The sequence below is a fragment of the Hylobates moloch genome, unplaced genomic scaffold (assembly GCF_009828535.3).
Source record: "Hylobates moloch isolate HMO894 unplaced genomic scaffold, HMol_V3 SCAFFOLD_9, whole genome shotgun sequence".
NCBI lineage: Eukaryota > Metazoa > Chordata > Mammalia > Primates > Hylobatidae > Hylobates > Hylobates moloch.
This window is the reverse complement of record NW_026652284.1, coordinates 34,071,978-34,360,335: the sequence shown is the minus strand read 5'-3', so window position 1 is coordinate 34,360,335 and position 288,358 is coordinate 34,071,978. Positions and strand designations below refer to the sequence as shown.

Genomic DNA, 288,358 nt, shown 5'->3' with positions numbered 1-288,358 from the left:
ATTTTTGCATTTTTAGTAGAGATGGGGTTTCTCCATATTGACCAGGCTAGTCTCAAACTCCTGACCTCAGGTGATACACACACTTCGGCCTCCCAAAGTGCTGGGATTACAGGCTTGAACCACTGTGCCTGGTTAGGACCTAGTATTTGATAGCACAACAGGGTAACTGTAGTCAATAATAATTTAATTGTACATTTAAAAATAACTAAAATAATATAATTGGATTGTTTGTAACAGAAAGGATAAATGTTTGAGGGGATGGATATCCCATTTTTAACCATCCTGTAAGTATTATGTATTGCATGCTTGTATCAAAGTATCTCATGTACCCTATAAATATATACATCTATTATGTACCCACAAAAATTAAAAAAAATTTTTAAAATTGGAGGCAGTATTATTTTTATTTTTATGTTTGAAACAGCTCATAGGCCCTTAGAAATGTCCCAACCCTTTCGAGACCAGCCTGGCCAATACAGTGAAACCCCGTCTCTACTAAAAATACAAAAATTAGCTGGGCATCATGGTGGACGCCTGTAGGCCCAGCCACTCGGAGGCTGAGGCAGGAGAATTGCTTGAACCTGGGAGGCAGAGGTTGCAGTGAGCTGAGATCGTGTCATTGCACTCTAGCCTGGATGTTACAGCGAGACTCCATCTCAAAAAAAAAAAAGCAAAAAAATAAAAGAGAGAAATGTCCCAACCCCAGGCACTTTGCCAATAATACCTGGTGGATAAAATTTACATGGCACGTGGAAAAAAAATGGATTCTGGGTCCCCCCTGCCCCATCTTATTCAGGAATGTCTCTCCCATTTTAGGATTACGAAGTTATTCTATGTTCATTTAATTTATCTGGAATTCTTTTGTGTAGGGTGTACAAATCTAACTTCATTTTTTAAATGCAAATATCAAATTGCCTTATGTATTTGATTATTAGTGGAACACTTGTTACAGGGACTTGTTTATGTTTAGCAAGCCAGTTGGCTGTCAGGACTACAGAGAGAGTCCAGGTTAGGAAAAGAGATGAGACAGGTAAAATACAGGTAAAGAACGGAGGAAATTATCCTCCTTTTCCCTTAGTGGAAAAAATACCAGTCGTTCAAAATATCTTCAGATGACTTGATATATTGTATGTTATAAAAGTATAATGATTGTAACTAATGACTATTTTTAATAAGATAACTGCCTGGTAGCACATGAGCAAAGAAGTTCTAGGTAAGAGGACAAATCTGAAAACCAGATTTTTAGTTTCAAGATGTCAGTGATCTCTTCTTTACAAAACAGCTGCATTCTTAGAAGTATGTCTCAGGTAGGAACTTCCTAAAGGAAATCATAAAATTTGAAGTCAGGTGTGTAGTGAATCTAATTCTGGACCCAGGAGGCAGCAGCCTTCAATGAAGCCTTCTGTGTGGGGGCTTCTTGGCTGTGCATGAGAATTGGCTCCTGTGCGTGCTCAGAGTAGTTGGTCTTTACCCAGCTTCACCGGAAGTCTGATCCTGCTTTCAAAAGTGCACAGTGTGGCAGCCTCAGGACTGGACAGAGAGATACCTACAGGACACGAGAGTGCAGGAAGAAAGTGGAGCCCCTGGCTTTCTCCATGATGGGTGGCTATAGATTGGCTGTGCTCTCAGGCAGCCCTCTTCAAATAGTTTGCTTTCTCTGGATTCTGGCAACCATGCGTTTACACATAGAGGTGGTAACAGCTCCCTGCAATTGCCAGCACCAGCATTCTGCCTCATCTTTTGTTGGATTCCCTAAACCCTGACCATACCTTTATAAATAGCCTTCTGATTAAACTCTGTTCAATTCCCTTGTTGAGTTGTGCAGTTTCCTGCTGGGATCTAAAGAATACACTCATTCTGTTCATTATCAAGATTCAAAATAAATGATTCTCTTTGCAGTCCCTGGAAAAAGAAAATGCAGGTTTATTTATACTTTACCTTTATTCTGAGGGTATAGCTTTTTGATGTCCCAGCCATATGGAGAAGGAAAACCAGTTGGACTTACCTTGGCTAGAACCTGGGCTTTAGCTCTTCATCCCTACAGTACCCTAAGTCCTTGAAAACTGAAGGTCCAGCTCATCAAGTTCAGCAAAGACCCTCACAGCAAAAGTGAGCAGCCCCACTTGCCTCCTGAGTTCCAGCCTCACTTGAGGACTTGGCCTGAGAACTTTTTTTTTTTTTTGAGACGGAGTCTTGCTCTGTTGCCCAGGCTGGAGTGCAGTAGTACAGTCTTGGCTCACTGCAACCTCCGTCTCCTGGGTTCAAGCGATTCTCCTGCCTCAGCCTCCTGAGTAGCTGGGATTAAGGCGCATGCCACCACGCCCAGCTAATTTTTCTATATTTAGTAGAGACAGGGTTTCACCATGTTGGCCAGGCTGGTCTCAAACTCCCGACCTCAGGTGATCCACAAGCCTTGGCCTCCCAAAGTGCTGGGATTACAGGTGTGAGCCACTGCACCAGGCCTGAGAACTCTTTTCTTCCTTATCAGTTCATTAATGCTTTTACAAAGATGTTTTATCTTTTATCCAGGACTTTCCACTGTTTTCAGCATACAGCCACCATGTTATCAGAAATGGAATTTCTGTGTCATTTTTTATGACAAATGAGGATTTTTATCTCTCTTACACTCTTTTTCTCTCCTCCCTTCATCCTCTTGATATTATATAGCATATTTTTGCCTGTTCTATATTCAGTGTTTCCTGTTTTGACTATGAAAATATTATTCAATGTAGAACCAAAAAATGTACTATGATTACCTTTCCTTTCCCATTTTTCCTGCAGTTGTTAGAACTTTTCTTAATTTTCTTAGTTTTCTTTGAATACATGGTGTTAAACGAAGCTAAATTTGGCCGGAGGATGCCTCCATACTCTAGTCCTTACATAATGAACTGCAACCTAGTTTATTACATAAACTAACTGAAAGCCTACCTTAGGAGTATACTCTTGTAACAAACAGCTGTCTCAGTCAATTACTCAATTCAATCACTGGTGATTGAATAAGGCCAAGCACGGCCGGGCTTGGTGGCTCACGCCTGTAATCCCAGCACTTTGGGAGGCTGAGGTGGGCGGATCACTTGAGACCAGGAGTTTGAGGCCAGCCTGGCCAACATGCTGGAACTCCATCTTTACTAAAAATATAAAAATTAGCTGGGCATGGTGGCGCGTGCCTGTATTCCCAGCTACCTGGGGACTGAGGCACAAGAATCGCTTGAACCCAGGAGGTGGAGGTTGCAGTGAACTGAGATGGCTCCACTGCACTCCAGCCTGGGTGACAGAGCAAGACTCCGTCTCCAGAAAAAATAAATAAATAAATAAATAAAAGAATATTTTCTTTTTCTCTGTTTCTATTGCATAGAATACAGTTTTGTTTCAATATGCAAAATATTTTTTAATTTGTCTGAAGATATTAATTACAGTTTATTTTTGTTTTGGTCTCTGTCTTTTGTGTCACAGACTATGCTCAAAGAACTGGTGATATGCTACAAAGCTATTAGAAATTCCCTGTGTAGGGCTGGCATACCGATGAGCTTTATGGTAGGATGGTGGTTCTCAACTGAAGGTAATTTTGTGCCTAATGTCCGCCCCCCAGGCATCTTTGATTCTTATTAATGGGCAAAGAATACTACTGGTATCTAATGGGCAGAGGTCAATGATGCCGCTAAACATCCTACAAGGCACAGGAGAGCCCCCAACAACAAAGAATTATCTGGTCCAAAACATCAACAGTGCTCAGGCTGAGAAATCCTGCTGTAGAGGGGTGGCCAGCCTGTTTTCTCACTGTGGATGTCATATGTCAATAGCTAAAAGACTTTGGTGTGTGTGGTCAGTTTCGAACCTTTCAGTCCCCTGCTGGAAAATATAAACTTGGCTGCTCATGTTTTGAGCTCGGCAGAGGAAGGAGGCTGGCAGGGTTCTTGAGCTTTAGTATGCAGGCTTTCGCCTAAAATCCTGTTTTCACTCTAGCACTTCATGCCTCCATTCTCTTTGTTAATATCTTCTCTGGTTCAAATTTTTCCAGAGGGGTGGTCACCAGGCTAAGAGAAATGGGAATGAGGATATGAGACTCAATTTTTCCTTTTACAGATTTTGAGATAATCTCCTGGTTATTGATATCTACTTGCCCTTACTTTTTACAGTGCTGATGTCTCCACTTTCTGAGCCACTCTGGGATCCTATGGGTTGATTGGCTTGCTTCTGGCTGCCATCACCTCTGCAGGCACTTAGATTTGACCTACCTCTGTTCTGCTAAGTCACTTACCATTCCTCCATCCAATTTACCCCCAATGTAGTGTGGTTTTGGGGTTACAGATGTTTCCTAGATTCATCAGAGATGGAATGTAAGTTTCTGTTTCTTGTTCTTCTTGTGAGAAGAAGGAATTGGAAACATCTTTAAAAGGAAGCAATTGTGACTTCTATGCCAAATTGCAGAAAACTCTTATTCTCTGTCTTTAGTTGCTCCAAGTTCCGAACTTAAGCATAGTTTGTGCTCCCTTGCAATATGCAGATAGAAGCTATTTGAGCCTCTTGTTCTAAGCCCTTGTGCCTCCACCACAGCTGTGAGATAGCTATTTTTTATGCAAAGAGGACAATAGTAATAAATAAATACTTTGGAGGTCCAGAGGACAAATGAATAACTTTAGGAGAATTTAGGAGGGTTTGAGAGAAGCAAGTCCTTGATTAAGGTTAAGTAGGCATTTGGCTGTCATAGAAGTCCAAGATGGAGATTCCAATCCGCTCTCCCCACCCTACCCTACCCTAGGCAATAACTAATCAATTTCTCTCTGTATAGATTTGCCTGTTGTGGACATTTCAAATAAATGGAATTATACAATGAGTGAGCTTATATGACTGGCTTCTCTCACTGAGCACAATGTTTCCAAAGTTCGTGTATGTTGCAGCACATATCTGTACTTCACTTCTTTTCAACTGAATCGTATTTCACTGTATAGATAGACCACTTTTAGTTTATCCATTTGTCAGCTAATGGACATTTGGATTGTTTCACCTTTTTGGGCTACAATCAATAATGCTGCTATGAATATTCATGTCAGAGTTTTATGTAGACATGCTTTCAATTCTCTTGGGTATATATGTAGAAGCTGAACAGTTGGGCCATATGGTAATTCTGTTTAAACATTAAGGAATTGTCAGACTGTTTTCCAAAGTGGTTGCACTATTTTACATTCCCACTACCAGTGTACAGAGATTTCAATTTTTCCACATCCTTGCCAACACTGGCTACCTGTATTTTTTTTATTATAGCCATCCTAGTGAGCATGAAATGGTATCATATTGTGACTGTAATTTGCATTTCCCTGATGGCTAAGGATATAGAGTATCTTTTCATGTGAGAATGGTCAAAACAACAACTGACATGACAGAATGGTCGTACAACAACTGACAAAAGTACAATTGAAAAATATTTCAGTGTGTCCCAATTTTGTATATTACATATGTATGAGTTTTTTAATATATACATTTAATGTAGTAAAAGAGAAAAAAACAGAAAGAAAATAAGCAAAGTCTTAACAATTAATCTTTTACTTATTTTACACATTTTCTTTACTGTATATATAAATATAATGAAAAATAAAATGAAAATGAAATACACTCGTTTGGTATGTGTAAACTTCCAGCATCTGTGTCCTGACCCACCCTCCCAGAAGACTACAGCAGTATTGGGAAAATAGCAATGTTTTAGCAAAGTTTACACAATTCACTTATGTTCTGGTAGAAGTACCAATACATTATAATTACATTAGTTATAATAACTGGTACATTTGTATGAATTAAGTGGCAGAGGCCTATATTTGGTCTACTTTTGGCACTAGGTAAGCATAATTATACTGCACATCCTTTCCACACTTGTCATCCTCAGTCTTGTGCCTGTCATGATGGTGATGATCACCATGACAACGGTAGGCATCCCTGAGTATTTACAATGCACTAGATTCTTCTGTTATTATTTGCAATGAATCTTTACAATCTAATGAGGTAGAGACTGTTATTATATTTATTTCATATATGAGGAAACTGAGGCATAGACTAAGTAACTTGCCTGTTTAAACTAGATTTGTGTCTAGAGACCTGTGGGGAAAAGAAGGAGAGATCAGCCTGTTACTGTGTCTATATAGAAGGAAGTAGACATAAGAGACTCCGTTTAGTTCTGTATTTGAGATGCTGTTAATCTGTGACCCTACCCCCAACCTTGTCCTTACAAGAGACATGTGCTGTGGTGACTTAAGGTTAAAAGGACTTTGGGCGGTGCAGATGTGCTTTGTTAAACAAGTGCCTAAAGGCTGCTTATGGTTAAAGGTCATCACCATTCTCTTAAATCTAGAAAAAAAGAAGAACATTCGTCTCCTGCCCGTCCCTGGGCGATGGATGGAGCAATACTGCCAGAAGGTTTATGGAGATGTTCGCATATGCATCTCAAAGGCACAGCATTTTCTTTTGAACTTATTGATGTTGCAAGGCCTATTGCCCAGTCACTCCCTTATCTTTTTGATGGTAAAGATAATTATCAATAAATACTGAGGGAACTCAGAGGCCGGTGCCGGTGTGGGTCCTCTGTAAGCACAGCACCGGTCCCCTGGGCCCCGCTTTTCTTTCTCTACACTTTGTCTCTGTGTCTTATTCCTTTTCTCAAGTCTTTCGTCCCACCTAACGAGAAGCACCCACAGGTGTGGAGGGGCAGGCCACCCCTTCAGAGACCAGTAACAGAAAACCTGAGTAACATAGGCTTAAACATTTAGGGTTGGCATTCCTTACGCCACACAGCTCAAGGCCACAGAGCTGGTATATGGTGCAGATTTATGCTCTTAACCTCTCTAGTGATCTGCCTGCAGGTATTCGGAGGTTTTATTTAGAGTGTATTAATGGGTTGCTGTAACATTTTGTCAAAAGTATGGCTTTTAGAATTGGGGTCACAGAGCCCCATGGAGAATTGAGAGGAATTCATGATCCAAGGGATGACATTCAGAGGGCTTGAGAGCTGTGATCTGAGAAACATCTAAAAAGAATGCAGACTCAATCATGCAACAAAGGGATTAGTTTAATTCCACTAGGGTTAAGAAGGGAGGGGGAAAGGTAGTTTGTAGAATTCCATCCACCAAAATCAAGCTATAACTGTGAAAAAAATAAAGTGAAGGGGAAACAAACCCAGGGAAGAGGCATTATAAAACTGAGCCTATCTGAAGAATGCAGTCTTAGAATTCTCTCTCGCCACAGCTGTTCCCTTTGTAAGCACATATCCTTAGGGCTTGCAGCCTGCCTTGAATATCTAATTGATCATCAACTATCTCATGGTCATAGTCATGTTCAGCACAATCTCATTAATTGCCCGGGATGTTACGACTCCACCTCTGTCCAGAATGGTGTCTTCTCAACTATATGGAGTTTTAGATAATTTTAATTATAATAAAAATAACCAACCCACAAATAATATTTTTGTGTAAAGTTCAAGAATAGGTAAGCATTGGGGTAATCTCCTATACTTGTTATTTAAAATATAATCCTTAAGGAGAAGCTGACAGATTACCTCTGTGATGTTCGTTTTACCTACATTACTAATTTCAGGCAATTCTAAGTTGATAGGCATAAGAATTTGGCTAATATTATGAATAGGTTTTAATAATGGGGATATTATCTTTTTTCTTTTAAGTTTTTTTATTATACTTTAAGTTCTGGGATACATGTGCAGAACATGCAGGTTTGTTACATAGATACACATGTGCTATGGTGGTTTGCTGCACCTATCAACCCCTCATCTAGGTTTTAAGCCCCACGTGCATTAGGTATTTGTCCTAATGCTCTCCCTCCCTTTTCCTCCCACCCCTGATAGGCCCCGGTGTGTGATGTTCCCCTCCCTGTGTCCATGTGTTTTCATTGTTCAACTCCCACTTAAGAGTGAGAACATACAGTGTTTGGTTTTCTGTTCCTGTGTTAGTTTGCTGAGAATGATGGTTTCCAGCTTCATCCATGTCCCTGCAAGGGACACGAACTCATTCTTTTTTATGGCTGCATAGTGTTCCATGGTGTATATGTGCCACATTTTCTTTATCCAGTCTATCATTGATGGGTATTTGGATTGGTTCCAAGTCTTTGCTATTGCAAATAGTGCTGCAATAAACACACGTGTGCATGTGTCTTTATAGTAGAATGATTTATAATCCTTTGGATATATACCCAGTAATGGGATTGCTGGGTCAAATGGCATTTCTGGTTCTAGATCCTTGAGGAATCGCCACACTGTCTTCCACAATGATTGAACTAACAGTGGAGATATTTTCTGAGAAATGCATTGTTAGGTGATGTCATCACTGTGCGAACATCATCGAGTGTCCTTACACAGACCCAGGTGGCAGAGCCGACTACACACCTGGGCTAGATGGTATGGCCTGTTGCTCCTAGGCTGCAAGCCTGTACAGCATGTTACTGTACTGAATACTGTAGGCAGTTACGACACAATGGTAAGTATTTGTGTATCTAAGCATGTTTAAACATAGAAAAGATACAATTAAAATATGGTATAAAAGATAAACAATGGTATGCTTGTATAGGGCACTTACCATGAATGGAATTTGCAGGACTGCAAGTTGCTCTGGGTGAGTCGGTGAGTGAATGGGAGGCATAGGATGTTACTGTATGCTACTGTAGATTCTGTTAATACTATACACTTGGGCCACTCTAAATTTATTTTTTAAAATTTTCCTTCTTCAATAAAAAATTAACTTTAGCTTAGTAAAATCTAGCCTTGGATTAGGGCAAACAAAGCATGTCCCATTCGGCAACTTTTTTACTTTATAAACCTTTGAAAGTTTTTTAACTTTTTATTCTTTTGTAATAACACAGCTTAAAACCCAAACACATTGTACAGCTGTATGAAAATATTTTCTTTCTTTATAGTCTTATTCTATAAGCTTTTAAAATTAAAACTTATTTCATTTTACTTTTTAAACTTTTTTGTTAAAAACTAAGACACAAACACACACATTAGCCTAGGCCTACGCAGGGTCAGGGTCATCAATATCATGGTCTTCTACCTCCACATCTTGTCCCACTGGAAGGTCTTTGGGGGCAATAACACACATACAGCTGTCATCTCCTGTGATAACAACAACTTCTGGATACCTCCTGAAGGACCTGTGCGAGGCTGTTTTACAGTTAAGTTTTTTATTTTTCTGAGTAGAGGGAGTACACTCTAAATTAGCAGTAAAAATATAGCAAATATGTAAATCAGTAACAGTCATTTATTATCATTATCAAGTATTATGTACTGTACAGAATTGTATGTGCTAGACTTTGATAGGAGTGGCAGCTCAGTAGGTTTGTTTACACCAGCATCACCACAAAAACATGAGTAACGTGTTGCCTTATGACATTACGATGGCTGTTATATTACTAGGCAATAGGAATTTTTCAACTCCATTTTAATCTTATGGGACAACCATCATTGGTGTATGTGGTCATTATGTGGTGCATTAATATATCTATGTCAATATCTATCTATCTGTAGTCTAATTTATTAGATTGTAAAATTGTATTGCTTGTAAGGAATGTTTAGTTTACCTTTAAGCATTTGAACTCCTAGAAGAGAACGTTAAATATGTGAAATTTGCAAATATAGTTAAAATGCTTATGGAAATAACTAAGAACTTGGGGGATTAACTAACTTGGTAAATGGGAATGGCTATTAAAAGGAATTTAGCCTGTTTAGCTTAAGTTAATCAGGTATTCATAAAATAATAACTAAAAGTGACTCATATTTTATTAGAATTTCAAAAAAATAAAATGCCTTGTAAATTGCACCTAAAATTTAAGGCAGATGGGTTTTAAATTTTGTAGCATTAATAAGTGAATACTAATTGAAAACCAAAGTGACTGTAAACAGTTCTTTCTCTGTACAAAGGCCCCCTTGGACTCTAAAAGGCTGCACATTGACACATTTTCATTCTGGCTGAATAGAGGCTTTATGCAGCAATTCCCTGTTTACTCAGCCTGTAGCACTTGTCTAGACAGGACAATAGGCTGGTTAGTGCCAAATATGAAGGCAGCAGCAGGTTCCAAGAACTTGTGATGCACTGTGGTTGTTGGACGTGATCTTCCTCTACGATTCCCGCCACTCTATCCCTTGCATAACATTCTTACTTAAAACCATTTTTTTTTTCTAACTAAAAGGAAATCTGGCCTTGGGTTAGGGCAAACAAAGCATGTCTTATTCTGCAGGTGTGGCTACTCTGACAGTGGAGCCCAACTTGCATTCCTCAGTGGGCTCCATTGTCCCCGCCGCGGGTATGTTCTTCTGGTGAGAGAAAAGGAAGATTCTATATTTTCATATTTTCTGGCAAATGATTTTAGGTTGTACTGACGTCCCTTCTCGTTCAGCAGAACTTCAGTTTATTTATCTCGGCTGTAGCAGAATGTCGGATTGGGAACACACCTGCTAAAGAATCGTTCTATTCACGGCCTCTGTTATTTTCCTTTTTTCGGGTCTAAATGGATTACCAGTGGAATAATAGCTATTTCCACCAGGGTGGAGTGGGCTTGTTGGTTCTTCCCTGTATGAGGCTGCTGGAGGAGGTGCTCAGCACTCACTAGCAGGTTTGTGAGTTCGGGATTTGAGGTAGACCTGGCTCTCGGAGTAGCCAGCAGGGGCTCCGCCTCTTAGAACGTCCCGCCTATTCCTCGGTGACAGTCGCTTCTCAAGAAGTCAGGAGCCCTCCCATGTGCTCCTTCCTATTATAAAATCTCTATTACTCCAGCACAGCTTCCTTTGTCAACTGGTTTTATTTATTTATTTTTGAGACGGAGTCTCATTCTGTCACCAGGCTGGAGTGCAGTGTCGCGATCTCGGCTCACAGCAACCTCTGCCTCCTCGGTTCAAGCGATTCTCCTGCCTCAGCCTCCCAAGTAGCTGGGACTACAGGCATGAGCTACCATGCCGGCTAACTTTTGTATTTTAATAGAGACGGGGTTTCGCCATGTTGGCCAGGGTGGTCTCAAACTCCTGACCTCAAGTGATCCGCCCACCTCGGCCGCCCAAAGTGCTGGGATTACAGGCGTGAGCCACTGCACCTGGCCAGCTGGTTTTATTTTAATTCAAAAATTTTACCTGATGCTCTCAAGAGTAACTTCAGTTCCAAAGCCCTCTTGCGACAGGAAGTGACAGAATTCACAACAAAGAGGCGTCCCTGATAGCCAGACAGGCACACAGGGAACGTGTCACTTAGCCCTTTGGCTTCCAGAGATTATTTCTAACCACACAGAGTCCTCAGAGCGGGGGAGATTTGGGATTGCTTTCCAGCCAGGTCGCTGGGCACAGACTCAGCCCCCTGGGCTGTGCCTGCTGTTGTGTTTCCCCAAATGCCTGGCCTGGGCCCCGTCCCTGGGCCCTCTCTGCGTTCTGTCAACCTCCTTATGTGGGGCAGAGTGTGGTTGAGTCCCTGCCACTGTCTGGCGTTGGCATAGTTCTGAAAGACAGTGCTACTGGCGCTTCAGTGTGCTACAAACCACCTGGGGAGCTTGCGAAAATGCAGGTGCTGACTCCCGGGTCTTGGCTGGAGAGTAGGGGATGGGGATAGCTGAGAGCCTGGGTTTCTGTCGAGCTCCGGGTGATGATATGCTGCAGTTCTTGGACCAAAATTTGAATAGAAAAGATTGAAAATGTAGTTTAGGTCTCTCTCAATCTCTCTCCCTCTCTTTCGTTCTCTCCCTCTCTCTCCCTACTCTTCTTTCCTGCCTTTCTTCCTTCACTTTCCTCTTGTTAGTAAGACTCCTGTACCTAATTAAGGTCACATGATTTCTGTCTCTTCAAACTTGAGTTACACTTCAAAAACTCCCCCCTACACCTACACCAGGGTTTAGGAAAAAAGATGTGTGTTTGTGGTGGAGGTGGGCTGAAAAAACCCACTTTGTCATTCAAATGGCAGCCTTCTAAAATGACCTTCAGTCCAAAAACTTCTGCCCATAGTCCCTGTGGATTATTTATTTATAGTGTGTCAAATAAGAATCTAATCCTCTTTATATCACGTCTTTACTTTCTTTTGGACAACAGGTCTCAATATTTTTAAATTTTTTTCTCTTTAGAAAAAAATAATTTTCCTATTAAATTCTGGTGATATGACTGCAACCGGATCCTAGGATCCCTATTGGTAGTCATCATTTATAATAGAATTTAATGTTCTAAATAGCTTGCCTATATGCTGGGGTGAGAAAAAATTATTCCCTACAACCGATGAATATTAAAATCAAAAGGATATTAAGTTTCTAGTCAATTTTGGAACTGAAAACTGCAGTAATTATTTTGTTTGTTGTGTGCTCTGTACATATATACCAGCTTTTTAATTCTTTCTTGTTATTCTTTTTCAACTTTTGTAGCAGTAGCTGATCTAGTGCACTTACCAAAGGTGCTCCATTTCCTTGCTGTGTTGTCATGTCAGATGTGGTCAATGATATCCTGTTTCTGCGGGAACAAGTGCAACTTCCTTCATGATGCAGAAGCAGGAGCTACCTCTGAGAATTAATAGATTCCATTTGAAAAAGATGCTAAAAATTATCATTATAACTTTACAGAGAGGAAGGCTTAAAGATTAAACACTGTTGATACCTCTCCACTCTCACTTTCAACCTCCAACATTTGCCAAGAGATTAGAGGCAGATCAAGCAGATGCTGCTCACGTTGCTGATTCTGTGGCTCAGTACCCTCCAGGTGCCTTGGCACTCGGGTGCTACTTAGTCTAAGAAAGCATCTTAAAACCTAAACATTAATCAAGAAAATAATGATCATTTACCAATTATGACCTGAATGTACAGTAAATAATTTTGTTGTATAGAGGAGAAGATGTTTTTAAAAATGGAGGGAGGGATAGCATTAGGAGATATACCTAATGCTAAATGACGAGTTAATGGGTGCAGCACACCAACATGGCACATGTATACATATGTAACAAACCTGTACGTTGTGCACATGTACCCTAAAACTTAAAGTATAATAATAATAAAAAAATTAAAGGGGGAAAAATGAGTAAACAATACCAATAAATAAATAAATACATACATACAAACATAAAAATGGTGCTCTCTAGTTGTCAAAGATTCTAGGTACATTAAAATCACAGGTTTATACTTATCAGGAGATGCGCTCAAACCTAGCTCTAATTCTATGCTTCTTTACCTCTACTCTATACTATTTAATTATTAGCAAGTTTGTCCATTTTCTAAAGATAGTTTGTTGTCTACCAGTATAGAGTAATGGTTAAAACACTGACTATATGGCCAGTACAACAGAGCATTCTCTCTCCTCAGGAAACTACTTTTAGTAAGGAAGAAAAACAATGTAATCATTTGAGCATTTTTACAAATGTAACTGGTGTCTTGTTATTTGTATTGCTTTTGTTCTGCTGCTTTAATTCACAAGGTGGGTGGATAGGAGGTAGACGGCTGGGGGCTGTGGAGTAATGAGGGTCTAGATGTTTTTCAATTTCCCAGCAGATGGAGAGCCCTACATAGTGTCTACAGGGCCCACTCACCTTATACCCAACCTATCCAAGGTGGTAGTAAATGCTTTTCTGCTTCTAACTGGGTGAGGAGGAATGTTATGATTTGACTCAGAACATGGAAAAGAGACTTAAATGGGAAAGACAGGAGTGCCTAGCTGTGTGTGCACGCATGGGGGAGGGAGGAAGTACAGGTTTCCCTATACAGAAGGAAGGTAAGGAGTTTGAGGGGTTGCTGAGTGTTGAGGAGTGGGGTGGGGTTTGTAAGGTCGGGTGAATCTCTGCTTTAATGGAAAGTCAGTCCAGACTGGCCAATACATGCTGGGGCTTTGAGTAGGTTCGAGGGTCCTGTGGTCTTTCTGTAACTGGTGGAGAGGATTGCTGGGGTGGGGGTGGAGTGGTCCCTGAGTTTGCCAGAGAACCAGTACACCAGACCACCATGCAACTGCAGCATCAATTTTCTGTGGAGAAACAGTTTTCTGGTGTTGCATAAATTCAGAATTCTTGGGTGATCTCATGAGGGTGTGGGGTGGGGAAGGAGCCCACAGATTAAATTCTCATGAGTCAAGAGGCTGAGAATTAGGAGCACATTTAGCTTTAATTTTAGGAATAATGGAATGTGACATTTTTTTTTGCACCTGAGTAATGAAGAGTAAAATTCCTGCTTGCTATACAAATAAACAGGCAATTGCAACACAGGGTGATGAAAAATGTTGGACGAAGCATCAAGTTCACAGAGAGCACTGGGGGGGGCAGGAAAGGCCTCCTGGGAAGAGTTGTCTAAGCCAAGACTGAAGAGCATTAGCCAGGAGAAGGGATGTTGGGAGGCACTAGGGAGGGAGAGGAGGAAGAATGCTCCAGACAAAGGGAATAAAGGAGCAAAGGCCAACGGGAGAATGAGCAGGAGTACCTGGAAATGCAGCATGACTGCACAAGAAGTTACGGGGGGAAGATTGGCCCAAGGTGAGGTGAGCTGGGGACAGACCAGAAAATTAGAGATTTATCCTGAAGGCAATGGGGAAGTAATTGATGTATTTTACACAGAGGAATGACATAATAAGATTTACGTTTTTAGAAAGATCTCTCTGACTATCAAAAGGAGAACAAAGTGTAGGGGGCAGGAAGGACAACTCTATCTGAAGACTAGCCAGCCAAAGGGAGACGGGGCTCAAGGTGCTGTCAGGGCCATGCCCTCTCTAGTGCTCTAGGGGAGAATCTGTTCTATGACATAGTCTTAGCTTCTAGATTGCTGGCAATTCTTGGTGTTCCTTGGTTTGTAAATCCATCAGTCCAATGTCTGCCTTTGTCATTGAATGGCATTCTCCTTGTGCGTTTCGATGTTTTCACATCATCATCCCTCTGTATGTGTCTGTGTCTCTTCTCCTCTTCTTATGAGGACACCAGTTAGATTGGATTTAGGGCTCATCCTACTCCAGTATGAATTAACCTTGACTTAAGTAGTTATATCTGTAAAGACCTGATATGGTTTGGCTGTGTCCCCACCCAAAAGCTCATCTTGAACCGTAATCCGAATTATAATCCCCATGTATTGGGGGAGGGACCTTGTGGAGGTGATTGGATAATGGGGGCAATTCCCCTATGCTGTTCTCATGATAGTGAGTGAGTTCTTACGAGATCTGATGGTTTTATAAGGGGCCTTTTCCTGCTTCGCTCTGCACTTCTCCTTCCTGCTGCTATATGAAGAAGCACATGTTTGCTTCCCCATCCACAATGATTATAAGTTTCCTGAGGCCTCCCCAGCCCTGCATAAATGTGAGTCGATCAAACCTCTTTCCTTTATAAATTACACAGTCTTGGGTATGTCCTTATAGCAGTGTGAGAATGGACTAATACAGTAAATTGGTACCAAGGGAGTCGGGTGCTGCTATAAGGATACCTGAAAATGTGGAAGTGACTTTGGAATCAGGTAAAAGGCACAGGTTGGAACAGTTTGGAGGTTCAGAAGAAGACAGAACAATGTGGGAAAGCTTGGAACTTCCTAGAGACTCAGAGGGCTTAGAAGATAGGAAGATGTCGGAAAGTTTGCGACTTCCTAGAAACTTGTTGAATGGCTTTGACCAAAATGCTGATATCAATATGGACAAGGAAGTCCAGGCTGAGATGGTCACAGGTGGAGATGAGGAACTTGTTGGGAACTGAAATAAAGATGACTCTTGATATGCTTTAGTAAAGATACTGATGGCACTTTTCCCCTGGCCTAGACATCTGTGGAACTTTGAACTTCAGACAGATGATTTAGGATATCTGGCAGGAGAAATTTCTAAGCAGCAAAGCATTCAAGAGGTGACTTGGGTGCTCATAAAATTCATTCCATTTTATCCATTCACAAAGATATGGTTTTGAATTGGAACTTATGTTTAAAAAGGAAACAGAGCACAAAAGTTCAAAAAATTCGCAGCCTGACAATGCGATAGAAAAAAAAAAACTCATTTTCTGAGGAGAAATTCAAGTCAGCTGCAGAAATTTGCGTAGGTAATAAGGAGCCAAGATAATCGGGAAAATGTCTCCAGGGCATGTCAGAGGCCTTTGAGGCAGCCCCTCCCATCACAGGCACAGAAGCCTAGGAGGGAAAAATGGTTTCATGGGCCAGGCCCAGGGCCTTGCTGCTTCCTACAGTCTTGGGACTTGGTGGGCTGTATTCCAACCATGGCTAAAAGAGACCAAGGTACAGCTTGGGTCATTGCTTCGGAGGGTATAAGCCCCAGGCCTTGGTGGCTTCCACATGGTGTTGAGCCTGCAGATGCACAGAAGTCAAGAATTAAGGTTTGGGAACCTCCGCCTAGATTTCAAAGGGTGTATGGAGATGCCTGGCTGTCCAGGCAGAAGTTTGCTGCAGGGGCATAGCCCTCAGGGAGAACCTCTGCTAGGGCAGTGCAGAAGGGAAATGTGGGGTTGGAGAGCCCACAAATAGTCCCCACTGGGGCACTGCCCAGTGGAGCTGTGAGAAGAGGGTCACCATCCTCCAGACCCCAGAATGGTAGATTCACCAACAGCTTGCACCATGCACCTGGAAAATGCACAGACACTCAACATCAGCTTATGAAAGCAGTCCAGAATGGGGCTGTACCCTGTAAAGCCATAGGGGCAGAGCTGCCCAAGGCCATGGTAGCCCATGTCTTGCATCAGCGTGACCTGGATGTGAGACATGGAATCAAAGGAGATCATTTTGGAACTTTAAGGTTAAATGACTGCACTATTGGATTTCAGACTTGCTTCGGCCTATAGCCCCTTTATTTTGGCCAATTTGTCCCATCTGGAACAGGTATATTCATCCGATGCCTGTACCCTCATTGTGTCTTGTAAGTAACTAACTTGCTTTTGATTTTATAGGCTCATAGGCAGAAAGGACTTGCCTTCTCTCATATGAGTCTTTGGACTTGGACTTTTGGGTTAATGCTGGAATGAGTTAAGACTTTTGGAGACTGTTGGAAAGGCAGGATTGTGTTTTGAAAAGTGAGGATACAAGATTTGGGAGAGGCCAGCAGGTGGAATGATATGGTTTGGCTGTATCCCCACCCAAAGTTTCATCTTGAATTGTAATCTGATTTATAATCCCCATGTGCTGGGGGAAGGACCTCATAGAAGGTGATTAGATCATAGGGGTGGTTCCCCCTGCTGTTCTTGCGATAGTAAGTGAGTTCTCATGAGATCTGATGGTTTTCTAAGGGGGCTTTCTCCTCTTCACTCTGCACTTCTCCTTTCTGCTGCCATGTGAAGAAGGACATGTTTGCTTCATCTTCTGCCATGATTGTAAGTTTCCTGAGGCCACCCAAGCCCTATGGTACTCTGAATCAATTAAACCTCTTTCCTTTTAAATTACTCAGTCTCAGGCAGTTCTTTATAGCAGCATGAGCATGGACTAATACAAGACCCTTTTTCCAAGTAAGGTCATATTCCAAGGTCCTGGAGAAGAAATGAATTTGGGGGACAGGAGGACACTATTCTTCTACCCAGTACAAGTTTCATGTGAGCACAGCAAAGTTGATCACTGCTGGTTCTGAATTATAAGGCACCAGGCTGCTGCCTAATCAGTTATTTTCCCTTACAAAGTCAACCCCATGCAAGGAGGGACTAATGTATTCCAGAAGTATGCCCCTTTGGGTGGCTTGCACATAGATTATCATACAGATTCACTTGGTTTTTTCAGATCTGGAAAGGCTGATTGAAGTTCCAAGGAGTAGAAAGATTACAGCAAGCACTTGCTCACTTAAGTACATGCTATATTCTCCATTGAGACAACACACTGTATTTTTGAGACAACATAACCTATAAGAACTCTGTGGAAACAGAAGTCAAATATATATTATTAAGGCATATGCTATGCAAACATACACATCAATTTTATAAAATGCTAAAGAAAAGTTAGAATAATCTATTGTTTTAGGAAAAGAAAATACTTTTAATTTTGAGGTCAAAATCTGTTTATAATCTGATAAGCTTATTATATATATATGCTTATTATATATATATAAGCTTATAATATAATATATAAGCTTATCAGAAAAATCAGAGAAAGCTTATATTTTGTCACCAAGTATTAGTTTCAACTATTTATCAAAATGATAAAACTGAGACATCAAGCAACTGAGTTTACTTCTTATTATGTCATATGCATATTTAGTGTAACACAGTCACAAGCTGTATGATTTACATGCTACATCTCTCTTCTTTCTTGCTTGCTTGCTTTTTTCTTTTTTTCTTTCCTCCTTTCTTTTTTCCTCTCTCCCTCCCTCCTTTCTTTCCTCCCTCCCCTCTTTCTTTTCCTTTCTTTTTTCTCTTCCTTCCTTCCCTCCCTCCCTCCTTCCTTCCTTTTCTCTCTTTCTCACTCTTTCTTTCCTTCCTTCCTCCTCTCTCACTTTTTCTTTCTTTTTTTTTCTCTCTCTTCCTTTCTTTCTTCCTTTTTTGACAGGGTCTTGCTCTGTCACCCCAGCTGGAGTGCAGTGGCATGATCATAGCTCACTGAAGCCTTGAACTCCTGGTGGGCTCAAGCAGTCCTCCTGCCTCAGCCTCCTTAGTAGGTGGGACTATAGGTGCATACTACCATATTTGGATAATTTTTTATTTTTATCTTTTGTAGAGATGGGGCCTTGCCATGTTGCCCAGGCTGGTCTTGAACTCCTGGGCTTAAGTGATCCTAATGCCTTGGCCTGCCAAAGTGTTGGGATTACAGTGATGAGACACTGTGCCCAGCCCTCCCTTTCTATAGAAGGAACATATCCCTACATATATGGTTAGGTGGGTAGTTTAACATTTCCTTGCTTTTAGTATGGAGCAGAACACTTACACTTTATTGTATTCTCTGTGAATTCAGACCATGTAGTCTATGATAACCAAATCTATTTTGAAAATTAAATTTAGAAAAAAATTCAAAGGGCCTAGACCCATTTTTCTGGTCTGTAGAGAGAGGTCTTTTTGGGTCCTCAATCCTTCATGAGACAGATGACTTATTTTATCTAATGAGAAGTCATATTTTGTCAGACTGCCATCAGTGCTTGTATTAGCCCATTCTCACATTGCTATAAAGAACTACCTGAGATTGGGTAACTTATAAAGAAAAGAGGTTTAAAAGGGGAAGTAAGCACATCTTCACATGGCCAGTGGGAGACAGCAAGCAAAGGGGCAGGTGCTACACACTTTTGAATAACCAGATCTCGTGAGAACTCTATCATGAGAACAGCAAGGGGGAAATCTGCTCCCATGATTTAATCACCTCCTATCAGGCCTTTTCTTCAACATTGGGAATTATAATTTGACAAGCGATTTGGGTGGGGACACAGAGCCAAACCAAATCAGTGCTCTTTTCTAATTTGTCCATGAAATTTTTGAACTGGAAGGGTAGCACAGTGGTCCTACCAACTGCCCTCCAGGTGAGAGGAATCAACCACATGCAGAATCTCCCCCTTTGGTGCGAGCAATCAACCACACGCAGATCCATGTGGCTGTTCATCACTGGCCCCTGGGTTTCCCATGCACTTCATAGAGTGGTTGATGAGACTTTGCTGTGTGTCCTGCTGAACCCACTAGCACTTTGTCTATTTACCTCTTTTTATATGACTTGCTAGTAAGTAGGTGTGGAGGTAACCATGTCAAAAAAGAAATGAGGTTAATTGTAGCTGATTTGTTAATGAACCCACTGTAGCTGTCAGTGGTCACATGCTTTCTTTTTAGATGCTGAAAAAAGCACTATTTGACCATCAGTTTTGGAATTTTGCCCAGGATTAACATCACCATTACATACTTCAAAGATATAATAATGACTCCCAATTATTATTTTATTGAGTGTGTCCCCTATGCTAGGCATTGTGTTAAGTGCTTTACTTATATTATCTTACTGAATTTCTACCACAAGCCTATGGAGTTGATTTTACTCCCAGATGGAGGATGAAGGCCACAGTAGTTTAATTATTTTTCCAGATCCACATAGCTTGTAAATGGAAGAGCCAGTATCATTCTCTAGCCTCTCTGACTTATAAACCCGTGCTGATAACAACAGCTCTGGTTGCCCAATAATGTCCTATACAAATCAGTGTCATTGAACTTTCCAAATTTTTACTGTATTATCTGTTGAGTGTCTCCCTTCTCTGGGAACCATGTCTAAGTTCTCTTTATAGGAAGGATCTCAATAAGTTTTTGTTGAATAAATTTATTAACAATGTCTTTCTATTACTCAGAATCTCCCATTTGCCCACCCTCACCCAATACTTATCTTCTTGTTCACAACAATTTCAGATAGTGGCTCAATTATGTCAGTGCTTCTGGTAGCTAGGGATTCTCATAAAATTCTCTCCCATCCAAGGCTTAACAAAAGCCTTTGTTTTAGCTTTTAGAATCTGATAAACATCACCTAGGGAGACAACAAGGTGAAATAGAAAATGACTGGTTGTTTTTTCTTTTTATCCATTAACTTTTTACCAGCTGCCAGGTATGAATTTATGCCTGCCATATTCTTCATCTCTGACTATGAATTACTACCCTTATTGCCCTTAATCTTTTTCTTTATGAAATGGATGGTCATATGGTCATATTTAAATCAATCATACATTGGAGTAACACACTTAGAACTGAGCACTTCTTGGTCTGGAGTCTTATTTGTTTATGCACTAATCAAATCACATTTTGGGAGGGAGAAGGAAATGGGAATAATTAATGGGTACAAAAAATATAGTTAGATAGGATGAATAAAGATCTAGTATTTGATCTTTATTCAACAAGATAACTACAGTCAACAATAACTTATTGTACATTTTAAAATAAAAGAGTGTTACTGGAATGCTTATAACACAAAGAAATAATAAATACTTAAGGTGATAGATACCCCATTTACTTTGATGTGATTATTACACATTGTATGCCTATATCAAAATATCTCATGTACCCCATAAAAATATACCTATCATTCGACTGTAAAAATAAAAAAATTAAAAACAAAAAAACCTAAATCATATTTAAGATGTAATTTTAATAATGTGAGAATACTGGGAGGAGAGTAAGTTAAAAAATACTCGCTGATACTTAAGGAATTTTGAATTATGTGCATATTTATGGCAACCTCAAAAACAGGAGGAAAAGCAAAAAGATGACTATAGTCCTTAAAATGGACAGATACTCTTTTTTGGCTTCAGCTAACATGTACCCATTCTACTCTGCCTATTCTGCCTACAACATGTGTCTCCCACTGGATACATTCCCAACCAGGAAGGTTTTATAGTTATCTCTTTCCAGTCAAGAATTCTGTGTTTTGGTCAATAATTTGTAATAGGCTTGACATGTGACTCAATGTGGTCTCTAACTTAAATGTCTGCTTTAGGGAATAAACTGGATGGTGACGGTCAAAATTTTCACCTACTCAAGGGTTGTAACTGAACTAATGGACTTAGCAAATGCCAAAAACAAGGAGTGCTCAGAAGGAGAGTCATTTGCTGAGATCCCTTACTAGGAAGGAATAAGACTAGAGTGTCTCCAAGTCATAGAGGAACCAGGTCTAAAGTCAGCTGTGAATCTGGATTAAAGAGGATACCACGGCACACAAGTGGAAAGAGATGGTTCTAGATGGCGTCTGCCCACTGATCGTATCAGGAGATGCCCATGCTATGTATCTCTTAACCTGGTGGTACTTCATTGCCCCCTTTACGTGCTATTTATACAGCTATTCAGTCCATGCAGTAGGTTTGTTTGTTAACCACCCTTAGGAGGATATTGCTAGGTGTTAGGGATACCAAAAATGATTGAAGTCAGTATATTTTCAGGGTAGCAAGTGAAGCAATCACGCCAAACAACACATTCGTTTTCCATCATAACATAAGAAACAAGCAATTAGAAAGCTCTACATCTAAATCACCATTACAAGATGGAGAAAAAGGGATGCATTATTACGTGCTATGCATGATTATCAAAGTGCCTCTGAATGTTAAGGATTATAAACAAGTTGTATATGGTGCAGACCTTACCAAGATATGCCATTTGATACATGTAAATAAAGTCTACTTTCTATACTAAAGTCACACTTTTGATAATAAATTATTATGCATTGAGTAATTACTCATGAAATTATTGTTCTTTAGTGCCACATTTGCCTTTCTCTCTCTCTTTCTATGCACACACACACACACACATACACACACATACATACACACACACACACACAACCATTATTAACTTTCTGGCTAAACCATTTGAAAATAACTTTCACACAATATGACCCTGACCTTTCACTCCTAAATACCTGATCATACTTCTAAATGCCTCCTAAGGACAAGAACTTTCTCTTATATAACCATAATTCAATAATCAAATTCAGGAAATTTATCAGCAATACACATTTCTATTACCCAACATACACCTCATATGACAATTCACCAATTATCCCAATAATTAAATTTCCTCTAGGGCGTTTATTTTTTTGATCCAAGAGCCAGTCCAGGATCACACCCTTCAATTTTGTTGTCATGCCTCTCATGTCCTTGTCCTTGGAGTAGTCCTCACCCTCTCTGTTCCTTTGATGAAATGGACATTCCTGAGGGGTACCAGCCTGTGTGTAGAATGTCCTTCAGCTGCGTTTGGCTGGGTATTTCGCCAGGTTTTTTGTGGAGTTCCTGGACACTGCCTCATGTGCGATCTGGGGTAAGTCTCTTTGGTTCTCTCTGGCGCTGTCCCTGCTTTCCACGTGGTGGCCACTGTGCTCCTCTATGGCAAAAGAAAGTCCAGCTATTTCTGCTCAATCCTCTCATGCCTCAGAGAAAGTGCACTGCAGCCCCATGGCCATTAGATGGGTGCTTCTTCATTGCCCGCGGCACACCTCAGGCCAGGCTGTGGCTTTTACATAAAACTTCAGGGCTTGAGGTTAACACAAGTGTAATACAAAGAATAATGTCAAACTGCTGCTAAACATTACTACTCTTCAAGCCCACATCCTAAATCGCCATCTGAGAGTCTTTAAATAGAATGATTTCTGCCTTAATGCTGGCCTGCTTCCACGTGGAGGGGTCTGCTCAGTCTAGCACGTGTGCTTCTGCGACGTCCATGCTAGACAGTTCGGATCCAACAGATCCCCAGGCCTGGAGAAGGGAAAACATCATTCTCTACCCCAGCCGGTGACCACTTTGTTTTCTGATTTGGAAGGATTTTCTTCCCAGGAAGACTGACTCTAAGGACTCTTCTCCCTCTACCTGCTAACCCACCTCTAAAGAATTAGGCTTCTGTGACTCGGCAAGTCCAGTCCTCCCAGACCACACTGACTAAAGTTAGGCTGTCCGGTTTTATGTAACAGCAACGTGGGACAACCAGAAGCAGCCCGGAAGCACGGCCCCAAGCCAGAGGCAATTCCTTTACAGCCTTTTCTCCAGCATGCGGTGAAGTGCAGAATGGTCTTTCACATGAACCCTAATATAGCCCTATTTTCATTCCTGATCTCCTATAAACAAATGCTGGACAAGAACCCACAAACACATCTCCCGAGAACAGCCAGCATTTTTCAGACATAAATTCTAAATCTAGATTAAGGGAAAAAAATTTATACCTCTGCAGGAACATAACTGAGCTTAAGATACACCCAATTTACATTACTAAATAGACTGTCCAGAGCATTTGCATTTGGTTTACTGCACCGCATTTCGGCTTTCTTTAAGAAAAATAGTGAGTACTTGCCCTTACACCTACATAATTAAAAGGCCCATTGAAACGATGTTTGTAAAAAACTGACTTAGCAGTTTGGCCCCAATGGTAAACTCTAGCCTTCACCCCAGAGGGTGAGACTACTCGTAAGTTTAAGACTGGAAGGTTTTCCAGCCTCAACTATTTTCACTATTTTAAGGCAGATTTTCCACACTGCACCTGGTTAGAGACAGCACCCTTCAAATATGCCCTATCTTTCCCACTTATCACACCAAGCCCATCCTGCTGATCTCTCACTTCATCCCTTATTTTCTCACTTCTAGGCACTTGCTTTTGTTGAATATGCTCCTCATCACTCTAGTCTCTCAAGATTCTACTTGGTCTTTAAAGACAAACCTAATGCTATCTCCTGATCTTCCCAACTGAATGTGATCACTCTTTCCTCTGAAAATCCCATAACACAAGATCTGCACCTTTCTCTTAGGGTGGTTATAATCTACCTGATGTCACAGTTATTTGGGTTCATGTTTCCTGTCCTACTAGGCTTTCTCCAGGTCAATGACAAACCAACAGTCATCTTGGCACCTCTCCCATTACCTAGCATGGTGCCTTGCAAAGAACAGGCATTCAGAATGCTTGCAGAGTTGAATTGAACTAAAACCTAGTGAATACAAAGTCTTACAGGAAATTTTAGTTCTGACCTAAATTATGTAACATGGGAAATTTGAAAATATTAGTAAAAGAAAGAGAGAAGAAATGTTTCAGTCTGTTCATTTGCCAACTGCAGCTTTGGCCAAATATTAACAAAGACAAGTATTGTAAATGAAGCTCCTTTATGTCCAGACTTAATGAGCATTCGATGACACAGAGTAGAGCAACTGGATAAAATGATTCTTGGGCTGCAGAGTTTGAGGTTTACAAGAAAAGGGTGATCCCAGCTAAACAACAAATACAAAATTGCTACTGCTCTCTCTACCATTTAGTTGGCTGCACTGAAAGGAAAATTAAAAGCAGAATATAAGAAAGTAATAGACACTAAACAAATATCTTTAGTAACACATTTCTGATGATTACATTGCTGATATCAGATAGAGTCCCCAAGAGCCTTATTAGAGCTGACTATTGAGCAGCTGACTCTATCACAGTATAAAGAGAAAGAAAAATGCTATATGGCAAATGCTACATAGGTTCCTCTTGGGGTGGGGGGGGCTCACCTTTATTATGGGTAGAGCCTTGAGAAGCCTGTTAAGAGAAATAAGTCTCTGTAGGTCTTCTGAGGAAGGAAGGAAGACATGGAGAAATGTGTTTGCAACTAGAGTGGCGCTGAGAGAGAAGGGAGAGAGAGGAAAGAGAGAACAAGGGACATGAAGAAATGCCACGTTCGGTGGAATATTATGAACCGCAGAGGGTAACTCCTCTCTATGACCTGATGAACATTCAGAAAATTTGACAAAAAGCTTGCGGTGACTGGATTTCTCGTGAAAATCAAATCTCATGAAAAACTGGCCAAATTCTGCATCAGAATTTTTGTAAGAAAGTAGAGACAGTAAGTTCTGGTGCAGGGGACTGGGTGAGAGGGCATAAGTTCCCAGAAATCCTGGGGACTTCCCCACCCCATGGAAATTAGGGGCTTTGAAAAATTTCCCCCAGGGCACAGAAATAGAGAAGATCTTAGATAAAATCAGCATTATGGCTAATTTAGTGGCCACAGGTTTATCATTTAATATTCTAGGGGTATTAACCCAAGATCTATTTATGTAAACACTACCTCCATTGTAAGAAAAGAAAATAAAGCTTGAGGCAGTACAATGTGGCACTTATGAGCATAGATCCTGGAGCCAAATGCCTGAGTCTGGTTCTGTGATCTTGAACTATGTGATCTTGGTAAGTTACCTGACACTCTGTGCATCAGTTTCTTCACTGGAAAAGTAGGGATAACGAAAGCACCTATTTGTGAGTTTAACAAAACCTGTTATTCTTCTGGGAGACTTGAACATTGGTTGACTATGCAAGTTCTGTCCTGGTAGCCTGGAAAAAGTAGAAGTGTTAACTATATCACCAGCATCATTGTTTATGATAAGAATGAGCCCTAATCGGTAAATTGCATCTGAACTTGGGGAATTAGAAGTGAACTGTAAGTATGTGATGCGGATGCCCTGCTTTGGGCTGCCATGCGTATGGTGACCCTGGTAACTGGGCCTGTGCTTTGCAGGATCCTTGTAGCTGCACCTATACAAGTCTTTCATATATATATACATATATATATGTGTATATATATGTATATATATGCCTCATTTCATACTTTTTAAAAATTTGAAATATAGAAATAGGAAAAGGAAAAAATGTCTATAGGAGAGATTAACGTATAATAGAAAAATCATACTCCCTTGTATTTACCCAAATGACTTGAAAACGTATGTCCACACAAAAACCTGGACACAGATGTTTATAGCAGCTTTATTCATAGTTGCCAAAACTTGGCAGCAACTACGATGTCCTTCAATAGGTGAGTGGATAAATAAACCATGATATATCCAGACAATAAAATATTATTCAGCACTAAAAAGAAGTGAGCTATCACATCATGAAAAGACATGCAGTGATAGAAGTGAAGTGAAGTGAAAGAAGCCATTCTGAAAAGGCTGTATGATTCTAACTAGATGACACTTTGGAAAATGCAAAACTGTAGAGACAGTAAAAAGATTTGGTGGTTGCTGGGGGAGGGGGATCAGAAAGATGAATAGGTGTGGCACAAGGAATTTTTAGGGCAGTGACGCTAATCTGTATACTAGAATACTGGTTACATATCACTGTACATTTGTGAAAAATCCATAGAATGTACAACACACAGAATCCTATTGTAAACCATGAACTTTTAGTTAATAATAATCTATTAACATTGTTTCATCAAGTAAAACAATATATCACACTAATGGAAGACGTTAACATAATAACAGGGGAATCTGTGTGCCCATATAGGGCTGAGGGGGTATATGGGAAATTTCTGTACTTTCCACTCACTTTTTCTGAAACCTGAAACTGCTCTGGTCTGGTGGAGAATGAGGCTTCTAGGCCAGAGTAAATCCTGCACTTACCCCCTGTGGATCTTTTTTCCCTGAACCTGAGCTGTTGGACGACTTCAAAACTGCCATTGAAGGGAACTGTCTGAAGCTGCCCTGGGGTGAGCTGTGTTTCCGGTCTTATATCCTTCTCAACAGGCTAGTGGCCTGTGGTCACTTTGTAAGTCTGAACATCTGGTAGTGTCTAAGAAAACCACCTGTTGGCTGATGCACTATCTCAAAAGTGTTGTGACAATTAAATGAGGAGTTAACACAGGCAAAACACTCAGAACAGGGCTTGGGACATGTGAGTGCTGTGTAACTCATTACAATTGTTGTAGGAGTGAGTGGTTGTGGTTTAACATTTTAATAACAAAATCTCAAAAAAGTTTGAGTGATATGCCATCTGCAGTATCATATATGTATCTCCACAGATATAGATATGATATATTCATTATATAATACCTTGCAAATAGTTTTCTGCTCCTCAGGCAGCCCCCAAAATTCCATTACCTAGACATGTTTAAGTGATTACACCATGGAACCCAAATTAGGACTGCAAGTTTCCAAAGTCCAGCCTGCCCTCAGCATAGCTGAGCTCCCCTCAAAATGAACTAACTGACCCCGAGCTTTTGAGTGACTATGTGTCTGAAATCTATGCTTTTCTTGTTATTGTATCCCAAGTTCCTAGCACGATGCCTTGCACATATTCATTTATTCACAAACTAATGTTTATCAAGGGCCTACAATGTACCAAGTGCTGGGCTAGTATTAATAGTTGTTTTTATTTTTATTTATTTATTTTTTTGAGACAAGGTCTTGCTCTGTTTTCCAGGCTGGAGTGTGGTGGCACAATCTTGGCTCACTGCAGCCTGCACCTCCCGGGCTCAAGCGATTCTCCTGCCTCAGCCTCCCAAGTAACTGAGATTATAGGCACATGCTACCATGCTTGGCTAATTTTTGTATTTTTAGTAGAGATGCGGTTTCACCATGTTGGCCGGGCTGGTCTCAAACTCCTGACCTCAAGTGATCCGTCTGCTTCGGCTTCCCAAAGTGTTGGGATTACAGGTGGGAGCCACCATGCCCAGCCTAGTATTTGTTTTTTAAAAGTCCTAATTGAAAACATGAACCTTGTGTTGAACACATTCTATGTGCCACCTCAGATCTGCTTGGCCTCACCACCTCCTGGGCCCTTACTGCTTGTGTCTCCCCTGCAGTCAGCTCCCTGCCAGTCTCACACTCTATAGCCTGAGGCCAACGTCCAGAGTCTTGGATGAAACACCATGGCACAGGTTAAACACATCTGTCTTCACATACTGAAGGGGCCAGATGACATCATGGAAGTTTGCAGGAGTTAACTCTGTGGGGCAAACTGATGAATGAAGACGGCACATAAATCTCTTCTCCATCCCCCCCAGCAATGGACTGTTCTGCGGTACGGTGCTCAGGGAGTGCATCTGGAGATGGCTTCTTTATAAAGAGGCTATTTACACATTTTGTAAAGTGTCTCTTTACAAAGGAGCAACCCATCTTGTGTTTCCCTCCATTCCTTCCAACCTTACTTCCTTTCTCCCTCACTTTTGCTGCCCTGGGATTGAAACTCTGCCGCAAAACATTAGCAATTAAAGTTTTGCCACAGGCTCTGATTTCTGGGCCACCTGGGCTAAGCCTTGCTCATAGATCCATGCCCTTAGTAATCCCAGTTACCCTTCTGCTTATTGTACCCTGGGTCCACTCCTTGCCCTCTCATTCATCACACATTCCAATTCCACTTGGCTCAGTATCACAACTTTCCTGATTATGTCTCAGTGTTGATTCCACATACACCCACCTTGGTTTATCCCAGCCTCCTTTGATTTTGCTTTTCCAGCCTCCATTCCTCCTTCTTACAGCTAGTGATATTTTTCTGTTTCCCTGGGGAATTTGCTACTCTCTTCCTCTTGGTCCATGTGGTTCAGGTGGGACTGAGCCTCCTCCCACACCACCCAGGTCCTGGCCAATCCGTGTATTCCAAAGACCCAATCATAGTGATTGGTTTGGAGACAGGGACATGACTAAATCAGTCCAAACAGAGCCTGTCTTGAGATCTTTGCCAGAACTACTGAGGTTTAAAAGCTCTTTCTCTTATTAGAAAGACAAAGGAAGAGAGCCTGGACATGGAGAGAACCTGAGAACAGAGTCAGACCCAAGGTGGGGCAAGGGGTTGGCCTTTGATGGGGAGCTTTCAGCCACTGAATTAATTTGTGCCTGAAGTTTCCTATCCTCAGTTTGGCTTTCTCTATCTACAACAGAAGGTGAATGAACTAATTGGTTCCCTCTCTACATAAATCCTGGACATTAATATAAAAACCTGGAGTACCCAATGTAATACAGTGGAAGTGCTCACTATCACCTTGTGATCTGCATAGCTTTCCACTGCAGGGTTGTGGGATGGGCTTTGGTGAGTCATTTCACAGAGTCAAGGCTTGGGACACAGGCCCTGAGGGCACACACTCCACCTGGTGCGCAAGTGGCTGTTCCTTCCACAGCGCCGCCTGGCCTGTCTCGGCTTGTCTCTTCCCTTTCCCTCCTGACATGTGTTTCTGTCTGAGTGCCTTGCCAACAGTCTGATGCAACTTCTCAAATTCTTCATACTGCAGGGAGATTTTACGGCCATTTAGGCATACAGTTCTTCAGCAGCGCAGAGCAGGTGGAATTTATGGCACCCTACCAGACGGGAGATTCAAGAGCAGGTCTTTTGCTGTGGGAGGTGGTGGCAGCTCTCAGAGAAACTTTCCAGCCGGACCACCCCATGCCTTACACGGTTGGCTTCTGCTTAACATTTCTACTTGACTCATGTTCCTGTCTTTCCTAATTCTCCTCATAATGCAGTTTTACATCTGTTTCTGGGCTCCCCACATTCTCAAACTGCCCTGGGTAATGTTTCCTCACCCATCCTTGACCCTTCAGACTCTCCTCCTTCCTTTAAGTTGCCCCCTTAGGAAGGCAGCTCTTATCAGTTCTATGCCAACCTGATGAATGGGACCTGGCCACTGGTGAAGTTTAATTACTGTTTCTTCTGACTGAAGATCATGGTGTCCCAGTGTGTCCCAGGCTAGAACCAAGGACAACTTAAAAACTCATCCTCTACCCTGCCAGGTGTCCAGCAGCCCTCTAGAATTTATGTCTGTCCTTCTGTGTTTTCAGAGAAGTGTCCTCATGCAGTGATCAGATGTGTATTGAGCAAAGTCTAAAGCACATTTGGGGCTATCCTGCTTGCAGATGAGTGAGTGGCTGATGGTGAAGTCTTAAAGCAAGACTGAAAAATATTTCCACTCATGCAATGCAGCAATTTTCTCTGACACGTTAGCCCCTTTAGTCCAGCACAATTTCTGGAGTTTGCTTGGTAACCTGCACAGCAGCCATACCCTGTCTACTGAACAGACATACTCTGGGCAACCAGTTGAGTTTCAGGCAATATTGATGGTGGAATTCGGTTGTAATAAGTATGGACCAAACGATAATCATAAACATCTTTCATATGCAATGCTCTGGCTAGGGGCTAGTGGTTTAAACAAGAAAACGTTATTATAAATTGTGAAATATGCTTTGAATATTTGAACTTTGAATAAGCAAGAGGCAGAGACAGAATAATTGGGGAAGGTGTCTGTTCAGGGAAGGCCTTTCTGAAGAGGTGACATGAGATACAGCAAAAAGTGAGAACAAAAGAAATGAGAAAGTAGAACAAAAAGAATGAGATAGAATGCAAACAGTTGAAGGAAGGGTGTTACAGCTAGAAAAAACAGCCTGTACAAACTCCCTAAGGTAGGTGTTTTACAGGAATGGAAAGAAAATCAGTGGAGCTGAAGTATAATGAGCCAGGTGGAGAAATGATACAAGATAAGAATTGAGGCATGGGCTAGGCATGGTAGCTCATGCCTGTAATCCCAGCACTTTGAGAGGCCGAGGCAGGCAGATCGCTTGAGCTCAGGAGTTCAAGACCACCCTGGGCAACATGGTGAGACTCTATCTCTATCCGAAATACAAAAGATTAGTTAAAATAAAACAAAACAAACAAACAAAAAAAACCTTTCTTAAAAAAAAAAAGGAACTGAGGTATGATCAGTGGCAGAATGTAGGGCCCTGAGGAGCTCATTTATAAATCCATGTGAGAAATGAAGGCATTATGTGAGAGAATAAAGTGGAATAATTGAAATTCCAAGGTCACCGTTACTACAAAATGTATGGAGAATGGGTTGTAGATGGCAGAAGAGGAAGCAGGGGAGCCAGTCAGGAGGCTGCCCCTGGGTGTGGTGGCTGTGGGGAGGAATGAAGGATTTCTCCAGCCTCTTAGAGGTTGATCAGTAGGACTTCCTGTTGGGTTCAACGACATGGGTAAGAAAAAGAAGAATCAGCATGACTCTTAGGTTTCTGGTTTAAGAGACTGATTCATGGTGGTGTCACTTAGTAATCCGGGAAAATCTGAGAGGTGAGTATATTTGTAGGGGTGAGTGGGAATCCATTTCATTTTGGAACTGAGTTTTAGTTGTTTGTGAGACAACCAAATGGAGCCATCCAATGGGAAGTTGGAATATGCACCTGAAACCTGGGCAGATGGGTGGAGGTAGGGATTTGGGAATCATCAACATACAGATGGCCTTTAGAGCCACAGGCATGGATAAGGTCCCTAGGAGGATGTGGTAAAAAAACAGGAGGGCAGAAGGGCCTTCACCCCAGTTCCTCCCCTCAAGTCTTCTCCATATGTCCTAGTCCTTCATTCTTTAGGCTTCACGTGCAGAGGATACAGTCCACTTCTGCCCTCTCACATGGAGTCTGATGGCCCCTCAGCAAGTTGGCCAACTGTGGTCACCCTCTCAGAAAGCCCAACCCCCATGCCTTTATCTTCTACACCTTTCAGATAAGATTCTTGCCCCCTCCCCACCCACCCTCAAGGTCACCAAATGATCTTCATGGCAAGAGAAAAGGAAGGAAGGAAGAAACCCTAAGCAACACTGCCACCATCACCCAGCTAAACCAATAAGCAAAACTACAGCATGAGCTTTCAGAGAGATTATCCTGCTGGCCAAGTCTTGGAAGATAATTTGCTGTCCTGCGATTTGCCTTTGGGGTGAATCATGCTTCCAGACTGTTCTCTTTTGACTTAGCAGTTAGTTTGTCAGCATATAGCCTGGATCACACGGAAGGCTGGAATAAGAGAATTTTACCAGGACCACTCTTTGACGAGCATATGCTCCATTGACAATGGATCCCAAAGGGAAAATGAGTCCTGAAGCCAATATGCACCTGTAAAGACACCACATGTTTTTCAGTGAGGTGTGTGAGTTTCAAAGACCCCATTGTGTAATTCTCCACTCCTTTTATGTTAAAGGGTGAGGATCTTCTCTTATATCTGTATGAATATTCCCTATTCCTGGCAGATTCCCCCTCTTACCTGCTCCCTCCCACAGCTCCCAGACTATGCCAGGAGCTAATTCCTGTACCAGAAAGAAGCAAATAGGAAGTGCCCTCTTTACGGCTGTAGATAACCGGCAGCATTGAGGTTTCCTTTCGGTGTTTTGCACCTCTGCTTCAGTTCATTTTGCCCTGCCCCTTTCCTTCCGGTGCAGCATCAGGCCACTTTTCTGGCCTTTCTCTGCAGTTCTTAAGGCCACATGTTTCTCATCTTCCCACTATTTTCCTTGACCAATCATTGTATGTGCTGCTCATGCAAGTGGTGTGATTCGCAACTTTGCCCTGAAGCTCAATTTGTTCATGCATCTGGGCTCCCGGCTCCTCATCAGGTTTGCAAACCTGCTATGCAACCCAGACCCATGACTTCAGCATGTGCTTTGTTCCCCCAGCTCCAGCTTGTGGCCTATCTTTGTACTAAGCCACCACCCCCACAGTTCCTCTGCTGACATATAGCGTGCACATGAAAAACTGCTTTTTGTTTCATGACTGCTTTAAATACCTGGATCCTGTTATCCTGTGCTTGCGTCTCTGTGCCTCCTTACTTATGTATTTCATGACATTTTGACTCACCCAAAACTACTCCATCTCTGCTCCCCACTAAAAGGGTCTGCCTTCTGCAGCTTTTCCCTAGGGGTCAGCATTTGTGTGTATCACTGCTCCTAAGCAGGGTTACTATTTTTTTTTTTTTCTGAGATGGAGTTTCACTCTTGTTGCCCAGGCTGGAGTGCAATGGCATGATCTTGGCTCACTGCAACCTCTGCCTCCAGGGTTCAAGTGATTCTCCTGCCTCAGCCTCCCGAGTAGGTGGGATTACAGGCGTGTGCCACCACGCCCACCTAATTTTTGTGTTTTTAGTAGAGACAGGGTTTCACCATGTTGGCCAGGCTGGTCTCAATCTCCTGACCTCAGGTGACCCACCCACCTCAGCCTCCCAAAGTGCTGGGACTACAGGTGTGAGCCACCGTGCCTGGCCTCAGGGTTACTATTGATTAGTAAAAGTGTCTCTTTTTCCTGACCTAGAATATCTACTTCATGTTAATTCATCATTCAGAGCTGCTTGGGAGACCTGGGTTCAGCCAGAAAAGAATAAAGCAAGGGTGGGGAATGATAAACTGATGGAGGTCCAGCCTTTATTGACATTTAATATTAAATCTATTTCATAGGTGTTATTAGTGAAACTCTTTAAGGAAAGGATGTGTGGTTGTCACTAGTGCTGTAAACTAAATTATGCTGGGTCCCCTGGATGCATATGGTTCAATTATACTTCTTTTCTCTGAAAAAGTTAGGAAGGGCTGTGTGAGTTGTTTGGAACAAAGAAGTTTTAGCAGAAGTGATATGTGTTACCTTGGAGTGGAAACTTTAAGAACCATTGTGGACTTTGGCATACTTTCTTTTCTCCGCCAAGGCCAGCATCCTCTGACAGAAATACAGTGCAAGACATGTATGTCATCTTCAATGTTTTAGTAGTCTCATTAAAAAGGTTAAGAGAAAAAAGTAAAATTAATTTTAATAATATATTTTATTTAACCCAATATATCCAAAATATCATTTCAACAGGGAATTGATATTAAAAATTATTTGTGAGATATTCTATAGTCTTTTATATTCATATTAAGTCTTTGAAATCTAGTGTGTATTTTACAATTACCTCTCAGTTCGGAATAGCCACTTTTCAAAGATTCAACAGCCAGTGATGCCTAGTGAATGACAGCTGGACAGCACAGGCCCCAGTCAGCATGGAAGCACAGATAGAGCTTCTTTCTCTACACCTGGCTCCCTAAGGAGACTGGCATAGGCACAGCTGATCTGCAGCAGATGCATAGGCGGAAGTGAGAAGTAAGACTCTGTTGTTTTCAGATACTCAGACTTTAGGGTTCTCTGTTGCTGCAACATAAGGTAACTAATAGAGACGTTGATATAAGGTATTAGATACTGATGTAACAATATGCTGAAATATGCGGTGCTATTAGCTACAGGAGCAAGCAATGAGTAGCAAGGAAATTCTTACCAACTAAAAGGATAGCAACTCACTTTAAGTAGTGGTAGGACATTGGGTAAATCACTTTTGAAAACTTAGAAGGTTGTATGTAATGCACTTGGGGTTCTAGGGAAAGAGGTTGGATGACAACATTTAGTAGCATGTGTTAGTTGCCATTGGCTGCATTTATGGAGGAATTACAAGAAAAGAAATCAGCTGAAAAGAGAATTGTTTGATTTGTAAGTAAGAATAAAAGGGAATAATAGAGATTGTCCCCAAATTGTGCAATTCATGTGGCAGAGACTTATTGCTTATTATTAACCACAAATGGCAAAAAATAAAATTAGGAAATTCACCTGAAGTCAAAGGCAGATTCAGACACAAATTATCAAATTTGTGTTGACTCACTACAGATTATCAAATCAAGTCCTGACCATAGAAACCTCTGAATGGATTAAATAACTCTTCAAATTGGATAAAAGAGCTTAAGGAAAAGATAGTAAAACCCTCATTCTTAGACCCAAGGAATTCATAATTTTATGTTTGTATTATATCCTTACCTACATATCCTACTAAATTTTAAATTTTACTATCCAAAAAACCATGAGCCAGGACTTTAAAAATCTATGACTTTCCTCTCCCAGACATTTCTGCCTCTATCATACAAATGTTTAGGAAGGGTGATGGAAATCATCCCTTCAACCTGCAACATCACCAGCCTTGCCACCACAACCAGCCTTGAATCTACTGAGGCTAATTTAAACGGTTCCTTTAATGTGCTTGTGTTGGTCATCACAGGAAGGTCCAGAAACCCAAGTACTGTGGTTTGACTGTTTGTATTCCTCTCAAATTAGTATGTTGAAATTCTAACCCTCAAGATGATGATATTAGGAGGTAGGACTTTTGGGAGGTGATTAGATCATTGAAACAGAGCCCTCATGAATGAGATTAGTTCCCTTCTGAAAAAGATCTAGAGAGACCCCTTGTCTCTTCTTCCCGTGAGGTTAGAGTGAGAAGACAGCTGTCTATGAGGAAGCAGCCCTCATCAGACATAATCTGCTGGCACCTTGATTGCGGGCTTCCTAGCATCCAGCACTGTGCAAAATATATTTGTGTTGTTTATAAGCTACCCAGTATATCGTATTTTATAATAGCAGCCCGAATGGATTAAGACTCCAATTAATCTCATCTTCTGCACATGGAAGTCCATGGCATTTACACCCCCATTGAGCCTCCCATCCCCAACCCATGAAACTCTTTAACTCCTCTTCAGTTTCTGAAATAACTCCTCTTCAGTTTCTGAAACACTTCAAGTAGTACTCTACTGTGCCTTATCATTTCGCCCCTCCCCAACTCCTAAAACTCTGCATATTAAAGTTACACATCATTATACTCTTCCCCAAGTATTCCCTACACCTTCTTGTTCTAAATAGAACCTAATTCTTCCCTGAGGACTGATTTCTCTGCAGAAGTAACTGTGTATTTCTCTCACAACTCTCAGGCCTCCACAAGTCCGTAGGTATGCAAGTATCTTTCTTAATTATCATTGCTCCTTTCATGCAATTCTTTCTTCTTTATCCCTAAAATCTCTCAGTTTTGAATCTTATGTCATCAAATTGGATCACTGAATACATCTCACTGTTGCTGTCACATGTATGTCCCTAAGATGTTAGTCTTGATTTCTCAATGATTTTATTTACTGCTCACACACAATATTCTACATGATTCCTTCTTAAATATATCTCTGTGGTCTTTCCAGTGACTCTAGCCCCTCAGTCCCTTGGACCTCTTTTCCCCACTGTTCTGGCTTTTCTCTCTGTCTCATTTCCCCAGAAATATCTTAGACTATGTCATTATCAAGAACTGTAAACACTCCATAATCTCATTTCCAAGTATTTCAAACTCTGAGCACCAGGGAATAGTATACTTCCTCTAGAACCCAAACACTCCTAGACAAGGGATGGCCTCCAATGCATGGATCCCATTTTTTAAAGTGTCTCCTTCATTTGTAGCCTTTTCCCGGTTCTTATCAAACTGAGGTTATATGATGTTATGGGCTGAATTTTATCCTCCCTAAATTCATATGTTGATGTCCTAACCCCCAGTATCTCAGAATATGACTGTATTCAGAGATAGGGCCTTTAAAGAAGTAACTAAGATTAATAAGGTCATATGAGTGGGTCCTAACATAATCTGACTGGTGTCCTTATAAGAGGAAATTTGGAACATAAATTTTACTATCCAAAATTTGAGTATTTTTTGGATAGTAAAGTTTGCCACATAAAGATATCAGGGTTGTGTGTGCACAGAGGAAAGACCATATGAGTGATATGGGATTTTTCCCTTGACCTTGACCCCCTTTGTGCAGGGGTACTGGAGTGGCTTGTTTCACTCAGCCTGCCTCTGGCCACTCCTCACAAGAAGGAGTGCGTGAGCAAGTGAGTGTGGTAACCAGAGTGAATGAACGCTGGAACTAGCCAGTCGCTCCTCTCTGGCAGGAGCAGGCTCTGTGTGGGCCTCACAGCAGAGTCCAAGCCCCTGCACTCAGCACTTGGGTTCTTGTCCATTGTCCAGGAAAAGTCAGGTCACATGAACAGATGGAAGAGTAGTGTATGCAGAGGATTTTATTGGGTGATGGATATGGTTCTCAGTGGAATGGGGAGTTGGAAAGGGGATGGTGTGGGAAGAAGGTGATTGTTCTCTGAAGCCACATTGTTTGAAGTTAGCCACATCTAACAGTAGTCTCTGAAGTTCAGCCACTCTTTTGTATCCCTGATGCTCAGCTGCTTGTATCCCGAACACTCAACTGCTTGTGTTGTTCTGCCAGCTGGTCTTTTTATGGTACAGCATAGAGATGTGGCAGGCCAAAAAAAGCGACATTTGGGCAGAAAAATGGCGTCGGCTGTTTTCACTTAGGGCTGCGGTTCCAGGCTTAAGGATGGGGTTTAACCTGGAGCCCAGCCTTTCTGTCTCATGAGGACACAGCAAGAAGGCAACCATGTGCAAGTCAAGGAGAGAGGCCTCAGAAGAAACCAGACCTGCTGACACCTTGATCTTGGACTTCCAGCCTTCAGAACTATGGGAAAATAAATTTATGCTGTTTAAATCACCCAGCCTGCAGTATTTTATTATGGCAGCCCTAGCAAACTAATATGGATTTGGTACTGAAAAGTTGGGTACTGCTGTATCAAATACCTAAGAGTGTGGCAGGGGCTTTGGGATTGCGTGATAGGTGGAAGCTAGAAGAGTTTTGAGGTGTATGCCAGAAAAAGCCTAGATTGCCTTGCAGAGTTTGTTGGCACAAATATTGATGTTAAAGGTGATTCTGATAAGGCCCCAGAGGGAATAAGGGACATGTTATTAGAAACTGGAGGAAAAGTGATCCTTGTTGTAAAGTAGCAAAGATCTTGGTTTGTGTTCTAGTGTTTTGTGGAAACTAGAAATTGTAAATGATGACCTTCAATATTTGGCTGACAAGATTTCTAAGCAAAATGTTGAAGGAGCAGTCTTGTTTCCCCTTGGTACTTATAGTAATACACAAGAAGAGAGAAATAATTTGAAGAAGAAGTTGTCAAGTAATAAGGAAGAACTTGAAGATTTGAAAAAGTGTATTTTGGAGAGAACACTAAAGGTATGGCTGAACAACTGCTCCATAGATTTGGAGTATGATTCATGGATCCAATCAGCAATTTTAGCAGAAGCCAGGAGAAGGTATGGGGTTACACCAGCAGAAATATTGCCAGCTTGGACTAAATGGGACAGAAATGGGACAAAGTCAAGGAAGGCTGTTGGACTTCTGGGATTCTACAGGACTGGACAGTGGAGCTATCTGGCTGGGAACATGCATTACCCATTATCCTTAAAGAAAAGGGAAGCATGACACTGAGGTGACTCAGAGATCATCAGGACTGCCACCCCCACTCCAGGTCCAAGGGTACAGATCCAGGGGAGACACCATCTCCTCTTCAGTTTCCATGGGGCAGGCCCTCATTGCCCAGGGCTGCCAGGATGGGGGTGTGTCCTGGTGGGCCAAAAGGACAGAGCATTCAGCCAAAGAGGATTATTCTTGAGCCTTAAGTTTTAATGAGATTTCCTGCTAGGTTTTGGACTTGCTTGGGACCCATGACCCCTTTCTTCTTTCCAGTTTCTCCCTATCCTCTGTCTATCCTCTGCCTGTCCCACCAGTGTAATTTGGAGGCAGATAACCTGTCTCATTTCACAGGTTCACAGCTGGAAAGGAGTTTTGCCTTAGGATGAATCATACCTGCAGTCTTGCCCATATCTGAATTATATGAGATTTGAGACTTAGAGTTGATGCTGGAATGGATTAAGAATTTTGAGCTGCTGGGATGGGGGTAAATGCGTTTTGCATGTGAGGAAGACTTGAATTTTGGGGGCTCAAGGGCAGAGTATTATGGGCTGAATACCCTGCCAAATTCATATGTTAAAACCCTAACCTGCCGTATCTCAGTATGTGACTGTATTTCGAGATAGAACCATGTAAAAGGTAATTAAGATTAAGTGAGGTCATATGGGTGGGCCCTAGTTCAATCGGACTGGTGTCCTTACAAGAAGAGGAAGTTTGGACATCAGGGAAGTGCACACAGAAGAAAGATCATACGAGGAGACAGCAAGAAGTTGGCCATGTGCAAGTCAAGGAGAGAGGCCTTAGGGTAAACCAGACCTGCTAATACCTTGACCTTAGATGTATAGCCTCCAGAACTACGAGAAAATAAATTTCTGTTATTTAAGTTCCCCTACCCACCGCAAAAAAAAAAAAAAAAAAAATCCGTGACTTTCAATACTTACAAAGAACCACAGGTCCCTACATTTGATGAACAGGAGACTGGTTCCCAAGAAATGAGCTAGTCCCCAAGGAATATTCGCCAACTCTTCAGGTGGTCAAGGAGGATAATGGAATAGGTTATCAAGTTACATGTCTACCCCTAAGTAAGAGGCCTTATGACATTTGCCCAGTAGGATTTTAGAATTGTAAATGACTACTGTGTGTCTACTATGCTTTCTCAATTTTTAGTCAGGAGATGATATTGTGGCATGAAGAGAAAACATTGGGGCAACTGAGGGATGGGAGTGATACTGAGAACAAAGGGAATGAGAAGTTATGATAGGCAGTTAGATGCCCTTTAAAACTATTTAAAGAATAAAGGTTGGAATTACGTTCAGCTACACTGGCCACTGGGCGTTTTCTCAGATCATGACTTCTTATGGATACTGCACTCAGTGGGGCCTCAGCACTATGGGAGTTATAGTAAAATAAGTCAAACCTGGCACTGGTCATCGTTAGTACCTTCCGTATCTCTCCTCTGTGTATCAACCAGGATGATCTTCACAGATGTAAATCAGGCTGTGCTGCTCTCCACTGAAACCCAACAAGGGCTCCCCATTCCATGTATGATAGAAATTAAGTCCCTTTAACCCACTAGACAGGGCTCTTCATGCTGTGGCTCCTGTTTTCTTCTGCAGCCTCATTTCTTGCTGCTCACGTCCTTATGTCTCATGCTTCAGGAACACCAAAGTATTTTAAGTTTCTCGCTCAGTGCATGATACTTCTCTTTATTCGAACTTTCCTGGAATACCCTTCTTCCTCTTTCTTGCCTGGCTAATTCCTACTAATTGCTTAAAAACTTAATTCAAGTCTCATCTCAAAGAAGTCTGTGCAGGCTGTCAGAATTATTAGATGTTCTTGTTTGACCCACCCTAAGACCTTACACATCTATCGTTAAGGTTATCACTTTGCATTAAAATTATGTATTTATGGGCCAGGCATGGTGGCTCAGGCCTATAATCCTAGCACTTTGGGAGGCCAAGGCAGGTGGATCGCTTGAGCTCAGATGTTCGAGACCAGCCTGGCCAATATAGTGAAACCCCATTTCTACAAGACATACAAAAGTTAGCTGAGGATGGTGGCTCGAGCCTGTAGTCCCAGCTACTTGGAGGTTGCAGTGAGCCAAGATGGTGCCACCACATTCCAGCTTGGGTGACAGAGTGAGACCCTGTATCAAAAAAAAATATATATATATGAAATATATATATAATTTACATTCATATATAAACATTTCTTGAAGAAATGTTTCTGGAAGACAGAGCCAGTGATCACAGATAAGAATGGATGAGGAAACTCTTCCTAGAAAGTAAGGTTAGTAGAGGCTTCACAAATGTTTCCTGAGTAAGTGGCAAGTGAGAAGTTGGTTGTTTTAAGTAGTAGAATCTGACTGTAATTTACATTCCCAGCATGACAAGTGTATTTCTGTACCAATAATGGATCATAATTTCTAGAAGCTCTCATTTTTTACCTGATAGGCACCAAAACTCTGATGGTAGAAACTAGTCAGCTTTTCCTTGCCAGCTTATCAGAGAAGGATCTCAAATGCCTGATCTTTTACCACAGCTTGCCGACATTCCCTGCCTGAAGACAGAGAGGTAAGAAGCCACAAGAGTTTTTGTGGTGAGGGAGTTAGTTATGTGGCAATTGCAATCATGTCTTATCTGACTGTGCAACCACGGCCAAGGCCTTGAGAGCCTTTGACATAGCTATAACGTTTAAAGTGTATTTTTGGACCATGATGTGAAAAGCGGACATTTGTGAAGTTTTTATCAAATGCCAAGGTTATTGGGAATTTAGGAAACTGTCTGCCCAGGAAACCATATCATCGAAACTTGAAACTGCATTGAAACTTGCATTGTCTCTTCCCTTGAAACTTGCATTGTCTCTTCCTTGTGACTACTTTGGGGCCCTATTATTCCTTTACTTGACACTTTGGCCATAATGGATTGGTTTATGAGTGGAAACATGGACCCAGTTGGACCAATCATAAAACTCGACAGCTCCAAATCATACCTGACTGGTACAAAGATTATCATCTGACCCAAGATTGACTAATAAAATCCAGGATTGTTGTGCTTGGTAAAAGAAAGTTCGGAAGTTATAAGATGTGAGACTTGGGAGACTTATTTGAAAACTTCAGGTATCTGTGAGAAAGAATGCAACAAACTTGCTAAAAGAAAATAAATGAATTGTACATAGATGGTGAGGCACAGTAGCCTCACAATAAACATAATTTAAATGGATACCTCAGCTAAATGGCAGATTTATTTTATGTCATGGACCTACAGGATGATTCTAATATAAATGTAGCCATAAATCTTAGATTATGAAATATGACCCATTATATTTACAGACAGAAAGAATAAGAGAAGGAAAGTGGCACCAAGATAATAAATACCTCAGTGAAAGAGGCTAGATTTGAGCTTCAAATTATACCGGCAGAGCTCTGATTCCAAATCTCCTGATTTGTTAAGGAGAAGAGAACCATAGATTCACCTCTGCAGTGGAGTAAAGATGGTCACAAAATCTTTGACACTTTTCCCATTGTGAGATGGAGTCTATGTCTTCTCCACTTGAACTTGGGTGGGCTCTGTGACTGCTCTGATGGACAGAATATGGTGGAAGTGACACTGGGCATGTCTGGCCTTAAAGAACTGACAGCTTCTGCTTCCTATCACTTGGAACACTGACTGTTGAAAGGCAGCTTCTATGTGAGAAGTATGACTACCCTGAGAGTACCATGTTGTGAGAAGCCAAGGCCATGTGAAGAGTCCGTGGAGGATGAGACACCATGTGGAGCAAGAGAGACCAAAGAGGATGGAGATGCTGGACAGACGAGTGAGACATAGGAGCCCTCTTAGAAGTGGATACCCAGCCCCAGTGACTCCGGCTGACAACACGTGAATCAGAAACAAGCTGCCCAGCTGCAGTCATCATGAATTCCTAACCCAAAATTTTAAGTAAATAATATAGTTGTTTGGGGACACTAAATGATGGATAGGGTATTATGCAGCAATAGATAACAGGAACAGATAGACAACTAGAAAAGGGGTGCTGCCATCACAAAAATCTAAAATATATAGTATGGGGTTTTTTTTTTTTTTTTTTGAGACAGAGTCTCACTCTGTCACCAAGGCTGGAGTGCAGTGGCACCATGTTGGCTCACTGCAACCTCCGCCTCCTGGGTTCAAGCAATTCTCCTGCCTCAGCCACCCAAGTAGCTGGGATTACAGGCACCCACCAACATGCCTGGCTAGTTTTTATATTTTTTGTAGAGACAGGGTTTCACCATGTTGGCCAGGCTTGTCTCGAACTCCTGACCTCAGGTGATCCACCTGCCTCAGCCTCCCAAAGTGCTGGGATTACAGGCGTGAGATGCCGCGCCCGGCCAATATATAGTATTGGTTTCGGGAATGGACAGTGGGCAGAGACTGAAAAAGCCTCAAGGAAAGTGTTAATGAAGCCTGGAGGACAGAAGGTCATTATTGTGGGTCTGCAGGAACATGACACTTATTGTATAGTGGCAGGAGGTTTAGCAAAACTGTCATCTGAGATATTCTGGAAAATAAAATATAGGCCTAATAAACTGATAGGTTTTGCTAAGTAGATTTCCACATAGAATGTTAAAAGTGTCACCTGGTTCTTTTATCCGTACATGATAAAGTAAGGATGGGGGAAATAAGAAATAGTTATTCAAATTTTTTAGCAGAATTTAGAGAAAATATATAGCAGCCAGGACTTGTTGGCTTCAAATAGGACTATTTCTCATATGTTTTCCTGATGGTGTCTCACCGTGTTGCTAAGGCTCGCCTCAAACTCCTGGCCAATCCCAGTGCTTGACATCCCAAAGTGCTAGTATTACATGGGATTACAGGTGTAAGCCACTGCACCCAGCCTAAGAAAACATTCCTAAAGCCAGAAATAGCCTCCAGGTAGAGATCAAAACCAGGGCAATAAGACAAAGACTCAGGGTAAAAGTTAAATTGAAGCTGCAACTGTAAATCCCTTTGATAAGACTTCCGAAAAATTTAAGTTGATGCTTTGTGGGCCCTTTCAGCTAGACAAAAGATTTTCTTTTTCTTTTTTTGGGCGGGGGAGGGGGGGGGGCGGGATGGAGTCTCGCTCTTGTCACCCAGGCTGGAGTGCAGTGGCGCCATCTTGACTCACTGCAACCTCCGTCTCCTGAGTTCAAGCAATTCTCCTACCTCAGCCTCCCGAGTAGCTGGGATCGCAGGTGCCCGCCACCATACCCAGCTTATTTTTGCGTTTTTAGTAGAGATAGGGTTTCACCACGTTGGCCAGGTGGTCTCAAACTCCTAAACTCAGGTGATCCACCTGCCGCGGCCTCCCAAAGTGCTGGAATTACAGGCGTGAGCCACTGTGCCTGGCCAGACAAAAGATTTCTAGGATTTTAAGAGTGTGCCTTGTGGGCCTGTCTGTTAAACTAGCAGTTCCCATCCTCTTTGGCACCAGCAATCAGTTTCAGGGAAGACAATATTTTCACGGACGAGGTTGGGGCTGGGAGGGGGTTGGGGGTGGGGGGATGTTTTCTGGATGAAACTGTTTCACTTCAGATCATCAAGCATTAGTTAGAGTCTCATAAGGAGTATGTAACCTAGATCCCTCGCATGCGCAGTTCGCAATAGGGTTTGTGTTTCTATGAGATTCTAATGCCACTGCTAATCTGACAGGAGGTGAAGCTCAGGTGGTAATGCGCGGTCACCCGCTGCTCACCTCCTGCTGTGCAGCCTGGTTCCTAACAGGCCATGACTGGTACCGGTCTGTGATCTTGGGGTTGGGGACCCCTGTATTACACAACAGATTCTAATAATCTTAAGGATATTGTCCCATTTTTAAGCAGCTTTACAGAGGGCCCAGGGCAGAGAAGACTCTACCTCAAAAAGATTTGTGGCTATGACTTTTATATAACACAGAGGATTATAATTTGATACACAGGAAGCCCGTGATGTTTTAAAAGAAATTATATCACCTTGGACTTGAAAGAGTCAGAATCAATATCAAATAAAATAAAAAGCCCTTGGACTCCACCCCAAACTAATACAGCCAGGATTCAGGATGAGAAATTTACTCCACATAAAACACAGGCTATTTCTTAAGGAAAAAGAGGACTGACTTATAGGACAAAATCAAGAGCCCAAAGGTCAGCACCAAAGGAAGCAGAGAATCATACCAAAGGTGCAGGACCACGGCTGCATCCAGGAGCTGGCAACATCCACTCTCTGAATGCCAGTGTTGTTCTGGAGCAGTGACAGCCCTGAACCTCTCGCTTTCCTCCTTTTTGAAAGGGCGTGTTTACACATTTCCACCCATCATGGTATGTTGGAGTGTGTGTGTATCTGTGTGTGTGTGTGTGTGTGTGTGTGTGTGAGAGAGAGAGAGAGAAAGAGAGAGAGAGTCGGGGGAAGATAATTTATTTCTCTATTTCCAGGATTTCAGATTGAGAGGACATGCACTTGAGGAACCAAACCCAAGATTTATTTGTACCTGGACCTGAGATCTGGAACCTTGAACCTAAGCTTAATAACATAAGGGGATAAGACTTTTGGGGACTGCACAAGATGATTAGCACATTTTCATGTGGGGAGAGTATTGTTTGTGACCACAGGGCAGAGTGTGGCAGATCAAAGATGGCCACAAATTCTTTGACACTTCTCCCATTGATAAGTGGGAAGCTCATGGTCCCCTGCTTAAATCTGGTTAGATTCTGTGGCTGTTTTGATCAATTGAATATGGCCAAAGTGAAGTCATGCCAGTTTCTTGAACCAGGTTTTAGGCAGTTGGCAACTTTCATTTCCTGTTCCTTGGAACTCTCAGTTTTGGGATCCAGCTACTCCTTGAGAAGTACGACTGTACTGACACCACCATGCTATGAGATGCCCGGCCATGCGAAGAGGCCCTGGGGGAGGAGGCATCACGCAGAGAGAGAATCAAAGAGAACCCATGTACCATGCATGAGCGAGAGTCATCTTGGAAGTGGATTCTCCGGTCCTAGCTGATGCCTCGTGGATTAGCAAGAAACTCAGAATGCATGATGCATAAAACCCCTGAGCAAAATAAACAGGCAGTTTTGAGCCACTACGTTTAGGGTAGTTGATTACACAGCCACAGATGACCACAACAACTTCTACTTGGAATTCACTATTTAATCAAAAGCACTTGCTCTTCCTGTCATGAAAATTGTTGGTTATAAAAAACTGGAGTTTGTCTGGCCTCATGACTTCTGGCCAATAGAATGCAGCAGAAGTGATGTCTCCATTTTGAGCCTGGGCCACAGGAGCCTCGTGTCTTCTGCTCTTTCTCTTGGAAGCTTTGGAGCCTGAAGACATGAGTTATCCCAGCTGCCTCCCTAGCTGACCACAAACTTATGAGCAAGCCCAGCTGAGGTCAGCTGAGCCCAGCGGCCTGGAAGAACCCACCCCGTTGGACCCAGCCTAAATTGCCAACCCACAGAACCATGAACTGAAAAATGGTTATTGTTAAACTGTAAGTTTCAAAGTGGTTTCTTAAATAGTGATAGCTAACTTTAATAGTGATACAACAGCCTTCTATTTGATTTACTGCCAACCAAGAACAAAGTGGAGAAATATTGGTTATGCTGCCTAGTTTTAGGGAATTTGTTTACTTTCATTTCTTTACACATTGGAGGATGAAACCAATTAACTTTTAGGATTTCTTTGTGACAGAATATGATGAGGAACACAGCAACACTTCTGTGATATTTCTGCCAAGAATAAAAACCTGAACCTAATTATAAGGAAACATCAGATAAACCCAAACCGAGGGACATTCTTCAAAAGTGTCAAGGTCACAAAGGACAAGGAAACACTGAGAAACTCTTCCAGTTTGAAGGAGACTAAAGAGATGTGACAACAAAAATGCAACATGTGATTCTGGCTGGATCCTCCGACTAGAAAGAGCATTATTAGAACGCTGGGCAAAATGTGGGCATTTATGGTTTGTTTAGAGAGAGGAGTGCACTAGCATTGACTTACCAATTTTGGTGGTGGTATTGTGGTTATGTAGAAATGGCTTTGTTTATAGAAATTATACATGAAAGTATTTGGAGGTTTTGGGCTTCATGTAAATGACTTTTTCTCAATAGTTCAGTTTACAAGTTTAAAAAGAAAAAGAATGTCATAGAAAAGAATTGTTTTGTTTTGTTTTGAGACAGAGTCTCAGTCTGTCACTCAGGCTGGAGTGCAGTGACGGCTTCTAGGCTCACTGCAACCTCCATCTCCTGGGTTCAAGTGATAGAAAAGAATATTGATGTTATGGCACTTTTAATCCCACAAGATAATAAAGAACAGCTTTCTCCCACTTAAGTCAGTAATTTGTGTTTGATCATCGGACTTAGTGCCCTCCAAAAATACTCCTTGGGAGCCTATTTCCTATTATTTTCCCTCCATTTTATTTATTTATTTATTTATTTATTTATTGGAGACGGACTCTCACTCTGTCTCCCAGGCTGGAATGCAGTGGTGCGATCTCGGCTCACTGCAACCTCCACCTCCCAGGTTCAAGTGATTCTCCTGCCTCAGCCTCCCGAGTAGCTGGGATTACAGGCGCATGCCACCAGGCCCAGCTAATTTTTATATTTTTAGTGCAGATGAGATTTCACCATATTGTCCAGGCTGGTCTCAAATGCCTGACCTCAAGGAGATCCAACTGCCTTAGCCTCCCAGAGTGCTGGGATTACAGGCATGAGCCACTGTGCCCAGCCTCCCTCCATTATTTTCAGTGAGAAAAATTATGTGCTTGGCATATCAAACTAGAGCACCTAATCAATTTATGTAACCTGGAACAAAAACACAGTCAAACACCCATATATCAAAACATCATGCTAGTATGTAAAACATTTCAAACATCACTCTCTGATCACCAAATACTTAATATGGTTATTAACAAACTGTTGCGTTGTGTGCAGTATCTCAGCCACAATCCCACTTGCTGTCACTTGATGTGCTTTTCAAAATGGTCTACACATGATGACATGATATGAGTATGATATTCTACTAATTTTATTTGACTCAAGACTATTATTTATTCTTATTATTCTTTGTTAAGATTTATTTCCTCCATAGTTTTGTTTAAAATAAGGTATTGAATTTTAGGGAAAATTATACAATTTTCCTATATAAGCAGTGATAAAAAAGAGTGTGCTAAAATAAGTATGTTTGATGAAGTTTGCATAGTACAATCCAAGAAGTATTCTAGTAAAAAAAAAAAAATTTACCTACAAAGACACAGGGGCTGTGCCTGTATATTAAGAAGCCACAATCAGTTCAGCTATACGTCTTAAACAGATAGCTCAATAAAACAGAACAGATTTACCCTCAAATGAAAGAATTACATTTATACTATATAACACTATAAATATTTGGCAAGTGAATGAGATTATTGGCTAGCAGTTGGGAAAACAGTTTAGACCTATACAACATTATGAAAATCAATTTCAAAGAATTTACAAAGTTAAACACTTTAAACAGAAAATCTAGAAGAAAGTGGAACTGAATTTCTTCATTTTATGCATTGGAAGAGTTTCCTAAGGCTAGAAGCAACAGAAGTCAATAAAAGAAAAACACACAGATTTGGTTACAGTAAAATTTTAAAATTCTGTGTGTGTGAGTTTAAAAGGAAAATAAACATTTACAGCAAATAGGAGACCAAAGCATCAAATATTAAGAACTCACACAAATTAGCCCATCACAGTGGCTCATGCTTATAATCCCAGCACTTTGGGAGGCCAAGGTGGGTGGATCGCTTGAGGTCAGGAGTTCGAGACTGGCCTGGGCAATATGGTGAAACCCCCGTCTCTACTCAAAATACAAAAATTAGCTGGGTGTGGTGGTATGTGCCTGTAATCCCAGCCATTCAGGAGGCTGAGGCATGAGAATCGCTTGAACCCAGGAGGGTGAGGCTGCAGTGAGCCAAGATCGTGCCACTGTACTCCAGCTTGGGTGATAGAGCAAGACTTTTTCTTAAAAAAAAAAAAAAGTCACACTAATCAATTAAAAAAACATTAAGACAATGTAGGAAAGGGCACACCAAGACCACTTATAAGAGAAAAAATATGAAATTATGGGAAAAATGACTTTACTTGTAGTTAGATAAAAATCATAACCCTGAGCTACCATAGCCATCTATTAAATTAAAGACATCGTTAAAAATATCACACTATCCAGTGGCAGTGAAGGGTGTGGCAAACTAGCTGGGGACTCTGCACATAACTAGTGTACAAATAAAATAACAGAGCCCTTTGGGAAAGTAATTTGGTATGCTGAACCAAGAGCCATAAATATTAACACATTTTGACCTGTTATACTTTTGGAAGTTGTTATTATTCTTGCACAAAGGTGATCTTTACAATATTGTTTACAATGGCAGAAGAAAGTGTCTGTGTTAGAGAGGGGGCAGAAATAGCTGGTAGTTAAGTAAGCTATGCTACCAACACTTCATGTAATGATATGCAGTCACTAAAATAGCTCTAAAAATGAACAGAAGTGGCTGGGCGCAGTGGCTTACACTTACAATTACAGGGATTACACATCTGTAATCCCAACATTTTGGAAGGCTGGAGCAATAGGATCATTTGAGCCCAGGAGTTCGAGACTAGCCTGGGCAATATAGTGAGACCTGATCGTCTCTACAAAAAATTTAAAAAGTAGCTGGACATGGTGGCATGCGCCTGTAGACCCAGCTACTTGGGGGGCTGAGGTGGGGTGGGATGATTGCTTGAGTCCGGGAGGTCGAGGCTGCAGTGAGCCATGATTGCACCACTAGACTCCAATCTGAGTGACAGAGTGAGATCCTCTCTCAATAAAAAAAAAAAAAAAAGAACTGGCCGGGTGCAGTGGCTCACGCCTGTAATCCCAGAACTTTGGGAGGACACAGTGGGTGGATCACCTAAAGTCAGGAGTTCAAGACCAGCCTGGCCAATATGGCGAAACCCTGTCTCTACTAAAAATACAAAAAATTAGCCAGGCATGGTGGTTCATGCCTGTAGTCCCAGCTACTCAGGAGGCTGAGGCAGGAGAATCACTTGAACCCTGGAGGCAGAGGCTGCACTGAGCTGAGATCGGACCACTGCACTCCAGCCTGGGCAACAGAGTGAGACAATGTCATAAAAAAAAATAAAAAACAGAAGTGATGATACAATCTTGAAAAAAAAGTAGAACCCAAAATTGTGTGCCCTGATTACACAACCTTAACAATGCATAAAAATAAGTAGTGAGATTATACATCGGGATATTAACAATGGATGTGAGAAGTAATGAATCAATAAAAAATTCTTTAAAAATGTTGTTTCTATTTTTCCAAATTAAAAGAGAACATATATTGTCTTTATAATTTAAATATATATATAAAGAAAGAGGTCAGGAGAGATGATGTTACAGTGCTTGTAGTCACCTGGCAAATTTTTCCTGTACAACTGTTTAATAAGCATCACCCAAAGTCCGTGAAACAATCACACAGACGCTGATGACTGCACTCTGGAAAGCACAGCTGGAACATCACAGGCCGCTGTAAAAAGCCAGTATCCCTTTAGGAACTGATGACAACACTACCTAAGACTGAGGTCATGCACCAACCTGCCCAAGGAGTCTTTCCATGCAGTCACAGCTGCTGTAATACTTTACAAGGCTTCATAAACACATCAAATGCTTACTGGCCAGGAAATAAGCCTGGTAGTTAGATATTTTTGTTTATGTTCAACATAAAGTGTGTCTGTGTTTTTCAACTTTTCATAAGGTTAAGGTCACAGTGTTTTTCCATTATAAAATTGCTCATGTAAGAAAAAAATACCCACAGTTGCACCATAGAAAGTGTTTTTATTATAGGAGTAATCAGTAGACGTAGGATCCATTTTTTTCCCCAAATATCATTTTAAATGTTCAAGTTGCATTTGTGCTGGTAGTATCAAGGAAGTACACTGGTAATATCATTTTACTTGTAGTTTTGCTGCTCCTTATATTGGAGGATGTTTAAAGTGAATGTAATACAGTAGGGGGTAATCTTCCATTTAGCTTGATAATTCTATCAGCAAAATGCCAGGGGAGAAGGAATATCATGTTCTCTTTAAATTGCATTTTTGCAACCTGAGATTCAAGTTCAGGTTTCTTGATGCAATATGAATTAATTATTGTGTCCAATTTCCTCCACCTAGCCCCTAAGGCAAGTGCAAACGAACCATCAACGTCACCTCCATGGCCACTAGAGATCGTATCGAAGGAAAGGGCAGAGTGATCCACTGCGCAGTGTTCCACTGGTAAGAAGTTTTTTTTTTTTGAGATGGAGTCTCACTCTGTCACCCAGGCTGGAGTGCAGTGGCACGATCTCGGCTTACTGTAATCTCTGTCCCCTGGGTTCAAGGTATTCTCCTGCTTCAGGATCCTGAGTAGCTGGGATTACAGGTATGCGCCACCATGCCCGGCTAATTTTTGTATTTTTAGTAGAGATGGGGTTTCACCATGTTGGACAGGCTGGTCTTGAACTCCTGACCTCAGGTGATCCGCCTGCCTCAGCCTCCCAAAGTGCTAGGATTACCAGTGTGAGCCACCTCACCTGGCCCACTGGTAAAAATTTATCTATTGGGAAGGACTGAAGGGAGAGTCAGGCTGGCCCAAATTGGAAGCTATTCAATACACTTAACATCTTCTAATTTAATTCACACTTTCCAGGTGTGGATTAAATCACATCAAGAACCACTGTGCTCTGATGATTAAAGGAGTACTTTTTTTTCCCCCCCTTTTTTCACTGTAGTAGCAATTAGCTAGGCACTGCCTACAAAGGGGAAGGCAGGCCTCACGCCAGGCTGCATGCTGCTGATGGGGTCGCCACCCATTCTTAGCGGGAACATGGTTCTTTATGACAGGTGTGAGATTTGGCCTCAAAGAATGACTCACAAAAGCAAAAAGCAGATACAGGTCTTTCTAAAGCTCTTGCTTCTCCAAAAGATTTTTAAAACCCTCAGAGTATTTTATTTCCTATGATTTTGTAAGTCCCTAGTAAATAATGATGGGCCTGTAATCCTAGCACTTTGGGAGGCTGAGGCGGGTGGATTACTTGAGGCCAGGAGTTCCAGACCAGCCTGGCCAACATGATGAAACCATCTCTACAAAAAATACAAACATTAGCCAGGCATGGTGGTGCGCACCTGTGGCCCCAGTTACTCAAGAGGCTGAGACACAAGAATCTCTTGAACCCACGAGGCAGAAGTTGCAGTGAGTGGAGATCGTGCCACTACACTCCAGCCTGGGCAACAGAGAGAGACGCTGTCCCAAAAAAACCCACAAAAACCAAAAAACAAAAAAAACACAAAACAATCAAGTAAAAATGAAAAAAATATAATGATGGAATTAATAAAGAAATTTCATTATTTTGTCCTCTAAAATGTGTGTGCCTGCTCTCAGATTGTCTTTTTGTCTTCTGCGATTCTGCATAAAATCTCTCACTGAAGCTCTCAAAAGGCTGGTCCTGTGGGAAGAAAAATAGAATAGCGTTTCTTATTCTTTTTATTGGAGACATAAGTGAAAATTTTCCTTCCTCTTAATGTAAGGTTTAGGGCAAAATTATTGAGAAAGACTTTATAAATCACCCAGGAGTTTAATTCTGTACAAGAGAGTATTTTAAAAATAAAAATAATGAACATTATTATTAATAAGAATGAATAATAATGAAAGCTAGCAGACAGACTGTACAATAACATGGTCAAGAAGTGGATGAGAGTCAGACAGACTGGCATAGAATCCCAAGCTAGTAATGGTCAAGACTGCAACTTTACTGCCTCTCTAGAGGCCATTATTATTGGTGGTGGTTTGTTATTTCTTGTATGGCTAAGGTGAATATGTAGGTGAGGAGGAGGGAGGTCAAATACCAAGAGAGAGCTGGAGAGGCCGCCGGGACCAGATTATGAAAGGCCTTGCTTCTGAGTTTGGATTGAATTATAAGCTTGACGTCCACTGGAAAAAATGTATCTTAGAGAGAATGACATACACCTTAGACATTCTGGCTCATGATGGAGAATGCATGGCCAGGGCAAGAGTGGGGACACGACCTGCTAGGATAATACAGTGGTCCAGTGAGAGGTCATGATGTCAGAGACAGTAGAGATGGGAACAAATGGGTATATTCTGAATTTATCTAGAAGTTAGAATCCACAGGACATGGAGATTGGCTGGAAGTGTCAAGAATGAATACTACCTTACAGAATTAAAAGACAAGGTGTGACTCTCCTGGTGTCTATTGTGTATTAACAGGGACCATCTGACACATGGTAACTTAATCCAGAAGAACAGTAAATCTAGGTAGTTCTGTGCAGGCTTTTTGGACAAGACCCCTTTCAGGCCCTGACTGGTTGCTCAGCCCGTTGACCCACAGGGCTGGCCATCAGAATACGTTCAAGCGACTCATACTTTTTATAAGCTTTGGATTCATAATTGAAAAACCTAAATCCTTCATGCTGTCTTTTAAGTACAATACTAATTTTTCTTTAGTAAAGATTGTTAATTATATTTTCTTTACTAAATCTGTATCTTTATGTAAAAGAGGAAAAATTAATCTTTAAAAATCCTTATACAATGTGTGTGTGTGTGTGTATATATGTATATAGATAGATAGATTTTTTTTCTTTCTGATAGAGTCTTGCTGTGTTGCCAAGGCTGGAGTGCAGTGGTGTGATCTCAGCTCACTTCAACCTCCGCCTCCCGGGTTCAAGTGATTCTCCTGCCTCAGCCTCCCTAGTAGCTGGGATTACAGGTGATCGCCACCACGCCCAGCTAATTTTTGTGTTTTTAGTAGAAACAGGGTTTTGCCATGTTGGCCAGGCTGGTCTCAAACTCCTGACCTCAGGTGATCCGCCCACCTCAGCCTTTCAAAGTGCTGGGATTACAGGTGTGAGCCACCATGCCTGGCCTATAAAAAGTATTTTAAAAAATTAAAAGCAATTTAAATATCTAGGCAAGTTATCAAAATTTCCAGTTCATTAAATTGTAAGTAGCTGCATGGCCTGTTTGTAGCTTTCCCTTGGTGTGTTCTTTCTAAAGCATAAATCAGTTTTGAAAGAAAAAGCCAGTGTTTCAAGTGGTATTTACTGAATGAAGAGCCTTGATACAAGTATGGAAATAAGTATACCATGATTGGATAGTATTAAAAAAATCAGAATTAACAGCCTGGGCGCGGTGGCTCATGCCTGTAATCCCAGCACTTTGGGAGGCTGAGGCAGGTGGATAACGAGGTCAGGAGATCGAGACCATCCTGGCCAACAGGGTGAAACCCCGTCTCTACTAAAATACAAAAAAAAAAAAAAAAAAAATTAGCCAGGTGTGGAGGCTCGTGCCTGTAGTCCCAGCTACTTGGGAGGCTGAGGAAGGGGAATAGCTTGAACCTGGGAGGCGGAGGTTGCAGTGAGCTGAGATCGCGCCACTGCACTCCAGCTTGGCAACAGGGCAAGACTCTGTCAATAAATAAATAAATAAATAATAAAATAAATAAAAATCAGAATTAACAAATATTCCATTCTGACTTTGCTATAATTTTTACGATTAACAATATATTTTAAAACCCTGTTTGTTTTTTCCCCTGGAGACTGATTTTTGTCTCTTTCGTTAACTTTATTGTTTACATTGAGAATTCCTCAAAGGTAAGACAAAAAAGTTACTTGAAGACTTAATATTGTTTTAACTTAATATATTACTTTACTGTTCAAGCATTTATTCTTTGATGACAATAAACCAACCCCAGCCTTTTTTTTAAAAAAGAAAAATCTATATTATACTATTTATCTTTCTAACCTAGAGCATATAATTTAGGTCACATATACTTTCCAGAGTTATAAACCAGAATTTGTGTGTATTAACTTACTAATATCTTTAATGAATTGACTATAGTCAATAAACAGTTAATGTTAATGATGATAACCACTTGCCTCTGTGTTATGCTACAGCTTAGCCAGTGCTTTTATTTTTTTAATCTTATTTATCATCTCAAATGGTCTGTAACATAAATGAACTAGGTATTAATCCTTCTTTTTAAACATGAGAAAATAGAAACTGAAGAACCAAGTATCTTTCTCAAATATCAACTATTGGTAAGGGGGAAAGTCAGCCTTGAAGACAAGTCTCTGGGTAATGCCTTTTTCTATCACAAACCATTATCTTTGTCAGTTGCGAGTTAGTAAGACCCAGGATATTTTTTAGAAATAAATGAGAACAGATTCAAGATCATCCCTATACTAATATAACTTTTGTTTGCATTCCACTGTTGCCTTTTTGAATCAGAGAGAAAGTTTTGGGCTTTTGGTTAATATTTTGCAGAACTGTGGCCAAACTTGCATCCCTCTATTGTTGTGGGTTGAACTGTGTAGCTCAAAAAAGATATGTCAACGTTCTCACACTCAGTACCTCAGAATGTGACCTTATTTGGAAATAGGGTAATTGCAAATGTGATGAGTTAAGCTGAGGTCCTGCTGGAGTAGCGTGGGCCCCGAATCCAATACAATTGTTGTCATTATAACAAAGAATGCCATGTGAAGAGACACAGATGCACAGAAGAAGACATCCATATGAAGATGGAGGCAGAGGTTGGAGTCACACTGTCACAAATCAAGAAATGCCTGAGGCCATCAGAAGCTGAAAAGAGGCAAGAAGAATCCTCCTCAGAGGTTTCAGCAGGAGCATGGCCCTGCTGACGCCTTGATTTCAACTTGTAGCCTGCACAACTGTGAGACAATACATCTCCATTATTTTAAGCCACCCAGTCTGTGGTACCTGGTTATGGCAGTCCTAGGAAACTAATACACCTATGGAAGTGCACTGTGTTTCAGAAGTGTTGTTTTTAAGAGAATATGGCTGGGCGTGGTGGCTCCTGCCTGTAATCCCAGCACTTTGGGAGGCTGAGGTGGGCAGATCACCTGAGGTCAGGAGTTCAAGACCAGCCTGACCAACATGGCGAAACCCCGTCTCTACTAAAAATACAAAAATTAGCTGGGCGCAGTGGCACATGCCTGTAATCTCAGCTACTGGGGATGCTGAGGCAGGAGAATCTCTTGAACCTGGGAGGCAGAGGTTGCAGTGAACCAAGATCACACCACTGCACTCCAGCCTTGGCAACAGAGCTAGACTCCATCTCTAAAATAAATAAATAAATAAATAAAATAACTATTTCTTCAAAGCTGTACAGAAGTTTGTGGTTGCTGACTATGAAATTTTGTCTAGACTTTGCTAGACATCTGCAAAGTTCATCATCAATGTTCATTAAGGGTCCCAATGCCTCACCGATGTAATCCAAGTCTTGGGAAGGCTGTTTAAGATGGCACAAATGACCAGAGTGACCAAGGCAAGCAGGCAGTGATGAAGGGCCTGAGCAAGGAGTCTGCCTCCAAAGATTGCCCCAAGAAAAGTTAGAATTGGGCATTTCCAGGGCAGGTGATCCCTGACTTAGCTCTAGAATTCTCAGCTGGAAGTGAGGCTCCAGTGGAGCATTGGGATTCTTGGCTGTTGCTGTATTTCAAGGATATGTCTTGGGCACAGTAGATATCAGGACAAAAGTGCAGGACTTTGGGGTTAATACTTGAAGGGCAAGCAGTGGACTGATGGTGACTGCTGAAGACCCAGTGGACAGACTTGTAATTTCATTAATGAATTCATACAAAGACACGGGAATGGGAAATGCTGGTACCTCAGCTATGGATTTGCAGATCCTGGGCTAAGCAGGTCACCTATAGGCTAACAGTTGATAATGGTATTGTTTCAAAACAGAATAATCCAGAACATTTAGCAGTTTGTTTATAATTTAGATCCCAAGAGTCCTAGTCTAGGAAAGATTCATCCCTGCAACCCCCGACCCACCAGTCGGCTGAGGGCTTGTAGCAGTCAGGATCCTGGGAGAAAGGAGGTGACACTCTCTAGCTGAGTAATTAAGGTGATTTTAGTAAAAGTACTATTTGCAAATGTGTGGGCAGGATTTAAAAAGAGCAACAAAAGACTTTGCCCTACTTTAGGCTAGTCACAGCAGGGAGCCATTTCCACATCTAGGTGGGAAGGTACAGAGGAAGGGAGAAGTTACCAAGGCTGGGAGACAGCTGTGTGGCTGAGGCTGCTGCCAGGAGCTGTGCATTCAGGAGAGGCCTGCACAAAATCCACAGGGCCTGGATGGAGCAGTGTCAGGGCAATAAATCCTAAGCCTCACTCTCCCCTTACTCCATCTCCTGCTAGGGACTCTCATTGGTGAACTCCAGCTAGAAGTAGGAGGGCAAGGGAACCCAGGGATGTAATCCACACAGTTAGCTTTTGGGGATGCAGAACAAAATGAGGACTGTGGATAGAGGGAATAGCCAAGTAAATGAAGATAACCAGCACAAGAAACCAGGATCCTTCCAACTGCAAGTGACAGAACCTTATCAGAAACTAACTTAGATAAAAAAGGAAATTTATTGGAAGTTGCTATGGTTTGAAGGTTTGTGTCCGTCCAAAATTCATATTGAAGCTTAATCTCCAATACAATAGTGTTAAATAGTGTGGCCCTTCGGAGGTGATTAAGTAATGAAGACAGAGTCCTCATGGATGGATTCAGTGACCTTGTAGAAGAGGTTAAAGGGAGCTCACTGGCCCTTCCACCATGTGAGGACACAACAACAAGGCACCATCTATGGAGCAGAGGACAAGCCCTTACCAGTCACTGAATCTGCTAGCACCTTGATCTTGGCCTCCCCAGCCTCCAGAACTGTGAAAAATAAATTTCTGTTCTTTATAAGTTACCCACTCTTAGGCATTTTGTCATAGCAGCCCAAATGGGACAAAACAGAAATTGGTAGTGAGAAGTGGGGTGTTGCTATAAATATCTGAAAATGTGGAAGTAGCTTTGGAACTGGGTAACAGGTAGAGGCTAGAAAGTTTGGAAGTGAATGCTAGAAAAAAGCTATATTGTCATGAGCAGGACATTAAGGATGATTTTGGTGAGAGCTCAGAAGTAGCGGTAGGCAGTAGAGAATTCTTCAAACTTCTTAGTGATTAAGAAATAATTAACAGAATGTTGGTAGAAATATGAACAGTAAGGGCCATTCTGATGAGGTCTTGGATGGAAATGAGAAACATGATACTGGCGATGGAATAAAAGCCATCCTTTCTATAAAGCAAAAAACAACTTGGCTGAATTGTATTTGTATCCTAGTGTTTTGTGGAAAGCAGAACTTAAGAGTGTTGAATTAAGATATTTGGTGGAAGAAATCTCGAAGCAAAGTGTTGAGGATGCAGCTTGGCTTCTCTTAACTGCTTATAGTAAAATGTGAGAAGAGAGAAGCAAATTAAAGACAGAATTTTAACCAAAAAGAAGACAGAACATAACGATTTGGAAAACTGTCATCCTGGCTAGGTAGTAAAGAATGAGAAAGCATGCCTGGCAGAGAAAACCAAAGGTGTGGCCAAAAGATCATCTGATGAGGAGATTAGCATGAATGAAGGAAGCCATGTGCCATTCATCAAGACAATGGAAGAATGACGCTGAAGGTATTTTGGAGATCTTTGGGGCTGCCACTCCCATGACAGGCCCAGAGTGCCAGAGCCTTGAGGGCAGAACGGGTTCTAATGGAAGACCCCAGATGGAAGTGCTCATGTGACCTCGAGGCTCCTGCCTAGGGCCACCTTAAGTTCCTGTCCCCCACTTTCCAGTGTAGCGCTCCTCTGCTGCCCCACATGTGGCTCCAGTAGGCCCATGTGCAGTGTGGTCAGCTATGGCCACACCTCTAGAGGGCACAAGTGGTAAACCTTGGCAGCATCCACGTGGTGCTAACTCTACAGGCACAAACAGCTTGGGGGCATGGCTACCTCCACCTAGATTTCAAAGGATGTCCTGGAGATACTTGGGGCCTAGGCAGAGAACAGCTGCAAGTGTGGAGCCACTACAGAGAGCTCCCACCAGGGCAATCTCTAGTGGAGTCATAGGAGTGGGGCACCCCTGAGACCCCAGAACTCTAGTGTTACCATCATGCAGTGCCAGCCTGGAAAAGCCACAGGCACGTGACTCCAATGTGTAAGAGCTACTGCATGGGTGGCACCAAACAAAGCCATGAGGGCAGGGCTTACCGGAGCTTTGGGGGCCCACTGTACCCCCAGTGTGTTCAGAAGGTGGGGCGTGTAGTTAAAGAAGATTATTCTGGACACTTATGATTTAATGTTGGGCTGGGTGTGGTGGCTCACGCCTGTAATCACAGCACTTTGGGAGGCTGAGGTGGGCGGATCACGAGGTCAGGAGATCAAGACCATCCTGGCTAACACGGTGAAACCCCGTCTCTACTAAAAATACAAAATATTAGCCAGGCATGGTGGCAGGCGCCTGTAGTCTCAGCTACTCTGGAGGCTGAGGCAGGAGAATGGCGTGAACCCAGGAGGTGGAGCTTGCAGTGAGCCGAGATTGTGCCACTGCACTCCAGCCTGGGTGACAATGTGAGACTCTGTCTCAAAAAAAAAAAAAAAAACACATGTAATGTTTGTCGTGATGGATTTTGGATTTGATCGGCATCTGTTATTTTTTCTTGTTTTCTATTTCTCCCTTTGGAATGGGAATGTCTATTCTATGCCTGTCTAAGCATTGTGTTTTGCAAGCAAATTTTTTTGACTGCACAGACTCACAGCAGGAGGGGGAATTTGACTCAGGATGAATCATACCTCAAGTGTCACTCACCCATATCTGATTTAGAGGAGACTCTTCAGACTTTTAAGTTGATACTGGAACAAGTTAAGATTTAGGGGGCTATTGGGATGGAATGAATGCATTTTGTACGGGAGAAGGACTTGAATTTTAGTGGGCCGGGGTGAAAGGCTGTGATTTGAATGTTTGTGCCTCCTCCAAAATTGATGTTGAAACTTAATCTCCAGTGCAACAGCATTAAGTGGTGGGGCCTTTAGGAGGTGATTCAGTCATGAGGGCAGAGCTCTCGTGGATGGGATCAGTGACTTTATATAAGAGGTTGAAGGGAGCTCCCTTGCCCTACCACTGTGTAAGGGTGCAGCAAGAAGTCATCATATTGCAGCTGACAGCAAGGCCTCATGAAACACTGAACCTTCTGGTGCTCCAATCTTGGCCTCCTCAGCCTCCAGAACTGTGAAAAATAAATTTCTGTTCTTTATAAATTGCCCAGTCTTAGATATTATGTTATCGCAGCACAGACTGAGGCAGAAATTGGTAGTGAGAAGTGGGATGGTTGCTATAATAAATACCTGGAAATATGGAAGTGGCTTCGAAACTGGGTTATGGGTAGAGACTGGAACAGTTTTAAGTAAATGCTAAAAAAAAAAAAAAAAAGCCTGTATTGCCATGAACAGAGCACTAAGGGTGATTCTGGTGAGTAGTCAGAAGAAAAAAGAGCCTTGATCTTCTTAGTGATTATTTAAGTGGTTCTGATCAGAATGCTGGTGGAAATATGGACAGAAAAGGCTATTTTGATGAGCTCTTAGAAATTAAAACAAGGTACTGGAAACTGGGGGAATGGTCGTCCTTGTTACCACATGGCCAAAAACTGAAGTATGTCCACGCCCTACACTTTGTGGAAGGCAGAATTTAAGAGTGATAAACTAGGATATGTGGCAGAAGAAATTTCCAGGCAGCAAAATGTTCAGGGCGGTGCATGGCTTCTTTTAACTGCTTATAAAATGTAAGAAGACAAGAAAATGTGAGAAGAGAGAAATGATTTGAAGACATAATTTATCATTAAAAGGGAAGTAGAAGTTAAAGATTTGAAAAATGTTCAGCCTGGCCATATAAAGCATGAAAATAAATGTGTTCAGGAGAGAACACCAAGGGTGTGGCCAAGCAACCATTTGATGAGGAGATTAGTATAGACAGGAGGAAGCCAGGTGCTATTCATCAAGAATACCAATGGGAGAATGACCCTGAAGGCATTCTGGAGATCTTTGAGGCTACCACGCCCATTACAAGCCAGGGTGACAGGGCCTTGAGGGCAAAATGGTTTCCAGGAAAGAACCTAGGATTTCCATGGAACATAGGGGTTCACTTAGGCCATCTTAAAAGTCTCTGCTCCCAGCATTCTTGTGCAGTCCTTCTCGGCTGCCCCAGTTGTGGTTTAAGCAGGCACGTGTGGCTTGGAATACCTCTCTGTAAGGTACAGGTCATAAACTTTAGTGGCATCCACGTGGTGTTAATTCTGCAGGCTAGCAGAATGCAAATGCTATAAAGGCATGGCTGCCTCCAGCCAGATTTCAAAGGATGCCTTAGAGACCTGCGGAGCCCAGGCAGAGAACTGTCACAGGAGCAGGGGTGCCAAAGAGAGCCCCCACTAGAGACATGCTTATTGGAGTTAAGAGGGGAGGGCCACTGCAGAAAGCCACCTCTAGGGCAGTGCTCAATGGAGCCATGAGAACAGGGCTGCCCCCGAGACTCCAGACCTGTAGAGCCACCAGCGTGCAACACCCGCCTAAGAGAGCCACAGGCACCTGACTCCAACCTGTGAGAGGTTTAGTGTGTGTAGTGCCCAGCAAAGCCATGGAGACGAGGCTGCAAAGAGACTTGGAGGTTTAACCCCTGTCCCAGTGTGTCCAGAATCCAGGACATGGTGTCTAAGAAGATTATTTTTGAGCCTTAAGATTTAATGTTGTTTGCCTTTTTGGGTTTTGGTCTTACCTGGAACCTGCTACCCCTTATTCTTTCCAGTTTCTCCTTTTTGGAACAGAAATGGCCATATTGTATTTTGGAAGCACATAACTTGTTTGGTTTTGCAGGCTCACAGCTGGAAGAAAATTTCTCTCAGGGTGAATTATGCCCTGAGTATTATCTATATCTGATTTAGATGGGACTCTAGACTTCAGACTTTTGAGTTGATGCTGGAATGAGTTAAGACTCTGAGGGATGGAATGAATATATTTTGCATGTGAGAGGGACATGACTTTAGCAGAGCCAGAGTGGAATGCTGTGGTTTGAATATGTCTTTTCCAAAATTCAGGAGTTGAAACTTAAGGGCAATGTGACAGTGTTAAGAGGTAAGGCCTTTAAGAGGTGATTGGGTCATGAGAGCTCTTCCTCTCATGAATGGGACTAAGGCCCTTATGAAAGAGGCTTCAGGCCAGGTGTGGTGGCTCATGCCTGTAATCCCAGCACTTTGGGAAGCTGAGGCAGATTGATCACTTGATGTCAGGAGTTTGAGACCAGCCTGGCCAGCATGGCAAAACCCCATCTCTACTAAAAATACAAAAATTAGCCAGGTGTGGTGGCACATGCCTGTTGTCCCAGCTACTTGAGAGGCTGAGGCAAGAGAATCTCGCTTGAACCTGGGAGGTGGAGGCTGCAGTGAGCTATCACACCACTGTACAACTGTACTACAGCCTGGGTGACAGAATGAGACTCCATCTCAAAAAATAAATAAATAAAAAAGAGGTTTCACACAGTGTTTGCTTCTCTTGCCCCTATGTGTCCAGAATTGGTGGGTTCTTGGTCTCACTGACTTCAAGAATGAAGCCACGGACGCTCGTGGTGAGTGTTACAGTTCTTAAAGATGGTGTGTCCAGAGTTTGTTCCTTCTGATGTTCGGATGTGTTTGGAGTTTCTTCCTTCTAGTGGGTTCATGGTCTCGCTAGCTTCAGGAGCGAAGCTGAAGACCTTCGCAGTGAGTGTTAAAGCTCTTAAGGCGGCACGTCTGGAGTTGTTCGTTCTTCCCGTCTGGAATTGTTCATTCCTCCCGGTGGGTTCATGGTCTTGCTGGCCTCAGGAATGAAGCTGCAGATGTTCGCAGTGAGTGTTACAGCTCACAAAGGCAGTGTGGACCCAAAGAGCGAGCAGTAGCAAGATTTACTGCAAAGAGCGAAAGAACAAACCTTCCACAGCGTGGAAGGGGACCTGAGTGGGTTGCCATTGCTGGCTCGGGCAGCCTGCTTTTATTCCCTTATCTGGCCCCACCCACATCCTGCTGATTGGTCCATTTTACAGAGAGCTGATTGGTCCATTTTACAGAGAGCTGATTGGTCCATTTTGACAGGGTGCTGATTGGTGCGTTTAATCCTTGAGCTAGACACAGAGTGCTGATTGGTGCATTTACAATCCTTTAGCTAGACATGAAAATTCTCCAAGTCCTCACCAGATTAACTAGATACGGAGCACTGATTGGTGCATTTACAAACCTTGAGCTAGACACAGAGTGCTGATTGGTGTATTTACAAACCTTGAGCTAGACACAGAGTGCTGATTGGTGTATTTACAAACCTTGAGCTAGACACAGAGTGTTGATTGGTGTATTTACAATTCTTTAGCTTGACATAAAGGTTCTCCAAGCCCCCAGCAGATTAGCTAGGTACAGAGTGCTGATTGGTGCATCCACAAAACCTGAGCTAGACACAGAGTACTGATTGGTGCATATACAATCCTCTGGCTAGACATAAAATTTCTCCAAGTCCCCACCTGACTCAGGAGGCCAGCTGGCTTCACCTAGCAGATCCCACACCAGGGCTGCAGGTGGAGCTGCCCGCCAGTCCTGCGCCATGCACCTGCACTCCTCAGCCCTTGGGCGGTCGATGGGACTGGGCGCCATGGAGCAGGGAGCAGCACCCATCGGGGAGGCTCGGGCCGTGCGGGAGCCCACTGTGGGGGGATTGGGCATGGCAGGCTGCAGGTCCCGAGCCCTGCCCTGCAGGAAGGCGGCTGAGGCCCAGTGAGAATTCGAGAATGGCGCAGGCAGGCCAGCAGTGCTGGGGGACCTGGCATCCCCTCTGCAGCTGCTGACCCAGGTGCTAAGCCCCTCACTGACCAGGGATGGTGGCGCTGGCCAGCGGCTCCAAGTGCGGGGCCCACCAAGTCCACACCCACCTGGAACTTGCGCTGGCCCGCGAGCACTGCGTACAGCCCTGGTTCCCACCTGCGCCTCTCCCTCCACACTTCCCCACAAGCAGAGGGAGCTGGCTCTGGCCTCAGCCAGCCCAGAGAGGGGCTCCCACAGTGCAGTGGCAGGCTGAAGGGCTCCTCAAGGGTGGCCAGAGCGGACGCTGAGGCCGAGGAGGCACTGAGAGCCTGCGAGGGCCGCCAGCACGTTGTCACCTCTCACACCTTCTGCCATGTGAGGACACAGCATTTCTCCCTTCTGGGGATGCGACAACAATGCACCATCTTGGAAGCAGAGAGCAGCCCTCACCAGACAACTGAACCAGTAGCACCTTGATTTTGGACTTCCTAGTCTCCAGAATTGTGAGAAAATAAATTTATGTGCTTTATAAATTACCCAGTCTCAGGTATTTTGTTATAGCAGCATAAATAGACTATAGTAGGCCATTCTTGCATTGCTTTAAATAAATACCTGAGACTGGGTAATTTATAAAGAAAAGGGATTTAATTGCCTCACATTTCTACAGGCCTTATGAGAACCATGGTGCTGATGTCTGCTCAGCTTGTGCTGAGGCCTTAGGAAGCTTACAGTCATGGCAGTAAGTAGGAGCAGGCACTTCACATGGTGAAAGCAGGAACAAGAGAGAGAGTTCGCAGGGAGGTCCCACACAGTTCTAAATGACAAGAACTCATCACAACTCACTCACTATCACAAGAATAGCACCAAGGGGATGGTGTTAACCCATTCATGAGAAATCTACCCCTGTGATCCAATCACCTCCCACCAGGACTCACCTCCAACATTGGGGTTTACAATTCAACATGAGATTTGGGTGGGGACAAATATATAAATTACATCACCGGCTGAGACAAACACTCTCTAATATGGTTTGACTGTGTCCCCACCCAAATCTTATCTTGAATCGTACTCCCATAATTCCCACATGTTTTGGGAGGGACCTGGTGGGAGATAATTAAATCATGGGGTTGGTCTCCCCCATACTGTTCTCATGATAGTGAATAAGTCTCATGAGATCTGATGGTTTTATCAGGGGTTTCCACTTTTGCATCTTCCTCATTCTCTCTTTGCCTGCTGTTATCCACATAAGATGTGACTTGCTCCTCCTTGCCTTTGGCCATGATTGTGAGGCTTCCCCAGCCACGTGGAACTGTAAGTCCAGTTAAACCTCTTTCTTTTGTAAATTGCCCAGTCTCAGGTATGTCTTTATCAGCAGCATGAAAATGGACTAATATAGTAAATTTGTACCAGTAGAGTGGGGTGCTGCTGAAGAGACACCCCAAAATCTGGAAGCGACTTTGGAACTGGGTAACAGGTAGAGGTTGGAATAATTTGGAGGGCTCAGAAGAAGACAGGAAAATGTGAGAAAGTTTGGAACTCCCTAGAGACTTGTTGAATGGCTTTGACCAAAAAGCTGATAATGATATGGACAATGAAATCCAGGCTGAGGTGGTCTCAGATGGAGATGAGGAACTTACTGGGAACTAGAGCAAATGTGACTCTTGTTATGTTTTAGCAAAGAGAGTGGTGGCATTTTGCCCCTGCCCTAGAGACTTGTAGAATTTTGAACTTGAGAGAGTTGATTTAGGATATCTGGTGGAAGAAACTTCTAAATAGCAAAGCATTCAATATGTGACTTGGGTGTGTTGAAAGCATTCAGTATTAAAAGGGAAACAGAGCATAAAAGTTTAGCAAATTTGCAGCCTGACAATGAGGCAGAAATTTACTTAAGCAATGAGGCACAGAATGTTAATCCCTAAGACAATGGGGAAAATGTTTCTAGGGCATGTCAGAGGTCTTCACGGCAGCTCCTCCCATCACAGGTCTGGAGGCATAGGAAGAAAAAGTGGTTTCATGGGCCAGGTCCAGCGTCCCTGAGCTGTGTGCAGCCAAGAGACTTGATGCCCTGCGTTCCAGCTGCTCCAACCATGGCTGAAAGGGGCCAATGTAGAGCTCAGACCATGTCTTCAGATGGTGCAAGCCCCAAGCCTTGGCAGCTTCCATGTGGTGTTGAGCACAGAAGTCAAGAATTGAGGTTTTGCCCCTTCCGTGTGGTAGGTGCACAGAAGTCAAGAACTGAGGTTTTGGAACCTCTACCTAGATTTCAGAAGATGTATGGAAATGCCTGGATGCCCAGGCAGAAGTCTGCTGCAGGGGTGGGGCTCTCATGGAGAACCTCTGCTAGGGCAGTGCAGAAGGGAAATGTGGGATCAGAGCCCCCACACAGAGTCCCTACTGGGGCACTGCCTAGTGGAGCTGTGAGAAAAGGGCCACCGTCCCCCAGACCGTGAATGGTAAATCCACCGACAGCTTGCACTGTGCACCTGGAAAAGCCACAGACGCTCAATACCAGCCCATGAAAGTGACTGGGAGGGAGGCTGTACCCTGCAAAGCCACAGGGACAGAGCTGCCCAAGACTATGGGAACCTACCCTTCATCAATGTGACCTGGATGTGAGACATGGAGTCAAAGGAGATAACTTTGGAGCTCTAAGATGTGACTGCCTCTCTGGATTTCAGATTTGCGTGGGGCCTGTAGCCCTTTTGTTTTGGCCAATTTCTCCCACTTGGAATGGCTCTATTTACTCAATGTCAGTATCCCCATTGTATCTAGGAAATAACTAGCTTCCTTTGATTTTACAGGCTCATGGGTGGAAGGGACTTGCCTTGTCTCAGATGAGACTTTGGACTGTGGACTTTTGAGTTAATGCTGAAATGAGTTAAGACTTTGGGGGACTGTTGGGAAGGCATGATTGGTTTTGAAATGTGAGGACATGAGATTTGGCAGGAACCAGGGGTGGAATGATATGGTTTAGCTCTGTGTCCCCACCCAAATCTCCTCTTGAATTGTACTCCCATAATGCCCACATGTTGTGGGAGGGACCTGGTGGGAGATAATTGAATCGTGGAGGTGGTTTTCCCCATACTGTTCTCATGGTAGTGAATAAGTCTCACGAGATCTTATGGTTTTATCAAGGGTTTCTGCTTTTGCAACTTCCTCATTTTCTCTTTGCCTGCTGCCATCCACGTAAGGTGTGACTTGCTCCTCTTTGCCTTCCATCATGATTGTGAGGCTTCTCCAGCCATGTGGAACTGTAAGTCCAATTAAACCTCTTTCTCTTGAAAATTGCCCAGTCTCAGGTATATCTTTATCAGCAGCATGAAAATCGACGAATACACTCCGCATGCAAATTGTGCCCTAAAAGTGCAATTCATTTGCTATTCCCTGGGAACAGCCCATGTCACCATGTCTGGTTGCCTCCTTTTCTTTCATCTCCTACCTTTCTTGATCCTACTAATCACTCAAGACCCTGCTCGAGTCTCACCATCTCCATCAGAACATCCCTGCTCCATCCAGGGGGAAGGAAACTTTGCCCCTGCTCTTCTGCTATGTATCAGAAAGCTATTTACATATCTGTCAAGGCCAGCTTTTCATCATGACTAGTGATCTACATCAGCCTCCCTCATGAGACTGCAAGGTCCTAAAGAGAAAGTCTCCTATATTCTGGACACACCGCCATACTCACATGCCCACACCCACACCCACACCCACGCTTGTGCTTGGCACTGGGCTTGTGTGTTTTTGATGGAAGGAATCTTGGGAGCTGTGGAAAGGAATGAGGACTTGACTCTCATTTTATGCCCTCCCCCGACTTCACATACCCTCACTAGCTTTCTCCTTCTTCACATGCTTCTGTCTGCTCTTGGCTTTTCAGTGGTTTGTTATAAATATGGTCACTCTTCTTATCCACATTGGGATAGATTTAAGATCAAACTTTGGCTTTTAAAAGCATATGCCTAAGACACTGAGCTTGTAAATCTACCCTGGTTAAACATGTGACAAGTGTTGTAAAGCAAATGTGACTGTATTTCCTTTTAGAAACTGATGTTCCTCATAAATGTCAGAACTGAAATATTTTAGGGCATGATATTTTTACAAGAACTTTTAGAAAAGTGTTGATTATTAAGCCACATTAGTCAAAGGTGCATAGGATCAAACATCATTTGCCTATCCAAAGGGAGAGCTCAGTCTGACCTTGGTAGCTTGGTTGGATTATAACTTCTTTTGTTCAGAGACATTTTGCTTTGAAAATGGTTTACACTTCACTGTTCAGAAACAGAAGTAAAACTGTTCATAGAGTGGATTGAGGGTCAACGGGCTTTCCTTCTTTCTTTTTTGATGTTAACCACAGATGTCTTTAACTGAACATGGCCTTTCTAAATGACCCTTTCAGTTTCTATAGCTACTGCTTTGTGGACTAAAGTTCAACAGTTTGTGGGTTGGCCAATTTGACTTGGTAACCCCCTAAGCACACTCTGGAACAAAGTAAGAGACATAACATCTCTGTGAAGAGATCTGCTGAAATCCAGGTAAACAACAAGCCCTGAGTGTTATGACTACCAGTTAATAGTACATCTGTTCCAGGCCCTAGAACAACCAAAATGCAGCTTCTAATTATTAAAGCCACCATCTTCGTTTGTCCAACTAAGTAAAAGAGAGAACGTTAACATTTCTGTTACTTCCAGGACATCAAAAAAGCAATTCCCTCTCCCTGTTCTTTTCTCCATCAAACTAAGAAGGAAAATGAAAAGAAGGAGGGAAAAAACCTGAATATTTTCTACAATCAAACAAGGGAAATTTTAACAACTTTTCCAGAATAAGTGTAATGTTTCCCAGGCATGAATCTTTAGTATAGTTGAGTAAACCAGATACTCTAAAATACTCTTCTTTTAGCACTCAGCCCCCATCATGACATATTATTGAATCCACATTTTGACACTAATTATGATAATTTTTCTAGAAGCAAAATGGAGCAGCAGTACAAGGGATGTGACGACATTCAAAGTGGTTGGGACGTGTTGACTGACAGAGGGCCAAGAAGGAGCATTGAAGATGGCTTTACAGGTTTAAGCCTAATGATTGGGAAAATGTGTAACCGAAGTAGGAAATCAAGAGGGGAGCTAGTTTTATGAAGCAGTTGCTTAGTTCAAGTTTAGATGTTGGGTTTGAGGTAGAGACAGCAGTATGTTCAGTGGAGGCCTATGGGGGCAGATAAAATGGAGCCTACGGGATATTGGACACAAAGTATAGTGCCCCTTCTGGTGCTGCTCCCTAAGATATATTTTGCATAGGAAGTGCAATGGTCTTTCTTAAAATAGGGTGTATAGAGTGTTTCAGAGAGGCAAACGATTACATATTTATGGTCTGTACTTGTCAAAAGTGAAGCCTGAAAATTTTGGGGTTTGGTAATAATGGCCCTGTATTTGTCATTTTTTGCATCACTATGAAGAAGTACCTGAGGCTGAGTAATTTATAAAGAAAAGAGGTTTAATTGGTTCATGGTTCTGCAGGCTGTGCATGAAGCGTGGTGCCAGCATCTGCTTCTGATTGGGACCTCAGGAAGCTTCCAGTCATGGCAGAAGATGAAGCAGGATCAGGTGTATCACATGGTGAGAGTGGGAATAAGAAAGAGAAGGGGGAGGTCCCAGACTCTTTTAAACAACCAGATCTTGAATGAACTAACCGAGTGAGAACTCACTCATCACCATGGGGATGGCACTAAGCCATTCATGAGGAATCCACCCCTATGATCAAATCACCTCCCATTAGGTCCCACCTCCATCATTGGGGATTATATTTCAACATGAGATTTGGAGGGAACAAACATCCAAAGCATATCAATGCCCCAAAATAAGAAATTAACACTCCATGCCAAGAAGGATAAAAACACCCAGAAGTATACCCCAAGCCAGGAAGAAGGGGATCTAAGCTGGATAATGCTGATACAATCCCCAAAACCACACTAGGTGTTACCACCAACTTCAGAGTGAGAAAGAAGCAGCATATCCAGAATCACCTACACTTTTACATCCAAGTTACTTGTTTAATAAACAAGATGTAGTTGTCATTCCCAACAAATCCTTTGTCACATCCCTAGGTTAAGGAACCCCTCTATAAATTCTGTGAAGCTTGTGTTATACAAAGGTCGATCCCATGCATGTCATCATAAAGCTGGAGGTTGAGAGGGTAAGGTTTTCAGAAGTAAAGGGAATATCTATGTTTCTCAAATTTTCTGCGTGGAGTATAATGTGTCTATTTAAAAATACACAATTATTGAAAAAAGTAAGAAAAACTTTCTGAGCCCACAAAATAAAAATATGCTTAAATAAAAAAAAAGTTAGGAGGATAGAACAAGGTGAATGCAATCCTCCGTATGATAGTATAGTTTCGTTAAGTCAGTGTGAGCATCTGGCCTTCTCTCCAGGGGTTTCATCTCCTCAAAGAGAGTTTATCTGTACACCGGGTTGTCAAGGCAGCTGAGAAACAAGCAATAGGCTTCAAATACTGGAACTAATTATACGAGTGCCAGCTACCAGATTTCTTTTACCTTGTGTAAAATATATATAAGGTCCTGAGCCCAGCATTCACATTCTACTTTGGCTTATGTTTTGAATACTGTTGTCCTTTCACAGATAAGGATGGTTATGAATGTATACTAGGTATGTTCATGTATGGAGTTATATGATCCACTGCTCATATAAAAGGTGTATGAGCTACGTATCCATGTACGGGGAAGAAAGTATGCCTCTTTAAAAAACATAAATAAAGAGTTACTCAAGGAAAAAGATCCTCCAAAACAAACAACAATCATGAAAAATCTTGATTATTCGCATTTGAATTGAAATGAAAGACCAAATGTTTTGGATTTTTCTAGGCACTCTCCTGCAAGAAAGAAACACATTCGAAATCCACTTGAACTAAGAGATTTACTGGAAACGTCACTGCTTTGTTCTCTGGCACTTTCTACAATGAGAGTACTTGTCAGTCGGTGGGGGTGGGGGGCGAGGGGTGGATAGCAGAAGGCTGAGGAAAGAGGGTGCAGATGAAAGCAGCAACTGGCAGTGTGGACAAGAACGACGGAGCCAGGAGACCCCTGGGAGGTGAGGAGGACACAGTGCTGGAAGGCAGATGGGGTCCAATTCAGGTAATGAGTCAGGAGCCAGGCGATCCAACTCAACGAGCAGGCATCACCCAAATTCTGTGGTGAGCAATGGGGTTCAAGCCTGCCTTTGCCTTTTCAACTTGTGGCCTGCGCACAGCAGGAAAAGGGAGATGTTGTCCTTTGGCCCTGACGATAATGCTTGAAAACTCTCCACACCAAACCTTGAGTGCAGTGGCCAAGACACAGGCTGTCTCAGCTCCTTTCTTGCCATGGATGTCTGCTGCCGTTCACTTAGGCCCTTGCAGCTGCCTGAGGTACTTAGCTAGAATTCCCACCTCCTGGGGCACAAACCTAGTGGTTTGTGGACCCCTTGGCCTGCTTGTCTGCTCCCCTGCCTCCTCCTCTCCCTCCTCTGAGGCTGGAGCCCGTCTCCCCATGAGGCCCTCCTGCTCCTCCACTCAGTGCTCTCCCATCTCTCTTTCTGACTGAATTCTCAATCCTGGCTCCTAAATCTACCTGCACTGGGTCATGAAAATGAAGATTGTGAGGTATTGCAAATTCTTCAACACTCTACATTCCTTGGAGGTGGGAATGTCTCTGTCTGTAATGTTCGCCACATGTGCTTAGCCCCTAACAGCATCTGCTTGTGCCTGGCATGGAGGAAACACTAACAAAAGAATGAAAAAGTAAAGTGAGTTGGTTATGTAGTATTCATAGAGAGTAGGAAACTTGGATTTTTTTTTTTTTTTTTTGAGACTAGGTCTCACCTTATCGTCCAGGCTGGAGTGCAGTGGCTCAATCACGGCTCACTGCAGCCTTGAACTTCTAGGCTGAAGTGATTCTCCCACCTCAGCCTCCTGGGTAGCTGGGACCAGAGGCATGCTCACTATGCCCGGCTAATTTTTGTATTTTTTGGTAGAGACTGGGTTTCACCACGTTGCCCAGGCTGGTCTCGAACTCCTGAGCTCAAGCAACCCACCTGCCTCAGCCTCCCAAAGTGGTGGGATTACAGATGTAAGCCACCGATCCCAGAAGGAAATGGGTTTTTAACATAGATTGAAACAAAAACATTTTTCTGTTTAATGAGAAAATTAAAAGAATGAAACACTATGAAAAATTAAAAGAATGAAAAACCGTATTTATGGTTGATTGAGATTTAAATCCCAAGTATTTCATTCTCAAGGTCCATCAGATATGCCAAGCAGCCTCACTCTTCAAGGCCTGTGTGTTTGCTGTTCTCTCTGCCTGGAATGTCGCTCCATCAATTCTCCACATAGCTCCTGTGTTCTGCAACGAAGAAAAGGGAACACATATACACTGCTGGTGGGAAGGTAGGTTAATACAACCTCTATGGAAAACAGTATGGAGATGTCTCAAAGAAATAAAAATAAAACTACCATTTTATCTAGCAATCCCACTACTGGGTATCTACTCAAAAGAAAAGAAATCAGCATGTAAAACAGATACCTGCACTCATGTTTATTGCAGCACTATTCACCATGGAAAAGATATGAAATCAATCTAAGTGTCCATCAATAGATGATTGGATAAAGAAAATGTGATATATACATATGAATTCCATGGAATACTATTCAGCCATAAAAAGAATGAAATCATGTCTTTTGCATCAACATGTATGGACTCGAAGCCATTATCTTAAATAAAGTAACTCAGAAACAGAAAGTCAAAATATTGCATGTTCTCACTTATAAGTGGGAGCTAAATAATGTGTACACTTAGACCTAGAGACTGGAATAATAGACTTTGGAGACTCAGAAATGTGGGAGGGTGAGAGCAGGATGATAGAAGAGAAATTACTTAATGGGTACAAGGTATACTATTCGGATGATGGTTACACCAAAAGTCCAGACTTCGCCACTCCACAGCATATCCATGTCACAAAACTGCACTTGTGCCCCCAAATCTATAACAACAATTTTTTTTTCTTTTGAGACAGAGTCTCACTCTTTTGCCCAGGCTGGAGTGCAGTGGCAGGATCTCAGCTCACTGCAAGCTCCACCTCCCAGGTTCACGCCATTCTCCTGCCTCAGCCTCCCAAGGAGCTGGGACTACAGGCACCTGCCACCATGCCCGGCTAATTTTTTTGTATATTTTTTTAGTAGAGACGAGGTTTCACCATATTAGCCAGGATGGTTTTGATCTCCTAAAAGTAATCTTTTTAATTATGAAAGAAAATAGCCTGGCATATTTAATTTTATTGGACTTAAATACAAACTGACCTTCTGTTTATAAACATTGTGACATGGGGGTACATATTCCTCATTTTAACATACCCTTTTGATCTTCATTAACCTATTCTAAAATATGTTACTGCTTACTTACTCCACAATATTTTATCTGTCCACTAAATAAGACAGAACAGCTGCCTCCTAGATACATAGAATGAATCATAAAACTACATACTCAGGTTATGTGCAGCAAAAGCAGGGGTCTTCATACACACTCATGCTTAATCTTTAAATGCATCTGCTAGTGGGGCTTTTGACACTCAAACAGCCAAAGTGCATTTATGAATTAATGCTTTTAAAGCAGCTCACTACTCATTCATGGATAATGCTGTTGAAACTTTTTTTTTTTCATATCTAATGGGAAGTTTCAAGCCTACACCATGGGAAAGCATACATTGAATTTGGGGATTTATCTTGGTATCATATGTTAGACACCAGATTCTAGTCTTTGACTTCCCTGCTAAGCCAGAGAGCCCCTGAAAAGTATAAACACACTTGTCATTCCTGGGAGGTCGCTGTTCAACATGGATATAAAAGGATTATAAACAAAGATCAGGATAATTGGAGCAAGGGTGGTGAGGGGTCAGGTCTGGGAAGTGAGAATGATCTAGAATGCCCAGGGAAAATGGCGTAGGTCATTGAACAGGGGCTGGATCCACAGAGTATTTTTAGTGTCCCAAGCAAGATTTAAACTTTTATCTTTAGTTATTAAAACATAAGGCAGAATCTCCTGCTATTTCTTCTCAAGGAAGAGCTGTTTCTAAAGCTTCTACAGAGAAGCCTGAGACTTCTCTCTCTCTTACCAGAAGCTAAACGTAACAAATAAGAACCCTGGTCTCTGGTCAGAAAACCATTCCCTTGGCTGGAGGAGAGTTACTCAACTTCTCTGAGCCTTGGTTTCCTTACTTGCTAAATAGAGTAATAATGTATATCATAGGTTGCCATAAATATTAAATGAAACCGGCCGCGGTGGCTCATGCCGGTAAGCTCAACACTTGACAGGCTGAGATGGGAGAATTGCTTGAGTCCAGGAGTTCAAGACCAGCCTGGGTAACATAGAGAGATCATACCTCTAATAAAAATGAAAAATTAATCAGGTATGGTGATGTGTGTCTGTGTTTCCAGCTATTCAGGTGGCTAAAGCAGGAGGATTGCTTGAGCCCAGGAGGTCAAGGCTACAGTGAGTCATGACGGTGCCACTGCACTCCAGCCTGGGTGACAGAGTGACACTCTGTCTCAAAACGAAACCAAAAAACAAAACCAAATGAAGCCCTCAAAAATATTAAATGAGATAAGGTACGTAAAGCGATAAGCTTGGGACTCGTGATTTAGTAAGCACTCAAGAAGCTCATATTAATGTTTACTTCTTCCACATTCTTCCTGTTCCCTTACTCCTCTCTGCTTCGTTTCTCTTTCCTTTGTTTTTGTCTCACTGTAGAGCCTGATTGTAATGATGGTTTGTAAGTATTTATTGAACATCAATCCATTATCATTAAATAATAGTTCAGGAGAGTCAATATGTATGTGAGGATTTACTAAACAACCCTCAGAAGCAATGGGCTAGGAGATACAGGTCAGAGACTGTGTGTTCCGTCCCCCTGATGGGTGCGCACTCCCACGGTGATGCAATGCAGGGTGTTATTCCATAGTGGGGGACAACATAGCTTTTGGATGGCAGAAGGTGGCTGGCCTTGATAAAAAAGTAAAGGCCTACAGTAGTCGGAAGGCCTGCTCCCATTTGGAAGCCACACGTTCCTGGGTAAATGTTTTCTAGAGAGGAGACATGGGAAGAGACTAGTTTTACTGCTTCTTAGAGTCTCTGAGACACCGGAGAACAGGCTTTGTGAACTCTGAAGTGGCAACTCTCTCAGGGCTGCTGCTAAGAAGAGGGCATACCTGGGAAATGGCTGTGTCCCCCAGAGGCATTTGGATCCATTATAGCTGGACATGGAGCTGGGAAGCCTGTTCATGAGCCCCCTCTCTACCCTTTTCCCTGTTCATACCTTTGTCCTACCTGGTCTGCTCTCTGCCCCTGGCCATGCCCTTCACTTCTTGCCTCCGTGTGTCTACTTCAGCCATGCTGAAATCCTTCCAGTTTCCTAAAGGGCTTTATTCATTTATTTATTTGTTTATTTGTTTGCTTGTTTATTTTGAGACAAGGTCTCGCTCTGTCACCCAGGCTGGCATGCACGGCACGATCTCACTACAACCTCCACCTCCTGGGCTCAAGCAATCTTCCCACCTCAGCCTCCTGAGTATTTGGAATGACAGGAGTGTACCACCATGCCTGGCTAAGCTTTTGTATTTTTTGTAGAGATGTGGTTTTGCCATGTTGCCCAGGCTGGTCTCTAACTCCTGAGCCCAAGCGATCTGCCCTCCTCGGCCTCCCAAAATGCTGGGATTATATGCTTGAGCCACTGCGCCTGGCCATCTTCTTTATTTATGAAAGGCAGAGCTGCTGCTTCTGCCTTTAATATTCTTTTTGGCCTATCTTCTATTTGTTCTCAAGACCCACCTCTATGCAGTCTCCCTTCATCCCCATCCCTTCCACAAGGTGCCCCTGCAGTGTGCATGGTCTTGGTACTGTGGCCTTGTGGCCCTCATCAGTCAGTGTATAATTGCTAGGACCTCTCACTCTCCTGGAAGTCTGTTGAGAGTAGAGATGGTATTCATTTCTCTAATCTCTGTGTCCCTAACACACAGCACGGTGCCTGATGCATAGAAAGTGCTTAGTAAGTGTTTGTGGAGTAAACTAGTAAGAATCTTCCATCCTCTCTACATCCTCCATCTGAAGGTGAACTGTGACGGCTTCCCCCAAATAATTAAGTTGTGTTTAAAAAGCACACACTTGGTTGGATGCAGTGGCTCATGCCTGTAATCTCAGCACTTTGGGTGGTTGAAGCAGGTGGATCACCTGAGGTCAGGAGTTCGAGACCAGCTTGAACAACATGGTGAAACCCTGTCTCTACTAAAAATACAAAAAATTAGCCACGTGTGGTGGCAAGCGCCTGTTATCCCGGCTATTCGGGTGGCTGGGGCAGAAGAATAGCTTGAACCCGGGAGGTGGAGGTTGCAGTGAGCTGAGATTGCGCCATTGCACTCCAGCCTGGGGGACAAGAGTGAGACTCCATCTCAAAAAAAAAGAAAAAGCATACACTTTCACCTTTCCCCTTGGGTGTTGGAAAGATTAATGTCTATTTGGCAACGAAGATTTTGTAAGAAGATTTAGCTCCTTGAAGGAAAGGGGCCATGCATGTTTTAAAAGACTAATGTCTTTTAAATGATTTTGATCTGTGGTGATTGCCCCATCTGTCCTCGTACTCTGCTTATGGAGAATACAAGTATCCTTCACTACTTAGGAAAGTGGTACAACTTTTAAAAATGACTAAAAATGACCCTATATTACCTTGAATTCTGGTCAGATGAAATAATTTTTAAAAGTTATTCTGACCAAGCAAAACAAATAAGATGAATTTGATTCACTTACTCTCTGTCCTCTAACAGGGGAGGAGCAACTGGTTTTTTAAAAAAGAATGTGGGCTGCCAACATTTCTTTTTTCTATCCTGAGATATATGTTCAGACATCACATGTCACACTGCCATAGGCAGCAATTACAGAAGATGAGTCGAATACAGGTTCAGAAATGCATGCCAAAAAAAAAAAAAAAAGGTATTCACTAGGTATCAGTGGCTACTGTACTCGGCTTGTGGGAAATCCACAGGGAGGTCCTTGCTAAGTAATTGTGAGGGTTTATTGAACAGAAAACATCATTCCTCCAACAGTTTCCTGTGCCCCTTAATTCTTTTTCAAAGTAAACTCTTCCACCTACTCTTGTTCCAAGGAACCCCTTGCCATTGAAGATTGGCCTTCCCTGGATGACAATAGGTAGAGACAGAGGAGTCTAATTTTGACCTACTTCCTAATAATGTCATCACCCAGGATTTGTCAAGTAATTGCTGAAAGAAAGGCCTAAAAAGTTTGAACAACATGGGGAAACTTCAAAGATGAGCATAAAGATATGCACTGAATACTTAATTGTTGAAATGCTTCTTATATCCCTGAGATGCCTCCAAGGAAATGGCCTTAAAATGTCACCATCAAGAGACAACATTATCACCATCAGCAAGGAAAATTTCTACGTAAGTTTCTAAACTACAAGATTAGAGCTTTGACCAGCTAGGAGACAGTGTGATTTTTTTTTTTTTTTTTTTTTTTTGAGGCGGAGTCTCGCTCTGCCGCCCAGGCTGGAGTGCAGTGGCGCGATCTCGGCTCACTGCAAGCTCCGCCTCCCGGGTTCACGCCATTCTCCTGCCTCAGCCTCTCTGAGTAGATGGGACTACAGGCGCCCGCCACCACGCCCGGCTGATTTTTTTTTTATATTTTTAGTAGAGACAGGGTTTCACCGTGGTCTCGATCTCCTGACCTCGTGATCCGCCCGCCTCGGCCTCCCAAAGTGCTGGGATTACAAGCGTGAGCCACCGCGCCCAGCCGAGACAGTGTGATTGTTGTGAAAGAAAAGCATGGACTTTGTAGTACAGGCCAGGTTCATACCTGCTCCCTGACTTAGTGGCTGTCTAATGTTGGGCAAATTACTTAACTTCATGAAGACTCTCTTTCTTATCTTTACATTTGGGTTCCTAACTAACTTATAAATTTATTGTTTATTCATTCAAGTAATTAATAAATGTTTATTTATTGAGCTGGGTGCTAGAGATTTAAAAATAAGATACAATGTTCTCCCTCAAATATTTCATTGTCTAGGAGCAGAAACTGTTGAATACAAAAATAACTGTAGCACATTGTGAAACTGTCTTAATGCTAGTAAGTTCAAGGTGGTACGAAGGAGAAAGTGATCAGGTCTACTTGGGACAGTCAAGGAAGGCTTCAAAGAAGAAAAATTTAGGCATCATCTAATGTTTAACAGATGAATAAAATGGAAAGACATCAAGTGCAAAATCAACAGAATGCTCAATGGCATTGTAAACAAATTCAGAACTTCAAGAGTTCAGGAAATGTCAAGTTGTTCAGCATCTCTATATATTTAAGAAGTGGAAGAAGCTTGGTGACCATCTGCAGGAGAAGGCATAGCAAAGAAAAGAATGACACTCAATTTTCTGTATTGAGTTACTTCGCTGAGGCTGATGTCCTTTACTGAGGGACATAAGAGGAGATGGTAAAGATAAAGAGATAACATTGGGATGAGTTGAGTGTGAGAGTTCTTTGAAATGTCTGCATGAAATGTCTTGTAAACAGTTCATTGTAGTGTTCTGGAACTAGAAGAGAAGACTGACCTGGAGATTCAGGCTCAGAACCCAGAGCCTTATTTCTAGGGCCAGATGAGCATTTAGATCTTCCCTCTTACACAGGATGGCTTCAAACCAGCAATATTAGGAAGCCTGGGTTGCAGGGGCAGTGTTCAAGAGAGAATCCACAGGTCAGAGTCTTGGGGAGAGGAGTGATATGCTTGAAAAACTCCCTATCCATCTTTTTTTTTTTTAATCTGAAATTCAGATCTTTTTTAATTTTTTTTTTATTATACTTTAAGTTCTAGGGTACATGTGCACAACGTGCAGGTTTGTTACATATGTATACATGTGCCATGTTGGTGTGCTGCACCCGTTACCTCATCTTTTACATTAGGTATATCTCCTAATGCTATCCCTCCCCCCTCCCCCCACCCCACAACAGGCCCTGGTGTGTGATGTTCCCCACCCTGTGTCCAAGTGTTCTTATTGTTCAATTCCCACCTATGAGTGAGAAGATGTGGTGTTTGGTTTTCTCTCCTTGTGATAGTTTGCTGAGAATGATGGTTTCCAGCTTCATCCATGTCCCTACAAAGGACATGGACTCATCCTTTTTTATGACTGCATAGTATTCCATGGTGTATATGTGCCACATTTTCTTAATCCAGCCTATCATTGATAGATATTTGGGTTGCTTCCAAGTCTTTGCTATTGTGAATAGTGCTGCAATAAACATACGTGTGCATGTGTCTTTACAGCAGCATGATTTATAATCCTTTGGGTATATACCCAGTAATGGGATGGCTGGGTCAAATGGTATTTCTAGTTCTAGATTCTTGAGGAATCGCCACACTGTCTTCCACAATGATTGAACTAGTTTACAGTCCCACCAACAGTATAAAAGTGTTCCTATTTCTCCACATCCTCTCCAGCACTTGTTGTTTCCTGACCTTTTAATGATGACCATTCTAACTGGTGTGAGATGGTATCTCATTGTGGTTTTAATTTGCATTTCTCTAATGACCAGTGATGATGAGCATTTTTTCATGTGTCTGTTGGCTGCATAAATGTCTTCTTTTGAGAAATGTCTGTTCATATCTTTTGCCCACTTTTTGATGGGGTTGTTTGATTTTTTTCTTGTAAATGTATTTAAGTTCTTTGTAGATTCTGGTTAGTAGCCCTTTGTCAGATGGGTAGATTGCAAAAATTTTCTCCCATTCTGTAGGTTGCCTGTTCACTCTGATGGTAGTTTCTTTTGCTGTGCAGAAGCTCTTTAGTTTAATTAGATCTCATTTCTCAATTTTGGCTTTTGTTGCCATTGCTTTTTGTGTTTTAGACATGAAGTCCTTGCCCATGCCTGTGTCCTGAATGGTATTGCCTAGGTTTTCTTCTAGGGTTTTTATGGTTTTAGGTCTGACATTTAAGTCTTTAATCCATCTTGATTTAATTTTTGTATAAGGTGTAAGGAAGGGATCCAGTTTCAACTTTCTACATATGGCTAGCCAGTTTTCCCAGCACCATTTATTAAATAGGGAATCCTGCCCCCATTTCTTGTTTTTGTCAGGTTTGTCAAAGATCTGATGGTTGCAGATGTGTGGTGTTATTTCTGAGGGCTCTGTTCTGTTCCATTGGTCTATATCTCTGTTTTGGTACCAGTACCATGCTGTTTTGGTTACTGTAGTCTTGTGGTATAGTTTGAAGTCAGGTAGCATGATGCCTCCAGCTTTGTTCTTTTGGCTCAGGATTGTCTTGGCAATGCGGGCTCTTTTTTGGTTCCATATGAACTTTAAAGTAGTTTTTTCCAATTCTGTGAAGAAAGTCATTGGTAGCTTGATGGGGATGGCATTGAATCTATAAATTACCTTGGGCAGTATGGCCATTTTCATGATAATGATTCTTCCTATCCATGGACATGGAATGTTCTTCATTTGTTTGTGTCCTCTTTTATTTCATTGAGCAGTAGTTTGTAATTCTCCTTGAAGAGGTCCTTCACATCCCTTGTAAGTTGGATTCCTAGGTGTTTTATTCTCTTTGAAGCAATTGTGAATGGGAGTTCACTCATGATTTGTCTCTCTCTTTGTCTGTTATTGGTGTATAGGAATGCTTGTGATTTTTGCACATTGATTTTTTATCCTGAGACTTTGCTGAAGTTGCTTATCAGCTTAAGGAGGTTTTGGGCTGGGACAATGGGGTTTTCTAAATATACAATCATGCCATCTGCAAACAGGGACAATTTGACTTCCTCTTTTCAGAATTGAATATGCTTTATTTCTTTCTCCTGCCTGATTGCCCTGACCAGAACTTCCAACACTATGTTGAATAGGAGTGGTGAGAGAGGGCATCCCTATCTTGTGCCAGTTTTCAAAGGGAATGCTTCCAGTTTTTGCCCATTCAGTATGATATTGGCTGTGGGTTTGTCATAAATAGCTCTTATTATTTTAAGATACGTCCTATCAATACCTACTTTATTGAAAGTTTTTAGCATGAAGAGTTGTTGAATTTTGTCAAAGGCCTTTTCTGCATCTTTTGAGATAATCATGTGGTTTTTGTCTTTGGTTCTGTTTATATGCTGGATTACATTTGTTGATTTGTGTATGTTGAACCAGCCTTGCATCCCAGGGATGAAGCCCACTTGATCGTGGTGGATAAGCTTTTTGATATGCTGCTGGATTTGGTTTGCCAGTATTTTATTGAGGATTTTTGCATCGATGTTCATCAGGGGTGTTGGGTTAAAATTTCTTTTTTTGTTGTGTCTCTGCCAGGCTTTGGTATCAGGATGGTGCTGGCCTCATAAAATGAGTTAGGGAGGATTCCCTCTTTTTCTATTGATTGGAATAGTTTCAGAAGGAATGGTACCAGCTACTCTTTTTACCTCTAGTAGAATTTGGCTGTGAATCCGTCTGGTCCTGGACTTTTTTTGGTTGGTAGGCTCTTAATTATTGCCTCAATTTCAGAGCCTGTTATTGGTCTATTCAGGGATTCAACTTTTTCCTGGTTTAGTCTTGGGAGAGTGTATGTGTCCAGGAATTTATCCATTTCTTCTAGGTTTTCTAGTTTATTTGTGTAGAGGTGTTTATAGTATTCTCTGATGGTAGTTTATATCTCTGTGGGATAGGTGGTGATATCCCCTTTATCATTTTTTTTATTGCGTCTGTTTGATTCTTCTCTCTTTTCTTCTTTATTAGTCTTGCTAGTGGTTTATCAATTTTGTTGATCTTTTCAAAAAACCAGCTCCTGGATTCATTGATTTTTTGAAGGATTTTTTGTGTCTCTATCTCCTTCAGTTCTGCTCTGATCTTAGTTATTTCTTGCCTTCTGCTAGCTTTTGAATGTGTTTGCTCTTGCTTCTCTAGTTCTTTTAATTGTGATGTTAAGGTGTCAATTTTAGATCTTTCCTGCTTTCTCTTGTGGGCATTTAGTGCTATAAATTTCCCTCTACACACTGCTTTAAATGTGTCCCAGAGATTCTGGTATGTTGTGTCTTTGTTCTCATTGGTTTCAAAGAACATCTTTATTTCTGCCTTCATTTTGTTATGTACCCAGTAGTCATTCAGGAGCAGGTTGTTCAGTTCCCATGTAGTTGAACGGTTTTAAGTGAGTTTCTTAATTCTGCATTCTAGTTTGATTGCACTGTGGTCTGAGAGACAATTTGTTATACTTTCTGTTCTTTTACATTTGCTGAGGAGTGCTTTACTTCCAACTATGTGGTCAATTTTGGAATAAGTGCAATGTGATGCTGAGAAGAATTTATATTCTGTTGATTTGTGGTGGAGAATTCTGTAGATGTCTATTAGGTCTGCTTGGTGCAGAGCTGAGTTCAATTCCTGAATATCCTTGTTAACTTTCTTTCTGATTGATCTGTCTAATGTTGACAGTGGAGTGTTAAAGTCTCCCATTATTATTGTGTGAGAGTCTAAGTCTCTTTGTAGGTCACTAAGGACTTGCTTTATGAATCTGGGTGCTTCCATATGGGGTGCATATATATTTAGGATAGTTAGCTCTTCTTCTTGAATTGATCCCTTTACCATTATGTAATGGCCTTCTTTGTCTCTTCTGATCTTTGGTAGTTTAAAGTCTGTTTTATCAGAGACTAGGATTGCAACCCCTGCTTTTTCTTTTGTTTTCCATTTGTTTGGTAGATCTTCCTCCATCCCTTTATTTTGAGCCCATGTGTGTCTTCTGCACATGAGATGGGTCTCCTTAATACAGCACACTGATGGGTCTTGACTTTTTATCCAATTTGCCAGTCTGTGTCTTTTAATTGAAGCATTTAGCCCATTTACATTTAAGGTTGATATTGTTATGTGTGAATTCGATCCTGCCATTATGACGTTAGCTGGTTATTTTGCTCATTAGTTGATGCAGTTTCTTCCTAGCCTTGATGGTCTTTACAATTTGGTATGTTTTTGCAGTGGCTGGTACCAGTTGTTCCTTTCCATGCTTAGTGCTTCCTTCAGGAGCTCTTTTAGGGCAGGCCTGGTGGTGACAAAATCTTTCAGCATTTGCTTGTCTGTAAAGGATTTTATTTCTCCTTCACTTATGAAGCTTAGTTTGGCTGGATATGAAATTCTGGGCTGAAAATTCTTTTCTTTAAGAATGTTGAATATTGGCCCCCACTCTCTTCTGGCTTGTTTCTGCCAAGAGATCTGCTGTTAGTCTGATGGGCTTCCCCTTGTGGGTAACCTGACATTTCTCTCTGGCTGCCCTTAACATTTTTTCCTTCATTTCAACTTTGGTGAATCTGACAATTATGTCTTGGAGTTGCTCTTCTCGAGGAGTATCTTATTGGCATTCTCTGTATTTCCTGAATTTGAATGTTGGCCTGCCTTTCTAGGTTGGGGAAGTTCTCCTGGATAATATCCTGAAGAGTATTTTCCAACTTGGTTCTATTCTCCCCATCAATTTCAGGTACACCAATCAGACGTAGATTTGGTCTTTCCACAGAGTCCCATATTTCTTGGAGGCTTTGTTCATTTCTTTTTACTCTTTTTTCTCTAAATTTCTCTTCTCACTTCATTTCATTCATTTGATCTTCAATCACCAACACCCTTTCTTCCAGTTGATGGAATCAGCTACTGAAGTTTGTGCATCATGTAATTCTCGTGCCATGGTTTTCAGCTACATCAGGTCATTTAAGTTCTTCTCTACACTGTTTATTCTAGTTAGCCATTTGTCCAATCTTTTTTTCAAGGTTTTTAGCTTCTTTGCAATGGTTTTGAACATCCTCCTTTAGCTCGGAGAAGTTTGTTATTACTGATCTTCTGGAGCCTTCTTCTCTCAACTCGTCAAAGTCATTCTCTGTCCAGCTTTGTTCTGTTCCTGGCTAGGAGCTGCATTCCTTTGGAGGAGAAGAGGCACTCTGATTTTTAGAATTTTCATCTTTTCTGCTCTGGTTTTTCCCCATCTTTATGGTTTTATCTACCTTTGGTCATTGATGATGGTGACGTACAGATGGGGTTTTGGTGTGGATGTCCTTTCTGTTTGTAAGTTTTCCTTCTAACAGTCAGGACCCTCAGCTGCAGGTCTGTTGGAGTTTGCTGGAGGTCCACTCCAGACCCTGTTTGCCTGGGTATCACCAGCGGAGGCTGCAGAACTGCAAATATTGCAGAACGGCAAATGTTGCTGCCTGATTTTTCCTCTGGAAGCTTCATTGAGGGGGGCACCTGGCCGTATGAGGTGTCAGTTGGCCCCTACTGGGAGGTGCCTCCCGGTAAGGCTGTTTGGGGTCAGGGACCCACTTGAGGAGGCAGTCTGTCTGTTCTTAGATCTCAAACTCCGTGCTGGGGGAACCACTACTCTCTTCAAAGCTGTCAGACAGGGACGTTTAAGTCTGCAGAAGTTTCTGCTGCCTTTTGTTCAGCTATGCCCTGCCCCTAGTGGTGGAGTCTACAGAGGTAGGCAGGCCTCCTTGAGCTGCGGTGGGCTCCACCCAGTTTGAGCTTCCTGGCCACTTTGTTTACCTACTCAAGCCTCAGCAATGGCAGGCGCCCCTCCCCCAGCCTTGCTGCTGCCTTGCAGTTGGATCTCAGACTGCCATGCTAGCAGTGAGCAAGGCTCCGTGGGCATGGGACCCTCCAAGCCAGGCATGGGATATAATCTCCCGGTGTGCTGTTTGCTAAGACCGTGGGAAAAGCACAGTATTAAGGTGGGAGTTACCTGATTTTCCAGGTGCTGTCTGTCATGGCTTCCCTTGGCTAGGAAATGGAATTCCCCAACCCCATGTGCTTCCTGGGTGAGGCGATGCCTCACCCAGTTTCGGCTCATGCTCAATGGGCTGCACCCACTGGCCTGCACCCACTGTCCGACAAGCCCCAGTGAGATGAACCGGGTACCTCAGTTGGAAATGCAGAAATCCCCTGTCTTCTGCATTGCTCATGCTGGGAGCTGTAGACTGGAGCTGTTCCTATTTGGCCATCTTGGAACCTCCTTCCTTATCCATCTTTAGAGCAGAACTGCCATCAAAGAAAACCTGCCCAAACCCAGTAAATGCTGTTAAAATAGTTAAAGTTTTTCTTTTTTTTTTTTGCTTGGGTTCCTTTAACATTTTGAATGAAGACATAGACCATAGAAACACTTCATCTCTACATAGACCATTAAAACCTCATCTCTTTCCCGTTTACTCTCTCTCATCACAGACTGCTTCTCCAACACTCCTATACATTCTGCAAAGCCTTCTTCTAGTCCTAGCCTCCACATCTCCTGTCTCTACTTCCCTCCCACTTTCTCCTTATTCTATCTCTTGCAATCTGCAAAGATTTCAAAGAAGAAGTCTTTGGAAATGTTCGAAAAGAAGATTTCCAGTGTGGTGAGGCAAGAGGCTTTCTGAAGAGTGAGAAAGGAGAAGAAATGAAGCCAGCAAAGTCAGGATTGTTTTAGAGGCCAGGAGTTGGGGAAAGGTTGGAAGGGCTCTTGCATTAATGTTTTTGTTCCTGTCACAGTGGACTCAAAAGCCAGGCTGATCTTCTAAATAAGTCATGCATGCAAAGAGGCTTAGCAGAGAGCAAGGACCCTTGAACCAGGAAGTAGACGGCAACCAAATGAAAGAAGAAGGTTCTGATCAGTGGGTGAAAGGTATTGCCCAGAGAAATTCCCTGACCTGCAGAGAATGGCCAAAGCAGCTTGTACAGGTTCTAGTGGTCTCTAGCACAGGGGAAAGGAGCCACTAAAGTGCTAATGAGGCCTGGACATCACTGGAAGAAGGTATAGAGTGAGAAGAAAACAAGAGTCAGGACAGATGCTTAGGGAGCAAGTGGAAAAAAAGAGTCAATGAAAGATTCTGATGAGAAACTGTCAGGGATATGGACGAGGACCACGAGTGTGTGGTGTCCTGGAAATTAGGAAGTATTTTTTAAAGAGACAGTATCGAATGTTTCATAAAGGTCAAGTTTGATAAGGAACAGAAAATATCCATTGGGCTTGGCAATTGGGAAGTTACTGGTGACCTTAACAAAAGCATCTTTAGTGGAATGGTGGGAGCAAAAGGCAGATTGCTCATTAAGAGTGAAAGATGACAAACTCCAGACATGAGGACAAGTCTCCTGAGCAGCCTGTCTGAGGAGTGGCACAGGACAATAGCTAGAGGAGTTTATCCCACCCTCCCTCCGTTTCTCCTCCCTTCTTTCTCTTCCTTCTCTCTACATTCATAATAGGCAAGACATACACTTTTTTTTTTTTTTATGAGATAGAGTCTTGCTCTGTCGCCCAGGCCGGAGTGCAGTGGCGTGATCTCCACTCACTGCAACCTCCGCCTCCCTATTCAAGCAATTCTCCTGCCTCAGCCTCCCGAGTAGCTGGGATTACAGGCATGTGCCACCACGCCCTGCTAATTTCTTGTATTTTTAGTAGAAATGGGGTTTTGCCATGTTGGCCAGGCTGGTCTCAAACCCCTGACCTCAAGTGATTCGGCTGCCTCGGCCTCCCAAAGTGTTGGGATTGCAGGCATGAGCCACCACACCCAGCAACATATACTTTTTAAAAGGCTGTTAAGTAAGATCTTGTGATGAAGAGTCTGAAAGTCCAGAATGGAAATGGCACAGATGGAGGCATTGGCCTTGAATAAGAGAAGAAGGAAAGGAATATCTGTTCTTCTGAGGGTGGAGGGAAGGGATTAAGGGAAAGGTGTACATAGGAAGGTTTTTTGAGAAAGCAGGAGGTGATCAGTCAGCAAGTTGAGGGAGTTTGTCTGTTAGCCTCCAACCTCCAAGTCCTCTTCAAGGGAGCTAGCAAGATCATCCTCTGAGAGCAAAATTAGGAGGCAAGGACAGGCTAAGGGGACATAGAGAAGTCTGGAATAATGACAGTAGAGAATGGGAGAAGGGGACAAAATAAATGGCACAGAGGGCTCACATGTGTGGGACCACATGTTTGTGAAACCAAGTATATTTGAAACTCATAATACATTTTTCCCCTGCTGCACCTGAATGAGGTGTAGAGATACTCATGTGAGATGTGCTCAGGGATGACAGGTGGAGGTAGATGAGGTGTTCAGTAAGTATCTGCTCCCCACTAGGCAGTGCAGGTTGGTGGTACAGAAATATGCAACTGTGACTTTCCAGTGAGAAGAGATATTTCCATTTGATGAAGTTAATATCAAGGATATGAAGGTCTTCTAAAATTGTTGATTTCAGGCTGAGCACAGTGGCTCATGCCTGTAATCCCAGGAGCAGTTTAGGAGATCAAGGCAGGAGGATTGCTTGAGCCCAGGACTTCAAAACCAACCTGGGCAACACAGTGGGACCCTATCTCTATAAAAAATAAAAATAAAAAAATTAGCTGGGTGTGATGGCATGTGCCTGTAGTCATAACCACTCAGGTGGGAGGATCACTTGATCCCAGGAGTTTGTGGTTACAGTGAACCATGACTGTGCCACTGCACTCCCACCTAGATGACAGAGTAAGACCCCAATCTCTAAATAAATACATAAAAATAAAAATATATAATTGTTGATTTCAAGTTTTGGAAGGTAAACAGCAAAATATCAGGTGGTGCTACTTGGTTATTGGACTTGGGATTGTGACTGCCCTTATCTTGAGAACACAACAGAAGTAATTAACTTCCTTCGTGCTCTACCCAAGTCAAGGGAGACAAAAGAATTTCCAACAGATCCAATCTTGACTTTGCAGACAACCTTCAAAGGAAGTAATAGGACAGTAAATTTGGGGAACATGCTCATGAAGTGTCCAGCACATGAGATCATCTATTACAATAATTGCATGAAAGCAGAAATACCTTTTTCTTAGAAAAGAGAGCTGAATTAAGATAAGGCAGAAGCAAGAGTAAGAGAACAAGAGCCTGAATGAATCAGTTTGTCTTTTTTTTTTTTTTTGAGGCGGAGTCTCGCTCTGTCACCCAGGCTGGAGTGCAGTGGCGTGATCTCGGCTCACTGCAAGCTCCGCCTCCCGGGTTCACGCCATTCTCCTGCCTCAGCCTCTCCGAGTAGCTGGGACTACAGGCACCTGCCACCACGCCCGGCTAATTTTTTTTTGTATTTTTAGTAGAGACGGGGTTTCACCGTGGTCTCGATCTCCTGACCTCGTGATCCGCCCGCCTCGGCCTCCCAAAGTGCTGGGATTACAAGCGTGAGCCACCGCGCCTGGCCAGTTTGTCTTCTTTTCCTGGTGGAGAAAGTAAATCAATCCTCTTGCAGGTAGGCGTCAAAGCAGGAAAAGGATGTGGGGAATATTGGAAATAATGTCCAAGGATATGTGGAGACAGTCATGGATATGCTACTCCTTGAAATTGATGTTTGTGTAAGATTTCAGAAAGAAGCCCACATCTGAGCCAGAGCTTCTCTTGTGGGATTGATTTTGATTTGAACTGGTAGCACAGCTCCCGTGTGAGTGTGAGTGGGTGATGTAGTGCAGGCCTGTTAGGAACTGGGCTGCACAGCAGGAGATGAGCAAGCAAAGCTTCATCTGTATTTACAGCCACTCCCCATTGCTTGCATTACTACCTGAGCTCTGTCTCCGGTCAGATCAGCAGCGGCATTAGATTCTCACAGGATCGCAAACCCTATTGTGAACTGCACATGCAATGCCATCAGATCTTGGTTGGGTGCTCCTTATGAGACGCTAATGCCTGATGATCTGAGGTGGAGCTGAAGCAGTGATGCTAGCACTGGGGAGTGGCTGCTAATTCAGACTAACATTAGCAGAGAGGTTTGACTGAACAGAGACCATAATAAATCACTTGCTTGCAGACTCATATCAAAATCCTATCAGTAAGTAGTTAAGTGACAAACTGCATCTGGTGGCGGGCTTTAAGTACGAATCTGATGCTTATTTTAGTCTGCATGTGGTCTATTATTTTATTTGCCACTTCCATCTGTGCCTCTTTCCTGCACTGAAAACTTGTCTCAGTCACAGTTTTGGTAAGTCCACAAGCTAACTCTAGCCAAAATCAGAAAAAAAAAAAAAAAGAAAAAAAAAAAAACAAACAAATTCCACTGGAGAGCTTCTTTGAAAAGGAGAAAGACCAAATGATGAGACAGAAGAAGACTCTAAGACTGCCAACAAAAAGAAAGCTGCATTTAAAAGAAAATACTGAGTCCTACTTAAATTACGAGTTCATTGCAACAGGTGATTCACATTCTCCAAGCCCACTTATATAGTACGTGGTGACCAGATATCCAATGAAGCCATGAAGCCTTCAAAACTGCTTTGCCATGTGTAGACCTGCACCCTGCCTTTGGAGTTTTTCAAAAGAAAAACAATGTGAACACGAAGAATAGAAGCAATTATTGAAGGCCAACACTTCATCAAATGTGTCTGCACTGAGAGCATCATTCTCAGTGGCTAACCACATTTCTAAACCTAAGAATCCCATTACTATTGGTAAAGAGTTGATCCTGCCTGCTGCTAAGGACATTTGTTGTGAACTTTTAGGAGAGGCTGCGGTTCAAAAGGTGGCACGTATTCCCCTTTTGGCTAGGATCATAACAGGGCAAATTGATGAAATAACAGAAGATACTGAGGCACAATTGTTAGAGAGGATTAATGAGTAACTGTGGTTCACAATCCAGGTTGACGAGTCTACCAATGTTGACGATAAGGCAACAATGCTTGTTTTGTGTGATATATTTTTCAGGAGGATGGGCATGAGAATGTGTTATGTGCACTTTTGTTGCCAAACAACACCACAGCTACAGAACTATTCAAGCCTTTGAATGATCACATATCAGAAAAACTGAATTGGTCATTTTGTGTCAATATGTACATGGGCAGAGTTGCCACCATGACTGGATGGCTTTCTGGTTTCACTGCTTGGACCAAAGAGGTAGCTTCTGAATGTAAGTCTGTGGACTGTGTCATCTATAGAGAAATGCTGGTTAGCCGAAAAATGTCATCTGAACTTAACAACGCTTTGCAGAATGTGATTAAAGTTATCAACCACATTAAAGTATATGCCCTTAACTCACATCTGTTTGCTCAGCTCCATGAGGAGATGGACACAGAACACACATGTCTTCTCTTATACACAGAAGTGGGATAGCTTTCTAAAGGTAGATCGCTGGCCAGAGTTTTTGAGTTACTAGAGCTGCACCAGAGATTTCTTTTAGAGAAACAGTCACCACTGGCTGCACATTTCAGTGACACAGAATGGGTCACAACATTTGCTTACTTGTGCAACATATTCAACTTGCTCAACAGACTCAATCTGTCACTTTAGGGGAGAATGACAACTGTGTTCAAGTAGGCAAATAAAGTGGCTGCCTTCAAAGCCAAAATGGAATTACGTGAGTGATGAGTGAACATTGGAATTTCTGACATGTTTCAAACATTAGCAGAGATTTTGAAAGAGACTAAGCGAGGGCCTGGTGCATGATCACCTATCTTAGCTTTCAAAAGAGTTTAAGCATTACTTCCAACCACAAAAGACCCCCAAACTGGGAAGGAATGGGTCTGTGAACCATTTCCGAATAAGCCAGGTGGGTCAACTGGTTGAGATCACAAATGACAGTGACCTTAAAAGTAGGTTCAAGACAACTTCTAATCACCATACCTTCTGTATTAAAGTCAAGGCAGAATATCCTAAGATTGATATAAGTACATCGAAAAGCTTGCTGCCATTTCCAACATCCTGTCTTTGGGAAGCAGGGCTTTCTGCAGCGACAGCAACCGAAATGAGATTATGAAGTAGATTGGACATAAGCAACACACTTCAGGTGTCACTGTCTCCCATCACCCCCAGATAGGACCGTCTAGTTGGAGGAAAACGAGTCAGGGCTCCCACTGATTCTACATTATTGGGAGTTGTATAATTACCTAATCATATATTACAATGTAATAATAATAGACATAAAGTGCACAATAAATGTAATGTGCTTGAATCGTCCCGAAACCACCCCCTACTCCTGGTCCATGGAAAAATTATCTTCCACGAAACTAGCTGCTGGTACCAAAAAGTTGGGGACCACTGATGTAGTGCAAAGGGGAAGGAAATAGCTAACATTTGTTGAGCCCCGACTAAGTGCTAACAACTCACTTTTCCCCATTTGATTAACATAACACTGTGCCATAAATATGACTTCCTACATTTCATAGGGGAAAGAATCTGGGGCTCAGAGTAGCGTAAGAAGTTGCCCAAGTTTACATGCACAAACCATCCTGTGCATCTCAGATATGGACCATGGAGACAGGCAGAGCAGGCCTGGGATCTGGCTCTGCCACTAATCAGCCCTGTGACTTGGGAAACCAGTGAAAGGTAGTATCCAGGATGGTCGGTTTTATATATCAGCTTGGCTAAGCTACTGTCTCCAATTACTCAATCACAGATGCTATTCCAGGCATCGCTGTCCTCAATCAGAGAACGTGTTTTGTAGATGTCGTTAAAGTCCATAATCAATTGCCCTTAAGTAAGGAAGGTTATTCTAGATAATCCGGGTAGGCCTGATTCAATCAGTTGAAAGGACTTGAAAGCGGGGCTGAGGCTTCCCTGAAGAAGAAAGCCCATCTGTGGATCAGCTTCCCTGAGTGCCTCAAATTCCAGCCTGCCTTTCTCAATGGCCTGCCCTATGGATTTTGGACTTCTTCAACCAACCCCACAATCACGTAAACCTACCTATAAAAATTCTGACTCTCTCTTGCCGGTTTGGTTTCTCAGGTGGAACTCTGATACAGTGCCTCCTTCATGTGTGGTGAAGATTAATTGAAGTCATGGTATTACCAGATGGGAAGCATTTGACATGGTGCCAGGAACATTCAAACAGGTTTGAAACATGGTCGTTGTTACTGTGAGGACTTGGCAAACACCAGGTTAAGCCTACATCTAGTTGGCTCTCAAGCCTGACACTTTACCCAGCATAGACTTGGTCAATAGCTGTAGTTACCAGTTCTATCACACATTCAGTGGGACCTACCACAAACTCAATGTGACCTTGAGCTGGCTACAAACTTGATGGGCCCTGCCTTCCTTCCTGTAAAGTGAGGGCATTGTGTACCAAATGATTTTTGTACAAACTTCCAGCTCTGATGTTGTCTGGGTCAGTTTTGACCTAATTGATCAGATTGTTATTAGGCCATGTCTACTTCCTCCAGCCACCAGACAAGATCTGTTCCATTACTGGTACATTCAGAGCTCCTCCTTCATAAATGGCCCTCTAATTACTGGGTGGTTTATGGCCTAAGAAAATGCAAACTGAGTTTAATATTAACTTGAGCAAAGCATTCATGTCAATTTAGTCAGTGGTTCTAGAGTTCCCACTCTCTCCCAGACAATGGGCCGTACAATTTATTTAAAAAGCATTAAATTGGTCCCTGCCCTTAAGGAGCACAGGGAGACCTCCAAAAATCAGATCCTACTGTAAGGGAGTAGGTAATTAAGTCTAAGCACTATAAGAGTTGATAGTAAGGAGGCAGTGAGATCATTCTGGGCTGGAATGATCAGAAAAGCTTAGCAGAAGAGACAGGAATTTAGATAGGTGAGATGTGTATGTAAGAGGTAAGAAGGAAGTTAAATCTTCCACTTTTCCGGTGCATCATGCATCTCAAAATCCAATGGGTATGATTTTGGGAGCTCTTTACATTACTGCTTGTCTTTGCTGGCAGAGAATCAAGAAGCAAATGCCACGAGATTTCAGGCTTTCTCTCCTATTCTCTGATGTCCTCATTAACCACCATTGTTCTCCGCAAAGATGAGCATGCACAGTAAGTTCACTACATCACAAACATTTATACACACGTATCTACAGATGCCCTGACTGTCCCATCGTTTGTGCATTTGGGGACTCTCATAGTAGAATAAGTTTCATTAAGGTGGGTGGGTGCTAATTAATGTTTCTCTTGTCTGCTGCGTATATCTTGCCTTCCACAAAGCAAGCCTTCAATAAATATTTATGGAATAAATAAATGAAAGTATAATCACTCTCCAGACTACGGGAGATACAAAGGGAAGGTTTCCCTATCTGAAACTTTCAACGGCATTAAAACCCTAATAACGGTGAGTCTTAAACTTTGAAGATTCTTTGATTTTTAACGTCAGCCCAATCTAACTCCCTGCTCCCACTTTTAAAAAAATATTGCTTACATCCCACCATCAGGGCTTCTTATTCAAAGAGCCATTGATAGAACCACAGCCAAAAACTTGCTGGAGCTGAACAACAACAACAACAAAAAAAAACAGTGTGTGTAGGTAGAAGAAAAGTTATGCTTGAATGACAAGCAAACACCAGAAGGATTAATTTTACAAGCTCACCTTTGCGATCAGATAAAGGCAACCTGACTTTTTAAAGACAATATTTATTTTTATCAGTTTAATAAACAGCTCTTAGCAACATTGATAGTCATCCTTCATGGACAAAAACAAAGAAGGCTTATTAACTTAAATTTAAATTGTTCACTAATCTTACTTCAGTTTGTTGCCTCTTTCATAATGATATTTTGCTAAATGAGTCTTAAAAAAAAAACTTGGTGATGTGTGTAAACAAGCCAGAAATTCTCAAGACTGTGGTCTAATGAAAGCAAATAAATAGAGTTTACAAAATAATTCAGAACACTGAAAGAGACAGTGTTTGGGATGTAAATATAGATTTCTACAAACAAGCAGCTAATAATCATAAGTCAACATTCATAAGGATCACTCTAAAGACTGGAAGTGGAAAAAATATCCTCTGGATTCAGAAGTCTCCTAGCCAATTGCAAAATAATTCTGTCCATGGAGTTCCAATTTGATGATTATTAACGTTTATATTCCAACAAATTTCTGAAAACATGTATTGAGCACCAGCTATGTGCAATGAGTAGTTCTCAAAACACTGCATCCAATCAATGCAACCAGTCATTACTTATTTGCCAAGGATTGTATTATGAGTAGTATGTATAATGTAATGTACACATGCTGTTTTTGCCTGATCAGCCTCTGTGAATTCCCCCTTCTTCTGTTAACAATGCCTGAATTTTCCTTTGGGCAGCCACTCTACTTTATTCCACACGCTGTGCTCAATAGACTGACCTCACCCTCCTAGCTCCAAGGGTCTTTAGGTGATCATGACCTGCTCAGTCCTATTTTGGCCTCAGTGATTGATTTAGAGATGGGCATAAATACAGATTGAAATAGAGATGGGTTTGGTTATATAAGCCAGGTCAATAAGACTAAATTCAGTGGTGGGGGATGTTGCTCAAAAAACTTGGGCAAGAGAAGCTGTCCTCCTGTAGCTTGCAAACTGTGAGGTTGATAAGCAAGACCCTGGTTAGGAAGAGGGTGGAGAGCAAGTCTGACTTTGTGATGGTGCTGCATATCTTCCACTTGCTCCAGGTCTACCCTCTCGCCCTCTCTCTCGGCTGACTACATAAACTCTTCTCTGGCTTCCAAATGGGAGTGCTGACAGAAAAATTGGGTTATTTATTTCCCTCTCTGTGGGGCCTCCTGGGGCTGGCTGTGTCTCCCTACTGAAGGCTGCAGCTCTCTCAGGGAACTGTCTCCACACAGCTCTTGCTCTTCAGGTTCCAGCAGCCACTCTTGCGTTGCTCCTTCAGGGTTAGCGACAACAGTGTCCCACTATTACTTAATCTTGGTACTTCAATATCCCTTGAATTTCCTAAGCCCCACCCTCATCTTTGTAAGTAGTCTTCTTTTTAAAACCCAATTGGACGGAGCCATCTATTTCCTACCAGAACCCCAACAGATACAATGCCAGCATTTGTGTTCTGGGTCTAGACATGCCTAAAGATAGTGACACTCTTGGACTCTTCTCAGTTTCTCGAGCCAGTAAATGCCCTTTTTCCTTAAGCCTGTTTGGTTTTTCTGTTGCTTACAACAGAGAGTCCTAATAGAGTCTGCTAGACTATCGAGATCACATAGACTCATACAAGACGCTTTTTTAAAGGGAGCAGGCATTGTTATGGACTGAATTGGGTACCCCCCAAAATTCATATGTGGAAGTCCTAACCCCAAATGCACTAGAATATGACTGTATTCGGAGACAGGATCTTTAAACGGGTAACTTAAAATGAGGCCTTATGGCGAGTCCTAATTCAATATGACTGGTGTCCTTATAAGGAGAGGTGGTTTGGACACAACGTGTTCAGAAGGAAGACCATGTGAAAACACAGGGAGAAGGCGGCCGTCTATGAGCCAGGATAGAGACATTAGAAGAAATCAATCCTGCTGATCCCTTGATCTGAGACTTCCAGCCTCCAGAACTGTGAAAAAGTGAACTTCTATTGTTTAAGCCACCTGGTCTGTAGTACCTTTTTTTTTTCTTTTTTGGGGCAGCCCAGGCAGATTCATCTAGGCACCTATGGACTAGAACTGGGGGAGACACTTGTAAAGGCCAGCTGCTGCCTCCAGCTCTCTGAGCCAGCATGGCCTCCTAGCTGTGGCTGATATGTCTCTCCCTACATTGGGTCCATTTGCCTTGGCTACTCACTGGCCCATCTTCTGTATTTCCCAGTCCGAAGTAACCGAAACTAATTGACTTGGTTAACTACTGTCATTACCACTGGGCGAGACCTTTGCACAGGCCCACCTCATGGGTTTCTGGCTAGCAATGCATAAGCTGCCTTTGGGTCCTATGCCCACATCTGGTTCCACCAGTGGCTGCTATGTGTCGGGGACAGTTCCATGATGGTCCCCTGTGTAGAACATGGTGGGGGTGCTCAGCTTCAGTGTGAAAGGGACGACAGACACAGCTGGCATTTGACAAGTCCAACACAGGGTCCCCTGAGCGAGTGGCATTGCTAATTACATGAAAACATCAATTCCAACACACCCTGCTCAGATTTGGCCTCAGTTTTTACTGTGCAGCCAATTGCTCATTCCAGTCACTCACAAGGCCACTCTCTTGACCTTGAGTTTTGTGAGATTCCCCAGAATCCTTACCCCGGCCACTTGGCTGGCTTGAGTTAGTTTGATGTGAGTTGATGTTACTTTGAAACAAAAAAGCCTTGATTAAAATAGTTTCCAAAGAAAGCCGCAATTTGGTCCAGGAAAGAGGGATCTGTTTATGGGTAAACATGAGTGTTACAGATTATTTACAGATTATTCCTGACAATGCCATCAACTGTATGACTGACTGTGTGAGTAGTCAACTCTTCATCTAAATGAAATGGAAGGAAAAACAAACAGTGTTTTCCACATCCCAGGAACGCTGCCAGAGGTTCTGAAGAAGGTATCTCATGAGGTCTTCGGCTCCTTTCTCAGGCAGGAATTCTTTTCTTCTAGTTCCTTGATCCCCAAAAGGAAAATAATTTCAAGTTTCCTGAATTGATCAATTGATTAATTGATGTTTTTTACTGCTCCACTGACTTTGCTTTCTTTACTTTCTTTTTACTTTACTCACTTCCTGACACCTCAGCAGACAGAGGCATCTCTTGGTACAGGATTTAAGTGGGTGCAGGATTTCAGTTTCATGATCCGTGGCACAGATACCATACGTTCGAAAGTTTAATTCATTTCTGTCTTTGGTCATTTCCCCTTTTGGGGAGTTTGTGGGTAGTACATGGTGTTGGCCTGCGGTAGAACATGAGCTTGTAGGGTATTTAGACTTTCAAGCCTGCTCTGCTGCCCAGTGACCCATCCAGCAGAATGTTTGCCCAGTGGGATTTCACAAGTGCCACAGAACAGGGACTGCTTCCCCTTTTGGCACAGGATGTTGATTTTTGTTAACCTATCTCTGTTCCACCCGTATATGTTTAGCGGGGGTGCTGTTCGGCAAATATTCACTCTGTCTCTTTTCCTCACCTATATTAGGAGTATCATAATCTCTCCATTGATGTTGGAGCTGGTCATGAAGTTGTTCTGGCCAATGAATGTGAGCAGAGGCTTTGAATGTGCCTGCACCCTTTGCCTTGACTTCTCAGTCTTTTGTGTTCCTTCCTACTCTACCATTAAGAAAAGCTTGCCCCAGGTAGCCACTGTTCCTCCAGTGTGGGTCCCAAAATGAGAGACTCATGGGACAGACCTGAGCCTCACCCACAGCACAGAGCAGGGCTGCTGTAGCTGACCAGCCAACCTGTGGGCAAGAAGTAAATGTTTTGATACTGCAAACCACTGAGAATTTTTTTTTTTTTTTTGAGACAAGTTCTCACTCTGTTGCCCAGGCTGTATTGCAGTGGTGCTATCACAGCTCACTGCAGCCTTGAGCACCTGGGATCAAACAATCCTCCCACCTCAGTCTTCCAAGTAGCTGGGACTACAGGCATGCGCCACCACTCCCAGCTAAACCCAGAAATTGTGCAACATTATCACAACAAAAGCTGATTAATATAGCTGGTAAAGTTTCCCAAGGAAGGGAGGAATGGTTCTATTTGGGATTTAAAAGTGAGGAAGTAGGTAGGAAAGAAAGTTGAAGGGCTTTTTTGGATAAGGAGCCACTCTATATCCAAAATCAGATTAGAGTATTCCAAACACCACACCCCTAAGAGATGCTACAAATGTTTCGAAATGACTAGAGTCCAATGAAGTATTCTTTATGCAGTGTTTTATATCAAACTTTAATAATTAGTAATACTATTAAAACTCAGGCAATGATATGCAGAAAATGGAATCTGGTCCCCTTCCTTACGCTACATACAAAAATTAACTCAAGATGGATTAAAAACTTAAAAACTACAAAAAAAAAAAGAAGAAGAAAATCTAGGCAATACCATTCAGGACATAGGCACAGGCAAAGATTTCATGACAAAAATGCCAAAAGCAATTACATCAAAAGCAAAAACTTAACAAATGGGATCTAAAATCAAAGAGCTTCTGCACAGCAAAAGAAACTATCATCAGAGTGAACAGACAACCTACAGAGTGGGAGAACATTTTTGCAATCTTTCCATCTGACAAAGATCTAATATCCAGGATCTACAAGGAACTTAAACAAATTTACAAGAAAAAACAATCCCATTAAAAAGTGGGCAAAGGACATGAACAGTCACTTCTCAAAAGAAGACACACATGTGGCCAAAAAAAATATGAAAAAAAGCTCAACATCACTGATCATTTGATAAATGCAGATCAAACCCACAACAAGATAGTATCTCATGACAGTCAGAATGGAGATTATTAAAAATCCCAAGAAACAATAGATGCTGGCAAGATTGCAGAGAAAAAGGGATACTTTTACACTATTGGTGGGGATGTAAATTAGTTTAACCATTGTGGACAACAGTATGGCGATTCCTCAAAGACCTAGAGGCAGAAATACCATTTGATCCAGCCATCCCATTACTGGGTATTTACCCAAAGGAACATAAGTTATTCTTTTATAAAGATACATGCATACATATGTTCATTGTGGCACTATTCACAATAGCAAAGACATGGAATCAACCTAGATGCCCATCAATGATATGATAGTATGGATAAAGAAAATGTGGTACATATACACCAATGGAATACTATGCAGTCATAAAAAGAAACAAGGTCATGTCTTTTGCAGGCACATGGATGGAGATGGAAGCCATTATCCTCAGCAAAGTAACACAGGAACAGAAAACCAAACACTGCATATTCTCATTTGTAAGTGGGAGCTGAATGATGAGAACACATGGACACATGGCGGGGAACAACACACACTGGGTCCTGTTGATGGGGGGTGGGGTGGAGGGAAGGCATCAGGCAGAATAGCTAATGGATGTTGGACTTAATACCTGGGTGATGGGATGATCTGTGCAGCAAACCACCATGGCACACATTTACCTATGTAACAAACCTGCACATCCTGCACATGTACCCCTGAACTTAAAAGTTGAAAGTAAAAAAAACACCTAGGCAATAATTACAGTCCCAGACAATGTTCTATAATAAAGAAATACTAGGCTGGGCACGGCGGCTCATGTCTGTAATTCCAGCACTTTGGGAGGCCCAGGCGGGCAGATCATGAGGTCCAGGAGTTCAAGACCAGCCTGGCCAACATAGTGAAACCCCGTCTCTACTAAAAATACAAAAAAATTAGCCAGGCATGGTGGCGCTGCCTGTAATCCTAGCTACTCGGGAGGTTGAGGCAGAAGAATTGCTTGAACCCGGGAGGCAGAGGTTGCAGTGAGCCAAGATTGCACCATTGCCCTCCAGCCTGGGGGGACAGTGCGAGACTTCATCTCAAAACAAAACAAAGCAAAATAACAACAAAAAAACAAAAACAAAAACAAAAAAACAGGAAATACCTTGGCAATCAGATAGAGATATAGAATCCTAATAAATGTTAGAATCTCATGTTCTGGAATGACCTATGTTAGATCATTTTTATGCAGAATACACAAGTATTAAGGACACACTTTCAACTGTGTTTTTATTAAAAATACCTTGACGATAACTGTTAAAACAGACATCTGAGACAAAAATTAACTTTTATATTTATAGAACAAGATTGAAAAGTTACTTGTTCATTTTTTGAACCATAAGTTTGCACCTGTTAAAATGAATATAGATAGAATTAAAATCCTTATTATAGCAAAGTTATTAGAGTCTGCCAATAATGGATTAACTAATAATAACATTGATATTTATTTCACTCTGATACAAACTATATATTTAATTTCATGTTAAGCAACATTTGATGCAACAAAATACCTACATAACAAAATAATTCAGACTTACCCCTTACCCATGGAGTTTGTTTTCATAGGAGCTGATCTACATTCAATGACTGCAAACTACTTGAACAAGTTTTACTTGTGTTTCTAAGAGACAGGTTTTTAAATAACATTTATTTTTTTATTTTTTTCCTGACATTAACTGGGGACAATCTTGCCACAATTTTACTTTACAAAACTACAAGGAAGGAACACTCAATTTGATGTTCACGTAAAATATAATTACCCACTTTTCTTCCTTTACAACATGTACTCCAGAGACAGGATGACAAGCCAGAGGCACATAACGCACTGCCTGTCATTAATAACAAGTACATGCTTTTGAAATGATTTCACAGTAATGCTTATTCAGAATATCCTTTGTTTGCTTTTTTGACTATTTTATGAACGTTATAGCCCCTCAACAAGTATTGCCTGTTTCAAAGCAATGATATAAATAGGAATTTATTGAATTAAAAAGTTCACCAGGTACAATTATAAATAAATATTATAAATTTTAACATGTGCAAAGTGTCATCTCTGCGCATGACTCTCAAGGTGGTCATGCTGGCAGGCTCATGGTGCCTAAGTCAGGATTGCAGAGAGCTGGGAGAAGCGGTTCTCCACCTTGCCCTAAAGAAGTGTCACTCATCCTTCGAGGCTCTTCTCAAAGACCACGTGTTAAATGAAGTCTTTCTAGTGTCTCCCGAGAAAACATGATCTCTTCCTTCTTTAAATCCGTAGAGCATCTATTTTTTCTCTATAATAAAGCTAATAATGGTAAAAATCACACTGCCTTGTCATTGAGAACTTCCACTATGCTTCAACCATGCTAAAGTCTACAGCCGGTGTCTCCTTTCTTCTTTGTAGCACTCCTGCAAAGAAGGTATCATTCTTTCCTCTTTATAGAAGAAAAAATTGGGCAAGGATTGGAATTCAGGCTATAACTGCAAAAATGGTAGTCTTAACAACGCTGTTTTCACACTTGATTTGCAGTTGAGTTGTGTGTGACTTTTGTCTCCCTGCTCTGTGGGGTAGTTCTTCTGGCAGGTACTACTGTGACCCTTTCTATCCCATGGGAGTGTTTTGTATAGTAAGTAGTCAACAGAAATGAATACTGTATTTCTTTCTTTCTTTCTTTCTTTCTTTCTTTCTTTCTTTCTTTCTTTCTTTCTTTCTTTCTTTCTTTCTTTCTTTCTTTCTTTCTTTCTTTCTTTCTTTCTTTCTTTCTTTCTTTCTTTTAGACAGGGTTTTGCTCTGTTGCTCAGGCTGGAGTGCAGTGGGGCAATCATAGCTCATTGTAACCTCAAACTCCTGGGCTCAAGTGATCCTCCTTACCTCAGTCTCCCAACTAGCTAGGACTACAGGTGCATGCCACCACGCTGAGATAATTTTTAAAAATTTTTGTAAAGATGCAGTCTCTCTGTTGTCTGGGCTGATCTCCAACTCCTGGCCTTGGCCACCCACGGTGCTGGGATTACAGGCCTGGCTCTGGTGTCTGGCCAATACTGTATTCCATATATTCCAAACAGCAGCCCCCTTTTCTACATTTAAGCGTCTCTTAAATTGGAACATATGTTCAATTGATGCCTTGATTTATATGGTAGTCTTTTCTTGTTTTCTTTTCCTAAAAAGCTGTTATTAGCTCTTAGTTGTCTCCTAACCAATTTAATCTTAGAATCAAGGAGTAGTTATGTAAATAAACTGGGTAGAACTCAACCTAACGAGAGACTGCTCAGAGAAAAGATCAAGGTAGCTTTCTTTAGGTTTCTTAATGTTATAAGAGTATTAAGCACAGGGGGAATTCAGAGGATAATCCATCTGAAAATAGAAGAGAAGGTGATCAGAGATGGCTTAGTAAAAATGAAAAGTCAGTGGTTTCAAGGGAACATACAGATAACACCAAGATCTCATGAGGAGAGGACACTTTCAAACGCTTGCTTTCCTGTGAATCTAACACCAAGGTAAGCCAGAAACACAGCTGGAGGGTAACTGGAGGGATTCTGAGGCCATCTGACCCTGAACTACACATACTCCATTCCCCGACATCCTGGCAACAGCATTATAATGAGAAAGATCACATTAAAATGCTGCAAACAGTCTTTGAGGCAAGGACATGGGTAGTCTGTCTTCTAGCTGTAGCTGTAGCTTGAAGAAGTCCTGGGAGAGTTTGGTGGTGATGCCATGAAGGGAAATGATTAAGTATAAAATGATTAACAAGCCTGTGTTCTTTTGTCTCCTCCTTGTCTTGCTTTGGACATCGGCCTTATGGCTTGAAAGGAAATGTAGTAGATTATTTTTTTTTCCATTAGCTTAGCTTGGAAGAGAAGAGAGAACTTTAAATAGCTGTGTTGGGGAGAGGGGCTTGGGGTTCAGGGAGGTTTCGTGTTTTTATAAATAGAAAAGACTTGAGAATGTTTTTATGCTGAGAAGGGAGAGCCAGAAAAGAGAGAGAGAGACGGAGACAGAGACTGTGGTAGAAATTAGCTAAAGGGAGTAATTGAAGGAGCAAGTTCTCAAAAGTAGCAGTATTAAACGGGGGCTCAGGTCACATAGAGAGTATTATCCTTGGTCTGAAAGAGAATGCCTTTCTACTGAGCTGCAGGAACGTGTTAAGAGTGGGCACAGATGTGGATATATTTAGAGTAGGGTAGGGTTGAAATTGAAAAAGGGAATAGTTAATGGTTTCTGAGATTTTGTGGAGGAGATGAGGCTCACTGCTAAGAATGAGAGGGACACAAATGAAAGGCTTCCAGAGATTGGTAAGAGTTTGCAATGAGTGTGCAGTGGACAGTGAGAGAACTGCCCTGTGCTGAGGGCATAATTGAGATTGGAGACTGCCTTGGTCCATTTATGCTACTATAGCAAAGGACCACAAGTTGGGTCATTTATATATAACAGGATTTTGTTTCTCACAGTACTGGAGGCTGAGAAATCTAAGACGAAGGCACTGGCCTTGGTGAAGGCTGCTCTGCTTCCAAGGTGGTGCCTTATGGCCACATCCTCTGGAAGAGTCAAACGCTGTGTCCTCACATGACAGAAAAGCAAAAGAGCAAAAGGGGCTAGTTTCTTCCAGCCCTTTTATAAAGCACTAATCCATTCATGAGTGATATGGTTTGGCTGTGTCTGCACTCAAATTTCATCTTGAATTGTAATCCCCATAATCCCCACATGCTGTGGGAGGGGTCCGGTTGGAAGTGATTGGATTATGGAGGTGGTTTCCTTCATGCTGCTGTTGTGATAATGAGTGCGTCTCATGAGATCTGATGGTTTTATAAGCGTCCGGCATTTCCCCTGCTCGCACTCGCTCCGTTCTGCCACACTGGGAAGAAGGTGCCTGTGCCTCCTTTGCCTTCTGCCATGATTGTAAGTTTCCTCAGGCCTCCCCAGCAATGCAGAACCATGAATCAATTAAACCTCTTTCTTTATAAATTACCCAGTCTTGGGTATTTCTTCATAGCAGCGTGAAGATGAACTAATACAATGAGTGATTTAGTCACTCTACAAAAGGCCTCACCTCTCAGTACCACCACAATGAAGATTAAGTTTCAACATACGAATTTTGTGGAACTCTCAGGCCACAGCAGAGACCACTTGTACTTGGTGTGGTCTGTATGGCATTATGTGTTTCTGCAATTGTGACTATTTGGGGGTAAAGAAAAAGGAGAAGAGACAGATTTCTATCGTGGGTGGAGAAAGTAGAAAAGTTTTCTGAGACAGAGACTCACTGGGAAAGTTAGACCAATATTAGCTGCCGTCTTTGGGAATGTAGGTCTTCACAGTGTGTCTCATGTTTGGTTTAAAGCACTTCCAAAATATCAGACAGTTATGTCTGAATGGAATCACACAAATGTATCACAAAGCCAAATATAACTTTTTTTTTAGTTTCTAAAATGTGTGGGTTCTTGTTCCTATATATAACTTTCTGTTCTTCAGAGAAGAGCCACATAGAAAGGGCAGGCACTGGTCTTATAGGGATCACCTTATAGGATCTAAACCAATACATTCCTTACACTTTACTTACAATACAGCATACGATGCCTCTGCTAATGACTTGAGCATTGTATTTCTTGGATCTGTGATCACTTATTATTTTAACCTTTCAAAGCCAATACTTTTAGAGCATTCAACTCAAACTACTTTTATTGGCCTGGAAATGTTTTATTGCAGTTTGGCTGACATTTTCTTTTAATAATGTCATTAGCACTCCTTAAAAATGAATTCTGTTGGGGTATATAGTACTACCTTTGTTTTGAGAAAATGTTATGATTTTGTATGTACATGAGGTGGGTCCCATAGCTACAAACATTAGCAATATGTTTCTGATTCAACAGAAAGATCTTTCTGATTCTACAGGCATGCTTCCGTTTCTATTAAGCATAAGTAGTTTGGTTGGTAAAAAGACCTGAATTTAGATGTATTTTTTTCAGAATTAAGTTGAATTCTCAACATCTTTTAAGAGGGAGTCCAGCTTCAGAGTCACTAGGCTTAATTAAAATCTCTAGCACTTAGTCTGTTTATATGCCTTACCTGCTTTGTAGGTTTAGCTCTGGTAACTGTTGTTATGCTGACACTGGTTTCCAGTGGGTCACTAAAATCAAATTGATGCAGGCATCTGAAAAGTCAGACATCAATTGTGTTCATTCATTAAGATTCCCATATTTTAAAAGGTACAAAATAAGGAAAAATGATTCTGTTTAACCTTGAAGTATCCTGAATGGATGGACATAGACTACAAGCATTTTAGTGGAAAAATAAAAATTATTTGTAAGAAAATACCTAAAGAACAAAAACCAAAAGCAATATAAGAACAAAATTCCTTTCTATACCAATTCTTTTCTGAATACATAAAGACTCAAGGTCCAAACTCCATTTCTTAGGCCTTTGGAAATGCCTCTAGAGCGTACTCAATACCGTACATTCTGTACTACTATTGAGAGCACTCTATGCTGTACATTCACTTTCTTGGTCCAAGTGCAGTAGTTCTCAAAGTCTGGTGTCCACCATCAGGCCTAGGAACCTGCTAAAAATGTCAAGTCTTGCGCCTCACTCTAGACATCCCAAACCAGAAACTTGATGGGTGGGGCCTGCAATTTGTGTTTTAACAAGTCCTCAGCTGGGCGCAGTGGCTCACTCCTGTAATCCCAGCACTTCGGGAGGCCGAGGTGGGTGGATCACAAGGTCAGGAGTTCAAGACCAGCCTGGCCAAAATGGTGAAACTCCATCTCTGCTAAAATTACAAAAAATTAGCTGGGCGTGGTGGGGGGTGCCTGTAATCCCAGCTACTAGGGAAGCTGAGGCAGAGAATTGCTTGAACCCGGGAGATGGAGGTTGCAGTGAGCTGAGATCGTGCCACTGCACTCCAGCCTGGGCAACAGAGTGAGACTCCATCTCAGAAAACAAAACAAACAAACAAACAAAAAACAAAAACAAGTCCTCCAGGCACTCTTTGGTTTGCTCTAAAGTTTGGGAACTTCTGGCCTACAGCGTTGTTCTCAAGTATTTGTGTACACCTACACCACAAGCTCCTGGAGGAGCTTGACTTAACATGAGTCTGTCACTCAGCCCCTGAGATCTGGAGGCAGGAAGCGCAGGAAGCTGTGTGCGAATCTGCATATATATATGCAGTAGGTGATTCTGGCACAGGTGGTCTGTAGAACACAATTTGAGAAATTCTGCCTGGAAGTAGAATTTAAGTGTTGACAAAATTAGCATTTCCCCCCACAAAATCCTCCTCCATAACTGAGCAAAAACCTTTGAGCTCTGACTTACAAATATCTATACATTTCACTTAGCCTGCAGAGTGCCTGCTTCTGAAGAGGTGTGCAGGCTTCCCTCATCACTGCCATAGGGGACTGGAGCTTCTGTGTGCTCCGGGTGTGAGGCTTTGCCTGCCTCTGCTACAGGTGTGCCCCTGTTTCATCACAGGGATGTATGCTCAAAGGATGCGGCATAACCCACACCTCCACAGAATGTACAGCATTGAGTATGCTCAGCCAAGACAGAACGCAAGGAAAGATGTCATTTTTATTTGCCCTGAGATGATAGCTGGAGGAAGACTGCTTTGAACAAAGAGGCTTGACCTCTGCCTATCCTGCCAGAGGAATACCCTGTTCTAAGCAAGGTGACCTTTCAAGCAAGTTTTGAGAATTACTGATTTAGTATGCAAGGTATGCATAAATATATCTAACTGTGATTTGGGATCAGACACACACTGCATTTCTTTTTTCCATTGAACCTTTTATAGATCAGAAGTGAAAAAAGAGATTTTTTAACGCAGAAAGGTGAAGTTTGTGATGGCAAAAAAGGGGATTACTTGTGATTTTATTAAATCAGTCATATGTTTTCTTCAAGGTATTGGGACCAAATTCATGCATTAATAACATTACTTTGTTTTCATTGTATTTGCTTTTATTTCATCTGGCATTTAAAGCAATTAATACTGTATTTCTACTTATGTTAATAATAAAAATACCTTTAAATAATTTTATTCCAGTAAAATGTATGAATTAATTTAAAGGAAAATGTTAAGTAAATATTAGTGCAGATGGCAATATTCTGAAGATGCCACATGAATAATCAAAGTATGGGAAACTCTGACATTATTTTCATGAGTTCAGCATAATCCATTTTACCACTTTTCCAATGTTGAGCTTTATATTTGTTTTCTGTTATAAACAGTGCTTCAAAAAACCTCTTGTAGCTAAATATTTTTCATATCCATAATGGTTCTCTTAGGAGAATTCACAGATGTGGAATTGTTGGAAGGAAAGGCAATAATTATATTATTTTAAAGTTTAAAATTAGTGTCCATTAACCATTTCCCTAAGATTTTATGAAGACATTTAGGAAGTCAGTAAAGCAGTATTTATGACCTATGGGAACACTTTCTTCCTTGTTACTCAAAGGGTTGCTTAAGGCAGTGGCCTTCAAGTGTGTTCTGGGACCAAATGACAATTTCTCCCCAACCAGCGAAGCCCTGTGGTGGGGAAAAGGCTTGGTGGAAGATCTGGTTTGTAGTTAATGTTAAGTAACCTCTCCACTTAATTAGCTTTGTGATCTCGTGCAAGACACAACTTCTCTAAGCTATAATTTTCTCATCCATAAAATTATACTGAAAATAATACTCTGTTTATCTCACCAAGTTGTGAAGATTAAATAGAGTGATATATGTGAAAATAGCTTGTAAATGAAGCATGATGTAAAATGTTATTGGTATTATAAAAGCCCAAGATATGTTCTCCCCTTGAGAGATTCTTAAAGCACAATTCTCTGACTTCACAGGTACGTCGTCTGATGCAATACAGATAATTTTTAGTATCATATGGGGTTAGTGTCTAGAAAAAGTGAAGGGTATGAAAGAATGAAGAAGGAAATTCCAGTGAGACTCTATTTCTTTACAGGTTGCTCCTCCCTGTCCCCTACTGAACGCTAGAACCTGGTATAGCACTGTAGTCAATACTGTGTGTGTGTGTGTGTGTGTGTGTGTGTGTGTGTGTGTGTGTGTGTGTGTTGTGTGTGTGTGTGTGTGTGTGTGTGTGTGTGTGTGTGTGTGTGTGTTTTAGACAAGGTTTCATTCTGCCGTCCAGGCTGGAGTGCAGTGGTGCAATCTCGACTCATTACAGCTTCGACATCTCGGGCTCAAGTGATCATCCCCCGTCAGCCTCCTGACTAGTTACAACTACAGGCATGCACAACTACGCCCAGCTAATTTTTGTATTTTTTGTAGAGATGGGGTCTCACTATATTGCTCGGGCTAGTCTCAAACTCCTGGGCTCAAGTGATCCTCCCACCTCAGCCTCCCAAAGTGCCGGGATTACAGGCATGAGCCACCTCGCCCTGCCAACACTAACTCTGGACTTTCATTTGAGCTTTGCTGCTTATCATCAAATCTCAGTGAAAACATTAGTTGCTCAGAGTCACCTTACTTGTTAATCAAGAATTGGTCTGGTGGCTCAGGATTTCTGAGTCTGGGCTAGGACCAGAGCCAGCTACTCCTGGCACCTGTGTTGCTGGGGAAACTAATGATCTTCACTGAGACTCTGTTCTCTTCCCATAATGTACGTTATCCAAATGGTCTCTTGTCATGGGTGGATTTGGGTAAAAATTGTCTGATGAGCTGCCTACCAGAAAACTGTGATGTGGACAAACTCCAGAGAGTAGAACAAGATCTGAGTGCAGCGTGGTCAGAATGGCAGGGGCTGACACTGAGGGCACCTGGGCTCTAGAATCAGCTCTGCCACTTCACCACGTGGGTCCTCAGTTTCCTCATCTGTAAAAAAAAAAAAAAAAAAGGAGTTAGATGAGAATCTGGTCACTAGCCGTTCTTCTAGGTGTCTCCCCACAGTTAAGATACCATAATTCTGCAGGTCAGTTTATGACCTGCAAAGGGATTCTTCCCTGAGGGCCCTCACAAGGTTTTGAATGGCAGAGCAAATGGAAATGGGGAATGTCCTTCCCAACCTCCCGCCGTGGGCAGGAGCGGAAGTGCTGTCCACGAGGGCCTCAGCTAGACCATCTGGAGGAGTGAGGACTCCACTCTGTGACATCACAGTATCCAGCCCGGGTTTGACCTTGACAACCGGGAAGGAGAAACAACAGGAGGCGCAGTTACTGATATAGCCAAGGTGGGACGCTACTGGAGGGAGCTAGAAGGGATCAGCCAGCCATGCCTCCAGTTCAGGTACGTGGCATTGCTAAGCTCAGAACAGGACTTGCCAGTGTCTAAATGAAAAAGAGGAGAGATCTCAAGGCGAGTGTGTCTCCAAGCTTAAGAAGAACAGTATAAGCACAGACGGCGTGTGCCCCAGCTGCATTAGGGTAATGTAAGGTTCCACATGAGCAGAAGCAGAGCTGGGCGCATCTTGCCAACAGCCAGGCTGCTTGTCATGAAGCCGGACGGTGAGGACATTTCCGAGGCTGTAGTCCACTTGTGCTGCTGGTGATATATTTCTATTTAGAGGTTTTTTTTCTTTCAATAGCTTCTCCCTGGAATGACAGGGTAGAGTAAACAAAAATAAGTGAACTGAAGGAAGTATTTTAATAGAAGCCAGTACAAAAACAAACAAAAGTAATAAAAGGTGAACAGTTGTATTATGGGTTAGCAAGCAAGACTGACTCTAAGGTCGAGTTTTGAAAGTTCAGATCTTGAAAGGCAAAAGGCCACCCCTATAAAGAGTAAAAGAGAAGCGCCTTTTGGTTGAGAGGTAAGTAAAACAGTTCTGCTGGAACATAGGCTGGACCCCCCATCCCGCCCCCAGCAACTCCCGCCAGTGAAATCATTGGTGGGGATGCGGACAGTTCTGTTTTCTTTACCTTGCCTTGGGGTTTTGGCTTCTACAACACTTGTTTCTTCCTGGAGTCTTGGGGCCCTGAGAGGCTCTGAGTGACGGCAAAGAACTGTTCTGTTTACCAGTGGGGCAGAGCACGGGGCCAGCGCCAGGCCCTGACTCATCCCCATGTGGACTCCCTTGGGTCTTAGCACACTGCGACCCCGGAGTTGGAGCACAGGACAGCTCAGGCAGGCACACTGAGCTCTGCCTGCAAGGTCAGAGTTGATCGCGATGCTCCCTCAGTGGGAGCAAGAGTACATGTTCTGACAGGTAGGTCAGTTACCCACAGGGGACCCCAACAGCCACCGACAAGAGGAGGAGGAGATGGATTCTCTATCCACAGGACACAACTCTAACTCTCCTTGGCCTCCAACACATCACGAATAAATGTCACAGCAGTAAGGCCAATACTCTCACACTCTATGAAAGTAGTAGTAGTCCCCAAAGCATGTAAAACTGAGAGACCCAGATAAAAACAAAATATACTTGCACATTAACTTTATAGCACACATTCAACTTCTGTACAGAAGTCACTGTGATTTTCACAATTGGGTTATGATCTGATCATAACCACTTAAGACCTTGAACATTAAAATCTGATTGGCCCAGTTTTTAGGCTCCCTTCATTGATAGCCATTGAAAACTAAGTTTAAGCTGAACCTCAGATAATACCCACAAAACACAGAGTGTCCTAACTAATCTCCATTTGCATTTATTGACTGTAACGTTCCCTGACCCTTGTGTTAGTCACATGCTGCTGCAGCCTGTCACATACTGCAGAATTTTAGAGTCGGAGGGGAACTAGAAGATCATCCATTCCACAGCTTCATTTCCAGGAGAAACCACACAGAGAAGTGTCTTGGCTAAGGGTATCAAGCTAGTTAGTGCTGGGGACTAAAGTTTAAGCCCCCTCAGTCTTAGCCTGGTGGCCTCTCCAATACATTCTGCCCCACAATGAATGAATGTATTCATTCATATTTGAACTAACTCTTTGATTTTCTAAGTTAGAATATTCTGAAAGGAGGAAATCTCATTTATCACCTTGGTGCGGTTATTGGTAAAAGCAGATATTCTCCTAGCCTCTGCAGCTCCATACAAAATAAGCTTTGGTCAATGACAAGAAAAAGCACCGAAGACCCTATTCAAAAGACTGAGATAACAGTGAAAATAAGTCCAGGGAAATTGACTAGCTACTGTAAATTGAGGGCTGATTAGAAATAATCCTTTATTTTCTTAAAAAAAAAAAGTATACAATTTACCAGATTTTTACTTTATAATAAATATACAGTCTTCCTGTGGCCTTGTCTTTTCCAGTTTAGGTAGATAACACTTTGTTTATGAACGTGTGTGTGTACACCCTTGAATGTACAGATGAGTAAACACTTTATCTGGCAGGTGTGGGGCTGGCTATTACATCCATCCATGGTATCTGACCTACCCTTACTTACCTAACATATCTTCTATATGAGCCTTCTGTGACTTATCCCATGAATTAATATTCTATTTGGAATTAACATGATGGTGTAGGAGGAGCCTCCTTAGACTTGTCCAGGGTTTGACATACATGAAGCTATATATGTCTTGCATCCCTAATTAATCTGCAAGTTTGAGCCCAGGCAGTCCCTGGGTGCAGGTAGTCAGCGTTTTTCCAATTAAATTCATTGCAAATGTATTAATATCAGTCCAAAGATCCAAATTCTGAAAGAAAATGAAATGAAGAATTTTTTAATATAAATAGAGACCTAACTTTTATAGTCATCAGCGCCATCATTAGCCTTAGAGATGTGTGGTAAGTATTTTCTAGGCCATTAGATTGTTTTTTAGCCAACTAAAATGTGTACTTCCTGTAAGGATTTTCCGTATGTTTCTGGTATTACATGCAGATTGCCTTCAATAAAAGATAATTATGAAGCAATTACCAACAAGAAGGAGCATAAGAAAGAGCATTCCATCATGGCATAGGCTTTAAACAGTTGTTGTAATAGCTTTCAGCTTCCTTATTAATTTTAGAAGTCGTGTAATATATTGAGTAATTTTACACACACTACAGTGTATAACTGCAGAAGAAAGCTAATTGTGAAAAGCAGACGGATAAAAGAAGTTTTAGTTTCAGGATTCTTCATTGTGGTTTTGAAGTTTCAAATCTCTCCAGTAAAATGAAACACAGGTATGCCAAGTAAACTTTTGAAATGTTTTCTCTTGAATTACCGGAGAAGATGCAGCCTTGACGAGTTTTATTTAAGTGGCTTGGAAGGAAAAAAAGCAAAAGGAAGCTATCTCTCTGTAGATCCTGAGACAGCAGAGTCTCCTCTTGCTGCCGTCCCCTGAGGCGCCTTGGCAGGCAGCCACACTGGATCTCCGACACGCGCAGGACACTGCCTGTCATCCCAGCCCAGCCCCCATGCCCACTCTCCCAAGAATTGTGCAACAGGGCCTTTGTAACCTGAGGCCTGTGAAGTCTGTGGAGGAATGTGACCCAGAGCCAAGGGGCGTTGGTGCCACCAGGGCTGAGAAGGAGCTCTCCTGCTGTTTACCCTGCTATCCCGTGGGAACCTCAGAAGGGGGAAGGTTATGCTCTAAAATGCATGGGGAGTCAAGTCCTTGGCACAGCTGTGAAGCAAGCACTCAAGTTAGTGTCTTCTCCCCTCATCTTTGCTGACCTCCGGAGGCATGCTTCATGCTGCTCCAGAGAGTAGAACCCGATGTGCTTTAATTTTTATTGTATTTGTATAAATATATGGGGTACAAGTGCAATTTTAAAAAAATGCATAGATTGTGTAGTGGTCAAGTTTGGGCTTTTAGGATACCCATCATCTGACCCCCTCATCCTCCTTTCAAGCCACTCCTCCTCCTCCTCTTAATTGTGTCTCCTACTGAAAGCTACAAGTTGCGGTCCCATTATTCCAATGCCCTGTAAGGGTAAAGGGCATCCTGCTGTCTGGGGAGCAGGGATCCATATTAAATGTGATGTGGTTGGTAGAGTGCCAGGCACTGGTGGCAGGACAGCCCCAGAAATCTTTGAGATTCATTGATTTACAAAACCAGCTTCCTGCCTCCTCTCCTCACCTCTCCCATAGACATCTTCCTCCAATATGACAAGTACACAATCTGACCACCATAATACTTGGGGTTGTCCCATCTCTTCTGCCTGGGGAAAATGTCATGAGCTGAGTCATGAATACTCTCCTTTTAAGTTACCCAAACATCATGATGGCCACACAAATGGAGCTCTAACCAAAAGGAAGTGAAAGATTCACTCTCAGTCTTGCCATTTAAGTGGTGCGGAGTACTATGGCATGTAATTCACTATAAACGAAAGTTCCACATTTTTATATTACCAATATTGTTGATCACAAAAGGTGGTCTCAGGAAAACAGACGTTTTAGCCATTTGAGAAGACAACTTACTTGGCAACTAGAAGACGAGTATTTTCGTCCTTCGAAGTATATTTAGAATGCAAAATCATTATTATTACAAGAGAGGGAAAGCCTTTTTTTAATGTTAGGATAAGTTTCTCTGCATGGTAGGAACTGGCGCTATCTCCCTCCCAGCATCGACCTTATCTCCTCTCATGCTATGTCCTTTCAAGGAGGTTGCTTTCCACTCTCCTTTCTATGCCAAATGAATTCAATGTCAGTTTCAATCCAGTTTGTATTTTTGAAAACTTAATATGCACCTGGGACTGTACTAGGCACTGTGACAACAGCAAAATAAAATGTTTGACATAAGTTGGGCTCTTTAAGAGTTAAGAATTTAGTTAAGGAGACAAGATGTACACCTGCAAAGAGTTCAAAAGCAAAGAGGAAACTACAAAACTATGTGAAAAATGTGCGCACTGTGAACTTCAAAGTGCCCCAGGGGCTCAGAGTGAAGAAGCAGTGTTGTCTGGAGTGTTCAGGTTGCTCATGAGGGCAGGTCAGCACTGGGACTTGGGAGGAATCTTGAAAGGAAGAGAAACAGACTATGACTGATTGACACAAACTTAGGGAGAAAAACAATTTCTTAGTGAAAATTTTGGCCCCGGCACAACCGCTCTTCTCCCACTCACCAGCGCTCATGTCCACTCTACCTGCGCTTTGACAACTTGTTCTTGGCGTGCAAAGCAAACAATTCACATTGCTTCTTTGGGATATGAAAAAGAGGAGTCATGGAAACACAAGGACACCAGGAAGTATAAAATGAACTCTAACAGGTGGTTTCTGCGAACGGCCCTGCATGCTGAAACCAGGGCTCTGTCTGATTTTAATTAGGCACAAGGGCTTCTAGAGCCTACACCCTGAAGTCAACATGTTCCAAAACTAATTCATTATCTTCCCCAAACCTGCTCCCCCTTTGTGATTCCCAGCTCAGCCAACAGGCCTCACCATATTCCCAGTTTCTCTGGCGAGGATCTCAAGTCTCCTCTGATTCCCGAGTCACTCTCTACTGCTGCATTCGGTCATTGAACATTGAGCCTAGGGGGTTGGATCTCCACATCTTTTCTGAACCCATCGTCTCAGCCAGTTCTTCCTGCTGCCACCCTGGTCTGGGCCCTCATCTCCTCATCTTCCTCTAAGGTCACTCATCTCTCCAACCCCATTCCTGTGCACTCGTTGGCCACACCTTTCTAAAATAGAAACTGGCACTCTCCAGTTTCAAGTTTTTCCCGTTGTTTATAAAACGAGGACTAAACTCCTTTGCTTGGTTTTCAAGGCCTCTCACCTTCTCTAGCTTCACTGGACCAAGCCTCTCCCCTTGGCCACCCATTTACCCATTCTTCCCCACCTCTTTTGCACGAGGCAGATCTGTCTGCCTTCAATTTTCCAGCTTGCCCAGTACTTTTCTTGCCTCCATGGTCTCGCTCATGCAATTTCTTCAGCTTTTCTGATAGTTGAACTCCCAATGCGGCCTCCTCCAGGATTCCTGCTTCACATGGGCCACTCCTTTCCTCTCTCTGCTTCCTACCTCCATCATTTGTGACATTCTCCTGACATTTAAAAAATTTGAACTTTTGCGCTGAAGGAGTGAGCCAGGTGGGACTGGAAGACCAGGGCAAAGGGAGTAGAAGAATGTTTTGAGACAGGGAACAGCATGTGTAAAGACTCAGAGGACAGAGAGAATGGTGTGTTCATGGAGCTAAACAGTGTATAGTAGTTAGTAGAAACTGGGTTTGAGTGGACAGGACGGCATTGGGAAGAAGTGGCACTGGAGGAAGAGGCAGGGGCAAGTCCATGGGGCTGGCCCTGCTAAGAAGCTGGACTTTTAGCTAAAGATCAATGGGCAAGTTTGAAGAGTTATCAGCAGGGCAGCGATGGGATAACATTTGCATTTCAAAGGAATGTAGTATATGGGGACCAGAGGAAGACTGGAGAAAGGACTGTCAGTTAGGAGGCTGGCAGGAAATAATAAGCTTGGTCAAGGGTAGTGACCAAGTTCACTCCCTCTATTCAAGAAACAGAGGAAGAGAGTGGACTTCAGAGAGCTTTAGAAAGGAGACGTGATTAGGCCTGGTTAATTGATCGGCCTGGTTTAAATGGAGAGGGTGAGTGAAAGGAGACACCTGGGTTTCTGGCATGGCCCAGAAATGAAACCATCCATGGCACAGCATCACTTCCTGCTGATGCCCTCTAAAGAGACTGGATCTCTCTCCCTTCTCAGAGATGAAACTTTTGACAGTGAGGGTGAGGGTGGTCGAGAGCCCCTGAGACATTTGCTTTGGAGAAGACACTTGCAGTTGATATGGGGCCTGGATCCCATTCATTTGTTACAGTCTCCAGGGCAACTAATTATTCAATAAACCTTGGTGAATAAACAACTGTGCCTATAAATACTGTTCCTGGTAGTCTTCCTGTTATGTTTTCTAAAAAATGTTGGGCATTTTATCTTTTATTGCCCTTCATAGTGTAAATGTAATGGAGCCTGTCTTCCTCTCCAACTCAGATTTCGGTTGAAAGTCTTCATCAGGAGGCAAGTCTTCTGCCAGCCGGGTTATTTGATAGCCTTCGTAGCCTTCATGGTGCTCCTTGATGGCTATTTAATGTCTGGTAGCTCAGAGTCATGACCAGAAAATCAGCTGTGTCCTTTGACACCTTCCTGGGCCAATGTCCACTTCCTACATCTTCTTTTCTCTTCAAAGTCATGGCCTGTACAACAAAAGATTAAAATCCCCTGGAGACCTATGTCCTTTTTTCCTACCTAGAACCTTAAAGGAACTAAACATACCATTTCTTCTGACTGCATCTTTTCTTATGAATCATTTCAACGCATACTCATGTTGTCAGAAAGTAGTTCATCTCCAGAATCATGGGTCACGATGGACTTGCTGTGTCCTTCCCCTGCCCCCACTGCCCCCTTCCTCTGCTGGTAAGCCCACCTGCTAGAGTGGGGAGGTCTCCTTCTCTTCCTCCTCCACCTGTAGTCTGTGCTTTTGTGGCATGTTCTTTTTTTTTCTTTTCTTTTTTTTTGAGACAGAGTCTTGCTTTGTTGCCCCGGCTGGATTGCAGTGGCAAAATCTCAGCTCACTGCAAACTCTGCCTCCCAGGTTCAAGTGTTTCTTGTGCCTCAGCCTCCCAAGTAGCTGGGATTACAGGTGCCCACCACCATGTCCTGCTAATTTTTGTATTTTTCATAGAGATAGGGTTTCACCATGTTGGCCAGGCTGGTCTTGAACTCCTGACCTCAAGTGATCTGCCTGCCTCGTCCTCCCAAAGTGCTGAAATTACAGGCATGAGTCTTTCCTTATTCACATCTTGAGGCTGCTCACAGTCCTCCCTTGTGTCTGGAATCTTGTAGTGATGGCTTTCTCCTGGGCCCATGCTCATGAGAGCCCCTCACCACCTCTATAAGTTGCAGAAGCAATCATTGAGCACTTTCTTCACCCTCTTTAGCAGACAGTCAGGTTTGCATATCAGTGATTTCATCATAACTAGGGAATGGTAAAATCATAGTACAATTAATATAATTCTTTAATTTTAAAGAACTGTACAAATAGAAGGTAGTTATCAATATAAATTTAAAAATGTCTTTCCCAGAGTTTAAGGTAATGCTATTGCCACAATTGATACACACATATGTTATTATAAATGCTCATTTTAGAAGATGAAATATACCATTTGAATAGCATACAAATAATAAGTGCTATTTAGGTCATTATTGGCATTTCCTCCTACCTCTTAAAAAACATAATTTCAATCAGCTTTACATTTAGACATCATTTCTTGCTTAGTTTTGAGATAACAGAAATAGCAATCATTAAAAGCAACCTATTTTTTTTTAAGCACCTACAGTGTTAGTCAGTGTTCTTCAGAGAAACAGCACCGGTAGGAGAGATGGATATATGTGTGTAATGTATGTATTTTGTATATACACGTATATAAAATAAGGAGTTGGCCCATGTGGTTATGGAGGCTGACAAGTCCCAGGATCTGCACTCAGCGTGCCTGAGACCCAGGAAGAGCCAATATTTCAGTCTGAGTCTGGAGGCAGAAAAAAACCCAATGTCCCAGCTCAAAGCAGCGAGGCAGGAGGGTCAGTCTTCTTGTTCCATTCGGGCCTTCAACTGATTCGATGAGGGCCACTCACAGTGGGGGTGGGGTGGGGGGCAGCAACCTGCTTTACTCAGTCAACTAATTCAAGTGATTCAAATGTTCATCTCACCCAAAACACCCATGCAGACACACCCAGAATCATGTTTGACCAAATATCTGGGCACTCTGCAGCCTAGTCAAGTTCACACATAAAATTAATCATTGTACCTACTATGTCATCAGTTGGCCTAGTAATTACCTCATTTAATTGCCACAAAGGCCTCCCATATGGAAAGTAGTCTTATTCCCATTTACTCCACAGCTGTTTATTTAATAAATGTTTGCACATTTTAGAGATGAAGAACTGAGCCTCAGAGAATTGAAGTAACTTTTCTAAGGCAGCACAGCTAGTAAATGGCAGGGCCAGGATTTCAACACAAGTCTAAAAGACTCAGCTGGGTACTCTGAACCAGTATGGCCACTGCCTCCCTGCACTGGTGCTGTACTCCCCACAGGCCCTGGGGCTTCCTCCTTAGGCTGGAGGAGAACTGAAGGCATTGGCCGCTGGCCAACACTCAGGGCAGCAGCGGGGCAGGCACGCCTGAACATGTGGGACCTGAGTGCAGCTGGGAGCCTGGAGAAGGCTCCCCTTTCCTTTGCCTTTGAGATGACCCACAGAGCACGAATAGTTGCTAGTATTTGTTGAAAGCTACGTGCTCGTGCTTTGTGTGGCTATTATTATTTAATGTTCACAACATTTCTGTGTTCTTCTCACCACCCCACTCTGCTTGGGAGGGAGACAGTGACAGTGTCCCCATGAGGCAGCCATGGGAAAGGACTAGGAGGCATCCTTTTAAACTGCCGTCCTCAGAGCCACCAAGAGTGCCCTAGGTTGCCTTAAATGGCCCCATGGGCCAGTCCAATCCTGTTCCATCTCTCCTCAAAATCTGCCCATCAAAACTGCTTAAAATGTGCATGAATCAATGATTCCGCCGGTGTGTGCTGCCTGCTGATTCACCCACGAACAGGCCTGGGCTTTCCCTTCTATTTATTTGCTCCTCATCGCTTCATACATTGTTGTTCCTCATTTTCCATTTCCACTAGAGCTTGGCAAAAACATTGTCTAGTTCTAAGCATAACTATGAGCCCCTAAATAAATCTTGTATAAAAGGAGCTCCTTTGTCCTCGACTCCCTGCAGCACTCTCTGTTTGCTCTACAGAGTCCCCTTCATCGTGACAACATAAGCAGTCCTCAGGGCAATGCCCAGTTAGCTTCGCCCATAGCAAAACTCTCATTTTGAAGAGGAGGAATTGGAGACTCAGGAGAGCATGGGCCTTCCCCAAGTTCACACAGTTAGAAGCCAAGCCATCCGTGTCCCAGTCCAGTGCTTCTGGTGTATCCCACAGACATTGGTTCTTATGGGGTGGGATGGGCAGGTCAAAGAGCAAGACATCTGGAGGTGGCCTTGCAGGAAGGCACGCAGGCTGGCCTGCTGCCACGTGGGAGGTCTGCACCTGTTTTGCATATTTGCCTCCATGTACAACCATGTGGGTGCAACACAAACAAAGGTACTGGAAGAGGAACTGGGATAGGGAAATACTTTTTACATTGGCAGAAGCAGATTCCCTGTGGTGTGCATGCTTTCCTGGAAGGCCCGGGAAAGAGCTGACATTCCTAACTGACTAGAATATGACTCACTTAGGACTCCCATTCCCAGAGGAAGTGGCTTTGGCTCGTATTATGTGTTTACAGAGAATCTTCTCATCCATGTAAGCCCACAGCATCGGATCCACCCAGCGGATTCTTCTCCGTGACACCTTGGTGGGTCTCCAGACACGCATTTGGCTTCCATGGGATGATGTTTCCAGATCAGACCCTTGGTCTGCTCCCGAGCTGTGAACCAGACCACAGGAGCAGAGGGTGAACTGCCTTGTTTCAGCCTAGGACTCTGAGAATACTCTACCAGCCGAACACTTCCACAAGGAAGCACAATCAGTGGTAACAACTCTCAGAGGAAAGGGAAATAAAACTGCTTCTTGCTTTCAAGATCATTCTGCTTTTTTTTTTTTTGGTAGCATAAAGGGTAAATCAACTTTAGGTGCCTTGAGAGCAATTGAATCATAGTTGAGAAGGCAGCACACCCTAGAGGTGGATAGAGAATTTGGATGCTGTCCAGAGATGTGGGAGCTCGTTCTGCATACCAAGGTCTCACTGGTAAAAATCACTACACCGCTTGACCTGGGATGCTCAGAATTGGGAGACCCATGTTCCTACCCTCGCTCCGTTAATAACTGTCTGATGTGTACATGAAACCCCTCTGAGCCTCAGTTTCTTGATTTATAAAGTGGGAACAATAACACTTGCCCTGCCTACCTGTCCTAGGTGTGTGGGTCAAATGACCCTATGTGAACACACTTTGTTAACAAGGGAGTATTCTATCTTGTGTGTGTGTGTGTGTGTGTGTGTGTGTGTGTGTGTGTGTGATGCAGGCGGGCATGTCTTTTGCTGGAAGTGAGATGGGAATGCTGAGGAGTGGTGGAGAATGGTAAAATGTCTTACTGGAACACACAGAGGGTGCTGGGTAGGGTTGCAGCTCCCTAGCACTGGAGACCCTGGGTCTGCAGTGCCAGCATTCACCCCACCAGCAGATGGACGTGCAGTCCAATGTTGGCTGGGATGGTGGATAGAGTTAGGAGCATTGACGAGGCCGCAGTTACAATGATGATCCCAGAGCTTTCACTGAACAGGGAAAGGGCTGAAAAAAGGGACCCAGCAGATAGGCTTGGGGAGCTCAGAGGTATCAGCAAGATGTAAGCATCACGTGCATAAGGGAGTTGTTGGCAAGGTGGCAGTGGTGGGCAGAGAGGTGAGGCTGAAGTTTCAGATTTGAGAGGTAGAGGGCATCCAAGATCTGACAAGGAAGGGGGTGCTGGCTGGGAGGGCCACAGGGGTGCCGAAGGGCCCCAGGCCGATCACAAGGTTGGGATGGAGAGAGTAGAAGCTGAGTGCCAGGGTCATCTCAAAGAATATGGTGGAGTTGTCACACCTGGGGAGATGGGAAATCTGTGAATGGTGAGGACATCAGAGGTGGGGGCAGGTGTCTGGAAGGGCTGGGAGGAGAAGGCTGATGCTGCTTTAGGGTAATGGAGGCCCAGAAAACAGATCTGCCCGGACGCGTGCTCAGATTTGAAATTGGATATGAATTACATACAAATTGGTCATTTTACATATAGATAACCAAAAGTTGTTGGGGCATCTTGTCCTCAATAATACAAAATATGCATAAAAACTGTAATAAATAACTCCTTTTAGCTACCGACATCTTTCATGAACTAGGCCCAAGGGCATGGTTAGTATCAATGAAAGAAAGCCACACATTGCTGAATTTTCAGGAGTTTTGCAAGCCAGGTGTTGTGTTGATAGCTTGAAATAGACCTGGAAGGGAAATCAGCAAATATTACAAACCAGGGCTTCCCTCCACTAATGCCCCCTACCATTCCTGGAAATCTAGTTATTAAATATTTCCCAGCACCACTGCCTAGGCCTAAATAAAATCTCCAAATCTGCCCAATTTGACAATCCTGTTGCGGACTGAATGTGTTGTTCCTCTAAAAGAGACATGTCCTAATCTCTGGTGCCTGTGGATGTGGCCTTATTTCAAAGCAGGGTCTTTGGAGATGTAATTAAGATCTAAATTAAGATGAGGCCTTACTGGAGTAGGGTGGGCCCTTAATCCGATGTCACTGGAGTCCTCCTTAGAAAAGGAGAAGAGATACAGAGAGATACATACAGAGTGGGGAAAACTGTGTGAAGACGCAGACCCAGGGCAGAACAGCATGTGACATTGGAGGCACACCACGGTGACACACACCGACGACTGCTGGCGGCACAAGAGTTCAAGAGAAAGACATGAAACCAACTCCCGTCGGAGCTCCAGAAACAACCAACCCTGCAGACACCTTGACTTCTGACTTCTGGCCTCCAGACCTGTAAGAGAAGACATTCCTGTTGCTTTAAGCCACGCGGTTTGTGGTACCTTGTTACGGCAGCCCAGGGAATCTGACAACCCCGTCACGGCCTCACGTTTGGGCAGGAGGGCATGGAAGTTCTTCCACGTGAACAGCAAAGGGAAGGTCGACTTTTACCTTTCCCTGTCTCTGCTCCTAGGGGACCTTCCCTCTTCCCGGCACCTCCAGCACATGTTTTCTTTACCATGATCTGGTCCTTCCCATTAGGTGCCAAGTATTGTGGGTCATGCTTCATGCTTTCCCTTCTAAATGACCATCAGGGGTTGTAAATGCAGATGTCCCTGTGGGTCAGAGTTGTTCAGTGTGATGCAGGGAGAACCTTTTCAAATTGGAAAGCGCATTCTATGTTTAAATTAAACACCCCAGTGAGCCGGCCAAGGAAAACCTGGGTGCGACCTGACACTTTGGGAACTCTTTGACGTGCTCTGAGAGGTGGAGGACATCTCTTAGCCTTGGCATTCCCCCAGCAGCCCCCGGCAGCATTTATTCACTGCTGGTGAACTGGCCGATTGTCTCTGGCTGCTTCCTGGGTTTTTGTTGTCATTTGCTACCTGGATCTCTCAGGGGTCTTTTGTCTTGACCTAGCTGAAGAGTGAATGGAGTGGAGATCTCAGAATTTCCACAGTTGCTCCCATGTTTCTCCCTTCAGACATAAGCCTTACAAAAAAACCAGATTTTGTAGGTTATAAATCCCCCAACAGACAAGCTCTAGGATGCTATTGCAAAACTCTAGTTTCAGAAGAATGCACCGAGGGCGGCATCCTCTCCAGACGTGACCTGCCCCACCCGGATATTTCCAGAAGTGTTTTTCTCGGCAGCTCTCGTCGTCTTAGGTGGCTGGGGGACAGGCATCAGGCACACGGAAAATCAAGGGTGATTTGGGGTGAGAAATATTTTGAAGTTGTAACTCCTGTTTACAGTTTCTTTCTTTATGAACACCAGAGGGCACTACAGTCACACTGAATGGTGGGTGGGCCTTGCTTTAGGACTGAAATCCTGGTACCCAACTTTTTTTTTTCTTTTTAAGTTTAAGAACTAAGAAGTGCTGAATTGAATATGTATTCATTTGAATATTTTGCTCAGGCTTCTAAGAAAGTTGCAGAGGAGGCTTTTGGGGCCACTTGCTGGATGTTCACGCCCAGGGCCTGGAGCAGGGGCCCTGTGGGGCAGCACTCCTTGCCTGCCCTGCCACCCAGTCCTCAGATTGTCCAGCTCTGGTCGGTTCTGCGGCAGGGCTGGAACTGTGTCCCAGGCCAGAGCTACCTCGTGCAGGGACCCAGCTCATTACTTCCTGGGCTCATCCTTTTAAACTGGCTCTGTGAGTTGTTCCACTTAGCATCTGGAGGTGAGGCCTGGCCCTGGGAGAATGGAGGATTCCCCAGGGAAGGTTGAGGGATTGCTGAGGTTGCACAGTTGTTGCCTCAACAGCAGTGGGGCTTCAGCAACAGGGACCAGTTGACTGGTGTGTGTGTCTGGGGTCTTGAACAGTTTCTCACTGATGCCCTCGGGTAGCTTCCCACTGACAGCAGAGCATTCATGGTTCTGGAGAAATACAGAAAATTTTCTGTAGGCTCCTAAAAGGCTCTGGAAGGAGCAGGAGCAGAGCTACTGAGGGCATGGGAGGCTTCGTGGGTGCTGGGAGCTCTGTGAAGGGGTGGCTGGGCTGACCTCCAGGGAGACCTGAGGCCTGGGAGGAGAGACCATGTGGGAGAGGTGCCTTGCCAGAGGTGGGCAGCAGAGGGCGATACTACCAGCACCATCGCCTGTCTAATCGTGAGTGTCTGGGCCCCAAGAGAGTGTTTGTATGCTTGTGGAAGAATCTGTACCAGATGGCACAACTCATTCAGACAGGGGCTTTTCCATTCTAACCTCTGGGACAGTCCACTCAGTGTCAGCCATACAGTTTTGGGCACCTTCCGATGACACTCAGCAGAGAGCAAGACTGTTCTTTTTTTTTTTTTTTTGTATTTTTATTAGAGACGGGGTTTCACCGTGGTCTCGATCGTCTGACCTCGTGATCCGCCCGCCTCGGCCTCCCAAAGTGCTGGGATTACAAGCGTGAGCCACCGCGCCCGGCCAAGACTGTTCTTAGCAACAGCATGTTGTAAATAGCAAAGGAGCACTCGCTCTGCAGGAAAGCAGACGGCTTTGCAGACCAGAAGCTCTACTAACGAGTTGATGGCAAATTAGTGAGCCCTGGCTGTTTGTATGAAAGAGAAAACTTCAACGAAATGAGGGGAGAATGTATATCTATGAAAGAGAGTATGAGGGCATGGCTGCGACCTCCACGAGCAAGTTGAAACGTTCCGCCGAGAAGATCCACTGTGGATAATGGGAACTCATGCAAGGCAATGATCTGCTTGGTGCAGTAAGCCCAGGAGGCAGGCAAAGGGACTGCCCTGCTTCCAAGACCAGTGACCACTGTGGGGTCTACCTGGCCATGAGGGGGTTCCCTTTGTCGTTTACAATTCACTTGCTCCATTCAGTCTTTTTATTTAACTGGGATCAAGAAGGACATAATTGGTAGCAGATCATTTGGATTCCAGTTCCAGATTTGTGACCCTCATGAGTGATGTTCAGGCTTGGCAGAAGTCACATGATCACACCTAAGAGGTTACCTTTCTTAAAATGGGCACCTATTAATAGTATCAAATAATGGATATGATATGACCTGTGAAAGCACTTAGGAATTGATCCAGTGTGACATAAGTGGTGTCATTAATCTCAGGAGGGAATCTTTAGCATTTCCTTCTCTTTCAAATATGTGTCTGTTACTTGGGCTGAGTGAGGCTCCATTTGAAGGAGGCTTATTTAGAGTTAAGATAAAGATATATCTTCAGGCCTATGCTGTTACCATCACCACACAAATAGGATTGGAAAGTATTTTGGGTTCTGGGTACTCATGGCTTTGTAGGCTGCTTAGCCACATTCAGATAACAATTTGCAGAGCAACTTCCATATTAGAACTTTTTATGAAAAAACACAAAATAAAATTCAGTTTAACTCAAGAATAAGTATCCAAAAACATTCACTAAAAATGACTACTTTTGTCCCGAGCAGGGAATACCATCCTTGTTTTTGTTTTCTACCTTTTTTTAAGCTAATGTTAAAGACATCTTGGGCTAATGGGAACAGGGAATAACTACTGGCAAAATCAGGGATCAAGGTTCTGTTTACGTTTTGTCAAACAAATACATCTGTTTGACCTGAAGCCTCCTTGGTTTATTACAGCAATTGCTTACTGTAAGTAAGCAACAAGGTGTTTAAATTTCACACATGTGAAATACATATTATGTTGCCTAGCAGGGGCCAAGACTCAGTCAATATTTTTTTGTAGCACAGTTCTCAGATTCTGAGCTTTACTTAACCAAAAGTTTACTTAACCAAAGGAAGCAAGTTCTTAACCTTGACGCTAGAACTGTGAGTTAGACTTTATTAGTGAACACACTTATTGGTAGTTCCTTAAGTCCATTACCACAATGTTTTTCTTGAGCTTTAACACATGCACCATTTGGCGCAGTCATAGACTGATAAGCAAGGGAATATAGCAGGCAGCAGTCCCCTGGAATTACAAGCACCTGAAGCAAAGCTCCGTAATGGGTGACAGCTTGAGCTATGGAATCAACCAGCCTGATTTCAAAGACAGAGTCCGCTGTTCACTGGCTGGTTACCTTGGGCAATTCACTCAACCTCCTCAATCTTAAATTCCTCCTCTAGAAAATGAGTGCATAAAAACACCGACTTCATACTATTTTTTTTTTTTTTTTTTTGAGATAGAGTTTTGCTCTTGTTGCCCAGGCTGGAGTGCAATGGTGCGACCTTGCCTCACTGCAACCTCTGCCTCCTGGGTTCAAGCGATTCTCCTGCCTCAGCCTCCTGAGTAGGTGGGATTATAGGTGCCCATCACCATGCCTGGCTAATTTTTTGTATTTTTAGTAGAGACGGGGGTTTCATCATGTTGGCCAGGCTGGTCTCGAACTCCCGACCTCAGGTGATCCACCAGCTTCGGCCTCCCAAAGTGCTGGGATTACAGGCATGAGCCACTGCGCCCAGCCCACCTTATAGTTTTTAGGGCTTCAATGAGATAATCTAGTTAGTGTTAGGTGCTATCACTAACATCATCATCATCATCACTGCCTCTTAGTCTCCCAAAATACCCAGTATAGTGCCTTGCACTGTGATAAAGGGGGAACAATTTCCATTTGTTGTATAACATATTCCATCCACTGATGCATTTTAAATTTGGAATGAAATCTATCAGGATTACAGATTCAAATTCTTAAAGCTCTTCCAATGTACTTTGTTCCCATTTTGGGGGCCAGGGAGAGAGTACCTTCTTAAAAATTTTCCAAACTTCAACCCTAGAAAATAATCTATGTATATAAAAGTTCTTAGTATAATTCTTGGCACATCGTAGTAGACACTTGATAAAAGTTCTGAGAGATAAAAAGTAAAATGGGTTTATATTTTATGATGATTTTTAGGGGAGACGTAGGCTTCAAGAAAGTGACTTGCGGCCACACACAGTGGCTCACACCTGTAATCTCAGCACTTTGGGAGGCCGAGGCAGGCGTATCATGAGGTCAGGAGATCAAGATCATCGTGGCCAACATGGTGAAACCCCGTCTCTATTAAAATACAAAAAAATACAAATTAGCCGGAAGTGGTGGCATTTGCCTGTAGTCCCAGCTACTTGGGAGGCTGAGGCAGGGGAATCGCTGAGGCAGGGGAACCCAGGAGGCGGAGGTTGCAGTGAGCCAAGATTGTGCCACTGCACTCCAGCTTGGCAACAGAGCGAGACTCCATTAAAAAAAAAAAAAAAAAAGTGACTTGCCCAATGTTTAAGAAATAAGAATCTTTTTGGATACTCCTTCTTGAGTTAAACTGAATTTTATTTTGTGTTTTTTCACAAGGATGCCATTATCTTCAGTAAATGTTTTCTTGGGAAACCCCGGCAGTGGGAAATTCCTCTAGAGAGCTGCTGGTCGGCAGGTGTTTTCCACATTACTTGACTGGAGAGCTGTCGGCAGTCAGATCTCTCTGACATGGTAAACAGCAGCTCTCAACCCAGGCAGCTCTTTAGAACCGCCCCATGAGCCTTAAAAAGTGCACAAGCCCAGCCTCACTGAGCCAGATTTTTGCTTTGGGATAGCCTGGGTGGGCCCCAGGTGTCAGAATTCTTAAAATCTTTCCAAGTGTTTCTAGAGAGAGTTATAATCTAGTTCTCTCTGCTTAGCCTTCTATAATTCTATGTTTTATACGTGTTTATAGATTTCAGCACACATTAAAATTCTCTCCCCTTTGTAACTTCTCTTTAAAAGGGACTTTTTTTTAACTTTGTAAAACGATAAAACATAATAGGAATTAACCAGTTTGTTCTTCTGAAGAAACATATAAGCACTTGATTTTATAGAAGAATTGCCAGAATTGTTCAGTAGCTACATCGTAGATACTGGAGTGGTAGTGACAGCTTTTTCATTTTATACAATCAAAGCAACCACCTGTTTTTTTCCCTTTCCCAAGTAAGTTAACACAATGAATCTTGATCAGATGATTTATCTCTTTGAAATTTACAAAGTGATGGCTTGAGTTTCACATGTTGTAATAATAATAACATAAATGATGTAGAGAGGTAGTAAAAATAATAATATTAGTAATAATAATGCCTTTGTTCATCATGTCCTTGTACATCACATGTTCAAAACAAGTGGTGTTTGAGCCTTCTGAGATATGAAATTTAAAAGAAAGACTATGTAACCCTAATGCTTATGTGTTAGATAGCTTGGGTTGAATATTCAAATAATTCATCTGGTACCTGCTGCAGATTCTGTGGTGGTGCACCAGTCATTTCTTAAAATAACCCTAACCATATGTGGCAATTGAAAGAGGTGTGTAAGAGGTCCCTAGGAGCCCCTAAGGGAATGGTGAAGACCCCACAAATAGAGAAAACAAGGAAAATTAGCAAGTAAAACCCTCCTCCCCATCATGGTTCTATCTTCAGTTTCCTACCTCAGAGACAGGACTTTTTGGTTCAGTCTTGGAAGATCTACTAAGTTCTTTTTTTCAAAAACGTAAATGATCCACTTTGCAATGCTTTTACAATACATTTGGTGCATTCTGAATCAAGGAATTGTTTAACGTGCTTACCATGAGTTATTTCCTTTTACAAACATCGTTTGAAACTCACCATTTCTAGAAAGCCTCACCTGGTTACGTGGAATATGATCCCATTGATCTCTGGCTGTATCTTTTGATATCAGAAGCCATATGCTTATAGGCATGTAATGACGTCCTATGTATGAGAGCACACATCAGAATGTCCCTTTAATTTCTCCGACTTAAGCACGTAGGACCTTTGAGCACGCTCTTCCACCTGCTTGGAATATATTTGCTACTACCAGCAACTCCTTTGTCTAGTTCTTTTCAGATCTCTGCCCAGTTGTTTTTGTTCAGGGAAGCTTTCTCTAATCTTCCTCTGTTCACTGATTTTATGTTCTTGTAGCATCTCTCCAAGGTCTCACTTTTCCACTTTTTTGAGTGACCATTTGATTGCTCACTGCCTGTCTTGGAAGGCTGTAACTCTTTGACTCACACTCCCAGGCTCTGTGTTGACTTTTGTTTATCAGTATTTTTCTAGCAGTTAGTCCAGTGTTTGAATTCAATAGGTGACTAATTGTTGAATGAATACTGCACTTTCTCTTTGAAACTCAGCTACAGTTCCACTTTGCTGAAGAGTTCTGCACTACTTAACTTTTTGAAACTAATGTTCTATGTAATACTTTAAAATAAAGATTAATGGTTAAGGAGAGTGATTAATTGTGCAAAAAGAATGACTTTTACTAAAAGTATTTCTTATTAGACTAAATTTGAAACATAAACTAAAACATACATTTTTAAAAAGCTACCCATAAGCTCACCATATTTACACAGCAACTATTTTTATTTCATCAAAGGACACTGTCCTTAAGCTGAAGTGATGCTGAAACTTGGGTATTTCATTCTAAATTTGTTTGTGTTTCTTCTTCTTCTTCTTCTTCTCCTTCTTCTTCTTCTTCTTCTTCTTCTTCTTCTTCTTCTTCTTCTTCTTCCTCTTCTTCTTCTTCCTCTTCCTCCTCCTCCTCCTCCACCTCCCTTCTCTCCTCCCCCTCCCCCCACCCCTCTTGCTCTTCTTCTTCCCCTCCTTCTCCTCCTCCTCCTCTTCCTCCTCCTCCTCCTCTTTCTTCTTCTTTTCTTCTTTCTTCTTTCTTCTTCTTCTTTCTTCTTCTTCCTCTTCCGTGATAACGGGCAGCTTCATAAATTCTGGCTGGAAATCCGAAGGTATCTAAAAAACCAATGCCCCTAGAGGCGAGAGTGCTCTGAATCATTCACACAAAATTGCCTGAAGCTGGGCTACTTGTCTTGGTAAACAGCACATTTAAACTACTCCTTCAGCCTCCAGGACCCCACCGTGCCAAATTCAGGAATAAAACCTGTCTCACGTAAAACTTTTTTAGTCTGTAGGATCTTACTCTAAATCATAGGAATTGTTGTCTCACTAGACTTTTTAATGTCTGTGAGAGTATGGACATTAGCAAGAGATGCCTTAACTCTTAAAACCACCTCAGTCAGTACCGTGACTCAATGCCTCTTAACTAGACGAGGGTTAAATATGCAGATTTGAAAATATTGGGTTAATAAATAGTGAGCAGTTAAAGTTTCCGCCTTATTAATGTTGCATGTTCTTTCCAGTAATTTTAAATCAACTGATCAGTACTAGCCTTAGACCAAAAAGAAAATGAAGTTTGAAGGAACCCACTTCACATGTAAGGAGATGAGGTTATTTCCTTAATGGAGAGTCCTGGTGGAGACGCTGGAGGCAGTTCCTCAGTGCTGTTTGGTTGAACCAAGCACCAGTCGACAAAGGATCAAAAGTGGGCTGCGGCATATATTTTGGTATCAGTGTATCAGTGGATGCCTTGTAATTGCAAGCTTTACGGTCATGCATGTTTCATTCTCTCTTTGTTGTGTTTTCCAGAGGGATAACCAATTGGCTGGCAAAGTAACAAATGAACAGTAACCTGACTCTATTGACCCGCTTAACCCTGCATGGGGGGGAAGGATGGAAAGGAGCAGCTGTTTGCTTTGAAACAGTGGAACAGGTATGAACAGCAGCTTTTGCTGTTGCCTTCTTTTATTTCTTTGCACATCTATTTCCAGACCAGTTGAAAACAGCAAGTTGTTCCTGTTTGCGGACACAGAATCGGGGTTCCGGGTTCCAGGAACAGGTACTGTGGTTTACTAGTAACATTCTGACTTGCCCCATCTTCAGTTGCCATTTATATAAGGATTAGTGCAATGAAAAGACCCCCCTTTTTTTGTGTGTGAGATGGGGTCTCACTCTGTCACCTAGGCTGGAGTACAGTGGCGCCATCTCGGATCACTGCAACCTCTGCCTCCCAGGTTAGAGTGAGTCTCCTGCCTCAGCCTGCTGAGTAGCTGGGATTACAGGCACCCGCTACGACGGCTAATTTTTGTATTTTTAGTAGAGACAGGGTTTCATCATGTTGGCCAGGCTGGTCTGGAACTCCTGACCTCAGGTGATCCACCCACATTGGCCTCCCAAAGAGCTAGGATTACAGTTGTGAGCCCAGCCGAGACCATTGTTTTCAAATAGCAAATAAGTAATCCTGCTAGGGAGAATTATTACTTTTAAACATAGGATTTGCATTTTGGAAGTGCATTTAGCTTTAAGATACATTATTTGGGCTTATGGGAATTTTGCTCCACTAAACGAATTTCTATGAACAAATCATAGAAGTAATGACAAATCGGCAAAGCTTGTTGATTTCCCCCAGTGAATGCCATGCAAAGTGTGTTTGCTGTGTTTAATGATCTAATCTGCTCTGCCCACATTCATTTTCTCAGTTGTGAAGGGACCCTGCCAAGAAAGGCATAGTTTGACTTTTTCTATTTTTTCAAACTTCACATAATAGATATAGGTGAAGGTTCTTTTGTTTCGAAATGAAGATTTCATTTCAACATGAAAAATTTAGAACCGCACTCTTAGGACCCCTGGAATTAGAATCTTCAAAATTTTTGTTAATTTTGAGTCAGTGCCTATTGTCATTGGTGGGGGTTGTAACTTCTTTCAGTTATATCCATTATCAAGAGGCACATGAGCAGTACCTGGTTTGGTAGTCACTCTATAGAGGTCAATGCTTTTTGTAATATTAATGGCTTTGTCGTGCAGCTGGAAAGTAATTTTAAGTTCAGAAGATTAAGTATCATGTACTAGATGTTCAAAATTAAATCACTTAATGACTTCTTGACAAGATTTTTCTCCCCATTGGATGCCTGATAGATGAGGGACTATGAATAAATCATAAAGACTTGAAATTTGCATAGGAATATTATAATTCAAAAGGTTACAGAAAAAAGAATTTTAAAAGTTGCATTTTATATAAGGAATTTAAAAAGGTTATGGGCCCACTATTTAAGGTTACTTAAGGAAGAGTTTTTATGTTATTATGTTATGAGGACATAACATCTTTACAGCCATTAAAGGTTTCAATGTGTTACTCTATTGAATCTGAAACTAAACATCATAGAAATCAATAATATATGAGGAATCTGGTTTCTAGCTTAACAAGGAGGCATAAAATGTAGTGTGTTGTTGCTGCTTGAGGCACAAAGCAGCTTTATGGTTTTTTGGTTCCCTTATGTTTCTTTTTTTTTTTTTTTTTTAGACGGAGTCTCACTCTGTCACCGAGGCTGGAGTGCAGTGGTGCGATCTCGGCTCACTGCAAGCTCCGCCTCCCGGGTTCACGCCATTCTCCTGCCTCAGCCTCTCCGAGTAGCTGGGACTACAGGCGCCCACCACCACGCCCGGCTAATTTTTTGTATTTTTAGTAGAGACGGGGTTTCACCGTGGTCTCGATCTCCTGACCTCGTGATCCGCCCGCCTCGGCCTCCCAAAGTGCTTGGATTACAAGCGTGAGCCACCGCGCCCGGCCGGTTCCCTTATGTTTCAGTGTGTAGAGTCAGCCAACTACTTCCCACATTGACCAAATATCTTTTGCTTGCATTTTAACATAATGCAAATGGACTTTTTAAAAAAGTTTCTTCATTAAAAGATGTTGTCTGTCTGAAAGGCAATATTTGGGAATAGGGCAAAAGAAGATGAAACAGACAATAAACACTCTATACTACCCATTCTGAACATTGATCAATGCATATTATAAAACAAGTTGGCTACTGGAATTTTGTTTAGTGGGAATAGATTATAATGTGATTCAATTTTTAAATGAAGTGATGATTGGAAAAAACATTATAAACCAAAGAATTAGCTAGCTACTGTGTCTTCCCGGGTGTGAGTTTCTGTGTATGAAACTCTTTGAGAAATGGAATCTGCCCTTTTTTTTCCATACTAGAAAAGGGAGGGTAGAGAAGCAAAGGCCTGGGACAGGGAAAGGCAGGCTCCAGGCTGTTTCCAGGACTGTTCTCTGGAAGCGGCTGGGAGCAGCCCCCACCTGAGCCCATTTCTCTTTTTCCACACCTGGGATAATTCTGAAGGAGGAAGCCTTGGAGAAAACCATCCTCAAAGGGCACCAGAGGGCTTTGCAGTCTCCCCAGGGCTGCTTTCCTCACACTGGAAAAGACACTGGACAGGATTCAGGCACCCTCAACTCCAGAAACCTCGGAGTCTTCCTCTAAGTCTAACGTTAGACTGCTTTGCTCAAAGACATTGGTGTACCCAGTAAAAGTGCTGCCCAACGCCAAACCTAACATGCCCCCATCCTGTCACCACCCAGTCAGCAAGGAAAATAAGAACCAGGAGTTTGGGAATGGAGAGGAGAGAGTGGTTTTTCACAGGTGGTAGGAGCATGCTTAACCAGCCTAGAAACGCTCAGGGCTGTGGCTCATGTGGTTCCTGTAGCCCTGAGCCACAGGGCTGCCTGGAGATCCTCAGGAGGTTTTGACCCAGAGGCCAGGAATCTTCTTTCCTGTGTGGCTTACCAACTGGGCTCCCTGCAGGAGTTCTGAAATTCTTGCATAACCCACACATTCCTCTACTTCCAGATAACTCTACTTTCCTAACTAACTCTTTCAGGAGCTCCCTCTTAGTCCACATGCAGGCTCAGTGGCTGCGCAGAGGGAAAACACTTGCCACCGTAGCCCTTAGATCCCACTGCGCCTTCCTGTGGCCCCTCACTCTGGACAGAGCTGCAGGGCCCCTCACATCCTGTAGCTGGACGCAGTGCAAGGCTGCTTCGGTTCAGTGTCACCACTATTCAGAGTTCTTGTGAGGATTAGATTAGATACCAGAAATTGTAAATTGTAAAGTATCTTAGAAATGTCAAGTGTTATTCAATATGACACTCTAGTAAGAACATGGGCTTTAGAACCAGATAGCTCTAAATTCAAAACTCGCATGTGTGAACCTGGGCAAGTTGCTTTACTTCTGGGAGACTCACTCCTCTCATCCATAAAATGAGACTGCAAAGCAGAGAGGTACATGCCCGCTTCCGCTCGGGGACTACAGGCCGCTTGTCTTCTAAGAGACTTCATATGACAGCATTCATCACCATATCATGAACTTACTGTGGTCAAAATAGTGAAAGGCTATCCAGTTCTCAGCCTTGGAAGCTCAACCAGCTGAGATGGCGGCAGCCAGAGAGCAGGGCCTTGCTGAAGGCCACACTCCCTGCAGCCACGTTCTTCGGATGGCACAGAAACTTTGGATGTCTGTTATTTTATGAAGGGAAACAGCTATCCTTGGATGAAGACCACTTGTGTCAACATGACTAATTCATGCCCTCCTTGTGGGTGGGTCTCAGGGCAAGACAAATCATCAACAGATTCCAATTTATTCATTTACCAGGAGATAGAATTGTCCCTGAGACCAGTGAAAAGAACTGAATCCACGTGACCAGTGCATTCTCTTCCTTGAGGAAGACTTATGTAGGATGCCAGATAATAACCAGAAGGAGACTTGACAGCATAGAGTTAAATGAGTCCAATGTTTAACAATGAGGGCCGAAATTGCTGGATGGGCTTCTCTCAAGAGCAACTGCCTGGCCAATGGGGCCTGAGTCCTTTCCCTCCTTCCTTGCAATAGCGCTTGGATGGCCCAGCTAGCATTGGCCTCTGCATTTGTTTTTCTTTGCCTGCCCATGTCTGCTCATCCTCCTGAATAACCGACACAAGAAGAACCTGACACTGTCAGTTATGATTATGCAGTTAATCAGGTTCTATCAGGTCTTGCAGGCCCAGGAGCCATTTATTTCTTTAAGATGATTTTATAAGATAGCTTTTTACTGGTCCAGCATGCACTGATCTCCCATTTTAACTCTCAGAAAACCATTTTATTTCTCTCACTCCTAAGCTTTTGGGGGTCCCTCTTGATGCCCCCAAGTACTGATAACAGGATTAAATGATACAACATATGAAAGTTGTCTTTCTGGTACATAGAAGGGGCTCAGTAAAGCCTAATTCCCTGTTCTCCTTCCCTTTCATGCAATATGACAGCTCTTAAGACTTTTATGGAACATAGCCCTGTGCTATGTCACTTGTATTTCAAAGATTAATAGAAAATAGGATTCCAGCCCCTGAGGAGCTCAGAGTATGGTGGTGCAGGGACATTTAAGTGAATAATGTTTTGTTGAGCATAAAAACCCTGTTGTTGCCAGGCCCACTAGCTGTGGGAATAAATGTGGCCTTCCTGGTATTCATGTATTCATTTTGCTATGCTGCTAGACCTCACCTGTACAAATACAGGGCCCTACCTCCTGCAGAATCCTCCCAAAGATGTGCCAGTGCTCAGGGAGAGTTGCAGAGAAGAGCTTTAGTGTCCACCTTTATCACCATTATCTCTATTAGCATTAGTCCACACCATGCCCATTTTTAAATTTGAATCAATGATGTTTTCTTTACTCCTGCTAAAGTATATGCAAAGCAACCTGAAGGCCCCCCACACCCCCGCACCCAGCTGCTCACCCTTACTCTTCCTGCCCCTTGCTGGTATTCTTTCCTACATTGTGATTCTGGAGCTTCCAAACACCCCAAATATTTCTGAGTATCCCTAGGGGGTATTGCAAATGTTTTCTGAAATGACTCTGGGCCTTCTGCCACCAGCAGGCCTGGGGTAGGGGGAAGGGGCAGGCAGCAGTGTCCCCTGACTTTCTGCCACGTTCTCTGTCGCTACTTTCTTTGTAGGAAAATGCTGGCCCAGCCTGACCTGGGTGCTGCCTCTCCCTATGAAACGGTTTCAAAGTTGCAGATCTTTGTTCCCTTTAGTCTTTACAGAGGGCTCATGCAAACGTCTCTTCAGTCTCTAAGTTCTCCCCCAGAGGAGCTCAAAAACATATTCTTGGGTAGGGCAGGGGACCAATGGGCATCATCTGGTCTAGACTCCCCTCATCTTCTCTCTGAGCTAGATCCCAATCGAAATTTCCTCCTTCCTCTTTCAGCCCTCAAAGCCAGAAGTCCTATTTCATGTTGACACATGCAAATAGATGACCAAGAGAGTCACTGGCCACCAAGGCCATACAGATCTGAGGTTAGACTTAGATAGAAGGGCAATAATAGAAAAATATGAACCAAGTTCTATTACAGAAGCAAGTGGTAGTATTGCTTTCAGTTCAGGCTTCACCTTTTCTGCGAGGCCATCCCTCCCACTCTCACTCAAGTTAAGCACTTGCTCTTGAATCACCCAGCGGACATTTGCCAAATACCTAATATGTGCCAAACACTAAGCGAGGCCTCTAATGGCATGGTTCCCAAGCAGAATCCTGTCCTCTAGGAGATCCCTCGTCTGTTTGATCTCTATATTTGGTACTTCTCCGACCCTGAACACGAGTTTCATTTTTAGCTTATACATTTGGATCCCATATTAGTGTGCAACCTCTCTGAAGACCTAGCCCACACTTTAGGCTTCTGAATAAATACTGTCATCTGAATAACAACATTTTGGTCAATGTCAGACTACATATACAATGGTAGTCCTGGAAGATTGTAATGGAGTTGAAGAATTACTATTGCCTAGTGACATCATAGCTGTCATAATGTGGTGTGACACATGACTGATGTCTGTGACAATGCTGGTGTAAACAAGCCTACTGCATTGCCTGTTATATAGAAGTGTACAATGACCTAGGCCTTCACATTCACTCATCCCTTACTCACTGACTCGGAACAACTTCCAGTCCTTTGAGCTCCATTTGTGGCAAGTGCCCTATACAGGTGTACCAATTTTTATCTTTTATACTACATTTTTACTGTACCTTTTCTGTGTTTAGGTGTTAAAAAGTTGCCCACAATATTCAGTACAGTAACACACTGTACAGGTTTGTAGTCTAGAAGCAATAGGCTATACCATATAGCCGTGGTGTGTAGTAGGCTCTACTATCTAGGTTTCTGTAAATACACTCTGTGATGTTCACACAATGACAAAATCCCCTAAAGATGCATTTCTCGGAAAATAGCCTCATCGTTAAGTGGTGCATAACTGTAACTGAATTGTCGGCTGTGGGTGTTATCATTATCCGTGTAGTAGATTATCTTCAGTAACCTGTATATCTCTTTCCTGGATTAGTGACAGCAAGATCCAAGTAGGAAGCAATCAAAGTGAGTGAGTCATAGGGCACGATGCTCACAAGCATGAAAATTATGCTTCTCTGTGCCTTGTTCAAATTGATTTTACAACTATCTGTTGATTTATGGGAGTCATGACATCTCTCTTATTTTATGACATAGATGATGGAGAGGAAATACATTTTTCCCTCAAATTGAAACTATCAAAATGGTTTCTTTTGGATGTTGCATATAGAGAAAAATCGATAAAGCAGACATAACTCTTCTTATCTGTACTAGAAATGTCAACACAATACATTTGAATCTGCTGGGTTTGAATATCTTAGTTTATCACTGTTATTTTCCCAAAGTGTTCTTTCCCAAGTACCCAGAAGCCACATTCAACTTAAAGGCAGAGTAAGTGCAGTGGTTTAAGAAACATCCACAACAGTTAGTCTGGCTTGGTGATGCTCAGGGAGCTGCCACTGGTGTTTAATTGAGAGAGTATAATAGCACTTAGGAGTCCTGAAACACACAAGAAAAAATATGCGTGTACATTTGTACATGGAGAGGAATTTTATTGGCTCAATCCAAGGAAGGGTTGATAGACAAGCTGTTGTAGGGTAAGAGTTGCAGGTGGATCCAAGAACCACCGGAGCCAGGAACTGAACCCCACTGAGGCTCTCACTCTCTTTCACCCTCTCTTAATTCAGGCCAGCCAACAATACCGAAGTGTTCAATTGTATAGGTTTCACCATCTGAGAGATAGTTCTATATTTTTTAAATCCTGGGGAAGGTTTCTAATTGGTCTGGCTTGGGTCAGGTACTTCCTCCTGGTGGAATAACTGAGATCAGGTAAGGCTGAGGCAGGTCTCAGGAAAAGCACAAGTTGCAGTGGGGACCTATGCACTCCCCAGAAAAAGAAAAGCTAAATGGCTAATAGGAAAATTATCTACGACTATGATCTCTGGCCAGAACGCCCCAAAAGGCACTTGTTAAGATGGCCTAGATGGCTTCTAGCTCTATATTCTGTAGTCCTAGGATTTGAATTGTTATGTTGATTTGTTTATTTATTTGACAAGTAAAAATTGTGTATATTTATGGTGTACAGTGTGATGTTTTGACTTATGCGTACATACATGGTGGAATGGTTAAGGTAAGCTAATTAGCAACACATTAGCTCATTTCTCATTTTGTTGTGTGGTGAGAACACTTAAAATCTACTCTCCTAGTGATTTTCACATACATGTATAATATATTGTTATTGACTATTGTCACCAAGTTGTACAACAGATTTCTTGAACTTATTCCTCCTATTTAACTGAAATTTAGTATAATTTGGACAACATCCCCCAGCCACTGCTTGCCCCATATCCACCACTTCCATTGCTGGCTAAATTTGGAAAATATATGAAAAAGAAGTTAAGCAAATTCCAGAAAAAATGAAAGACCAAAAAGCTCTACATTTGCCTGGCCTGTGAGGATTGATTCTCAACAATTCTGAATTCACTGGGTGTTTAGATGACATTTTGCTTCTATTTAACCATGTGGACAAAGCCCTGTTCCATTTGCATGGGTGCCTGTAGTCTTTAACACCCTGATTCAGAGCTCTGCTTTTGGCTCTCCTAACCCTTTTCTCCCCTCTTTTTGTAGTTGGTACACAAATATTCTTCAAATTGTCATTTTACAAAAGGTCAAAAATGAGCTGTCTTCCCCTTTAGAGAGTGGTAAGTAGTGTGCATAACCTTCATGGCTATTTTCTCCCCTTTAGTTTTGCAGCCTTAGAAAATGGCATGTAACATACCTAACCAAAGACAGCGGACTCTGTCAACAACAGGAGAAGCTCTATACGAAATTCTTGGTCTGCATAAGGGAGCATCAAATGAAGAAATTAAGAAAACCTACAGGTACAGATTTCAATGGTGACATTTCTTGTGCTACTAGTGAGTTATTTTGTGACTGGCAGGTGCCTCCATTAAAGACATAAGCTTCTCGCCATTACCAGGTAATCCAAATTTTAGATCCAATGTTCCTTGCTCTACAACGTAGGAGTTAGGAATGGACAGGCATGACAGTGATTTTATGAAAGAACTCACTGATGATGCTGGGCCTTAGGAAAGGGCAGCCTGTGTCTTAGACCTGCAGTGAGAGAGAGCGAGAGAGAGAGAGAGAGAGAAATGAGTGAACCAACCACAACCAATCGCTGTCATTTTTTTTTTTTCTTTCTTTGACAGAGTCTTGCTCTGTCACCCAGGCTGGAGTGCAGTGGTGCAATCTTGGCTCACTGCAACCCCCGCCTCCCAGATTCAAGCGATTCTCTGCTTCAGCCTCCCGAGTAGCTGGGATTACAGACATGTGCCACGACGCCCAGCTAATTTTTTTTTTTTTTTTTTTTTTTTTAGTAGAGACAGGGTTTCACCATGTTGGCCAGGCTGGTCTCGAATTCCTGACCTCAGGTGATCTGCCCACCTCGGCCTCCCAAAGTGCTAGGATTACAGGCATGAGCCACCACGCCCTGCCAATCGCTGTCATTTAACCCATCTGATATAGCATCACTGAGTCAGGTAGAAGAATTCATTTTTAATAAAAGGAGTTTGATGCATTTGTAAGCTATACTTCTCAAGCCCTTAATTTTGATCTTTTATAGTCTAGTTCCAAGTTAGCTATTTTTGGAAAACTTTGAAATGTCTTTTTTATTTTATGTATCTAAGGAATAAAAAAATATTGAGGGAGAAATGCCACTACTACAACCCAAACATATGAGAGAAGGTGTTTGAAAATTAAAGGCAAAGGGACAAATCCCCAACTCAAAACACAAAAAAATCATCTTCTTCTACACTGAAGTCTAGAAAGGCCTATCAGTGACAGAAGAAGCACTGGTTCGGGGCTTCCTACTCCAGGAGACTTTCTGCACTGGTGCTGTAGTATGTCAGTCCTCCAAGAATTCCATGATGAGTTTAATGAATTTCTCAAAACTCTGATATTTGTCCCACCTGTAAGGCATGTAGCCTGTCTGATACTTGTCTTGACAGTATTTTGGGACCTCTTAGGGCATTTTGAGGTATTTAACTGTCTCTTGGCTAGTTGGAGGAAAAAAGATGTGTGGACCTTAACCACCTTCTGGACAGGGGAGCTGCTTTCAGAGAGAGAAAATCTTTCCAAGAGAGTGTTTGTTTGTTTGTTTGCTTGTTTGTTTAGAGCTAGGGCCTCACTTCTGTCACCCAGGCTGGAGTGCAGTGGTCTGATCATAGCTCACTGCAGCCTCGAACTCCTGGGCTCAAGCAATCCTTCCGCCTCAGCCTCCTGAGTAGCTAGGACTTCAGGCTAGCTACTCAGGCTGTCAGGACCACCATGCCTAACTAATTTTTTTAAATTACTTTTTTAAAAAGATGAGATCTTGCTTTATTGTCCAGGCTGGTCTTGAACCCCTGACTTCAAGTAATCCTCCCATCTTGGCCTCCCAAAGTGCCAGGAGAGCTTTAACAATTTCACATTGAAGTCTAAATTTGCTAAGACTCAGGCTCTTTCTTACATATAGTTCTAAGTGGATGAAACAACCAGAAACTTTTGACTTGTGATACTCTACCATGAAGGACATGGTGATAACAGAAATAGTGGAATAATTTGTGCTTGTAAACATTTAAGATTCACCTGTGGGTTTTGGTGACTGATGATTAAACTGTTTTCCAACTTGCAAAAAAAAAATATTGAGCACAAAATTAATTTGCTTATTGTAGAAAATTTGCAAATTACCAGAAATGAAGGCAATAACATTTATGCATAATCCTACCTCTAGTAATAATTATCATTAATATTTTGTTTCCCTCCAGTCCTTTTTTTTTTCTATCTAGAAAAGACATTTTAAAATCAGGTTGTATTAGTCTCTATTCTTCAGCTACCTCTTTTTTTTTTGAGATGGAGTTTCACTCTTGTTGCCCAGGCTAGAGTGCAATGGCACGATCTCGGGTCACCGCAACCTCTGTCTCCCGGGTTCAAGCAATTCTCCTGCCTCAGCCTCCCGAGTAGCTGGGATTACAGGTGCCTGTCACCATGCCCGGCTAATTTTGTATTTTTAGTAGAGACGGGGTTTCTCCGTGTTGGTCAGGCTGGTCTTGAACTCCTGACCTCAGGTGATCCTCCCGCCTTGGCCTCCCAAAGTGCTGGGATTACAGGTGTGAGCCACTGCGCCTGGCCTACTACCCCCCCACTTTTTTTTTTTTTACAAGGTCTTATCATGAAAATATCTTGATGTTATTAAATAGTCTGATTTTTAATGGCTGCGGCCTATGGTTATTCTGTAATTTATTTAGTCACATTGCAAGTTGTTATTGAACATGTAAGTTCTTTTACTTATTCCTTATACTTAATATACATATATTATAACACGTATTTTCAATTACTTATTTTCTTATGAGGTATAAAGCTCTGCCTTTACGGGAAAAAAAATCAAAATATAAATAAATTTTCAGATTTTAATCAGTTATTTCTTGATTTAGTCTTGAATTAGGTTTTTTAAACCTATGTGCTTTTTCTTACTGTACAGAGGTTTAAAATTAGGCAAATTTGTTAGTCATTTATGACCTTTGTTTTACCTATTATGGTTAAAAGACCTCTCGCAATGACAACACTATAAAAATATTCACCTTATCTTCTTCTAGCACATTTGTGATTTTGCTTTGACACTAAATCTTGATCCAATTGGAGTTTATTTTGACATAAGGAATGAGGTAGAATTCCAGATCCAATTTTTTTCCAAATCCTTAGCCCACTAATACTTATTGAGTCTTTATTTTTGTCTATTAATGGGAAATCCTTTGGGTTTGGATTGGAAACTTCACCACGTGGCAAATTGCAGGAACTGAAATGCCTTTAAGAAGCATGTTTTGAAGAAAAAATGACAATGGTGCGAACTGCAATTTGGAACCAAATAGTTACATGAAAATGGTAGAGTCTGATAAAAGTCAATATCAATCTTCTAGTTTATATTTCCCTTAAGGTGCTAGGGAGAGAAAAGTCTTTGCTGTTCCATTTTACCCTAGACCTATCCAGAGGAGTGTGCCTGGGAGCTGCCCACACCTGTTGGTGGACGCCCTTGGCTGAAGATCACTGAATTTGCCTGAAGGCTTCAGGCTGGGACACTGTGCTGGGGTAAGGGATGTGGGAGGGAATGCCATAATTGCATTGTCAGTTAATTCATTTTTGTAATACCTACAAAAATGCTCCCCAAAATGGGGAGGGAAAAAAGTGACATCCAACTTCCTTGTAATTTTTAAAATCCACTTTACCTTACAAATGTGACTCTTAATTGTCTTTATTAATTTTGTAAGTTAAAATTTCAGGTCATATGTTAATTAAGGCATTAATTATGCTGAGTTGTTTGCAAGTTTAATAATGACAACATAAAGTCTATTCATGTAATTAGTGTCTTGCTATTAATTTTAATGTCATGCAAATATTATTTTTTCAGGTGATTAGGGTACTAGTATGCTGCCAAAAGCATCTACTTCTCCCTAAATTACACATTTGTATTCTGCAAGCTATTCAAAATGTATGAGCAAGCTGGAAATCCACTGAGAATATTATTCTTATATTGTGGGATCTGGATCAAAGTAGTCACAATATAGTGAAATTAAAAGTCAGTGAAATTTAATAAAATTACCAGCTGTTGAATCCATACACCACTTGGCCACTGTTATAATATTTGGCTGTGCTCTTGAAAACAAGGCTGAGTTAGAAGACTTCTTTCTTTTTTTGCATTTTATTTTTAAAAAGATAATCTTTCATTTGATTAAAATGAAAACAGGTATATAAAAAAGTCTTTCTCTTACCTCATATCCCCCAAGTCACTTCCCCAGGGGAAACAATATTATCCATTCTTTGTATACCCTTCTAGAGAGATCTGATGTCTAAATAAGCATATATAGGCTGGGCACGGTGGCTCACACCTGTAATCCCAGCACTTTGGGAGGCCGAGGCGGGTGGATGGATCACTTGAGGTCAGGAGTTTGAGACCAGCCTGGCCGACATGGCGAAACCCCATCTCTACTAAAAATATAAAAATTAGCTGGGCATGGTGATGCATGCCTGTAATCCCAGCTGCTCGGGAGGCTGAGGCACAAGAATCGCTTGAACCTGGGAGGCGGAGGTTGCAGTGAGCCGAGATCATGCTGCTGTACTCCAGCCTGGCAACAGAGTGAGACTGTGTCTTGGAATAAATAAATAAATAAATAAATAAATAAATAAATAAATAAATAAGCATATATACAGAACTTCCAGTCTAAGCAAGATGATGTAGACTTTTCTCTCCCTGCTAAGCACAACTAAAAACCTTGGAAATAACAGGAGACAACCGAAAGAGAACTCTGAAAGGTAGAAAGAGAAAGGTTAATTGGTCAGAAATCCCAGGTCACAGAAGCAGGGCATTTTATAATCCCCTCCACCCCAACCCAACAAAAGATAACCCAGGCCCAGCTTTTCCCAATACCCAATCTAGCAGGAGAAGGCATCCAGGTAGCCTTATTCTTCCTCCAAATTGAACAGAAGTCCTGCCAACAACATTAGACAAGCCCCACAGAAACAGCAAGGGGCACCAATTGAAAGCCCCCATCAACATCTTGCTGGGAAATGCTCTCTTTTCCCACCACCAGTCTGGGACTCCTCCCTCTCACCTAGAGACCCCACTTGACAGAGGAAATTAGTAGGGGGATTCCACCACAAGCACCCAGCCCAGGAATGCTTTTGTCCCCACAGGCTGGAGACTCCCCTTCCTTCACCTAAAGGCACCTGGCTCCTCAGCTACTACCAACAAGGAGTGCTGGGAGCCTCAGAAGCAGGAGACAAACCAAACAAACCAAAGAAGCACCGTAAAGACTCTGAAAAGTAGATTGTTATTGGAACCACTCACAAAAATAGGCTAGAACCTGCATGCTAAACCTAAAGAAGGGGACTGCCTGCTAAAATAAAGCAACTTAAATAGAACCCAGAATCTCCCAACATGATAGCCAAAATATCCAGATACAAACAAAATCACCCATCCTACAAAGAAGCAAGAAAATCACAACTTGAATAAGAGAAGACAATCAGCTAACTCCTGTGCTGAGATGAACCAGATGTTGGAACTATCTGAAAAGCATTTTAAAGTAACCATCATAGGCTGGGCGTGGTGGCTGTCACCTGTAATCCCAGCACTTTGACAGGCGAGGCGGGTAGATCACAAGGTCAGGAGATGGAGACCATCCTGGCTAACACAGTGAAACCCCGTCTCTCCTAAAAATACAAAAATTAGCTGGGCTTAGTGGCAGGAGCCCGTAGTCCCAGCTACTCGGGAGGCTGAGGCAGGAGAATGGCGTGAGCCGAGATCGCGCCACTGCACTCCAGCCTGGGCGACAGAGCAAGACTCCGTCTCAATACATAAATAAATAAATAAAGTAACTATCATAAAAAATTCAACAAGTAATGACAAATTCTCTTGAAGCAAGTAAAAAAAATGGAAAGTCTCAGTGAAGAAATAGGAATTAACAAAAAAGAACCAAATGGAAACTATAGAACCAAAAAAACATAAATAATAAAACTAACTGGATGAGCTTAATAGTACAGTGGAGATGACAGAGAATAGAAATTGAGGACAGATCGATAGAATGTTCCCGATCCGAACAACCGATAAACAATAAACTGAAAACAGAGTCTCAGAAACCTGTGGGACAATAACAAAGATACAACATTTATAGCACTGACATCCTAGAAGGAGAGGAGTGAAACAATGGGACTAAAAGAGTACTCAGAGAAGTAATGGCTGGAAATTCCCCACATTTGGCAAAAGATAGAAACCTACAGATTCAAGAGGCTGAGAGAACTCCAACAAGATAAACCCAAAGCAATCAATGCCAAGAAACATTATAATTAAACTTCTGAAAATTACAGACAAAGAAAAAAATTTGAAAGCAGCCAGGGAGCAACAATGCATGGCCAAACACCCATTTGAATGGCAGCGTATTTCTCATCTAAAGCAACAGAAGCCTGAAGGAAGTGACAAAGCATTTTTCAAGTGATGAAAGAGAAGAACTGTCAACAGAAAATTCTGTATCTGGTGAAACTATATTTCAGGAGTGAACGGGGAAATACGTTCTCACATAAAGGGAATCTAAAAGAATTGTCACTAGCGGATCTCCTCTTAAAGAATGGCTAAAGGAAGTTCTTCGAAAGAAAGGAAATGATAAAGGAAGGATCTTAGACGATCAGGAAGAAGGAAAGAACAAGGGAGAAAGCAGAAATATGGGTAAATACAAAAGACTATCCTTTTCCTCATGAGTGTTCTAAATTATGTATGATGATTGGGACAAAATTTATAACACCATCTGAAACTCAAGACAATGACATTTAAAAATGGGAGGATAAAGGAGCCAAAGTGGGAGTAAGGTTTGCACCTTCACTTAAACTGATAGCAATAGATTGTGATGTCACGCACGCATACACATATATAATACCGAGTCACGGGGAAACCCATATAAAATAATACACCAAAACACCACAAATAAATCAACATGGAATCCTAAAAATGTTCAAATAACCCATAGGAAGGCAAGAAAAAAGAACCAGAAGAATGAGAAACAAATGAAACAAACAGAAAATTTTAAATCTATTTCAGCAGCCTACCATCTCCCCAGTTGTCCAAGTCCCATTATCTAAAACTTGTAGCCTTAAACCCTCACATAATAATTATATTGTGTAAACAGCCTAAGCATATATGTTATATTTTCCTTTCTTCTACACATGGTGGTGTGAAGGAAAGAATAAGGGAGAAAGCAGAAATATGGGTAAATACAAAAGACTATCCTTTTCCTCCTGAGTGGTGTGTGTCCTCCCACCCTCGTTGGTGATGTGTTCTCCCTCCTAGCCTGTACTTTGTATTCCCTTAACAATATATCTTAAAGATCATTCCAAGGAATGATCAGTTCATGAAAGGTTTTCTCATTCTTTTCATATTACCATGCAGTATTCCACGACATGGATGTCCCATGACTTAGTTTCCTATTGATAGATATTCAGGTTGTTTCCCATCAAGTCTGTCTTTTTTTTCTTTAAATGCTGTCTTTTTAAAACCAACTTTTTGCTTCTCGGAGGGGGAAAGCCCGTAGTCCAGAAAGGTAGATAGCAGTGAGGAAAGGGAAACAATCTTGGTTCCTGATCCCTTTTCAGTATTTGCATGTCCTGATCCCAAACTCCTGGAGCAAAGATCTCATGCACCCAGCCAGATCAGATGCCCATTCATGTCCAACTAGCTCTGATTCAGGGAATCACAGCTTCCCACTACCACTTAGCAAGGAGGTGTGATTCAACTTTTACCGGAAGGGAAAGAGACAGTGTTCTCTAAAAAAGGGACAAAGTTGGGAAAGAAATTATCAGTATCTCCAGTTCTTCATTCTTTTACAGAATTAACCATAAAGCAGCCTCAAAGACCTATCTCAGTCCCTCCCGTGTCAATTTGTAGATCTTTATCATAGAGTCTTCCTGTGAATAAAGCACCTTTTTCGTCTATCATCTGAAACTCAACCATACTTCATTAGTCAGCTGATAAAATGGAGTCCCCAGCTACCTCAAAGGATGGCTGGGAAAGGTGACAAGAGGAAGGCTTTTACTGTGCCAATCCATCAGGTATTGAAGCTCTTGCCTTATTGACATTTTGTGAAGAGAATAAGATCTTTTTTTTTTTTTTTTCAAGGGATGTCAAGCTCTTTGTGGCAAAGCACAGTGAAAATATCAGGTACTACTGTGGATGAACAAATATCCAAGTCTAAAATTATCCTGCCCTTTGGTGCTGCTGTTTAAAAACCATTTATCTAGCATAAGGTGAATTTGTGATCCAAGTCAAAAGTGACATATCACAGGGTGAAACGCATGGTATGGTCTCATCCAGGGCCTTCATTATGGAATAAATCTGCCTTTAGTATTGCAGAGCATAATCATCCCAAAGGGGTTGAAGTCTAAGGCTCATTTAATCCAATTTTATCATTGCTAGATCATGTCACTTAATCTGACCAGTGTTTACATGAGATAAGCAAATATTTTACCTGCTTCTCGCACTGCCTAAAAGTCTTAAGTCTCCCCTTATCACGCTGTCTGAAGGAGACTTATTTGAGTTAATCTTTTAAATTCAGATAGGCCTAGAAGAAGTTATCCATTATTCATACATTTGCCTGAACTTTAAACTGGCCTGTCTTGCCTTTCCACCTAATTTAGATATCGCTCCAAGAGCCAACAGGAATTTTGAGTTAGAAAGCTAGTGTAGGAGGTGAGGAGGAGGGAGAGTCACTAGTGGACAGTGGGATGATTGAACAATTGGGGAGATGGGAGACTGCTGAAATAAGAAACTCAAAGCTTTTTCTCTGCATAACCTCAATACTCAGGCTCAAGACCCTTTCAAGTGACTTGAGAACTTGGGTTCACTGCAGAGTCTCTGCCGTCCTTCTTCTAGGGGTCTCCTCTGCGGAAGTCTCCCAGGGCGTAGGAGCCAGTTCATCTCCATGTAGTGGCATTGTCCACCAAGCCATGTTGCCACCCTGTAGCTGATGCTGCTTTGCCATTTGCTGTGTGGGCATGTCCACGGTCACTGCTAGACATAACCCTGGGTGCTAGACTCTGCTGCTGCAGCTCACCTGCCACTCAGCTGCATCACCCTGCCAGGCGTGGTAGGCACAGAAGGTGCTCCTTGCCAACCTCTCAGTCCCCAAGTCCTTTGACCGCTCCTTCAGGCCCAGAAGCCTCTTCTGCTGTTTACCTTGAGAGCCGAGGGAGCACCAAATCCTCCTGGGCTGTACCTCTGGCAGGGTTGAGGCTGGGCATAGCAGATGGCTCCCTCCCTCCTCTTTGTGATATGCTCTGTTAGAGCCCCCTGTGAGTTCAAAGCATGGTAGAAAAGCTCCTTGCAGTTTTCCTTGTAGCTCTCTTTTTCTTTAAGACCCAGACAGCGGGTGAGCCAGACACTAGCAGTAATGTCACTCTGCTTAGACTCTAGATCTCATCCAACAGACGCCCCTCCTCCTGTGTCAAGGTCATCACACCTGGCTTTCCTAAGATGCATTCTTTTCCAGAAGATTCTACAGTTCCCTCCCCAGACTAAGAGGGGTTTGTGTCAGGCTGTACCACTGGTTCTTTAGATGTACCCAGCTGGGGCTGCCACAGCCGTGGCTTGTATTCCTTTCTGGAAGCCTCTTCAACTCTGTGGGACTTCTGGGAGGCCACTGCTACCAGCTTTCCAAACACATTGCGATGTGCCCTAACCCCGTGCAGTGAACAATGGGCGACAATGACTGAAAGAGCAGCCCTACCATATTCCTGCAGCAAGTCCACCTGATTCTGTGTTGAAGTGGGTAAATAAAGTGTGTCATTTTACTATTTGTTGCTCAGCAAGAACTGTGGGTGTGTCATTAGTTTTCCTCCTTTCTTGTTGGCACATAAAGGACTTTCACTCCAAAATCATTAGATTGTTGATCCATACTGCTACCTAATGATAGCAGAAGCCAAGAAGGCTTATCTGAGCATGTAGCAACCACCAGTATGTCTATAGTCTCTGACACTATCAATGGCTTTATACCAGCGAGTCTTGTTCATTATTCAACGAATATGTATTGAGCACCGCCTCTGTGTTGGCCACTGTCCTAGGTAAAATAGCAGTGAACAAAACAGACCTGCTTCCTTAAACCTGTTTTAAATGGGGCCAGGGGAAGGGGGAGGCTTAATAATGAACAAATAAGTAAGACACACAGCGTATCAGATGTTGCTAAATGCTAGGAAGAAAAGCAGAAGAGGGTAGGGAGTGTTAGGAGTATGCTGGAAGTTCTACATTCTCTTTGAGATGTCCACATAAACAGTAAAATCACTCAATTGAAGTGTATTCTAAATCTAATGTAGCAGTTAAGAGCACAGGGTATTTCTGAGTGTGGTGGTGCCTGCCTATAGTCCTAGCTACTCAGGAGGCTAAGGTGGGAGGGTCTCTTGAGCCCAGGAGTTTGAGGCTGTAGTATGCTGTGACTGAGCCTGTGAACAGCCACTGCACTCCAGCCTGGGCAACACAGCAAGATCCCATATCTAAAAATGAGTGCAAGATATTCGGAAAGACCTGAATTCAACTCACTTTTCTCAGCCTCATTCTCTTCATAAGTAAAGTGGAGATAATGATCCAATCTCGGAGGGTTGTGGAGGATCACATGAGATGATGCATGCAAAATGTTTAGCCAAGGTCTGGCACATGGGTACTGGGTGCTACAAAGGATACACAAGGGCCTGAGAACCAACCATACAGAATGGCAGTTTCCAAACTCAGCTAGCGCACGGGCACAGGGTGACGCGCCAAGAACTGTTGAGTGTGTGAATGAGAAAGAATGGATAGAGAATGTGTGCGTGTGTGTGTGTGTGTGTGTGTGTGTGTAGGGGGTATTTAGATTATGTGACATTTAGATTCCATTGAATACATTTAAAAGAATGTTACAACTGTTTTATTTTAACATGCTGATGTTTATAATATGCTGAAAATTACATTATTTGCATCTGTTTAATCTTATAAAAATTTTTAGATATCAAGTTAAAAATGTCGAAGGGACAGTTTCTCAATATTATTTTAAGAGGTGTCTAAGCAAAAAGAATTTAACTGGGGGTGGGGAGGACAGAAGAAACCCAAACATCCCACCGAGAGTGATGACAAGGAGGCATTCAGGTGGCTTTGGGGAGTGGCAGCCTGTGGGGGCGCAGCCGAGCCCCTTCCTGAGGCCTTTCATTTGCTCCCTGGCCCACTGCGCTGTCCCAGCAGAGCACTGCAGCCTCACAGACAGTAGTTCCCTTGCTACTTTTCTGCCTCTCCCATTCCATGAGTTCCTTGAGGGCAGACACTGTGCCTGGTCTCTCACTGTACTTCCAGCCCTAGCACCATGCTAGTATTTGCTGAATGCAAAAAAGAATTAGAAAATAGAAAATGTCTGTTTTATCCCTGATTATAGTCTCAGCTTCTTCAGGACCATTTCTCAAATAATTAGTTTGGTCACTTTGCTGAACAAGGAGTTATTCACTGACCCAATAAACAGAGGAGGGGCAGATCACCAAGAAAAGATACTAGCTTCCATCTGGGATCCAGAGCATTTTGTATGATTCTGGGACCTTCAAGTGAAAAGCAGTTAGGGGATAAGAAAAGGAAAACTGTAAAAAAACAGCCAGGTATGCAATTTAGAGTGTGTCTTCAGTGTTTAAAATCTCATTTGTAACATAAACATTGGTTTTTATTTACACCAATATGTACATTTTTGAAGTGAGCTAGAACAAGATTAAGATGCCCCAAAGTGAGGCTGACTGGTTTCTCTGGCATGTTGGGTGCAAGAGCCTAACAAAATGCTGGGTAAGAAATCATGCAAAGATCTAGCTCTTCCTTGGCTTTTTAGAGAGCCACAAAATTGGAGTGAGGCTGGGTGTGGTGGCTGTTGCCTGTAATCCCAGTAATTTAGGAGGCTGAAGTGGGAGGATCAATTGAGCCCAGGAGTTTGAGGCTGCAGTGAGCTATGATCATGCCACTGCACTCCAGCCTGGGTGACAGAGCGAGATCCTGTCTCTAAATAAAACAAAACCCTAAATAGATATCAACTTATAGACAGGCTTGGTGGCATGTGCCTGTGGTCCTAGCTATTTGGGAGGCTGAGGTGGGAGGATCTCTTGAGCCCAGGAGTTTGAGGCTGCAGTGAGCCATGATTGCACCACTGCACTCCAGCCTACGTGGCAGAGTGAGACCCTGACTCTAAAAAAAAAAAAAAAAAAAAATCAAAGTGAACTAGTTTTGCACATTAGCACTTGGGTCTCTGTGCCTCATGGGTAAGCTTAATTCCTCCTTGTTGACAAGGTACCAAGTATTCTGATTCACATGACAGCAGAAGACTCAGTTGACTCTTTTTCATTTGACTTCACATGGAATTTTCTAGAAATTATCTTCCGGTTCTGCAGAAATGAGTTGCCTCAGAGTAGACCAAAGTGAGGCAAATTCTGTTTTCAAAAGGAGCAGAAAAGAGTGCCATTTCCATAATGATCTGTGGCAACCCCAATCTGTGGTGCTTTTACCAATCTTTATTAGCAATTACAGGTGAAAACAGAGACTGCTTATGAATAAAGTGTAAATGTCAGGGGAATGCATAGTTAATAGAAGAATTGTAAATATTTATAAGGCAGAGTGATGATTCAAGCTCACAAGATTAATTGACATTAATCTCTATCAAGCACTAATTTGCTTCCTGAGTTCTAAAACCTTCCACTGAAAAGAAGAGTATGTGAGGCCATACTCATAGCCCACTTGGAAGAGTTGTCTTCCGGTGGGCTGCATAACCTCCCTTCTCCCTCGTCAAGTCTTTCACTTGACCGGGCCTCTTAGTTCTTCACGCAGTGCCAATCTCAGTCATTCCTTGGTGCCAGAATCATTACAATCCATAACTTTTTCACTCACTCATTCACTCAGTATCTATTTAGTATTGGATAATTATTTATATTATACTATGAGAGATGAATATACATATAATATTCATTTTATTCATTAATATGAACCCTATGCTCAAGTTCATCTATCCCACTCACTATACTCTCCCTTGTTTTGCTTGTCTTTGAGACATATCTTTTCAACCTTATTAAATTTTACTCTATGTAGTAAACTCTTTAAATTTACTGGCTCTGGTTTGCAGGGTTGTGCAATCTTCTCCAGCAATGCTGGTCAGCAGAGAAACAGGAGTGGAATTAGTGGGTGGCTAATGTCATCTTCTTGGGGGTGAAACAGGAAATCAGAATGATTAAGAAATTGAGTAAGATGGTTTGAGCAGCATTCAAGTGCATGAACACAAGATTCAGCCTGTATAGTTAAGGAAATTGTCAGTGAGACTGCCAGTCTAGAAGAATAGGTCCTATTAGGTTTAAAAAGTGAATTTGGGGAGAAATGGGTTTAGGAAGAATAAGAGAACTTGACATAAAGATCAGAGGATAATGCTGTTTGGTTTTGCACAGAGAAAACTGAAAGACTAGAGACACTGGGAGCCTGAAAAGAGCTATTGGCAGGGGCTGCTTCTGAAAACTACCAGGACCTGCTTGGAGCTTCGTCACTGGAACTTAAGCCGGGAGTCAGCAGGAGGAAGGCCTAGAGAGAGCAAGTGCTTGCTGAGAGCTTTGACTAGAACCAGTGGTGCGAGCTGCTATTGAAAGTAGGAGACAAGACATCAGGCGGAGGAAGTCTATACAGCCATTTCTCCTACACCCCAGTCTTATCCCCCCTTGACCTTCTAGTTCAGTAGAGATTGCTGGCCTGAAGAAAAACCACAAATGTAAATTTTCCCCCGGGAAACATAATAAAGTTAGATGCCCAGAAACTTTTATTGGGAGCTTGGGCCAGATACAGATATTTTGAGCTGTATGCAGCCTACAGATTCTGAGTGAGCTGTGGGCTGGTGGGTTGTGGAAAAAGGATTATATTATACAGTACACAGAAATCTTAGTGGCTTGCTAAAAGCTGTCAGTGACCCACTGGTGTCAGAAGTTCAGGTCCTCATCCCCTAAAGTAGTGCCTTATGATTGGTGTTGGACATGTATTTTATCTACTGTTTTTGCACAAATATCCCAGTTCCTTCTACCTTATTAGGGAGGGAATGAACTGGCTCTTAATCAGCCATAGGAAAAAACTGTAGTGACCAGAAAGCTACCTAAAAAAAAAGATGAAGTATTGTCGTACTTTTAATCCTTACATTTAAAAAATCAAGTATAATGCCTCATAAAGTCAAGTTAATACACATTCTGGTAAAAATGTGGGAAAATACTTGTCAAGCAATGATTGAGACACAGTGGTTTCACCATCTCCACTACCACTAGAGGTCAGCACTTGACTCTCCATATGGCTCTGTATGAGGGAAAAGACCAATTCCCTGAAACAGATCATCATCTATGGTTCCTGTTGTTATCTCATGCCATCTGTCTTGAATCACAAAGGTGACTGCATCCCAGAAAATGAGAGAACACTCAAACAATGGTTGGGGTGAGTTGCTGAGATATTCCATCTGCAAATGTGAGAAAATCATAGGATTGTGTAATGTGGCCTTCAGTGTGTCCTCAGTGGGGCCTTGCTGGTCAAAGTACTTGAATCATGTACTATGGTAGCAGGTGTTTCAGAAATAATTACACAGCAGGGGTAGCACTGGCATCACAATCTGCAATTTGAAACCAAATGGTGCCCTGAGCTTTCTATTCTGTCCCTTATGAAGGACAGAGACTAATCCTGGCCCAGTGGCTCCTGAGTCCCTGAGCCCTGCTAGCATTCTCAGCCACATACTGTACTCAGGCTTCTTGTGGGAGGGCAGTTGTACTAGGTGCAAGTGCATGAAGCGGTTGTAGGGGGTTTGAAGGATTTAGGGGCTGATCAAGAGAAAAGATATGACCACAAGAGGCAGTAACACATAATAAGCTTTGTTGGTGCTTGGATGCTTCGATATGGCTGTGTGAGAGGGGCCCTCACAGCATAAGACTGCCCTGGGGCTTTCAGTGAAGGGGCACCATCCAGGAGAGGAGGGTGAGGGAACTTCTAAGGAAGAGGGGGTCAAAACAGGGACTTATGGGTCTAGTTATGTCATCCAGCAGCATAGTAGGTCTTTGAGTCAGAGCGCTCCAAAGAGCTATAAAAGCTTGAGGTCTTATAACCACAAAGCTCTATCTTATCAAGAGTCAGCAGAAGCGAAGTGAGGTTTTGCAGGGTAGGTAAAGCAGACTGACTCTACGTGGCTGGAAATCTGATGGTCGGGCTACTTTTTAGATAACTGGATGTGTTAAATAGACATTTCTCAAAAGAAGATATGCAAATGGCCAACAAACATATTTAAAAATGCTCAACATCACTAATCATCAGGGAAATGCAAACTAAAACCACAGTGAGCTACCACCTTACTCCTGCAAGAATGGCCATTATTAAAAAGTCAAAAAACAATAGATGTTGGCACAGGTGTGGTGAAAAAGGAATGCTTATACATTACTGGTAGGAATGTAAATTAGTACAACCACTATGGATGACAGCATTGAGATTTCTTAAAGATCTAAAAATAGACCCACCATTTGATCCAGCAATCTCACTACTGGGTATCTACGCAAAGGGAAAGAACACAATATATCAAAAAGACATGTTCATGCATGTACTTACTGCAGCACAACTCACGATTGCAAAGATACATAACCAACCTAAGTGCCCATCGACCAATAAGTGGCTAAAGAAAATGTGATATATATACATCATGGAATAATACTCAACCATAAAAAAGAGAAAAATAATGTCTTTCGCAGCAACTTGGATGGAGCTGGAGGTCAATTATTCTAAATAGATAACTCAGGAATTGAAACCAAAACACTGTATGCTGTCACTTACAAGCTAAGCTATGGGTACACAAAGGCATACAGGGTGACATAAGGGACTTCGGAGACTCAGAAGGGGGAGGGTGGAAGGGGGTGAGGGATAAAAAACTACAATGTGTACTACTCAGGTGTCGGATGCACTAAAATCTCAGACTTCACCACTATACAATTCATCTATGTAACCAAAACCCACCTGTACTCCAAAAGCTATTGAAATTTTTAAAATATTTAAGAATAAATACATAAACAGTTAGATATATAAAAACCTGACTTTGGTGCTGGCAGGCTTTTGAGCTATTGGGTTTCAGCCTGCAGTGAAGAAATTTTAAAAAAGCTAGGGGCCAATACACAGAGGCTGTCTTTGGCTCATTTGTGTAACAGCATGTAAGGCCTTTGGTGGGATTAACATACAGTTGAAAGAAGACAACAAAAACATAAGTGATCATCAGGAGTTTCCTGGTTCTCACTGACTAGGTAATTTGTACCAATTGTTCCTCCTGCTGACAGCAACTAGAAAAACTGAAAGAACACAACCCCCCACCCCCCCACCCCACCCCCCACCGCCCCCCCACATATCTTAAAAGCATTTGAGAGTAAAGAATTACTGCTAACTGGGCCCTGATCTTGGAGAACAGAAGCTGAAAGCCTAAGCAGGACTTTAAAAAACAGCCCTACAGACAAAAGAGGAGAAAACTTGGACACTAGCCCAACAAGGATGAAGGTCCTGCAATTTTATTGAGATTCTGAAGTGCTATAATCCAGGAAAAAGGGTAAACTAGAAGGAAATCTTCTGTGGTTGACAATTACTTTGATGGTCATCAACAACCATGCCCACTGGTTTTCATGTCCTTGTGTTGTAAGTCATGAATCTGGGATGGCTCTCTGACCCAATTTAACCCATAGAATATGGCAGAAGTGATGCTGTGCCTAAATATTAAAAAGGTCTACCAGTTTCTGCTTTTGTTTTAAGCTAGCCACCATTCAAGAAATTTAACTACCCCAAGACCGTCTTGTTGTGAGAAGCCTCACCTAGCCATGAGGAAAAGCCACATGGAGGAGAACAGAGTCCCCCAGACAGCAGCCCTAGCTGAGCTCCCAACCACAGCCAGGACCAACTTATCGGCATATATATGAAACCATCTTGGGAGCATATCCATCAGCTCCAATGAAGTTTCCTCAGCCAATGCCAAGCAGAGCTCAAAATTGTCCCCAACAAGTTCTGCTCAATGATAACATTTGAGCAATTAAATAAAATGCTTGTTGTTTTAAGTTGCTAAACTTTAAACTTTATGTAGCTTGTTACAGAGAAATAAATAATAGGAACACCAGTCTTGTATGGACTGCAACTGAATTTTCAGTCATCTGGGTAGCCAAGGAAACCTTGATCTTTAATATTGGATTAAGATGATCTTAGTTCTGCAAAGACCACAGAAATCTGAAAATAGGAAATAAAAGCACTTTCTGGTTTAAGATAATATCTTCTTAGTCCTCAAATTATTTCTTAAATATGTTTTAATGCAATGTTTGCCACAGAGATAAGCATACAAATAAAGACAATATGAACAAGATTTAGCAGAAATAATAGGAACAGAGCCATGAGAATTTTAGACATTTGAATGATCAGATACAGACCTTAAAATAACTATCTATGACCAAGAAGATAAAATATGAGACTCAGAATTTTTTTTAAAAATCCTGAAAATTATGGAAAGGGCTATTTCAGATTTGCAAAAGAAACAGAAACTCTACAACAGAAAATACAACCACCAAAGGAAAAAACCCAAAGGTAGGTTTTACCAGGTTAGAGAGTTGACTGGAAGATAGCTCAGAAGAAAATACCAAGGAAGAATTACAAAAAGATGGAAAATGAAAAAAGATTTAAAAATAGAACATTTATTAACAAGATAAAAACGAAGTTTCATTAACAAGAAAGAATTACAAAAGGATGAAAAATGGAAAAAGATAAAAAACATAGAAGATTTATTAAGTTAGATATAAGCAAGTGGAGTCTAAAAAGGAGAGTAGAAAGAGAATGGGGAAAAGCCATTTTAAAAAACAACATGTCGATTTTCCAGGTTCATGAAAGATATTAAATCACATATACTCGATAAAAGCAAGCAAAATAAAGACAAAGAACTCTATACCTAGGCACATCACAGGAAAACTTCCAAAATCTAAAGATGTAGAGCCTTTATAGCAACAAGAGGAAAAAATACGTATTACTTGTAAAGCACAACAATTAGACTTACAGCTGATTTTTCAACCAAGGTAACAGAAGCCAGAAGACAGAGGACAAAAGTCTTCAATATGGTGAAAGAGGGTAACTGATAACCTACAATTCTACATCCAGGGAAATTTTCAAAATTGAGGTGAAATAAAGACATATTAAGTTTTTTTAAAGAAAACTGTGAATTAATCCCCAGTGGATTTGAAAAGAATGATAAAAGAATATGTAATTTCTAAACCAACAGGGAAAAAAGTAGAGTAATGAGAAATTAATCCAACAAGAAGGCAAGAAAGGAAAGGGAAAAGAAATATGAGTATATTTTAGAAGGGACAAATAGAATACGGTGACTAAACCTGAAAAATATCAGAAATTATGTGAAAAATAAATATAGACCAAATGCTTCAATTAAAAGAAAAAAGTCACTCTGAATAAAAAACTGACATCATATGGTTTTTATAAAAGATCCATCTAATATTTAAGAATATAGAAAATTTGAAAATAAAAGGAGGGGCAAAGATGCTATGCAGATGCTTACCAAAAGAAAGCTGTATAGCTTTATTAAAATTAAAATGAAGACAGAAAGCATTACTACAGATAAAGAGGGATACTTCATAATGATAAAAATTTGACACCCTCCAAAGTCTAAACCAGGAAGAAGTCGAATCCCTGAATAAACCAATAACAAGTTCTGAAATTAAGGCAGTAATTAATAGCCTACTAACCAAAGAAAGTCCAGGACCAGATGGATTCACAGCCAAATTCTACCAGAGGTACAAAGAGGAGCTGGTACCATTCCTTCTGAAACTATTCCAAACAACAGAAAAAGAGCGAATCCTCCCTAACTCATTTTATGAGGCCAGCATAATCCTGATACCAAAACCTGGCAGAGAAACAACAAGAAAAGAAAATTTCAGGCCAATATCCCTGATGAACATGGATGCAAAAATCCTCAATAAAATACTGGCAAACCAAATCCAGCAGCACATCAAAAAGCTTATCCACCATGATCAAGTTGGCTTCATCCCTGGGATGCAAGGCTGCTTCAACATACGCAAATCAATAAACATAATCCATCGAGTAAACCGAACCAATGACAAAAACCACATGATTATCTCAATAGATGCAGAAAAGGTTTTTGACAAAATTCAACAGCCCTTCATGCTAAAAACTCTCAATAAACTAGGTATTGATGGAACGTACGTCAAGATAATAAGAGCTATTTATGACAGACCCACAGCCAATATCATACTGAATGGGCAAAAACTGGAAGCATTCCCTTTGAAAAACAGCACAAGACAAGGATGCCCTCTGTTACCACTCCTATTCAACATAGCATTGGAAGTTCTGGCCAGGGCAATCAGGCAAGAGAAAGAAATAAAGGTATTCAGATAGGAAGAGAGGAAGTCAAATTGTCTCTGTTTGCAGATGACATGATTGTATATTTAGAAAACCCCATTGTCTCAGCCCCAAATCTCCTTAAGCTGATAAGCAACTTCAGCAAAGTCTTAGGATACAAAATCAACGTGCAAAAATCACAAGAATTCCTATATACCAATAACAGACAGCGAAATCATGAGTGAACTCCCATTCACAATTGCTACAAAGAGAATAAAATACCTAGGAATCCAACTTAAAGAGATGTGAAGGACTTCTTCAAGGAGAACTACAAACCACTGCTCAAGGAAATAAGAGAAGACACAAACAAATGGAAAAACATTCCATGCTCATGGATAGGAAGAATCAGTATTGTGAAAATGGCCATACTGCCCAAAGTAATTTATAGATTCAATGCTATTCCCATCAAGCTACCACTGACTTTCTTCACAGAATTGGAAAAAACTACTTTAAACTTAATATGGAACCAAAAAAGAGCCTGCATAGCCAAGACAATTCTGGGCAAAAAGAACAACACTGGAGGCATCATGCTACCTGACTTCAAACTATGCTACAAGGCTACAGTAATCAAAACAGCTTGGTACTGGTACCAAAACAGATATATAGACCAATGGTACAGAACAGAAGCCTCAGAACTAACACCACGCATCTACAATCATCTTATCTTTGACAAACCTGACACAAACAAGCAATGGGGAAAGGATTCTCTATTTAATAAATCATGTCGGGAAAACTGGCTAACCATATGCAGAAAACTGAAACTGGACCCCTTCCTTACACCTTATACAAAAATCAACTCAAGATGGATCAAAGACTTAAACGTAAGACCTAGTACCATAAAAATCCTAAACGAAAACCTAGGCAATACCATTCAGGACATAGGCATGGGCAAAGACTTCATGACTAAAACACCAAAAGCAATGGCAACAAAAGCCAAAATAAACAAATGGGATCTAATTAAATAAAGAGCATCTGCACAGCAAAAGAAACTAGCATCAGAGTGAATAGACAACCTACAGAATGGGAGAAAATTTTTGCAATCTATCCATCTGACAAAGGGCTAATATCCAGAATCGACAAAGAACTTAAACAAATTTACAAGAAAAAAACAAACAACCCCATCAAAAAGTGGGCAAAGGTTATGAACAGACACTTCTCAAAAGAAGACATTTATGCAGCCCACAGACACTTGAAAAAATGCTCATCATCACTGGTCATTAGAGAAATGCAAATCAAAACCACAATGAGATACCATCTCACGCCAGTTAGAATGGTGATCATTAAAAAGTCAGGAAACAACAGATGCTGGAGAGGAAGTGGAGAAATAGAGATGCTTTTACACTGCTAGTGGGAGTGTAAATTAGTTCCACCTTGTGAAAGATAGTGTGGTGATTCCTCAAGGATCTAGAACTAGAAATACCATTTGACCCAGCAATCCCATTACTGGGTATATACCCAAAGGATTATAAATCATTCTACTATAAAGACACATGCACACATAAGTTTATTGTGGCACTATGCACAATAAAAAGACTTGGAACTAACCAAAATGTCCATCAATAATAGACTGGATAAAGAAAATGTGGCACATATACACCATGGAATGCTATGCAGCCATAAAAAAGAATGAGTTCATGTCCTTTGCAGGGACATGGATGAAGCTGGAAACCATCATTCTCAGCAAACTATCACAAGGACAGAAAACCAAAAACCACATGTTCTCACTCATAAGTGGGAGTTGAACAATGAGAGCACATGGACATAGGGAAGGGAATATCACACAGTGGGGCCTGTCAGGGGGTGGGGGGCTAGGGGAGGGATAACATTAGGAGAAAAGTTTAACGTAGGTGAAGGATTGATGGGTGCAGCAAACCCCCATGGCACGTGTCTACCTATGTAACAAAATTGCATGTTCTGCACATGTACCCCAGAACTTAAAGTATAATAAAAAAATTGATTCACCAAGAATATATAACAGTTATAAGTTTACAGGCTTCTAAAACACATGGCCTAAAATATACAAAACAAAGAGTTGGCAGAACTTTAAGGAGAAATCTGCAAACCTACATTCATAGTGGAAAGTTTTAAAACATCTGGCTTGATAAATCAATAAAATGGCTAAGGATATAGAAGATTTGAACAAAACAATTAACAAACAAAATCAAAAACTATAAAAACAAAGTACCCAATAAGAACAGACTATATACCCTTTTCAAACACACATGGAACATTTATAAAAATAATAAGACATAAGGCAAGTCTCAAATTTTAAAGGATTTCAATCATACCAAATATGTTCTCTAAGAGCAATGCAATTTTGTTAGAGAGCAAAATTTTTAAATAGCTCAAAATTTTCCATATGTTTGAAAATAAGGAGGTATAATTTAAAATAACTCGTGGCTAAAAATAACAAACCATAATTAAAATTATAAAATATCTGTAATTCAGTGCTACATATTAAGATGTGAAATGCAGTCAAAATAGCACTTAGAGGAAAATTTATAGAGTTTAATGCACATATTAGAAAACCAAGCCCAGCAATAAATTTTAAAAATACATAATGACCAAATTGAGTTTATCCCAGAAACGTAAGCTTCATCTAACATTTAAAAACTCAATCAAGGCCGGGCGTGGTGGCTCACGCTTGTAATCCCAGCACTTTGGGAGGCCGAGGCGGGCGGATCACGAGGTCAGGAGATCGAGACCACGGTGAAACCCCGTCTCTACTAAAAATACAAAAAATTAGCCGGGCGTGGTGGCGGGCGCCTGTAGTCCCAGCTACTCGGAGAGGGATGGGGGCTCTTAGCCAAGGCAGTACAGTAAGAGAAGAAATGCGAATGATATAAGAATTCGAAGGGAAAAAATCCAATTATCACTTGAGCTTATATAATTGTCTATGTAGAAAATTTAAAAGAATTTATAATTTAATAAAATTTGGACATGAGCTTGGGAAGTTGGAAGGATAAAAAAAATCAACATACAACAATTATTTCAAACCTAAGCATAAAAATAGAAAAATAATTATTTTTATCTGCAATAAATAATTAGGAACATTTTTAAATGTCAAAACCACAAAAAATTAAGCTCCTAGGACTAAATCCAAGAAAATATACATAGGACATAAAGGTAAAAATGATAAAACTTTAAAATTCGTTAAAAAGATCGAAATAGGTGGACATATTATACAAAAGTCAATCTCCAAATTAATCTATAGAGTCAATGCAACTGCAATAAAAATCTCAATAGGTTGTGTGAATGTGTGTGCATGTGTTCGTGTGTGTGTGTATGTGTGTGTGTGTAAATTGACAAGCTCATTCTAAAATTCATGTGGAAATGTACAGGACCCAGAATAACCACAGAACTCTTGAAGAACAGCAATATGGCAGAATTTGCTCTTTAAGATATGAAGACATATTTTAAAGCATCACATGTTAGACTGTTATTGGCCCAGAAATAACCAAATTGACCAATGGAGCAGAATAGAGATCCTAGAAATCCAGGGAAAGGATTTTCTTTTCCTAATAAATGTTGCTACAAGAGTGGAATATCTATATAAAGTAAGTGAGATTAGACATCTACCCTCCAGCACATGAAAATGTCAGGTATAAATGGGCCATAGACTTCCATATGAAAGGAAAAGCTATAAAGATTTTAGAGTTATAGAGAGTTTATAGAACAATATCTTCCTGAATTGAGGAACAAATTGGTTAATTCAGTAAATTAAAATAATTTGTGATTACCAAGAGATACCATAAAGCAAAACAATAAGAAAGCCCCAGAATGGGAGAAGATATATGCAATACATATAACTGACAAAGAATTCATATCTAGAATATGCATTTTTAAAATACCACAAATTAATTTTAAAAACCAAAGTAAAAATCTGTAAAGGACTAACATGCACTTAGAGAATATCCAAACGCTATATATAACAGCCTCGTATAAACCACGAGATTGACAGACATTAAAATATTTTAAGAGCTGGGACAGCATGGTTAGAATCAGGCCTCAGGTGACTCAGAGACCGGTAGAGAGTGGTAGGTAGTAGTAGTTTGATTGCATCTTGAAGTGTTGGATGGGGCAAGGAAGAGAATGGAGCAAAACATTGTAACTCTTAGAATTATGCCACTGCCTCAAAATAGGAAGATCTTGAGGGCTTTAGATAATTATAACTATAAACCACATGTTTATCTTATCTGCCACTAATTAAATTCACTATGCATTTTAGTTGAAAGCTGTCATTAGATTTTGAAGTGGAAATTAGAGGCATTGAATGCTATTTCTAATATTAGCTATAGCCATTCCACACTGACAGGTGACCAAAAGTGTAGAGACATTTAGAATTAAAGGCTCACATTCTGGTTGAATATTATGTCACTTTAAGTATCAATGTAGAAATGACAGCAAATACCTTTAACAATGGATAGGTGCCTATTCTATTTAAAAATACTCCAAGCACTTCCTTAAACCCTACATTCTATAGTTGTTTCCTTGCTCTATGGACAACATGCAAGAGGGTGAGGCATTGCACGACCACCTCCTTGACGGTTGTGGAATTTTGGCAGCTGTCTCTACTCACCATATTTCCCCAGGATTCCTCAGAGCCAAGAGTATCTGCCAAGAGGAATCAAAATGTTGCTGATGACCAGGAATTGGATGTGTTACAAGTGGAGGTGTTCCAGCTCTCTGAACTTGCCAACTCCATTGTTAGGAGTGTGATAAATGGATTGGGTGCATCTGCCCTTGTGAGCTGACAGAGATCCAAGCTGTTTAAAAAATGACAGGAAGCCACCCTAGAAACAAGAAAATGTATGTAAAGAGGCATTTTCCAGAGATTTCTTCCTTCCTGCTTTTTTGTTTGTTTGATTTGGAGTCTCGCTGTCGCCCAGGCTGCAGTGCAGTGATGCAGTCTTGGCTCACTGCAACCTCCACCGCCCGGGTTCAAGCAATCCTCCTGCCTCAGCCTCCTGAGTAGATGGGGTTACAGGTGTGTGCCACCACACCTGGCTGATCAGTAGAGATGGGCATGTTGACGAGGCTGGTCTCAAACTCCTGACCTCAAGTGATCTGTCCGCCTGGAGATTTCTTCCTTTCAAGGCAGAAATAACAGCCCTTTCATTTGATTGGCCTAGACATGATATCTTTGGAACCATGGGGGGAAATGCTGCAATTCCTATTTCAGGGCCCAGAGTGAGAATTCCAGGAATATTAATAGTGCTGAAATATAGTAAACATAAAAGTAAAAAAATGACAAAAGGCATTTTATGCTATTAGCAAATATTTCATTATAAAATCTGTATGTAAAAAAACATGTCTCCAATGGTCCTATCTATAAGAATTTATAAATACCCCAGATATCTTTCAAAAAGGATGAAAAAAAGTTTTGGTTAAATAAATTTAAGATGAACCATCATTGTTTGATTTTTAAAAATTTATTCTGAGTTTAGGATTAGAATGGATTATACATCATGATTTATGCTTTTAAATATTTTGGTAATTTAAAGCATCCTGATGCTGAGCTCCTTAAATATTCATCTACTTCCTAATCAATAATACTTCAGTTCCTAAAATAGATGTGATTTGTCCCGTTTATCATGTAGATTGATTTATAAGGTGTACTTTACTTTTCTGCTTTACTTCTGGACTTACTGTTTTAAAATGAAACAATTTGTTCTAAACTAATACAATAAATAAAAGCTTAAGGTGTGTTCCTACATAGACGTATGATAGGCACAGTAGGGAGATGAGTCAGGTGGAATTTCCAGCAGAGTCCCTCAGGAACTGCTTTCTGAGCCACAGAGGAAAAGGCCTTATGCCCACAAGAAAATTTCTATAGATTATTAAGTGGAAAAGCCTATTTAGAATGAGGCCAAATATGCATTTGAATACAAAGGAAGTCACAGTATTTGTTCAGAAAACCAAGAGATAGTTAGGACTTGTGGAAGATTAGTGAAGGGGTCTTAATTTTGTTCAGGAGAGACTTTTTTGATAGCTGAGTTGAACTTTTAGAATATATGTTGTGACGTTCTGTTAATTCTGGAAAATTCTTCTGGTTCTAAATGGAAGTTTGGTGTAAACTGGTCCGGTTGCTGAAACTCTTAAAGGTCTGTAGGGGCGGGCTACTGATAAATTCTTGGTAAAAAGAAACTTCGCATATTTGCCAACAACAAATGTCTCTCAGACAGTCATGCAGATACTGAGAATTCCTCGGGAAATGTGAGAGGAGAAATAGTACTATTGCGCCTGTGCATTCGAAACAAGGGACATCATTTAGTGAAAATGTACTTGTTAATCACCACTAGTCTCAAACTTAACCATTTCACAGTATTTGCACTAATAAGGAATATACAAATGAACAGTGCCCTTCTAAAATGCCATGGTTCATTCTTGTCAATTAACACACTCTCCTTGTTTTTCTTTTATTTTAAAAGAAAATTGGCCCTGAAACATCATCCAGACAAGAATCCAGATGATCCAGCTGCTACTGAGAAGTTTAAAGAAATCAACAATGCCCACACAATACTTACCGACATTTCAAAGAGAAGCATATATGACAAGTACGGATCGCTGGGACTCTACGTGGCCGAGCAGTTTGGAGACGAAAACGTTAACACCTACTTCATGCTGTCGAGCTGGTGGGCAAAGGTGAAACTGAATTTCCTTTCTTCACAATCTCCTGCAAGACCATGATATTAATCACTCTTTTAGATTCCATCTGAAAGGAAGTCTAACCTTCCTGCTATTAAACTCTAGTAAATAAAAGAAGATATTGCTTCCACTGAATGCTATTATTTAGGATCATTTCTGGTTTAGCTCATCAAATAATTGTAAGATACAACATGATTTAAAATACTTCTAGACATTTTATTTGAATTTGGAGCTTCAGATTAATTCTTTATAATGACTAATTAAGGACTGACTCATTGCTCAAAACCAAAAATAATTTATTAGTGTGACAACTGCTTAATAAATTATTACAGGGCAAATTTAGCCATGTCCTTTTCTATCTATAGCATAGTCTACATCAGCAAACACAATACTGGGGAGAATGAGTGGTAATTATGTCAGAGACTCACTTGGAGCCTGCTGTGAGGTAGAGGAGAAGGAAATGAGGGGGAAAGGTGAGAATTTACTAGTGGAGGACAGGGAATTGGAGAGGCAGAGACAGGGGGACAGAGAGCAAAATGGATACCTAGTCAAGAAAAGGGCGACATTTTTAAGGGCTTAGTGCAATCAGAATTGACTTTTGTGTGGTAAATTGTGTTTGGTTTCCTGGGAATCTCTAGTATATATATGTTCGGTGATGGTTTTTATTTGTTTGTGAACATTAATATCCTTATCTTCTGATAAAAGTATATTTACACATGGTTCATACATGTAGTCCATCAACATATTTTGTGGACAGTTCACATTCATATAAGTTCCAATACATAATAATAATTATTAAATATCTAAAAAGGCAGGTATAATAGTAGTATCTGATTGCTATTTTCTTCCACTAAATCTTGCTAAATTGAGTTTTATGTATGCAGGAAGAGAGAGAATATGCTTTTGTACATCAGCATGCAAAAGGATTCTTGCAACCTAGCCTAATTTGCTTACTATAGTCCTCAGAGTTCTGTTTCTCGGGGATACCTGGGATTCCCATTTGAAACCCCTTTCTCTGTTGTTGAAGACTTAGGGGAGAGACAAGTTCCTGTTGAGCAGATTTGGAATTTGGAATGAGAGTGTACACACTGACAATGTCATTTATGACAATAGATTGAATGTTCATAGGACAGTACAAGCTTTTGTGGGTTTGCGTGGGAACCCAACCTCTGGGCGTGACACTGTTTCCATGGAAAGATACTGCAGAGGCAGGTCCAGATGATTACACACATCCACCTGATGGCACATCAGGGCCTGCCTGCATAAAAATGAGAATAAACTTCCTTGCTTTGGAAGCTGACATTGATCAAAATTCATATGGACAAGCAGAATCTGCCCAGTAGTGTGAGAGATACACAAAATAATTCCTGGTGTGGTTCTTTAAACATAAGACCACAGAAAACATATCTTTTCCTTCTCCTTGTGCCAAAGCCCAATTCCACGGCACCCATCAGAGTGGCCCTGCATGTAGCAATCGTGTGTTAAATATGCACTACATGAATGAATCACTGTACCACAAAGATACGTACTTATAAAAATATTAGACACCTACTTGTGCCTAGTACTGTACTAAGCACTGTAAGGGATAAAGCAAGGTTATTTCCACAGAAGGCAAACAATCAAGTTGGAATAAGGAACAGAACATTATATGAATCAAAAGAAAAAGTTCAGAGAAGAGAATATGGGAATTGCATAGTAAAAACAAAAAGGACAAAAATAGCTTAAAAAAGGGAGGAGTTTCTTGGGGCAATGGCTCAAGAACACTGCACAGGAGGCTGTGGACACAGTTAGTGAGGTGGCAGGTGTTGCAGTTGTTTTCAGAGTAATTTACCTAAGACTACGAAAATGTAAATTTTCCATAGCGAAGAGATTATATGTTTGAGGATGTGACTGAAGCTCCCCTACTCCAAGCCACCAGAGGCTCCACCTCACACCTGGGGCCAGAATCAGAGATGAAGTCCAGGGCTACGAAGCAGGAGTGGAGCAGGTGAGGGCTGTCAGCATTAAAGATTTCTACCTGAAGTTATTGAAGAAGTACACAGGCACACAAGTCCTCTTTATCCCTCTTGCTCCCTTAATTAGATAAAATCTGTGTTGCAATTAAAGGTATATAAACCCTTTTCTTTCTATTTCAAATTACATATTTTTGATAAAATCTTAAATTGATTTGCTCAATTCACAAAAACTGACTTTTTATAACTTCACAGTGGAGGAGTTGAGAGTTTCTTTTAATTTTTAGCTATAACAAACAGCAAGCAAACCTTTCATGTTTTTGGGGAAATCCTGCTGCTGTTCACCAGGTGGAGCAAATCATTTGTTTATTTATTACTTTATACAATCATTAATTCAGCTGGTATTTTATAAGCATCTAACACATACCAGGTGCTAAGTCCTTTGGTAGGAGGAACTGAAAGATGACTAGCTGACAGTGCCAGCTTGCAGGAAGCTCACGGTCTAGTCCAATGAGACAGACCTATAAACTGATCAATGTTCTAAAAGTATCACTTAAAAAAAGCACAAAAGTAGAAGTCTGCATGAAATGCAATTGGGGACAAAGGAGGCAGTCATTGTTTTGGGCAGGATCAGGAAAGATGTCATAGAAGGGATCTTTAAGATGAGTCTTACACACCAGGTGGATATTTTGTTAGGTGACTGGGGAACTGGGAGGTGGACGCCCAGACAGATGAATCCACAGGGAGAGCAGAGCTATAAGGCAATGAAAGGCAAGAACAGGGCTGTGCTGGTGCAGGGAGGCATTGGCAGAGCCAGATCACCATAATAAGGATCTTGGCTGTATCTCAGAGGCAGGAGCGCCATCGCATGGGTTCAAGAGAACATGTATTTCAGAAAGTTCACTCTATCAGCAATGTGCAGCATGGATTTGAGGGAGGCTGGAGGGGAGGCAGGGAGGCCAGTTGGGAGGCTGCTGAAGTGTCCCGACTAGACATAGTGAAGGTCTGTTCTGAAGCCTTGCTGGCCAGGATAGAGGCATGAGGGAGGATGCAAGAGACTTGAAGAGAGATGCTGTCCAGGACTTGGTGACCAGCAGGAATGTGAGTGTAGTTGCAGGAGGTATTGGACAGTTCACTCTTTATCATTCTGGTGAGAATGATTCAGCTCCCCTGGGCAGGGGCTTGCTAACTTATTTGACCTGCAGAGGTTTTGTTGGTTGGTTTTTTGGTTGTTGTCTTGCTTTGCTCTGCTCTTAATAATGATCACCATATAGCTTAAGAATAAAAAAAGAAAGGCCATACTTTATTACTTTGGCTACAAGTCATTTCCTCTGGGTCTAATTTATTAGGCAAACTTTACCAGGAAATTGGTTTCTAAGGAAGTGAAATAGTTCTTATGTGGAGTAAGGATGAGGGTGAAGATGTGGCCTGTGGGGTGAACTGTGAAGTCTTCAGGTCTCTGGAGGTACCTGGGTGCAGACTTGATTTCACGGGTTCTCCCCTCACCCCATCACCCCTCATCCTCATTTTGCTTTGCCTCTGTTTCCCTAGGCCCTGTTTGTCATCGTTGGCCTCTTGACGGGCTGCTATTTTTGCTGCTGCCTGTGCTGCTGCTGCAACTGCTGCTGTGGACATTGCCGGCCCAAGTCATCAGTGCCAGAAGAGGACTTCTACGTGTCCCCAGAGGATCTGGAGGAGGAGATCAAGTCTGACATGGAAAAAGGTGGGGTAGGACGACAGCAGAGGTAGTGAGTGTCCATTCACAGGCCTGAGCAAGCACCAGGTCCCATGGGGACAGCTATCACTATAGTAGGAGAGCTCCTACAACCAAATGGGTGGAACCTCACAGACTGTCAGCTTTGGTACAGCTTCTAGGGAGAATGAAAAGATAGATACCTTTACCAGGCATAGAGAAAAGCAGTGCCTGATGCCGTTAGAAAGAAAATCATGAAATATGCTGATGATGAATGAGAGGAAATATAATTCAGGTCTCATTACAAGAGAGTGAGCACTTGATTCAGGGAGGATTGGGTGAGAATGCTCAGGGCAGGAGAACCAAGGTAGAAATTTTTTCACAGAAAAAGTATTTCAGCTGGTTCCTTTAGGATCTCCTTTGAAATAGAAGAAAGTGGGCATCAAAAAAAGTCACCAACCCTTGACTTTGCTTCTTTTTAATGACTTGATTATGAATTTGGGTGAACTAGGAGAGAGAAGTCCTTCTTCACCTGAAATGTAGCTTCTTTCAGGAGTAGCCTCAAACCAGCATCAAGGATGGGACTATTTGCTTTACTAACCCACCTCCGTATGTCCATGTGTATGAATGACTGTGATGTGGTACTTGATTCTTCAAGTTCATTCTGTCCAGAAATGAAAAATTTTTTTTAAATGTAAAGAAAGATGAGATCTCACAGGATTCACAGCACCAGGAATACTTTATGTCCTCTGGGAAATGCCTTTGTTTAAAGAAGCTGGGATCAGACCTGCCATTGCCCTGCTCCACCTTACAGCCAAGATCCTCCTGTCATTCTCTCCCATTATTCTCTCTCATAGTTATCCTGGAGTACAGACTTTATCACTGAATCCCCAAAAAACCTAGACAGTCAAATAAAAGAATTACTTGATAATTCAGACAGTGGCCCATTTTTGTCAGAACTGCTAAAATTAGGAACAGTGTACTTTTCTGGACTATATTGTACTCTGATTCTTTTGATCACACTGCAATGGAAATTCCAGGTTGTCAAGCATTGGAGACTAGTTAAAGGCTTCCGCACACCTTTTATTCCCTATGAAATGCAGTGTTAAGTAGTATCCAGGTATTACCCACCCTGACTCCAGCTCAGAGGAAGGGGTCTTCAATCATGTGAATTGTACAGATTCCCAGACTCTTTCAGGATTGGGAGCTCAGAGAGGACAGAAGGAGTTTTCTTGAAACCTGGGACCCCTTGTTGTGGGGACCTGTAGGTGGCCAGTCCAGCAAACAGAGAGGGTGTTCTGACCATTTTTTATTACTGACCTTGAAGCCAAATTGTGGGCCCACGGTGAAACAGAATTATAAATTTCTTTTCCTTTATTTGAGATATAAAGGACAAATTAATCTTTTAATGGGGGCATATATACCAAGAAGACCAAGCAAGCAGGATTACAAGTACATGGGTTGAGGAGTAATGTATGCATGGAAACTCCTTTTCTTCAGGAAAAGGTCCGTGACATTGACACAGCTTGCCTGAGAATGACAATCCTAGCATCTGAATCCTATCTGCTCTCGTAAAGGAGAGAAACTGTTGCAAGATTATGTCAGGGGTTGCTGGCCCCATAGACCATAGGATCTCCCTTAACATCCATCAGCCCAGCCCAGTACTCAGTCACTGACAGGACCAGAAGAAACAGCAAGATAGGAGAGTATCTTCAACAACCTCCGCTGGGTCAACCTAACTGAACTTTTCCTTTACAGTGGGAAAACCAAACCTAGGTGAATTGAACCTAGATATTCCCAATCCAGTGTTTCACACTTCTCTGAACAGCCTCACAGTCTTTCCTGTTTTAAATTAGATAACAGCTCCACCAGGTCATTTCAGTAGACCTTCTTTGTGAAAGATTTCTTTTCTGGAACAGAAATCCATACTAGGTGCCAGATTCTACCCAGGTTTCCTCCCTGCTGGGTGATTGGTGATGAATCTACATGTCTCTCACTGTTCTCAGCTCTGACACCCCAGAGCTACCAATTCCATCACAGAGGTCAGATCCTGGATGAAGTAAACCACGATCCTGTTTGACTATGTTAAGAATTCTTAACCAAAAGGAAAACCTTTATCTTATTTCTAAATATTTAACAGCTCCTATGCAGGGATCCAGATTTTGTGGGACTTGAAATTTACACAATTTGGGCAAACCTCTTTAAGAAAAAGAACACAAAATTAGATCTGAAAGTGAATATATATTTAGAATGAGAAGAAGAAATCACAACAAATTGCAAGGCTTAAATACTTAACAATACCATAAATTTTACAAAATCTAGAAAAATTGCAATTGTTTAATTAACTGTCTGGTACACCTCTGCAATACGCTTCCCCTGAGGCTTTGTGGCTGCACATCCATTGATTGCTTCTTCATATTAATATAGCAATAATTTTGTAATATTTTCCTTTTTTTTTTTTTTTTGAGACGAAGTCTCTCTCTCTGTTGCCCAGGCTGGAGTGCAGTGGCACGATCTCGGCTCACTGCAACTGCCGCCTCCCAGGTTCAAGCAATTCTCCTGCCTCAGCCTCCCGAGTAGATGGGACTACAAGCATGTGCCACCACACCTGACTAATTTTTTGTATTTTTAGTAGAGATCAGGTTTCACTGTGTTAGCCAGGATGGTCTTGATCTCCTGACCTCATGATCCTCCTGCCTTGGCCTCCCAAAGTGTTAGGATTACAGGTGTAAGCCACCATGCCTGGACATTTTGAAATATTTTCTATCAAAAAAATAGAAAAATCTGCCTTTCTTCTAGCATGTTTGATCAAAAAGTTTTATTACTGGTAAATTAGAAAAGTTTATTTCAGCTTTACAACTCATTATTGATAATGTTGTCTACATTTTTAGGGATTGTTGTCAAATTTAGGAAAACACCTATTTAGTTTATTTCATATAGAAGATATAAGATTTGGAGGAATTTTCCACAGAACACCTTTGATTTTGTACATTTCAAATCTTCTTGTCCTTACTCCAGCCAATACTCCCAGCATTAGAGCCCAATGGACACATTCACATTTTGTAACATCACCATTGGTTTAGGTTTTCATGTCCCCTCAGCAAGTGAATTGGCACAGTGAGCTGTAGGAATCTACCTAAAGTCATTTCTACACTCGTAGGGCTAACAATAATTAACAAACAGAGTTGCTGCAAACCACAAAAACATATCCCACTAAATTCAACTGAAACCTATCCCTAACTCTTTATCCCCTCAATCAAATCCCCAAAATGTCTACAGTCCCTCTGTTGCCACTCATCAGACACAGAAATGTGATGGAAGGAAAGTCAAAGTGGAAAGAGATGTTTTTGTTGATCGTGGCCAAAATATCTGTCTTTTGCAAATAACAAAAAATGTGAACACATCGTTAGGGCCCCAACAGGCCCTTGGAAGGCTGTGCACAGGTGAGGGTCCCTGAGCTGAAGTTTCATTAACTGTGCAGTAAATCCAGCACTGCTCTTGGATCTACCCTTTCCTTTTAAGGAACTATGCCTTATTTGCAGTTAGTTCTATTAGTTAGATTCACGTTTGTACTCCACTAATCCAGAGCTCAGGCTGGTTAAGGATGAAAATCAGACTTCATCTGAAGACTAAGCTTTCTGGACTGTGGTCCAATAAGTGGACTGCACTTGCATCCGCTCTGCAAAAGAAGGGAACTCACTTAAGTTTCTTTAAGAAAATACGCTTGAAAGAGTCTACTAGCCACTTAAAAATCAAGTGACTCAAGACAAAGAATAAACAGCATTCATCAAGGTTTGAATCCATTAGAAGGCACTGGTATGACACTAGGGCTTTAAGAATCTTATTTTAGTGATTCTGAAATTTAATTCAAAAATGGCAAACTTTTTATCACTTGGGGAATCCTTCATTCTTAGGTAGGATCTAATCAAAAAAATCTTAGGATTTTAGACTTGGGAGGAATCTGAGGAATCAACCCTCACCTCTGCATGGCTTTTCTAGCCAGCTGCTCATTTGAAAGCTGCCTGTGGTGGGGAGGTTTAGGACTTTGTTTATAAGTAAGAGATGCCCATAAAAATTCAACCACCAAAGGAGGGCATAGAGTCCAAAGTAACTCTACAGTCCACCCTCAGGCACCACTCAAGGATACCAAAACACAATTACATTTATACAATTTTTGTGTGAATTTTTCTTTTGTTTTACAAAAATGTGGTATCCACATGTTATTATGCCCTTTTCCTGCTTCTTTGCAGAGGAAAATTTTGATGAAATCATATTTATCAGTTTTTTTTTAATTGATTGTGCTTTTGTGGTGTTATGTTGAGAACTCAGACTAACTTTATGTCACAAAGACTTTCTCCAATGTTTTCTAAAAGTTTTTGAGTTTTATGTTTAACATTTAGATTTATGACATATTTTGAGTTAATTTTCATATAAGGTGTGAGGTTTAGGTTCAGACTCTTTTTTTTTTCTTCTTGAATATGGAATCTAATTGTTCTAAGACCATTTGTTGAAAATGTTCTCTGTATCCTCTACATGGTCTCTACTATGTATCCTTTCTTCATTGAATTGTCTTTCCATCTTTTCCAAAAATCAGTTGACCAGGGCTGGGCACAGTGGCTCACATCTGTAATCCCAGCAATTTGGGAGGTGGAGGCTGGTGGATCGCTTGAGCCCAGGAGCTCAAGACCAGCCTGGCCAACACAGTGAAACCCTGTCTCTACTAAAAATACAATAATTAGCTGGGCACGGTGGCAGGTGCCTGTAATCCCAGCGACTCAGGAGGCTGAGGCAAGAGAATTGCTTGAACCCGGGAGGCAGAGGTTGCAGTGAGCAGAGGTCGTGCCACTGCACTCCAGCCTGGGTGATAGAGCAACACTCCATCTCAAAAAAATAAAAATAAAAATAAAAACAAATCCAGGAGGCAGAGGCAGGAGAATTGTGTGAACCCGGGAGGTGGAGCTTGCAGTGAGCGGAGATCGCACCACTGCACTCCAGCCTGGGCGACAGAGCGAGACTCCATTTCAAAAAAAAAAAAAAAAAAATCAATTGCCCATATTTCTATGAACATATTCCTGTACTCTCTAGTCTGTCCCATTGATCTATGTGTCTGTCTCTTCATCAATTCCACACTGTCTTGCTCTCTTGTAGCTTTAAAGTAAGCCTTAAAATCAGGTAGTGTGATTCTTCCAACTTTATTTTTTTTACAAAATTGTTTTGGCTCTTCTAGTATCTTTGCTTTTCCATATAAATTTTAGAATCAAGTTGTCTATATCTACAGAAAAATCCTGCTGGGATTTTTATTGGAATTGCATTAAATTTGTAGATCAGCTTGGAAAGAATTGACATCTTTACTATGTTGAATATTCCAATCCATCACAGTATGTATCTCTACTTATCCAGGTCTCATTTGATTTCTTTCATGAACATTTTGTAGTTTTCAGCATACAAAGCTGGTAATGTCTTGTTAAATGGGTACCTAAGTATTTCATTTTGGAGACAGCTATTGTAAGTGGCACTGGTTTTAATTTTGCTTGCAGTTGTTCATTGCAAGTATTTACAATTTCTTTTTATATTGCCTTTGTATCCCATGTCTTTGCTAAACTCATTTAACAGTTTGGATTTTTGTGTGTGTGTAAATTCCTTGGGATTTTCTATGTAGACAATTATATCATCTACAAATAGAAACAGTTTTATTTCTCCCATTCCAATCTGTATTCCTTTTGTTTCTTTTTCTTGCCTTGTTGCACTGTCTAAGATTTCTAGCACTTGGTTTGCTGCTGTGCTGTCACTGTCTTAAAATTCTTAATTTTTGAATAAGGTACCTCACATTTTCATTTTGAACTGAGTTTGGCAAGTTATATAGCCACTACTGAGGATATTTCCTTGTGTGTACTATAAATCAGGATTTCAAGTTTGATGACTTTTGCCAACAGAAATTTTTCTTTGAAGGAACTATTAGCTAACTTTACATTTACATTTAAAAATCTACATTATATAAGGATGTTTAAAAGAACAGAAAAGCCAACCCTCACTGGCAAGGAAGAAGACAAAATGCCTCCAGAGCATAATACTCTGGTTTTAGGGAAGGGGAAAACTAATTAAGATGAGACAAGGTGGGACGGGGAAGACTAAGTGGAGCCAGGGCTTTATATTAATTACCCATCTAAATGCTATGTTACAGATTATTATATTGTACTTGGAGATTTGACCAGCATATGAAGATTACCACAGGAAATTAGTTTATCATACATGAGCACTGATTTTAAGGAAATATGGTTAGCAGTTCTTTCTTCTATTATTCTCCCCATCTTTTATCCAGAAATGTCAAGATGCAAAGTATAGTAAAACTGATATGGGGCAATTTTTACTCCAGAATAAAAGTAATAGCTACTTAACACTTTGTCTTCTTATACCTTACTATACTAACAAATAAGAGAAAGGAACAGGGGTTAACTAGGGAAATACATTTATGATTTGAATTAAGTTACTGTATTAGTCTGTTTTCACACTGTTATAAAGATACAACCAGAGTATGGGTAATTTATAAGCAAAGGAGGTTTAATTGACTCACAGTTCCACATGGCTGAGGAGGCCTCAGGAAACTTACAATCATGGCAGAAGGTGAAAGAGAAGCAAGCACCTTCTTCACAAGGCAACAGGTAAGAGAGAGAGTGAGCAAAGGGGAAGTGCCACATTTTTAAACTTTCAGATCTGGTGAGAACTCACTCACTATTGTGAGAACAGGATGAGGGAAACCAGCCCCATAATCCAGTCACCTTCCACCAGGTCCCTCCCTCGACACATGGAGATTACAATTTGAGATAAAATTTGATAGGGACGCAGAGCCAAACCATGTCATTCTGCCCCGGCCCCTCCCAAACCTCATGTCCTCTTCACATTTCAAAACCAATCATGCCTTCCCAACAGTCCCCAAAAGTCTTAACTCATTCCAGCATTAACTCAAAAGTCCAAGTCCAAAGTCTCATCTGAGACAAGGCAAGTCCCTTCTACCTATGAGCCTGTAAAATCAAAAGCAAGTTAGTTACTTCCAAGATACAATGGAGGTACAGGCATCAGGTAAATATTCCCATTCCAAATGGGAGAAACTGGTCAAAACAAAGGGACCACAGGCCCTAGACAAGTCTGAAACCTGGCTGGGCAGTCATTAAATCTTGAAGCTCCAAAATCTCCTTTGACTTTATGTCTCATATCCAGGGCATGTTGATGCAAGAGGTGGGCTCCCATAGCCTTGGGCAGCTCTGCCTCTGTGGCTCTGCAGGGTACAGCCCCTGCAGCTGCTTTTCCCAGCTGGCATTGTGTGCCTATGGCTTTTCCAGGTTCTTGGTGCAAGCTATTGATGGATCTACCTTTCTGCGATCTGGAGGATGGTAGCCTTCTTCTCACAGCTCCACTAGGCAGTGCCCCAGTGGGGACTGTGTGTGAGGGCTCCAAACCCATATTTCCCTTCTGCATTGCCCTAGCAGAGGCTTTCCATGCGGGCTTTACCCCTGCAGCAGACTTCTGCCTGGACATCCAGGCATTTCCATACATCCTCTGAAATCTAGGCAGAGGATCCCAAAGTTCAACTCTTGTCTTCTGCACACCAGCAGGCCCAATACCACGTGGAAGCCACCAAGGTTTGAGGCACCTTCTGAAGCAATAGCCTTAGCTGTACCTTGGCCCCTTTCAGCCTCATCTGGAGCTGGAGTGGCTGGGATGCAGGGCACCAAGTCTTGAAGCTGCACAGAGCAGTGGGGCCCTGGCCCTGGCCCAAGAAGCCATTTTTTTTTTCTCCTAGGCCTCCAGGCTTGTGATGGGAGGGCCTTCTGTAAAGGTCTGTACATGCCCTGGAGATAGTTTCCCCATCATCTTGGCTATTAACAATCAGCTTCTCGTTACTTATGCAAATTTCTGCATCAGGCTTGAATTCCATCCCAGAAAATGGATTTTTCTTTTCTACCATATAGTCAGGCTGCAAACTTTCCAAACCTTATGCTCTGCTTGCCTTTTAAACATAAATTCCAATTTCAAACCATCTCTTTGTGAACATATATAACTGAAGGCTTTCAGAATCAGCCAGATCACCTCTTGAATGTTTGCTGCTTAGATATTTCTTCCACCACATACCCTAAATCATCTCTTTCAAGTTCAAAGTTCCACAGATCTCTAGGGCAGGGGCAAAATGCTGTCAGTCTCTTTGCTAAAGCATAGCATGAGTGACCTTTGCTTCAGTTCCCAACAAGTTCCTCATCTCCATCTGAGACCACCTCAGCCTGGACTTCATTGTTCATATCACTATGAGCATTTTGGTCAAAGCCATTCAACAAGTCTCTAGAAAATTCCAAACTTTCCCACATCTTCCTGTCTTCTTCAGAGCCCTCCAAACTGTTCCAACCTCTGACTGTTACCCAGTTCCAAAGTCACTTCCATATTTTCGGGTTATCTTTATAGCAGTAACCCACTCTGCCTGTACCAATTTTCTGTATTAGTCTGTTATCACTCTGCTATAAAGATACCACCTGAGACTGGGTAATTTATAAACAAAAGAGGTTTAATTGACCTCGCAGTTTTGCATGGCTGGGGAGGCCTCAGGAAATTTATAGTCAGGGAGGAAGGTGAAGGAGAAGCAAGCACCTTCTTCACAAAGCGGCAGGAAAGACAGGAGTGAGTGAAAGGGAAGTGCCACACTTTTAACCTAATCAGATCTTGTGATAACTCACTATCAAGAGAACAGCATGGGGGAAACCGTCTCCATGATCCAATCACCTCCCTCGACATGTAGGGATTACTATTCAAGATGAGATTTGTGTGGGGACACAGAGCCAAATCATATCAGTGACCAAACACCACAAATTTCACTTTTAAGTACATGTTATAGGACATTATAACTATTCCTTAATTTATGAAATCCAAATTTGAAATATCAAATCCTTTCTTAACTGTTGACTTACAAAAACTATTAGAAATATTTTTCACCTGCCTTAAGATAGTTTTAACAATTCTAATTATGTATCTATGACTTTTTCTTGTGTATTTGTTATTATGTGCATATTCAAACATGCTTACTCCTTGACTCTAGCTAAAGTCTAAGATACCTTTTGATGATACAAAATTGTACCAATCTCTGTTCAATAGTGGTGGTACAGGGTGGGATTTGGTAGGAGAAGGGAGAGATTTGTTTGGGTTTTTATGTCCCTTTAAACTATATCAGAAAGAATAATCCAGCTTCTACCTTTAAGAAATAAAGGGGGGAAAGTTCAAACAGTTGCATCTTCAGTATTCACTGGCAACTACAGAACTTATAAGCAGATTCCTATGTCTTTCTTAAAATAGAAATATACTCCCAATGGGATCCCAGGAACATAGAGGCATTCTATTATTCTTATGAATCAATCAAGATAAAATGGAAGATATACTGTGTCTTGGGGGAACCCTTCCCCAGTTTTGTTGTCTTTGAAAATTTGAAATCTTAAAGGTAAAAGGTAATAGGTACCAACTTATTTCCCTTACTTTCATATGTTCACAAATTAGGAGTTCTACTTTATGAAATTTTGGGTGGTATATTTTTAAAAAGCTCACTTAGACCGTATACTCCTCTAGCAGCTGAAGGCCATGATGAAATCAGAATTCCACTATGAGGGCTTTACAGACCATCTTGAAAGAGAGCCTTGTTTCATGGGACAATGTATGCGTATGCAGTGTGTGTGCGTGCGGGCGTGTGTGTGTGTGTGTGTGTGTGTGTGTGTGGTAGAGAGAGAAGGTATGGAAGCAAGAGCCCAAATTGGAACCAGTTACCTCTGAACACCCTGGCAAAGCAACCCCAAAATATAAGATCTAAATTCAGTTTGGTTTTCCAAGCTGAAGGCAGTAGAACGACATCCTACCAAAATTTCCAGCAAAACTCTAAAACAAACAAACAAAAAAAACTGTGGAGTCATGATTTCTCCAATTTTTTTTAAAGGAGGGAGAATAAAAGAGAAAGTGTTTTATACTATTAACCTTGGATCTAAAAATGTGAGATTCGGTGCATAGAAAAATCTGTTGACTGCTTAACTGTTCCTGCCACTCACCTGGATAAAACCCAAATACATTCACAACCACACAACCACTGAGAAGAAGAGGCCATATGGCTTGTAATTAGACTTTCACTCTTGGCCAAGATATTGAGACATTTATTACATTTGCTATTTAGTATTCATCACATCTTACTGCCCAGGAAAAAGGCACCAAGGAAGAGATTAAATTCATCATTCCCCTTTTTGCCACTCCCCACTCAAGCTTCTTCCTACCCCTTTCCCCCAGTCAAAAGGAATCAATTTCTAAAATAATGCGTGGAAAACAATGCTTGCAACTAGTCAAGAATGCTTTGCTTCTTCTTTATATTAAAATATCAAGCAAGCACCATCAAGGTCTTGGGCCAGAGCAGTAGAACAGGTTTGTCAGCTCTGAATGCTCCCCCAAAAAGCAGCTCAAAGTGAACCCAAGATTTCTTTGATTTTTGGCCATCAAGGTTCAGTAAAGCAAACTTACTGGTCAGGTTTATTGAGATAGTCTTTCAACAGCAAACATTTAGTGAGCACTTAGTATTTGCCTGATGCCATGCCAGGGGCTAGAGAAAATGAAGACATAGTTCCTGGTACTTTGGATCTTACAAACTAGAAGGGGAGAAGGGGAGACAAATATTAAGTAAATTATCACATGAAGAACTAGTTAATTTACAGGTACAATAAGCCTGCCAAAGGAGAAGCACAGGGGCTGTGAAAGTGAGCACTTGGGGCCTCACCTGCATGTAGGTTGAGAACACTTTCCCAGAAGTGACATCTAAAGCAGAAGACTTTAAGAAGGAGGAGGAGTTGAGGGGTAGGGGATTCTGGGGATGGTGCACTCTAGAAGGGACCAATCTTAGTACAACCAAAGAATTGTCACAGCCTCTCCCCATATTCTTGTGGATAAGATGGTGAATGGAGCTTTGCATGCCAGGCAAGGCAGGTAGAGTCATATTGGGCTGTTCTATTGAATAGTTTTATCAAGTAATCGAATGAAGCAGAAGTTGTGCAATGACTATTTTTGCAAAGAAACCCAAACTGAGATATGCTTAGACAAAGGTTCAAACGATCAAAATGAAACATGATAAGTGGAAGTAGCTGGATATCCCCATCCCCAGTGTGCTAGAGAAGTGCGAGAGTGGTAGGATTACCTAGGAAGGGGGGAAAAGGACTTGAGGGACTCCATGGAGAAAAATGCAAAAATATGGAGGGGAGGTTAAATATTATTCAGCCATAAAAAAGGAATGAGGTACTGATACATGTGGATGCCACAACGTGGATGAACCTGGGAAGATCATGCTAGATGGAAGAAATCAGACACAAAAGGACAAACATTGTACGATTCCATTTATATGAAATATTCAGAATAGGTAAATCCAAAGGGGCAGAAAGTAGATTGGTGGTTGCCAGGGCCTGTGGGGCAGGAAGAATAGGGAGCAACTGTTTAATGGGGACTGGGTTTCCTTTTGGAGAGATAAAAATGTTTTGCAATTAGATAAAGTGTGGGTCATACATTAACTGTGTATGTACTCAATGCCACTGAATTGTTTGCTTTAAAATGGTTGGTTTTAAGTTATGTGAATCTCATCTCAATTTTAAAAATATATAGTGGGGGAGAGAGTAGACCAAGATTTGACTAGAAAAAGAAACTGAACACCCTTCCTTCAGAAAAGGAGAGTCCTTTGTTCTCTGCAAATTCACGCAGCACGGCGAGTGGAGGAAATCACAGGCCTAAGCAAAGCATTAACATCCACGAAAAGGGACAGGGCAAAGGTGACTCAGCCTATTACACCAGCTACCTTGAGGGCAGTCCACGCCAGGGGCTAGGACAGAGGGCTGTGGAGTCAGACAATCCTGGCTCAGGCCTCAGCTCTCTAAGATACTGGTTGAGGTTCTGGGGGTAATTCACCTAACTCCTTTATCTGTTATTGTTTTTCTCAAATATTAGATGATACAAATAAATATGACCTGAGTTTCTACCTCAGAAAAAGAATGTTACCATCACCTTTAGAGTTCCTTGTTTGCTCTTCCCTCCTCAGACGTAATGATCTTAAATCATGTGTAACCAGTTCTTACTATTCTTTTTAGTATTACAACTATATTTATAATCCTAATGGCATACTGCTTGGTTTTCCTTGTTTTTGAACTGTAAATGAATAGAGTTATATGCAATAATTATCTTTCTTCAACTTTATTTTTACTGTGTGATATTTCTTTTTTTAAAAAAATTGTTTCAACTTTTATTTTAGATTCGCGGGTACATGTGCAGCGTTGTTACATGGGTATATTATGTGACGCTGAAGTGTGGGGCACAGATCCTGTCACCCAGGTAGTGAGCATAGTACCCAATAGTTAGTTTTTCAACCCATGTCTGCTTCTCCCCTCCCCACTCTAGCAGCCCGCAGTGTCTGTTATTCCCATTTTATGTCTCTGTGTGCTCCACTCAGCATTGTCCTTCTGAGATTCATTCACATTGTGGCTGTCATGCATGTATTTTCACTGTTGTATAATATTTTGGGAGAACATCCCATAATTTACTTAGCCATTCTACTGCTAATGGACATTTGAGTACTGTCCACTTTTTGCCACTACAAACAGTGCTGTTATGAATGTTCTTGCATGTATTTTCTGGTGCATGAATGCTAGAGTTTTTCTAGGTATATACGGAGAATGCAATTACTTAGTCAAAGGATATGCACTTGTACAACTTGTTAGGTAACATCAAGCAGTTCTGCAAAATCATTGCACTAATTTACATTCCCACTAACAGTTAACGAGAGTTCCTGTTGCCCCACACCCTTGCCTCCACTTGACATCCCCAGATGGTAAATGTGTGACAATCTAGTAGGTGGGAAATGGTGTGTCATTGTGGTTCTAATTTTTATCTCCTTGATTAAAGTTGAACATCTTTTCATATGTTCATTGCTCATTTGGGGATCCCCTTCTATGAAATGCCCATTCAGATCTTTTGCAGGTTTTAAAATTATGTCATCTGCCTTTTCCTTACTGATTTTTAAAATATTCTGGGTATTGATTCTTCATTGATTATGTTTATTTAAAACATATTCTCCCAGTTTGTGACTTGGTGTTTTACTCTTTATGGCATTTTTTGATGAATCAAAGTTCTTGATTTTAATGTAGACAGACTTTCAGTCTTTGCCTTTATGTTTAGTGATTTTTGTAGTTTGATTAAGAAATCCTGTACTACCTCAAACATATAAAGATGTTCTCCTATATAGATTTTCGAAGTTTTATAGTTTTGCCTTTTCACATATAAGAGTTTAATCACCTGGAATTGATGTTTTACATGTGGTATGATGTGGGACTCCAATTTTTTTTTCCAGATAGACAACGAATTGCTTCAGCACACTGATTTCTAATTTTGGTTTTGATAAACATTAAGTTTCAATAGATATATGGAGCAGTTTCTGGGCTTTCTGTTCTAGTCCATTGGTCTTTTTTTTTTTATTTTATGCAATACCAAGCCCATTTATAACAATCCCTAATATCTGTTTAAGCAAGTCCTCCTCACTTGTACTTCAGGAGAGTCATATATCCTTAGCATTTTGCTTTCTTATATAAATCTCAAAATCAGGTTTTTGTCAAGTTATTTAACAAGAATTCCCTAAGCAAAACTTTTTAGGATCTTGGTTAGAATTGCAGTGAATCTACAGATCAACAGGTAGAATTGACACCTTTAAGAATTTGAGTCTTTTAATATGTGACATGGTATATTTCACCATTTATTGGCCTTCACTAAGGATGTATTTTCTATACCTTTATTATATTTATTTTTTAATACTTTACCATTTTTCTTACTACCAATCAATTATATATGTATTTTCTACTTGTTTTCTGGCATATAGAAATGTACTTTTAAAAACATTGATTTTTGAATCCAAGAAACTAGCTAAACTCTCTTGCTAATTTTAATTATTTACCTGTAAATTCTTTAGGGTTTCTACATAACTGTTTGTCTCATCTGTGAGTACTGAGAGTTTTGATTCTTCCCCTCCATCTCTTATCATTTTTTATTTTTTTTAAACCACACCAAGTATGTGAACCCATTTTTTGTTTTGCCTGTCTGTGTTTGCCAAGACTACTAGTAAAATGTTGAAGAGAAGGTACTTTCAGGGTTGCGTCATAATTAGTAGGTTTGCCGTAGGTTTTTGATCAGGTTAAGAAAATTGTCTTCTATTCCTATTTTGTTAGACCTTCATATTTGATCACTGAAGTAAAATTTTTTCAAATATTTTTTCTTCATCAGAGATGGTCATGATTTTTCTCCTTTGATCTGTTAATGTGATGAATTATATGAATTGGTTTTCCAATATTAAAACAACCTTGCACTCCTTAGATAATTAAACTCAGCATAGTCTTCATGTATTAACTATTGTATTATTTGATGAAATGAGCTGGTCAATATTTTGTTTTAGATGTTTGTGACAATGTTAATGAGAGTGGTCTATAATTTCTCTTTCTTAAACTTTCCTTACTGTATTTTGTATCAAGATTGTGCCTCATGAAATAAAATATGAAGTATTCCTTTGCTTTTTACTTCTCTTGGAGAGTTTGTGTAATACTGGGATTCTTTCTACAGGATTTTGAAGAACTTTCTGGGCTAGCATGTAACTGTGCAAATTTTAAACTATTGATTTAATTTATTTAATGTTTATACACCTGTTAGGTTTCCCTTCTTTTTTTACAGAAAGAAAAAATGGTTTCTTCAAGATTTCCTCTTATCCTTTATACATCTATAGTATCTGCATGATTATTCTATTTTTTATTCTTTACATTGGTCATTAATGCTTTCTCTCTTTTTTTTTTTTTAACCATTCTCACCAGATGTCTTACAGTCTTATCAGTCTTCTCAAATAAACAACTTTTGGTTTTGTTATTGTTTCTACTTAATTTTCTTTCTTTCTTTCTTTCTTTCTTTCTTTCTTTCTTTCTTTCTTTTCTTTCTTTCTTATTTCTCAGTTTATTTTGTTCATTTTCTAACATCTTAATTTTTGTACTTCTTAATTTTCAGCCCTTCCTCTGTTCTTACATTAAAAATTTAAGGCTATAAATTTTGAATTTTCCTATAAGTTATACTTTAGCTTCACACACACACACACACACACACACACACACACACACACACACATTCTTATATTGTTCTCATCATCTGAGTTCTAAATATTTTCTGATTTCTATTATGATATTTTCTTTAAGCTAGGCCTGTGCATATCTTAATTTTCAATCTTGGGATTTCGAGGTTACTTTTTGTTGTTTGTATCTAACTTGACTGCTCTGTGATCAGAAAATGTCAACACTATGATACCAGTGCTTTGAAATGTCTTAGGACTTGCTGTACAGCCTGGAACTTAGCCAGTTTTTATAAATGTGCTTCAAAACAACACATTCTGCATTTGTTACGTTCATTGTTCCATATATGTCTATTGAATAAAGCTAATTTATTGTATATATTAGTTTGCTAAGGAAGCCATAACAAAGTACTACAAACTGGGGGTTTAAACAACAGAAATTTATTCTCTCACAGTTCTGGAGGTCAGAAGTCAGAGATCAAGGTAGCAGGGTTGGTTTCTTCTGACACCCCTCTTCTTGTTTTGTAGCTGTTCATCTCCCTGTGATTTCACATGGTGTTTCCTTTGTGTCCAAATCTCTTCTTATAAGGACACTAGTCCTATTGGATTAGGGCCCTCTTTAGTGACTTCCTTCTAACTTAATTACCTCTTTAAGACCCGATCTCCAAATATGATCACATTGTAAGGTACTAGGAATTAGGACTTCAACATACAAATTTTGGGGAGACACAATTCAGTCCATAACATAGTCCTTTTCAAATTCTACATAAGATTTCCTTGCTTGATTTCAGGAGTTAAGTGCTGAAAGCAGTCAAATTTTCCACTGTGATGATGAATTTTTCTATTTCTCTATAAAGTTCTCTCGATTTTTGATTTATGATTTTGATTTTGAGGTTATGTTATTAGTATATATAAATTTAGAATATTTACAGCTATTTGGTGAATTAAACATTTTATTATTATGGAGTTACTTCTAGCTCCACAAATGCTTTTGCCTTATATCTTATTTTGTCTGTTAAAATATGCTTACATTGGCTTTCTTCCCACTAGTGTTTGTGTGATAAATATGTTTTCATCATTTTGCTCTCTATTTTTATCCTTATTTTTTAATGTAGCTTGGGTTTTTAAAATTCAGTCTGACAATATTTTTCTTTTAAATAGAGTATTATATCCATTGGTATTTATTATCTTCAATATAATGTACTTTGATCTTTTTCTACTAACCTACTTTTTGTGAGAGGCAATAGAGAAATAGTCTTGAAGAGAACAGACCTCTGGGAAACACTGCCTTGGTTTGAATATCAGCCCTATTACTTACTACCCGTGTAACCTTAGTCTAGTTACACAGTCTGTGCCCCCGTTTTCTCATTTGTAAAATGGTTATAATAACAACCCTACCTCATAGCATTATTATAGCTATTGAGTGAGTTAATATACATAAAGTGCTAAGAACACTGCTGGACATGTAATAAGATATACACATATACCTACTTTCTGGTAATTTTTTAATCATTATATTTATCACTTTAAGTTGACATGTTTTTCCTGTTTCTCTTTTTTTTTCTTTTAAATTGTCAGAGTGTCTTTTCTTATTTGATTTCCTTCTGTCCTTTGATTTGGAAATTATATTCTCTTTTCTGTTCTTTTGGAATTACCCTGAAAATTTATCAAATGTATTTAATTTGTTAAAGTTTAAAGTCAATTCTTATCTTTCCCTCCTCTTGAACGATACAAGAATTCTGTAACACTTTAACCCTGATCAATCTATTTCTGACTTATACATTATTTTTATATTTTAGATTTTTCTCAATTTTAAGCCTCATAAATTTTTATTATTGCTTTATATATTTAATAATTATTTGGTTTTACTGACATATTTACTGTTTTTTTTCAATTATTTTCTTTTTACAGCTCAATTCTTTCATCTGATAACTGTTTCTGCCTGAATTATATCTTCTAAATTGGGTCTGCAGTTAGAAAAATTTGTTTTTACTGTCTGAAAATATCTTTATCATGCTCTTTTAAAAAAGAAATGTAACTTATTAAGGGAGTTTGTCAATAAATATAGATTGATGTCTTCTTTCAGTATGCTGGAGACATAGTTTCAATATGTTTTAGCTTCATAGTTTTTTAGCTCCATAGTTTTAGCTTCCATATTTGCTATTGAGAGGTAAGATTGCTTTTAAAATCCTTGTCTTTTCTTTTTTCTTTCTTTCTTTTTTTTTTGAGACAGAGTTTCACTCTTGGCTCACTGCAACCTCCACCTCCCGGGTTCAAGCGATTCTCCTGCCCCAGCCTCCCAAATAGCTGCATTTACAGGCACCTGCCATCACGCCTGGCTAATTTTTTTCTGTACTTTTAGTAGAGATGGGGTTTCGCCACATTGGCCAGGCTGGTTTTGAACTCCTGACCTCAGGTGATCTGCCTGCCTCAGCCTCCCAAAGTGCTGGGATTACAGGCGTGAGCCACTGCACCCAGCCTAAAATCCTTGTCTTTTGTTCTGCAATGTGACTAAGATGTTTTAAAAATATATATATATATATATATTTTTTTTTTTTAAGTAGAGTCTCACTCTGTCACCAGGCTAGAGTGCAGTGGCGCAATCTCAGCTCACTGCAACCTCTGCCTCTCGGGTTCAAGCAGTTCTCCTTGCCTCAGCCTCCCGAATACTGGGACCACAGGTGTGTGCCACCATGCCCAGCTAATTTTTGGATTTTTAGTAGAGTCAGAGTTTCACCATGTTGGCCAGGATGGTCTTGATCTCCTGACCTCGTGATCTGCCTGCTTCGGCCTCCAAAAGTGCTGGGATTACAGGAGTGAGCCACTGCACTCTTTAATTTATCCTGGCTTGTTCTTGGATCTATGGATTGGTGTATTTCATCAATTCTAGAATAGTCTCAGCCATCAAATCTTCAAATATTGTCTCTCTTTTTTTTAATTTCTTTCTGAAAGTTATGTTAGATATGTTAGACCTTATAATTCTATCCATCATGTCCTTTAACCTCTTTTATATTTTCTCCTTGTCTCTCTTAAATTTTGGATAATCTCTTCCAATCTGTTTTCTACTTCACTAATTCTTTCTTTAACTGTTAAGCCAATTCAAGAAGGTTTTTTCCATGTTTTAATCTCCAGAAATTCTGTTTAAAATTTTTAAGATCTATTATTTTATTTAATTTATTTAATTACTTTTAAAACATAATTATTTTGTATTCTGTGTCTGATAAAAGCAGTTCTTGAAGTCTTTCTGGGTCTGATTTGGCCTTCTGCTGTTTATATTGGATCTCAGCATGCGTTGTTTCTATATGTAATCTCTCTCTCTGTCTCTTTCTCTCTCTTTCTTTTTCTCTCTCTCTCTCTCTCATTCTCTGTCTCTCTCTCTCTGTCACACACACACACACACACACACACACACACACACAATCTATTTCTCTACCTCTAATAGTTTTTACTATGAGCTCATGTTTCTTGCAATTTTATAATGATATTTTGAGGCCTAGGTTGAAGGTGAGGTCATTCACTTTTGCTAAGTGCCTGAGAGCACATCTTGCACTGGACCTCTTTAAACTAAATTGTCATCTTGAGGTTTCTTAGAACACAGAGATATTGAAAACTTGGTCCGCCAACTTGTGTATACATTGGCTTGCCATTGAACACTTTTAGGGCAGCTTTCTCAACTCAGCACCCAAATCAAATGCTAACAAATCTCTCTGTAGATTTAGGAGTAGATTTAGTGATTTTAGAGAAAGCATAACCATTTTGGGCACTAGCTTTATGTGAGGATATTTCTATTAGACTCTCCCTCTAAGCAAACTCTCAGTTTTAACTCCTGTCCCAACAAGGGCCAGTCATCCAATTGTACACTACATAATGCCAGGGTGCATCTTTCATATAAACTATACCTTTCCTGTAGATATACATTGTAGTCTATATGAAAGGTGCCCTTTGATAATGTTCAGTTTCCAATCTGCACAACTATATGTGATGGTTCTGTCTGTATCCCCACAAGATGGTGAAAACTAAAGTTCAAGTTCACCAGGTTCAGCAAGTGCCCTCCAGATGAAAGCTGGGTTTGGTGCTTTGGTTTTATAATTCCATAACTGACAAAACTTGAATAAAGAGTAAAGACAGTGCCTCCTCCCTTTCGAAGTCCTTAAAATGGTAGGTATATTGATATCTTATGAATTGAGTTGATTTGCCAGTCATGATTTCCACAAAAATACCTATCACTTGCTTCATTAAAAGAACTGTAACATGATGAGAGTGTTTATTGCTTTGCTTTGTTTATTTTTAGATTTGGACTTTCCAGTTTTTCTCCAGCCTACAAATGCAAATGAGAAAACACAGCTAATCAAAGAAGGATCTCGAAGTTATTGCACAGACGTTTGATATTGAGCTCTCAGAGAGTCCACAGTCCCTCCTCTCAGTTCAGTCTTGTCTCCAGATGGTCGTAGGGGAGCGTGTGGGGCATAAAGTGCTGTGAACTTTTCCATCTTGGTGTTTTATTTTTGGGTTAGGAAAACATGATTGCTATATAATTTTCTCAGTATGCAGACTTTCTCTCTGAGTAGAATTTCTTATGAAACACATTCAATTTGGGTGAATAAAGGCCCGAAGAGTTATTTTACGCGCCTTGCCTGATGTAGGACAGTGGAATTGTACAGCCTTTATGAACCTGCCCTTTATGTGAGGCAGATCTAATTCCTAACTGACCAAAGTAATATTCCAGAACAAAAGCCACTCTTCTTCCATTTAGCACAATATTCATATCTACCACGAACATGATCATCGAAATATATGAGAACTTATAAAGAGTTTTTGTGTGTGGAGCCTCTTCCATGTCAATATTCAATAAAGTTATAGAAATATTTCAAAAGCCAGAAAGGGATGATTACATTTTTTTAAAATCTCATTTTTAAGATATATTTTTGGAACATTAAAAATTGGCATTTACTGAAAACTGGTAAGTAAAACCAGGAAGAAGCAGGTTTTGTGTGTACTTTTAGATTTTCTTAAAAACAAAACAAAACAAAACTTCAACCTGGTTAAATGTTGTAAGTGAACCAGAAAATCATTCTGAGCCTGAACCTGCCCCATCAGCATGTTGATCATTTTCTAGTAAAATAATTTTTGTATAACTGGCTCAGATTAGCCAGACTAAGGAAAAAAAAACACATGAAGGGGTAGAACTCTATACGCTAGAGCCTAAATTTATACCAAAGCACATATCACCTCATTTTTGTTAAAATTAGTTGCCTTGACCAGAAATTGCTCAGCTCTGTGCATGTTACACAATTTAAGCCCAGAGGTCATCTCTGCATTTGCTTGTTTGATTCTTATATTTATTATGTGGTAGAAACCATGTGCTATTTCTAAAATACTATGGCAGAAAAAGTGTTCGTTTTTCTAGGTCTTTCTTACTTCTTTATATAATATTGCATTTTCAAGATCTTGTTATGTTTTTATATAATATTGTATAAAACATCTTTATCTTTTTTCTTGTTTCTTATTCCGCCCCAAAAAATTATAGTTAATTGCTGCTAAATATATATTGTAAGTGAGAATTAGTGTTATAGCTCTGACACTTCTGAAGTCATTAAAATTCCCCTCTAACTCTTTAGTTACTGAAATTATGTTTCTATGTAATCAAGTAGACAGAGCCTTGGTTTGAAAGTTAAGAAAACTGGTTCTAATCTAAACTTTCATTAACTAGCCTTGTGACCAAGTGAGATGAAAATAACATAGCTAATCTCTCTATGGCTCTGTTTTCATATCTGCCCTGACCACCTTCCAAGTTGGTCCACCAGATAAAATGGCTAAACTGAAAGAAATCTGAAAAGTCAAATGTTCAACAAATGTAAGGTGGTTTTAAATGAATTTGTATATGTTGACGCACACAGACAAATGTACTGTGACTCTTGATGCATATAAACTCTCTCACCCAACAAGACCCATGGAAACACCCAGTATTAACAGCTCCAGTAACCAGCAAGTGCTTGGAACGCAGTACTCAACAAACAAATGCTACTTTCCATTTGGAGGAAACAATAGGATAAATAGCGCAATCTGTGGATAATTTGAGCCATTCCATTTCCTTCCTGTGGTCTTTTTAAGCAAAAGGTCAGGTCTATTTTGAAAAGCAACTTACAAATTACAAAGCTCACCTTCACTTTTCGCCCAGACCTCATTTTCCTTTCTCACATGGAATTTTTTGCTTCCACTCCTAGTTCCCCAGGAAGCTGGTCCAAGAGTGGTTAAGATGAGAACAGGGCATGGATCAGAATCAGAATCAGATGGCTGAATCAAATTGCTAGAGGGGTTCTGGCCAATGTTCCTCACAAAGGGCTAGTTTCTGGTTACAATGATGTATGACAAATGCAAGCACTTGAATACCTATGAATGAGGGAATGAATTCTGCAGAATGCTCCTTCAGCTACAGAGATACAAGAATCCACTCTTCATCAGAGGAGAAGCTGCTGAAGTATATTGTGGGGGTCTACAGAAGTGCTATCCAGAAGCACTGGCAGTCATTCTGAACCCACAAGCATCTTAGCAGGGAAGCTTCAAGGCAAGAAGAGAAATGCTGAGCGTGAGCCTCATCAGTGGTCACACAGAGTCCAATGAACAGCCCGTGTCAACAGCTCACCACCTATCCTGGGCATTGTGCTACTGGAATGGGAGACTTCTTAAAAAGTTCCATGAGTCATCCATTTATTTTTTTGCTGTCTTACCGTAGAACATAATAAAAAACATACATGTGCATTTTTCTTTACCAAAACACACACACATATATACATATATCTCAATTCTTCTAGAGTAAGTGACATTCTATATGTAGCATGAAAAAACTGTCTATACATTAATTAACTTATTATTTTTTTGAGACAGAGTCTCACTGCAATCTCTGCCTCCTGAGTTCAAGCAATTCTTGTGCCTCAGTCTCCTGAGTAGCTGGGACTACAGTCACGTGCCACCACACCCAGCTAATTTTTGTATTTTTAGTAGAGACAGGGTTTCACCATGTCGGCCAGGCTGATCTTGAACTCCTGACCTCAGGTGATCTGCCCGCCTAGGCCTCCCAAAGTGCTCAGATTACAGGTGTGAACCACCATGCCCGGCTACATTGATTAACTTATTAGCATAATAGTTTTCTATAAAATGCCTTCATTTCAAAAAAATTTTTATTGTATTTGGCATGGAAATTATTTTTTTAAATCAACGTGTAACATACTAGAAAATTAAATTTTTAGCTACCAAAACTTGAAAGATACATGTTATTCTGAGTCAAAGGGTAAAGTTTTAACAAAATAAAATGAGTCACCTTCCTACTCATATTCTGCATTTCTTAGCTCTCTCTTTTACCTCTTCCCTTCGCATCCCATCCCCCAAAATAGAGGATTTGAAAGTGTTGGCCTTAGGCTCACAGGTGCATTTACTTGTATTTGAGAAAGATGATTTATTCTTTCATAAATTAAAAATAAAATTTCTAAGAGAATAACAACCAAGAGTCGTAGTGCTTAGTACCTGACACTGCCCTAAGAGCTTTATATTGATTCATTTAATACAACAACCTGTGAGAGAAGTACTGTCACCATCATCATCTGTCATTTTTTAGACTATGTAACTGGAACACGGAAAAGATAAGTAACTTGGCTAAGATCACCTAGCTGTGGAGTAGAGCAGGCTGGTCCTGAGGCCACGATACTAAGAGCTGCACTATATAGCCTCTCCAGGATGACCTTGTGTTTCCAACTACATTTGTTCATAAAAATGAATCCTAGTCTCCTCCCCACTCCCCATTCAACTTTTTCCCAGAGTTCTCTGACTTTCAAGAGAATATACTCACTCTGTCACTCCCTTTATTAACTACCTTTCTCTTCAACTGCCCTTTGCAGCTCAAGGAGATTCCTCTAAGAAATCTTCCTTGTTAATTCCCTGTGACTTCCTCAAGAGCAAATCTGAAGGCTTCGTATATCTCTTACTTCCCTCCCACTCCTTCCCCTTCCCCTTTTTCTTCCTCTCCCTGCTCCCTGCCACCCCAGCACTTCCTTACTTGGGAGATCTCTGTGGTCTTAGCAGCTATGTCTTTACCACCTTCTCTTCTCTGACTAACCCATAACTGCAACCCTAATCAAGTGAAAAGTTGGATTTTTAAAAAATTTTCAGTGATTCTAGAGCGGCTGGTACCAATAATTGTGATTTTAAAAATTCTGATACATAAACTTCCTGCCATAATTTTCCAGGATGTTTAGATAGTGCCAAGAAAACTTTTAAAGATAAAATAGCAAACGTATGTTGTGCTTACCAGGTGCCAGACACGATTCTAGCTGCTTAATATAGGTTAACTCATGTAATTCACACAGCAACCCTATGAGGTAGGCACAATTACTATTTCCCATTTCACAGATGGGAAAATTGGGCAGCAGAGAGTCATTAATTAACTCAGGCTGTTAATAATGGGAAAGCCAGCATTTGAACTCAGCTAGTCTGGTTGTAGCATCTGTCTGCTTAATTACTATACCACCTTGGTGCCCTAAGACATATTTGAAATCTGTTAACTTGGATTTACAACTGCTTATTTAATGTCAAAATAGTGTATACATTGAGTATATTCTAATTTGTCCCTCTCACCAAAAGTTAATACCATAAGCTTATAAATCCAAGTTAATACAATTTGCTCTACTATTCTGATTCCATAAGATTGGGGTGGGAACATTTGTTACTGCGTATAAAAATAAGGCATCTTAATATCACTCATACAATTAGAAGTAAAATATTTTCATGTTATCTATTCATAATAAAACTGAAATTCTACCCAATTTATCCATTGTACAAAATATGATACAAATTATGAAGCAAAAACATACCATTGAATCTGCCAGACTACTAAATTAGCAATTCTTTATTATTTTTCATAGTATTATACAAAGGAAATACAATCTGCAAATTTTTAAAAAGAACTTTGTTGCCATTTAAAATAAAGAACATGTGTGTATGTTCATGTGTATGAATACATTTGTGTGTGTATATGTGTATGAATATATGTGTGTGGTGTGTGCATGTGTGTATAAATACATACATGTCTATATACCATAAGCAATTTATTTTGCTTCCGGTCATCTGTGTCATTTTGCCATTATGGGAAGCACAACACTTGCCACACTCCTGCTCTACTGTGCTTTATTTTTCTCTTTAGCATTCATTACTGTAGAGCCTACTGTATACATTATTTATTGTCTTCTTATTGTCTATTTACCCTTCCAGAATGTGTGCTCCACCAAGATAGAGATTTCTGTCTGCTTTGCTTACTGCTGTATCCTTATCCTCAGCTCTAGAACAATGCCTAGCACATAGTACGGACTAAATAAATATTTGGTAAAAGAATAAATGTGAGTATCTGAAGAAAACCTCCTGGCCACACCCTCCCACCACCACCAATCATATCTTTGGGAAAGATGCTGTATGAGCAAGATGATGCTCCCACTTCCCAGAGCGTGGAAGACTGCAAGTGAGCTTGCAGGGCTTATGGAGCCCTGGGAATGAGATGGGTCGGCCTTGCCATCTCCTAGTAGTACAAATGTTAACCCCCTTCAAAGGGGAGGTAGGCTGGGGCTTGGTCTCATTAAATATCTTTTGATGTAGTGATTTGGCATATAATTCAGGATTGCATTTGGATGAATAATGCAGTCAATCTTCATTCCATATTTGTGGAGTTACCTACCTAAAAGAGGACAAACTTTCTTTACACAAACTGTAGGGGAGGAAATACTTGTTTCTGTCATCTTAGGTTCTGTGGCTGGGCCTAAGAATTAAACGATAATAGCATAAAACATATTAACAGGAGAAAAGCATATGCATCTTATTTAATATTTATATGTCCATGGAAGTCTTTATAAGAAAAATGAAGACCCAAAGAAGATATTAGGTCCAAAAGTTTAAGTACCTTTTTAAACAAAGAATGATAAATATTAGGGATGGGGCAAGACAAAGGGGCTTGGTCTGGGTATAGTAGACTGTGGGGTTGTGAGTGGCCAGGGGCGTTGTTCAATATCAAAGAACTTTTTAAAAGATAGTACCTTACTGGCAAGGTACTTCCTGACTTCAAGGATAAAGCATGGATGGAAGCAATCCAGAAAAAGGGTTCTCATTGTCCAGGCCTTCTTGTTGTGCAACCAAAAGACTAGCTGCTGGTGTTTTATCTTTTTCCTTCAAGGCTTGGTTGTTAGCAGCTTCACAGATAAGGGCAGTCTGACTCATAAACCCAATGGCATTTGCACAAAACAGCAGAGGTAGCCTATCCCTTCCTGCCTTAAATCTTGGGGCTCACTTCTCATCCCTACTAATACATGTCCTTTGTGGCATTTTTTAATATAAATATTAAATAAGATGCATATGCTTTTCTCCTGTTAATATGTTTTATGCTATTATCGTTTAATTCTTAGGCCCAGCCACAGAACCTAAGATGACAGAAACAAGTATTTCCTCCCCTACAGTTTGTGTAAAGAAAGTTTGTCCTCTTCTAGGTAGGTAACTCCACAAATATGGAATGAAGATTGACTGCATTATTCATCCAAATGCAATCCTGAATTATATGCCAGATCACTATATCAAAAGATATTTAATGAGACCAAGCCCCAGCCTACCTCCCCTTTGAAGGGGGTTAACATTTGTACTACAGAATAGGGCATTGTCATCTGCGTTAAATACCATTCAGGCAGATCTATTTTCTCCTCAATGATTTTCTTAATAACATCTGGAAATTCACCTGCTGCCTCTTGGTCAGGAAGCTGCTCTTGTTATCTTGACATTTTTAAAGCCAAAACTGCTTTCTAAAGCTATCAAACCTTCCTTTGCTGGCATTAAATTCTCCAGCTTTAGACCCTTCCCCTTCCTTTTGCCTTAAGTTGTCATATAATGACTTTGTTTTTTCTGGAATTATATTAGAGTCTATAGGTATGTCTTTCTTAGGGCAATTCTGTACCCATGTAAAAGCTGCATTTTCAATACAAGATAAAGAGGTTTTTGGCAAAACGTGCGAGGGTTTCATGCCTGCTAGCCTAGCTGCAGTGATGGCTTCACGAAGGTCCTTACACTGGATTCATTTATCTTGAAATGCCTGGCAACCACAGCTGTAGACCTCAATCTATGGTCCATATTAAGCAATTCAACTTTTTCTTTTTGGATCAAGACTTTTCTCTGCTTCTTGGGAGCATATCCAGCATCATGAGTGGCACTTCGTATGGGTCCTGTGGTATTATTCAAGGTTTGTGGTATTTCACTACATACAATTAAAAAATCCTCGAGAACCACAAGAGATCACTTTTTACTGCCACCGGCAATTTGCTGGAGAGACAAACTGCTCATAGGGAGATTATTAAAGTCACGTACATAGCATTTTAAGCAGATATTCGAAATACTTGAGGTCACCACAGTAGCAATGGGAGGTGGCTATGAAATTATCACAGTAGTACAGTATGTACTATGGTTAATTTTATGCAGCTGTGATTTAATATTGCATCTTTATGTTTGTTCACATTTCTTTTAACTGTGCATGGTGCCATGTACAATTTGGGTTTCTATAAGTTTTGAGTAATTTTAACTTCTTAAAATTTTATGGTAATACATGACAAAGTAGACTACTATCTACATATATTTTATGCATTCATGATATACCTTTGTCTTAATTTTTTTATATTTCTAGGCTATTTGGCTCATGTCAAGTTTTTTCAAATTGTTGCAGATCTCCAAAAAAATTTCCAATATATTCATTGAAAAAAATCTGTGTACGAGTGGACTAAATTCTTGTTTTAAATTTAAATTCTTGTTTAAATTCTTGTTTTTCAAGGATTAACTGTTTAAATTCTTGTTTTTCAAGGATCCCAGTTTAAATTCTTGTTTTTTAAGGATCAGCTGTATTAAATAAGGTGTCCTTCAACAGAAATACACATAAAACAAGATTATCTATTGATCAGTTGACAAAAACATTATGGCCAGAGCCTCCCTTTATTTCCCCTGGGAGCAATGTTTTCAGCATTCACTAAATCAGGGTTCAAAATGACTTTATACAATGTAATTACATGAATAATGAGAATCAAGTGTACCTTCCCTGGAATTCCCCAGAATAGTTCCCTTTCTGACCTAGAAACAACATCTCTGTGGTTTCTCACAAATATCATTCTTGGAGATGGTGCATATTTAGAGAAAACCATGGATAAGTCAGTAAGCCTGAATCCAGCCCTGCTCCCCTAATCTGGATGGTCATCCTAAAGACATTGTTTAATCTTTCTGAGTAGAGCCTCCTGATCTGTAGAATGGTTTCCTTGACTGAAAGGAAAAACTTGAAAGCTCTTTAGTGCACGTATGTCTAAGGAATAATTTTTCAAGTAAACAATGGCTTTTTTTTTTCACATTTCACGGAGTCTTGACACACCTCCTTGAAGCACTGCTGTTAACAAATTTAAGGGATTTCACCTTTGGATTTAGAGGTGAGAAGAGAATACCCTTTAATAGACGGAACACTTTGCTACTCCCAGAATGTCCATTTTCTGACCGTACTGGCATCAGAACCTGCCTTTCAACCTCCTTCCTCCCAGAGTAGCGGCCACCAGCCCAATATCCCTAACCCAAGTGTCCATCTGAGGACACAGAGACCAAGCAGTGTCACAGAATGGAGCCCTGGCTGTGACTCAGGAGGCCTAAGATCTCATATGCCACTTCTCCCTTCTGTTACCTTGAATAGGTCATTTCACATCTTTGGGCCTCAGTTTCTTCATTCTTAAGCAATTTTTATTACAGAATATCTATAATTAGATGACAATTATGGGATACTCTGACCCATACATGTTATGTAAAATAACTTACATATGGTTAAACAAAAATGTAATGATGTCAAAAAATGCAGAAACAAAACCAAATTTCTTCACCATCCCTATATAGTTTGTTAGGGCTATCATAACAAAATATCACAGACTGGGTGGTTTTTAAAAAGATAAATTTATCTTCTCACACTTCTAGAGGCTAGAGGTCTAAGCTCAAGGTATTGGCACGTTTGGTTTCTTCCGAGACCTCTCTCCGTGACTTGTAGATGGCCGTCTTCTCCCTGCGTCTTCCTGTAGCCATCTCTCTATGCATGCATGTGCCTGCTGTCTCCATATTCAGTCCTCCTTATAAGAACACCAGTTGTATTGGATCGGGGTTCACCCTAATGACCTCATTTTTGCTTAATTACCTCTTTAAAGGCCTTATCTCCAAATACAGTCACTTTCTGAAGTACTAGGGGTTAGGTCTTCAACAAATAAATTGGGGTAGGGAGGGAAGGCAGGACACAATTCAGCCCAACAACAAGCATGCCATCAATTTCTCAAAATTGTGCCATATTTCAGTTTGCTTTATATTTGAACCACGTATTTTTTATAAATTTTTTTTTTTAAAGAAATCCCTAAGTATCTTCGTTCTGTCTTTTTGAGAAAAGTGACATGTGTCTTTATCATATCTCTAAGTTCTCCCAGGTCCTTAATCACACTACTATTGTAAAAGAATCCGCTTCTTTTTGAAAAATAATCTTCCCAGAGCCCTCTAACTTTTTTTTTCCTCCCCTTAATTTGTCCTGATTGCTTTCTTTGCCAGCTGCATCACTGTCAACCTGAGATTTTATTTTCATTGAGTCCCTAGGTTGGTTTCCTTTTTTTCTTAAATCCTGTGTACTCCTCCTTCTTGGATTCTTACTTTGCTTTGCTGAAGTACATCCATGGCATACACAGAGACATGATGCTAGACTGCCTTTCAAGAAAGAACTCACTGCCCAGCTGCAAGGAGGATGGTTAACTAGTAGCCACCAGGTGTTAACTCCTCTAGCCGAGGTTCTAAGCCTCTGGCCAATGACTGCGCAAGGTGGTGATGCTAGGGCCCCACCATTTCTGCCCAACTTGAGACTCCTCCAAAAGGAAATCTTTGTTCTGGAGCCACCAAGAGGGTTGGCAGAAACTTTGTCGGGTCTGCATCACTGTCTAATGACTACTCCTACCCAATCCTGTGTCCTCCCCTTTTCCGTTCACAGATGTTACTCCCCTGTAAAATGTTGTGCTCTAATTCTGCTTGAGCTTCAGCTTCCTGGAGAACCCATCCAGCATAACATCCTCAAATAATATTCACTTACTTTTTATTTGTTTCAGAAAGGAATCATAGATTTAAACTTTATGAGACCTTGCAAGTATGAACTATTTGTCCTCATATGTGATTGCTACTTTGATTGGTACACAATTCTAGGCTTAAAATTATTTCTTTGCAGAGCTTTGAAGGCCATGTTCAATTGTCTTCTAACATCCAGTAATGATGATGAGAAGTCTGATCATAATCCAATTCTTATTCCTTTGTAGCTAGCCTAGTTCTTGTTTAGATTTTGCTTTGTTTTCCTCCATCTCTGAAAGTTACAAGGTTTCATCTTTATCCTTAATGCTTTTCAATGTCACTAGGCTGTGTCCAGGCATGGTTATTTTTCATCACCCTTGCATGATCCTTTCCATATGATGACCAATGTCTTTCTTTTATTCTTACCCCTGCAGTGTCTCGGTTTTCTCTTTCTGGAACTCATATTACATACTCTTTATGCCTTCAGGATCTATCTTTTCTTTCTTTTTTTTTTTTTCTTTTCTGTCTTTTTTTTTTGGGTGTGTGTGTGTGTGTGTGTGAGAAACCGGATCTCACTCTGTCCCAGGAGCTGGGAGTGCAATGGTGCAATCAATCATAGCTCACAGCAGCTTTGCACTCCTGGGCTCAAGAGATCCTTCTGCCTCAGCCTCCCAAGTAGCTGGGACTACAGGTGCACACCACCATGTCCAGCTAATTTTCGTATCTTTTGTAGAGATGGGGGTCTTGCTTTGTTGCCCAGGCTGGTCTTAAACTCTTAGCTTCAAGCAATCCTCCCGCCCCAGTCTCCCAAAATATTGGAATTACAGAGGTGAGCCACCGTACCCAGTGTCATGTTTTTATTTTTTGCTTTCCATGGTCTGATGTCCTGGGATATACTTTCCATTCTATCTTCTATATCTTCATAGTTGATCTTTAGCCATGACCAATATGTTACTTTTCACCTTAGCAATCATACTTTTAGTATTCAGGAACTCTCTTCCCTAGATGCTCCTGTTAATATCACTGTATTTTGGTTTTCATTGCTGTAACTCTCGATGTCCCTGAGGATATCCCTAACTACTTTTTTGTTAAATAGTTCTGTTCTATTCCTTGCATTATCTCTGTTTTCTCCTTGGTCATTTATTTAACTTGTTCATCTTGGACTTTCTTTTTGAAGTTGTTATTTCCTCCCAAATGTCTGGTAAACACAACATGAAGGAATACATTGCTGTCTGTAAAAATGGCTGTGTCCTGGGGACAATCAGGCTTTGCATTTATGGTGCATGCGTGGGGAACAGTCATGCTGGCCCAAGATCCCCCAACCTGCCAACTCAAGGAAGAACTCGCTCTGAGAGTTGGGTGGGGTGGCCTTCCTTTTCCTTCCATCTCTATTAGGCTCTACTCTGCCCTACTCCCTAGCCCTATACCACTCCACAGACTCTAGTCTGGCAAATCTACTCTGCTTAAGCCATTCTCCAGTGGGATCTCCCTGGCAAAAAATTTAGCAACGGCTGCACAACACTGTGGGCGGCTGACCTCTGTGCTGCTGCCTCTGTGCCTGGAGTCTCTTGTGAGCTCCATGGGGAGAATGGTTTTGTCTCTGCTAGCTTGCAGAATGTGCATTTGGAGCTGTGTTTTTCTCCATTATAATCTCATTTGATTTTCACCTTCTAGAAGTTATTTAAAATCTCTATTTGTTAATTATACCTACTGTAGTTTTCCATGTTGCAATAGATTTTTTTTCTTTTGTGTATTTTTATCATCTTTTCAATGTACTCTTGGGGAGGAAGGGGTATAGTCGTATGTGCCCAACCTTCCTACATGTAATCCTGATCCCTGGACACAGTGGGTGGATACCTAAGTGAGGCCAAGAATAATGGAAAGTTTTGCAGTCAGGCCTGAGAAAGAGAAGTGACTCTCTGTGTGATAGACTGTGAAGAACAAAGCTCCAGAACTTTTAGGGTGGGGGACAGCACCATGTTTCCAACTGTGTGCACTAGAGCAGAGCTGAGAAAGACTGAGAGAGAAACCTTTAAGGAGGCCCGGTTACATTTCATCTTTGGTTTCCTGGGGACACCCCTGTACCACTATAATAAATGTCTTGCTTATACTAACTCTTGTGAATTTCTGTCACTTACAAGTAAGAAGGCCAAAAATCACACATGTTTGGCCTCCCTGAAACCTATTACTCAAGTAAGGTTGGCTATTGGGGAAGAGGGCTTGGCTAGGTATGGTAGCTCATGCCTTAATCCCAGCACTTTGGGAGGCTGAGGCTGGAAGATCACTTGAAGCCAAGAGTTCAAGACCAGCCTGGGCAACAAAGCCAGAGCCAGGTGAGGTGGTACATGCCTGTAATCCCAGGAGGCTGAGGCAGGAGAATCACTTGAGCTCAGAAGTTTGAGGCTGCAGTGAGCTATGATGGCATCACTGCACCCCAACCTGGGTAATAAAGCAAGACTCTGTTTCTAAAAAATAATGATAATAATTTAATATACACTCTGCTTGCCACCTTTGTAAAATAAGGAGAAGGTAGGAATAAAAGGAGGCTCTTTTCTCTTAGCCTGATTTTCATGGTTCTGTCCACAAACTTGAACCAGAGGGGTACAACTCACCTCCCCCACCTCTCAGAGGTCATTTTCTCAAACTCTCAGAAACGCTGTATAACTTTAAAGATACGTCAGCTTGTTACATGCAAAAATGGCAAAATGTTCACCAGGAAACAAAAATAATCTCCTCATGTTTGTGCAGCCTTAAGGAAGCCGCTTACCCACTTAAAAATCCAGCCCTTTTCTTTTCTCTAACTTCGTATTTTATCTTCCCTAATTTTACATTTTATTAAAGCTTTTACTTTTGGGAACTGCTATCTTATAGGGGAGATTTAAGAAATAATTCCAATCTCCCTTCCACAAATATTACTATAATAACATTAACATAGAAACTCAGTTTGCCCAAACCAACATGATGCCTTCTTGGTTAAAAGATCTCTAAGGGCAAAACCCAGGTCGTTGGATGGTTTTTATGCTACGCTAACAACTGAGTGGGAATATGGCGGCAAACCTTAAACAATTTATAAACGCTATGACCTTACAAAAATAGGCCGACGAAGCAGGATTATAGGCCTATCTGGGATTGAATAACTTTGTTAAAATTAAACATAAAATAGGAACCAGATCAAAAAGACATTTTATGTAATCTTAATTTTCTTCCCTCTCTTTGCTTAGCCGGGGGTTGGTGAGGGGACTTTCTCTAGGAACTTAGTGACTCTGATGTCTTAGTAGATGCGGTGGAACCAGCTCTGTCTACAGAACCGCAGGCTTCACAACCGGGCTTGCCTGCCGGGGGCGTTCCGAGACCCTCGGGGCCTTCCCTTCACCCCGCGGGAGTTGGACGGGCGGCGCCGTTAAGGCCTCCCGGGCTCAAAGTGCAACGGACATTGCAGAAATCCAAACTGCTGGCATTCGCGGTTTGGGGACGCCAGAGGAGGTAATGATTTCTGGTTTGTTAACCTCAAGTGACAATAATGCCGAGCCAGGCAGGAGCTGCACCTACCATCTTCTGATGCGTGGTCAGACACGTTATCCATTGCGCCACTGGCCTACCACGCAAGTCCTTCACTGGCCGTTGGATTACTGCGTGTTGAGAACATACTCGGCAACCACTTTAAAGGACAACGCAGGCTGGTAAAGGAAAAGTACGACAAGGGGGAGCGGTGCAATCGCCGGGTCTTGGCACCGCGGACCCCAGAGACCTGGGTTGAGGGCCTTTCCCGGGTCAGTCAGGCTAGCGAGCCAGAGCGCGCTGTCTTTCTGCGCACGCGCAGAGCACACAGGCCCGTTCTGGGGCTCCGCGCTCCTCGGATGACGCATGCTCAGTGCAATCTCCGGCTGCCTGGACTGGCGCTCCGGTTTTTCTGTGCTGAACCTCAGGGGACGCCGACACACATGCACGTCCCTTCGATAGCTCAGCTGGTAGAGCGGAGGACTGTAGCTACTTCCTCAGCAGGAGACATCCTTAGGTCGCTGGTTCGATTCCGGCTCGAAGGAGACAAGTGCGGTTTTTTTTCCAGCTCCCGATGACCTATGGCCCTTTCCTTGGGTGCCTTCAATGACACATTGCATTCCAACGAGCAGTTGGAAAGTCTAGCGCCTTCTCCCCATTTTGGGCCTCCCAGCCTGCACGGTAATTCTTTTTAGCGAGTCGCCCTGCGGGAACGTGCCCGGGCAGGTTCCCAGCGCAGCTGTGGGTCTGCGCTCGGCCGAGCAACTGCCGGGTCACGACTTCTGCGTCTTCCTAACCCGTCTTTGGCATTGCCCGGGCCCCCGAGTCACACAGGAGGCAGCGCCGGCTCCAGGGGGCCAGGCGGGGACCTTCTCCTCAGAGCCCCGGGCAGCTTCTGCAACCCGAGGGCTCGCAACGGCTGCCGTGAGGAGGTGGGGGGGGGTCCGCGGGAAGAGGGATCTGGTGCTCCCGGAACCTGGGAATCAGAAAGAGAGAGAACACAATACTAAAAACACGAAGCCTAAAAATGACACAATGTTATGGAGACAAGGCGGCACCCGGGCAGTTGTGCCCGCTCCCTTCGATAGCTCAGCTGGTAGAGCGGAGGACTGTAGGCGCGCGCCCGTGGCCATCCTTAGGTCGCTGGTTCGATTCCGGCTCGAAGGAGAGACCGCTATTATTTTGCTTTGGACCAAAGAAATCTGTCTTCCGCGCTCAGTGTTCTGACCCTTCTCTAGAGGAACAGATAATAAGCCATGCCCAGTAGTGGGGGATTAGCTCAAATGGTAGAGCGCTCGCTTAGCATGCGAGAGGTAGCGGGATCGATGCCCGCATCCTCCAGTTTTCTTTCCTGTCCCATATGGTTTTTCTTTCGATTCTCTTAGCCCAAACTAGAGCTGAAAAGTCAGACGAAGTCAAGTGAAGAGTAGGGCGAGCTCCAGCTTACCACTCTAAAACTTCCCAGACAAAGAGTGGTGGGCGCTGGCAGTTTATCCTTCTAGTTTTAAATTTTTAGACCCAATTAATCGGGGGAAATTCACGAAACTGGTTATTTTTGCTTCAAAAGTGGCGACAGATTGCCGTCACATGTATTATCACTCAGAAACCTTTATGATTTGTGATAAGATGTCTGCATTTCCAGGGACTCATCTGAGGCTAAGCTGCCCATAGTTCGGGGAGACCCACAGGGAAAACAAAACAAGAAACAGAGAACTTGCAAACGGACGCTCTTTACTTGGAACGTTTGCTCAACCGAGGAAGCAGGAACTGTTCGGCCCCATCTCAAGTCCGCACTGCGGGCTGCCTGGCTCTGGGCAGATCCGAGGTGGATACGACAAGGCAAAAGGTAGCCCTGGAGAGGTGAGTGGATAAAGTCCCTGGACATAGGGGCTGCCGTTGGAGGAGGTTATAATGTCATTGTCCTCCTGTGGAAGTAACTGTGGAGAATTAGCTAGAGACCAGCGCTGAGAGAGAATTAATTGGATAAAAGTTCTATCTAGGACAGTCCTTGAGCGTAATTTTGTGAAGCAAAGACAAGACAACAACTAAATGAGTAAAACCTAAACACACATCCACACACTCACTGAAAGATTCAGAGATTGCACAGAACACAAAGACTTTTCTGGTAATAAAATCTCCCTATCCTAATTTTCTAGAAAAAAAGCTGTTGAAGCCACAGCGCAGTTCTTACAAGACAAAACGCAAATCTTCCACACAAAGGCAGAAATACGGTATCATCCTTCGTCAGGAGTGCAGCAAATAAATGATGTTTCTTTAGGGTCCTAGGCAACCTGTATGCTTTTGTTACCAGTGTATACAACATGTTATGGCTTATTGCAATCTTTCATTTTCTAGGATGGTCTCCATTTTTACCTCGTTTTATTGTTTTCAATAGTCTTTTAGTTGAATGTATTGTAAATTACTTGAAATATAACATCAAGATGTTCATAAAAACAAATTCACAAAGTAAGAAAAAGAATTCTTTTATCAGATGACATGTTCCAGTTTTTAGTTTGGGATTATGAGTATTCTAGCTGGCTGAGGGGAGGAACTGGCAGTGAAACTTTAAGTGACCAAAAGAGCAAGAAGTAAGTAGTAAGTCAAAGGAATAGGAAGTAATGCACCCCAAACCTAGTAGAGGACGCACGTTTGGGGGAGGTGACCTGGGCCAGAACTCAAAGGATATCTCAGAGTCAGCAATCCAAGCTGGGAATGGAATTCACATACAAAGCTCGAAGGTACAAATCAGGAAGCAGTAATGCATAGTGGTTAGTCAGGCAGACCGTAAAACCTGACGGCCTTTCTTGGCTTTGCTGCTTCTAGCTGCATGACCACAGGCAGGTTGCTTGACATTTCGGTGCTTCAGTGTCTTTGTTTCTCAAATAGGGATATAATAATGATACCTACTTTTAATTAAGATTAACATGTAAAGGCCTTAGTACAGTGCCTGGCACATAGTAAACACAAAGTAAACATTAGCTGTTATCAGTGTGCAAGGAAGGAAGAAACAGAAGCATAAAGTGTCATTTCCCTGGCAAACTGTAGAGATTCAGACACATTTCAGCACCTAGAGGTGGGGGAAGCATAGCATCATATAGCGAAGGCCTGGGGGAATTAGTCTAAGGGTTTGTACATGCGTTTATATAAATTTATATGGAAGTGCTTGGAAAGAGGTGCTTGGATCTACTGTGTAGGGAAAGTAGGAAGAACAATGCTAAAAATACAATATGATGGTTAGATATATTATGGTGTGGCTGTGTAATGAAATATATGTAGCCTTCAAAATTATATTTATTAAAAACTTATATTGACATGGGAAATGTTAATCAAATTCTAAGAAATAAAGTAGGCATAAAGCAATATAAACAATAAGCAATATAAACAAGCATAAGTTATTTATAGAAAAAACTAGAAACAGGCCGGCATGGTGGCTCATGCCTATAATCCCAGCACTTTGAGAGGCCCGGGCAGACAGATCCCTTGTCTTAGGAGTTCGAGACCAGCCTGGGCAACATGGTGAAACCCTGTCTCTACAAAAAATACAAAAAGTAGCTGTGTGCGGTGGCGTGTACCTGTGATCCCAGCTGCTCGGGAGGGTAAGGTAGGAGGATCTCTTGAACCTGAGAGGTCGAGGCTGCAGTGAGCAGTGATTGCGCCACTGCACTCTAGCTTAGCTTGGGCGACAGAGGGAGACCCTGTCTCAAAAAAAGAAAAAAAAAAAAAGACTGGAAACATGCATTAAAATGTTAACAACAGTAATGATCTTTGGTAGTATGATTACTGTGATATTTTTTCCTTAAAATTTTTAACTATTTTCTAAGTTTTCTGAAATAAACATTATTTTTAAATTGGAAATATGGATGACTTTAAAAAAATTAACCGCTAACATCTACCTAGCACCTCCTATAAGCCGAGCACAGCTGTAGGCACTTTACATGTTGTAACTTATTTCTCTCATAAAGAGAACACCAGCCCCTGGGGCTTCAGTAGTGAATTCTACCAAACAATTAAGGAAGAAAAAAAATACCAATTATATACAAATTTTTCCAAAAAAACTGATGAAAAGGGAGTACTTTCCAACTCATTCTATGAAGTTTCTGATACCAAAATCAGGCAAAGACATTACAGAAAAAGAAAACTACAGACCAATGTAGCTTATGAATATAGATGCAAAAATTCTCAACAAAATTTTAGCCAGGTAAATCCAACAGCATATAAAAAGGAAAATACATTACGACTAAGTGAGATTTATCCCAGGAATACAAGACTGGCTTGACATTCAAATTCGTAACATTAAACAGATTAAAGAAAAAAAATCATGTGATCGTCTCAGCAGATGCAGAAAAAGCATTTGACCACAGTCAACATCCATTCCTGCTTTTTAAAACTGTCAGCAAATTTGGAGGGGAAGGGAAGTTATTCAACCTGATAAAGGACATAAGTGAAACACATGCAGCTTACATTATGCTTAATATTAAGGAACAGTGCTTTCCTCCTAAGACCAAGACCAAGGCAAGGGTGTCCATTCTTAGTTTTCAGCTCTTGCCGGGGAAATAAAGCAAAGGAAATGAAGTAAAAGACCTCCACATAGGGAAGGAAGAGGGAAAACTGTCTCTGTGTGCACATCTAACTTTTAAATAATAGTGGTTATATGTTGAAATGATAATATTTTAGATGTTCTGGGGTTAAGTAAAATATAATAATATTATTTTTATTTATTTTTAGATTTTTTAAATGTGGCTACTTCATGTATATGGCTCATATTTGTCACATACATCTTATTTCTTTGGACAGTGCAAGTCGGAGAGATAGGCAAGGGCCAGATCACATCAGGTCTTGGGACCACAGCGAGGATTAATATCTTTATCTTAGAGGTGATGTGACCATTAATAGGATGTAAATAAGGGGTGACTTGTGAGAAGTGGATTGCAGAAGGCAAGAGTGAATTCAGAGAAATCAGTTAAGAGGCTGGGGTGGAGGAGAAGTGGGGGTGGGTATGGGTGGTGGGGGTGAAGCCAACGTGTGGGGTTCAGACATGGGCCATTGGGAAGAACTTGGGCTAAAGTATTCGCTACTTGTTGGGACTGTCGCTGCTTATTTCTGGCACATATATAAGGAGTGTTTCTTATTTCCAAGAAGTGTGCAGAGGAAAGTAAAATATGTTCATTTTACTAACATTTCCTCAGAGATCTTTATGATGAAGTAAAATTTATAAGCAACAGATTTGAAGAAGGAGTGATTATCAAATGAACAAAAGATTTCAAGCAGAAGTTGGCAAACCATCTAATGAAAGAAATGCCAGTGTTAGCTGCTATTTAGTGCTTTTCAAGTTCATTTCTTTTTGATTTTAGATTTTGTAAGATGTTTCTTTTCATTAAAAATTTTAAAATCACATATGCAAGCTACCTATTGCCAGGTAGACAGCTAAATAGAAAAGACTGATGACACAGGCAGAGGGAAAGCATTAAGTATTTTGTAGATGTCATGGGTCAAGTCCTCAGTGCAAGGGGATGGCAAGAATCTTTGTGTGGAAAGAGAGTTCTGGGTTATATTTTTTGGAATAACTTTTAAAGTTGTTACATGCAGGGAAATTTCTAAGCCAAATAATGGTTAGAAAGTGCTTTATTTGGGCCACACCCTGAGCTCTAGGATACCGAAGGAAATAACATTATGCCTTCTGTGGTCAGATGGGTTATATCTGGCAGGACTGATAACAGAGCCTGGTGCTGGGAACACCAGCTCATTGAAATCCCAAATGAAGTGTGGCCTTCTCTCTGCTGGTCATGAGTGGTGTTCTCACTAAAAAAGGGAGGGATGGATGGATGGATGTTTGGATGGATGGATGGACGGGTAGATGCATGCATGCTTGTGTGAATATTGCAAGAAAGAATTAACAGCCTCACTGGCTTAGTTTAAGAGGACCTGGTTTGCACAAGATTAAGTGTTGACCTTTGTTTTGGCATGGGATTAAAATAATTTTCAGATTATATTGGTGCTGGAGTTGACCTGAAAGTCTTGGTCCACTGGTGCTCTAGTGCTGCAGCCCAACTAAACTTCCTTCTTCAGCAATCACTGATTCTCTGCCTCCACATCCACATCATCTGATGTTCTTTCCCTGTTTTAATTCTTTAGTCAGCCACCCCCTTTCTCACTTCCAGTGGGTACAAAAAGCAAGAATACTTCCTTTCGACCTTAGAGTCTGAGCCAGAAGTAAGCTCAGTCTTCGGACTCCTCTTGTTTTCTCTTTCATTAGGACTGCACTCTCTCTGCTCACTGTTCTGCTTCAAACCATATCTGTTTTTTATTTCCTTTTAGCTCTACTTGCCATCTAACCATAAGTTCTCTGTTCTGTTTGATGAACAAATGGCTCCTTAAACTAAGCCTGGATTATTTTCAGGTATCTGGGCTTGCAATTACCAAAGAGACAAAAGAGAACATGAGTAAATGAAATGCCAAGGATGTTCTGGAATCTTCAGGATTCTTTGGGATTTTCTAATGTCTCCTGTTCTCAGAATGCTCTGACCTATTTTGACAGTTACAATGAAGAATTGGTGCTGCTCTTCTGACCATTCTGGGGCGAGTGAGGATTCACATCACTCTAGCCAGAGAGTACAAAATCACCAAAAGATGGTGACCCAGTTCTTGTTGGAGAGTCCTTCATATGCATTTGAATTTGCCCCCAATATTTTTTTATATCTCATGTTCTAAGGCTGGTTGTCTAGTATAATAACCACTATCCACATGTGGACATTTAAATATAAGTTTAAATTAATATAGTTTAAAATTTAGTTTCAGAGCTGCACTGTGCACATTCCAAGTACTCAAGAACCACAAGTGGCTAGAGATTGGACACTACAGATATAGAACATTTCCATCATTAGCGGAAATTCTTATGGACAGTGCCCTTCTAAAGCATGGGTGTGGTGCAGCTTAGTGGGTGAGGTCATGGGCTCTGTGCTCAAAAGATGTGTCTCTCAGTCTGCATCACAGTTCAGCAGCCATGTGACTCAGGGCAACTACTTAACTTGCTCAGCCACAGTTGACTCAGTGGAGATAATAATACCTGAGACAGGGAGCTATGACATGAAGTAATGGGTATTCAGTACATATTTATCATATTTGTTGTAGTGGTATAGTAGTAAATATAATTTTAGCATCCCTTTCCTCTCTTCCCTAGATGAAAAACACACTGAGCTCTTACTATATAATAAAGAACTTAGCTGGTCTTTGTCCCAAGTCCCTGAGTGGGAGCCTCTAAATCCTTAGAATTTCCCGAGTGACAGACATGCCTTTGTTATTCATCATGGGCCCTGCTAGTTTATGCTAATGAGATAACTGCGGACGGGGAAGTGGGGGTGGGGCTGGCCATGTCAGAAAGACCAACCAGGAGATGAGAATCTTGGGGCTTTAAGCCACGTGATGTCAGCCCAACCTCCAGGGAGGCAAGGAGAAGCTGAAGATTGAGATCAGTCACAAAGCGAATGATTCCATCAATCATGCCTGCATAATGAAACCCCCAAAAGAACTCTGGACACAGAAGCTCGGGTGACCTTCCCTGGTTAACAGCACTCTGTGTGCATTGTTACACATTCGTGTGCCAGGAGAGTGATGCATCCTGACTCCACTGGGAGAGGACATGGAAGTTCACATTTGGGACACCCTGCAACCTTGCCCTATGCATTTCTTCTTTTGGCCGGTCTTAATTTGTATTCTTTTTGGCTCTTTATGATTACATAAATATAATGTTTTTCTGAGTTCTGTGAGTCATTCTACCAAACTAAGGAGGTAGTGGGAACCCCCAAATTTGTAGCCAGTTGGTCAGAAGTGCAGGACCTGGGAACCCCAGAGTTTGCTGCTGGTGTCTGAAGTGAGGACAGACCATGCCCTTTACTTGTGAAATTTGGCCTAACTCCAGGTAGGTCATGTCAGAATTCCATTGCAGATCTACATCTCTTTCCTGGGCCCTGGCCCCTGAAAAAGCCTGGTTCCATTTGGCCCGGCAGCTGCAGGTTGAAAGAGGTCAAAAGGCTTCTCTTTTTGTTGTTACCCTTCAGCATCACATCCACTGTTGGGTGCACACTCAGGTTCCTAGGGACCCATCTAATTTCCCCAGACATACCTGGGAGACTGGAAAACTGTTGAAAGAGGGGAGGGTGGTGGTGACTTTGCTTCAGTTTTTCAATGTGTCTAAACATACTCCAGCCCCAGGCTGATGGGACTCAGAAATGAGGGACAACCAGGACTTCCAGCCATGGCAGCTCCCTGTGTAATTGCTCCCAATTGGTTTCTAGCCTCTGTCCTGATGTGTGTGGTAAGAGTGGGGTTGTTAAATTAAGTTTGACCTAAAGCTACCTTCATACGTATTTTAGGTTTCACCTAAAGATTTCTTGTACATAGTGAACTGTCACCCAACTGGGTATCTAAAACAGACTGTAACGTGCTCTTGTAACAGGTCGGTGAGTCTCAGCCAATCCCAGGTGGTCAGCTGTTAAACCGGGTGCAAATAAGGCAATAAGGCAAACGCTGAGCTGTCATCAGTCCAGCTAACTCTGTGCCTCACTTCTGTTTTCTGTACATCACTTCCTTTTCTCGGTCCATAAATCTTATCCAACCGTAGGGCAGCCCTTGAATCTCTGAATCTATTCTGGTTCTGAGGGCTGCCCCATTCATGAATCATCCTTTGTTCTATTAAATTTTGTTAATTTTAATTTGTCTAAATTTTTTTTTTTATCAGCTGGTTTTCATGTTCCTGCACAGGCTCAGGTCCACTCCAAATCCCGGAGCCTGAAGATGACTTAAATTCTGATTCAAGTCCAGAATTTCCCCAACCTCCTGGACCCTGTGAATGATTTGGGAGTGAATAACATGTTCTGATTCCTCCTTAGAGCAGGGCGCTCCCTCCTGTGTCCCACTTCCAGCTCACACACCCACCCCATGGGCTGGTGTCTGAGAGCAGGGAGGAGCAAGGAATGGAGAAAAAAGAATGCAGAGAGGAAGGTGGTTATTATTCATGTTGTGACGGGAAAATAAATCTTGGGGCCCCCAAATCACTAAGCTAAAGGGAAGAGTCAAGCTGGGAACTGTTTAGGGCCAACCTGCCTCTCATTCTATTCAAAGTCACCCCTCTGCTCACTGAGATAAATGCATAAATGGAGAGGCTAATCAGAAACTGAAAAGAATGCAACCATTTGTCTCTTATCTACCTAGGACCTGGAATCCCCCTCCCCACTTCGAATCTTCCCACCTTTGCTTCGAGCTGTCCCACATTTCCAGACCAAGCCAATGTTCATCTTGCATGTGTTGATTGATGTCTCATGTCTCCCTAGAATGTATAAAAACAAGCTGTGCTCTGATCACCTTGGGCACACGTTGTTAGAACGTCCTGAGGCCATGTCACAGGCATGCATCCTCAACCTTGGCAAAATTAACTTTCTAAATTAACTGAGACCTGTCTCAGATTTTCGAGGTTCACAAGGTAAACCAAAGATATGATTCTAAGCCCCTCAACTCACTGATGGATGCCCCTTCTCAGCCAAGGTCATTCCAAAGTAAACCTAAAAAACTAGTTCAGGCCATTATGGGAAGATCACACATGCCTCCTTCTAGCCTCTTCCTTTTAGAATTCAGGCTCAGCTCATCAGCATTAACACTAAAACAGAGATCTTAAGACTGAAAAAACAGACTCTTTGTAGCAATAAGATACCAAATTCCAATCTGACTCTAGTATAGCATCATATGACAGATAGCAGGCCCTGAAAGAAATTGAAGTATTTTACCCCAAAATATATTTCTTTGAAATATTTTGAAATGGCCCTGCCACACTGTCTCTTCTGAGGAAAATCTACATTCTATAGAGAATCCCTTCCTTTTCCAGGTCTTTTCCTTGATCCAGGAGAGATTTAACTAAGATTTAACTTCTATTCTCTCTGAAGCCTGCTACTTGGAAGCTTCTTCTGCACAAGGGCATTGGTCTCCACAATCCCTTATCTAAATCCAGACACACCTTACTATAAATTCCAGGTCCTTAGATAATATCTTAACTCTTTTAACCAACTGTGAATCAATCTTCAAATCTACCTATGACCTGGAAGCCCCTACTTTGAGCTGTCCCATCTTTCAGACCAAATTAATGTATATCCCCACATATATTGATTGATGTCTTATGTCTCCCTGAAACATAAAACTACACTGTAGCCTGACCACCTTGGGCACCTGTTCTCGGGACCTCCTGGGGCTGTCACAGGTCATGGTCCTCATATTTGGCTCAGAGTAAATCTTTTCAAATATTTTACAGAGTTTTACTCTTTTTCATTGACATTCATCAACTGGGCTCTTACTCCTATGGGATTCATGCTGTTTTCCTGTGTAGCCTCCAGGGACAGTTCTAAGAAAAAGTAAAAGGCAGGGAACAAGAAAGAACAGAGAAAGAAAAAAAAAAAAGAGAGAGAGAAAGGAAGATAGAGATGAGCTCTGTAATCCCAGAGCTTTGGGAGGCCAAGGCAGGAGGATGGCTTGAAACCAGGAGTTCAAGACCAGCCTGGGTAACATAGCGAGACCCTTGTCTCTGCAAAAAAATTAAAAAATTAGCCAGGCATAGTGGTACATGCCTGTAGTACCAGCTACTCAGGAGGCTGAGGTGGGGGGATTGCTTGAGCCCAGGAGTTTGAGGTTTCAGTGAGCTATGATTGCACCACTGCACTCCAGTTTGGACAACAGAGTGACCCTCTGTCTTTTAAAAGAAAATTCTGTTTCAGAGGTTTTTGTTTTTTTCTACAAATACTGCTAAGTTAGGTTATGAACCCCACTCACTTATAGATGGCAGAACTGAAATCCTCCTAGGTGAAATCACTTTCCAAGACCACAAAGGGAGGTAGATGCAGAAGCTGGGAGAAAGCCTGACTGTCTCTGACTCACTCTGCAGCCTCTCACTACATCATCGGTTACTCAGGCTCAGGCATCTGAGTCATCTGTGTGGATTCTACTTTCATAGCAGCCCCAGGGATCATTTCCTCCTTTCCTTCCCCACTGCCATGACCTGTGCCAGGGAATCTCGACCTCTCACCTGGACTATTGGCAACAGCCTCTAATCTGGTCTTTAGCCAGTCATTTTCATGCTAATCTAACCCAATCATCACTGAAAGATCAATCTAACCAACCACTGCTCTCACAGAAGTGTCCAGTGAGAAACTTTTAACGACTTCCTGCTGCTTAATTTATTAAGCTTTAAAAACTCTTTAGCACAGTATCCATGGCCAGCCAATGCTTGAGCAGCGAGCCTGCACTCCAGCTCAAGCCACCGTGGCTGCGAGATCCCCTGCATGCCTGTGCATGCCCATGTTGCTGCTTCTGTGCCTTCTCTTGGAAAGCCCCAGCCATGCCCCACCTAACTACACCTCCATCCCTCTGAGATCCTCAGTGCAGCAGTTCAAACGCTACCCCCACCCATGAAGCTCTTCTGATTCCTCTGACCCTGAAATGCTGTAGCTGTTGTGAAAGGAAAATAAATATTGGGACCCCAAAATCATTAAGCCAAAGGGAAAAGTCAAGCTGGGAACTGCGTCAGGCAAACCTGCCTCCCACGTTATTCCTAAACAAGATAGTTACAAAGATTTAAACGCTACATACCTCCCTTACAATTTGCACACTGGGAAATTCCTTATAGGCCCCAATACCTTTACCGTAAAACAGTTTTGTTGAATTTTACCCTGACAGTGTAAATTGACAGCTTATCTTCACAGGCATGGTACAAAGGACAGAACTCTAAGTCATCTCTCTGCTCACCTGAGACAAATGCATATCTGCTTTCTTCCTCTAATGTAAAAATGCAGACTCACTGAGTTAAAGGAAGACATAAATGACTATTATTCCTCTACCCACCGCCCAGCCCCAACATGTAAATTATGTATTTGGTGAAAGGCTGATCAAAGACTCAGAAGAATTCAACTGTTTGCCTCTTATCTACCCACAACTGAAATTTTTTTTTTTCTCTTTCCCCAATATCCATCCTTTTCCCTTTAAATATTAAAGCCTTCGAAATCTTCTCTGGAGAAATGTGCAGGCCTGCCTCCTGGCACGCGCCCTTAACCTTGACAAAACAAACTTTCTCGATTGAGACCTGCCTCAGGTACTTTTTGGCTTGCACTCTTTATCACATTTTATTTTGTACTATGTTCTGTGTGTGCATGTCTCATCTCCCCTCTTATACTGAGCTCCTTGAGGACAATGACCTGTGTCTTGTTCATCTTTCAATCCCCAGAGCCTCACACAATGGAGACACACTACGCATATCCAATGAATGTATTTTGAAGGAATGAATTCCTTCTACAAGAAAAGACTCTGCTGCAATGTGCATGATTAGTTTAAGTGCTTTTACTTAGATTGCAAGGTCTTTTGCAGTAGAAACTTAATCTTTCCTAGAAAATATCTCACATATTGTACTCAGACCTCCCCTCCATAACCCATGAATTGATAAACACAATTAACTGCCTAGGCTGGGTGAACCGAAGTAACTCAGTAAAAAGGCTTTACCAGTTCCCATCCTCACTGTAGTTGCTAAATAAATATTGAAAGGACTAAGATAATTCTCTAAAGATCCCTGATATGCTTATGAATACATATAACTTATTGTTAGTTAATAGAGCTTACTAGATTCTCAATAAGCTCTCCGTTCACACAGCACTAAGACCACACATAACTGACCTACACTTCACTGGTAATTTAATTAGCACCAGGGATATGTTAACAAAATGTGTTCATTGTCCAAGGTTTTTAAAATCAAGGAGAAAGAAAGCCGAAATTTATCACATATAAACAGACTTGGATTTCTTTTTTATTTTTGATCTGATTTAAAAATTTTTAAATACAATATGTATTGGTTAAACTGCTGCTACACAAAATCCTGATGAATGTCAGAATCGATGTTTATGACTCAAGAGCAGACCAAGAATATCAGAAATGACCAGGGAAACTATGGTTTAAAAAGTCACCTTGGAGGAAGGGGAAATGCAAGGGAGAATAGATATTTTGGAGGCAGATGAAATGCAGATATGGAAGTAGGACTCCATTTATACTTCAGTTGTCAATGGCACTGGTAACCGTCCCCCAAGGGATGACAAAATGAAATAATAGATCTGCCACCTCCAGGCGCCTGCCAGTTACTACCTCACTACTGATTATTGTTGCAAACTATTAAATAATTTAAGAATTTAAATAATCAATAAAAGACTATCAAATTTTCTTTGTGTTTTTGGGTCTGTGTAGGAGGTGGGGCAGTATAGGATGAAAGAGGGCCAAGGAAGAGGAAAGCAATGTGGAAGAGCAAACAGCAGACTACAGTTGTTTTATAATGTAACTTTTTTCTCAAATAATTAGATCATCCACTGGTTTTGAATTTTTATTTATGCATGTATTTATTTATTTATTAGGTGGATACCTTTATGGTGAAGGGATTTGAATTTAGCTTTTAAATTGGAATTTTTCAAACACCAAAACCCCAGCTGGCAAAGATGAAATACTTAACATTAAGAAAGTCTTTTTGATGATTGCCTTTGTGAAGCCAGGATAACAATTTTCAAGACATGTTTTGTTCGTTTTCACCTAAGAAGGTGCTATTAGGCTACTTTCGGTGACTCAATTCCTACACTCTCAAGACAGGGCTGGCATTAGTTACACAGACTCTGTGCTGCGTTCTGCCCCTTCCTGGAGAAGCCATGGCCAAGTTCTCAGTGAGTGCTCACAGAGGGCATGGTTCAGTGGCTAGGCATGCACATTTGCATTTGTTGTTGACAACTGTCAGCTTCAACCTCCTTCTCCTCACAACCCCGTCTAAATGGGATTTGTAATCCTCCTTCCCACCCACTCTCTTCACTCCCTGGGGCAAGAATGTTGACTCCTGCTCTCCGTCACCTGTCAGGATCCATCCTCCTGTCACTGGCTTATATGGACACGTCAGCCCACCGTCACGTGACCGCAAGCTGCTAAAAACAGCTCCGGCACCCACTCCAAACCAGGGCCTGAAACAATGTCCTCCACCGAGAGAAACGTAAAGGACACTTGATCACACAATCCCTGGAATAGTATCCAGGAAACACTTGCTGGAGCCACTCGCAGCACCCTTCCCTGGCAGCACACTTGGGGACAGCGAGGAGATGAGCGCATCTCTGAATTACAAATCTTTTTCCAAAGAGCAGCAGACCATGGATAACTTAGAGAAGCAACTCATCTGTCCCATCTGCTTAGAGATGTTCACGAAACCTGTGGTCATTCTCCCTTGTCAGCACAACCTGTGTAGGAAATGTGCCAGTGATATTTTCCAGGTAGGTTTGTTTGGAATTTGGTTGAGGGGAGGGGGTGGAAAAGATTCCCTCCTCTTGGAATCAAGTGCTTAACATTGAGGTGAAATCCTTTAAAAAACTTTATAAGGTTGCTGGGCGCGGTGGCTCATGCCTGTAATCCCAGCACTTTGGGAGGCTGAGGCCAGTGGATCACCTGAGGTCAGGCATTCGAGACCAGGCTGGCCAAACTGGCAAAACCCCATCTCCACTAAAAATACAAAAAAAAAAATTAGCTGGGCATGGTGGTGGGCACCTATAATCTCAGGTACTTGGGAGGATGAGGCAAGAGAATTGCTTGAACCAGGAGGCAGAGATTGCAGTGAGCCGAGATCATGCCGTTGCACTCCGGCCTGGGCAACGGAGCGAGACTCTGTCTCAAAAAAAGAAAAACAAACAAACAAAAAAACTTTATAAAGTTGCATTTACTTTCAAGAAAAACACATTTCTTTTAATGATTTGGTTTGTGTCCTCTTTACTCCCAAATCTAGTTTTATTTTAATACTAAGAATCATATATTTTTTTAAATCAAACCATTTAATGTGTTTCAAAACTATAAATGAGTAACTGCTGAAGACATGAGTGTGGAGTTTCTGGCTGGAGCTTTTGGTTCTGAAAGTGGTGGACGGAAAAGCACCTTATGTGGACAATGGTATATATGCAGATGACTGTGGACAAGGTCTGACCCTGTGTTTCAGGACCACTTGCTGAGAAAGCCCTGAGGGATGATCTTATGGCAAGCTTAAAGTAGAAGTTCATGTTGTAGTAGCAGAGAGTGAAAATAAGTCTCAGAGAAGCTGCTTGTGGCATTACCCAATTCCTTTTTTCTTACTTGGCAAGAACAGGCCTCTAACCCGTATTTGCCCACAAGAGGAGGCACCACCATGGCATCAGGGGGCCGATTCCGCTGCCCATCCTGTAGACATGAAGTGGTTTTGGATAGACATGGGGTATATGGACTTCAGAGGAACCTGCTGGTGGAAAATATCATTGACATCTACAAGCAGGAGTCCACCAGGTAACACTCTTCCACTCTTCCATGTGTCAAGCCCGTCTGAAACTTGTTTTTATTTGTTTTAATGGGTTGCTACACTGAATGCTTATTTATCAATCACAGACTGTTTTATGGAAAAATGTTTTTCCAAGTCAGTCCTTCCCAGTGAGAGTGAGAGTTGCTCACAGCAGGAGAGAGGGGAGTTGGTGCCCATGCTTTTGTATCAATTTAAGAATGAAGTGACTCATTAACACTAATCCATTCCAGATGGTGATGCTGAAAGAGACATACTACTGTCCCCCTCCACCTTAAAGCCTGGTATTACATCCATTTTACACATTTTGCACTTTACACATCCTTTGTAGCTCCAGATCCCTACAAAGCAAAGAAAAAAAAACATCTAGTAAAAACTTAATAGAAAATTAATGGAAATGGCATCTTCCAAAGTAGCCCAGTTCCTAGTTCAGACAGTCTTGCCTTAAAATAGTTTGGATGATAATAATAAAAACAAAATCCTCTAACATAGGTTAGTAAATACATAGCATGTATTTACTCTAAGGGAAGTCACAAAGCAAGGCAAAACCCTGGCCTTTAGGGACTTAAACTTCAGAGCCATGAAGAAAAAAAAAGATGAAATTCAGGTTATGTTTCCCTATTCCTTATACTGTATTTACTGCATTGTCAGCATTCACTTGTTGATTGTGAATAGCATTGTGATAGCATTATACATCTATCCATTCATTTTTAAAAAATAACAAAAAAGACTTCTTATTCACCAAACCACATTGGCTATAGAATTCCTTTCCTAGACACAATGCTGCGGGAAGCCTGTTCCTAGAAGGCACGGTGTGAAGAGCCCCTTTTCAATTGTGTGCAGGTCAGTCCAGTCCACAAAGCTTGATAGCAATATTGAGACCATCTAGAAATGGCCTCATTATGATTCCATTAGGGGACATGTATTTATGGAACATCTGCAGAGCTCTAAGAGGCTTGTGCTTTTGGAAGGAAAGCTGTTCTATAAATCTAACATAATTATTATAATTATTATAGCTATTAATTTCTGCTAAAGATCCAAAACTAAATTAGACAGTACCAGGATCTAGATGGGTTTGGGGAAGAATTGCTGATGACATATTGCAGAGATTGCAGCTGGCTGTTTCCCTTGCTTCCAAAGTCTCTTGACAAGAACAAAAGTACTATTGCTGTTGCTGTTACTTTACAGATTTGATCTCATTGTATTTCACTACTTTAAAATACAAATACACACTTGTCTCTTAAAAACTTAACCAGCCAATTAAAACCCAATTAATTATGAGATTGATGCAAAAGTAATGGGGATTTTTGCAATTACTTTTCATGGCCAAAACAGCAATTACTTTTCCACCAACCTAATATTAAGAGAGTTTATATAACAAGAGTTTCAGTGCTAGTCCGGTGCCTTGCACAGAATAGTTGCTCCATAAATCCCAGCTGATTAAGCAATACCACAAATATTCTTACATAACAAGTTTCAGAGCTAGTACAGTGCCTTGCACAGAATAGTTGCCCCATAAATCCCAGCTGATTAAGCAACACCACAAATATTCTTACATGTTCTATTTATTGCAATAAATTTGTGTTTTGTTACTTGTCACAGTGGGAACTTGAGACATGAAAAAATAGCAATACTTGTTAGGAAATCCAGAGAAGAGATGTTAAAACTTGCAGTATTAGTAAAACTACAAAACACATCTTCACCTTAACTGTGAAGTTGGCTTCGTGCAGCTGCCAAAAATAGTACCCAGGGCTGGGAAGTAAATTGCGTAAAAGCAATTAACCAAATTTCCAACAATAAAGCTCATAGTTGAGTGGAATAGGGATGCTTTTGTGATTTTCTGTGATTTTGTTATGCTGTTTTTTCTTGAACTTGAGACTTGCCTGTGAGACAATTTTACTTGGTAGCAAAACCACAAGTTGCACAGAGCACTTGGCCACATGTCTGGGAGGAAATGCAGGTGTCCCCTGGGGGCAGGCAGCCTTACTAGACCAGAACCTTGAGCCTCAGGGTACATTAGGTAATGCTGGAATGACCTTGGATATACAGAGTGAGAAGAGTTCAGCTGTGACTATTGGAAGGGGGTGGGGGGGCGGTGACCAATCACAGACTGGGATGTTATTGGTCAACTCTGACCTCCTCCAGAAAGGCTGGAGACTGTAAGTCTCCACAAAACCTAGCATTCTTTCTTTTTCTTTTTCTTTTTCTTTTTTTTTGAGATGGAGTCTAGCTTTGTCGCCCAGGCTGGAGTGCAGTGGCGTGATCTTGGCTCACTGCAAGCTCTGCCTCCTGGGTTCACGCCATTCTCCTGTCTCAGCTTCCCAAGTAGCTGGGACTACAGGCGCCCGCCACCACGCCCAGCTAATTTTTTTGTATTTTTAGTAGAGATGGGGTTTCACCATGTTAGCCAGAATAGTCTTGATCTCCTGACCTCGTGATCCACCCCCCTCAGCCTCCCAAAGTGCTGGGATTACAGGCATGAGCCACCGCGCCCAGCCAAAACCTGGCATTCTTATCCAGAATTCTGCATGGTGCCAGACTAGCCACAGCTGGGAGTGGGAGATGGTAAAAGAAGGTACTATTTTGGCTAATATTAATAATTAATATAATAATAATTAACTTTAAAATATAACAATTAAAACTACTATGTGCTATGTGCCAGACACTGTTCAGGGTGCCTAACACATGAATCATGTGCAGTTCTTTAATTCTCACAATAATCCTGTGAAGTGTTGATTATTATAATTACTACTACCCTATTAAAGTTTTTAGTTTCTTAAAGTAATCAACATGCACATTTTTAAAAATTCATTACTACTAGGCCTCTGAAGAGAAATGCTGTCTCCACTCTGTTCTCTCTTTACCTACCCCCAAGCCTCATTCCCCAGAGTCAACCACTTTTAATTCTTTTAGCTGTTTTTCTGCTATTTATCACCAATGACATGTGCATACTACTGGTATGCTCCTATTCTTTGATTTTTCAACTTTAGACATTTTCTATTGACTTTCCACTGTAGACGATTAGGACTGAACCCTCACATGGCTGGGCTTTACCCTCTACTTGGGAATTATTTTACTCTCCCCTGGGTCGAACCCCTTGCTCCCTGGATTCCAGGTCTCCTTGTTTGGTGGCTTACTCTCTTGTTTCTATGGAGCACATCCTCAAGTAATCTCTTAAAATGTGCACAAAGTCCTCCTCTTTTCAGCCTCTCCCACTCCATCACCACCTACTTCTGCCTTCAGAACTCCTGGCTCCTGCAGTTCCAGAGCCTTTCCAGGGTTCCATAGCTCAAGTCAGCTTGCTTATTGTAAGCTTCTCACTGCAGGAATGCAACAGAACTAAGATGCAACTCAAGTAGGTCATGTCCCTTCATCCAGATGTTCCTAATTTCCAACATTTGATTGACATTTCTCCTCTGCTGTCATCTGTGCTCACTTTTTGTCCTTATTGATTTATGCCCTTTTATTTCCTTATCCTCATTTCACTGGGATTTCAGCAGAATAAATACATAAATACATACATACATATATAAATACATAAATAAATACATGCTTGTGTTCATTCTGCCACATTTAATTAGAAGACCCTTAATCCGATTTTTGATACGAGTAAAAACTGAGACCAAAAGAGGTTAAGTAACTTGTCTAAGACCACATGGCCACTACATGGAGAAGCTGAGCTGGAATGAAGCTTTAAGATCAGTTTGGCCAGGCACGGTGGCTCACGCCTGTAATCCCAGCACTTTGGGAGGCTGAGGTGGACAGATCACCCGAGGTCAGGAGTTTGAGACCAGCCTGACCAACATGGTGAAACCCCACCTCTACTAAATACAAGAAAAATTAGCCAGGTGTGGTGGCAGGCGCCTGTAATCCCAGCAACTTGTGAGACTGAGGCAAGAGAAACGCTTGAACCTGGGAGGTGGAGGCTGCAGTGAGCCGAGATTGAGCCATTGCCCTCCGGCCTGGGCGATGAGGAAAACTCCATCTCAAAAAAAATATCAGTTTGACTACAAAGTTACTACTCGAATTGCCTCACCAAGACCAGATGCCCACTCCTCAGGAAACTCTAGGGTGGCCCCGGGAACCTCAGGGACCAGAGACAGCAGGCTATATGCTCCTCAGTCTAGCCTACACTGAACGGTGAGGGGCCGCAGCCAATATTTAGCACTGGGCCCTGACCACAGCTATGAGCTTGGCTGATCTCACCTCATAAACATGTATTTATGTCTTTCTTTTACATGCCAAATCTGTCCCAAGTCTGTTACATGTTTGAAGTTGTACAGAGGTTTCATTATACGCTCATCTACGAGTGAGTGGTGCCTCTGGGGCTGGGCTACAACCTAAATAAGAAAAACCCAATGAGGAATATGCGAAATCGTTCTCAGTGTATACAGCACCATGAAAAAAATAAATAAATTGAATCACAAAACTAAATGGCTGTTTTCACATTTTCAATATTTGCGTATACTGCATAGACCTGTGCTCTATGACGCTATCTCTGGTCACAGCCGTTGATATCAGAACAGCATGTGGGACCCCAGCTGCCCACTCTTGCTTAGCCCACATTAATAATAAGGTGGAGATACCTAGGAGGGAAGGGTTTAGAGGGGAAGAAGCCTTTGACCAGGCAGAGACCAACTTGCCAGTCCAAACCCCAGAGAGCACTGTCATTTATTAAAGGAGTAATCAGGATGTGGTCTGGTCTCTTCCTCTGCCACTCAGGAGTGCCAGGTGATCCCAGGCTTTCCCCATATTTGCTATGCCTTCTCCAGCTGGGTGGTGTTACACTAGAGCACAGGGAATCCTGTCCATTAATAGGTCAAATTCCCTTTCATTGTCTCACTCATTTGTGCAACAAATATTTACAGAGCCAGTGCCTCTGTGCAAGGCATTGTTCCGAGTACTGGAGATGCAGCAAAAAAGAAGACTCATCATGGCCCCTGCCCTTATGGAGCTGATATTCTAGTGGAGGAAACAGACAGACTTGAGCGGAGGATAATTTTCTCAATTGTGGAGTTGACTTTCCTTATTTGAGTTCCAAATAATGTGGTCAAATCAGAAGGTCATAGACTTCATGGAAAGCATATTGCTGCAAGACCAGACAGAAATTCCTTTTGCAACAATCACATTCTAAAATTTTGAAACTGGAAGTCCATGCAATTTTCTTACAAGACCCAGGGCTTCTCCCAGTGTTTGGCCTAATCTCAAGTAATTGATGTCCACCTAGCAACTTATAAAGGAGCATTAGCGTCTTACAGAGGCACATCGGCATGTTCTCTGCCTTTCTCTGAGTTCTGGGTCTGCAGCTACAAGATACCACACATCAAAAACGATGGGTTTCAAACACTTGTATTCATGATTCACAGTAGGAAGTGCATTTTACATTGTGACCACTTACATATATGGATGGATCTATATACACATACATGTACATATGTATATACACACATATACAAACACACACACACACAAACACACATGTACTTTTGTTTCAGTCACATATATACACACGTACACCTGAAACAAAAGTTTCAAACAGCAATACTTATTCTTACTACAGGTAATTCACAGTATTTGCTATTCCATTCTATTGTTATTTTAACAATGCAGATCATAGCTCCCTAAATTGATTTCATGGCTCATAAAAACCTGTAGTTTTTACAAATTGGATCTGTATAGCAACAAAAAAAAATGTAGTCCCAAATCTAAGATGTTGCTAAATAACTATGTGTTTGGAAATTTGAAGAAAGCTTCTGGATTTGGATTTGAATTTTTTGAATACTTCTGAAAACTATTAGCAGCCTCAGTCATTAGATAGGATATATCAGAATTCCTGGGGTTTATATAAGAAGGTACACCCACATTTGCCTCTCATACACAGTTGCATCCAACCAGTACTTGAATTAATAATCAGAAGATTTCGGTTCCATGTGAGCCACGTCTATCCTCATTCCTTCAGGTGAAAAGGGTCTTTCCTGGGGCCAGAGGCTGGAGGGGGGCGATCTAGCTCCTCCTAAAAGCTGGTGCAAACTTGACTTTTAGTTCATCAACAACTTCCTGTTCTTGGTCCATAATGGGAAAGTATCCCTTGAGAAACTCGTGAGCATATAGACACAGTGCTGGACCACGTTCCTGATGGCTCACCAGGGTTTGATATTCAACTTTCAGGAATTTCACTAGCAGATTCTTAGACCTTAAATAACTTAAAATCGGCCATGTGGAAATACACCATGGAAATGGACAAATGGTACAAATCAGGATCTCCACGTCTCTGTCCCTACCCCAAGCAGGTTGTTAGAGATTTGCCAGCACTCCCCTGCTACACCTGCAGGGAAGCTGAATTTGGTGGGCTCTGAGCATGTGAAAGGGCCCCTGGGGGTCTTCTGGAATAGAGTTGCTGGGCATACAGGGACGAGAAGGAATTTGCAAGGCAGAGCAACATCAGTTCTGCCTTGATGAGAGTGCCTCAGTGAGAGCTGATGGACATTTATCTGCCTACCTCCTCCCAGGCCAGAAAAGAAGTCGGACCAGCCCATGTGCGAGGAGCATGAAGAGGAGCGCATCAACATCTACTGTCTGAACTGCGAAGTACCCACCTGCTCTCTGTGCAAGGTGTTTGGTGCACACAAGGACTGCCAGGTGGCTCCCCTCACTCATGTGTTCCAGAGACAGAAGGTAACAGAGTTGCTCCCTCCCTCCCGCAACCCCTCCCCATCTCCACACCTCAGGGCCTTCCTGGGGCCAGTGTGAGTGGCTCCCTGCGGTGGAGGAGGAAGCCCAAGCCACGCAGGGCCATGGGACACTGGAGGGCACACAAGGTCTGCAGGAAGACGTGCACAGTTGTGCACGAGGCACACACCAAATTCCCTGGACGGTGGGGGGAAAGGCGAGACAGGGCAGGGGTGCCCAGGTTCAGGAAGGGGTGCAGAATGGCAGGATCCCTGTTTTTGTGCCCTTTTGAGGTTGCTGAAGATGAGCAATGTTAGGGGACCCAGCAAAAGCTCAAACTGCTCAAGATTATGTGAAGTTTAGACTGCAGATAAGAAAAGGACGGCTTTTTACCCTAGTCACAGAATACTTTTCTTCATCCACCCATGAAAGGTTTCTTTGGCCTTCCTCAATGCCTTTTATCCCGCACTCTTAGTGAGGGAGGATTACATTAATGACATGCAGTTACAGAACAGCTTTAAAACACAGACTTGTGCTGGCCCTCCTGTCACCAGGGCCAGTTGCCTAAAAGCCCCTCTGAGTGTGGTGCCTCTCCCTGACCCCAGGGCCTCAGCCATAGCTCCCTAATTCTGAGCAGACAGAAAGACAGTGTCTCCCTCTACACATTACCAACCTGCCAACCTGGTTTCATTCATGAGCAGGTCAGAATTTATCCATCTGGTGCAGATAAAAGTGGAGTTGGGTACTCCAATAGGCGCAGCCACTCCAGGCACTGAGAACTTGAGCAGTTCCACCTCTCAGTTTCTTGCATTTAGAATCATCAGTTCCACATTTGATCAGTGTTTTATTGTGAAGATCTGTGCTGGAATCAAATTTGGAAGCAAAACTCTTGGGCAACACCAATTACAACTAGTGGCCACTAAGTCCTAAAGAAGCAGATTTTGCAAATTATCCACAACATTTGTTTATTTTTGAAGCCAGTTACAATTTATTCTCCCTTCTCTTCTGCCCACCTCCCCCAAAGCATAGCATGATAGAACTGGATGGTAGCTGTTTCACACTCCTTCCTTCAGAGCCTGGAGACTCATGTGAGAAGGACAGAACAGACTGGTGGGACCCTCACCCTTGCTCCCGTTTGGCCAAAGCAGCTTCACCTCCATATTAGCTTTCACTTGAAGAAGGTTCTGCAGCTTTAAAATATTTTATAATCACTGTTCTGGTCCAATCTCCTTCTAAATGTGAGAAAATTAGGGTCAAAATTGAATATAGGTTTTGCCCAATATCACAGAGAAGTTGGGGGTAGAGTTGGACCAAGCGCATGGGTCTCCCAAGTGCCCCTCCAGTGCTCCTGGTGGCTCCATCAGCCAGTCTTGGGAAGGGGGTAAATAGGAACAACAGAATCTCTTCCTAAGTCAAAAGAGCAAAGGAATTTCAAAGTTGACATTTCTCCCCTAGAATTAGTTCTTTGTTTCAGTGTGAAGTTTGTAATGACTTAGTCTAATGTGTGAGTGTTTGTGTCTGTATACACTACATTCTTATGCCCATAATAAGTATTTGTTGAATAAATGAGTATTTACTATACACATTTCCCAAGTAAAATTAACCCTTAGTTCCACTAGGTAAATAATTCCATTTGGGTCCCTGAAGTCACATATTGGTCTCCATGCCATTTATAAACAATACTTAGAATTCTTTAGCTTGAACATGTTGATCTCAATATTAAGACTGATGAAAACTGTGAAACCTTTCCCTGCACAAAAGCATTCATACACAAAGGTTTGCTTGCAATATCAGGAGGTCCACAGGCCTCCCTGTTAGTCCTTAGGGGTTGCGTGGATCCTAAATTAAGAACCTGTAAAGACAATGTTATGACCAATTCACAGTTGGGGTGACTAGGAAACCCGTAAGATATTGGGTTCATGTTTTCTCTTCCTTAGTCTGAGCTCAGTGATGGCATCGCCATCCTCGTGGGCAGCAACGATCGAGTCCAGGGAGTGATCAGCCAGCTGGAAGACACCTGCAAAACTATCGAGGTGAGTCAGGCGACTCCCACGGCATCTCAACCAAGCCTGCAACACCCGGGGCTTTATGACTTCCTCAGTGCCACACTAGACATCCCTATTCTGACCTTTCATTCTTTACTTCTAGAATGGCCTCCTTCCCAATATGTCTCTGAAATACTGACCTCCTGCACAGAAAGAGACATTACCACATGAGTCACTGAGGCAGATGTTACCACAATTACTAGGGCTGTTGTTGCATGTGTTGTTCTTTCTTCCTTTTGAAAGATTAGCTACAAGAAAAATAAATCCCCCATCATGGAAATCAGTGTTGTTGCTATTACAGCAAACTTTTTTGGTGGAAATCCAAACTGTCTTAGGAAATGCTCATCGGTGCTTTAGACAGTCATAGGCAGGTTTGAGCTGCACTTCTCTGCTCTTACAGCAGTGCTGTGAAGTGGCCATAAGGAGGAGAAAGATCTGCCTAGCTGTAGTTAGAGAATGGCTCAGTGGCTGGGAGCTCATGGAGGCCAGAGTTCGAGCTCATTCATCTCCACTTGCCCTCTGCCTGGCCCAATGCCTGGCACATAATCAATACAAAAAAAAAAAATCTTGCTGAATGAAGAGATGAGTGGCCAGTTGTTTAGCTCATATTTGAGCTTGCCGTATAATAAATAGAGCAAATCCACTTGTCCCTCAAGATGAAATATAAAGTATGTCATTACTGGAGGCCTTTAAAGTGTGGAAGCCTAAAGAGAGTTAGCTATGTGACAGATATCTTTTCAGGAATTGAAGATTCACTGACTAGTTACATCCATGCTGCTCTGGGGCAGGTGCAAGACACCTGGGTTCAAGTCCAGGCCCTGGCTCTGTAACTGGAGCAGTCCATTACAGTCTCCCTGCTCTAAGATTTAGGGTCATTGTTTTTGTAGTTGAACCTCTTTGCAGAGGGTGGAGGTATGATGCTGTTCAGTTCATGGCATATAGTTCTCATTGCTGTGTGCAAGCCTCTCTTGTTATCTATTTATTTCCCGTTATCCTCATTTCCCACTCTTGTTCTCCTCCCCATAGATTGCCACTCTAACATGTTTGATGTTCTGTTTGTATTCTTATAAAATACGTATTGTGTTATATACATGTCTTTTAATTTTATAAATGGTATTATGTGGTATTTTTCATTCTGCTTCTTACTTTTTAAAAACTAAGCATTATGTTTTTGGGGTTTTTGTTTGTTTTTTGTGATGGAGTCTCACACTGTCACACAGGCTGGAGTGCAATGGCATGATCTTGGCTCACTGCAACCTCCGCCTCCCAGGTTCAAGTGATTCTCCTGCCTCAGCCTCCTGAGTAGCTGGGATTACAGGCTCCCGCCACCATGCCCAGCTAATTTCTTGTATGTTTAGTAGAGGTGGGCTCTCATTCTGTTGGCCAGGCTGGTCTCAAACTCCTGACATCCTGATCTGCCCACCTCGGACTCCCAAAGTGCTGGGATCACAGGCGTGAGCCACCGCGCCCAGCCAGCATTATGTTCTTAAGATCCGTTCACGTTGCTACAAGGAGATTCAGTTCCTCAGTTTTCTCCTCTGTAAAAATGGGGCAATCATGGTACCTACCTTAAAGAGTTACTATGAATAATTAAATAAGCAGAAGCAAAATGCTTAGCACAGTGCCTGGCATGTGGTGAGTGTTCAATAAATACTATTCTTATTATTTTATCATTAGAAAGGCAAGTTCTATTGAAAGCTAAAGGCCATTTTCTAAATGAGGGCTTTAGGACATTAGCTATACTTATCTCATTTTAAATTTGCACTTATTAAAATCAATCTCATTTCTTCTCCACACTCATATTCCTGAAAAGATCCATGATAAATCTGGGATCCATTTATAGAAGGAAAGTTTTCTCTTGGTGAAGAGCCAAAAGAGATTAGGAAACAGACAGTACAAACTTTTTTCTTTGTACTTATTTACAGTAAAGGCAAAATACAATTCGGTCATAACACCGTGAATCAGCACTCCAGGGTAGTACCAAGCTGAGTCCTGAGTTTATAAATAGGAGCATGTTGCTTGCGGGTGAGCGAGGTAATCTCAGGGCTTTACTGGAGATGTCTGTTGGAAGGAACAGGCTTTCTGTCTGGGATGGAGAAGCTGGAGAATGCACAGGAGAAGAGCCCTGGGGGGTCCATCTGGGCCTTGAGCAATTTGATTCTTGAGCAAATGCAAATGATTGGGGCTCCCTTTAGCCAGCATCAGAGGACACTGAGCGGGCCGCAGAGATTTGACAACAGGTTTTCTTCATAGAAGCCAATCAGGGGCATGGTAGGAAGTGCTGTTTTTATTCGCCGAAATGACAAGAAGGAACAGGTTTGAAGTTAAATCAGTAGAAGGGATTAGTGCAGATGTCAGGAAGAACGTCCTGGCAGGGAAGGGCAGGATCATTACCCCCATTCTTATTGGCAATACAATTCATTGAACATGACACACTTTTCTAATAAGTATTTTCACAGTTGGCTAGGGGAGGGTATGTAATCATTCCCTGCAAGACTTTACGATGAGGCTGCAAATTATCAGGAGTCTTAAAAGTCCATCCTTTTACCTGTTTATTTCATTTCTTTCATTTATTTCATACCTGTTTTTATAAGATGAAAAAACAGCAAGTATACATTCTTATTTATTGTTTAGGATGTATATTCATATGTAACAGTGTAGAAAGTACAGTCATGCACCATGTAACATTTTGGTCAATGATGAACTGCATATATGATGGAGGTCTCATAAGATTATAATATCATATTTTTACTGTACCTTTTCTATGTTTAGATATGCTTAGGTGCACAAATACCATGTATTACATTTTCCCATAGTATTCAGTACTGTAACATGCTGCATAGGTTTGTGGCCTAGGAGCAATAGATTGTGCTATACAACCTAAGTGGGCAGTAGGCTCTGCCATGTAGGTTTGTGTAAGTACATTCTGTGATGCTCACACAGTGGAACTGCCTAAGGATGCACTTCTCAGAACATACTAGTTAAGCAACCCATGACTGTGGATATTTACATACAGCCTCCTATACATTCATGGGGAGAAATTAGGAATGAAAAACACCAAAAGTTTAAGGGCAGTGAATAGTGGGACTGCAGGTGATTTTCACTGCCTCCCTTATATATTCCTGTATTCACATTTTTATAAAGTACGTCTGACATTTTTAATAACCAGCAAAATAAAGAATGAGTGAATATGACTCACATGAGCATAGTTCTTTCAGATCAGTTTAGGTGGCTCATCTGGAGATGTAGAGATTGTCTCAAAACCCCATGGAGGTCTCCGACTTTATGAATCCCTCTTGACACATTAACCTTTGTTTGAAACATCCCTGAGGACAGGGGCGCTTCCAGATGGCCACCCTGTGCATCTGTCATCCCTGGGGCGATCTCCCAGAGCCAGTTCCATATCAATGGACAAAGCCCAGAGGCTCAGCTTCTTGCCAGCCTGCAAGGCAGGACAACATGGAGCAAACCAGTCCTTGGCTTGCAGTGAAATGGTCCTAGCTTGAGAGCCGGGTGGATTATCTACCGGAGTCAGGGCCACAGAGCTCTTGTGTCTCCGGTTCTGCCCGGAGTTCATTTCCCTTTCTGGCTTTGCTCACCACCTGCCCAGAAACATTTTCTGAGAAGCTATGAGTGGTTCCTGGCCAGGGGGTGGAAAGCTGTTGTTAAAGAATTCTCTTTTCTGATTGGTGAAGAGCTCCTTAGGGATGGGAAATGAAGTAGTCCCTGGGGTGGGTATTATCCTTCCATAATTACACAGCCTCTCCCTGCCTGGGGCCCTGACACCTGCCCCAGAGCCTTTTGGTGGCTGTGCCTTCCTTGCACATGTCTAATTTTGTCCTAATCACGTAATGTCGCACAGGACTGGCCTGGAGAGGCACCTGTCCCAGGACCAGCCCTGAAGCAATGCTGAGCTTGGGGTAAATTACACTGTGGACTCCTTGTTATCCTTTAAGAATAATGTCTGCAGTTAACATGAATTTACAGTGATAATGAAGAAGGATTTGAGAATGCCTATAGTTGCAAAAGGGTGATCTGAAAGGGGGAGTGGCATTTTCCTTCCATGCTGTGGGCTGATGGTGAAGGAACTGAGCTGTGAGTCTTTTTACCTCTGCTTCTTGAGAGTGGCTTGGCCTAAGACGTTCCCTGAACTCCGGACTGCAGGTTGATGGAGGGCTTCTGGGCTGTTCCATGAGCCCAGCATGATCTGAAGGTTCACTTGCCTTTCTAGGCCTGGAGATGTTCTGGGCCGGAATGGAGCTGGATGGGGGGCTGCCTGTAGGAATGGAAATGTCCACTGGGGAGCTCTCTGCTTCCAGGGAAACATGCTTGACTTTCACTCCTCATCCCTAGAGAACATAATCTACCTCTTGTAAACTTTACCAATGGCACTTATCCTATGTCACTGGATACTTAAGGGCACAGGCTGTTAATACTGGCCATCCCAAAGGCAGGCTGGCAGGCCTAGAAACATCCCTGTTTTGTATGGCCTGTCTAGTGGAAACTGTTCCAAGTAAATAATAAATATTTGATATTGAGCATTTTCAATCTCTGAAAAACGACAACTTGAATAAAACCCTCCAATGATTTTGCAGTGATTACATATTCATTGTATTTCCAAAACAGTGATTTTACCCAAAATGACCTTTTCTAATCTCTGAGACATTGTCCATGCCATTACAAATATGAAGTATGAATATAATTGAATTGTTTAAATAGCATGCTAGAATTTTAAAGGCAATATAACATATGTTTAAAAGAAGAGATTTCAGAGTTTGAGTTTTAGTTCTGTTGCTTAATTACACGACATTGGGCACGTTACTTAAGCTTCCTGTCCCTTGGCTTCCTCAGCGTTACAGTGGGGATGATAATACCTTCTTCACAGCATTGTCATGATGACGAAGTTGAAATAAGAGATACATGCCAGGGGCTTGGCAAATGTCACCTTACAGCCTCAGAGTCAGCTTGGAAAGTACACACTTATTCTGATGATGTGATCCAATAGGAACCTCTAGAGATTCTGGAGCATCTTTTAAATAGTGTCAGAAGACTATCAGGTCCTAGTTAATTGTGATGGCAGGACTGAGTAACTCCCTCTAGAGGGACACGTTGAGAATGAAGAGCTAGACATGACTTCCGTTCTTTATCTAAGAGGCTTTGTGGCAACTGGAAATATTGGCAACCAAGGGAGACTGAGCCTCTTCTGGGAAACCTGGTGACTACCCACAGCAGACCAGAGTGAGATAAACATCTACTCAGCCTGACAAGTGGCTTTCGCTGAACCATGGGGCTCCAGTCAGAACAGGCCCACCTGGCCCTCAGCCCTCATAGCATCTACTCAAGAAGATTCTAAATGATCTGGCCTAGCCCAGAAAAACCAAAATGCCAACAGCCCCAAGAGTGTTAGAAATCCCTCAAATTACGACATAATTATCCTTCGAACATGGAGCGGCAACATAAAGTAGTAGAAAAGAGCCTGAGTTTGGAAGACCCGAGATCCACAGCCACTGAATGGAGTTGTTTGCTGAGCACTACACAAAGGGGCCAGCTGGTGGAGGGCTGAATCCCAGCCTGGGTGCCTGGAAGTTGGTGTCTCTGTAGTTTATCTGTTCCCTTTCTAGGGACATCCTAGTCTGTACTCATGGGACTTCTCCAAGTGCTTGTAACTGGAGCTTCATGAATGAAAGGCTGGATTTGATTTTCTTGGAAGGAACTTCTTACTTTAATGTAGTTCTTTTTTCAGTATTGTTAATCTACAGGCTGCTTTTCTTTTCTTTTTTGGAGGGTTGGTGGCAGGAAATCCTGTTTGCTTATTGAAGGGAATTTTGAAGTTCCTTATTTCAAATGAAGGTATAGCTCTAACAAGTATGTCTTGATGAATGTTGGAGGAATGTGGTGGAGATATGAATGGGCCTAATCAAGCCACAGTTGCTCAGTGACAAGTGGTGGGTCTAAGAGCTTATCTTCAGCTCTATTTTGGTCACAGAGCTGTGTTCCTTACATGGTAAGAGCAGTGGTCATTGTTGCCTTAGGTTTTTTTCCTATTGTGGCCATGGCACATGTGCAAGCTACTGCCGAGCTTTCAGGGCTAGGACATGTAATGTATATCTTAATGCTGTCAATGACACAAGACTTGCCAGGAACAGAGGGAGGCACATCATAGCCTAATGACTCTCTGAAACTTCTTCACATTTACCTGAAATTAGAGAGTCTTGGAACTGTAGAGTCAGAAGGGACCTTAGCAATTATATAATTCAATCTTTCACTGTACAAATACAAACATACTAACAACTGTCCTGAGGTTCAATGGTTTCCCAAAGGTTGCATAGCTATATTTTACTGGTTTCTTGGTTTTTGGGCTTGTTGTTTTTTTTTTTAACACTGAATGAAGCAGAAGCTTGGAATATCCACTTCAATGCCTATTTCTTTGGAACAGAACAAAATTGAAGCTTCTGCATGAAGGTTGAATATTTCTAGATGCAAATCACATTTTATTCATTCATTCATGCATCCATTCATTCATTCTTTCTTTCTTTCAATCTATATTTCTCAAGTGTGCATTGTGTGCCATGTTCTGTACACATAATGCTGGGAACTAGTGATGAGCTAAACATTAAAGGTTCTGTTCACGGGCATTTTTTATTCTAATAGAGGAGTTAGGCAGTAATCAAATGAACAACAAGATCATTTTAGAGAGTGATAATTACTTGAGAGAAAAGTGAACCAATAAAAATCTAGCCATTTAAAACAGTGGTATGACGGTGCTTTGCTTGGAAGGCTGTCTTCTCTTTTAATGTAAGGTCATCTATTGTTGATTTTTCTTTCCATGAAAGGTTCTCTTTGCAGTTGCATATTTTGTTTTTCTTATTATGACTAAAATATAAAGGTGGCTAGAAATTGGAGTCTGCCAATTTTAACATTTCCATGATGGCAACAGTTCAACAATGGCTTTAGATCAATGTTAAATGTTACCTACTCACTTCTAAGGAAACAACCAAATGACCATTTGATTTTTTTTTTCTCTACATCCAGAAATGTTGGCATTGGTTAGAAACAAATATCCCACCCATCATCATCTTACCATTTCAATATGGGAAGGATGATCTTCACTTTATAAAATCATCCCCTTTTGGTATATTGCATCCACACTGCATTCTCCCTAGAGATGGGATGAATTTTATTTTCATTAAAATATTATAGACAACTTTAATTTGGTTCTCCCAAGAAGCCAAGAAATATAACTGTCCTAGCAGACCCAGGAGGAAGGCTGTGCAGCAGCCAGAGGCTTTGCATCAGAGTATGCCTGGAGGCCAATACCTACTTCATTTATGGTGGAGGTATACTTCACTTGCTAAGCACACTCACACAGGTGCACACACACAGAGGATGTAGGAAACACAGACATCAAAAGGAAGAAAATGGAGACTATTTGAAAAGATAAACTCAAAATCTCAAAAGGTATATATCTTGATTGAATTACTGTCCAGAGAAGAGGGGAGGTATATGGCTCCAAATTGGTCTTAAAGATACATACCTTTTTACTCAAGTAAATGAAAAAGTACGCTAAAAGCAAGGAGCAATCTTTGAGATGAGGAAGTTTTTGTGAAGAAGAGACAAATATGGTTGCTATCATGCTTTTGTAGGTAACAACAGTCCTTTAAAGTGTTCTGTCTGCAGACGTTTTCACAATGCAAAAGTCCACATTTTTTCCTATTCCATTTTTCAGGTTGCTAGAAAGTCACTGCTGAAAGTGTTGCAGATTCACATTAACAAAGGCACAGTAGGTACTGAAATTCACAGTCATCACTGTCAGTAGCTAGGTGGCCTCTGAGAACTTTTTTTTTTCATGGCACATATCTGTTCCCTCATCAGCTTAGAGGGCAAATTGATAACCTGAGGTGCTTATTGTTCCCTGACTTTCACAGCACTTTGATGGACTTGAAGCCAAGAAAGATTAGGGGGCACCTAAGTTAGTCTCTCATGTGTGGGTTCTACCTCAAAGAGTGTGAAAAAATAGGAGACTTCATTTCATGGAGTATTTCACATTTGAATATGACATTAGGTTAACCTGAACATTTTGAGTTAATTTCTAAAAGTCTGTAAGTTCCAATTTCATAATTCCAAGGAAGAGGCATGTATTTTTGCCGTTTCAGAAACAGATTTATCTAACTCTTACCATTTTTTGCATAGAATTATATTAAAAGCTAATTAAACAAGAGAAAAATGTTTTTTCCATTAGGAACTAGAAAATATAATAATTTTACGTTTATCATTTATAATGCTTTTTTTTCTTCATTATTCTCCAGAACAATGGAAAATTATGGCAAGTTATTAGATCATACAATGCCAGGTACAAAGTGAGTAGTTGGTGAATTTTGTTGAAAGAACTAGTGAATATAATTCTGAAACAATTTAAGATGCCTTGCCTTTAAATAACCTACCTTAAGCATAGTGAATTTGGGTTTGGTTTTTTTTTCTCTTTTGGAGGTGGAGTCTCACTTTGTCACCCAGGCTGGAGCGCAATGGCACAATCTCGGCTCACTGCAGCCTCCACCTCCTGCCTCAGCCTCCCAAATAGCTGGAATTACAGGAGCGTACCACCAGGCCCAGCTAATTTCTTGTATTTTAGCAGAGACGGGGTTTCACCGTATTGCCCAGGCTGGTCTCGAACTCCTAAGCTCAGGCAATCTGCCTGCCTTGGCCTCCCAAAGTGCTAGGATTACAGGCGTAAGCCATTGCGCCCGGCCAGTACATTTGTTAAAAGGCATATTTTCCATTTACAAGCACTTCATATAATTTTTAAAAGTTACTTAAAATATGGGCCCAGCTGGGTGTGGTGAGAGTAGCAATGACCCAGGAATTCAAAGACCTTGACTGTAGGCCAGGCACCAATAATAAATGGTAGGATGGCCTTGAGAAAGTGACAGCTCTGCTGGGTTTCAGTTTCCACATGAATGACATGATTGGTTTGGAGCAGGCTACTTCTAATATTCCATGCGGCTTCAAAATTCCACAACTGAATACTTCAGATTAAGGAATTTAGAGCTAAATTTAATAGACACTGATCCAGTACCAATATATGCCAGGTAATATTATAAGCACTTTACAAAGTATTTAATGATATAATAATTTTAATAAAGCATAGACCACATATGGGGTAGCATTTCCTGCACTATAAAGTATAAACAAATGATAGTAATTTTACTAACATTCAATGTAAGTTATTTAAAAAAAAAAATAGAAATAAAATAATGCTTGGAATTGGAAGTAATATAGGAATGAAATTAGTTATACCATTTAAATTGGCAAAAAAATTATATGGTCAAAATAAGTGATTTAATCTTTATTTGACTTGAGAGAGTACACTAGATTACACATGAGTTCGCATCTATCTCGTTGTAAATGACTTGGCTGCCATAAACTTGAATGTTCTCACATATTAAATCACATAGGAGAAAATTTTTGTGAATCAAAGACTTTCTACCTGTATTACATCTTAATATAATACTCATTATATTATAAATGTTTTAAGTGCACAACTCATTTGGGAGAAACAAGCTGGAAACCATTATATGATCACAGTAGAGCTTCTAAATATCAGAGAGGCTTATTTCATGTGTACAGTGGCCACCTGGTTGCCTGAAGGTTGGAACAAAAGATAATACAGTGAAAGAGAGTTTGATTGGAAAGCTACTAATAGGTTTCAGTTTCTAGGCCTGGTTGAACAGTCCGACTCTCAAGCTAAAGGGCTGGAAATGAGTGGAAATTTGTCAAGCCAGGCAATTTCCACATCTTGACATGCTGCATGGGCCCTTGGTCCATTACTTTGACAACTGCCACGACTTCAAGCATTTTCGTCCCCTCCCCAACCTCCTTTACTCCTATTCCTCCTTAAGGTCAAGCTCAAGCACTAATTCCTCTAAGAAACTCTTCCTGAGTCAACATTTCTGGCTCCCCTCAAAGTTCCTCCACCTACACAAAGGGTTGGACAGAGATTCCATAAATGCTTCTAAAGCATCTGGTATAAATCTCTAAAATATTTACATTATTCAGCCTACCATATTGAATTACATTATTGGTCTATAATCTTTCTCAGTGAACTGTGAGCTCCTTGAGAATAGGAACTATGTTAATTCTTTTTTGGATCCCCAGAGTCTTGACACAAATAACATGCATTGTTTGTTAAATCCATGAATGAATGGGTGGATGACAGTGGTAAGGCATTTACTATTAAAATAGTTGGCACCACTGGATCTCCATGCGTTATAATTTGGTTAGGAACTGTGATGAGAATTGACTGTGTTCCAAGGAAGGCAGTGGAGTAAGGGATGTATTTCTTGCACATTTGCAGGGTATCTTCATAATCAACAATTTGGTTTAGGTCATTCTCCCCCACTCCATACTGAGAATAGTAGAGAAGTTGAGAGGAAATGAAACACATTAAAAAAAAAAATCTATTCCGCCAGGAGTGGTGGCTCACACCTGTAATACCAGCACTTTGGGAGGCCGAGGCGGGTGGATCATGAGGTCAGGAGTTTGAGGCCAGCCTGACCAACACGGTGAAACCCCGTCTTTACTAAAAATACAAAAATTAGCCAGGCAAGGTGGCATGTGCCTGTAATCCCAGCTACTCAGAAGCCTGAGGCAGGAGAATCACTTGAACCCGGGAGGCGGAGGTTGCAGTGAGCCGAGATCGCGCCATTGCACTCCAGCCTGGGCAACAGAGCATGACTCCATCTCAAAAAACAAAAATACAAAACACAAAATCTATTCAACAGATATTTACTGAACAGCTACTATCCAAGGTGCTCTGTGTCCTAGGCAGACCCAGATTCTACCCTCAAGAAAAATATAGTTTAGATATTTAAGAAATTCACATAAAGGAAGAAAGCAATACATGACATAAAAGACTTCAATGTTTACCAAAATGAAAGAATATGTGATAAAGGCTATAGAATGGTCAGAGATGTCAGAAATAAATTTGCTGGATTCCCGAGAAGCTCTCACTGTGCGGGAGAGCTAGGTTAGATCATTATGGCTTACAACCTGCTCTCAGCTATAAAGGCCCTGGACCCAGAGATGGTCAAGTCCACGGAGATTGGCATACATGCACACCAAGCTTACCAGGGATTGAAAAACCAAAAGGCCAATGACTAGATGAACTGGATAATTAATTATGATTTAAAGATGGGCGCGGAGTAAAGGGATCTGGATGGTACTGGAGATACTTCAGCCACCAACACAAATGTGCAAGCCAGACTTCCAACACAGCCTTTCTCTCCAAGAGCATAGAACAGATGCAGTATTTCCCATTCTTAGGCAGTATTGGATAAATAGAGGATCTGGTAGATACAGATATATGCTATCAATGGTAACTATTATGAGATTTCAGAAAGTTAAAAGTTGCATTCAGCCATAAATATCAAGGGACGCTTATTGAAGAAATGGTAGTCTGACAATGTCTTTGAGATTGCTTAGAGTTTGCAGTGGTGACTTGGGGAAGAACATTGTAGACAGAGGGGAAAGCATGAACAAAGAAAGTGAGTGGTTTATTTTTGCTGGAATTCAGGGTATACAATGGAGGATAGTAGAATATTATGAGAGAAATTGGAACAAGATCATGGAGGGATCTTGAAAGCTAGTTATAAAGTTTAAGTGTTATTCTTTGTGTAATAGGGAGTCATTATAGAAAAAAACATGATTCAGGCCAGGCACGGTGGCTCACGCCCGTAATCCCAGCACTTTGGGAGGCTGAGGTGGGCGGATCACTTTAGGTCAGGAGTTCAAGACCGGCCTGGCCAATGTGGTGAAACCCCATCTCTACTAAAAATTCAAAAATTAGCTGGGCGTGGTGGCAGGTGCCTGTAATTCTAGCTACTCGGGATGCTGAGGCAGGAGAATTGCCTGAACCTGGGAGGCGGAGGTTGCAATGAGCCGAGATCGCACCACTGCACTCTAGCGTGGGCAACAGAGCTAGATTCTGTCTCAAAAAAGAAAGAAAGGAAAGAACAAAAAACATGATTAGAACTGTACTCTGAGAAAATTAACTTGGTTGCAGTGTGTGAGTTGGCTGGGAGGAGGGATTCCTAGCTGCAGAGGTCCTTGGGAAGCTACAAAATCTATATAGGAGGACTGAAACTAGGACAATGTTGGCATAGGTGGAGCAGAAAGAGACTTGAAGGTACAAACCAAGAAGTATCATAGCATTTTCCTTGCATGCACACACATGCACCCACACTCCAAAGCAAAATATAACCTATAACCTATGTAACCTGAATATAATATAGAAGAAAATAATTCTTTATTTCTATGAAATTCTCCATTTATAAGGAACAGAAGATTGGAAAACCATTGATTCATGTAGCCAATTTAATTGATTTTTAGATAGTCTAAATATCAAATTTGTTAAAAATGGAATTTCCAAAGCACCAACGTAGTGGGTATCCATACCTAAATGGACATCTTCAGCGAAAAGAAAAAAATATCCTACATAAGTAAATGTTCTTCCTTCCCAGGATAACTAGGTGATTTCTCCAAATCGACTTTGTTTCAAATACTTTCTAACATTAGCTAACCCAACTAATAGGAATGTTGCAGAAAACAGAAACAGGAGCTTTGTGAGAAGTTTGATTACCTGTACGGCATTTTGGAGGAGAGGAAGAATGAAATGACCCAAGTCATTACCCGAACCCAAGAGGAGAAACTGGAACATGTCCGTGCTCTGATCAAAAAGTATTCTGATCATTTGGAGAACGTCTCAAAGTTGGTTGAGTCAGGAATTCAGTTTATGGATGAGCCAGAAATGGCAGTGTTTCTGCAGGTAAGTCTCTTTTTGGCACCAAAGTAACAACCCAAAAGGTGGGTGCTGGAAAATTAGTTATCACATTTTTATTATTTTATGTACATTTCAGTTTTTATTTATTTTACCAACTAAAATATAAACCCCATATGCTTATATATTAATCTATTTAAACAACTTAAAAAGCATGTCTATGATACTGCTTAAATCTAATAGGGTTCTGTTATAAGACAGCAGTTATGACATTTAGAAACTAAGCTATGAGATTCTCAGAGTCAACAAAGGAAATAATTGTCTTACCACTGTCTTTTATGGAAATAATTTAAGTAAGACTATCTTTTGTTTGCTTTCACAGAATGCCAAAACCCTGCTACAAAAGTAAGAACTTTTTATTTTATGTAAAAACGCATATTTTCACCTTTACCCAACGCTACCCAATTTTAAACAGTGACAGAAAGTGGCAACTTGTCTTTGTTGCAGAATCTCGGAAGCATCAAAGGCATTTCAGATGGAGAAAATAGAACATGGCTATGAGAACATGAACCACTTCACAGTCAACCTCAATAGGGAAGAAAAGATAATACGTGAAATTGATTTTTACAGAGGTTTGTTATTCTTTTGACCATTTGGCCGAAGCTGCAGGTGTGTGAAAGGTGCCGAAGAGTTGGGTGGGAGGAAAGCAGGGATTCAGAATCACCTCCAGAATCAATGTCAACAACTTTACAAGGATCATATCCAATGTGAAGCTCTATTTCATTACAGGATCACATCGTTTGTTGACAGTGTTTATTTAGCTTTGCATATATGGTGCCTTTTTTTTTTTTTTGATAGACTCTCACTCTGTCGCCCAGCCTAGAGTGCAATGGCACAATCTTGGCTCACTGCAACCTCCACCTCCTGGGTTCAAGTGATTCTCCCGCCTCAGCCTCCTGAGTAGCTGGGATTACAGGCACCTGCCACCACACCCGGCTAATTTTTGTATTATTAGAGAGGTAGGGTTTTGCCATGTTGGCCAGGCTGGTCTCGAACTTCTGACCTCAGGTGATCCACCTGCCTCGGCCTCCCAAAGTGCTGGGATTATAGAAGTGAGCCACCATGCCCGGCCTGGTGCCTATTTTAATGTCAGGTTGGGTATTTGACTCTGGATAAGCAAATGCTTCATAATTGATAATGATGATATCTCAACTTCAATCCTATGCACAGTGTTAGCCAAAATAATGTGAAGTGTCAGCAGGAGCAAGGTTAAAGATGAGATAAAAACAATACATATGAGGCATGTGGGATAGATATTGCAGCACATCAACTTAATCAAACTTTAGGGGACAAGAACAGTAACAACTCATAGAATAAGTCACAACCTGAACGTAAACCTGGGTCTGTGTGATCAGTTATACTCCCTGAGCTATAACCACATTCCTACCTTTTGGCCCAGAAATCCCATTTCTGAAATTTTATCCTGATTAAATAATTGAAAAGCGAAAAATAATCTTTGAGCTGACCAAAACTTTGATCACCTTGACTCATGCTAGCCCACCTAGATGATCACACCCCTCAGCTAGACCACTAGACCACTAGTAATGCTATGAGGCTGCACCAACATCCACAGACAAAATTTTAAAGGCAAATCTTTAGGATGTATCTTTTTAAAAAAATCGCTTAATATTGCCTGTCTTTAATGTCACCTGAGGGAATATTAAGATCAGTGGGTCAGGAAAAGAGTCACGGCATTCCAGCACTTTGGCAGGCCAAGGCAGGTGGATCACTTAAGGTCAGGAGTTTGAGATCAGCCTGGCCAACATGGTGAAACCCCATCTCTACTAAAAATACAAAAAAATTAGCCAGGTATGGTGGCGTACGCCTGTAATCCCAGCTACTCCAGAGGCTGAGGCAGGAGAATCACTTGAACCCAGGAGGTGGAGGTTCCAGTGAGCCGAGATTGCACCACTGCACTCCAGCCTGGGTGACAGAGTGAGACTCTGTCTTAAAAAATAATAAATAAATAAATAAATAAATAAATAAATAAATAAATGAATCATGACATTAATTATGGCAAAAGTAGGTATTCACTGAACAATGGAGGTAGAAAGCTAAAATGACAAAAGGGCTTTGTATGTTTTCTGAGATAGGGAAGACAGTTGCACTTCCATTTAATCTGACAGAGATAAATAAGTGACAATCCCAGGCCTCCAGGAGCTTGCAGATGTGGCATAATGTAATAAATATGTGGACGGGCTCTGGAAGATGAAGGGCATGATGCACAGCAGGGGTGAAGACTTTGTACTGGGGAGGAAAACAAGGAGGATAGGGATGGTTCCTTCACATTTGTCCAGTCCACATTCCACTAGAAGCACAAAGCCCCGGCACGGCACACTTGGACCATTGTCAAGTGTCTGTCAGAGAAAAACTCCCCAGCCTTGACCTTAACTAGGGCTATAAGCACTGGCCATTAACTGTGTCCATGGCTGCAGGGATAGTTATAAAAATTCACAAGATACCTTACCTTACCAGAAGATGAAGATGAAGAAGAAGAAGGCAGAGAAGGAGAAAGAGAAGGAGAAGGAGAAGTGGGAGGAGAAGCAGTAGAAGTGGAAGAGGTAGAAAATGTTCAAACAGAGTTTCCAGGAGAAGATGAAAGCCCAGAAAAAGCTTCAGAGCTCTCTCAGGTGGAGCTGCAGGCTGCCCCTGGGGCACTTCCAGTTTCCTCTCCAGAGCCACCTCTAGCCCTGCCACCTGCTGCAGATGCCCCTGTGACACAGGTAACCCCTCCTTTTCTTTCTACAGGGCACGTGGGCGTGTCTCCTTACTGAATAGCCTAAACAATTTACCCTATTCTGCCTTAAGAAAAAGATAACTATATACCAGACATTTGTATATGGTAGACAAAAGATTTCAAGACAGTCCCCATGTCAGGAAGAAAAGTCCTCTAGGTGATTCAACAGGTTCTTTGTTGTTATCGTTAGTTAACAAAATTTAATACAACTTTCCCACCAGTAATGCCCTCAAATGGGAGGCAATCTTTGTCTGGAAATTGTGTGTGTGTGTGTGTGTGTGTGTGTATGTATGTGTGTCCATGTCTGTGTGTCATGTTAATTCATAGAGAGCTGATATCATGGGGACTGGGTCTGCTCTTTGTTACTTAGTGAATGTACATGTAGGGTATAGGATGAGAAATAAATAGCATATAGGGTAAGAAATAAAAGTGATTATACTTTTAGAACTTTGAATTTTCTGTAGATAATTGAGGGGGTAAATAGAGAAACTACATTAGTTTATGTTCCTGTTGCTTACCCTGAAATACAACTTATGTATTTTTCCTTCAGTGACCAAACAATGAAGCCTGGTTTTCTATGGATTTGGCATTTGATGAGATTGTGTGTTGACAGAATTGTTTAAAACATATCTTAGGAAATAAGCTCACCCCAGATGCTGCACCTAATTGGTTGACCTCATGTTTCTAATATGTCACCGTCCAGTTTTCAAACCTTTGTGCAGACTCCATGATACTTCAGCAGACAGGATCCCAACCTTTTGAGTTTGCAGGCAGTGCAGACTCATCAGAGAGGAGTCCTGCTTCTGCAACTGCTTTTGAAGTGGATTGAAACAGCACTCCAGAGGGGGATCTCAGAGATGGAATTGTATTTCTATGCTCTGTCTCCACAGGAAACCAGGCTAAAATGCCATTTATAGTCTAGAATTTTTAAATTCTGAGCATTTCAGTTGTACTAAAATTGAAAATGGTATAGTAACTAAGTGAGGGTTAGGATTTGATCAATAAGATTTGTTTTTTATAACGAGGTTTTTGGGACTCACGTATAATGCCAACAAATTATTCTAGTCAATAGTTTGACCCTTTTCGCATATCTGATATTTTATAACCAACATTCACTGAGGTTTCTGCTTTCTGCCTGCCTGGGCTCCCAGTGAGTGAAAGACAAGCTCAGAAAAGAAGAGGGCACACATCCGGATGCTGGACAGAGGGGCACTGTGGTCACCATTCTGCCCTTAGCGCTTCTGGAGGGTGGGATGAACTAAAACGGCCACCAAGGCACTGCATGCAGGGAGCGCGCAGTGTTCAAACCCAAAGGGAACTAAAATCGACTGCTTTTTCTTCTTCTTCTTCTTTTTTTTTTTTTTTTTTTTTTTTTTACTTTTGAATTTATCTGTTCTGATTAAGGGGGAGGTTGTACCCACTGGCTCTGAACAGACCACAGGGTCTGAAACTCCAGTCCCTGCAGCAGCGGAAACTGCGGATCCCTTGTTTTACCCTAGTTGGTATAAAGGCCAAACCCGGAAAGCCACCACCAACCCACCTTGCACCCCAGGGAGCAAAGGTCTGGGGCAAATAGGGCCTCCAGGTTCTGAGGATTCGAATGTACAGAAGGCAGAAGTGGCAGCAGCCGCAACGAGTGAGAGGGCAGCTGTGAGTGGTAAGGAAACTAGTGCACCTGCAGCTACTTCTCAGGTTAGTGATGATGCACTTGTGTCTATGCTTTCCCGCACCCCCTAGGGTCCCACTGGAACAGGCCACAGCAAGAAGAAAAAGGGTTTTTAACAGGGCAGAGAGAAACCTCAGCCAGGGGAAAAGTACAGAAATAATTCATCCCCCAATGTTGGCTTGTTTTGAGCTCTATATAAAAGAAAACATAAAACAAAACAAATTTGAGTTCACTCTGCTGGTGCGTGGTGACCTCACACCTGGCTTCCCAGGGGAGGGGCGCAAGTGAGCCTGGCCCTTAGGCATGCTACTGAGCGCTGCTTCATCTGCAGTGACTGGCTGTGTCCCTAGTCCTCCTTACCAACGGCCACTTGCCCTTGCTCAGCCTTCCCTGTGTCCTCCTTGGGCTTCTAAAGACTAATCCCCTGCTTTTGTGTCATTCCCAGCAACCCCCAAGGAGCACCCTTGAATTGAGTTTTAAGTCTGTTCTGGAGAATAACCTCTGATTCATGGATTCTTGGAGCGTGCTGGCTACAGCTAGACAGAGACAGTCTTGGCTTGATTAAACCTGTGCTTCCTAAGCATGTGCTCCTGGGAGTGGAAAAGCACACATGCTCTTCCATAGAAATTTTTTTCAAGAGACTCTTTATATAATGAGTTTGAAGTCCATGTCTTCCCCCTAACACTTGGTTAGATGTTTGCATATCTCGAAGAGTCCACAGAAGAAATCTTTTACAATTTCTTCACAAGGAAGAATGTTCATGGTGACTCCATACTCATGAGCATTCTTAAATGATGTGTAAGGTGTGAGTGTTGCCCAGGCAAGAGGCTGCCAGCAAGCACTCTCCAGTTCCATGCTCCTGGGTCATCAGGTGATTGATTGTGAACCACAAACAACATGTTCTCAAAAATCAGAAAATGACTAATTATTTTGATTGTATCTGCTCAAGTAGACTTCAATTCCATGAGGTGGTAAAAGGAAATGATTTTGGAAAATTAAGACTAACATGCTTTGGGTTGGATATTTATTTTCACAGATAAAAGTAACAAAAATAAATGTTTAGTGTGAAGAAATCTTTTGAGGTGGTTTTTAGGTAAAAGATGCAGTAGACTGATTATTTCTAGAAAACATATGGCAATTCTTACCCATGGTAGTAGAAGCTGTGTGCAGAGGGGCCGTTTTCTGAAAACGGTAGTGCACTACCCCATGAAGAGCACGTAGTAGGGCTCAAGCCAAAATGAAAAGTCCATTGAAATAATGTTGAAAATAATTATTTGTGATAATATCAGTGAAGCTTTCTTCTTGTTTTCTCACAGGAGTTAGTAATCTGCCTAGCGCTTTTGGCTTTTCTTATACTTCACTACATCTGGAGTCAGATTCAGTGCTTGATTTTTACTTTAATGGGTAGGAAATCTTTTCTTTTCCCTTGACTAACATCTCACATAGTTTCTTCCATAATGTTCCTCTTCTGTAGCCCCAGAGATTAATTTCTCCCCAAATCTTGAGGCTCAGTCCTCCCAAAAGAACATTGTTCTCAGATTATACTGGAGGCCTCAAGCTCCCACAATGCAATCGCCTCAAGACCTCTTCCTGAGGAGAATTGCTCCATTATCTATTCCTGCATGGAGGGGAACCTTGACTGAGAACAGTGACTCCATGGGCAATTATTCAGTAATCCAGGAGGAGCAAACCCTCCAGAATGGTCATTAGGGGAGGCCAGTTTCAAGTGTCCATAATGCGGTGAAGACTTACTGCTCATAGAGAAAGGAGCGGCAAAGGACTCCTGCAGGAAAATGCAGATTAAGTAGAAGCATTTCATCTGCTTACACCAGAGATGCCCAGGAGGTGGCCAAGTGACTCCTGGTGGGATGCTGTTCTAGGCAGTTCCTATGCCGGTGAGCAGGTGGGTTCTTTTTGAACCCTCGGACTCTACAGAGTTTCTCCTGGGAGAGGAGGTCCCTGAGAGAAAGATGCCCTGAGTGAAGAAGTATCTGGGGGATTGCAGCCACGTGAGACCTGAATGAATTAACAGCCAGAGGATCAATGTGCACTTACCAGCTATCAGGAATTAGAACCAAAGAACTAAGCCATAAAGTCATCAAGCAGTCCATGTATATTATTTCTGAATCTCCGTTCTCATAGCCAAGCCTTTGCTTGATTGCTGTTATGAGGTTTGCTTGAGGACTGACATCATAATCCTTTAATACCCTTTTGAAAGTTCTCAGTTTAATTAATAATATTTGAAGATTCCAACTTCCATGTACTTTTGTGTAAATGACCCTGCTGGGCCTGAGACCCAGCTCCTTGTGCCTATAGCTCAAAGGCAGTTCAGGGTCAATGGTGCTGAAAGGCCTCAGCTATTTCTGGCTCACTGACTTTTCCCTGGGTTGACACTGACTCTTCTGGAAGCTCCCTTCATAGACTTTCTGCCTCATTAGCCGTCTGCTCAGCAATGGTGATGGTGTCTCCATTGGTCTCTACCGTGTCTGGAACTGTGTGTGAGCAGGACCGGCCCACAGTGTCCAATAGTAAGCTGGAAACCTGTGCACCCTAGAGTGTCCTGAGTGTCCTTACAGTCTGCTCAGCTGCCCAACTCCTTCAGACATTATCTGTGGTAAAAAAGAGTGGGAGGATGTATTGGCCATGGACTCAGGGGAGTGAATGGTGAGAGAGAAAACTCCATGCTTTATTGGAACCAGGACCTAATTGTGGATCTGAATAATTGTCTGAAGGGTTCTGTTTACATTCTGAGAATTCAGGTTTGGGGCTTTGTCACTACATATATGTCTTGTATTGCTTCTCTGAGGCTGCAGAGGGAGTGTCATGCTTCAAGGCTGCCATCCACCGAGCCCATGTCATGTATGCTGACATCCACATGCCTGCCTGGGGAGAGGAGGGTGGGGCAGGTGGAGCAGGTGCAGGGAGGGCGTTGACATCCAGTATTGCAAAGAACCTTGCTGTATAGTTCTTGGTGTTTGAGGAAGGGCCTTTCACATAGAGAAGGACACCTGTTCATGATGGAGTACTACTCTTTGATCCCAGAAATGGGATATGGGCAGGTTGATAGAGACCTCACTATAGTAGCAAATTCCAGGACTCTGAGAATATTTTGCAGGTCTGATTCACCTTCACCACTTCAGAACCCAGTTTACCAGATTCATATTTGTCCAGTTCAAAGTTAGAGTGTTGGAATTTCACATTTCATCACTAGGCTTACCTTGAACATTTAGGACATGGTAAGAGTTCTCCTTGATTCAGTGGTGGTCTTATCTCTCTTTACTAGGTGGTCCCATGTCAGAGTAATGTTATCTTTAAAACTCAGAAGCATCTCAGGCTCACTTGCTGACCTGTAAACTACATTCAGCCCACAACAGCTGAACTGCAAACCTTTTAGAAGCAAATGCTCTATTTCCTGGTGCTTTCCTCATATCCATGTACACAGTGAAACATGCCCTTGATTTTACTGCCTGTGGTTTCTGGTGCTGAACAATTTCTACTTTATCACATACCTTCTCTCTTCACCCAAGTACACAGGCAAAAAAACTGGTCATGGCAAAAACCAAACATCAGCTTCCTCTACCAGTGATGGACAGGACCACTACTTCTTGTTAGATCAGAAGAGTGCTGTAGCTCCCCCATGGGCATTCTCTAAGAAAAAGCAAGGTTTGGATTCAGCCTTGTGGTGAATTTGAACTCATCAAAGGCCCGAGTTTCCTCGGGCTTCTACAGGATGCACTTGAAACCTCCACAAACCCCAGTCCTCCCAGAAAACCGTGCAAAGCCCTCACTTATGAACTGATCTTAAGCTGCAGAGTCATCCTCTCAGTTTCTGCGCGTCTGAGCCAGGCCTGCTGTATTCTCAGTCAATGCAAAGAGAGTTTGGTAGAAATAACCTTTAATTTACTTCATATGTTAATTTTAAAATTTATTTTGAAAGAATTACATCGTGCCCTAGTCAACCTCAGAAAACAAGGCATGAATAAAGTGGGAGAAGGATGCTGTTAGACAGATTGGCTGTCTTGGAAGCCGTCTCTGTGAGGCCTTGTCTCTCGGGCATGCTTTCTTATGACAATTTCTTTTCCAGTCTTCTTCCACCCGCTACCCACTCCCCATGGACGTTGGGCATTTTATTGGGGCCATGTGTGGCAATTAAATTGTTATAGAGGTGGGAGCAGCAGCAATGAAACCCCCCTCCTAGTTCCCCTTCCTCCCTTCCCAGTGCCACTTAATGGCCTCACCTGGAAGAATTTGCCCAGACCATTTAATGGGAGCTATGCAGGGAACAGGGGTTTCCAGAGAAATGTCTCTCTATTTGGTGGATTAACTCAGCAGCTGCTCTGGCTGATACTTGAGCTGGACACAGCAGCTGCCTCAAGGTAAGAGGATCTCCCCACCACACACACACACACACACACACACACACACGCACACACACACACACACAAACACTGCAGCCAGAGCCAATTGCTTTGGAGATAGGGACTTTGGCATTGAAATCTTTGCGATTTCTCCCTATATATAGAACCACAGCTCAGTATTTCACCAGAACACAAAGTTGCAGTGATAAGAGGCCCTGAAAATTTTACTATATCAAAGCGATTCGTTATTCCAAAAATATCCATTTTTCACATTCTATCCTTCAAGCCTGAAAAACAGACAAACAAATTGGGTAGAAATTTTGCCAAAGCTCAAGACTGTGGAAGGATCCAAAAGTTAGAAGAAAGGACTTCAGATCTGGTCCTGGAGCTGCTTCAGTGTCTGACTCTAGGCATTTAAATTCTTTGAGCCTCAGTTTTCTCATCAGGAAAATAGACTACTCAACGAATAGATTCATTTATTTTCACACTGGGCAGTGAAAAATCTAGTACTAGGAATTTTATAATTGGTTTCAGGTATTTTCATTGGGAGGGTTATGGACTTAGGCCTGACACAACTCATTATGAGTGACAATAATTACAATAGATTCTCAGTGAGTTAGAGAGTCCATTGCATTTCTCAGAGTACATTTCTTGACTTGAAGCTCTTACATAAATCCCAATTTCCCAAACCATTTTCCAGATTTCTCCCTAGGCACTCGTTTAACTGAATGTTTACACAGCTGCTATTACTTCCTTCAGATTCCATGAACTCCACATCCATGATGACTCCACTCTGAAGTCGCCTAAAGTTACTTACAGACCTCACTGCTCAGTAGAGCAAAGACAGGATGTACACAGCAGAGGCAGACACAGAACACTCAATGGATGAAGAAATGAAAGATGTGATTTTTTAAATCAACTTTATTGAGATATACATACACTAAAATTTACCCGTTTTAAGTGTACAGTTCAGTGAGTTTGGACAAATGTGTAGCATTGTATAGCTACCACCACAGTCAAGTTGTAGAATATTTTCACCACCCCAGAAAGTTCCCTCATGTGTCTTTACCATTAAATCCCTTCCCCGCATCCCTGCCTCTGGCAACCACTGATGTGTTTGATTGTCATTATAGTTCGGCCAGTTCCAAACTGTCCTGTGAATGAAAACATACAGTATTGTATGCTTTTATAACTGGCTTTTTTTTTCACTTAGTATAATGCTTCTGAGATTTGTTTATTTTGTGGCATTTATAGTATCTCAGTTCTTTTTATTCCCAAGTGGTATTCTATTGTGTGGGTATGCCACTAGTTATTTATCTATACATCACTTGATGGATGTTTGTGTTCTTAGCAGCTTTGGCTATAATAAGTAAAGCTGCTGTGAACACTCACATATAGGTCTTTGTGTGAATACATGTTTTCATCTCTCTTGAGTAAATGAAGGAATGGAATTGCTGGATTGTATGGTAAGTTTGTGGTTAACTTCATAAGAAACTGTCAAACTGTTTTCCATAGTGGTTATTTATTTTTTTCTGTTTCCACCAGCAAGGTAAGAGAGCTCTACCTACTCTACGTTCTACCAGCTCATGGTATTATGTCAATCTTTCATATTTCAGCTATTCTGGGTGGATGATTATGCATGGTATCTCTTTATGGTTTTAATTTGCATTTTGACAAAGACTAATGGTTAGCACCTTTCCTTGTGCTTATTGGTCATCTTTATATTTTCTTTGGTGAAGTAAATGTACACATCTTTTGCCCAACTTTTTATTCAGTTGTTTATCTTCTTAGAGAGAAGTTCTTTATGTGTTCTGGATAAAACTTCCTTATTGGATAGATGCTTTGCAAACAATTTCTCCCAGTCTGTGGCTTTCCCTTTCATTTCTTTTAATTTTTTATTTTTTATTTCAATACGTTTTTGGGGAACAGGTGGTGTTTGATTACATGAATAAGTTTTTTAGTGGTGATTTCTGAGATTTTGGTGCACCCAAGCAGTGTACACTGTACCCAACGTGTAGTCTTCTATCCCTCCCCATCCCCTACTCTTTCTCCCAAGTCCCCAAAGTACCATGTATTATTCTTATGCCTTTGCATCCTTATAGCTTAGCTCCCACATATAAGTGAGAACATACAATGTTTGGTTTTCCATTCCTGAGTTACTTCACTTAGAATGATAGTCTCCAATTCCATCCAGGTTGTTGTGAATGCCATTACTTCATTCCTTTTTATGGCTGATTAGTATTCCATGGTGTGTGTGTGTGTGTGTGTGTGTGTGTGTATCATATTTTCTTTAGCCACTCATTAACTGATGGGCATTTGGGCTGGTTTCATAATTTTTCAATTGTGAATTGTGCTGCTATAAACATGCATATGATGCATGTGCAAGTATCTTTTTTTGTATAATGACTTATTTTCCTCTGGGTAGATACCCAGTAGTGGTATCCCATTGCTGGATCAAATGGTAGATCTACTTTTAGTTCTTTAAGGAATCTCCAAACTGTTTTCCATGGTGGTTGTACTAGTTTACGTTCCTACCAACAGTGTAAATTTTTCCCTTTTCACCTCGTCCCCACCAACATTTTTTTTTTTTTAATGTTTTGATTATGGCTATTCTTGCAGGAGTGAGGTGGTATTGCATTGTGGTTTTGATTTGCATTTCCCTGATAATTAGTGAGGTTGAGCACTTTTCCGTATGCTTGTTGGCCATTTGTGTATCTTCTTTGAGAATTGTCTGTTCATGACCTTTGCCTAGTTTTTGATGGGATTTTTTTTTCTTGCTGATTTGTTTCAATTCCTTGTAGATTCTGGATATTAGTCCTTTGTTGGATGTATAGATTGTGCAGATTTTCTTCCACTCTGTGGGTTGTCTGTTAACTCTGCTGATATTTCTTTTGCTGTGCAGAAGCTTTTTAGTTTAATTAAGTCCCATCTATTTGTCTTTGCTTTTGTTATATTTGCTTTTGGATTCTTGGTCATGAAGTCTTTTCCTAAGCCAATATCTAGAAGGGTTTTTCTGATGCTATTGTCTAGAATTTTTATGGTTTCAGGTCTTAGATTTAAGATGGATTTAAGATCCATTTTGAGTTGATTTTTGTATAAGACGCAATATGAAGCTCAAGTTTCATTCTACTACATGTGGCTTGCCAATTATCCCAGCACCATTTGTTAAATATGGTGTCCTTTCCCCACTTTATGTTTTTGTTTGTTTTGTCAAAGATCAGTTGGCTATAAGTATTTGGCTTTATTTCCAGGTTCTCTATTCTGTTCCATTGGTCTATGTGCATATTTTTATACCAGTACCATGCTGTTTTGGTAATTATGGCCTTCTAGGATAGTTTGAAGTTGGGTAATGTGATGCCTACTGATTTGTTCTTTTTGCTTAGTCTTTCTTTGGCTTATGAGGGCTCTTTTTTTGGTTCTATATGAATTTTGGATTCTTTTTTCTAGTTCTGTGAAGAATGATGGTGGTATTTTGATGCGAATTGCATTGAATTTTTAGATTGTTTTTGGCAGTATGGTCACTGATTCTACCCATCCATGAGCATGGGATGTGTTTCCATTTGTTTGTTTCATCTATGATTTCTTTCCACAGTGTTTTGTAGTTTTCCTGGTAGAGGTCGTTCATGTCCTTGGTTAGATATATTCCTAAGGGTATTTTTTTTTTTTGCAAGTATTGTGAAAGGGGTTTGAGTTCTTGATTTGATCAAGAATAGCTTGGTTGCTGCTGGTGTATAGCAGAGCTACTGATTTGTGTACGTTAATTTTGTATCCTGAAACTTTGCTGAATTCATTTACCAGTTCTAGAGCTTTTTGGATGAGTCATTAGGATTTTGTAGGTATACGATCCTATCATCAGCAAACAGCAATAGTATGAATTCCTCTTTACCAATTTGGATGCCTTTATTCCTTCTCTTGTCTGATTGCTCTGGCTAGGATTTCCAGTACTATGTTGAATAGAAATGGTGAAAGTGGGCATCCTTGTCTTGTTCTTGTTCTCAGGGGGAATGCTTTCAACTTCTCCCTGTTCAGTATTTTGTTGGCTGTGGGTTTGTTGTAAATGGTTTTTTATTACCTTAAGGTATGTCCCTTCTATGCTAATTTTGCTGAGGGTTTTAATCATAAAGGGATGCTGGATTTTGTCAAATGCTTCTGCATCTGTTGAGATGATCATGTGATTTTTGTTTTTAATTCTGTTTATGTGGCATATCACATTTATTGGCTTATGTATATTAAACCATCCCTGCATTCCTGGTATGAAACCCACTTGATCATGGTGAACTAAATTTTTAATATGCTGTTGGATTTGGTTTGCTAGTATTTTGTTGAGGATTTTTGCATCTATGTTCATCAGGGATATTGGTCTGTAGTATTCTTTTTTTTGTAATGTCCTTCCCTGGTTTTGGTATTAGGGTAATACTGGCTTCATAGAATGATTTAAGGAGGATTCCCTTTTTCTCTCTCTTTTAGAGTAGTGTCAATAGGATTGGTACCAATTCTTCTTTGAATGTCTGATAGAATTCAGCTATGAATCCATCTGGTCCTAGACTTTTTTTTGTTGGCAATGTTTTTATTACCATTTCAATCTCGCTGCTTGTTATTCATTTCTTAGAATATTTTGAGGAGTAAACATTTTTAGTTTTAATGAAGCCCAATTTTGTTTTCTTTATAGTTTGTGCTTTTTATGTCCCATTTAAGAAAACTTTGCTTAACTCAAAATTACAAAGATTTTCTCCAATGTTTTCTTCTAGAATTTTTATAGTTTTAGCTCTTAAATTAGGTCTAAAATCATTTTGTTAATTTTTGTGTAGATGAGGTAAGGATCGAAGTTTGTTATTTGCTTTTCATTTATTCCAGCACTATTTGTTAAAAGGCTATCCTTTTCCTCAATGAATTACATTAATACTTTTGTAGAAATTCAATTGACCATATATGTGTGAGTCTATTTCTGGACTTTGTATTTTGTACCATTGATATATATGTTTGTCCCTCCCCCAATACCACATTGTCTTGATTATTATAGCTTTAATAGAAGCCTCCAAATAAGTCAATGTAGTCTCCAATTTCAATCTAGTTTCCACAATGTTTTGATTATTTATCTTTAAAAAAACCCCAGCTTTTGGCTTTGTTGGTTTTCTCCATTTTTTGGTCAGTTTTTCTATTCTATTCATTTCTGCTCTTAATGATTTTCTTCCTTGTGCTTACTTTGGGTTTAATTTTCTCTTCTCTTTCTGTTTGTTAGGGTTAAAGCTCTGATTATTGACATGAGATTTTTCTTGCTTTCTGATATAAGCTTTCAGTGCTATAAAGTTACTTCTCATCACTGCTTTTGTTGTATCCCACAAGTTTTGATATGTTGTATTTTCATTTTTATTTAATTTAAAACATTTTCTAGTTTACTTTGTAGTTTCTTCTTTGACCCATGGGTTGTTTAGATGAGTGGCATTTCATTTCCAGATATTTGAAGATTTTCCGATATCTTTCTTTTTGACTTGCAGTTTAATTCTGTTGTGGAGAAAGACCAGAATATACTTTATATGTTTCCAATCTTTTTAAGTTTATTAAGATTTGTTTTATGTCTCAGAATGTGATCAACCTTGGTGAATGTTTCACATGCATTTGAAAACACAAGTGTTTTCTGTTGTTGTTGGGCATGGTGTTCTGTACCTGTCAATTAAGGCAGTTGGTTGATAGTGTTGTTTAAGTCTACTATGTCCATACTGATTTTCAGTTTACCTGTTTCATCAGTTCCTGAGAGAGGAATTTTGAGATCTTTGACTAGAATTGTGGATTTGTCTATTCTTACAGTATCAGTTTTTGCCTCATGTATTTGGAAACTGTTTAGGTACATTCACATTTAGCATTGTTTATTTATTTTCTTGAAGAATTGATTCCAAGATGAGTGCTTTTTTAAAGCAAAACTTGTCTACCTCTCCTCTTTTTGTGTCTGCATGCTGAAATGGGTAGAGAGAGGGTCCTCATTCACATACAACATCTTCCAAGGTAACTTTAAAAAGATAGGGGTGGGGCACCTGGAGGGGAACTATGCTGACAGTCATTAAGGCATTATTGCACATGGCAGGCCATGGGGAAGGCTTCACTGCCTGAATCCAACAGGCCTGTGTCCCCTTCCTCCTTCAGCCACAAGCAGGGCCAAGCACAACAAAGACTGGGGCGGTTGAGGTGCCTGATACCTTTAAGTGTCTAAGCTGAACCTCACAGTCTGATAATTAGTTGTCACTGTTCTGTGGGGCTCTATTTTTAGTTTTGATATCACTTGCTTTAGAAGCTAATATCTCTTGTACATTTTCATGACATACCTGTGCCCTAGTTCATCCCTTCTCTGTCTAAACCAGTTTCCACAAAACTGCAGAGGCCACCTGTCATGGACCAGTGACTTCCAGCACTGGCTTGTCCTCTTGGCTGAGAAAGTCCAATGGTTCCCAGCCCAAGTATCAACAAAAAGGTGCAAATAGTCCCTTCCCCTTTCCCAAGTGTCCCCAGTTTCTTTCTATCTGACATGTCATTATCTCAGAGACAGCCTCAGGAACAAAGTGGGTTCCTCACACCTTACGGCTCTTCACTCTCAAATAGCAGAGATGCAGAGGGCAAGGCCAATAGCCTATATAGACAGATGCAGTGGAGAAAATGTCGCCAAGGAAAACCAGCCGGCGGTCCTCTTAGTCTCCAACCCAGGCTCTGTGATTGTTGTTTTGTAAGATTATAAAGGTGATCCCGGAGGAAAATAAAAAACATTACATTACAGAAAAAAGGCAGGGAGGAAAGGAAAATGGAAGGTAAGGAAAAATGGGAAGGAGGAAAGAGGAAGGAAGGAAGGAAGGAAGGAAGGAAGGAAGGAAGGAAGGGAGGAAGGAAGGGACTTACAGTTTAAATGGTTTAAAAGACTGGTAGCGGGTGAGGGAGGAAGGGGCTAGCAGACTCTTTTCCCTCTTGAAGCCCAGGGTTTATTTCCCAGGCTTTCAGAAACCAATACATGTGTCCCCAGACCTGAGCCTTTCTCATCACTCAAGGTTCAGTGCCCTTGAAAATATTCATATTTTCCTAAGCCAGGATGGACAATGGGCCAAAGTTCCAAGGAGGAGCAACCTTTGTGAGCCCCGCATCTCTACTGGGTATAACATGCAAAAAGATAAAAGCATTTTTATGCAAATGATTTTTTGAGACCAAGCTATACATTCTGATTTCAAGTGCAAACATCCACTCCAGCTGCCACTAGAGACTGAGAGGTGAGAGATGCAGGAGGCTAGAGGGCCAGGAAGCTGCTTTTCTGAGGAAGATTAATTTCACAAGATATTACAAAGCATTAAAAAAAAAAACTAGAGACTAAGAACATGATTTCCCATGAGTGTGACTATAGGTCTCGGGTTCTTTGAAATGATCTATTTAATTTTCCAAAACAAACGGAAGTGAATGAAAATTTAACTCTGTTCTCTAAATTTAATTGAAGGATTCAGGGTGTCAAATTATTTTCAAACAGAGATCCCTACTGAGAGCAATTGCTACGTGTTTTACAAATTAGGAGATTCAAGCTTACAAATTTCTGATATGCCAGGCACCCTGACTGTGCTGGAATTTCAACTTGATAACAATAGAGAAAAACTGATCAGTCCTCAGGACTGGCCTATATTTACTCCAAAACATTGTCCGGGGCCTAATAATCCTGGAAATTATAAGAAGCTATGGTATCGAGATGCAGACCTTCTTACCTAGGAAAAAAATTGTAGGAGAGGGTAAGATTTTTAACAAATAACTTTACTTTAACAAGTAAGTTTGAATGAGACCATTACATTAACCAAACAAACTTTAACAAGTAGGTTTGAATGAGACCATTACATTAACATTATTAATGCTTTTTCATTTGTACCCTACAACTGCAATATTATTTTTCTGGGCTTTTTTTTTGTTTTCCTGCTGAAAAAGTGCCAGATATTGGGGGCCTTGAGGAAATTTACATCCAGGCCCCCACAGCTGGGCTGCCATCTCCTCAGTCTCCTCAAGGCCCCCAATATCTGTCACTATATCTCCTATTAACTGTCAATTTGGGGGTTTTACCAGAAGGACAAAAAAAAAGTCAATACTAAAATTGTAGACCTCATTTCTCAGGATCAAATGGCATCCTAAGTAAATGTCACTTTAATAGGAAGCTAAAATGGATGTATTCATTTTAAAGAGGAAAATATAATGTAAATTGTGTGTGAGTAGGGTAATGAATTCATTCATTTCCCCTGGCAACCTGTGCCTACAACTCTACAATTCTGTGACTACAGCTCTGGGTGAGCTCTCTTGGGGAGCTGTTATGACATAGCTAGCTGAGCTAAGCTTCCTGTGTTTTCAAATTGTTTATTATTCTGATTTAACCTAAGACTTTTGTTAGTGTTGTACATCCTGTGGGTTTTTTTCTGTCTTTATTTGTGTATCTCAGTGATTTCCATGGTACACCTTTTCTTCCGCTACACTCCACGAAGTGAAGAGTTAGTCCACCAACGTGTTAATGCATCTGAAAAAACAATGGCACATGGCAGTGGCTGTAACAAATGTGTGTCCATTGCTTTATCATCTACAAAGTCTTTCATAAGGATTCTCTTGTTTAAACCTCACAACAGCCCACTACAGTAGGATCTGTTAAACTTCCCCATTTTATAGTGGAGGAAAATGAGGATTCTAGAGGAGGCATGACTTGCTTAGGATCACAGAGTATCTGGGAGCTTGTTGCCTTTTGATCTCTCATCCTCCACCAAGTGGGGCATGCAGTGTAATAGAAGCCAAGCAGCATCTAAGAAAAGGGGAGGAATCCCCACTTCACTTAGGTTCATGGGACTGAGGCCAAACTCAGCGTGACCAGGGGCTCTTCTGCTTTGACGCACCACTCAGGATAGATCGGCACAGCCTCACAAGCACAGGTGGGTCATTTCTAGGCCTCCACTGCTGGCAGGGATGTAGCTGTCCACTGCAAATGAGGGCGAGCTGATCCTTCAGATGCATCCCATGCTGTCAACCAACCTGCCTCTCTGCCTTCAGTGGAGAGGCTGACCCTGTCCCGAGTCTCAGGTGTGCAACAACACCAGCTGCCCTGTTTCCCTTTGGACTTCTGGTCACTATGAACAACTCTTGGCACTTTATCCTAGAGTTACTTTGAGCAAAGTCCTCAAACTTCCTGAGTCTGAACTTTCTCATCTATAACTGATAATAATACTATCAACTTCCCATGGTTCTTAAGGACAACCTGTTGGGTCTGTTTGCCTAATACAATGTAAGAAACCCCTGTCTGTGAATAATTAATGATCGAATTCTTCACAATCCAGTTCTCTTTTCAGGAAGAGCAAGAATACATACACACTCTCTACATGACACAAAATTGTCAGCTCCATATCTGAGAAGAAGACTGGCTGCAAGCTTTTGCCAGGCTGTGATATCAACTTCCATAACCCATCCTCTCCACCCTGATCCCATCAATTCCTGGACAACACACTTAACACAAACCAAACAGTACACACCACAGCATCCTCCTCCACGTCAGGAAGAAGTGAGTTTAATTCCTGCTTGTTTGATGGGCCTCAGGAAATTATTCTCGTTTCCGATTTTCTCTTAGCAAGAAGGAAGCAGCTGATGGCAACAAAGCCCCCCAGTCAGTTCACTCCACACACTCCCTTAATCACTCAATTTGTATGGCTGTGAATCCTCCCAAGAAAAAATGCTTTTCTTTTTTTTAGAAAAAGGATCTCGCTCTGACAATCAGGCTAGAATGCAGTGGTGTGATCATAGCTCATTACAACCTCAAACTCTTGAGTTCAAATGATTCTCCCACCCAGCCTCCTGAGTAGCTAGGACTACAGGCACGTGCCACCACATCCAGCAATTTTTTAAAAGTTTTTTGTAGGGGTGGGGTCATGCCATATTGCCCAGGCTGGCCTCAAACTCCTGACCTCAAGCAATCCTCCTGCCTCAACTTGCCAAAGCACTGGGATTACAGGCATGAGACATCATCCCTGGCCAAAAAATGCATTTTAGCAAGTGTTTTCCTTCCAGAGCTCTTTTTGGGGGTTCCTATTTTCTGCTTCCTCTAGCTGTGCTATATTTTTACAGCTCTACATTTCATTCCTAACATGCCTTGATTGCTCTGTCCCAAGCAGAAATGTCTGCATTCCTGTGAAAGAGACATCCACGACAGCAGAGCTGCCTAACAGAGTTTCTAAGGCTTCCACCCTTGGCTGTGAGTCAGAGATAGTGCCTCAGTTACTTCTCACCATGGGTGACTGGCCTGGGTTCTTGGCTGTACTCTCCTTCCCAGTTAGGAATCTGTAATACCTAAACTATCCGAGAGCCCGAGGAATGCTAAGTAGAGAAGCAGGCCAATGCTTGGGCTTGATTTTTCTGAATAAACATCCTAAACTTGGTCTCAGCATTCCTACTCACACCTGCTTCCAGCATCTGGCTTTGGTTCTCTGACCCAGCCTAGCAGGTGCAAGGTGGATACTGGGTGGTTGCCCACTCAGCAGCCTTAAGTCTAGCCATACCCCTCCTGTCCACATTCCTTTAAGGCAAAGGCATTTCATGATAGGTGGGCAAAGCTTTCTTTAAATTGACCCAGAAAGACAGGCATTTAACATGCATTGGTAACCAGATCCTATGTCAGGTTGAATTTCTGACTGGCATTCCCTGTAGCACTCAGAGATTGAGGAAATGGCAGCCCAGTTGTGGAGGCCTGAGCATAAATTTCCTCAAGGCCCCCAATATCTCTCAATGGCCTGGCATCAGTCATCCCTCAGGATAAGACATGAATATTTCTAGGTAAAGTATTATCTGACAGGGGCATACTTGAGGCCATCATTATCCATTAATGTCTTCATTGCAATTGATCTTCTCAGCTTGATTGCTATCACTTGACTGAGCCTTAAGGAATGGAACACAAGACAGGTAAGCGTTAGTGGATCAGAGTCATGGATGATGTAGAGAATGATCATGTGGGGAAGGGTTGATCCTGGCATGCCATGGAGGCCCTGGAAACTTAGAGACTCAAAGGCACTGGTCACTGATTAAAATAAGCTCACTCTTCTACTTTGGGGTAGCTAAAAAAAAAAATGCGTCCCCCCCCAAATGTGGCTACTCAAACTTGTGCCAGAGTGAATGTCAGGAAAGCATTTGTTTAGTTTCATTAAGTAGAAGAGGTGGGGTGAGATGCATTTAGGTAAAGGGGGTTACTGGTATTGACCCCCAAGCCCAAACAAGCACATATTCACCAATCTGTGCCCAGTTATATCCCTTATGCTAAGATCCTGGGGACTAATCTGCACTCAAATGAATTTTAAAGGCAGTTTCATGCTTTCACTGTCAAGATTCTTGCCATGAGACACACTTTAGCTTTAAAAAAAATCACTCATCACATTTAACATAAAAATCAAGCCAAATCTCCGTTGAGCATTTTACTTCCTTTTCTTTGACACCTTCATACTAAAAATTAACCTTCTGTTAAGAGCAGTAAGATTGTGCGCCTTTAGGAGCCAAAAAGGTAACATGAATGAAAAAGCAGGCCAGGTAACAGAAAAATGTTAATAGAAGCATAAATACAAGACACTGATTGCTTTCCTTTTTACTCTGAGCATAGCAACTGTGTAAGCACACAGATAAATGGCAACTGAAACCAGCCTTGCAGCAGGGGCAGCAAAGGGAGTGTTGGGCACTGTGACCCTGACCGAGATGGGCAGAAGGGAGGGAGCATTCCCAATCCAAGGCACAGCACTGCTTAGCTCTCCATGCAAGTTCTGGGTTGTTCATTTTTGCTTTGACCAAAGAAACTGCAAATCCAGATTTTAATGTGATGTTGCCTGAATTTTTTTTTTAATTTTTAATTCTAGTAAAGAATGCAGAACATAAATTTACCATCTTAAACACTCCCATTACACATTCTAAGTGTCTATAGTGTCTGTTAAGAGAAATAAGTCTGTGTGTCTTTAGGAGCCAAGAAGGTAACATGAATGAAAAAGCAGGCCGGGTAACAGAAAAAATGTTAGTATAAACAGTAGAACAGAAAATGGGAGTATATAATGTGTATACTCCCATTACACATTCTAAGTGTCCAGTTCAGTAGTGTTAGGTGTATTCACACTATTGTGCAACCAATTGCTAGAACTTTTTCATCTTGCAAAACAGAAGCACTATACACATTAAACAAAAACTCCCCATTTCACCCTTCCCCAGCCCCTGGTAACCATCATTCTAGTTTCTGTCTATGAATTTGACTATCTAGATACGTTATGTAAGTGGAATCATGTAATACTTGTCCCCTTGTGTCTGGCTTATTTCACTTAGCATAAGGTCCTCAAGGTACATCCATGTTGTAGCATGTGCCAGAATTTTTCTCCTTTTTAAGGCTGAACAGTGTTCCATTGTATTCCATTGATTCTTGGCAACATATGTACGCATGACATTTTGTTTATCCACTTCCCCATGGATGGACACTTGGGTTGTTTCTACCTCTTGGCTATTGTGAATAATGTTTCTGTGAACGTGGCAAGTATCTGTGCCAGGTCCTTCTTTTTTGTTTGCAACGAATTCACATTTAAAAAAAAAATACCCTGCAAACATTAAGCAATTAGGAGTGAGGATGTGGTAAAATTGGAACCCTCATGCACTGCTGGGAGAATGTAAAATGGTCCATAGCAGCTGCTATAGAAAACAGTACAGAGGTTCCTCAAAAAATTTAACAGCGTTACCATAAAATCCTGCAATTCCACTTCTGAGTAGATACTCAAAAGAATTGAAAGCAGGGCCTCACACAGATATTTGCACACTCCTGTTCAAGCAACATTATTCACAATAGCCAAGAGGTAGAAGCACCCTAAATCTAAAATCATTTCTTGTTGATCGGTGTTAATGAGCACGCATTCTGTCAGAGCCTCGTGGACATCTGTCTCTGTGTCTTCCATGTTATGGACAGTGTTTGCCCAACCCAAACTGAGGTTCATGTAAGTATGTCCTATAATGTTTACGTAACAACAAAATCACCTAAGGATGCATTTCTTTTTTAAAAACACTTTAAGTTCAGGGGTACAGGTTTGTTACATAGGTAAACTTGTGTCATGGGGGTTTGTTGTACAGATTATTTCATCACCCAGGTAGTAAGCCTAGCACTCATTAGTTGTTTTTCCTGATCCTCTCCCTCCTCCCACCCTCCACCCTCCGAAAGGCCCCAGTGTGTGTTGTTCCCCTCTATGTGTTCGTGCGTTCTCATCATTTAGCTCCCGCTGATAAGTGAGAACATGTGGTATTTGGTTTTCTGTTTCTGTGTTAGTTTGTTAAGGATAATGGCCTCCCGCTCCATCCACGTCTCTGCAAAAGACATGATCTTGTTCTTTTTTATGTCTGCTTAGTATCTAAGGATGCATTTATTAGAAGGTATCCCTGTCATTAAAAAACACGTGACTATAATATGGAACTAACAATCTGTTGTTTACCTTTTTATACATATCAGACCAAACTGGAATGCAGGACAAGCTCCCAAGCAGGTAGAGGAGATCAGTGCTTGTAATTCTCTGTCCCTTGTTCTGCTTCATAGAACATCACTATTCCCAAGAAATAGCACTTCCTGTGATAAAGGAGAGACAGCATTTAGGAAACTATTTGAAGGAACACATATATACAACTCCATCTCGGGAAGGCTGTAGGAAAAAGATCTGCTTTTGATTTGATGGGCTGTAGTTATGGAAAAGAGTTTTAGATCTTTAACTCATTCTTCCTTTATGAGGTAGCCATGTATGAAGTTGGGCCTATTGGAGATACACCGGACAGTGTCATTGATGCCTGTGATTACAGCACACTGAAGGGATTAAATCATAGAAAAGATGCCCAATTCTGGAAAAATGAGATTGCAAATACTATTGTCTTTTCTTACTGGGGGTCAGTGCTATTGTATATGGTTTGTCATAAACAGTACCCAGGTGATTCTGCATGGCAGAGGAGCCTCTTCACTGTTGAAAGAAAGGAGAGGGGGAAGAGGGGAAGGAAGGAAGGAAAGAAGGAAGGAAGGAAGGAAGGACCAACCTAATATAAGTGAGGCATGTGTAAAGTGCTTTATGTGTATTATTTTATTCAGTCCTTACAGCAGCCTTGCAGGGTAGGTTCTCATCTCTATTTTACAGAAGAGAAAACTAAGGCTCAGAGAGTTAACTAACTTGTCCAAGTCATACAGCTAATAAGTAGTTGGTGTTGGATTCAAAACTAGGCTAAGCCTCTTTGCACAGAACTTTCTTTGCTGAGCTGGTTGTTGGGTCCTCAGAGGATATAAACAAGACCAAGGAGATGGTGCAATTATCTAAAGATACTCAGGATAACCTCTGCTATTGGATAACCCCCCACTCTGGTACTGGCTTTTCTTTTCTGAAAGACAGCATTGGTCCATATTGCTTGGAGGAAAACTTAATAATTTCCTGGAAACACGGAGGTGTAAGAGAAGCCAACTCAAACTCCGTAATCCCAAATATGAAGGCAATAGCGGGTCAACAACGAGAACATCTTAAATGGAAGATAGATGTCAATCTCTAGAACAGGAAACATAACAATTTATACACATTCCCAAAGCAGTCCCAGGGGCTTGTTCGCTACCAGCAGTTTCCCAAAGATTACACCTTCTGCAGAAAACACATTACCCAACTTGTGTCACCCTTCAGCTATGTCAGAACAGCTGCCATGGAAGTTCCCTTTAGATTAGAAACCGCCTTCAAGAAAAAGAGGCCACAAAATGGACCTTGACGGTCTGTTCATCCAGGCGGAATTCGCTATTCACTCAAATTGAATGGTTAGAAATAAGTCTTTTTATATATGCCCAGGTCATTTGGGCTTTCGGGGTTTTTTGTTGTTGTTTTTTTTTGCATAAACCATACATGAGATTTAAGGGTTTGTTTTTTGTTTGTTTGTTTATTAGCCAGGGTAAGAGGACTATGGTGGGCAAGGGAGGAGTTTGACGTGTAAAAATAAGTGCAGGATTCTGTCAGGATAATGTTTATTTTACTTCACTTTCAAGGACATTGAGGTATCTGACACATTACCAACAGAATCTAGTAACATTCTTTTTCAAAAAGCCCAATTTCACTTGATGTTTTCACTATTCCTTCATAGAAAACTACATATTTCAGTTTTATTCTACTGTGGCTAATATGATTTCATGGCCCATTTTAACTTTCTATCAGGAAGCAATGTGGCAGTACAAAGGATTATCCCAAAGCCATAAAGACTTAGGATAATTTTATTGCTCTTGAAACATCATCCCCAAACATATGTTTAGGGTAAAATCTGGTAAAGTGCAGGCCAATAACTCATTTTGTTCTGAAGACTATTTTGAGTGGCAGTAAAACAACGTACTTAACCAAAGTTCTGCTTTGCTCGTGCCAGGTATTATCCATTCATATCGCAGCTTCATAAAATCATCCAGGGCTTCTGAGCTGAATGCATGTGGCTACCTCATTGCTTTGAAATCAGTGGCATTCTAATCTGGTGGGATAGTTTTACCAGTGATGTCGTCGGAACATATTTGCTTATTTATCCATAGTTCTCCTAGGAAGAACGGTGTTTGTCATGGTACCTTGAAATGTAAAGAGTTTGAGCTCATAAAATCAAATTGCATTACAGCAAGACTTCTTCATGATTGTCCCTCATTCCATTAAGTTGTGATTTTTAAAGGCAAAACAACATAAGTAAATTTTGCTTATGACATTAGATTAATCAATGAATTCAGAATTGCAACCTGTGTATCTCAGGTGTCTATAAAAGATAATTATTTCTTTAGACATGCTTATATTGGATTTGATTTAATATAGATATGGTTATTAGATTTTATTACCTAGAGAAAAAAAATCCCATCATGATTTGCCCAAAATTAAGCCTGTAGTTTTGCAAAAATTATAGTAAGAAAATATATATGTATATGCATGGTAGAAACTTCTTCAGCAGTGGAGGGATTATATTAATATGTCCCACAATGTCATGTGGCATAGCAGTGCCATTTAAATTTGGAATTTTTTAAAATTCTGCAACCCTTTCTAAACCCAATTCCTAGCAGTTTCATAAATCATGTACAAGTGGACTTAAAAAAAAAAAAAAACTAGAATAGCCTGAACTCCTTTTTCCCAAGAACTTCTCTCCACTGCATGCATTACTGTTCCTTCTTTTTGTATCATGAGTGTGAATTATTTTCATGACTCTTGGCTGTAGCCAAAATAATCTGAGCTTGCTTTCTATTTCTAATAATTATGTGCCACATAATAATATTGTTATTATAATAATAATTGTTATTGTTATTATACTTTCTCTTCAGTAGAAAAGTGACTGGACCAATCCAAAAAGAACAAACCTCTTTTTTCTCTGATTCCCATTTTCTTCCATTGCAGATTGGATTTGAGGCTCCTCCCCTCCAGGGACAGGCTGCAGCTCCAGCGAGTGGCAGTGGAGCTGATTGTGAGCCAGCTCGCCATATCTTCTCCTTTTCCTGGTTGAACTCCCTAAATGAATGATATTCATTCCAACTGCTGCCTCTCTGTCTGCCTGGCTGAGATGCATATGGGCAGCAGGAAGCCCAAGTGAAATTAATATTATGCAGATGATGAAAGGGACCTCTGAACAGGATTTCTGCAAAAATAACCCAAAACTGTAATTCCAGATGACTTATCTAACATCTTGGGAGGAAAGAATATTGTGAGAAAATAGTTGCAGAAAGCACTGGAAATAATAAACTTGATCTTACACAAATCTTTTATTGTGTGGAAAACATTGTGAAGGGTGTGTATGTGTGGTACATGTGTATGTCAGTAACAAGTGGCAAATGGTGAAAAAAGTGGTCACTATGCTCTTGTCTCTCATAGGCGCTTTTTGTTATTATATTATAGTAGCTCTCATTTCCTTTACTCTTTAACAGTGCAGGTGGTCAGTGAAAATCAGTGTCAACTCAGAAGTGACTGATTTATCAATATATGGACAAAAAGTAAATCATTGACCAAAGCTATGAAATGTTTCACAAAGTTTTCCTCTTTTGCATAACAGATGTCACTGGATGTACATTCAGAAATGTTCTTTGAATTTGGTGACACTTTCATGGTCCAGAAAGCTGAAGGCCTAGGCATCTCTTGTGACATTTTTCTAATATTAGTTTTAGATTTTCACATATTAGGCACTTTAGTTGAATCTTCCAGCAAAAGCTGTCTACTTTCTCTTGTATTCACTGTGGCACCAGTCTGGTAAACTGTAGAACAAATGCATGTATTTAAATATATATACAAACATATCACACATTTAAATATATATATTTAAATCATGCTTTGTTAATATTTGTCCCACCATAATGCCTCCTTCAGAACATAAGTGTAACTTTACTCTATATGAACTCTTAAATAAATGATGTTTTTAAAAGCTTCATCTTATAATGATTTATTCAATGTTCTGCATTATCTTATTCATCCATTATTTAAGTGTATTTCAAGGGTCCCAGGATAAGATGCATCTTCATACAGACAAATTAATTTTGAAGAATTAAACATTTGATTGAATTGTTTAAAGCTATAACTAAACTACCAAATGCAAATGCACTGTAAAACTAATTAAATGTGCTGTTCAGTTTTAGAAATGAACAAAGGTAGTTCCTGTTCCTAAGAATAAAAGTGATTAGGGTTGACATAGGTATAAATGTGGAGGATATTTGTGTAATTATTAAAGTCAAAATGTTCTTCATAAGAAAATTTTTCCTATGTGACATTTTATAATGACTAAATTTAGTCATCTTAAGTGGAGATGCTATTAAGTTTCTCTTATTAGACGTAGTCATTGGAAAATAGCTTAGAAAAAATAGTTTTATGGTACCAACGTAGTAGTTTGACAGAGTGAGTCTTTCTCATAGAAAAAGAATGCAGCATTTTGGCCACATAGTTTGGAGGAATTTCTACCTTGACACTTCTCTGTTCCTTTCATCTTTTCCCCACTATCTCCAATTATTTCACATCTTTTAATTGATCAGGGCTAAATGTTATTTCCATTATAAAATGATCTTCCCTTTTAGAATTACCATGTTTTAGAGATGCTGGGAGCAACTTCCTGAATTATTAACTCAACCTCAGAGAAGTAGTCCACGGCACAGAGATGAGCCCAACGTGATTGCAGGGTCTGTGTAAGCCACTGACATATGTTTGCATTTTTAGTGGAAAAATATAATGCAGGAAGTTTTGTTTTTCTTTTCTGGTGCTGAAGATAATTTGGAGGAAGCTAAGAGATGAGAGTATTTCCAGTGTATGAGCACTGAAGAGAAAAAATAAAGTCATGATTACCTTTGCAACTTTTATTAAAAATATAAATATTCAACATTCTCTTACACAACCAAACTGACCAAGGACTGGAAAGATGTTTTATTACTGAAACGTTTACAAGAAAAAGTTGTTTCAAAGAGCTTACAGATTTAGTCTTACCCACCCAAGAGAATGGCATTCTCTTTGGCTCAGACCACAACAAAAACAGTTGGGTGACTTCTGTCTGCTTTTTCAAACAAAACGTTTTCTCACAGGTCTACATTCTCTTTAAAACACCACTATAAACACCTGGAAACGGAAACTAAACGTAGACAAAACGAATAACATTGTGTTGTTACTGCACTTGAATACACTTTGTGCATGCTAAGTAAGGGGTATAGGCTCTCTCCCTCTCTCCCTCTATGTTTCAAGCTATATAAAAATAAACAAATGGCATAAGAGCAGCGCTATGGTACAGAATGCTGTATTTTATTTTTATTTTTATTTTTGTGCTAAATGCAGATTCTTTTTGGCCAAACGCACCTTTTTATTTCCCAATAATCTCCATGAGTTTCCTGTTGCTGTGAGCTTGCTGCGCTAACTGCTCGGCCCTGGCCATTTCCAAGACTTCCCGGAGGAGGTGGAAGGTGAGATCCAGGGAGATGGGAGGCTCCTCGGACCGCCTTTCTCTCTCCGGTGCCTCCTGGTGGCCGCCGAAGGCATTCTCAGCGCCGCGCTCCGCGGGAGCCGCGGGGCTGTCGAGCGAGCGCCGAGGCAGCAGCTGCTGCTGCAGCAACCCGCGGAAAAAGTTGGCGGTCGCCTGTTCCGGCGAAGGGCGGCTGCCGCTGCCGCCGGCGAGGAGCGAGGAGGCGGGCGAAAGGGGAGCGGCCGGGCTCTTGTTGAGGTTCCCCAGGCGGAGGAAGTACTCCTCTCCCATGCGGAGCAGGACCGGCCGAGCCTGCGGCTGCTGGGGCTGCTCGGACTGCGGCGGCGGCTGGAAGAAATCCAAGGGCTGAGGGTACTGCGGCGCCTGCCGAGCTCCCGGGACCGGCCCGCGGCTCAGGAGCGCCCTGCATGGCGGGCAGGGCAGGAGAGCCACCAGCAGGACGCCCGCGGACACGAGCAGCGGCAGCCGCATGTTAGGGGCACTCGCTGCGGCACAGAGGTGGGCGGATGGCGGAATGAGGGAGGGGAAGAGAGAAAGAAAGAGTTGGTAAGAGTTTGCTCAGCTGGGAGGTGCACACGGGGTCTTCCTACTGGACTACCTTAGACGTGCTGGGCTCTGGCCTCTGTGGTTCGGATGGGCGCTGTCCGCGGTGCTGAAGCGCCTGGGGAGCGGGGATAGGGGGCTCCTGCAGGGCTCCGCACCTAAGCTCACGCGCTCGCCTTCTTTCTAGACTCTGAAGGGACGGTCCCTGCGTCGTCTTCCTAACGATCCTCAAAACTAATTTTCCCGATCCTAGAGAAGAGCCACAGATTTAAGATCCCACCCGCGCTGACTACCTCCCTTCCGGATATTTCAGCATTTTTTTTCCAAATTGAGAACTACTGCCTCCTGGTCCTCCCTCTCCACTCCTGCCCTTGCTGCCTTATCTCGGGGGTTAGGATAGAAGGGGGTGGGAAGCTCCTTTACACAGCCAGCAAGGAACAACTGGTAGCACGGGTAACGAAGAGCAGCCGTCTAAGTTTGCTTTTGCCACATCCCAGCTACTATTGTAATCTTAAGGAACAGTCCGCGAACACGCGCGCACACACACGCACGCGCGCATACACACACACACACACACACATAAGCATACACACATGCATACACACGCACACGCACACACACACACACACATGCATACACACGTACACAGCCAGGGGCAGCCGGCTCCGCGGCGCACATCGCGGCAGCTCAGGCAACGCAAAGTTGGTGGCGTGTTTCGTCCAGGCGCTCCCTACCTTCCCAGGCGCTTCGCAGGTGAGCCAGGTGCTGCCACCTCTCTGCACAGGGACGTCTCCGGGGCTTTCTCTGGAGGTTGTCTTCCTTTCTCTTTACTGTTCCCACTTTCTTTTTCTTTCTCTCCTCTCTTTCCCCTCAGTCTCTCAATGGACTTGGTCTCCGAGTTTCTCCACTCCAGAGCCTGGAGTGGGATTTTATAGTGTCGACCCTCTTCAAAAACCACGCAGCATTTGCCTAATAAGCTGACGCTCTCTTGACAGCTCGATTGCGTGCTGCCTCTGCTCCTGCATAAATCATAGGGCCCTGCCAAGGAACGAGGGGCAGAATTTTGCTATCTCAACACTGAATCTCACATCCAATTATATCAACAGATATTTATCGCCTCTTGGTGACGTCAACGAGCCCTAAAATGGAAGGGATTCTTATGACTTGTCCATTGACAAAAATTCTTGAATGAGATTTCCCAAGTGTGAAAACATATTGACCTCTTACTATGAAAGGCCATATTAGGGGTGTGCAAAGAGACAGCGAATGGGAGGAGGAAGGGGAAGTGGGAAGGAAGGGAGGTGTCCCAGTGCAGCCCTGCCAGGAAAGCAGCAGCCAGCTGGAGGGGGTGGATCTGGATGCCCCTTCTCCTAACCTCCCTGACCAGGTGTCTCTGACAACACCTCAGTATCTGGAAATATCCCTTTGCTAGAGACAGAGTCCCACCATCTTTCTGCCTGGAAAAGAATGAAGCATCAGGAGAGGGGCGTGCAGGCACATCCAGCTTTTAAACGTCTATCTGCTTTTTCCTCCCAAGAGCAAGCACATAAAGGAGTTATGAGCCTGCAGAAGCAAGGCCAGTAAGTCTCTCAAAATGCAGTTCAAGTTTTTTAAATGATAACAAGAGCTACTCCCATAGTGAAGGGGCACAAACCAGGGTTAGTAAGGGGTGCGGCAAAGATTTTAGGTTATCTCAGAAACTCTCTGCTCCTTCTTTGTCTCTTCTCACAATCTAAAATTAATTGTGGACTCCCTTTTCTATTCCCAAATTAAAGAGAGAGAAGGCCAGTGAGAGATGCATGAGTTAAACAAGCTTTACTTATTCTACTGAATGCAAACTCAATGAAAGGCATCCATTCTAACTTCCTAATCTATGTTGAAAAAGGCTTAAACTGCTCGACTATAGGGCTAAATTCATCAGTTACATGTTTTCATTGATCAATATTGAGTCCGTAAAAAAAAATCTCGTTCATTTCACCTCCAAATACTATCAACATCCATAGTAGTATCCACATCTGGGCCACCCAGGTTCTTTTTAATCGTTTCCTTTTCCAAATGCAAATGTGCTTCATGTGAGCCTGTTAAATAAATAAATGCTCTCTAACATGTCGCAGAATGGAATGGAGTGCTAAGCCTGTGAAACTATACTCAATTTTTGAATTAATTGACACTATCATATAGGTGGGAGGCAGTTACCTCTAATTCTGCAATTCAAAATGCAATTCCAGGTTCTTGTGCCTGTGATTCAATTCAGCTTCCATATAACCATCAGAGTTGTTTATCGGAAATTTCCTCCTCCTCATTTCTGATTACTTCTGCTGCTTCCTTTGTAGCTAATGTGACAAATGATGCAACGCATATTTCAACTTCCATTTTGGGTCTATACCAATCCACAACTGCTCTTAGGAACAAAAGGAAGGCAGGGAGAGAAATGCTGACAATTTGCAGAGAAGCCAGCCCATAGTTGGATCACTGAACCATGTTATGTACTTTTGACACAAGAGAACAGAGAGAATGTGCCTACTTGGAAAGATGTGAGTTGTTAATAGAAGATCATGATTATGGAAAATGGTTGAGTTTCTGGGAGAAAGCTATGGTTTATATCAGTAGGAAAGCACACAGAACCTTAGATTTTGTTATTGTGGGCTTTTTTTTTTATTAAGCTGGAATGGGTTCAACATTTTTGCTTACTTTCCTTTATGACCTGTTTTTTGACCCCGTTAGCAGATTTCAGCTTGGATGTCAATCTGGAGGTGAAACGTTGACTTGGAATAGGAAGTTTCAGTGCAGTAAGTGGATACAGAAGATAAACTAGGAAAGAGATGTGGTTATGAGTTTAGCTGGGGAGATCTGGGAGGTTCTTCCAGAGAAGACACAACAAGTTTTGGGCTCTGACTAACCCCATGCCCATACCAGTCTCTCTCCCATTGGCCTATCTGGGGGATATTGTTTTAGTATAGCTCCCTCATCACTGTTGAGTCCTTGCTGTGAGATTTTCTTGGGGTAAGTCATTAATGGAGCCAAAGTGGCTCCAACTAGGGAGTAAGGAAAAAAATGTTCCTGAACCCCAGAGGAAGAGAAGCTATGCACAGCCACAATTTATCTGTATTTGTCTGTTCTCACACTGCTAATAAAGACATACCTGAGACTGGGTAATTTATAAAGGAAAGCAGTTTAATGGACTCACATTTTCACATGGTAGGGGAGGCCTCACAATCATGGCAGAAGGCAGTGGAGAAGCAAAGGCATGTCTTACATGGTGGCAGGCAAAAGAAAGCATGTGAAAGAGAACTCCCTTTTCTAAAACCATCAGATCTGATGAGACCTATTTACTATCACAAGAACAGCATGGGAACGACCCACCCTTATGATTCAGTTACCTCCCACCAGGTCCCTCCCACAACACGTGGGAATTATGGGGGCTACAATTCAAGATGAGATTTGGGTGGGGACACAACCTAACCATATCATTATCCAAAATGTATATTTCATTAAATCGCCCAGTATTCAGATTAGAAATGACTTAAAGAGATCACCTGGTTTAAATGAGAACCAGAGAAGTTAAGTGACTTACCTGAAGTCACTCAGCTAGTTAGTGGTAAAGTGAGAATTAGGACCCAGCTCTTTTGATTGCCAGCCCATATTATTTGCATAATGTAACAATAACTTTTGGACTTTCTTTTCCAGCAGAGGCACACAAACTGAGGTGAAAAGATGAATTTTAAAACATTTTAGAGCTAGAATCTCACTTTCTTGCCCAGGCTGAAGGCACTGTGATAGCTCACTGCAGCCTAGAACTCCAGGGCTCAAGTGATCCTCAGACTCCTGAGCAGTTGGAATTATAGGCATCAATCACCATGCCTGGCCTGAGAAGATGCATTTAGATAAAGTAATATATTCACACACCAATTGTGGAGTAGCTTTTTGTACATTTTCCTTATTTGATAAACTAAGGCATGAGAATGCAGAAATTCTCTGTGCATGCTCATGTCTGTGGCACCTGATTTTCAATCTGTGTGTGCATACATTGCAATTTACTTTTCAATATTACCAAATTAAAAGCATTAATTTGATTATTCTGCCTAGGTGACCTTTGAATAAAGTGATCTTTGGATACAGTATGGAGGGTGAAAGGGATTCTTAACATTATAATATAGATCTATGATTTGAGAAGTAACATAATGCAGATAACTTAAATGTGCCGTAAACTAAATATCCAAATCCATAGAAATCACCACTGACAGATCTGATCTTACATGTAAGAATAACTTCTGGAAAGGAGTCACTGGAGAATCAATCTCAATGCTTTTAGAACCTAAAAACACAATCCAAGAAACATTGGCACAAAAACAGGGATTACTTCATGTTTTAAATCATATTTTTCAATGGCTACATAATATACAGTATAGGTAAATTAAAACAGACCCAACACAACAGTCTAATAAAGAAATATCAGAAATAATAGGTAACTGGTGGGCATATTTTTGTCACTCACATCAACTTGTACCTTCACAAGCTTCTATTAGCACAGCTCGTGGCGAACAAACACCGTCTCCAAGTTGGCTAACAGAAACATTTGTTGAAATGAAACTACCGTTTCCAATGACAGCCTTCAGAAATGCCTAGGGTGGACAGGTGGTTTGGTAATTGTTTGTAACTGTTCTTTAGATAGATTAAGTAACTGCCTTCTGCTTCCACAGGAGGACTGAGGAAAGGCTCTCAAACAGCAAAGTATCTAACTGCTTCACTGGCAACAATAACTTTTGTTAGTCTCTTCTGATTATCAAAGCCATATGTGCTCTTTGCAGAAAACAGAAAAATCAGAAAAGCATAAAGAGTATAAAATTCCTCAGAATATCAGAATCTAAAGATCTCCACAGATAATTAATATTTTGTTGTTTCCCTTGAGCATTTTTCCTGAGCTCATAATCATAATTTAGATAACACCATGTTCTTAATACTGAAGCTCTGCTTTAAAAAAAAAAACTCTCATTTTAACATTTAAAATAATTGAGAGAGTAAATTTTAAATGTTCTCATCGCCAGAAATTGGTAAGTAAGTGAGGTAATGGATATGTTAATAACTTTATTTAGCCATTTCACAATATATGCATATATCAAAACATGTCATACACCATAAACATATACAATTTTTACTTGTCAATTTACATTAATTAATTCATTGCAAAATAATTTGTTGAAGAAATCTTCCCCAGATTCCTATATGAGGTTCAGCACCTGTGCTTTATATTTTCCTAACAGCATGAATGTCCTTCACTGTAAAGCTCACATTTTGTTAGTTACTGGTACAATATGTACCTCCTTTGCTGGACAGTAAACTCTGTAGCAGGGCTTTGATCATCTTTGTAAGTTGCCATATCCATTTCTCTTGCCCCAAACATGGTAGATTTCCAGTAAGCCTGTTGAATTAATGAAATGCAGAAAATCTGTTGAATGAGTGAAATATAAAAATTACCCACAAACCGTACATATTATCCAGACATAACTAAATAACATTTTATAGTTAAAATTTTATAATCTACTTTTTTCCACTTAAAATTATATCTCAAGCATTTTATTATATCTAAATGAAATCCTTTTTTTATTGCGTGGTATTGCATTAATATGTGCCAAATTTTCTATTCATTCTTCATTGTTGATCACTGCCCTAATGACCTGCTTTTTATTCTTTTTCATTTTACCCTTGCACTTTTAAGTAATATACCCACAGAATTATTTCTTGATTCTTCAAATATAAACAATATCTCTTAACTCTCAGATTGTAAGATAAGATTATTTATCCCTTCGACTTTTCAGACACCCTCCTGCACCTTGATCTCTCAGTCTCTTTCATCTATACTTTTACTTCTAAATTGTCCATGTGAATTATTTTTATAATCATAGTTAAATCTCCTATGCTTTTGTGCTTTTACTATAATTGATTCTACACTTGATCTTAGCCAAAGGGCCAAGAAGCTCTAGATAGATATAGATAGATGATAGATAGACAGATGATAGTTAGCTAGATAGATTCTAAAAGTGGGAAGTCAGTTATTGACTATGTAAATTGTTCACTGAAGAATAAGATCATAGACTCTGATTACATTTCCTATCTTGTTTTTTTTTCCTACAATTTTCTATTGACACTTTTATATTTTTTATAATCCCAGTTTGGTTTTTTCCTAGAATTACAAACCGCCTTAATTTTGTTTTCATATTTTTTCAAATTTTCAATCATGATAAGTAATCTATTAAGTCCTCCCCCTCTTTTTAAGACCTCGATCCTTGAGCATGCTAACCTGCTGCCTTCAAACTAGTTACTTTCTAAATCTGACGCACAGGTTTCTTCCTGGGACTTCTCTTTTCTTCTTCCCTGGATTGAATTCCCTGTCCAGAATCACAGGACTTTTTCCCTTTTGATTTCTGAATTTTATTTTGCTGGAGAACATTCTCAGGTAACTTTCTAGGAAAGGATGTATGAGAAGCATGTTTTCTGACTCCTTGCATTCCTGAAAATGGTTATATTTTACCCAGATATTTGAGTGATGCTTTACCAAGGTATATAATTTCAAGTTAAATATAATTCTCTTCTAGAACTTAAAGTATTATTCTCTTGTGTTGTATCATCCAGTGCTGCTGATAAGAAATCCAGTATCATTCTAATTTTCCTTTTCTTTCTTTCTTTGTTTTTCATGGAATCTCACTCTGCTGCCCACGCTGGACAGTGTAGTGGTGCGATCTCAAATCACTGCAATCTCTGCCTCCCAGGTTCAAGTGATTCTCCTACCTCAGCTTCCCAAGTAGCTGAGACTACAGGCATGTGCCACCATGCCCGGCTAATTTTTGTATTTTTAGTAGAGATGGAGTTTCACCATGTTGGCCAGGCTGGTCTTGAACTCCTGACCTCAAGTGATCCACCCACCTCGGCCTCCCAAAGTGCTGGGATTACAAGAGTGACCCACCATGCCCAGCCTGATTCTCATTTTTCACTGGATCTTTTTTCTTATTCTCTCTTGAAGCTTTTAGTCTCTCCTTTTTTTGTTGATGTTCTGAAATTTTAGAATGGTCTTTGGGTCTTTTTTTCATGTACTCATTTTAATTTGGAGATTCTTACTCTTCAACGGTGAAAAAAAACTCCTGTATTATTTATATTTTAATTTTTTCCATTTTCTCTATTCTTTCTTTTTGGGGATTTCTATTATGAGATGTTCTCCCCTCTATTGGCCATCTGTGTTTACTATTTTCTGTCCTGTTAGAACTTTTAGTTTGCGATTCTACTTTCTAAGATATTCTTCAATATCTTCCAGCTCTTCAGTTACTTTCATTTTACAACTGTATATTCAACCTCCAGACTTTTTATTCTTTCTCCATTCCTTTTTCATAACTCCTGTTCTTGCTTTACAGTGGAATGTTCTCTCCGATTTCTTTAAGAATGTTAACTAGAAGGTTTCTAAGTTTTCTTTCTTTGCCTGAATTATCTATTCCATCCGTGGTCATTTAAAAATCTTTATTTATCTTAATTTCTCAATTTTATGTTGGGGATCTTTGTGAAATCCCTGAAGGCTACCCTGTGTATGATTGGTAGCACCCTCGTGTTTAATAGTTATTCAGTACAAAGTTGATGAAGAACTCCATGTGCAGGATAAGGAGCCTGCTTCTCGCCAAGCAGCCTTCCTTCCAGGGTGATCACATGGTGAGCTAGTCTTTACTCAGGATACCCATGAATATCATATTGTAGAGAATTCCTCTCTGTAGCCATTCAATTTTATTTAAGAAAAATGTATGTATTAGTTTTCTGAGTATGCCATAGCAAATACCAGACTGGATAACTTAAACAGCAGAAATTTATTTTCTCCCTTCTGGAGGCTAGAAGTCCAAGATCAAAGTGTCAACAGAGTTGCTTTCTTCCCAGGCCTCTCTCCTTGGCTTGTAGTTGGCCATCTTCTCCCTGTGCTTTCACATGGCCTTTCCTCTGTGCATGTCCATGCTTCCATCTCCTCTGCCTACAAAGACGTCAGCCCTATTGGATTAGGGCCAACCCATATGACCTAATTTAACCTTAATTACCTCTTTAAAGGCTCTGTTTCCAAAAACAGTCACATTCTGAAATATGGGAAGTTAGGACTTCAACATGTGAATTTTTCTACATCTAGGAGACACATTTAGGCCAATAACAATACACCTGGCGATGTTTCTTTCTTTGTTTGCTTGTTGCCTGACAGGCAGACATTTGAACGTCTGGCATTATCCACATGGGATGAGAAAAGCTGGTGGAGAGGTTGACTCTTCCATATACAAACTTTCAAGTATTCCCCATATTTTTGACCCTTTTCTCATTCCTGTCTTTGGCGAGACTTGGAGGTTCTGAGCCTTGAGCCCCTCCTAGGCTCTGCAGATGGGCTCCTCCCTCAGCTGCCTGCCTCCTACAGCCACTTCATCCGCATTTTCCTCGGGAGACACTGCATCTTCTCTGTCCTCCTCCTTCCTGTCCTTTTGTGGACCCCTTACAGCTGCTTTCTCTTCCTTGCTTCCTCAAACACCATCTTGTGTGCTCTCATTATTTCAGAAGTTTGCTAAACCCTCTCACCTGCTTACATTTTTTATCCTGTTATTTTCATCATTTGGGGTTTATACTATCATTTAATGGAGTCTCATAGAAATGAGAGGTAAACACACAAGCATTTTGAAAGACCCCTCTGAATGCAGTATGGAGGGTACATTGGTGGGGCAAGAAGGCAGAAAAGAGACTTATGGTCTTTGGGTTATTAGCCTTGGGCCTCCGCAGAATGAGCATCACAGGCCCAGGGATGACAGGAGGTGCGGAAGGCAAGGGCAGTGTCCCAGGAGCCCAGGACTCTCTACCTGTGGGCAGCCACATCGCTGTCCACGTTTTGGTGGGGACAGTTCCCCATCAATCAAAAATTCTGCCAGCACCCGTGAGTCATCACTGAGTGTCTTATCTCCTTTCCTGAGAAAATGACGCCGACTTTGTTACCTGTGCGTCTATTTTTCCTTAACTGGAGAAGTAACTGACCTGGGGAAGATGACTCAGAGCATCAGAAAACCAGCACGTTTCTGCTTCTCTTACAAGCCCTGGTCTTGACAGACACGATTGCCCTTTCTATTTACATCATAATACATCAATTGTTCTGTTTCAGACTCCAGGTAATGGATTGAGGGCAGTGAAAGGATGTGTGTGAACTTTCTGTCATGAAAGACAATTTACAGGAACTAATCATCTTACAACGGCCACTCAGAAAAAGGAAATTCATCAACCAGGCACCCCAAACAGGTATTTATATTCATGAACATCACTTGACTCTGAAGAAAGAGTTCCCAAAGAAGCCTCCTAGGAATGTTGCTGGTGTCATAAAAAGGGAAGGGAAAAGTTAAAGAAAAGTTAAACTCATATTTTACTGCAGAATTTGTTAGTGTTTTTAAATTTTTATTCGGCAGTGTAAATCCCTAAGTCTTTAGCATTTCCCAGACTCATTTGACCACAAAACATGTTTATCATTAGACTAGCTGGGAAATATAAGCCCAAAGGCATTTTATAAGGAGTCCAGCTAGACTTTTTTTTCTTTACCATTTGATATTTAAGTTCATGATTAGAGCTACTAGTAATTTTCTACCACTCCTAGGAGAAAATTTTAAATGTCCCTTTTGGCCTTGAAGAGAGAGTCTCAGGGTACGGAAACTTGTCGGTTTTCACTGCTTCTGAGGATTACCTGCCCTGGGAAAGGTCACCTTCCAACAAGAAGCTGCCAAACCTCTACTTACCAGCCATAAAATGGTCAACTCTGTTTGCATAATCACCCTTGAAGGGTGATTATGGCAAACCTATGTCTGAAAAAGAAACGACCTGATTTTCCACATTCACTATTCTTTTTGCATTTTAGGAGTGATCTGAGCAACAACATTGTCAGGATAATAGAAAAAGACTTAGCAGCCCTAAGCAGCAGTGATGTTTAATGCTCTTATTCATATAAAGTTAAATATAGATACATATTTCAGCCTTACCTCATTTTCCAACTTGTTTTCTTTGTACTTTAGTTCCTAATAGCTATAAAGTTCCTGGTCAGAGGAAGGAGTTAGTCTTTACAGAAATGTAGCCCAGTGGAAATCCATGGACCTCCCTTGCAAAGGAGAACCCTCTTCGAGTAAGCAGGCGTGTCCTAGACAAAACTGGTTGCAATGGATGAAGTTGGGCTTTTCATAAGGGAAAGTCAGTTTTTCAAGAAACAGCAGGCAATGAGGGCTACAGAGGTGGACAGAAACTTGGGAGGCCAACATTCAGAGCTGTGGATTTCATAGATGTTACAGGTTGTGGGTTCAGACCTTTTGCAAACCTTGGAGCAAGATCTTTTCATCTTCAAGGCTTCTGTTATCCATCTGTAGAACATTCTCTTCCATTTTGAGAGCTAGTTATTTTTGTTCGTGTGTGTGTGTGTATCTGTCTGTCCCCCAGTTCTGTTATGAACTTACCTCCCACTTCTTTTAGTCCATGACTCCTAATATACTGCTTATGCATAGTACATATTTGTAGTTGGGGACTGACTATGTATGTCCTACTTAGGAGAAAGGCTACATCAATTCAAGATGGTCTCATAACTGTGAAAGCCAATGAGTCCTTGAAGTGTGATTGTGGGGAACCTATGTCTGAAAAAGAAAGGATCTGATTTTCCACAGTCACTATTCTTTTTGCATTTTAGGAGTGATCTGAGCAACAACATTGCCAGGATAATAGAAAAAGACTTAACGGCCCTAAGCAGCAGTGATGTTTAATTCTCCTATTCATATAAAGTTAAATACAGGTTCATATTTGACCCTCACCTCATTTTTCAACTTGTTTTCTTTGTACTGTAATTCCTAATAGCTATAAAGTTATGCCTTGTGCTAATGTACTTTTATCTTTCCAGAAACAGTGATACTTGTAATGAAGGGATGTTTTTTATTTGAATGGAGAAATACAATTATATAACCTGATAGATTTATTCTATAAAAGTGCTATTCTGCTTTTTGAAGTAGGACAGTGCTGTGGACTAAATGTTTGTGTGCCCCCAAAATTCGTATGTTGAAGCCTAATCCCCAATGTGATGGCATTTGGAGGTGGGGCCTTTGGAAGGTAATTAGGTCATGAGGGTGGAAACCACCTGAGTGGGATTAGTGCCCTTATAAAAAGAGACAGAAGAGATGATCTGTCTTCCTCTTGGCCACGTGAAGATACAATGAGAAGTCATCCATCTGCAAACTAGGAAGAAGGCCCTGTCCAGACACTGGATCCACTGGCACCTTGATCTTGGATGTCCCAGCCTCCAGAACTGTGGGAAATACATGTTTGTTACTGAAGCCACCTAGTCTATGGTATTTTTTTTTTTTTTGGCATCACGAACTGACTAAGGTAAGCAGCATATCTGATTCTTGTTTGTAATGGAATTTGTTCTAATATCTTTACTTAAATATTTCACTAAAAACAAAGCACTTCAAAGCAGCTTTACAACACTTTTCTGTGGGGACACACTAGGGGACACACTAGACTTCTAAGTATGACATTTGTCAAGCTACCTGAATACAGGTCTGACTCTTGCTTTCTAGCTGGATGACCTTGGGCAATTTATTTAAATTTTCCAAACTCATTTCCTTTTTTTGTCAAACCAATATAAAATGTAAGTCTCCTTATTTGTTTCTCTTGTGGGAGTAAATGAGATAGTGCACTCAGAGCCTAGTTATAAGTGTTCAATAAATATTTGTCGTTGTTGTTGGAGTAATGATGTATTGCTTGGTACTGTTGAAGGTGGCAATTTTGTCTGATCTCAGGTCCTCCAAGCCTACCCTTCTGTGCTCAGTCGCAATAAGTGTTTATTAATGAAATAAAAGAATAAGATAAATATACTCACTAGGTTTTTCTTCTAATATTAGAAGCTTTCAGCCACCTAGTTGACTGAAGATTTTTTTTTCAATTTATAGACTTTATTTTATAACAGCAATTTTAGATTGACAGAAAAATTGAGCAGAAAGTAGACAGTTCTTATAGATTCTTTCTCCCCACCCCAATACCACCCCTCCCTTTAGTTTCCCCCTATTATTAACATCTTGCATTTGTTTCAATTGATGAGCCAATATTGACGCATTATTATTAACTGAAGCCCATGGTTTCCATTAGGGTTCACTGTTGGCATTTTATATTCTGTGAGTTTTGACAAATGCATAATGTCATGTATCCACCATTACAGTATCATACACAACAGTTTCACTGCCCTAACAGTCCCCTGCACTTCCCCTATTCATCCCTTCCTCCCCTCAGCCCCTGGCAACCATTCATCCTTTTAGTTTCTGTAATTTTGCTTTTTTCCTAGAAAGACATGCAGTTGGAATCACACAGTATGGAGCCTTTTCTGACTGGTTTCTTTCACTTACACAATATATATTTTATATGTGTAAGTTCCTCCATGTTTATTCAAACAAAGCTATGTTTTTACTTAGGAATAGGGACGTTTTTATGGGAATCATCCGTTTGGCTAACGTATCTCTTCTTAGTAAATGCTCACTTAAAGACTAGTTCCTTGTTGAAACCCTTATTCTTAGTCTAATTTATTAATTTAACTGAAAACAGGTACACTCAAAGGGGAATTTTTCATCTTAAGGAGAGGTTAAAAACAATGATTAAAGATGATTAGTAATTAAGTGCTAATTGGTAATGAACTGCTAATTAAAAGTAAAATTCAAGAGCATATGTATACCTTTTTCCTTTCATGATTAGTAAGTCCATCACTTCCTGGTAGGAGCCTCGATTATACCACAGGCTGTTAGGGACCTGTCAGATTCTCCTAAGGTAACACGAATTATTACTCATAGCAAACTGGCTGGAAATTATTATTTTTTAAATTACAATTATCTATAACTTAGTTGCTTCTGGATATTTCAACGTAGGTTCTTTCTATTTTCCATAAGTGTCAGCTGGCTGAGAAATAAAGAGGAAGAGTACAAAGAGAGGAATTTTACAGCTGGGCCGCCAGGGGTGACATCACGTATTGGTAGGACTGTGATGCCTGCCTGAGGCTCAAACCAGCAAGTTTTTTATTAAGGGTTTCAAAAGGGGAGAGGGTGTGAAACAGGGAGTAGGCACAAAGATCACATGCTTCAAAGGGCAAAAAGCAAAACAAAGATCACATGCTTCCAAGGGAACAGGACAAAGGCAAAGCAGAACTACTGATAAGGGTCTATGTTCAGCTATGCACTTATTGTCTTGATAAACACCTTAAACAACAGAAAACAGGGTTAGAGAGCAGAGAACCAGTCTGATCACAAATTTACCGGGGCAGAGATTTTCCCCACCCTAATAAGCCTGAGGGTACTGCAGGAGACCAGGACGTATCTCAGTCCTTATCTCAACAGCATAAGACAGACACTCCCAGAGCAGGCATTTATAGACCTCCCCTAAGGAATGCATTCCTTTCCCAGGGTATTAATATTAATATTCCTTGCTAGGAAAAGAATGTAGCAATATCTCTCCTACTTGCACATCCATGTATAGGCTCTCTGCAAGAAGAAAACTATGGCTCTTTTTGTCCAACCCCGCAGGCAGTCAGACCTTATGGTTGTCTTCCCTTGTTCCCTAAAAGTCGCTGTTATTCTGTTCTTTTTCAAGGTGCACTGATTTCATATTGCTCAAACACGCATGTTTTACAATCAATCTGTACAGTTAACACAATTATCACAGTGGTCCTAAGGTGACATACATCCTTAGCTTACGAAGATAGCAAGATTAAGAGATTAAAGTAAAGACAGGCATAAGAAATTATAAAAGTATTATCTGAGAACTGATAAATGTCCATGAAATCTTCACAATTTATGTTCCTCTGCTGTGGCTCCAGCTGGTCCCTCCATTCAGGGTCCCTGACTTCCCGCAACAAGGAGATGGGGACAGCACAGATACAGCTGTCTTCATGCCTTCCCAAGAGGCCAGCCCCAGATGAGCAGGCCTCTTCCATACTTAATTTCCTTGATAATTTTGTGTTCATCTTGTTCCACTAGATACTCTAAGATATAGTTTCTTCTGCAGCCCTTCAGCCTTCCCTCTCAGCTTTTTAAAGTTTACACCCTTCAAGCACTTACAAACAGTATGTCACTCCACTGGTCTTAATTTACAAAATGCACAAATATATTTACTTGGCTTTTGGAGTGCTTTTTAAAACCCACCTTCCTGGGCCCTTGAACTTTCCATAGACGGGGGAAAGAGACGGTTCTTCACCAAACTGCCTGAGGCTGGGTGGTCTGGATTTCTTTAAAAGAGCTGTTGTTTCCTTCCTGCTGTCATTTCTGCATCTAATCATGGGGGCAGCTCCTGATCAAAGAGCATTGTACTGGTGAGGCACCCATTGTCCCACATACAGGCTGACCCCTGTTACAGAGTAAGTGAGGTGAGCCTGGTCAGAATGGGGTTGGGAGCACCAAGAAAGAGATGGCTCAATGCAGGGCCCTTGTGTCCGTGCAAGTTTCATTCACATCCCCAAAGCAATGTCGAGCCCTTGAAGCCACATCAACTCTCCAATACTAAGCCCCTAGCTTCTTTGAGCAAAGTAGTAGACTAAAAACCAAGAAGAAGATGAAGAATAAACATTAACAATGGCTGAAAATTGGGGTTTTAGGTTTTTTATGAAATACAAAAATGCCAATCACATTTGTATCTGCTGGGGTTTTATCACAAATCTTCTAGGGGAACTGTGTTGGTTAATATTGAGTGTCAACTTGATTGGATTGAAGGATGCAAAGTATTGTTCCTGAGTATGTTTGCAAGGGTGTTGCCAAAGGAGGTAACATTTGAGTCAGTGGACTGGGAGAGGATGACCCACCCTCAATCTGGTTGGACACCATCTAATCAGCTGCCAGTGTGGCTAGAATAAAAGCAGGCCGAAGTTGGAAGATAAGAACACTTGTTGAGTCTGCTGGCCTTCACTTTTCCCCTGTGCTGGATGCCTTCTGCCCTTGAATATCAGACTCTAAGTTCTTCAGCTTTTGGACTCTTGGACTTACACTAGTGTTTTGCTAGGGGCTCTTAGATCTTCGGCCACAGATTGAAGGCTGCACTGTCGGCTTCCCTACTTTTGAGGTTTTGGGACTCAGACTGGCTTCCTTGCTGCTCAGCTTGCAGACAGCCTATTGTGGGACTTCACCTTGTGATCATGTGAGTCAATACTCCTTAATAAACTCCCCTTCATGTATACATCTATCCTATTAGTTCTGTGCCTCTAGAGAACACTGACCAATATAGGAACTAAAAGGGGCTAAGCAGTTCTCAGAACTAACCACTGAGACTTTTCCTCTGGGAACTTTGGGGCACTACAGCTCCTTCTCTTTTGGTCAAAAAAAGTGCAATCATGGCTTCTCTTGTTTATGATTCTTCTGGAAGTTTTATGTGTTTTCTTTCTTTCTTTTTTTTTTCTCTCATCCTCTCTCCTGGAACTCTGCTAGGAAGTAGAAGTGATTATCCACATTCCATAGAAGAAGAAGTGGAGCTCAGAATGGGTAAGTAACTTGGCTGATGTCTCCCAGTTGATATGTGGAGGGGTGTTGGGGTTCCCAAAGAGCCCCTCCTTTCCCTTTCTCTCCTCCTTCTCAATCTGGGGAGGGGTGGGACAGCATCACACGGTTTTGAAGGGAGAACCCCATATGTATGCCATGCTACCAGCTTGCCTCTTCCCTCGGCACTGACTACAAGGTGTGACACGAGGAATACTCACTGTTTATGCTCATGTTGTTCAAGAGAAGACTAAACCAGCAGGCTCAGCCAGAGCATCCCTGGAAACTTACCTGAGCATTATCCATAGTAATTCTTCTGTTTGCTGCTGGGTTTCCTTCATCAATTTTAATCCTTACACCTCTTCTGTAAAAACCATGCTCAACATCCATTCTGTCCATCCTTAGTGCGGCCATTCCCAGGAGCAGTGGTTACAACCTACTAACAAATGTGCTTATGCAGATCCTCAAAATAGAGCCAAACCTCCCCACATCTTAGGGCCTGGGAAAGATTTGCACTTTCTCATTCTATAATGGATATTATAAGTTGATGTTGATGCCTCACATCAGTTTCCAAATTAATATTTGCTATATGGAGGCTTGCTAATTAATATGAATCTGCTGAAGTTTCAGATCAGCTATTTGAAATGGGAGGAAGGTAGAAAGCAACTTGCAAATTCTGTGCATAATGAGGTGAGGAACAAGCTCACATAATGAAGTAAACAATTAGGCAACATTTGCATGATTCCTTTTTCTTCCAACACAAGACAAGACACAGGGAGCTAATTAGCATTCTGCCTTTGCTGTGAGTCTTGCTTCTTATTTCTCCACCATTTGGGAGGATTCTCAAAGCCAAGCACAGGTAACACTGTTTTGCCAAAATTTTCTTACATTATCCAAGGGACTGCCAGGCAGCAAAGCTTACCCTGCCAAAGTCAACCTGACACAGGTGACTTCTGTTTCTGTAACTTTTCCCTCAGCTGATACACTTGTATCCAGAGAAAGGCCCCAATTTAGGTTCTGACCTCTGAATGCCAACCAGCCAGAGAGTACTGAAAACAGTTATTACTCAACCCCAACATTTACTGAGTGTCTACTATGCCCTAGAGCCTGTGCTAGAGGTGAAGATAAAAATGAACAGGTGAATGTCCTGCTGCCTTTGAGGTATCCTCTGCCCACTGGAGGAAGATACATTAAAGACAACATTTATGGTGAGCACTCTGCAGGTACAGAGAAGGGCATCTACCTCTGGTGGGGGAAGGAGGAAGGGTTCGAGAAGAGCTCCCAGAGGAGGCAATGCCTGCCATGAGACTGGAAAGAGGATCAGGAGCTGGCCAACGAGCAGCAGAAGGGGGCTCATTCTAGACAGAGTGCTCTCAACATAAGCAAAGCTGTGAGGAAGTTCCCAGTGTTCCAGAAACTACAAGTGGTTTCCTAGAGTGTATGAAGTTGTGCACACAGGAAAGCTCTCACAGGTAAAGCTAGACAAGTCAGCAAAGGTCTGCTCCTGAACCTGAGATGTGGTTCTTGGTGGACAGAGTCAATGAGGGCTTTTAACAGGGAAAATACATGGGAGGATGCATATTTTAGAAAACACACTCGAGCTTGTTGGGCTAGATGGACATGTTAAATAAAGATGATAATGAGCATATTGGGTGTCCACTGTGTGCCAGGTACAATGCTGGGATGGCAAGGACACAGACACCAGTCAGAAATCTTCCAACTGAGTTGGTCCACTGGGAGCAGCCCAAGGTGCCAAAGAAGCTGTCAAACAGCATGGTTAACAGACCCATGGCTTCCCAGATCCAGGTCCCAGCTCTGTGGGTTATTAGTTATGTGGCTACGTAGCTCAGGGAACTTCTCTGTGTCTCAGTTTCTTCATTTGTGAAATGAGGAAAACAGGACCTAGCTCATAGAGGTATTGCTGTGAGGATTAAATGCATAGATGTATGTGATGTCCTCACTTTGGCTTCTGAGTTAAGTGATTTCTAAGTGTAGTTCACATTATCTGAACAATGATAAGGACGGAAGACAGAGCAAGAACTTCAAGGCATGTTAAGAACAAGAGGTATCAGGGGAACCTGCCCCCAATATTTCAACATAGGTTCTCTCTATTTTCCGTAAGTGTCAGTTGGCTGAGAAATAAAGAGAAAGAGTACAAAGAGAGGGATTTTACAGCTGGGCTGCCGGGGGTGACATCACATATCAGTAGGACCGTGATGCCCACCTGAGTCTCAGAGAAGCAAGTTTTTATTAAGCGTTTCAAAAGGGGAGGGGGTGTAAGAACAGGGAGTAGGCACAAAGATCACATGCTTCAAAGGGCAAAAAGCAGAGCTACTAGTAAGTGTCTAACAAAGATCACAGGGCAAAGAGCAAAAGCAGAACCACTGATAAGGGTCTATGTTCAGCAGTGCATGTATTGCCTTGATAAACATCTTAAACAATAGAAAACAGGGTTCGAGAGCAGAGAACCAGTCTGACCACAAATTTACCAGGGTGGAAATTTTCCTCACCCTAATAAGCCTGAGGGTACTGCAGGAGACCAGGGCGTATCTCAGTCCTTATCTCAACTGCGTAAGACAGACATACTGCAGACTATACTACAGACATACTACAGACTATACTGAAGGAGACAGGATGGTGGAATCCAGTGCTTCCGGAAGAGTTAAGCACTTTGTAACTACAATTGTCATTATCTGACCTAAGGTAAGGGCTGGAGGCAGAGCCAGAGCTTCAAGAAGGAATTGGCTAACACAGAAGCAAGAACATGGATTCTTCTGAGAAGTAAAGAAAGATGTTTCCCGAAAGCACGCACTTTGTAGGTGGCAATGTGTTGATGTGCTGGGTCTGATACAAAGTGATCCCAACTGAAAGTTTCTCTCATCTCCAGCCTAGGAAATCTTTAGGCCTTCACTCAGATCTTCACTCAGGCCTTCCCGGACCACTCTCTCAAAAATTTTCAACCGCTTTCTCCTGCACACTTGAACTCTCCCTTTCTGCTTGTTCTCCTTGGCACTCATAATCTATCTCACTGAATTATCTGATTTCTTGTTATCTTCCACCCCAGGATGTAAGCCTCATTAAAGGCAGGGATTTTTGTCTGTTTTGTTGACTGTTGTAACTGGAGTTAAATGCTGCTTGTCACAAAGCAGACATTCAATAACTATTTGTTGAATGCCTGATGAATGAAATCCTCATGTAAGTACTATTGGAACAGAGAATAGGGTATGTCTATTGGTCAACTAGCATTCAGAAACTATCTGCTGGGCCTTATGGGCGATATTGAAAAAGAAAACAGAAATTCTATCATCAAATTTTTAATATTTGAAGAAACAAAACAAATGAGCCCATGTGGTAAGAAGATGACTGAACTCCACTCTCCTTCTAAAGCTGTGCTTTTTCTCCCTTGCAATCTCATCTCCAGGCAGCTGTCCCTCTTCTGGATCTCTGGCGACTCCAGTTCACAGCACCCTTTCTCCTACTAGCCTAGGATCTAGTGCCTTTAGCAGCCCGGTCATGCCACTCTCTCACACCAGCCTGGCACCTGGGTGTCTCCCGAAAGCCTCCTCAGAGCTGTCTTTGATGGGCAGCACCTGCTGCCTGTCAGTCCAACTGTGGTGGAGGTGGTTGGGGTCAAATCCCCATTGTCAAGGTGATAGGAAAGACCTCAGAGTGCTCTGTGGATGCAGAAGATAAAAATCAGCAAAACTGAATGAGATGTGTGCTGTTCTTAGAGGAAGCACTAGGTGGACTATTCCAGTACAGTTCTGTTTATTCTTTTCTGTGCAAACCCAAATTTAGTGTACCCAATACACATGCATGTGAATACATACCACATAGAAATGCACAGACATCACACACACCCACAACACTCGAGACACTGGGATGTGAGTGTATGCATGAACACACACTCACACTCACACACCATTGTAAGGCTTGTCCTCATCCTAAGAGTTTAAGGTAATAGCTTTTTTAAAAAAAAAATTGAATAAATGAATGAATGAAATCATTATTTTATCTGTAATCATTTAACAGAGGATGGAGAATAAGAGCCACCCACTCTCAACCATCCCAGTTTTAAACATTTATTAATATTGGAGTTTATTTTTAAAAGAAATTCAAAAACTTAGGGTAAAATGTTCCCCCAAAACTTTTGCTGTTGCCTGGGTTTATTAATTCAATAAATTTTTCGGAGTTGTTTTTCCTTTAAAGAGTGGAAACTTCTGAAGAAAATAGCCATGTTACCAATGTCGTCACACTGAAGCCACAGAGTCAAGTTAGTGGCAATGGCCCTGGACTGGGTGCCAGTTGAACTGGGTTTCAATCTCGCCTTTTTTTACTATTTTTAAATGCAACCGTATGCAAATTGCTTCTTCTCCCTGAGTCTCCATTTTCTCATTTATAATTTGGGGAGTGGGGTAGAGAGTCTTTACTTAAATATAGGGCATTACCCCTCCATACATCCATATTTATGTGCCCTCTTAACATCCTTCTAAGATATTTTTAAAAACAAAGGCTAAGCTCTTTAACCATAAGAACCCACTGTGGCTGCTGGACATCAATACATTTCCAGAGGGGAAGACATTGGGTCATTGGGTAGGTGGTGACTGATCAAACAAGGTGGAGGAAGCCACAGGAGACAGTAACAAAGAAATAAATACAGCCATGCACCTTACTGAACCTTGGAGAGACTTGGGATTCTGGAACACCAGTTGTAATTAAGCATCGGAGCAAGCCACAGATTGATTCTGGACTGGCATGATTTTGCCTCACCCTCAGGGGACACTTGTCAATGTTTGGAGACATCTTTGAGTATCGTGATTGGGAGGTGCTCCTGACACCTGGGGATTAGAAGCCAGAGATGCTGCTAAACATCCTACCATGCACAGGACAGCCCCCTTGGCAAAAAGTTATACAGCTCAAGATGTCAAAAATCTCAAAGTTAAGAAACTCCACTCAACACCCAAGAGTTGATCTCCCACTCTGAAACCTTCTCCATATTTGAAGACTAACAGAAATCCATCTACCTCACTGTTATGGGCTGAATTTTTCTCCTCAAAATTTATATGTTGAAGACCTAATCCCCAGTACCTCAGAATGTGACTGCATTTAGAGATGGGGCCATTAAAGAAGTAACTAAGTTAAAATGAGACCTTTAGAGTAAGCCCTTATCTGATCTGACTCGTGTCCTTATAAGAAGAGATTAGGACACACAGAGAGACACCAGGGATACACATGCACAGAGAAAAGTTTGCATAAGGACACAGAGAGAAGGCAGCCGTCCGCAAACCATGGAGGAAGGCCTCAAAAGAAATCAACTCTGCCAACACCTTGATCTTAGACTTCTAGCCTCCAGAACTGTGAGAAAATGAATTTCTGTTGTTTAAGCCATCCAGTCTGTAATACTTTATTATAACAGCCCAAGAAAACTAATACACCAACTATGCAAGTAATGAGAGGGTTCTTCTCCAAAGAAATGGGATGAACACAGAGAAGAGACCTCCAATCTGGTAATTATGGGTCCCCAGAATTATTGCCCACTCCCCTACATCACATTAAAGGGAACTGCCAGCCTACAATCACTGTTCCCCACCCTCCCACCCCCGCCTCACACACACACACAACACACAGCTCAAGATCAGCTTATTGTCTGGCTCCTAAATGTGACGTAACACCCAAAGGTCTCTGAGGAACATCTACAACACAAAAGAGAGAAACCAAGATTAACAAGCAGCATATGCAACACTGGAAAGAACAGAAATAATTTGGAAACACAATTTAACCTTTAAAAACTCTTTAAAAAATATTCTTAGAAAGAGTAGTAAAAAAAATTATTGCATTAACAAAGTACAACTAGCTAACAAGGAAAAACTACTGAAAAATAAATATATGAGCCTGAAATTCAATGGTAGGTAAAATATAATAAAACCAATGTTGTAGAACAAAGGCAAGAAGATGTAAGAAAATGAGAAAGGTAAGATGTGTCGAGGATCAGTCCAAGAGGCCCCACATCTGATCAATAGGAGTGACAAAAAGAGAAAAACAGAAAGAAATCAAAGAATTATCACAAAGGATCATCCCGGAGTCAAAGGACATGAGTATCCAAATTAAGAAGCCAATCAAGTACCCAAGTGCTCAAGTTGACAACTCACATATGTGCATACACATGCAGACATACACACACACATCTAGACCCATCACTATGAAACTTCTATACATCCATAATAGAAGATACTGAGGAGGTTTAGCAGGAAAGATAGAAATTTAAAAGATACCTGTGAAAACCAGGAACTTCAACCAGCATCAGACCTCTCATCATCAGCCACACTAGGTCAGAGAAGATATATTCTGCACATGAAGTTGCCAGATGCCCCCAGGAGTTCTGGGATTCATGCCTTGGGTGGTTGGCTTGAAGTCCTTGGCCAAGCCCTGATTCCAAGAGGTATTCCTGACAAGTGGATTGCTCCTGCTGCCCAGTGCTATATTTATTTCACAGAATCCTGTGAGATTGGGTGGCCAAAATGGAAGCAATATGATGATTTTAAGTGACCCTCAAATACATCACACCCAGGACAAGTTCAGTGCTCTGAGTACTGATGATGGTCCGTCACTGAACCTTGGCCTGAACTATATGTGTGAGCCCCTAGGTCAGCTCTCATCTGGATTTGCTCTGTAGTTTCCCTTCTGATCTTCAGCACCCAAGTGCAGCTGGGGTGGCAACAGACATCCTTTACTCCATTTGACTTTACCACTGATACCCAGGGTGGTCATCCCACTGCCCCATTCATCTGACAGGCAGTCTTTTGACAATGGCTACATCTTTCTCTGCCTGGTGCTTTCAAGATCTTTGCTCTGCAACAGCAAGGGGCTTTTCCAATTGTTGTCCTCTCCTGCCTCCACAGATGTGGGGATGTCAAGCACCCCTGGATCAGCTGAAGCCATTCCTGATGAGAGACGTTCCTTGTGCCAGTGAGGCTGCTCTTCTCATTCATTTAGTCCTCTCCACTGGTGGCAGTGAGTGGAAGGCAAGAGTGCAGTTAACATTAAAATAATCACTGTCTAGGAATGTAGTAATTACAGCATAGAGTTTAAGAGAAGATAGAGTTGGAAGACATGCTCTAGGTTTAGATTATAAAGAGTAAATTCAACATAATCAGAAAACAAATTATTGTTCACATTTTCTTGCATACTCTGGATAAGACTTGCATTTTTATTCGTCAACAATGAAGCACAGCAACAACTTTTGAGAAAGTCATTGAAAGCCAGTATTCATGGTGCAGCATCATCTATATGAATATAACCAGACTTCAATAAATTGTATTGCAAAAGTAGTACAGATCTATATTGCTCATTGTAAACAAGTTTCCAAGAACTTGGCATTGTGAGTAATGACAGTATTGCTACTTTTCTTCATGACTGGAGATACGGAATTAGCCAAGAACACAGAGATAGTGCCTGGACATTATGAAGAAAGAATTTTCACATGCGCTGATTAAGTAATGAATATGTAAGTACCTTATCTCTATCCATTATTCTGAATGATTTTCAATAAAACACTATACCCCACATGGGCCCATGATTTTATAATATTTTCTTAGTCAAATTATTTATTTAGAAAAAGTTCCCACAAAAAAATATTTATCTGAGGCCCCACACATCTAGAAGCAACCCTGTTGTCAGGGAACTACTTGAGGCTGTGCCTCAGCCCAGCAAGTAAATCAAGAAAACAGAAGTCTTGGGATCCAGGAAACAGGAGATTCAACCCAGAAAAGCAAAAAAGCAAATCTCAAGATAAAAAATATAAACCCCAGTCTAGAATTCAACCAGTGTTGATCAGAAGGAAAGAACAGAGTTTCTGGGGGGACAGTAGAGAGTCCCTGGGGAATGGAGAGTTCCTAATCTTGACAGTTTCAAGGTCAAGCTCTTAGACCACACATGTACCCTAAAACTTAAAGTATAATAATAATAAAATAAAAAAAGAATAGCTAATATAATTTTAACATTTTGAAATAAGTAAATGATAAGGCAAAATTGCTATGAAGAAAAATAAAGGCAATTAGAAACTCTTGGAAAAACAAAATGTTGTATAAAACAGGAAACTAATCAATGTATTCCACTTGATTCTACAGTAAACCACATTTACTTAGCTAAACACTGTTAATTGATTTTAAGCTTTTATACACAACCTATAAACAAGGCATGAGGCACAATTGTGTTCATAAATAAAATGCAAATGTCATCAACTTTTAACAACAGAGAGATAAAAATTCAAATGATAAAAACGTGGGAAGTAGTGCAGAGGGGTGAAGGAAAAGTTGGATGGCCTCATCTTTCAAAGTTGTGAAAATCAAGGATTCATCAAAATGTGGAATCAAGGATTACAGCCCAATGACAAATGTAGAAATAAAATTGTATACATTTTACAGTTACAAAGTTATCCCATGGAGAAACTAAATGTAGTGATAAGACTATATTGGGAGGATGGGTAGAGAAATGGTGAGTGTAATAAACTAAATATTCATATATTAGAGCAGTACATACTAGATAACGTATAACATTGAATTCATTGAATTTATCAGGATATTAGCTTCTAGGGAATGGGATTTGAGACAGAGTGGGGTAGGAAATTGTTACTTTTCATTATAAATATTTGATTTTAAAAGTATATACAGACGTTTCTTTCATAAAATTAAATTCTAAATACAATTTTTTAAAAGATTATTTCTAAGATTTCTTTTATATCTAAAATTCATAGAAAGTGCTCCCAAAGTTTAGTCTACTCAGGAGGAACCCTGGAACTTTTCCCTTCAGAAAGTCTGGTATATATTCAAGCTGACTGTCTGATCAGGAGCCAGTTCATGCCACTAGGAACCTCACAAACATTTTGATAAATGTCAAATTTTCACTCCTGACCTTATTTTATCTTCTCAACAGCCCTCTGAAGCAATTATTACGATCATCTGCATTTCAAAGATGGGATTAAATGAGACTAAATTAATTGTCCTGAATGACATAAGTTTTAAATTGTTAGAATGAGATTAAATTCATGGCCTCACCACACTAAGTCATTTTCTCTCCCACCACATTACGCTTTTTGTTGAGCAGAAAGAGAAAGTAAGAAAAATTATCTGCCTAAGAGCCAATCCTTCAGTAAGATGTCTATATAAATGCACTGCCCTGAGGTTATAGGGTAGCTCCTTTGGGAATCTGATGGAGCAGGCTGGCAAACTATAGCCTCCTTCTCCACTTGGGGTCATGAATATCAGCCATCTGACAACACACTTCACCAAGGCTGTGAGGCTCATAAGGACCTGGAAAGACTCATCCTAAGTGATTGGTACCAACACAGTGTGCAGCATCCAAAGGGCACTGGATGAGACCATTTAGACCCCAACTGAGCACTGTTCCTTATCTTTGACCCACTCTGATTCTTAACATCTTTTGCAAGTCTGAAGTCATGATGAGACACTTCTGCATTTCTCTCTCGTGGTGCAGTGAGAATGCTTTCAGCACAGGCAGCCATTCAGAGTGGGAACTCCAGGAACACTCTGAGATGCCACTCACACCTGCCAAAGAGAACTCCCAATACCTGTTTTCCCAGAATATGTTGTCCACTCAAGTTACCTGCATCAAACTCATGCTTGGTGCTGTTGGGCTGCAGAGTTTCTGAAGAAGTTGTTTACTGGAAATATTATCACACAGTCCTTTACCTGCAGAAACTCCATGAAACACTGGACAGAGCTTACATAAATTTCCAGTGAAAATATTACTTACTCCAAGTGGATCTGCCACATGGGTAATTGCAGCCTCGTAGCAACCTTGTGAAGTCAGTCTGGTCCCCCTGGCTCCCACATGGTCCCTCTGACTTCCTTTTCCCTCCTGGGATGCTGGCTGCTCAGAGATGGACTTCATGGTTCTCCCCCAGGTGGGCCAGAACAACATTGCCTCCTCAGATC

The 288,358-nt window shown here is 41.4% G+C and overlaps 3 protein-coding genes, 1 long non-coding RNA gene and 3 other non-coding genes across 14 annotated transcripts; 5 read left to right on the top strand and 2 right to left on the bottom strand.

The window, feature by feature from the left end:
• Window positions 1-70,814: 70,814 nt before the first annotated feature.
• LOC131384301 (uncharacterized) lies at window positions 70,815-106,736 on the bottom strand. Of its 2 annotated transcripts, none has more exons than XR_009215006.1 (4): window positions 106,631-106,736; window positions 106,376-106,520; window positions 102,779-102,863; window positions 70,815-71,045 (listed from the first exon to the last, which is right to left on the bottom strand). It is a non-coding gene; the product is annotated as an uncharacterized LOC131384301 (long non-coding RNA). The 2 variants fall into 2 exon arrangements; XR_009215007.1 differs by having other exon boundaries at window positions 106,605-106,710.
• DNAJC5B (DnaJ heat shock protein family (Hsp40) member C5 beta) lies at window positions 100,126-184,599 on the top strand. Of its 4 annotated transcripts, none has more exons than XM_032759657.1 (6): window positions 100,126-100,212; window positions 127,129-127,252; window positions 135,436-135,571; window positions 161,115-161,328; window positions 164,835-165,006; window positions 184,404-184,599. In XM_032759657.1, exons 3-6 carry the CDS (start codon window positions 135,453-135,455, stop codon window positions 184,496-184,498), a joined length of 600 nt encoding a protein of 199 aa, XP_032615548.1. In that variant the 5' UTR covers window positions 100,126-100,212; window positions 127,129-127,252; window positions 135,436-135,452; the 3' UTR covers window positions 184,499-184,599. The 4 variants fall into 4 exon arrangements, with proteins under 4 accessions (XP_032615548.1, XP_058300556.1, XP_032615547.1 ...); XM_058444573.1 differs by lacking the exon at window positions 100,126-100,212 and adding an exon at window positions 106,837-106,931; XM_032759656.2 differs by lacking the exon at window positions 100,126-100,212 and adding an exon at window positions 106,848-107,000.
• Window positions 184,600-198,129: 13,530 nt separating this feature from the next.
• Window positions 198,130-260,811, top strand: TRIM55 (tripartite motif containing 55). 2 transcript variants are annotated; one of them, XM_032759652.2, is made up of 12 exons: window positions 198,130-198,415; window positions 199,377-199,594; window positions 211,647-212,049; window positions 212,910-213,082; window positions 219,602-219,767; window positions 221,699-221,794; window positions 234,393-234,626; window positions 234,961-234,983; window positions 235,086-235,210; window positions 237,114-237,361; window positions 238,780-239,067; window positions 259,797-260,723. In XM_032759652.2, exons 3-12 carry the CDS (start codon window positions 211,882-211,884, stop codon window positions 259,917-259,919), a joined length of 1,644 nt encoding a protein of 547 aa, XP_032615543.1. In that variant the 5' UTR covers window positions 198,130-198,415; window positions 199,377-199,594; window positions 211,647-211,881; the 3' UTR covers window positions 259,920-260,723. The 2 variants fall into 2 exon arrangements, with proteins under 2 accessions (XP_032615543.1, XP_032615545.1); XM_032759654.2 differs by lacking the exon at window positions 238,780-239,067 and having other exon boundaries at window positions 259,797-260,811.
• TRNAY-GUA (transfer RNA tyrosine (anticodon GUA)) lies at window positions 198,187-198,279 on the top strand. The gene is made up of 2 exons: window positions 198,187-198,223; window positions 198,244-198,279. It is a non-coding gene; the product is annotated as a tRNA-Tyr (tRNA).
• TRNAY-GUA (transfer RNA tyrosine (anticodon GUA)) lies at window positions 198,813-198,901 on the top strand. The gene is given in 2 exon segments: window positions 198,813-198,849; window positions 198,866-198,901. It is a non-coding gene; the product is annotated as a tRNA-Tyr (tRNA).
• TRNAA-AGC (transfer RNA alanine (anticodon AGC)) lies at window positions 199,003-199,075 on the top strand. Its single transcript has one exon. It is a non-coding gene; the product is annotated as a tRNA-Ala (tRNA).
• Window positions 260,812-261,709: 898 nt separating the features above from the next.
• On the bottom strand, window positions 261,710-271,978 carry CRH (corticotropin releasing hormone). Of its 3 annotated transcripts, none has more exons than XM_032759651.2 (7): window positions 271,921-271,978; window positions 268,206-268,306; window positions 267,144-267,202; window positions 265,579-265,698; window positions 265,084-265,288; window positions 263,622-263,925; window positions 261,710-262,829 (listed from the first exon to the last, which is right to left on the bottom strand). In XM_032759651.2, the coding sequence occupies exon 7, from the start codon at window positions 262,813-262,815 to the stop codon at window positions 262,225-262,227; it is 591 nt and encodes a 196-aa protein (XP_032615542.1). In that variant the 5' UTR covers window positions 262,816-262,829; window positions 263,622-263,925; window positions 265,084-265,288; window positions 265,579-265,698; window positions 267,144-267,202; window positions 268,206-268,306; window positions 271,921-271,978; the 3' UTR covers window positions 261,710-262,224. The 3 variants fall into 3 exon arrangements, with proteins under 3 accessions (XP_032615542.1, XP_058300353.1, XP_058300354.1); XM_058444370.1 differs by having other exon boundaries at window positions 261,886-262,829; window positions 265,084-265,283; XM_058444371.1 differs by having other exon boundaries at window positions 261,886-262,829; window positions 265,084-265,220.
• Between the last annotated feature and the right edge of the window lie 16,380 nt (window positions 271,979-288,358).

Coding starts and splice junctions, on each gene's coding strand:
- DNAJC5B (XM_032759657.1), top strand. CDS start 135,453: ATGGCATGTAACATACCTAACCAAAGACAGCGGACTCTGTCAACAACA. Junction 135,572..161,114: donor GAAATTAAGAAAACCTACAG/GTACAGATTTCA, acceptor TTATTTTAAAAG/AAAATTGGCCCTGAAACATC. Junction 165,007..184,403: donor CAAGTCTGACATGGAAAAAG/GTGGGGTAGGAC, acceptor GTTTATTTTTAG/ATTTGGACTTTCCAGTTTTT.
- TRIM55 (XM_032759652.2), top strand. CDS start 211,882: ATGAGCGCATCTCTGAATTACAAATCTTTTTCCAAAGAGCAGCAGACC. Junction 212,050..212,909: donor GTGCCAGTGATATTTTCCAG/GTAGGTTTGTTT, acceptor TGGCAAGAACAG/GCCTCTAACCCGTATTTGCC. Junction 235,211..237,113: donor TGAAATTGATTTTTACAGAG/GTTTGTTATTCT, acceptor TTACCTTACCAG/AAGATGAAGATGAAGAAGAA.
- CRH (XM_032759651.2), bottom strand. CDS start 262,815: ATGCGGCTGCCGCTGCTCGTGTCCGCGGGCGTCCTGCTGGTGGCTCTC.